We start from the raw sequence: 214,725 nt of genomic DNA, 5'->3' as shown, positions 1-214,725 counted from the left end.
AAGGTCCTCATGTCAAACTTGTGCCGATTCTTTTCTTTGTACAGTAAAAAATGTGTTTTTTTTTGTGGGGTTTTTTCAATCAATCAATCAAGCAAGCAATGGGGTGGACGGCTATCACACTGAGGGGGGTGGGCAACATTACTGAATACTCTTATGGGGCAAATACAAGACACGTGTGCAGCGATTTTAGCGATTCTAGACTGGCGATCTAACAGGTCATACGGGCTCCTATTTTTGTAGGGGGCAGGGCCGACTGATTTCTGCCCGAATTAAACGAAAATGGAATTTTTAAAAACTACATTTTATTTATATTAGCCATATTTGTGAATGACTGCGGCTGGTATTTGTACGAATGGCTAATTACATGTAGGCCTACAAATATAACGTGAGAGACAAGTGGACGAACACCTAAAATCGTAGTTTCAGTTTATAAAATACGTGTCTTTACATTATATACATATTGTCATTACCTGTAGAAAACAAAAATAATATAAAAAAAATAGGTGGAACTACAACGATTAATATAATATTTTGTAGAGGATGACTGGCCATGGGACGAACAGTCTAGGGCTACTATGACATGGGCCCCGACACATACAGAGTCGAATTATTATGAACTAGTGGTTAAAATGACGAATCAAGAGGGGTTTAAGAAGAAAATAATAATAATAATAATAATAATTATTATTATTATTATTATTATCATCATCATTATTGTTATAAAGAAAGGGGGAAAAGTGGGAGACAAAAATTCCACCGTGTTCAACGTTTTTGAGTCTTGAGATAAACCCTGCGTTCATCGCCCCATCTAGCGGCAGTTACAACGTAAATACTTCCGTTTTGTGAGTGATCCGCAACTGGCGCATCAAGTGTGTCCCCTTTGATGAGTTACAGTAAGTCGTTTGCAGCATCACTTTCCATAAAACTAGTCATGCACAATCTATATATGTTTCCCCTACTCGTACTATAAAATTTCAAAGGATATAAAAAGAAAAACATCAAAAACTTCATCTCTTTTTAAACGTCTTCTTTTTTTCATGTCGTCTGCTCGTGTAAAGTTTTAGTAGTGGTTATGTATCGCCGTCCAAAATAAAACCAAGACTATATACTGTTACAGTTATTTTACGCACAATTTCAAGAAACATGTATTATTTGTTTGTTAGAATATTTGTTTAATAAAATTTACATAGAAATTACTAAATATTGAATATACCGACAGACTGATCGGTAACTACAGGTGATCCGGAAGTGATCCGGAACTGGCGCATCACCTGTACCGAAAAAAACACTCTGGTAATAACCTCTATATATATACTACTCAACAGAATTTAAGGGTCAGACGATATTTTCGACATTATTTTCTGAATGTCAATTATATTAGCTAGACCATAATGTCACGCATGGTATTGTTCCATTTTGACGAAAGTGCTTTTTCACAAAGCGCTTCATTTGCACGCTTTGCATGTGTATTCCATGTTCCCAATGCTGAATTTCCGTATAATTGGAGCTTGCGTTTGTGTACGGTGCACACTCCAAATTCGACAATGGTACGACGTCAACTGACTATCGAAGATCGAGGAAGGGCTATTGCTTGGCTTCAGGATGGCAATACGCAAACAAATGTTGCTCTGAGACTTGGTGTCAGTCAGAGTGTCGTTGGCCGACTGTGGCAACGGTACAAAGCAACGAATTCTGTTCGAAATCGTCCACGTTCGGGAAGACCCCGAAGCACTACAAATAGAGAGGACCGCTACATCACCAATATGGCTCTACGTCAACGCACAACCACTGCATGCCGATTATGTGACAATCTGCAGACTGTGACTGGAACTCGAGTGTCTGATCAAACCATACGCAATCGTCTGAGAGCCAATAATCTACGCTGCCGTCGCCAGGCTGTTCGACCACCACTCCTACCACGTCACAGAACGGCCAGACGTCACTGGTGCACATTTCATCTGCGGTGGCAACGTGTTCAGTGGGGTCGAGTGATGTTCACTGATGAGTCCAGGTTTAGTCTCCAGTTCAACGATGGTCGGGTTCGTGTCTACAGACGTCCTGGGGAGCGCTTCGCTGACGTTAACGTTAGACAACGTCACCGGTTCGGTGGTGGCAGCGTCATGGTGTGGGCGGCATCTCTATCCACCACAGGACCCCCCTCTATGTGGTCTGAATGGAAACCGCTATCTGAATGAGATTATCCGGCCGTTGGTTCTCCCAGGCCTTCAGCAGATTGGCGGCGGGGCAGTTCTGCAGGATGACAATGCCAGACCCCACCGCGCCAGGGTGGTAACGGACTTTCTCAGACAACAAGGTATCGCCAGGATGGATTGGCCAGCATATTCGCCTGACTTGGCCCCAATAGAGCATGCCTGGGACGAATTAGGCAGGAGAGTTCGGGATAACCATGCCCCTCCGGCCAACCTTCATGATCTGGGTCAACTTCTTATGGCAGAGTGGCAGGCCATTCCCCAAGAGTTCTTCAGACGTCTGATCAACAGCATGAGGCAACGATGTGTCGAGTGTATTCGCGCCAGGGGTGGATTCGCACACTATTAAACGAATGTTCTAATGTGTAAAATCCATGTTTGACAACCTTCAACTTTGACAGCATGTCATGTGACTTTATTGTATACAGTGACGTTTATTTGTGTGTTTTTGTAAATATGGAACAATAAATTAAATTTTTGGTGTAGTTTACATCATCAATCTAATACACTCTGAAACTTATTTGGTTATAAATTTTTGACCCTTAAATTCTTTTGAGTAGTATATATATATATATATATATATATATATATATATATATATATATATATATATATATATATACTACTCAAAAGAATTTAAGGGTCAGACGATATTTTCGACATTATTTTCTGAATGTCAATTATATTAGCTAGACCATAATGTCACGCATGGTATTGTTCCATTTTAACGAAAGTGGGTCTAAGCAACCCATAAATGAATTAAAACCCACTGTCGTTGACACTGTCGACTAGTTCTAATGGCGAAAACATGCTTACATTTGCACGTAAATTAGGGCGAAAGCGAAAGGTCTGCTAAGTGCCCATAACTTGCTTTTTCACAAAGCGCTTCATTTGCACGCTTTGCACGTGTATTCCATGTTCCCAATTCTGAATTTCCGTATAATTGGAGCTTGCGTTCGTGTACGGTGCACACTCCAAATTCGACAATGGTACGACGTCAACTGACTATCGAAGATCGAGGAAGGGCTATTGCTTGGCTTCAGGATGGCAATACGCAAACAAATGTTGCTCTGAGACTTGGTGTCAGTCAGAGTGTCGTTGGCCGACTGTGGCAACGGTACAAAGCAACGAATTCTGTTCGAAATCGTCCACGTTCGGGAAGACCCCGAAGCACTACAAATAGAGAGGACCGCTACATCACCAATATGGCTCTACGTCAACGCACAACCACTGCACGCCGATTATGTGACAATCTGCGGACTGTGACTGGAACTCGAGTGTCTGATCAAACCATACGCAATCGTCTGAGAGCCAATAATCTACGCTGCCGTCGCCAGGCTGTTCGACCACCACTCCTACCACGTCACAGAACGGCCAGACGTCACTGGTGCACATTTCATCTGCGGTGGCAACGTGTTCAGTGGGGTCGAGTGATGTTCACTGATGAGTCCAGGTTTAGTCTCCAGTTCAACGATGGTCGGGTTCGTGTCTACAGACGTCCTGGGGAGCGCTTCGCTGACGTTAACGTTAGACAACGTCACCGGTTCGGTGGTGGCAGCGTCATGGTGTGGGCGGCATCTCTATCCACCACAGGACCCCCCTCTATGTGGTCTGAATGGAAACCGCTATCTGAATGAGATTATCCGGCCGTTGGTTCTCCCAGGCCTTCAGCAGATTGGCGGCGGGGCAGTTCTGCAGGATGACAATGCCAGACCCCACCGCGCCAGGGTGGTAACGGACTTTCTCAGACAACAAGGTATCGCCAGGATGGATTGGCCAGCATATTCGCCTGACTTGGCCCCAATAGAGCATGCCTGGGACGAATTAGGCAGGAGAGTTCGGGATAACCATGCCCCTCCGGCCAACCTTCATGATCTGGGTCAACTTCTTATGGCAGAGTGGCAGGCCATTCCCCAAGAGTTCTTCAGACGTCTGATCAACAGCATGAGGCAACGATGTGTCGAGTGTATTCGCGCCAGGGGTGGATTCGCACACTATTAAACGAATGTTCTAATGTGTAAAATCCATGTTTGACAACCTTCAACTTTGACAGCATGTCATGTGACTTTATTGTATACAGTGACGTTTATTTGTGTGTTTTTGTAAATATGGAACAATAAATTAAATTTTTGGTGTAGTTTACATCATCAATCTAATACACTCTGAAACTTATTTGGTTATAAATTTTTGACCCTTAAATTCTTTTGAGTAGTATATATATATATATATATATATATATATATATATATATATATATATATACTACTCAAAAGAATTTAAGGGTCAGACGATATTTTCGACATTATTTTCTGAATGTCAATTATATTAGCTAGACCATAATGTCACGCATGGTATTGTTCCATTTTAACGAAAGTGGGTCTAAGCAACCCATAAATGAATTAAAACCCACTGTCGTTGACACTGTCGACTAGTTCTAATGGCGAAAACATGCTTACATTTGCACGTAAATTAGGGCGAAAGCGAAAGGTCTGCTAAGTGCCCATAACTTGCTTTTTCACAAAGCGCTTCATTTGCACGCTTTGCACGTGTATTCCATGTTCCCAATTCTGAATTTCCGTATAATTGGAGCTTGCGTTCGTGTACGGTGCACACTCCAAATTCGACAATGGTACGACGTCAACTGACTATCGAAGATCGAGGAAGGGCTATTGCTTGGCTTCAGGATGGCAATACGCAAACAAATGTTGCTCTGAGACTTGGTGTCAGTCAGAGTGTCGTTGGCCGACTGTGGCAACGGTACAAAGCAACGAATTCTGTTCGAAATCGTCCACGTTCGGGAAGACCCCGAAGCACTACAAATAGAGAGGACCGCTACATCACCAATATGGCTCTACGTCAACGCACAACCACTGCACGCCGATTATGTGACAATCTGCGGACTGTGACTGGAACTCGAGTGTCTGATCAAACCATACGCAATCGTCTGAGAGCCAATAATCTACGCTGCCGTCGCCAGGCTGTTCGACCACCACTCCTACCACGTCACAGAACGGCCAGACGTCACTGGTGCACATTTCATCTGCGGTGGCAACGTGTTCAGTGGGGTCGAGTGATGTTCACTGATGAGTCCAGGTTTAGTCTCCAGTTCAACGATGGTCGGGTTCGTGTCTACAGACGTCCTGGGGAGCGCTTCGCTGACGTTAACGTTAGACAACGTCACCGGTTCGGTGGTGGCAGCGTCATGGTGTGGGCGGCATCTCTATCCACCACAGGACCCCCCTCTATGTGGTCTGAATGGAAACCGCTATCTGAATGAGATTATCCGGCCGTTGGTTCTCCCAGGCCTTCAGCAGATTGGCGGCGGGGCAGTTCTGCAGGATGACAATGCCAGACCCCACCGCGCCAGGGTGGTAACGGACTTTCTCAGACAACAAGGTATCGCCAGGATGGATTGGCCAGCATATTCGCCTGACTTGGCCCCAATAGAGCATGCCTGGGACGAATTAGGCAGGAGAGTTCGGGATAACCATGCCCCTCCGGCCAACCTTCATGATCTGGGTCAACTTCTTATGGCAGAGTGGCAGGCCATTCCCCAAGAGTTCTTCAGACGTCTGATCAACAGCATGAGGCAACGATGTGTCGAGTGTATTCGCGCCAGGGGTGGATTCGCACACTATTAAACGAATGTTCTAATGTGTAAAATCCATGTTTGACAACCTTCAACTTTGACAGCATGTCATGTGACTTTATTGTATACAGTGACGTTTATTTGTGTGTTTTTGTAAATATGGAACAATAAATTAAATTTTTGGTGTAGTTTACATCATCAATCTAATACACTCTGAAACTTATTTGGTTATAAATTTTTGACCCTTAAATTCTTTTGAGTAGTATATATATATAAATTCTTTTGAGTAGTATATATATATATATATATATATATATATATACTACTCAAAAGAATTTAAGGGTCAGACGATATTTTCGACATTATTTTCTGAATGTCAATTATATTAGCTAGACCATAATGTCACGCATGGTATTGTTCCATTTTAACGAAAGTGGGTCTAAGCAACCCATAAATGAATTAAAACCCACTGTCGTTGACACTGTCGACTAGTTCTAATGGCGAAAACATGCTTACATTTGCACGTAAATTAGGGCGAAAGCGAAAGGTCTGCTAAGTGCCCATAACTTGCTTTTTCACAAAGCGCTTCATTTGCACGCTTTGCACGTGTATTCCATGTTCCCAATTCTGAATTTCCGTATAATTGGAGCTTGCGTTCGTGTACGGTGCACACTCCAAATTCGACAATGGTACGACGTCAACTGACTATCGAAGATCGAGGAAGGGCTATTGCTTGGCTTCAGGATGGCAATACGCAAACAAATGTTGCTCTGAGACTTGGTGTCAGTCAGAGTGTCGTTGGCCGACTGTGGCAACGGTACAAAGCAACGAATTCTGTTCGAAATCGTCCACGTTCGGGAAGACCCCGAAGCACTACAAATAGAGAGGACCGCTACATCACCAATATGGCTCTACGTCAACGCACAACCACTGCATGCCGATTATGTGACAATCTGCGGACTGTGACTGGAACTCGAGTGTCTGATCAAACCATACGCAATCGTCTGAGAGCCAATAATCTACGCTGCCGTCGCCAGGCTGTTCGACCACCACTCCTACCACGTCACAGAACGGCCAGACGTCACTGGTGCACATTTCATCTGCGGTGGCAACGTGTTCAGTGGGGTCGAGTGATGTTCACTGATGAGTCCAGGTTTAGTCTCCAGTTCAACGATGGTCGGGTTCGTGTCTACAGACGTCCTGGGGAGCGCTTCGCTGACGTTAACGTTAGACAACGTCACCGGTTCGGTGGTGGCAGCGTCATGGTGTGGGCGGCATCTCTATCCACCACAGGACCCCCCTCTATGTGGTCTGAATGGAAACCGCTATCTGAATGAGATTATCCGGCCGTTGGTTCTCCCAGGCCTTCAGCAGATTGGCGGCGGGGCAGTTCTGCAGGATGACAATGCCAGACCCCACCGCGCCAGGGTGGTAACGGACTTTCTCAGACAACAAGGTATCGCCAGGATGGATTGGCCAGCATATTCGCCTGACTTGGCCCCAATAGAGCATGCCTGGGACGAATTAGGCAGGAGAGTTCGGGATAACCATGCCCCTCCGGCCAACCTTCATGATCTGGGTCAACTTCTTATGGCAGAGTGGCAGGCCATTCCCCAAGAGTTCTTCAGACGTCTGATCAACAGCATGAGGCAACGATGTGTCGAGTGTATTCGCGCCAGGGGTGGATTCGCACACTATTAAACGAATGTTCTAATGTGTAAAATCCATGTTTGACAACCTTCAACTTTGACAGCATGTCATGTGACTTTATTGTATACAGTGACGTTTATTTGTGTGTTTTTGTAAATATGGAACAATAAATTAAATTTTTGGTGTAGTTTACATCATCAATCTAATACACTCTGAAACTTATTTGGTTATAAATTTTTGACCCTTAAATTCTTTTGAGTAGTATATATATATATATATATATATATATATATATATATATATATATATACTACTCAAAAGAATTTAAGGGTCAGACGATATTTTCGACATTATTTTCTGAATGTCAATTATATTAGCTAGACCATAATGTCACGCATGGTATTGTTCCATTTTAACGAAAGTGGGTCTAAGCAACCCATAAATGAATTAAAACCCACTGTCGTTGACACTGTCGACTAGTTCTAATGGCGAAAACATGCTTACATTTGCACGTAAATTAGGGCGAAAGCGAAAGGTCTGCTAAGTGCCCATAACTTGCTTTTTCACAAAGCGCTTCATTTGCATGCTTTGCACGTGTATTCCATGTTCCCAATTCTGAATTTCCGTATAATTGGAGCTTGCGTTCGTGTACGGTGCACACTCCAAATTCGACAATGGTACGACTTAACTGACTATCGAAGATCGAGGAAGGGCTATTGCTTGGCTTCAGGATGGCAATACGCAAACAAATGTTGCTCTGAGACTTGGTGTCAGTCAGAGTGTCGTTGGCCGACTGTGGCAACGGTACCAAGCAACGAATTCTGTTCGAAATCGTCCACGTTCGGGAAGACCCCGAAGCACTACAAATAGAGAGGACCGCTACATCACCAATATGGCTCTACGTCATCGCACAGCCACTGCACGCCGATTACGTGACGATCTGCGGACTGCGACTGGAACTCGAGTGTCTGATCAAACCATACGCAATCGTCTGAGAGCCAATAATCTACGCTGCCGTCGCCAGGCTGTTCGACCACCACTCCTACCACGTCACAGAACGGCCAGACGTCACTGGTGCACGCTTCATCTGCAGTGGCAACGTGTTCAGTGGGGTCGAGTGATGTTCATTGATGAGTCCAGGTTTAGTCTCCAGTTCAACGACGGTCGGGTTCGTGTCTACAGACGTCCTGGGGAGCGCTTCGCTGATGTTAACGTTAGACAACGTCACCGGTTCGGTGGTGGTAGCGTCATGGTGTGGGGCGGCATCTCTATCCACCACAGGACCCCCCTCTATGTGGTGGATGGAAATCTGAATGGAATCCGCTATCTGAATGGGATTATCCGGCCGTTGGTTCTCCCAGGCCTTCAGCAGATTGGCGGCGGGCAGGCCATTCCCCAAGAGTTCTTCAGACGTCTGATCAACAGCATGAGGCAACGATGTGTCGAGTGTATTCGCGCCAGGGGTGGATTAACACACTATTAAACGAATGTTCTAATGTGTAAAATCCATGTTTGACAACCTTCAACTTTGACAGCATGTCATGTGACTTTCTTGTGTACTGTTTTTTTGTAAATATGGAACAATAAATAAAAAAATTGGTGTAGTTTACATCATCAATCTAATACACTCTGAAACTTATTTGGTTTATAAATTTTTGACCCTTAAATTCTTTTGAGTAGTATATATATATATACACACATGTATAAATATATAAAAACCATCGCTGCTGCTACAAAGTTGGGCACATGCCCCCCCATGCTCCCCCGCTTCCTATGCCAGAGGTAACTTATTTAATATCCAAACATATATTATCAGCCACTGAAATCTGTGTTAAACATGAAAGAGCTTTTGTTGGCATTAGAGCCCTTTAAAGTTTCAGACTTAGTTATATGTTGGCATTAGAGACCTTTAAAGTTTCAGACTTAGTTATATGTTGGCATTAGAGCCCTTTAAAGTTTCAGACTTAGTTATATGTTGGCATTAGAGCCCTTTAAAGTTTCAGACTTAGTTATATGTTGGCATTAGAGCCCTTTAAAGTTTCAGACTTAGTTATATGTTGGCATTAGAGCCCTTTAAAGTTTCAGACTTAGTTATATGTTGGCATTAGAGCCCTTTAAAGTTTCAGACTTAGTTATATGTTGGCATTAGAGCCCTTTAAAGTTTCAGACTTAGTTATATGTTGGCATTAGAGCCCTTTAAAGTTTCAGACTTAGTTATATGTTGGCATTAGAGCCCTTTAAAGTTTCAGACTTAGTTATATGTTGGCATTAGAGCCCTTTAAAGTTTCAGACTTAGTTATATGTTGGCATTAGAGCCCTTTAAAGTTTCAGACCTGCTTCGGAGTTGGTCACTGGCGAAGTCAGAGGCTAAATCCGAAGTGGGCGTGCCTGAACCTCTGTGGATAGGGGCACGTAAAAACCAGTTTCCTTCCTTCCTTAAAGTTTCAGACTTCGTTATATGTTGGCATTAGAGCCCTTTAAAGTTTCAGACTTAGTTATATGTTGGCATTACAAACCACTACCTGCATGTTCCTCTGTACAATGTAGAAATCTGACATCAACAGAATCAGGGGCGGGATGTAGCCAAGTGGTAAAGCGCTCGCTTGTTGTGCTGTCGGTTTGGGATCGATCCCCGTTAGTGGGCCCATTGGGCTATTTTTTTGTTCCAGCCAGTGCACCACAGCTGGTATATCAAAGGCCATGGTATGTGCTATCCTGTCTGTGGGATGGTGCATATAAAAGATCCCTTGCTACTAATGGAAAAATGTAGCGGGTTTCCTCTCTACGACTATAGGTTAAAATTACCAAATGTTTGACATCCAATAGCCGATGATTAATAAATCAATGTGCTCTAGTTGTGTCGTTAAACAAAACAAACATTACTTTACTGTAAAGCCATTGAACATGTTATAAATATAAAATAGACAAATAATGAAATAATAAATATAAAATATGAAATGTAGCTTTACAGAAACAGAAATATTTCGTCTAAAAGCATTCAACCTACGCATTAGCCAATGGCCTAATACTAGGGATAAATGTTGACTACGATGTAGACTGGTGTATATTAGCTAATTTATTTAAGTAATGAAGAAATCATTGGCATGTCAGTTATACATTATTATTACCTTTGTGTGTGTGTGGTAAACTCCTTTTAAGGAATGCCCTACTATTTTTAACTACTTCAATCCAGTATTTTGGAATACTTGTAGGGCACACTCACACAACCTCTGAAATAAATTGAAGTGTTTAAAAAAATAAGACATTTGATGACGTCTTAACAAACTCATAAATCTAAGCATACAGTGTTTCTGATGCACTTATTATTTTGTTGAATAATAACAAAATATGTAAATAGTAAAGAAATAGAAGTTGGTGTAAACCTTATTTCTGCGTACTAGACCAACAGGCGATGTAGGTTGAAGGGCAAAGGTCAGCTGTCGACTGTTTTTCCTGTCATAACCAGCATCCCATGAATGATGATGGTTGTGATGTTTTGTTGTCTATTCGGTAAAAGAAAAAGAAAAAGAAATGTTTTATTTAATGATGCACTCAACACATTTTATTTACAGATATATGGTGTCAGACATAAACCCGCTGTCGCCACTTCATGGGCTACTCTTTTCAATTAGCAGCAAGGGATATTTTATATGCACCATTCCACAGACAGGGTAGTACATACTACAGCCTTTAATATACCAGTAGTGGTGCACTGGCTGGAATGAGAAATTGCCCAATGGGCCCACCGACGGGGATCGATCCCAGACTGACCGCACATTGAGTGAGCGCTTTACCACTGGGCTATGTCCCGCCCCCTATTCGGTAGAAGAAGACTTTATGGTGACAGCGAGTTTCTTCTCCGACTGTCTAGACAAAGTACTGAAATAAATAGGCGTCGAAACGGGGAGAGGGGCAGTGGGCACATTGGCTCCCCAGTTATGAAAATGATATACTTCTTCCACTCCCAGCTCTCGCTTGATGCATGGTCGGTTTGAGATCCCCGTCAGTGGGCCCATTTCTCGCTCCAGCCAGTGCACCACGACTGGTACATCAAAGGCTGTGGTATGTGCTATCCTGTCTATGGGATGGTGCATATAAAAGATCCCTTGCTGCTAATTGAAAAGAGTAGCCCATGAAGTGGCGATAGCGGGTTTCCTCCCTCAATATCTTTGTAGTCCTTAACCATATGTCTGACGCCATATAACTGCAAATGAAATACGTTGAGTACGTCATTAACTAAAACATTTCCTTCCTTCTACCACCCCCCCCCCCCCCCACACAGGTGCATGTACTTAGAGGGGTTTCAGGGATCAAAGGCCCCCCCCCCCCCCAAAGCAAATTTTCTTCTTTTTGTTCAATGTATTTTCCAGGAGACATGACCCGATCCCCCTAAAAACTACACTCGCCACAGCCTTTCACTCGCCACAGCTTTTCACTCGCCTGCACAACTTCCTGCACATGTGCGGCAGGATCATCCATATTCAAAGGCCAATTAATATATTTCTGGCCCCTTCAGTTGTTGTCATCATCTGACTATCATGTTAGACACCAAAACCGCCATATTATGAATGGGAATCTAGCAGATCTTAATCAAATGCATATTATGCTTGGATCTTGTTAAACATTCCTTTTGTTCTTTGCATTCATTGGCATTTGGACACGTTTTGTTTATAAATCCACAAAATCAGCAGGTTTGGCAATAAGAAAGAAATGTTTTATTTAACGACACACTCAACACATTTTATTCACGGTTATATGGTGTCAGACATATGGTTAAGGACCACACAGATATTGAGAGAGGAAACCCACTGTCGCCACTTCATGGGCTACTCTTTTCTATTAGCAGCAAGGGATCTTTTATATGCACCATCACACGCAGGGTAGTATATACCATGGCCTTTGATATACCAGTCGTGGTGCACTGGCTAGAACGAGAAATAGAACAATAGGCCTACCGACAGGGTTCGAAAAAGATTGACCGTGCATTGAGCGAGCGCTTTACCACTGGGCTACGTCCCACCCCAGGTCTGGTAATAACTTCATTTTCTTTTTACATATTCAGCGTAAAAAATGCAATACATCAAATAATCTGTCCCAGGTCAGACAGACATGCTCGAAACCTTCGTGGTATATGAGCATGTTAAAATTACTTGCAACCGCAACATCGAATAATGTGAGGAACGTCAGTTTGAAACTAGCTTAATATTTAAGCTTCTGGTTTCATTGTATTGTTAGGCACTTAATTTAATGTATTTCTGTTATGTAGGTCTATGTAACATATTTGTGCTTACCTTTTATTATACAATAAAGCCAAAAAGAAAACCAATGTTGTTTAAATAAACCCATTAACATTATTCAAGGGCGGATATAGGGAGACAAAGCGATTCGATAGCCCCCTCCTACTTTTAGTTAATGGAGTACTGCACCATATCAACTAAGGACACATAAACGTACAAAAAAGAAAAAACGACACCACTAGAGCACATTGATTTATTAATCATCGGTTATTGGATGTCAAACATATGGTAATTTTGACAGTCATAGACAGGAAACCCGCTACATTTTTCAGTTAGTAGCAAGGGATCTTTTATATGCACCATCCCACAGACAGGATAACACATACCATGACCTTTGATATACCAGTCGTGGTGCACTGGCTGGAACGAGAAATAGCCCAATGGGCCCACCGATGGGGATCGATCCTAGACCGACCGTGCTTTAGGTGCGTGTTTACCACTGGGCTACGTCCCACTCCCTTAAATGTACAATACAGGGGAGCTAAAAAGGATGAGATATTTGGGAAAGATGAGCTTGACTAAAACATTTTTACCATGCACTTCTATCATTCTACCTACAATATTAGTTTTAATCCAGGTAAAAATGTGTAGTGATTTGTTTGCAACTGTATATAGCTGTTTGGCAGTAATGCTAATATGAATAAATGGTGTTATCCAAATTCAGGCATTTTCGTTTAATTTGAGTAAATATCGGCCTGCCCCACCTACTAAAATAGGACCCTGTACGCCCATGTCAGGATGACAAAACAAGTGCTGTAATCAAAAATCGTATTTATGCACAAGACAGTCAAAGGGATGCTTTGACAAGGTCGTGACTGCATCCATGAATCAGTCATGTACTTAGATCTAACCTCATGTTTTAATTTTTTGACCAAACCATTTCACTACTACCCAGTAAGTACCGTATGATTAATAACAGTGCCACACCCCTCCAAAAATATAATATAGTTCACCTCCTATATTGAAGTTCTGGCTGGCAAACATTTTTATGTAACTAAATGGTGAACTTTGTGAACAAATTGAAAATAAACCAAAAGACGATATGCAGTAAAGTCTGTTCATTTGATAGCTCTACTAAAGGTTGTTACCTTGGCAGTGCCTACGAATCTATCAAATGACCAAGCTCATTTGCATGAAAGCATTTATGTTCTTTGACATACTGCTCATGGTCTTCTATAATCTACTGCTACTGTCTCGTTTCAGCCAGTGCACCATGACTGGTATATCAAAGGCTCTGGTATGTGTAGTCCTGTCTGTGGGATGATACATACAAAAGATCTATTGCTACTAATGGAAAAATGTAGCGGGTTTCCTCTCTAAGACTATATTTCAAAATTACCAAATATTTGACATCTAATAGCTGAGGATTAATAAATCAATGTGCTCTAGTGGTGTCGTTAAACAAAAGTCAAACTTTAAAACAAACTATTGGTACTGGTAATATCAGTAATCATTTATAATAATCAGTGTATGTACTAATCAGGACTAGGAATATCTGGAGTGGGGTGAGGGCACAAGCCATCTTTATATACTCTTCCAAAAAAGAAACTTGACATTGATAAAAATAATGCTATTGGATTATTTTTACAAAATCAGACATCGTAAAGACAACAAAGTAAGTGAGCAAAAAGTGATGCAAAAACACTAGAAAACATGTTCGATTAGCATAAACGTAGCCATAGTCAACATGTGTACTGAAATGCAATCCTCAGAGAAGCATATGCATCATGAAGTTCTGTAACTTTGCATGCCAAACCCTTCATTGGTGGGGCATAAAAGGCCACATCAGCAGTAATTCAAACAGACCACATAATGACACTGTAGGTAAGGCAATAATTCCAAGATTGACGTCAGCTGAATGCAATAATGCCATTGGGAGATTGCAAGCAGGGGCAACTCAACAAGCTGTGGCAAGGCACTTTGGCATCTCCAGACAGACCATCTCTGCTTTATGGGCACAGTACAACACCACTCAAAGTTTTAATGACAGGCCAAGATCAGGTCGTCCCAGAGTAACCACCACCTCTCAAGATTGATACATCCGGGTGTGTTATCTTCGAAATCGAACCACAACAGCAACAGCAGCAGTGACTAAAATTTCTGGACTATGCAGAATTTCTGACCAGACCGTTTGTAATTGGCTGAGGGAGGCAGGAATTGCCCCTAGAAGACCAGTGTGACGTAACGTTTTGACCCCACTTCACTTAGCAGATCGTCTGCAGTGGTGCCAGCAAAGGGTGAGATGGACATGTGCCATGTGGAGGACTGTTTTGTTCTCAGATGAGTCTTGTTTTCTTCTATCACATGCAGATGGACGCACACGTGTCTATAGACATTGAGGGAACGTTAGGCTCCAGACTGCATGCAACAAGTCAACTGTTTTGATGGTGGCAGTGTCATGGTGTGGGCAGGAATCCATCATGGTGGTAGGCCAGCCCTTGTGCATGTGGCAGGTACACTGACAGGCATCAGATATTGAGACGAGATCCTGCAGCATCACGTCATTCCGCACTTGAACAATGGTGGAATGTTTCAGCATGACAATGCCAGACCACATGTTGCACGTGTTAGTCAGAAGTTTCTGCAGTGCCACAATGTCCAGACATTACCATGGCCTGCCTGTTCACCGGATTGAAACCCAATAGAACATCTATTTGATGCACTGGATCAGTGTGTTCCCTGGTGGAATCCCCCCCCCCCCCCCCCCCCCCCCCCCCCCGAGACACTTCCGCAACTTCTTACGGCACTGCAGCATGAGTGGCAGAACATTCCACAATGTCTTGTGCAACATTTGATTGCTTCCATGCATGGCCGTTGTCAAGCTGTTATCAGGGCTCGTGGTGGTCATAACCGATACTGACATTTTGCCCACCCCTATGTCACACATATGCCTGTATACATGCTTCAGGTGGATTCCCAGAGATACTGTTTCGGACATGTACAGACTAATCTTCTTCCTATGGTGTCTTGACCTTTGGTTGATTGTATCCTGTCTACCAGTTTAAAAAAAAATCAATGTCAAGTTTCTTTTTTTGAAGAGTATATTTATATAGAGTAGGATTAAAAAACCCCAACATTTTCATCCTTAATTGGCACATCTACCCCCTATCCCCACCCACAGTTCCTACGAGAGCACACGTTAATAGCACTAAAATACATAACACAACAAATATACATATTTATCATATTTATTTATTATAAATATTTTACTTTGCAGAATAATTGATGGTGTGATCCAGCAATATATGGGGGAAAAAAAGTATGTTTTACAATGTTTTATATAGTGGATTATATGCATCATAAAACTGTATCAATGCAATCTGTGGAAGAACAGAGTGCCTAACAAGTTACACATATGCATACACATATATATTATGCAAAACCTGTGTCTATCTACCATTTACAGTAGAAATAAGTTAGTTGGTTGCTTAATCCATGTCTGCCTATACTACATTTAATACAAGAGAAATTAGTAAGATGGTGATTTTAAAGAAAGGCAGATGTGTGAAACAGACGGCTGTTTTCAGTGTGTTTGACCATTATAATACATATTGTGTGTCACATTTGTATGCATGCATGTCCATAAAACATGAAGAACCACAAAAGGATTATACAGTGGGCAAATAACCTGTATTTATCAACTGTACAATGTACACAATGAGTGCAATGTTTTGAATGTTAAAAATTCAGGGCCAAATTTACGATGCCTATTTTTCTTAAACACAGGAATTTTTGAAATGGAAATGTATGTAGTTATATGCCTGTAAAGTAAAAATAGGCATTGTAAATTCATCCCTTTTAGACTGAAATCTCTATATAAAAATATATCATAAAATAAATATGATTTTATTAGGAGAAAACCCCTATAAAGATTGATCAAGAAGCTATCCATAATTCTGTTCTTATTGCACAAAGAGAAGTTTTTATGCAGTGATTCATAATAAATTAAACTTTTGCATAAATATAACAATTGTATTTTAAATAAAACCACTTTTTAAAAATTTGCATAGTTATACAATCTCACTTTTTATTCCAAATTTTAACTCAACAATATTTACTGACATGTTTGATTTTCCCCCTGTAATTTTAACACAGAACATTGTAAAACATACAAAGATTTAATAAAAAATATAAATATACAAAAGTATACAAAGATTTAATAAAAAATATACTTCTGTACCTTTCAAATAGGACATGCAAATATGTATGGCATAATTTTGAAGTGAAATTTAAATTTCTAAAAATAGGGGGGTGATGGTAGCTATTTTGTTTTACTTGTCAAAGAATATTAAATGTTAATTATTATAAAATCAAGTTGTGAATATTGGGTTAAAATTTGTTTTAAACAATAGCTCTGACTTAATCTAATAATGACCTAATAATCTGTTTTAAATGGGGACGGGTTGGGTTGCTTTATCAAAACATAAGTCACCATTTGTAGTAAATATTGTTCTGAAAAAAGTATATGCAAAGATATTACACAACAGGTTTTAATAAATATATATCAAAAGTAATTTAATTACTGTTTTAGCATACATGTAACAATACTGGTCTAAAATCATAAAATAAGAATGAAAATTATACCAAATGTCTTTTAAATGTATTTAAACATACACATATTATGAAACATGCCCATAATCATACTTGTTTCTGCAAATGCCTTGAATTAATTTACAAATAGTCTGACATTAACAATTAACAAATAACACCAACTTAACAAGTTTACATTTTTCATCCAGGAAAACACATTTACATACATGAATAAACACCATATATTATTATTAAAAAGGCCATGTCTTATTATTAAAAATTAAGATGATCGATTCTAATTTTAAAAGAACATAATTACCACACCTGGGTTATTTTAACACTGATCAAATAGGTGTTACATCTATACAATCATATACATGAATTTTAAAACTGCTTGACATATTTGAAATAGAAGAAAATCATATTGAAAAACCCACTACATGTATTTACATTTGTATATATAGTCCTGTTCGATGTTTAATTCAGGTTAAAAAAATCTCTGGTAGATGGTCCTTATATGACTGTATATTAAATGTGGTCAACTGTAATGAGATAAAATCACTATTCTAATTAATGGAGGAAAAGAAAAAACTCTGGAAGTACATCTTAATTTAACTATGGTAACAATTCTTTCAAAAGCTATTATCAAACTTTTGTTATCAAGTTATTTTGTAGCAGCTAGATTATATTCAATGTGCTTAAATATTTTTTATCCTAAAATTTAAATTGACAATTGAAATTAAAACTTGAAATAAAAGCTTGGCATTTTTATAGACAACTTTTGCAAGTTTTTAAACATGCATGGGCAAAACCATTATACCTTATGTTGGGGTTGAGGAATGGTGCCAAAAACAAGGATCAAGTATGATGTGTAACAAAAAACAACTGTGTGCCATCATTTGCATAACATGATTGCCATTATGGAACACTCAGAAAGGCTAGATACAAATCTGCTGGAATGGAAGGAAGAAAATGTTTTATTTAACGACACACTCAACACATTTTATTTACGGTTATATGGTGTCAGATGCTGGAATGGAATAATCAAAATTTTAAGTGGATACTGCATAAGAGCAATATCTTCCTTCAAAGAATATTAATAAGCATAAATGCTGCTACTCCTGCAGTATCATCTTGATCCACTGTTAATAAAGTTGAAATAAAAATAATAATAACATTGGTTAGAAAACATGGAAAATTACAATGTTGTATGAATATCAAATTTATAGCTGAAAATCGATAATGTCGAACTTCTATTATTTTTTTCCAAACAAAATCTAGATTAACAAAAATGTGGTTGCTGAATTAACTTTTGGCAGATTATGAAACACTTGCTAAAGTCAACTTATTTGGTCAATTTGTAAATAAAAACGAAATCTTGGAATTTTGCAAAATAACTTTGTGATGGACATGATGTTGCTAGACACATCAAAGTGAATTGGATTGATAGATTTTCTTGCATAGGTAATCTTCTGTAATAATACTAAAAATGGATGGATATATACACAGACATTAAGGCCGTTGCACACATACGTGGCACGCCACAGCAACAGGCCACGTAAAAGCAAAGTAACAAGATTTTGTGGTGTGCCCTCATGTTCTATTTTGTGTGACATTTAGTGCTGTTGCAGCCAATCAGAACGTGCAAAAGTTCAGTCACTAAATAGTTGTATCAACATAACAAAATATATGCAACATTTAAGTCTTCGCGGAAATCACGACCGAGACAAACAAAGTAAGTCGCACATTTATTATTTATACAACTATTATTAAATTGTTAAAAAAGAAAACAAAAACTTCACATAACTATAGTTCACAACAGTGATAACAGTATTTTAACTTTATACACAATAAATATGAAATATTTTATATTATATTATGGAAGCGTATTTGTGTTTGTGTGCGACAGAACTATGGCAAGCCACAGTAACACCGACATCATGAAGCCTGTTGCTGTGGCGTGTCGCCTGCATGTGCAACAGCCTTTACAAATAATAATCACCTATACAACACATAGTTGAGAAGAAGGGAATGGAGGCAGAAATATACACGAGTTTGAGAATATGTTATCACCATCAGAACTGTAGGCACCAATGGGAAATAGGAATCTGATAATTAATATTGAGTATTATTCTGAAATATGTTTCAGGTTGCGCATTAAGTTGTCACTCGGTCCGATCTAGTAACTGTGTTGTCAGATTAAAGAAAGCTGATTTCTGGACTCTGCTAGTCATACATTTACATGTACAATGAAACGTCTTCCAACTGAACACCCTTGGGACCAAGATTCTGTTAGAGAGGTTATGTTCGGTATCGATTTTTAACAAGAGTACCGGTGAGGTACATCATACGTCCTTCAGGAGTTTGATGGGAAACCATAGACATTAATAAATATGTTACAGGTATGAATCCATTCTAATTATGACCTAGTAATAGTACGCGACACACTTCCATTCTAAGTTGTTCCTACATGCGAGGTTCGATGGTCCTGTATACATCTGTATGCAAGATATGATCCGAACAAGGATTTACTGTTATGTTCAGTCCTGTATGTATCTGTATGCAAGATATGGTCCGCACAAGAAAAAGTTAACAGACGGACGTGTGGATGGATGGACAATGTCATACCATAATATGACCCATCATAGACTAGCGTTTAAAAAGGGACTTTATAAAACATCCGCTTTTAAGAGAATTCTGGTTTTGAAAGGGTCCAGTTTTGAGAAGTTTCACTGTATATGATCTAAAAACCATTCTTTTAAGAGATATGGGGGCATTAAAATATTTTCACACTATAATGTATTAACTTAGCACAATAATTATATTTACCAAAAGTGCATGTCTAACAAATTAATGACACATTTCTTATGAAACTAAATGCAAATTAAAAAATACAATAAAAATTGCCATGTGACATAAAACAAAATAAAAAGACTAGCGAAGATATCAGTTAAAGAACTGTTAAAACTATGGCATCATTATCTAGTATTGCAAGTATTCAATTCATTAATTAAAAACAATCGTATATATAAAATGCAAGTAATTAAAAACAAGCACATACTGGGCATCGCTAGTATGTACAACTATCTACACTACTACAAGAATATATATATGAAATATATACAAACATCATTTTATCTTTCTTGAATATACATATATAAGACTGCATATTACCACCTAATATATATAACAATAAGTTATATATATATATAAACTGAACATCTTCAGAAATATCACGTCTTCAGTATCATATAGTATAAACTATTTACAGTCAACATGTGACCAATAGTCACCGAAGAAGGTATGAGAGAGTAAGCTGCTTATTACCACAGCTTAATCTGTACTATACTGGATGATAATAGATAAATATTATCATTATTATATATTAAAGGGCCTGTTCTAAGTTTGCTGTCATTGTAACAGGTCTACAACTAACATATACTTTTTGATGACTAAAATTATATACTAAAGATATTTTCCTGTTTAAACTATCAGTGTCTATATAAACATGTTTGTTCTTCAACCTTTCAATAATTTCAAGTAAATGAAAAAATAAATTTTACCAAGAAAATGAAAAATGACTGCTACAAACATTAGAACATGACTGCAAACACATTGAATATATATATATATCAGGGGTGGGGAAAAGCCCTTTTTTCCCGGTCTGAGACCGATTCTCGATCTCTGAGACCGAAATTAATTTTTAAAAACATGTGTTTGCCGGTCCTACTTTTGTTATTCTTGTCGGTCCAAAGCACCTGTCCATTTCTATTATTGGAACAAATTCCTATCCGTCAAGTGGACCGGCCTGCCCAGACATCAGTATCTCGTGCATGATTTAAAATAATAAATAAATAGTGGTCAATATGTGTTTCAGACGTATTTGATTTTAAAGTCTGCCAAATTATATCGCCAGTCACTTAAGTCGGACCTACAGTAGTGTCAATCGACTGCCACTAGGCTACACATTTGTCAAAGTCGTTGAGCTGGTCAAGAGATTAAACAGACGTTAACGATAGCACTATTCTTGGTTTAGAGAGCCATCAAGGTATTACACTCCAATTAAAACAAAGGACCCAGAATTTGGAACTGGTTACAATCAACACCTGTCAACACCTATGTATGGAGCTCTGTCGGGTCGAGTGTCCAAGTCTGAAGCAAGAGGCTTTTGTGCAATACAAACTGCTTAAAATAGCATAAAATATACTGAAATAATCTATAAATGTATTTATTGTTGACTGTTCAATGTAGTGTATCCAATTATAAAGAATTTTAAAATTAACAAAAGGCTTCCACCTTTTTTGTTAACAAGTGGGAGTAAGCAGAACAGCTACATGTACTGTTATCTCTAGAGCCAGTAGAGGTCAAATTTCATCCAATCAGTGGTGACTTTATTACTCTCTTTGTCTAAACATGTGCTAGCTCAGGCTGTCAAACGCTTCAATGGTGCCATCTTTTTTTTTTTTAATGTTTTCATGTTTATCGGTTCGCGTTCATGATTCAAGATAAAACTATACAAATGTCACTATGATTTAAAAAAGAAGCTATTTGGCAAATATCGTCTTTTAAATGTTTTTTTTTTTTTAAATGAGCTATACAAATAACCTACATTAAAAACAGTTATTTTGCAATGGCTGCAATAACTGCCAATATATACATGTACACCAATATATTATTTACATGTATTATGATACTTCAGTCACTAAAAAGGCTCTGTTAGTTGAAAACATCTTACAATGGCTGCAAACTCAAGATGGTCCCTCCAAAGTGGCAACAGATTGTTGCTCATTCAAGGTGACCAACTGCAGGCCTCTGAACTTTATGTTAACAATCGTTTTGTTCATGTAAATCTAGTTTCGCAAAAACAATTTTTCATTTGCACATTAAATTTAGGATATGATTTACATGGTCATAATCAGTCACACAAAATGAATGGTTTACATGGGACATGTTTTATGAAGCCTGTCTTAGCACCAAGACCACCTTAAATGCATAATTAACTACCTTCTGCACTTAAGGTGATCTTAGTGCTAAGATCGCTTCATAAAAGGAGGTCCTGATTTTTGTGTAATCCGTAAATGAGTTACCGGTTCAAGTACATACATTTCAAGTTATCAGAGGCCTGTATTTGTACAAGACTGAACTTATATACAGAGAATTGGCTGAAACTTTGTCATCATTCATCAGTCAGCCCCAAAGTATTAATACTTGCTTCAATATTCATTATGCTTTGTAAATTTATATTTGTTTGCTACTTTATACCAACACCTTTGAGGTGAAAGTTGTTGTCTTTGTTAAAACTATTAACTAAATCATTCCAATATGACATAAATAGCTTTATTTGATTTTGAGATTTGTTTCAATTTTTACAGGAAAAAATACTAAAACTATTTACCGGTAAATATTCCTAGCAGTGGTACATTTCTTTATATCAATACTAATTAAAGTTTGGTAAAGTATTACTGAATTATAAGTTAACAAATCATTAGTGTATAAGGACCACGAAAATAGCAGAGAAGTAATTCTGACTTGGACTCAGTTTTACTCAATCGTAAAACTTGCACCTGATTATTTGGTCAAACTGGGTTAAGCTAGCAATGCCCAATAAAATTAATCGGAATGTTACCAATACGTAAGTGCAAATATTTATACATTTTCCTGAAAAAATCTGCACTGCAGATACATAGCATTCCCTGCAGAAAAATAAAACAGCTGCGAACAATTTTTATTTTCAGTTTCAGTTTATCATTATCACAAATAAAATGAAAAAGAAAATGTAAAAAATGCTAACTATGGTTTGTACACAAATCCACTCCGATATATTCACATATACAATTAAACAGAAGTGGCTTCAGTAGAAAGCTACCCAAGGAATGAATTAATGTAAGTTTATAGACACCAAACATGAATAACGATATCAGCTAATAGATGTCGACAGTAATGCCATTAACATTTCCAGTAACAGAGAACATAAGTTGTTTTTGTCTATCTTTGGCAATATAAAAACAATAATTCTCGAAAAGAACGTAGCATATACACGTGGAAGTCTGTTTGGCCGATGCTTTTAAACGTGCTAGTTTTTTTTAATGTAAATCCGATTCTGGTTTCAGTTTTATTTTTATTGCACAATTTTAGAACCCTCTTTATACATTAACAAATAACAGTAAAAATATATTTCACTTTGACCATTTCAACTAGATGGAAGAAACAACTTCTAAAAAAAAAGATAGAAGACGACGGAAACTTCAACTATTATGTTTATTTTAAACTGACAAATTATGTATATTATAAAAATGGCCACGGTGGAAGTGTAAGTTGGCAGTGGAATGAAGTATAAACACTGAGAAAATTTGGGAATGTATTTCAAAGATGATTTATGACTCATATTCCAAGAATAAGACTAAACAATTCTTCGCATTTTCAATAAACAACAAATAACAGCTTTTAGGAAAGGAATGTTTGTTTAACGACATCTCAGCACATTTTAAACAATGGCTCTATGTTGTCTTAACATACATGTAGTATGATCACTTGGTCCCGGAAGTGAGATAAGAAATCTGCTGATATCACATGGACTAGTCTTACCACACAGCAGTAAAACCTCTTTCATAAGTATATTCCCAGTGAAAGGACAGAGACTTCACTGTGAAAACAAACCGAGGAGCGTGTTTCATTGCTATCCTAAAGTGGCGTTCTCATCACACAATTAGTCACCCTGACTTGTCGAATGTGATCAAATTGTACTGTGAGAACACCCATGTCGTGTCAAAGTCGTACTGATTAGAACATGTCCTATTTCTTACGACTAATCGCATGCGACACGTCGGTGCAACAAACTGCACGGTGAGAATGCAGCTTTACTTAGATAACTGGGAGTCATTAAAGATATCATCATATTAAGCATTTATATTTAATACTTTTATAGCACTTGAAAAAAAAAAATTGCATGATAAAGAGCTGAAAATTACTCTCCCTGAACTGGTCTAAAGAGTGAAGGGGAGTAAAGTGATAGCTCCCTTTAAACAACAATGTCTAATGACAGCATGCCACAGCTTTTGATATAGCAGTCATGGGGTAGTGGGTGGGCTGAGGCAAACCTCAACCGGTCAACCAAAGACAATCGATCTTAATACCCATCACACCTTAGGTGAGTGCTCTACAACAGTTACAGGCTCCTCCAGATCGGAACCACAGTTACAGGCTCCTCCAGATCGGAACCACAGTTACAGGCTCCTCCAGATCGGAACCACAGTTACAGGCTTTTCCAGATCGGAACCAGTTACAAGCTCCTCCAGATCGGAACCACAGTTACAGCCCCACTAGATTGGAAACACAGTTACAGCCCCACTAGATCGGAACCACAGTTACAGGCTCCTCCAGATAGGAATCACAGTTACAGGTTCCTCCAGATAGGAACCACATCGGAACCACAGTTACAGCCTCTCCAGATCGGAACCAGTTACAGCCTCACTAGATCGGAACCACAGTTACAACCCCACTAGATCGGAACCACAGTTACAGCCCCTCCAGATCGGAACCACAGTTACAGCCTCTCCAGATCGGAACCACAGTTACAGCCCCTCCAGATTGGAACCACAGTTACAGCCCCACTAGATCGGAACCACAGTTACAGGCTCCTCCAGATCGGAACTATCATTTCACATAACCATATACACACCAATTCATTTTAAACATCATCCATAAAGATTGACCGAGATGGCACTTTGAATTCCTTTGCGAATGTGCAATAATACAATTTAAAAAATGACCATAATCAATAACAAAAGGTTTGTTTATAGCAGCTGTCCTTAATATAATACATGTTATAATTTGTAGGCTGAAACAACATCTATGAAAGGTCATGTTTTTAAGTGGCTGTTATGGGTACCCAATACAGCAGGCCGTAGGATTTTAAAGATTATGGTAATCACGAGAAGCCGCAAAAATAATGGTAATGGTGGATTGTCTTACATGATGATAGAGTTCCGTGATTTTACTGATACACTACCAACAAACTACTGGAAATGATAATTTCCATGAAATTTGAAAGCCTGTACACATATAAAATAGAAGATGTAGATTCACAAAGAATTTTGACATATATCTCAGGGTTACCAATTCTCAGACATTTAAATCTTTTTAAAAATACATAAAATGATATAAACAAATAAGTGATAGCATTTTGATTTCAATAATATATCATTAAAACTTAATATCTGAAAAATAGTACATGTATGAAAAATAAAAACACAAAGTTTATATTGACAGGATTTGAACCTACTCACAGTTAAATGTTTTTTTTAAGGTTTTTTTAACAATACCACTAGAGTAAATTGATTTATTAATCATTTGTTATTGGATGTGAAACATTTGGTAATTTTTGATTTGTTGTTTTGGTGGAAATCTGCTACATTTTCCCCATTAGCTGCGAGGAATCTTTTATATGTATTTTCCCACCGACAGGACAGCACATACCACTACCTCTGATACACCAGTCGTTCTACAACAGATTGGCATTGGATATGACAGTATTTAATATTAACCGTATGACTTAGTTGGACATCAACAGAAATCAGTGTCCAGTTTATCGTTAAGATCAGCACTCAAACATTCTGTTTAAGGGCAATGCAGTACAAACAAAGTTTAATATAAACAATTGCTTCACAGTCTTTGTGTCTCAGTAAATTAGTCTACCAGGCAATAATATACACACCATCCACCGAAAATGCTACATGGGAACTGCACTGTGTACATGTTTCTTAATCGTGTTCTAGCCAACGTAAACACCAACAAGGCTACGTATATAGCTACGATATATCAACTTAGCAACTAATCAGGCTGAAAACATATAATTTTTTTTAATAATAATAAAAAAAGTCACTAGTTCTGTATCTTGAAAACATTCCTCTTCTGACAAGCAGCAGAACACTTGTGAAATCCTCAATTTGTTGTTGTTGTAAATTAATAGCCAGGAGAAATAGGACTTCCACAGTACAACCTGCCTAATGCCATTCAACATAACACGGCCATTAGAAACTAAAAAAAAAAGTAAAGAATAAAAGAAGGAATATTGATGTAATGACACCCCAGCACATTGTTTCATCAGCAGGTATCAGGTGTCAAACACGATAATTGTGACACTTTGTGTATTCATTAGAAGGCCACAAACTTGTTTGTAATCCACAGCCATAACTACCGGAACTATTAGTTATAAAACTGATAAGCTGTATTGATATTCCATAAATAAAGACTTCAGCTGTTACACAGGCCATCAGCATTTTGATCTGTGTCAGGTCAAACAGCACTGGTTGCTTTGATAAATATCACAGATGACATAAGTTTATTCAAGTGCGTAAACCTGCAGGGAATTCGGGCATCCAGGCTGGATACTGGTTACTGGTCTGTACTGTTCAAGGTAGTGTTTAATCAGGGCACACCTGGTCATGTGAGACTCTTACCAGAAAGCTGAAACAAGTAAAATGAAACTAATGAACAGTAGATGAATCCAAGGTGGAAGAATTTTATCAGGCTTTCTGCCAGAAAATAATTTGAAGGGACGTAATAAAAACAAAACAGATCATAAGTACCCATACTACAGTGAACCCCCTCTAAACTGGACGCCATAGGGATCAAGTAAAATGTCCGGTTTTAAAGGGTATCTAGTTTAGAGAGGTTAAGTTCTTTACAGATTTTTTAAAAAGGATCGTGAAAAATGTCCGGTTTTGAGGGAATTCTGGTTTACAGAGGGTCCGGTTTTGAGAAGTTTCACTGTACGTGGTTATGGGTTTGAAGTATTTTTAAATTGGACACTGCATTTAATGTACTTTGACAAATTTGATACAGCTGTTCTCTTACTATAATCATTCTAAATATTATAAATATGAATCCATTAATTTCTAAGATTTTAGGGTACGTAATTTCAACTTTTGTACTCTCTGGCAGAAAACCTGGTTATATATCATGTACCCAGAAACCAATGAAAATTGTAATCAGTTATATTACAGTAGAAATTCATCAATTAATGAAGTTAACAAATCGTTCTCTGTTCAGTAACTGGTTCAAAGTAAAAGAAATTCCAGAAAAAGACTAACAAGGCTATGGTGGGAGGTAAAAACAAATAGAAATGTAGCTTTTTTGAATATTTTTGTTGTTTTTTAAAAACATGTTTGTGCAAAAAATTTACTCCCACCCATCTTGTGTCATAATTTCTTGTACAGCTTTGAGTAAATGGGAATTTCACTTTTTCTTTCTAATGGAAGTTAGGCACAAATGGTGATTTCTTGGGCATTTTTCATAATAACAATTAGACAACCATCCATTTTTGAAATAAATATCACATGTGATTTACAGAACAAATCCGGTTTGTAACTTGGTCATTTCACCAACACTGTCCAACCCCAATGGCCAACCCCTGCAGTTGCCCATAGAGTTTTTAATTCTCCATGGCACATTTTTTTTGTTATGGACTATATTTGATTTTTTTTCCCATGACATGTTTTTTGTCTTCAACATTTACTTAATTGCAGGGGTTGCAATGATCCCCACAAAGAGTTCCCACCCAGTGACTTAAAGCCTCTGAATTAGCATTGCTATATTTTACCTGTGCAGTCATTAGAGCTGCCATCCACTTAAGTTTCTCCTCCGAGCTTAGAAACACCATACAGCGGCCAAACCAACTCCTATACCAAAAAAAGAAACGAAAATTTAATAATAAAAAATTGGAATAAAAAAACCCTAATATTTGTTAGGCCAAACAGAATAGTATGTGTGATTCTGATTACATAAGACAGAAAAATTAAGATTGGTAAGTAGGCTAACAAAAAAAAGTTTTTTGGTATAATTTTTTTTTCTTATGGCTGAAATATTTTATACTAAGATATATGTATCAATTGAACAAACCAAACTCAATTTAATTCTCATTGAATATTGTGCCAAAAAAAAATCTACTTGCTGGTGATATCAATTTAGACTCGGTCATCATTTGTGTGGGTTTTTTTTTTGTGATTTTCTTTAAAAACGTTAGGGATGTTCAGTTTTTCTAGGGATGGTTGGGTAATCGGAATCACAACTATTATTTTGTTTGGCCCGTATAATAATACAAACAACTCTAACACACGCACCAATGATACACACAGACATATGTAATGTGAATATACAGAATGTCAATGATGTTCTGGTCTTGTTGTTTGGGGTTTGTTTTGGGGGGGGGGGGGGGGGCAGCTTATTTAAAATGCAGATTAAAAAAAAAAATTCTTACTACTCTACTGGTATGTAAAATGTTTCTGTCTGAAAATTAAAAACTTATTTATTTGAAGTACATGTAAGGGTTGAAAAGAAGATATAGCTACAGCTTAAGGTATTAACATTACGGCATTCATAAAGTAATGTCATATATATATATATATATATATATAATAAGCAAACAGAAACAGCTGATACATGTATTTAATGGAGTGACTATAATATAGCAAGTGTTTGTAATCTGAAAACATCCTGTTACTGTTAAACAAACAAGTATAAAGGAATATTATTAGTGTCAATTTTATATCATAGCAAGTGTTTGTAATCTGAAAACATCCTGTTACTGTTAAACAAACAAGTATAAAGGAATATTATTAGTGTCAATTTTATATCATAGCAAGTGTTTGTAATCTGATAACATCCTGTTACTGTTAAACAAACAAGTATAAAGGAATATTATTAGTGTCAATTTTATATCATAGCAAGTGTTTGTAATCTGATAACATCCTTTTACTGTTAAACAAACAAGTATAAAGGAATATTATTAGGGTCAATTTTATAACATAGCAAGTGTTTGTAATCTGATAACATCCTGTTACTGTTAAACAAACAAGTATAAAGGAATATTATTAGGGTCAATTTTATAACATAGCAAGTGTTTGTAATCTAATAACATCCTGTTACTGTTAAACAAACAAGTACAAAGGAATATTATTAGGGTCAATTTTATAACATAGCAAGTGTTTGTAATCTAATAACATCCTGTTACTGTTAAACAAACAAGTACAAAGGAATATTATTAGTGTCCATTTTCACTTAGGTAAAAGCAGGGAACATTTTTTTTGGGTCAAAACCTTGATTAACGGTATTTCTAGTCAGTTGTAACTTAATTAGCAACTGCTGTTTAATGTTTTAAAATTGTGTAGTGATCTCTGAAACTTGTGTAGCGAATTGTTCCCTGAAAAGCAAAATAAGTTTTACTTACTTCTGCTTTTCTCCTTTCACCACAAAGGTTATACACTGACTGCAAAACAAAATTACAGAAAATAATTTTAATCATTCTAGCAACATGTTTTGTATTACAGAGAATAACAATTCCATTCCAGCAACTAACAGCTATGAGAAAATGTAACCATGAAAGTAATATTCTGCAAAATGTGGATGTCACGTGTTTGAAAAGAGTTACAATCACATAGTACTTTCCAAGCTAAAGCAGAATAAATAAAATGGTGTTTTCTCTTTCATGAGTACTTCCCTTGACCTCAAACAAATGCATAGTTGGATAGTAGTCTGGTCCGAACATCCCAACAGACAATGGGATGGCCTAAGATTCTTCTACTGCATCCTCCTTCCTCTTCCGGTTACATGGCTGTTGGGATGTTCGGACCAGACTACTATCCTTAGGGCAATAAGCATTTGTTTGAGGCTAGGTGACATTGAAAAGAAAAGTGTTTTACCATATTATTATCTGTATATACAGTCAAAAATGCATTAAGCAATCACTCATTTGAGTAATAACCTGTGTTTTCTAAAAACAGGTTAAAATACAATCTGTCAAATTGTACTACACAACATTATATTGGAAGAAGGAAGGAAATGTTTTATTTAACAACACATTTTATTTACAGTTATATGGCGTCAGACATATGCTTAAGGACCACACAGATATAGAGAGAGGAAACCCGCTGTCGCCACTTCATGGGCTATTCTTTTTGATTAGCAGCAAGGGATCTTTTATATGCACCATCCCACAAACAGGATAGCACATGCCATGGCCTTTCTTACACCAGTCATGGAGCACTGGCTGAAACAAAAATTAGCCCACTGGGGCCACCAATGGGGATCGATCCTAAACTGATCGTGCATCAAGTGAGCGATTTACCACTGGGCTATATCCTGTCCTCATTATATAGAACATGATGTATACGGTATAAAGATAGGTGGCTTTTTAAGAGGTGGCCACAATGCAGGTTTCACTTTAACACACACATGTATGTGAACGCAAAACACACACGCATGCACACAGGCATGCACACAGGCATGCACACACATGCTAAAATGTTAATACAACTAACCTTGCTGACACCCCAGATCCAATTCTCTTGGGATCGACGCCATGGTAGAAGATCAAATCTTCTACATTCCACTCATCCACTGAATGATTAGACTGAAAAATACCCACAAGAACATGGATCCATGAACTTTGGGTTTGCAGTAATACAACCCACATTTTATTAATTGGCCGGTAATTTGTTTAATTTATTGTAGTATCTACATATTACATTGAAGAAAAAGCAAAGGGGGGGGGGGGGGGGGGGGGGGGGAGAGAAAGACACAATGGACCCATGAGTGATATATGTAGTTTAATCCTACTGAAATGTCTGGTTAGTGATTAGTGATAGAGAAGTCAGTGTAGAAGCCTTACACTTCCCCAATGAACTGTCTGGTTAGTTAGTGATAAAGAAGTCGGTGTAGAAGCCTTACACTTCCCCACTGAACTGTCTGGTTAGTTAGTGATAGAGAAGTTGGTGTAGAAGCCTTACACTTCCCCACTGAACTGTCTGGTTAGTTAGTGATACAGAAGTCGGTGTAGAAGCCTTAAACTTCCCCACTGAACTGTCTGGTTAGTTAGTGATAAAGAAGTCGGTGTAGAAGCCTTACACTTCCCCACTGAACTGTCTGGTTAGTGATAAATAAGTCGGTGTAGAAGCCTTACACTTCCCCACTGAACTGTCTGGTTAGTTAGTGATAGAGAAGTCGATGTAAAAGCCTTACACTTCCCCACTGAACTGTCTGGTTAGTTAGTGATAAACAAGTCTGTGTAGAAGCCTTACACTTCCCCACTGAACAGTCTGGTTAGTGATAAACAAGTCAGTGTAGAAGCCTTACACTTCCCCACTGAACTGTCTGGTTAGTTAGTGATAGAGAAGTCGATGTAGAAGCCTTACACTTCCCCACTGAACTGTCTGGTTAGTTAGTGATAGAGAAGTCGATGTAGAAGCCTTACACTTCCCCACTGAACTGTGGTTAGTGATAAAGAAGTTGATGTAGAAGCCTTACACTTCCGAATGAACTGTCTGGTTAGCTAGTGATAAAAAGTTTGTGTAGTAGCTTTACACTTCACCACTGAACTGTCTGGTTAGTTATTGGTAAAGAAGTTAGTATCTTATCTTTACACTTCACCACTGAACTGTCTGGTTAGCTAGTGATAAAGAAGTCAATGTATTAGCCTTACACTTCATTTTTTGTAAAACTAGGGTAGTCATAGATGCTACACGTTATCTCTGAAATAAGCAGCTTCACCCCCAATTTTTTCCAATTCACTTTAAGGGTGAGGGGTATATGTCAAATGATATGGTGCAGGTATGAGTTTTATCCACATGTTACTATTGTTGTCTGTGGAATTTGATTTGGTGGTATACACACTAAAGAAATTGGTGTAGTAGCCTTACACTTACCCACTCAACTATGCACTCACTCTGTTCGAGCTGGCCCCATTCTTATTAAACTTTTAGTCTAGACTAAAACACTTTAATAACGTCTTAAATCTTTAACACCATGACAATGCCATAGAAACTACATACATGTGACTTCATTAAAGATTTAAGTCTAGACGTTAAAGTTTTATAAGCACGGGCCCTGGAACTGGTATTTGAAACCAGCACCTACATTTAACAGCATTTAAACTGGTGGCGTAATCATTTCTCATAAATTTAAACGCCAATAACTGTGCCAAGTTTCTCGGACAAGAGCAGTTTAATCACTTACTTTAGCATCTTTGTAGCTGGTGAGTTTTGCCTGGATAAACTTGAAGGCCATCTTCTTGAGTTTCTTTTCACCAGGTGCACAGCACTTTATTTCTGCAAACAGCGATGCTCCTGGATCATGCTGAAGGAAGGAAGGAAGGAAATATTTTATTTAATGACGCACTCAACACATTTTATTGATGGTTATATGGCGTCAGACATATGATTAAGGACCACACAGATATTGAGAGGAAACCTGCTGTCGCCACTTCACGGGCTACTCTTTTTGATAAGCAGCAAGGGATCTTTTATATGCACTATCCCACAAACAGGGTAGTACATACCATGGCCTTTGATATGCCAGTTGTGGTGCACTGGCTGGAACGAGAAATAGCCCAATGGGCCCACCTACGGGGATCGATCCCAGACCGACCGCGCATCAAGCGAACACTGTACCACTGGGCTACGTCCCGCCCCTGGATCATGGTGAAAACAGGAATCAACAACAGTTAGACTTTAACTTAAAGTTACAGGCTCGCCGTACAATATACTGTAACACCTCATATCCAAACCAAAAACAAAATGCATTTTATTATGAACAACAGAGCTTGTCATAAAATTATTTTTGAGGAAGGTAATTAATTGCTCCCTTAACTTAAATTATGAGAAGCCATTTAAGATATTACCCTATTGAGCAATGGTATTTAATTCTTTTGTAATACTTTTTTTCTTCAATCTGTTTTTAATCAACATGCCAAGGGGAGCTAAAACGTGCTCTCCTTGAATTAGTCCCAGGGGAGTTATGAGGAGTGAAATAGCTCCCCTTAAATAACAAGGTCTGGACCAACATGAACAAATTGAAACGGGTATGTACTGGAATAAAACAAATGAGTGAAATATACCTGACACATATCAAATAACTTCAATACATTTTGTTGTGTAAAATAAAAATAAATCAGTAGACACATTTTTTTAACCTAAAAACCCCCAAATTGTATTCCAATTCCAGAAAAACAAAAAATCTTACATACAGTGAGCCATATAGCCAAGAAATACCATGATATAAGCCAATCTCCATGAATAATGTTTTAACTATGAATGCACCTAAAACTGAACTGAAACTGAACTGAAACAAGGGTTCTTTCACATTAGTGTAATTATCATAGAGACTCCACAAATAACACTCACAGCACTGGCAATTTCATTTAGTGTTTTGTTTGATTTCACAATGAATTTCACTTCTGATCGGATGTCATCCTCCCAGTTCTGCCATTCCATCATGGCTGACAGTGGGTAGTCAAACGACAACAGCGGGCGTTCTGAAATTAAAATCACAAATGGTACAAATCACATATCTACCATATATATTTATTTTTATATATTTGTTTATTATACAAATTTAGTAGTACTAGTAGTGAAAACTGTCTACGATATTCAACAAAGAACTTTTGATAAAACTGTTCTAAGTGTATCCATCTTATATTCATTTTTAATTATTATGTTTCTTAAACTTTGTAAAAAAAGAGGTATATGGTCAACAGTTGTACACATAATAGACATTAAGGGTGCAGGGGCAGAGGTGTAATATTAATTGAATTTTAGTTTTGTAGTTTTGTGGCCTTCAAAAAAAAGGTAATTCACTAAAACTGGAGGTGGGCCCATTGGACCTCTCCTAAATGAATGTCTGGTAAAAATCTGTCTTTGAAATCCATACAAGAAAAACCTACTAACTGTGGTCCTTTTGTGCAGGTAGCCTTGATAACAGATCTCCACTATAAGAGTAATGAACATTTGTAATGTTCTTCTTAGAAAGGTGGTTGCTGTTATGAAAAAAACCTGTTAAAATACTTCCCCACATGACCCTATTGTTTTCGCAGTCCCATGTCTCAAATATCTTAAGTAATCTAGCAAATAACGAAGAAGAAAATGTACCTATTGCACCTCTCTTTAGCACCTCATAAATAACATAATCTTCCGAGTTGGGTATCTTGCGTCTAAGCTGCAACAGAATATCTGCCGCTGTGTTTGTGTTATGGACCTGTAAAATAAACACCAACAAACTTAAGGCTGCGAAGACTGGACAGCTACATTCTGAACTGAATATCAATACATAATAAGCTGTCTTTTTAAACATAGAGGGTGATATTAATAAACAGAACTGCATGCCAGTTGTTTTCCCACATGTTGTTTATTGCATGAATTTATAGTGCGCAAGAATATTATACCACGTGACCGCTTAACGTGATATAAATCTTGCGTGCTACAAACAAGTTATTACACCCCACCTCTGTATATAATGGTTAACAATTTAAGTTTAATAAAATAAAGTTACTTTGTCTGGAAAGTTAGTTGAATTTGTGGAAATGACAGAACACTAAACGTCCTGGCTAGGGACATGAAGTCACTTGAATGAACACAAATGCGAGATTTTGTATGTGTTCAATAAAAAATCTTTTTTATTGCATGGTCAGAATGGTCTTTATTACTATAGTAAGAATGTATGAGTATGTAATAAATATAAGATTCTTACCTTAACATTGATACTCTGTCCATTGCTGTCCATCACATGAAATGGAATCATCATGTCACTAAACACACACGACTGAAAAAAGAAAACAGCACAATAGAATATTACACTTGAATAAAAGCTTCAATCTAGACTAGCATAATATAACATCTTTTACTTGGGCTAAACACAAACACGATGACAGGTTTAACAAAATTGAGTTACCAGTGGACATTGTCAGTTACCGTGATACCACTTAATATAGCAAAGAGCCACAAATGGCTGGTTCATTGGAATGAATGAATGAATGAATGAATGAATGTTTAACAACATCCCAGAACAAAAATACACATCGGCTATTGGGTGTCAAAAAAGGTAAGTATATGGAAATGGCTGATTCATTGGATGGTAGTGTAATATATAATTACACTGGTTTTCAGTTATAAATATGCAATTTATTTAGCAATGACATATCTGTAGAGGCCAGGGACATGCACACCCTCTCTCCCCGATGGTTTGACTCGCTCTCTTGTTTTCACTGTGCTTTTCATTTCACTCTCTCTTGGACACTGGTATCACTTTCACTCTTGTCTTCTATAATCTCAACTGGTGATGTTACCCAAACTTTGAATTTAATGTCCTAAACAGAAGGACTTTCAGATGGTCATCCATACCATTTGGCAAGGAAGGAACAATATGTAATTAAAGTAGCACTTAGATTAGCTTCCCACATTAAGTTTGGTTATCATTTTTTAATATAAAGCACAACTAACTGTTGTTGTTGTTTTTTGTTTTGTTTTAAAATCCCATTGTCCCTTTTCCTTTCTCGCCTTTAAAATCCATCTCATTTCTTCCTGATTTGGCAAATCCTCCTATCATTCAACTTCTTTCACTGTTCACTTCCACATCTCAGTCCAACCATGACAGGTGCTTGTCTCTTGTGGCTATCTATGCCACACATCTTCCATTCCCCATCAGCTTTTAGCTGTGGGCTTAGTCTAACCACTTCTTGAGTGTTCACTAGTTACTTCTGGCTTTGTTAAAAAGCACTTGTAACCACCTACTATACTCCCCTAATATTGGCGGTCGTTAGTAACTGTTGTACACCTAGTTGCTAGTACAACTAAACATTGTTAGTAGTACAACTAAATATTAATGGAAGTGATCTCTACTGAACTGAATTGAATTGCATTGACATTCCTTTTTTGGTTTGTTATCACAGACAACAGCTGAAGAAATATAAATGACAGAAAATTAAATAATTTGTACGGTACTTACTTGCGGTCTCCCTGCATGATTCAAATTGGCCTTTGCTATCTTGGCTGCAGCTTCGTCTATCAAGCTGTCTTTCTGATCACTAGCCTCAATCTGAAAGTATAAAATCAAAATACATAACCATGTCTTTGTTAAGAAATTGTTATATTACTGTAATGATGATGATGATGATGATGATGATGAAGATGATCAAGATAAGGATGAGGACGAGGATGAGGATGAAGATTAGGATGATGCTATAGGTAGTACTAAACCAAATAACTTCCGGCTGGGTCAAAGTTCGAGGTGCACCGAACTTTTGATAGAGAAGTGAACACCACAAGTCCTGTGATTGGTTATAAATGTGAGTGTGTTGGTTGTAAAAAATAATAGTTTCATCTGGGTAAAAAAAATATGCAATTTTATTTCATCTAGTACCAATGTGTCAAGAAGCCTTGTGCTTGAAACATGTATGGGGTACCTGTGCAGACAACGCACGTGCAGTGGTGACATGGTTTGCACGTGGCTGCGTTTTTGCGAATATTCACATTTTGGAACTTTATTGTACAGTAGCTGCGTTTTATCGAATGTAACCGTGGGAATGTGTTTGGGACATGCAATGACCTTATATTCACAAAGCATGAACCGGTAGGAAACATAAACTCGGAGTTATAACCCATTTGTACCCTTTTGCGTTTCTTTTTTTGAAGAGTATATAAACAACCTGAACTAAGATTTTAATAGCAATTTATTTTTATATTAAAAATAGCATGTGCCAATAGTGAGTTAATGTCTTTAGTTTCCATTAACATTGTTAATTTTTTATGTATGAAATTCTGAAAACTCAAATTTGTAAAGAACTTGATTTTTATTGTCATTTTGACATATTTATAGGGTGCTAAGTTATATTTTAGACAAATTTGTAGTTTTATACAAAATGTAAAATAAATTTGAAGAAAAACTTTACCCAAAACATAATTAAATTTGTTGTCACTATTGTGCCTTCTGTTCTTATTTGTACATAACAATAAGGTTGTTAAACATATACTTAGATCTCCAGATCATTTTTTTCTCTTAATAATCACTTAGTTAGCTCTCATGAAAAGCATTTTGAGTTTATACTAGATTCAGAACAAGTTTTTTCAGATTTGATTATCTGGCTTGGATTAATTTGATAATTTATTTTATTGTTAAAGCTGTATTACCAAATGTTACTAGCTAAATAAAATGCTGGATTACAGATTGTAGGAATACAATATAATATACATATTGTATTCATCCGGATTAGAAAATAATGCAAGAAAATAGATGTTCAGGTAATTTTGTCATTTAAAATTAGTTTTTTTCAGTAATTAATCAAAAATAAATGTGTGAAAGCTGCATGATAATTCCAGATATCCCAACTATTAAAACCTCCAACTACAGTAGGCTATAAATAAAATATAGTCAGGAATATTGGTGGCTGCCAATGGTTTTGATGGTTCATTATAAAAATCAGCATGACCGATGGATTTGAAATTCCCACACCTGGTAACTTGAAGACACCCACACCCAGCATACAGGATTTCCTCCCAACACTAATGTTCAGGACATTAAGTCATTACTTCATATAGGTACAGTCATGTTTGTGTTTCCTCCCTCAGACAGAATATTTTTTTAATACTGATATTTTTTTGATGTGCCTGTTACGGTCTTCATAATCTAGGGGTCAATCAAGTGCATGTGTTTTAATGGAATTCTTTAAAGGGGTAGAGGTACTCTGACTATCTGTGTTGTCTCTACATATATACCTGAGTACACACACCCAACTGAAAGTAAATATCTTCAGGAGTTTTATTTTAAAACATTTTGTTGTTTAATATGACATATTGCATTTGTACAAAACTATATGCAATATATATGCTTTTTGAGGTGTACATTATATTAGGTTGCACTGTAGAAACAAGTTTCAGTGAGGTTGTCAGTTTATGTCAGAATACACCAGATCCTGGTTGTCATAAAGACACATAGCTGGACACTTTTTGAAAAATGTATGTTATCAGTATAGGTAGTACTAAACCAAATAACTTCCGGCTGGGTCAAAGTTCGAGGTGCACCGAACTTTTGATAAAGAAGTGAACACCACAAGTCCTGTGATTGGTTATAAATGTGAGTGTGTTGGTTGTAAAAAATAATAGTTTCATATGGGTAAAAAAAATATGCAATTTTATTTCATCTAGTACCAATGTGTCAAGTAGCCTTGTGCTTGAAACATGTATGGGGTACCTATAAAAAAAAGTACTCGAATTTTGTGCGGAACTAGGGTAGTCATAGACGCTACGCGTTATCTCAGAAACGAGCAGCTTGACCCCCAATTTTTTCTGATCCACTTTAAGTGTGAGGGATGGTAGTATTTATATCCGTGGCGTTTATGTCGGTTGATACGTTGCAGGTAGAAGTTTTAGCCACACATGTTACTATTGTCGTCTATGGGATTTGATTTGGTAGTATACACCCTTTAGGTAGTACTAAACCAAATAACTTCCTGCCGGGTCAAAATTCTAGGTGCACCCAATTTTTTATAGAGATGTGCCTGTTAGGGTCTTCATAATCAAGGGGTCAGTCAAGTGCATGTGTTTTAATGGCATTCTTTAAAGGAGTTCATGTACTCTGACTATCCTTGTTGTCTCTACATATATACCTGAGCACACACACCCAACTGACAGTAAATAACTTCAGGATTTTTATTTTTTAAATTTCTTTTGTTTAATATGGTACATTGTATTTATACAAAATTGTATACAATATATATGCCTTTTGAGGTGTACATTATATTAGGTTGCACTGTAGAAACAACAGTTTCAGTGGAGTTGTCAGTTTATGTCAGAATACACCAGATTCTGGTTGTCATAAAAACACATAGTTGGACACGTTTTGAAAAATGTATGTTATCAGTATAGGTAGTACTAAACCAAATAATATGTCTGGCTAGGTCAAAGTTTGAGGTGCACCCAACTTTTCATAGAGAAGTTAACACCACAAGTCCTGTGATTGGTGATAAATGTGAATGTGTTGGTTGTAAAACAAAATAGTTTCAAATGGGCAAAAAATGTATGCACTAATTTTATTTCATCTAGTACCATTGTGTTAAGTAGCCTTGTGGTTGAAACATGTATGGGGTACCTGTAAAAAAAAACCCGTACTCTAATTTTGTGTGGAACTAGGGTAGGGAACCTATTATCTCTGAAATGAGCAGCTTCAACCCCAAATTTTTTCTCATTCACTTTAAGGGTGAGGGGTGGTAGTACTTATATCTGTGGTGTTTATGTCGAATGATATGCTGCAGGCAGGAGTTTTAACTACATTACTATTGTCGTCTATAGGATTTAATTTGGTAGTATACACCCTATCTGTGCTTATATTTCTAAGTGCAGAATGCAGTGTTGTAGGCTGCCTGCCTCGAACAAATATTCCAGGGTTTTTTTTTAATAGAGATATAAAATTCATTGTTACCTGAAAGATGTACTCATGGTTCTTCATGAGATCAGTAACCACAGCCATTTCGAGAGGCAGCCCCGCTGCATGGCTTGAACCGGTCTACAATTAAAACAGAAAACTGTTCATGCTACTTAAATACACTTGACACATTATCATAAAACAAAATATTATTTAGGTACTGGTTTAAATAATTAAAGGCTTATTCTGTGTACCAAATTAGAAAACATAAAATAAATATTATGTCAAAACACTATCAGAAATTAAATGCATTTTGGGGACTGTATTAATTTACATAGTACAGAAAAGCACTTTTGAACAATTGTTCAATTAGCGAAACCTCATAGATATATGACTGAACACGAAGTTAGTTTTTAAATTTGCATACAAATGAACTAGCAGAAAAACTGGATCTTTTTTTCTCTCTTCATAACCTCAAACTAATGGCATTTCTCCCTGGAAGAATAAAATGGTCGGGCCAAACATCCTAGCAGCAGGGGTGGGAATTGGTGAACTGTAAAAAAGAGGAAATCTAAGAGGGGTCCCAGAAATTCTTGAAATCCTAGGTTAAAACCTGTGCCACCCGACACCTTTTGGAGGAAAGGACGATTTAAATGCGAGGAAACACAATGTTCCATGAGAGGAAATGCAATGTTCCATGAGAGGAAAACAGCTGATCCGACGAAAATTCCCACCCCTGTAGCAACCAATGGGATGGCTTAAAACCTCTGAGGGGAAAATGCCATTTAGGTTGAGGTGAGGTTAAGTTGAACAGAAATAACAATTACATTGTCTGAATCGGTTCTCATCAGTGATGGGGCAAAGCAAGTGGCCAGGTTTTCTACACTCATCATGTTGGCCTGGAAATACTGAGAAACTCTGAAAAGAGTAAACAAAACATACAAAGCAAACACTTACAGAAGTATAATTCGTATACTCAAAGAGTTCTAAGCTGACTAACAATCAAAACAAATGAACCAGCAATGTCAATGCCACACTACCTGTGACATAATTATACAATATCAAGTTGAATTTTTTTTTCAAATAACGAACTCATCAAAATACTTATCAGACAATTTGCATGTCTAACGAGCCAGTAATGAGCTCTATCAAAAATACCTCCAAACAAAATGTTTGGTATACAACTCAAATGAATCTGGGAACACATTTTAAAACAAAATTTAACAAATTGCCAAAAGATAAAAACATAGAATACATACTTCCACATATGTAGAATGAGTTTCTTCAGTGTATTTTTGTTGACTATTGGCAGTTTATCATGCAGATATCTATACCATGCAAGTTTGTTGTTCATGTCTGTAATGGCTAAAACAATACAAAACATATGCACAATTACAAATAGCATAATTTTAATTCAGTGTCGATTGACCTATTTAACTTGTATGCTTATTTTTTTATAATTATATTTGAGAAAATTAATAATAATTCTTCCCCGTTTTTTTAGATATATTGTGACAAATGTATTTGCTGAACAAATCTGATACTTCAACCACATTAAAAAAATTAACCAGTTACTTTCCTGTCAAACTTTTAACATTTTAAGTTGGCGAAACATTGAATTCTAGATAATTAAACAAAATATTTAACGATTTCAATCAATGGCCATACAGGAATTTTTTTTTTAAGTGGCAGAAAGGTGTCAGTTATATGCATTTTATCAAACAGGGGCGGTATGTAGCTCAGTGCTACATCACTCACTTGATGCACAGTTGGTTTGGAATCGATCCCTGTCAGTGGGCTCATAGGGCTATTTCTCGTTCCGCACCAGTGCAACACGACTGGTATATCAAAGGCCCTGGTGTGTGCTAACCTGTCTGTGGGATGGTGCATATAAAAGATCCCTTGCTACTAATGGTCAAATGTATCAGGTTTCCTCTCTAAGACTATATGTCAAAATAACCAAACGTTTGACATCCAACAGTTGATGATTAAAAAATCAGTGTTCTCTAGTGGTGTCAATAAACAAAACAAAGTTGAACTTTAATCTTTTAACCTTTTAAACCTCTGCAAATTTTAGCCTACCCAAATGAAACAAACGCAAATAGAGAATATCTAGTCAATGACGTAGGGTATCAGCTTTATTCTGTGAAGGGAAGAATGAAAAACCTATATCCTATCCTGCAGACCATAAAAATTAAGGTAAAAAGCTATTATCTCTTATTTCAGCTATACTGTACAATGACCTAGAGGTCAAATGAGCGATTCTGTAATGTAGCTATGCACGTGACGTCACAAGAGTGGCGTCAAAAGTCATAATCTGCTAGTATACGTTAATGATTTTGTTTTAATCGGTCGTCATAATTGCCCGATAGAAACAGTGGATACAGGATAAAACAGAGTGACGTAACCACTCTTACCTGCTGTTCGTATCCACTCTTTATAGAGGTCTCGAGTGAAGAGCGAGTCTTCCAGCTGGCGAAAAAACCTTTTCAGGGCATTCGCTACTTCATTACAGCTCGCCTCTTCCAACTTGACCGAGTAAACATCTGCAGCAAAATTCGACACAGAAATCAAAACAAAAGACAATAAAAAGACTTCGCAGTTAAAGGGAAGCCATCATTCTTGATATCCATCACTCCCCTGAGATCAGTTCAAGGAGAGCAATTTTTATCTCTCCTTAGCTTGCAAATTTTTTTTTTTTTTAAAGTACTAGAAAAGGATTAAATATCAATGCTCAGCATGGCAATATCTTAGATGGCTCTCCATAATCTTTAGAGAGCAATTAATCAATACTCAATTATTTTCATGGTGAGATCTGAAACAGTACACTATAAACAAGTTAACTATTTTCTTTTCTTATTCTTTAAATATAAATCATCAACCAATACCAATATTATTTTCTTAAAAAGAAAAAAAACACTTTCAAATCTATGCAAAAATTTCATGTTGGTAACAAAACTTTAGAAAATTAAATGTTTTAAAACTTGTTTCATTAACACTATAGATCAATGAATCCCAACTTGGCTTCTATCACTACATCAGCCAAAAAACTACTTTCTTTCTAATACTAGTAATAGGGAATAAAACAGATTTAAACTTTTCTACAAACTGATTTCAGGTAAACTGTAAATGATTTATAATACCAACCTGCTTTCAGTCTGTTAAGTAATGACTCTATACGACTGTTTGTGGCAGCTTCCCGATAAATACCTCTATCTTTCATTCCTAAAACAAACCAACATAAACACATGACAATATGCTAAGATAAAGTACCTTGTTGTTGCATACAATATTATAAGTCAGAAAGTATGCATGTGAAATGTGTGAGTGTTTTGGATATTTGGGGGTGGGTAATTAGGTAGGGGGCATCAAATCCTCAGACACAACAACTACATGTTGTACGAATTATCAAGCCAAGACTTTAATAAGCAGTGTTTCTGCCAGAAAGACCTTTTTGGGTATGGCACTATGGAATTGAATACAACCATAGTCAACAGGGGGTATGGTGTGTGTGTGGGTTAAGTTTAGGGTTAGGGTTAAAAAAATCATACAGTAATCAAAGTAATTAATTTTGTCAAAAGGTTCATTTAAAAACATCTTCAAACGAATGTGCCATATCTCTTTTACCCTCTGGCAGAAACCCTGATAAGGGCTTGTGGAGAATTATTTATCACATGGTGTGTGTGTGTGTGTATTGAAGGGTGGGGGTGTGAGGGGCCCTGTACCTATTCTCTCATTCCTGGTCGGTCTGTCACATCTTTTACTCTATGTATACATGGTTAAATAAACTTTACATTTTAGGTTCAATTCAATCCAATTCAATTCTTTATTGTGTTTGAGACCATGAGCCTAAATATAACTATATAGTTGGATATTTGTCTACTGCCCCACCTTCATTTGATCATTTCAGGAACAACTCTACGAGTTAAAAAAAAGAAGAAGAAAAAAACTGAAGAAAAAAAAAGGATTAATATCTAAATGGTTATGCAAATCTTTGAATGGGATTTGTCGAAATAGGCTGTTCAGACCAAAACGTATGTTTAGAAGGGTGAGTGATGCAGTCACTACCTAGACTTGTTTTTGAACTTAACATCAGATCATCTTGTGAAGGCAATTTAGTATAAATAATAACAATGTAAACACCCTGTTAATGATGACGGCACTGTCGACTGTCATCATACATATGAGGGCTGTGATCAAGTCACAAGTTATTGAAAAGGGAGAAAAGTTTAAGTTAAAGTTTGTTTTACGACACCACTAGAGCACATTTATTAATTAATAATCGGCTATTGAATGTCAAACATTTGGTAATTTCTGACTCTAAGAGGACACCTGCTACATTTTTCCATCAGTAGCAAATACTAGTCTTTGATATACCAATCGTGGTGCACTAGTTGGAACAAAAAGCCCAATGGACCCACAGTTATTTATTTCTGAGCCAATTGTTTGGAACTTGCACACACAAATAATATTTGTTTGTTATTTCCAAAACACTTTTTCTTGTCTTCTTACGTCATACCGAACTGAAATTATTAACAAAACACACTTTTGTAGAAGGATGGGATGGACTATAGACTGACCACATATCAATCCTAGACAGACCTCACATAAAGCGATCGCTTTACCACTACATTTTTCCATCAGTAACAAGTCTAAGTAGCGACTGCATCACTCGCCCTCCTAAAAATACGTTTTGGTCTGAACAGCCTATTTCGGCTACGTCTCGCCCCTTGAAAAGGTAGAAGATGACACTGGTTAGAGGTCAGGCTTAAGTATGAAAAGATCATAATAATGTGGACTATCTGAATTGTTAACAACTTTTTGATCTAATAAATGAACTGAGCCTCTCACCGTGGACCTGAATGTGTCCAATACAGTTATTGACGATCACCGGCACATCATCGGCCGTCAGCTGCTGGTCAGAGAGACTGGTCCCACTCACCTGAAACATGGAAAATAATCACTGGTTAAGTCTACAGCACAGCAGTGGCATTTACTGTCATGGAAGAGTCCATGGAATCAGATATCTTAATATTCAACTTAAACATAATATTTAAAACACTGTGAAGAAGTTTGATTTATACACATGAGACATCAAGTTTGAAACTTTGACTTATATTACTTTAAAGCAGACCAGGTCTTCTAGATTATGGTAGCCCCACTCCCATGGCTAGTGATATTCAATGTCAGGCTAGTAAATAACTACTATTACCATGCCCGATGGCTAGTGAAAAAAAGAAGAAGTGTCAAATATTGCAGTTAAGTCTATTTTGTAAATATGGATATTCTGACCCCACCCCAATAATCCCCAATGTTAGTGTTTTTAAACTAATTTTTAATCATGGCTAGCAAATTAAAAAAATCACTATCCCACAGCTAATGGATTTAAAAAACATTCTAGAAGCCCTGCAGACAATTTTGTTTTAATATTTTTAGATATTAAAGGTTTTTAAGATTCTTCATTATTCACATGAATTAAAATAAAGAAAATTGTAATTATCACATAACATAAGGAATTCAAGTTTAGATCGAGACGTCAATAAATAAAAACAATAATATTTTCAAAGTAACAATATGGTGTTCTTGAGATCCCAACAAAAGACTGGCAATAAATGTTAAAGGCTAAATCCCCAGATGCCGTATCAGTTAAAAACAAATATCCTGATATTTTAGTGCCTCCCTTCTGGACTCAAACTTAGCAGACACACTAACAGCAATTACCATAGCCATTTGTTGCTACTGAATGAAAATTACTGCTGTCGGCTGAAAGGATAACTTTTGGTTTTTAAATTTAAACTTATTTTTTGCAAAAACTGCCATGGGTATGCATTTTGCCTATGGCCAAAACCTTTCAAAATACCATAGGTAAGAAATTCTTAAATTTGATGCTTGTCACTTACTTTAATAGCACTTTCAAGTGCAGTGAATGCTTTCTCGGTGTCCCGCACCAGATCTGCCTGGAAATACAGATGCCTGAAAACAAACAATCATAAAGTTTATTGAACTAGTTGATGGTGATACTTATAATGATGATATGGTGGCGGTAATAATTAGTGGTGATGTTGGTGATGTTGATGATGATGATGATGGTTGTGGTGGTGGTGATGATGATAATGATGATGTTAATGGTATTGATGATAGTGATAATGATAGTGATGATCGGTAATGATGATGATGCTGGTGGTTATGATGGAGATGATAATGGTGGTGGTGGTGATGATGATGATAATGATGATGATGTTGATGATAATGATGATGATGATGGAGGTGGTGATAATAATGATAATGACAATGGTGGTGGTGGTCAAGTGATAATAAGGATGACGATGGTGGTGGTGGTGTTGGTGATGGTGGTGAAAATGATGGTAGTAATAATGATTTATTATTAAACAAAATTCAAAGTTTAAAAGCATGCTGAAATGGTATTAATTACAGATCCCATCACTCACCTTCCATGAGTATCAATGACGAAGTGTTTGCCATGTTCCATACACGACTCACAGCTCCCAGTGTCGGCATATTCTGTGAGAAGATAAAAATTGCAATGATGATAAAAGAATATATAAAAAATGTATACTGACCTTAATCCACCACATACAAATTTCTTATTAAATAATTTCAACAAATGAGCTGCAACATGTATCTGTCTATCACACCACTTTTGAAGTATCTTGACCTACTGACGAAATGAAGTTCAAATGAGGTTAAATTTCCAGTATTTTTTAAAAAACTGAACGAAATGCCTGACCATAGAATTAAGTGCAAAGCATTGTTGCCAAGACCAATATAACTGAAGAAGCTCTGTAGCATTCATGGTTTTATTTAAAAATATTTATTCCAAATATAAGTTAACAAAACAATTATTATTGTCAATTTGTTTTTCAAATTTAATCCCAATAAGTTAATATTAAAAGTACTGAAACAAATAATTTCAAAAACAATGTAATGAAAATTATTAGAATTATTCTTTTTTTTTTTTAAAAATCAGTAACTGAATCATGTAAAAAGCTATCTACAGTTTTCGGTAACAGAACAGAAATAGCAAAATATTAATAGTTTAAAAATGCCTCCTGATCAACTGTTAAAAATGGAGGGTAAGGTTACAGCAACTGAACTGACAATCCCTTGTGTGGAACCGGGTGATAGGTACTGGATTCACATCCCAATAACGGCTCCATTGACATCAATGGGTATTTGAAAGGCCAGTACACCGACCTCTCTCAACAACAACTAACCATTAACCCACTGCCCAAATAGCACAGCTCAGATGTGTTCTGGGTCCCGTTTTACGAAGCGATCTTAGCACCAAGATCACCTTAAATGCATAACTACCTTATGGACTTAAGGTGATCTTAGAGCTAAGATCACTTTGTAAAACGGGGCGCAGGACAACATGCTTTAACCTTAACTGAAAATATCTTAAACTGAACAGAGAAAAAAAGGCACAAACCTCAGCCGGGTTTTCCTGTCCTGGACAGAGAAACCGGCTGAGGTCAGTGCCTGTGCCCAAGACAGGCGTGCACTACAACAGCTTGCTCTGAATGTGCACGTTAAACAATCCTTCCTTCCTTCCCCTTAAACTGAACACACCAGCCTCAGACTTAAGACTGGTAGGTATTGAGTTTGCCTCTCGGTACTGGGTCCCACTCAGCGAGTTTAACGACTCAGTGTAAGGTCACGTAATGGACTATCCACTAACACACTGTGCTGGGCAGACACTCCTGATAGCCAACGTGTAAACTCAGGACAGCGTACTTGAACCTTAATTAGATATAAGCACAAAAAGTAAGTTGAAATGAAATGAAAAATAAACTGAACAGAACTGAACTTGTTTGAAGAAAGTACTTACTGATTCCTTTGGCTTTCCTCAAATCAATAGTTTCTAGCTGGGAATCCTGTAACAGATAACATTAGTGCATGTTAAAAAACAGCATGCAAACAAAATGTAATATGCTATATTTATTATATATTATTTTACCTATAAAATATTTACAATTTACAGGCAGTTAAAAAATACAGAAATGCATTCAATCATCAAGTTTGCTATTTTGTTGAATGATCAGATTATTCAAGATTTTATGTCACGTTATTAATTTGTCAAAGTATCACTTGGAAGTCTGGGCTTGCATAGATATAATTTTTAATAATATGTTTTTCATTTTGACTGGCTAAAATTAAAATAAATGTAAAAAAAACCAACAACATAAATTTTATAAATAATTTTAAAATATTATTACTGGTAGTAAGTTCTATTGCAATGAAAATAAAACAAAAACAAAAATAAAACAAATACACATACCACAGTTACAAAATATAACACTCTCCAGTTAAGCATCAACCATGTTTTTCTCCAGTCCTTGAAAGAAAACAAGTTAGAATAATCTAGGTATTGTTTTTTTATTTCAATTCTACTTAAGTACTGTGTGCACTTAGTTACAACTATTAACATTTGAGTCACATTAAAACTATTATTATATTAGTTTATATATTCAGGGGGAATGGAGAACTAACCTCTTGCAACTCACAAATAGATACATAGAGGATATTTTTATGTTTTTTTGTCAAATATGATTTATATCTCATCAAGTGAAGTTTGCAATCATATCTCACAAGTCTCACTTGCGCAACGAGTGTGAAATATGATTACAAACTTCATGAGATGAGATATAAATCATATTTGACAAAAAACATGAAATTTTCTATTTATTATATAACTTTTGGCAATTTATCTTTATTTTTAAAATGCCAGTAGCAAAATAGTTCCGGCTTTCTTACAGGGAAGATAACACTTTCTACAGTGATGATAACACATTTTAGAGTGAAATAGTGAAATTTTCACTCTAAAATGTGTTATCATCACTGAGTGACTGATAACACTTTTATTTCACTGATATTTTAAGATATTTCACTAAATGTTATATAATAAAGTCAATTCATATTGAATCATAATGAACTTAAACAGTAATAAGGCTATGTTCACGCATGCACAGATTCAGATCCGGATATAGATATGGCAAAAATTGTTTTCATTGAGGTGTTCATATACGTCTGGATAAGCACAAAGATACGGACATGATTATTTTTTTTATCACTCCATGCTAGTTTCGATTAGAAAGATCTGTTGCCATACATGTATTTCATTATTTTATAATTATATATACGTAAACATTGTTTGATTGTCACCACATGTATATATACAGTGAAACTTCTCAAAACTGGACCCTTAGTAAACCGGAATTCCCTCAAAACCAGATGGGTTTTTTATGGTCCTATTTTAGTCATCAATATAGAACTTAACCTCTCTAAACCGGATACCACTTAAAAAATCGGACATTTTCCTTGGTTCCTAGGGTGTCCGGTTTAGTGGGGTTTCACTGTATATATAGGTACACATGTGTATATGTGAACATAGCTAACAGTAACTTTAACCCTAACCTTAATGTTTGGTCTGAACAAATAACTGGCATCCAGTATTTATGATGCAATAAAATTACACTGCAGTTGGTGTATTTTATGTCGGAAATGTTAAACTGTGGCAGTAAACAGTACACTTATATCTTACTTCTGTAATGAGGTTTTTCATGTAGAAGTTACCAGCCAGAGAGAAATCCATCATTCCAACATGATCCATCACAGAGACTGGGCAAATAAGCTGTGAAAAAAAACCCCATACAAGTGAGATTAATGTTTTTTTTTTAAATTGTATGCTGCATCAAAGCTGATGATGATACCCATTCACACATATAGCAAAAAACCATGACTAAATTAAAATTCTAGCTCTATTTGTGATTTTTGCTTTAAAAACACCAATGCATGATGGAGAAGCATGATTCCAGCATAAAATTAATATAAAATAAAATAAATATTAAAGCACAATGAGAAAGACATTTTCATTAAAAGTACAAACCAACCTCTTTTCCTCCCAATAACCCCTCTACCCCACACCTAAAAGAATACATAAAATAATATTGATTTTGCTAGAGATATTTTTTTATCACCATTAATTTGTTAACCCCCCCCCCCCCCCCCCCCCCCCCCATATTCTGGTATTAACCCTCTTCCTCCTTAGTATACAGTTTATATGCTTGTGAAATTATTGATAACAAACTCATTACTAAACTGGTGGGTTTGGTTCAGCAAACTAAATTGTTTTTAAGGATTGCCTGCATAAATCTATTTCAAAACTAATACTAAACCAATGTTAAAATTAAAGTTAAAGTTTGTTTTGTTTAACAACATCACTAGAGCATATCATTATCAATTTATTAATCATTTGCTACTGGATGTCAAGCATTTGATAATTTTGACAAATAGTGTTAGAAAGGAAACCTGCTAGTACTACATTTTTACATTAGTAGCAAGGTATCTCTATCTCACAGACCGGATAGCACATACCACGACCTTTGATATACCAGTCGTGGTGCATTGGCTGGAACGAAAAACAGCCCATTGGGCTCACCAACAGGGATCGGTCCTAGACTGACCACGCATCAAATGATCACTTTACCACTGGGCTATGTCCCACCCTCATTTCACAACAAATTCTAAAACGAATGTTCCAGCTCACCCTGGCAATGGTTCTCATCCACAGTCCTCTTTCAGACTTGTTCTCTGCACCAAATAAATAAATACGGTTTGCTCCTTTCTTGGTACTCAGTTCAAAGGCTGAAATTTGTCTGCAGAAAAACAACATCAAAGATTTAAGAACGTAGAGTATGTAGTACAGGGCAAATAACAGAATATGAATATATGTATGAAATAATATGTAGAAATTAAAGTAGAAATTTGTTTAAAATAAAACAATAGAGAATTTAGTGTTTAGGTATTATGAATTAAGGTATGTTACAAAATATGAGTGTAGCACAGTCTGGGTAAATATAGGTACATTTGTGTGCAAGGCAACTGCAGGTTGCATACCACCATTAATTGCTCCATGCAGTTTAATACAGTTTCTATGTCAAAATATATTCTGTGAAAATACAACACTATTGAGAGGATCATGTGACTATTAGATTTAGGGAGTGCTCTCCCTTAACAACTACCGTGCAAAAAATCAACACTGGTTAACCACGGAAATTTCAGTTAGCAACCCTCATGCCAGAACACTGCCTCATGTTGCTGTTATGCATGTGGCACCGACAGTATACCACTTGTACATTTGGTATTAGATAGTACTAAATATTACAAGTAACTTCATAGCCATACTACTGGGGTCAACCTACTTGTAATAATCAAATAATTTCAAAAGAAATATCAGATTTTTTTTTTTTTTTTTTTATGTGGAACTATTTCCTAACCCAGACTATATTAATCTGCTACAACAAGTAATAACATAACAAATGGTGGTGTGGTACCTGCATCGACTTCTCTCTCACTAATAATGAACTTCTGTTCTGGTCAGACAACCCAGGAAAGCATGCTAGAGACTTAAAAGCAAATCAAAACAAAATGATTCTCACCTTTCACTGCCAGCAGTAGATTCCTGGACACAGAGAATCATCTTGCGGTCAATGCTGTCTTTAGACTTGGTGCTCTACAACGAGACACGTATTCAGTATAACGGGAACTAGTAACAATACAGAAAATCTAATCTAATATAATATAATCTAATCTACTAACTACTACTACTACTACTTCTACTACTACTACTACTTCTACTACTACTACTACTACTACTACCACCATGGGTGTCAATTCGGCTTTAAAAGTGGGGGGGGGGGAGGGGGGACAGACGTGTTATTGTGTGTGTACAGCGTGTGTGTGTGTGTGTGTGATAAAGGAATGTGAATGAAAATCATAAAGCTACACATTAGTAGTTAAACTTTTAATTCAACAAAACAAATCCAAATTGCAAATCAAAACGTTGATGTCTGACAGTTTAACAAAATAGTAGTCTATGTTTTAAAACCGACCAAAAACAGTACGTCGTGTGTCGCTTTCTTTCTCTTTTTTTTTGTTGTTGTTGTTGTTGTTGTAGCTGTTGTTGTTGTTGTTGCTGCTTTTGCTAAACGAAAAAGTGGGGGGGACATTTATATAGATTGTCCCCGGCGTTGAAAAGTAAGGGGGACGCATCCCCCCTGTCACCCACCGATCGACACCCATGACTACTACTACAACTACTGCTTCAGTAACTGCTACTGTTACTACTGCTACTACTGCTACTACTACAACTACTAGTACTCAGGCTTTCTGCCAGAAAATAATTTGAGGGAAGGTAATAATAACAAGACAGACTAGGTGGTTTGATTATGGATTTGAAATGTTTTGAAATTGACCTGTGCATTTCATGTGCTTGGACAAATTTTTAAACTATCATTTATCATAAAATTAATAAAATATATCCATTAATTTCTAAGATTTTAGGATACGTAACTTTACCCTATGTACCCTCTGGCAGAAACCCTGCTAGGTGTGTATGAGGTGAGTGCAAGCATCTGTTTGAACACCAGTCATGGAGAGAGGCCTTCATAATATTTATTATAAAATTAAAAGGAATAATTAATATAAAAAATACAGGCCATCTTCTGATATTTCAATGTATGAACTCAAGACCTCTAGGAGCAAAGCTTAACTTACATGTATGTCTGGATTCAAACTACAAGAAATTTGTATGGTATCAATTTAAATTTTAATATAGTCAAACCTGTGTTACACTGTTAAGCAGGCACCTAAAGGAATATTAAAAGATGTCTTCATGACAGCTGTTTAATGCATGTACCTATTCATAATGCACTGCTGAGTACATTATGAGGATTTGCAAAATTTATGTACCGGTACATCAGAAGAAGTTTGTTTTGTTTAATGACACTACTAGAGCACATTGATTAATTAAACATTGGCTACTGGATGTCAAATGTTTGGTAATTCTGACACGTAGTCATCGAAGAGGAAACCCGCTACATTTTTCTTAATGCAGCAAGGGATCTTTTACATGCACTCCCAGACAGGAAAGCACATACCACGGCCTTTGACCAGTTGTGTTGCAAGGGTTGGAATGAGAAAAACCCAATCATTTGAATGGATCTACCGAGGTGGTTCAATCCTGTGACACAAGCACCTCAAGCGAGCACTCAACCGACCGAGCTAAACAAAACATGTGTACAGTGACCTTTTGAACAAAGTGTCAGCTTAACAGAGAATGACCAGATCAGCCTAATTTGCAAAGCTGCACATATCAGTAGAGAGGAACAGAAAAACCACTCCTCTGGTTAGTAGTCTACTACATCTAAGTTAGTCCAATGTTTAACTAGCACAATGTCCTATCAATATGGATCAAGTTCTAAAACAAATAGTCCATTGTAATATTAAACAAGAATTCTGCACAATTAAATGTCTCCGCACACCATAAACCTTGTCAATGCACTGTGATGAACATCCATAGGTGCAACTATAAACCAAGTTTCAAGGACCTAGGATTTACAGTTTGTGAGAAACTGATGTAAATGCAAAACTTTAATGCAACAGTTGATACCATCGTAACAGTAATACTAATATCTCGCCTTTTTATTTCGTAGGGGTAGGATGTAGCCTGGTGGTAAAGCACTCGGCTGATGCGCGATCCATCTAGGATCTATCCCCATTGGTGGGCCTATTGGGCTATTTCTCGTTCCAGCCAATGCACAACAACTGGTATATCAAAGGCCGTGGTATGTGCTATCTTGTCTGTGAGATAGTGCATATAAAAGATCCCTTGATATATATGTGGAAAAATGTAGCGGGTTTCCTCTCTGAGACTATATGTCAAAAATACCAAATGTTTGACATCCAATAGCCGATGATTAATAATCAATGTGCTCTAGTAGTGTCGTTAAACAAACCAAACTTTAACTTTTTTACTTCGTAAAGGTGAGACAATAAAATGCATTATGTGATAATCTATACAACTAATAAATAATGTGCATTAAGTTAATATAATTAAATGGGCATTGTCAGTGTTCCGTGAACGTGTAAAAAATATTCTTGGTGTGTCACAGTATATAGAAGTATCCAACATGCTGAAGCAAGCCTTAATAATTTTCAAAAAACAATTTCAATATTTTGTTCAGCAATGTGCATGAACATGCTCTGTCAGTCTTTCATTCTGATCTTTACAATAATATCTGATATTTAGTCGATCGATCGATTGATCCATTCATTCATCCATCCATCCTCTCCTCTTCCCATCAATCCACAGTCGTACAGTATAGATTTCAGATAGGATATAATTTATAAGAATTTAACAGAATATGCCATTTATAAAATCAAATTTAAATATTGGGAAACCATGGGAACATGCAAGTAAATAAAATAAAGTCTCTGTCATTGACACATGCTCCCATTGGATGACCAGAAGTCTGAACAATCAAGTCCACAAGTTGTTGGGACATGCACATAATGTATGCATCGATGATGGCATGTACCTGTACCTAAACACAGACATAGGGGAAGGAGCAGATTAGTAAACCTCAACTTGTCTTACAGTGGGTGCACACGCACACATGCTTGCATGCACGCACACACACACACACACATACTGCAAAACACCTTTATATTTTTGCAAAACACCTTTATATTTTTTTTTAAATCAAACAGAGAAAGTAAGACACTAACATGTACATGCATTAAAAAAATGGACTTATGCATGCATCTAATAATTAAAAAATATATTAAAGGACATTAAAAAAGAAGAAGAAAGAACAAAGTAAAAAAAGTTCTGGATGCAAGAAATAGGGCAATGTTCAACCTGAACAACAAAGATGGAAATTACATAATTTTTCTCCCATAAAACATCCTGTAAACATATCTTAAATCATGTATTTAAAAATTCCAACAAGGTACATGCTCTGCGAATCTACATCTTTAACTTTAATATCCATTATAAACATTAGCCAAACCAAGTGGCGCCCATGCAAAATAAATTTTCTTACAATCATGGTAACAGCTTCCATATTTCAGAGTTCCATTAATTCACCAGAATGGATTTGTTATGACCAGTAACAATTTTATGTGTGAATGTTCAATTGAATTACCATTACCAGCAACAATCATATAAATAAAAGTACCACATTTTAGGTCATCAAAAGAATCTGTCTATGATAGATCAATGCAAAACATTAAATTTTCTGGATTAGACATTTTAATTAATTAATATTTGTCATACAAGTCAAAAACAGGTAACAATTCTATTTAAAATCTTACAAACTATAAACTGTATGTATAAAATTGAAAAGTAAATTCATACGACTGATTTTCTTAAGAGGTTTAAATAACTTTTGAGACCTCATAAAACATTATGAAAATACAATATTGTTATTAGATGAAAAAACCCCAACCCAACCCCCAAAACCCCCCCCAAAAAACCCAATGAGAATGTGGGCGGGACGTAGCCCAATGGTACAGCGCTCGCTTGATGCGTGTTTGGTCTAGGATCGATCCCCGTCAGTAAGCCCATTGGGCTATTTCTTGTTCCATCCAGTGCACCACGACTGGTATATCAAAGGCTGTGGTATGTGCTATCCTGTGTGGGATGGTGCATATAAAAGATCATATAAAAGATCCCTTGCTGCTAATCGAAAAAGAGTAGCCCATGAAGTGGCGGCATCAGGTTTCCTCTCCCAATATCTGTGTGGTCCTTAACCACATGTCCGACACCATATAACAGTACATAAAATGTGTTGAGTGCGTCATTAAATAAAACATTTCCTTCCTTTCCTTCCCAATGAGAATAAGATAAAAACATTAGTTTGTCCTGAGTTTGCTGCCATTGTCACATATTTCCAAATAATAAAATCTATTAAAGACACAGACCCTAGTTTTTAAACACTAGGCATATTTTCACTATTAGAGCAATTTATGATCACTGAAATCAAACATTACTTATATTTTATTGTTTAGATTATCTATTTCCGTAGTGTTTCTGGTCATCCTGCCGTTTCTAATACCACAAAATGCATTTTTCTTATTTTTAAAAATGCATGTGCATCTGAGAAGTAACAGTTACGGAGTCAAGATTTAGTCTGTTTTTAAGGGTATTTCACCATTTCAACGTCACAGGCTCTTTTATTTCATTCTCTTGTAACGTTACGTTATCTAAATGTGTTACAGGTTTGTAACTCAACAAAACTTAGTGTCCATTTTTACGGGTTCAAACTAGGGTCTGCACCTTTAACAACAAACTGTCCTCGGTGGCGTCGTGGTTAGGCCATCGGTCTACAGGCTGGTAGGTATTGGGTTCGGATCCCAGTCGAGGCATGGGATTTTTAATCCAGATACCGACTCCAAGCCCTGAATGAGTGCTCAGTGGGTAGGTGTAAAACCACTTGCACCAACCAATGATCCATAACTAGTTCAACAAAGGCCATGGTTTGTGCTATCCTGCCTGTGGGAAGCGCAAATACAAGATCCCTTGCTGCTAATCGGAAAGAGTAGCCCATGTAGTGGCGACACAGTGGGTTTCCTCTCAAAATCTGCGTGGTCCGTAACCATTATGTCTGACGCCATATAACCGTAAATAAAATGTGTTGAGTGCATCGTTAAATAAGACATTTCTTTCTTTCTTTCTTTAACAACAAAAAATTCCATACTAAATATAGTATTTTCTTTAGAATATCAACAGCTGTATATTCAATGTGTTTCTGGTTGTCCCAATGTTTGTAAGTACAGTGAAACTCCTCTAAACCGGACACCCTCCCGACCAAGTAAAAAGTCTGGTTTTAAGAGGTATCCAGTTTACAGAGGTTCTATTATGCACATATATTTAAAAAGGGGACCATGAAAAAGGTCCGGTTTTGAGGGAATTCCGGTTTACAAAGGGTCCAGTTTTGAGAGGTTTCACTGTAGTATAGAAAAAAAACTGGATTTGATCTTCCAAAAATTAAGTATGTATGAAAAAATATATAATAAAAAATAAAAATATGAAGCTTGACTTAGTACAAACACTAGGACAACCAAAATCACATTTAATACACAGCCACTGATATTTGATACAGATAAAAAAATTTTAATTTAATCATATAATTTTAGTTATTAAAACATGTCTGTTAGTCGGCAACATCTCAAAAATGGCAACAAACTCAGGCCAGTTCCTTTAAGTAGTGTTTAAACATGAGGTTTCTTTTGTGCTCCCTCCACCCATCCCTCCCATTCCCATGAATGGCAAGACCAGGGCTTCTAGATTATGGTAGCCCCACTCCCATGGCTAGTATTATTCAGTGTTGGGCTAGTAAATAATTACTATAACTAGCCCAATGGCTAGTGGAAAAAAACACAAATCTTGTGAAATGCTGCATTTACATATTTTATAAATATGAATATCCTGCCCCATCTTTCCACCCCAATCTAAGGATTTTAAAACTCAATCTCCCCCTTTAGGTGACGTATCTTATTACTATTAGTAAAATTGTACTTATTTAAAGGAGGGCTAGTGAATTTTTAATAATGGCTAGTACATTTTTAAAATCACTGATCCCATGGCTAGTGGATTTTTATAAAATTCTAGAAGCCTTGAAGACATTTTAATAATAAACCTCAATACTTTAAGTTTTGGACTGTGAACGATGGAAGCTGTTTAACTGATTGTAAGATTGTGGTGGGGAATAATAATATTAATTCAAAAACACTACATACATAGATCTTGAAGGTTATTTCCCTCTGCAATAATGGCACGTGAACACTTAGAAGATTCAAACAGTAACTGGTACATTTACCAGTACCACAAACAAAATAGTAATGCTGTGAAAACATCGACTGAATAAGACAAGCAATTATATAAAAAATGGGAACTCATATTAAGAACATCTTAAAAGATTTTTCTGAAACAAAAACTAAGCTAAGGATGGTACTATTTTAAAAAGTTGTCAAGATCCCAGTCTAAGTCCAGAATATGTTAGTGATGTAGAAGTAATGTGGTACAAAAACAGAACCAGATACCAATTGCTTTATAATGCACAAGAATATTATACCACGATATCACGTAGCAGTCGAGTGGTATAAATCTTGCGCACTATAAAACGAGTGCAATAAATAACATGGCAAAACAACTGGTACATGGTTCTGTATTAATTACATACCACCTTTCTATACTATGATTTACAAAAGTTTAATTAAATAACACAACTCATTTTGTCTGGAAAGTTAGTTGAATTTTTGGAATTGATGGAATGCTGAGCGTCCTGGCTAGGAACACGACATCATTTCTGGCTACGGACATGACATCATTCGAGTGAACACGTACTACCCATGTTCAATAAAAAAAAAAATTTATTGCACGATCAGAATTGTCTTTATTACTATAGTAAGAATAAATGGGTATGTAATAAAATAGGCTTCTTAGTAAATTTGGGATGTTTTTTCACATAAATAGAAAAATTAAAAGAATGTACACCTGTATTATATATAATGAACTGAAACAAGATACAAACCTCCATTTTCTCGTAGTATGTTAAAGCACCATGTTCCAGAATGCACCATCTGTTTTCAAAGCCTGGAAGAATAGTAAACACATCTTTAAAAATGTCTTGATAATCGGTAGACTTTTAACTGTTGATATTAAATACTGATAATTTTAGTTCTTAGACCTCTCCATATTGAGGACTGATATTTAATGTTGATATTAAATACTGATAATTTTAGTTCTTAGACCTCTCCATATTGAGGACTGATATTTAATGTTGATATTAAATACTGATAATTTTAGTTCCAAGACCTCTCCATATTGAGGATTGATATTTGATCCTTTTCTAGTACTATTTTTCTTAATTCACATGCTAAGGGGAGCTAAATATACTATTCTTAAAGTAATCTCAGTTGACTGATGGGAAGGAAGAAAGGAAATGTTTTATTTAATGATGCATTCAACACATTTTATTTATGGTTATATGGCGTCAGACATGTGGTTAAGGACCACACAGATATTAAGAGAGGAAACCTGCTGTCGCCACTGCATGGGCTACCCTTTTCGATTAGCAGCAAGGGATCTTTTATATGCACCATCCCACAGACAGGATAGCACATACCACAACCTTTGATATACCAGTCGTGGTGCACTGGTTGGAACGAGAAATAGCCGAATGAGCCCACCGACGGGGTTGACTGATTGGGAGCCATAGTGATAATAAATCTCTAAATTCAATCATTAAATATCCAGACTATAGATACCAATGTGTAATAATGTAGCTTTGTGAAAGGTCTACGTATGGCACAAGACAATAAACATTAACACAGTGTTTAAAAAAAAATATTAAAAAAATATTTACCTCTGTTATTTGGGCCAGTCTTCATTAAATGTCCCTGCAATCTAACATCCTCCCTTAGTCTTCCCTACAAATAAAATGAAAGGAATGTTGAACACCATCTCATCACAATGCAAAATCAACTGATTTACATCTCATACTAGGTCCTGGATGTCTTCGATTTGTAGAGCTGTATGGTCTTGTTACATACATGTCTTTTTGGACAGATTATGTTTTCTTGCTTTTGTGTTTTTACAGTCTAGTAACTTGGCAAGTTTATAGTAAAGTACCGATGAGGTACATGATATGCTCGTCAGAAGTAGTTTGTGGTGACCTAGTTATGGTAAGCAACATACCATCACAAGTTGTGCTTGCATGCAACAGTTGATTAACCTACCAGTATATGAATTGATAAGGAAGATATAGCCTGGACAAGGATTTCCTTTAATGTGAAGTAATGCATGAAAAGTAGGTCGTGGTGATCTAGTTATGGTACAAGATACACTGCCATCCCAAGATGAACTTGCATGCAAGGTTTCATGATACTATATGAATTGATATGAAAGATATACTCTGAAAACGAAAAGTTTACTGTAGGACGTATGAATATATGGACAGACAAAACCATACCATAATAAGACCCATCAAAGACGAGCATGTAAAAAAAATGCTGTTGAATTGTATTCAAGATACATGAACCTTAATTTGATAAAAATAGATTAAACTATATGTAGTTTAGATAATATCAAATAAAAACAGAAATACCCAGATCCTTATGTCTCAATGCAACAGAAATGTCATTGAACATAATAAACCAGTACTCACATCATCGGAATTTTCTAGGTCAGACGCCGAACCTGAAAACCAAAGAAAATGAAAATGTTTATTCCTGAAAGCTGCAATAAAACAAGGTCTGAGTTGTGATATTCGAGTTGGTGTGTTTTCATTCTGTAAATTGGACTGATTACCTACATTGTGTATGGCTCGGACTCAGAAAAATTAAAATTTAGTTTTCAGAATTTCAGTTTATCTTGACTACTACATGTATATGTTACAATAATAAAATAATAATTAATATGACATATATTTAATTCAAATTAGGTATTGATACATGGCTACAATATATATTTTTATTTTTTTCTGTGCCAACGAAGTCCATTTGGTTCCCTTGTTAATGCTGTTCTATTGTTTATACTGTTATCAGTGTACGTTACAAGCTAGAAGGGCATGTACTCGAGGGGGGTTGGGAGGGGAGAGAACACACCTATAACAGCTTAAACTGTATGTTCTTTAGACATTTTTTATTTTTACGGATTTGACAAAGTGAAATAATTTTCTTGTGATCAGTGAACTTAATAACATTATATAAAATATAATAAAATAGTCCAACTTACTGTCACCACCATTCTGATAGAGAAATTCCTGTAAAAGAAAATACAGCAACATGAAACTTCTGAAAATGGTGTCAATAGCAATTATTTATCACATTTTTAATAATAATTAATAACAATTAAGATACCAAAAGTAAATGGGGCTTACTAATACTGCAACTGACCAATATTAACAAATGTCTAGCTATTATGAACAGTATGGTTCTATAAACTGTGCTACTGAGAATATGTGCATGTGTGTGCAATGATTCAAGTTTTGTAGAAAACATGGGCATTGTGTTTATAAAATGCAAAATAAGTCCACTTACCATAACAAGTCTTTGTCCTGCTTCTTTTGCTATTTGGTAAGCTACAAAAGATAAGAGATCGTCCACATTAAATTTGATTTAAAAAATAACTTACAAAGTACTGTACCAGAATTAAAACCACAAACTTTAAAAAACACACCCATCAACACAAAGTCTTAAAAGTAATATTTTAAGTCTTTAAAATATTATCTATTTAACATTTGGAAACACAATAATTAATGAAAAATAAACATACGTCAACAGCATGGGAAGGAATCACAATTATGGATGTTTTGTAAACCTGTTTTTTTTGCTGGGGGGGGGGGGGGTTATGATGGAGGTTGGTGTTTTTAGATGGTGTCTCTTCCTAGATTTTTTTTTACATCAGCGCTTCAAATTCATGTTAGCTAATTTAGTATATAAAATAAAGTAAATACAAGACCTTGCCATTTAAGAAAACTATCACTCTCACTCTCCATCACTCAACAGAGACTAGTTCAAGGAGAATAAACTTTAGCTCCAGCAACAGCTCCATAACTTGGCACAAGCACGTGCATGCTGCATGATATGGTCAGAAGAACATTTTAAAAATGTACTACATCGAACTGCTTCAACACTAGTGCAAGGCACACATTAAGTGAATATCTTTCTAAGTTTGTTTCAGTCTACTTCAACACAGAAATTTATACTCTATTTTATGAATGACCGCTGATATTAAGTTTGTGACTGTCAAAGCTTGATAAATGACAAATTTATACCAGACAACATCTGTGACCGGTCGCTTATTTCCAGGGTTGTACAACAAACCCGAAAATCCAGTTTTAATTCCTTGCCAACCTACCAGTGCCATGTTCTTCATCTGTATTACCAGGTTTCTTATAATTAATCTGAAAAACAATTATTTAAAAAAAATTAAATATAGTAGGAATGAAAACAACCACCACTGAAATTTCTCATTTGACTAACTGGCAGAAATACCGGTGCATGTAACTAGCTGTCAAGTCAACTGCACTAAAGTTGACAATGAGTCATCTGAATAATCTACAATGTAGCTGGTTTATTAAAGGCAGTGGCACAATTACAAAGTTCATCTCGTCTAATACTGGATAATAAATTAAAATCATCATATTCACTTAAGAACATGTTTTCTTCAATTTTACAACAGAAAATATTCTTTATCAATATTATTACAATAACAATAATTTTATTTCTTAAAAAAACACCAAAAACAAAAAACAAATGACAATGGAGTTAAAATACAATTTTACATGACTCAAAATATACAGTGGGTATATGTTCCTCTTTAGTTATTAACAAAACCTAACATTTTTCTACCGTTTTGCACATCTAATGTTACCTAACAGTGTTCAAAATAATGTTTCTGATTTATGGCTATGCAGCTATAATTCAATCATAATATACCAAAATATCAATAACAAGTGGGATGTACTGACTATGTACATGTAGCCGACGGAATAAAGTATTTTGAGAGCAAAATCAATGTACATGTTTGTTTCAGTAATATTTTGCCAGGACATTTATTAGGTTACTTAGTGTTATTCTGCCTTTAAAAGCATATTCAATAGTCAAATAACAATAGCCAACAGTAATGATAATAAAAACTGTTATTGACAAACATGTCATAAAGTGAATACACACATAGTATAGTATATATTAGATGTGTCCAATTAAAAGAAGCTGGCACAAATCAATGTTGAATAATTCAGAAAATAGTACACATGTTAGAGAATAAATTATTTTACTATTTCCTTATTTTGATTAGTTGACTGGGCATATTTGTGGCTAACTGGTATGATGGCCAACTTGAGGGCCACAGTAACATTTGTCGTAGACAATTTCTATACTTTTTAAAGATAAAAATAAAAGATCTTAATATTTTATATAGCTGTACATGGTGTACATATATTTAAAACCATTATCTCATCCAAATAATCATTTTATGTCAAGTCAAGTCTTGTCTTCCTTATTTTAGAACCAAATATATTTTGTAACATACAAAATACAAAATATTTTTTATGTTCATAATGGATACTGTGCAATAAGCATAAAAACCAATATAATAAAACACAAACAAAAATAAAGATCATGATGATAATGAACAAAATAAACAGTAACTGTTAGTAAACAACCAATCAAATATATGTGTGCGAGTGTTAGTGGTATTAACAACTTTGTAAACCATAACGTACATACATGTATTTAGAAGTTACCTTTCTGTCATAAATATGTATATGTATATTTTTGGACACAACTGTTCCCATTTTGGACACTTCTTAAAAACAATTAGTCATTGTTTTGTTGTTGGTGGTGGCTTTCTTTTCCTCTTTTTTTTTTTTTTGTTATCTTTCATCAGAAAATGTCAAATACGGTTCATACAACACTTAATTTACTCTTGGTTCAACAACCAATATAATTATTTGAAGGAAGATTTCCAGTATCCACTGAGAGAATAAAACTGAACCATAAGATGACAGACCATGTACTGCAGTTACCCAGCTATTACTGTGAGAAGTAATAATATAATCCTGTGCCTACACTAATTGACTTAAACAATGTGACTAAAATGAATACATGTTTGGCTATCCATTCAGAATACAGAACGGAACCAGAAGCACCTGAACTATAACTGCACAGCAATTAGTGTGGAAGGTATTATTTAATCTTGATTACCTAACGACTGCCAGTCAATCAAAGTCCGTCCAACATAGAAACACCACATCTATTTTCTAATTAGGGTTCTTTGAAATCGTAACAATAGTGCAAACGTCTGTCTAATGGGTATATTATACACAGAAATTAACACATTGGAAATGATATAACTGTACAATGTCAAGTACTTGTTCATCATTAAACCATCGGACTACAGGCTGGTAGGTACAGGGTTCACAGCCTGGTACCAGCTCCAACCCAGAGTGAGTTCTTAAGGGCTCAATGGGTAGGTGTAAGGCCACTACATCCTCACTCAACTCTTTCACTAACCAACTAACAACTAACCCACTGCCCTGGACAGACAGCTCAGATAGCTGAGGTGTGTGCCCAGGACAGCATGCTTGAACCTTAATTGGATATAAGTACGAAAATAAGCTGAAATGATATCAAGACCCATCTTATTTTATACTACGTTGTACATGTAATAAAAATTATTAATATATACTAGAAAATATGCATTTTGTATGGGAATATTTATATATAATTATGTATTTGTGGACACAAATTAAGTGAAATGTAGAATGTTTTTTTTTTTTTGTAATACACTGATTGTGATATGGGCAGGAGACCCACTGTCCTGGACAGACAGCCCAGATAGCTGAGATTTGTGCCCAGGACAGCATGCTTGAACCTTAATTGGATATAAGCACAAAAATAAGTTGAAATGAAATGAAATCAAGGCCCATCTTATTTTATACTACGTTGTTCATGTAATGAAAATGATGAACTAAAATATACTGGAAAATATGCATTATGTATGTGAATATTTATATATAATTATGTATTAAGTGAAATATAGAATGAAAAAAATATGTTTGTAATACATTAATTGCGATATGGGCAGGAGACCTAAAATACTTTGAATTAAGAAATGTTTAAATTGAAATGGTATACTACATTGTGTACATGTGTATGGTTTGATCAGAAGACCATGCTGTTTAATATCACAATTTTTTTTCTTTATTTTAACAATGATATTTTTAATGTGTTAATGAAATCAATAAATAATCCACTGAAAACAGTGTCCGCTTTTTGGTGATTTTAATGTTGGAACAGTTATTCCCAGATTGAACCAGTTGACACAATATTTTATGTTGTAACATTTTACAATGATTTCAAACTTCATGAAGAAGAAGTTTGTTTTGTTTAACGACACCACTAGAGCACATCGATTAATTAATCATCCGCTATTGGATGTCAAACATTTTGTAATTCTGACTCGTAGTCATCAGAGGAAACCCACTACATTTTTCTTAATGCAGCAAGGAATCTTTTATATGCACGTTTCCACAGACAGGAAAGCACATACCACAACCTTTGTCCAGTTGTGGTGCACTGGATGGAACGAGAAAAAACCTGATCAGCTGAATGGATCCACTGAGGAGGTTTAATCCTGCGACGCAAGCACCTCAAGCAATCACTCAACCGACTGAGCTAAATCCCGTCCCCTCAAACTTCATGAATGAACCCAGCCAGAGATTTATCCAGGATATCTGGCCAGGGTCCCATGTCTGGTGGAACTGGAAAAATTAGTGCAAGTAAATCATATTTGTGATGTGATTTCAGGCCACTGAATGATGCAATACACCTCTGTTAAATTGATTTATTACAACAAACATAAAATTAAATATAGATTTTTGGAATTTTTAGTACATAATCTGGAATTTTCAGTGCCACTTTCTTTTGGGAAGGGGCCTATGTTTGAACACACAGAAAGTCTGAATAAATCCCTGCCAGCAATTTAGATATTAGATACATGTAGTTTACATACATGTAGTTTAACATGTAGTTTACATACATGTAGTTTACATACATGTAGTAGCAGACCAAATAGGAATCTGACACTTTGTATTTTGAGTGTTGATGAAGATCAAGATAAATGGTTTTTAAATTACTTGTCAGAGAATTATGGATGATGATGATGTCATGGCTTTCATTTGTGTATCAGAAAAAAAGAAGAGTAAAGCTGTAATTTTGACAATTTTTGAACACTCAATTTCTTTGAATGTGTCAATATAGAATTTCTATTAGAACCGACAAGAAAATGATAATGAACATGTAGCAAAAATACAAAATTAGAATAAACATCAGTGGTGTATTCAGGAGACTGAGCGCTTGCAAAACATTTGACTGGTACCATCATACTCTATCATATGACATTCATCTAACGTTAGGCACAACATGCCTCCAGCTGATGTTTATGGGTATTTTATTTTGAGATCTAGACAAGCTAAGTGATCATATTTCAGAAGAACTTAATGCTACAGTGGACAACATTAGTACATTACATGTCGTCAACAAAATGGTGAATACACAAAACAACGAGAAACTCAAGCATGGCCATAACAGACTGTGATTTGGTAGACTGCTCAAAAAAAATAAAAAATATATATACAGTGGACTCTGTCTAAACCGGATTCTGTGTAATCCGGATCTCTGCGTAAACCGGTCCATTTCTAAAGCCCCGTCCAGCTACCGTTTATCTCTTAGGTATAAATCTCTGCCTAATCCGTATTCTGTCTACTCCGGACTCCAGATCAAAAATCAAGAACGAAAGAACTGTTCATGTATTAATTACCTCTGTCTACACCGGATTGGGATTTGAATGAACGACGGGATGCTTGTGATCGTCATTTGCCAAGTAATCAGGACGCCATCGCAAGATCAAATACGAAATGTAATCACACTTGTGTGTGTGTGTGTGTTGATATCTAACTGATTTCACTTAAGAATTCGGCATGTATAAATATATTTCTTGTTTAGAATATCAATGTCTATATATTCAAGGTGTTTCTGGTTGTGTTAATAATTATAAGAAGCCCAAACTGGATTTTGTATTCAAATAATTTCGTACGTACGAAAAAATAATGTTTAGGAAATAAAATGAAATTTAACCTAGTACAAATATTAGAATGACCTGAAACACATTTAATATGCAGCCACTAATATTTATGCAGAAAAATATATTTGATATGTAACTGCAATCGTTACAATCCATGGGTTCAAATGTCATTGTTGATCGCGAGTTGTCAATCATTCAAGAACCATAACTCTGGATGAACTCTGTCTAAACTGGTCCTCTCTGTAAACCGGACTATTTCGACGGTACGAAGTGAGTCCGGTTTAGACAGAGTCCACTGTATATGGAAGCCAGAAAAACTAGCAGTTAACAAATGACTTCTAAATGCCAGCACAAATTAAGACAAATGTGATATTAAGACATCACCGAACATGGAGCAGGAACTTACAAATCTTGACCAATATGACAAACGATGGTTTTGGCAATTCTTAAAAGAAAACAAAACAACTACAGTATTATTACCCAAATTGTTAAAAATATCTTGGTACATATCAAAATGTTACGTCTCACGATGTCATACAACTGGCAAACTACATCTCACCGGAACATTAATTAAACAAGTTAAGTGATAAAAATTGAAATCGATCAATTGGTAATAAATAGGATATTAAATTCGCTACCATTTCGTATACTGTTTATGTCCTTTGTGACAATTTTTTTTTTTATTTATTCTGGACATAAACATGATATGAAATAAAAGTTATAAATCTTCCACCTTTAGAATCACTTCACCAATATGTTAAAAATGAACATGGCTGTGATTCCCAAATCAATTTTCACCAAGCATTCTCTATGCAATAGTACATCACAAGCAAGACTTAATTTCTGTCATTAAAATTCTTAACCATAAAAAGCCCCAGGTTCAGATGAAGTTATTAATGAATATATTATTATTAAAGCAAACTACTGATTTGAAAATTTCTGCTTTTAGTAAACTATCTAATTTAGCACATGGGAATTGATTCTGTGTTACATCTTCACACAACATGGTCTTACTGAAATGATGAACAAGTAGAAAAAAATGCTTTCTTGGACATTTCGTGTACCCATTCACTTAGCCTATCGCATACCTTTAACTCTCAACACTGAACAAGCCGAGAACAAACTAAAGCGATACGTCATAACAGTGACATATTGCTGCTGTTTACTTGAGTCCTATTTTGGTAAATATACGTCACAGTGAACAATCAACTTTTACAATACATATTTTATTGAATAAACATTAAAACATATTCAAGCCGAGAACAAAATACATGTATAACGATACGTCATATCGGTGATATATCGCTGCTGACGTAAGTTAGTTTGTTCAAGTGACTCCTAATATTTGAATAAAGCCATGGATAAGTTTATTTACCTTTGACCTAGTGGCACTGGAGCACATGATTATATTATATAACTGATAATACATAGTGACATACAAAATCAATACATACTAAGAGCACAATCCTCAATAATAAATACACCGAAACCCCTCTAAACCGGATACCCAATCGACCAAGTAAAAAGGCTGGTTAAATGGGCATCTGGTTTAGTGAGGTTATGTTCTGTACTCAGTCTGATATTTAAAAAGAGTGTGAAAAATGTCCGGTATAAGTGAATTCCAGTTTACAGAGGGTTTGGTTTTGAGAGGTTTCACTGTATATGTATTTGTGCATGGACAGGTTTCGTTCTGGTGGTGTTATTTTAGAGTATTTGTTTAGGTGGGTGGGTTGGTGTTTTGTTTTGTGTTTGCTTTGTATTTTCGGGTGTGTGTGTGTGTGTGTGTGTGTGTGTGTGTGTGTGTGTTGGTTGTTTTTGTTGGGCGTTTTTGTTTTGTTTTTTTGTGTGATTTGTTTGAGGGGTTTTAGGGGTTTTTTGGGGGTGGGTGGAGGTGGTTAGGTGTAATAACTGTAAATGTCATGTATAAAGAGAGTGCTCCATGAGCGGTCGTTAGATACTGTTTATTTTACGACTATGTGTGTTATTGAAAATAACGAATGATGTTCTCACCAACGGGTGTGCAAGAAAAAATTATATCAGGAAGAAACATACTTCATCATTACACTCACTGTATAAAACAATAATGGAATAAAGAGCAGATTCAGACAAAAGAGTTATGGAATGATGATGAACATTCAAATGACATGGGAATATATGTACACAGTAACTATAGAGCAAATCACTATAACATGATTTATGTAATATGATACTATCATAATGTAACACAACATTCTAACATTAGTTGCTGTTTTTTTTTTGTGTTTTCCCTTCTCACAGAAAGACAATGTAATATACTCACGTTTGCACCAGACAAATATACTGACATCACATCGAGTAACTGATCGGTCTCGGCAAGCCGCAACAGCTCCTGGAAAGACAAGACAAATATCATGACGTTATTAGACATAAAATTATAATCAATATTCAGGACTAGTATCTTTAGTTTTAAGATATCAACGTTGTTTTATGTTGTGGTTAGTGGAATACTGAAATGTAAATAGTTTTCTAAGACCCATCCCTCTTAATACATTCTAGTGCAGGCCTTAAAAAAGGCAATAGACCCAATGATTTAGATAAAAGTGGAGCAAAGAAAAAAGACGTCCGCACCAAAACAGTGAAGAAAGAAAGAAATGTTTTATTTAACGACGCACTCAACACATTTACGGTTATATGGCATTAGACATATGGTTAAGGACCACACAGATTTTGAGAGGAAACCCGCTATCGCCACTATATGGGCTACTCATTCCGATTAGCAGCAAGGGATCTTTTATTTGCGCTTCCCACAGGCAGGATAGCACAAACCATGGCCTTTGTTGAACCAGTTATGGATCACTGGTCGGTGCAAATGGTTTACACCTACCCATTGAGCCTTGCAGAGCACTCACTCAGGGTTTGAAGTCGGTATCTGGATTAAAAATCCCATGCCTCGACTGGGATCCATACCCAGTACCTACCAGCCTGTAGACCGATGACCTAACCACGACGCCACCGAGGTCGGTCAAAACAGTGAAGAAGAAAGAAGGAAATTACAGTGATGACTGAAACAGGAAGGATGACTCATTGGAACATTTTGGCCATCCCATTGGCTGTTGGGATGACGGCCCAGACTAATATCCTTAGGGGAATATGACTTTGTTTGAGATCAGGTAAAGTAGAAAAGAAATAGGTTTTTTATCCTTTGCAGTAATATTTATCCTGACCTAAAACCTCAATGCATTTCTCCAACCACACCTCATACACCCCAAACAAAATTATGGACTGGTCCAAACTGGTCCATTTTTGTCAAGAACACTCATTAGCAGTCACAAGAATTTCTGTCTCTTGCTCATTCCCCACCTCACCATATCGTAACCCAAATGCTGTCTATGTGCCTGAGAACTGACCTCATTAAGAAAACGGGCATCATGCTGGTGCCGATGCGGTCTGATGAACTTCTTGTCTTTGTACTTTTCCTGGATGAACTGCTTTCTCTTCATATCGTTACAGCTGGGCTCTATCTTAAGTTCAGGCAGCAGGTCAAACTCCCAGAAGTTGTTGGCATTGGCATTGCCTATCGAAATCATCATCTGAAAGACAAAGGAGGATGCATTAAATAATCAAAATACTGTTAAAAAATATTAATGAAGAATGTTTCATACCCACCATCTTAAACTGAAAATCTCCTTTTTAGAGAAATAATATTTGTGTTTGTATCAGAAACAAACTTCCTATTACAATCTAAATGAGGAACCTATGTACAGTTTAGCCTATGACCTGTGTCACAAGTAGTGAATACTAAAAAGGTTAATGATTAAACAATGTGTTGAGATAGCATTAATATACTCAAGCTTTATGTTTATATTTCTAGCATACATCATATACAGTTAAAAAAGGTTAAACGTTTATTTTGTTTAACACATTGATTTATTAATCAGGGGCGGAAAGTAGCCTAGTGGTAAAGTGCTTGCTTGATGCACGGTCCTTTTGGGATTGATCACTATCAGTGGGCTACTTCTTGTTCAAGCCAGTGCACCCGACTGGTATATCAAAGGCCATGGTATGTGTTATCCTGTCTGTGGAATGGTGCATATAAAAGATCCCTTGCTACTAATGGAAAAATGTAGTGGTTTTCCTCTCTAAGACTATATGTCAAAATTACCAAATGTTAGACATCTAATAGCCGATGATTAATAAATCAATGTGCTCTAGTGGTGTTATTAAACAAAACAAACTTCTTTTTTTTATTAATCATCAGCTATTGGATGTCAAACATTTGGTAATTCTGACATGTAATTTTAGAGAGGAAACTGGCTAGATTTTTTCATTAGCAGCAAGGGATCTTTTATATGGACTTTCCACAGACAGGAAAGCATACATGTATACCATGACCTTTGATATCCCAGTCATGGTGCACTGGTTGGGATGGGGGAATGCAATCAAAGAATGGATCCACTAAGGTGAAAACATCCTACAATGCACGCAGCTCAGGCAAGCGCTCAACCAACTGAACAAGATCTCACACCATAGTATATTATACAGAACCACAACAAACTGGTGACAGGAAGCACACAGCATAATATCAATCTTCATTCTAACTGTTAATAAATAGAGGACATTTCATGTTTTTTTGTCAAATATGATACATATCTCATCGAGTGAAGTTTACAATCATATGTCTTGAATCACGCTTGCGCGAAGAGTGTGATAACTTAACCTGATGAGATATAAATCATATTTGACAAAAAACATGACATTTTCTATTTATTATAGAACTTTTGGCAATTTACCTTTATTTTTTTAAATGCCAGCAGCAAAATAGTTCCGTCTTTCGCACAGTGAAGATAACACTGTCTACAGTGACAATAACATATTTTAGAGTGAAATAGTGAAATTTTCACTCTAAAATGTGTTATCGTCACTGAGTGACAAATCCTAAATATTTTTGTTTTAGAAATTGTAGAAATATTTTAAATAACACGTCACCAACCTCTATCAAGCTTGGCGTCCACACTCGGGTGTCCATTCTCAGTGATCGTATCTTAGAAATTCTGTAGTCAAACATGCGGTGAATACCTGCACAACAATAGCAGATCATTTGAATTAGATCCATATTTATTACAATACAGTTCTCATACAAATAGGTAAATAAGAATGTAAATAGATCTTTAAAACTTCCCTGGATCTGAGAAAGAATGTGATTACTGGTAGCTTTTTTTTTTTTTTTTTATCAAAGAATAAGGATATGAACAGTAAAAAAATCCAGAATTCTGAAATGGATGCCAAATAAACCAACCCATCTGTTTAACTACGAAATCTGTGACAAGACCAAATTAATAATAAAGTTTCTAACAGTAGATGATAAAATCCAATTCCAACATGAAATTATATTAGACTAAGTTAAATGTATTGTTCAACAAAAACATTCCATAATAAATAGATAATAACTAGTTAATGATGTAGGATACTGATTTTATCCTGTGGTAGTAAGAATGGGATATTATGTGAGCTTGCCAAGAGGAATTTCCCATTCGGCCTGAATAGTAATTATTTTTAACCTGCAGTCCATAAAAATTAAGTGGAAAAGCTATTATTTCTGTTATTTCAACTACATTGTATGATAACTTAGAAGTCAAATGAGCAATTTTGCTATGTATCTATGCATGTGACATCACATGCATAACGTCAAAAGTCAAAATTTGCTAGTTTACATTTATGAATTAGTTTTAATTGGTCATCACAATCGGCCAATAGAAACAGTAGTTACAGGATCAAAATAAAATAAGTAAATAAATAAATTAAAAAAAAGAGAGTTTTGGAAACGATTAATTCATTATGAAAATCTGCCACAGTATTATACAGTTAAATGCTTAAATTGGTTGTTAAAAGCTATGATATCACTAAGAAAATATAAATGAGACATGTATGTAGCTTCTTTAATGAACAATATCCAGTGACAAATGTGATATAGGATATAAATATGTTTTCACACTAGGTATAATAAGATTATGTTGATACATTTTTCCAGACAAGTTCCATTGTCTGAAATCTTTCTTCAAACCTACCTGCACATTTTTTACACAGAACAATACCCAAGTTGATTGATGCCCAGTGAGGATCTGAAATGACAGTACTAAGTTGTTTATAATTCCAACAACCAAAAACATGGTGCTAAAACAAACTAGAATCTGTTATCAAATTACAGCAAACTTGATTCCATGACAATAAGATGTGACATCATGATAGAACACATCAAACACTCTGGTTTTGAATTAAATATTACATGTCAAAACACACAATAACATTGCTTCAAAACCTTTATAGGGGTGGGACGTAGCCAAGTGGTAAAGCATGGTTGACCTGGGATCGATCCTCGTCGGTGGGCTATTTGTCGTTCCAGTCAGTGCACCACGACTGGTATATCAAAAACTGTGGTATGTACTATCTATCCTGTTTTTGTGATGGTGAATATAAAAGATCCCTTGCTGTTAATCAAAAAGAGTTGACCATGAAGTGGTGACAGCGGGTTTCCTCTCTCAATATCTGTGTGGTCCTTAACCATATGTCTGATGCCATATAGCCGTAAATAAAATGTGTTGAGTGTGTCGTTAAATAAAACATTTTCTTCCTTCCTTCAAAACTTTTATATGTGCCATATATTATAGTACAGATGACATTTCACTGACGTAGGAAGTAGGGAGCGGCGGACAATAGGGGCATGTAGCAACAGAGATGTTTTTCATATATTTATACATGTGTATATATATATATATATATATATATATATATATATATATATATACTCTTCAAAAAAAGAAACGCAAAAGGGTACAAATGGGTTATAACTCCGATTTTATGTTTCCTACCGGTTCATGCTTTGTGAATATAAGGTCATTGCATGTCCCAAACACATTCCCACGGTTACATTCGATAAAACGCAGCTACTGTACAATAAAGTTCCAAAATGTGAATATTCGCAAAAACGCAGCCACGTGCAAACCATGTCACCACTGCACGTGCGTTGTCTGCACGTGCAACATGAACACCGACAGTGTTAAAAGTGCAGGCTGTTCGCTTGCCTGGCCTCTGTATCTGGCCGACAGTTGACAATCCAGGACATGCCACGTCTCAGTGAACCGCAGAGAAACAATGCCATCGGCCGACTAGACGCAGGCGAATCCAGAACGGCCGTTGCCAGGGCATTCCATGTGTCCCCAAGCACCATCTCCAGACTGTGGGACCGTTACCAGCAACATGGATCAACACGTGACCTCCCTAGATCCGGTCGACCACGGGTCACTACCCCCGGGCAGGACCGCTACATCCGGGTACGCCACCTTCGGGAACGATTGACTACTGCCACCTCCACAGCCGCAGCAATACCAGGTTTGCGCAGGATATCCGACCAGACCGTACGGAACCGCCTACGTGAGGTAGGAATTCGTGCCAGACGTCCAGTTCGAGGTGTCATCTTAACACCACAACACCGTCGACTCCGACTGCAGTGGTGCCAGATTCATCGACAATGGCCTCAACTGCGATGGAGACAGGTGTGGTTCAGTGACGAGTCCCGATTTCTGCTCCGACGTCATGATGGAAGATGTCGCTTGTATAGGCGTCGTGGTGAACGTTATTCGGCAAACTGCGTGCAGGAAGTGGACAGATTCGGCGGGGGTAGTGTCATGGTGTGGGCAGCCATCTCACACACTGACAGAACTGACCTGGTCCACGTGCAGGGCAACCTGAATGCACAGGGCTACATTGACCAGATCCTCCGGCCACACATCGTTCCAGTTATGGCCAACGCCAACGCAGTGGTCCAACATGACAACGCCAGGCCTCACACAGCACGTCTCACAACGGCTTTCCTACAGAACAACAACATTAATGTCCTTCCTTGGCCATCGATATCACCGGATTTGAACCCAATTGAGCATCTATGGGACGAGTTGGACCGACGCCTCCGACAGCGACAACCACAGCCCCAGACCCTGCCCGAGCTGGCAGCAGCCTTGCAGGCCGAGTGGGCCACCATCCCCCGGGACGTCATCCGTACTCTGGTTGCTTCAATGGGCAGGCGGTGCCAGGCAGTTGTCAACACACGCGGAGGCCACACCCGGTATTGACTCCAGATGACCTTGACCTTGGCGGTGTGTCCTATCACTTACTCACAATGGACTAGAGTGAATTGTGAACAATCCTGCAACATTTGGTAATTATCGGACTCACCATTCAATAATTAAATCAATTCTCCAAATGTTACGACAATGTGGTTTTGCGTTTCTTCTTTTGAAGAGTATATATATATATAAATATATAAATAATATATGTGTGTGTGTGCCCCCACCACTTTTTGGCACCTTCCTATGGTAGTGCATTTAACATTTAAATTCGTAATTTTGTTATATTACATGGATGTCATGTTAATGAAAACAACAACTAACACGTACATAAATTGACAAATAAACATCACCTAACTCATTAATGCCTCTAAAATATTGAATATTGTCTTTCCTGAATTTGCATTTATATTCTAACATTTGTTTATTTTTCAAAACTCTTCCTTTTGTTAGCAGTGTGAATATTAATGGTAGAGAATACGTACTGGGGTCTTCACAATCGGCACAAATCTTATTGCTGTCATTCTTGTAGACCATCATTAAAACCTACAATAATAAACAGATGAATGCACAATGGAAAAGAAGCACACAAAGGAACAGAATTTTAATGAATAACCAAAACAAAACGAATGGAAAGGGGACATTCACAATTATGAAAATTCCGTGAGTATACAAACCATGTTTTAGGTCCTCCCTTCCTTTCTCCTCAAAGCAGACATCCAAAATGTTGATATTGTAAGAAATAATTTTATCAACATTTTTTGTTTACTCAAGTTTATCACATTAACCCCCCTCTTCCTTTGAGTAAAGTTTGTACACTCTGGAAAATATTGACCAATATGTCCAGTCACTATAAAACCTTACTGCAAACTATTTAAAGTCCGAACCAAAATGTTAACAACTATGATAAATTGCTCTCCTACCTTTATTTTTGAAAAAGATTTTACCCACATTTTGTCCAGACAGAAATCTTGGATAAACCATTACAATGACACAGATTCCAAATACTAGATGATAACTATGTCACCTATATCGACTTCGTCGAGATAGCATTGGGCAAAAAGCATGTAATTTTGTGCTGGCTGCCATTTTGCCTTTTTATGGAATACTCTCCAAGAGGGGTGAAAGGATATGACTTAATCTAACAACTTCATAATGTGTTACGTTATAAAAGCAAATGTGATGACATCATCATTATTTTTTTTTTTTAAATTTGTTTTGTTAAAAGATACCACTAGAGAACATTGATTTTTATATTAATTATGTCAAATACTTTGGAGACTTTCACCCTCCTTTGAAGTGTATTCCATAAAAAGCAAAATGGCAGACGGCAGAAAACTGCATGTATTTTGTCCTATGTGATCTCAGCGAAGTCCATACTTATGTGTGGAATCTGTGTTACTGTTATGGTTTTTTTTTTTACAACTTACGTCTGGACAAAATTTAGAAAAAATGTCACAGTAATCAAAGCTAGGAGAGTAATTTATTGTAGTTAACAATTTGGTTCGGACTTTAGGATTCTAAAATATTCTAAATAATTTGTATAGATATTATTATTACAAACCATAATTTAAGTATATTATTTTTAGGTATAAAAATGTTGACAATTGTGAAAAGACACTTAAAATGTTTTATTCATACTAAAATTATTTTCCCCAGTGATTTACATTATTTTAAATATCTAATACCGGTAGTATGTAATTATTCTTCAATATAAGTCTGTAACAACAAAACCATTTCTTTTTCAAATATATTTAAAGTTTAGAATATAATATATTGTGTCAGTCCAACATGAACACGCCACATCATCAGTTCAACATGTTAAAGTTTACAGAATGAATGAATGAATGAATGAATGTTTAATGAGTCCCCAGCATGAAAAATAAATCAGCTATTGGGTGTCAATCTATGGTAAATGCAAAAATAATCTGATGATAACTATCAATATAAAAATTTACAGTTTACAGAATCCTATTTTGATAACAACGAGGTCATAACACTCACACTGTCATCTGCCAGGCCTTCAGCAATAGCATCTTCCATTGCCATCTTCCACAGCAGGGTGTCAGTGACATTATCGAATGCCAGGCTGCAACAGTAGATGAACAAAACTATACAACGCATACAGGCTAAGAGTAATAAAGAGACACTTTCATCATCAATAGACTGACGGGTAGGACCGTAACATTGACTGTGTACCATGCATCCAAACCTACTAAACTCTACACTGCCTACAGGGTTCACACTGGAACACAGTTTGGTTTAGCCAATTTACACATATGTACATGTATGTTAAGTATTAGCTTTAAAATTATTAAAATGTGGTTAATTTAAGAAATATTTTATTAGCCAAAAACTAAATAAACATTAGCAACTGGCTAATTTGGCCATGAACAGGGTGAACCCTGTGCTTTGTTGTTAGCTATTAGCTGATTAAAGTTGTTCCTAGTAGAGAAAACTAAAATTATCTTATTTCTAGCTACTTTGTAAATTATTTGTCTTGTATGCTCTCTCTCTCTGTCTCTCTCTCTGTCTCTCTCTCTGTCTCTCTCTCTCTCTCTCTCTCTCTCTCTCTCTCTCTCTCAATTAGATGAAAAAGGTTACATACTATAGTCCTTCCCACTGGGAACGCCTTTTTTTCATTTAGTACTATGGAATTTACTACAAGTTATTTATTTCTAAGCCGACTGTTTTCTAAATTGCACACAAAAATAGTGTTTTTGTGTTATTTCCAAAACACTTTTACTTTTCTTCTTACATCAAACCAAACTGAAATTATTTACCAAAAACCACATTTTTGTTGAATGATGGGACTGACTATAGAAGCTTTACTGAGCCTTAATTATAACATTATCATTGCTGTATATTGTAATAATATTGTGTAAATGGAGAAGTATATCTATGTGCATATTATGTTTTGGGTGGTTTTTGGGTTGTTAATCTGCAAGATAATATCCTTTGATCTCGAAGCCACCATAATAGATGCATTTTTGAATTGTTTGATGAATATAGATTAACTAACATCAGCATTGTAAATAAGACAACAGAAGACTGATAGAATTGTATTTGAGAAACTTGATCATAGCTATAGGTATACATTACACCTCGTGACTTTAATCTTATCCGGTTACTAGGAAGAGCAGCATGACAGCTGTGATTTACTGCTTATTTTTAACACTGTGGCAATAAATACCACCAATATCAAGAGAAAAAACCACAAGTCCAGGGTTTCTGCCAGAGGGTAAAACAGGTATGGCACCATACCCAAATTTTGGCATATTTTATTTTTTAACGTTAACCTTTTGAAAAAAATAAAATTATTCTTATCATTACTATATGATTTTCTTAACCCTAACCCTAAACGTAACCCATTTTCTTTCTTGGGGATGTTCCCATAACTCCTGTTGACTGTGGTTGCATTCAATCCCATAATGTCATACCCAAAAATTTCTTTCTGGCAGAAACACTGGTTGACAACATATTTGTACATTTCGAACATTACTAGACTACTGAAAAACAATACTGCACCAAGAGATGAGAGAGTTAAAAATAGACTTTAAATCTAAAACAGTAAACAAGTCACATTATCAAATTCTGGTTAGCTTAGAACAAAAAATATTACACATTCGAGACAACAAAACGGTGTACAATGCTAGAACATGATTAGAAACATTCAAAACAAAACAAAAAGGCTCATGTTAACAAGTATCTAACATGTTTCATTTCCTCGAAGTACACTACAGTAGGTGGGTAACTGTCAGTAGCAGTTCCCTTTTTGGTGAAAGTATTTCCTGGTAGAAAAATTTAAAGAGATGTCATAAAAAACCCCACAGAGGACCTGGAGAGAAACACTAAATTGTTTTTATTGTAGATGAAAGAAAGAACTGACAGTAGAAAACTGGTCTCTCCATAACACATTTGTTGAAGGTTTGTACATTAAATAAATAAAAATAAACTGTTTTTTTGTGGTATGATGCCCTTAGGAATATATTATTAATATTTTATAACTTTAGGCAGACACATATTTTTTTACTATTTAAAAAACCCCAAGAGTACCGGTGAGTTACATGATACGTACATCAGGAATTTGATGGAAAACCATACAAATGTATCTATATTAATGAATATGTTACAGATATGATTCAAGTCTAATTATGTGACATTTTTGCAATGGTATGGATGAAGAGTTTGTTTTGGACCAACCACCATCCCAAGTTGATCCCACATGTAGTTTGATGGCCCTGTATGCATCTGTATGCAAGATATGGTCTAGACAAGGATTTACTGTTATGTGCGTAGACCGTGAAAAGTAGGTCACAGTGACATAGTAATAGTACACGACACACTGCTATCCCAAGTTGTTCCTACATGTGAGGTTTGATGGTCCTGTATGCATCTGAATGCAAGATATGGTTCAGACAAGAAAAAGTTAACAGATGGACAAACTGACAACGCCATACCATAATAAAACCCATCCTAGATGGGCGTATAAAAATTAGTTGTGATTCCTTGAAAATGAACAGACTTATCAATGAAATGAACACAACAAAACACCAATTGTTAAAAACAATTACTATTCAACAAAACCAGGCAAGAGTAGGCAGTAACTAAATCTTAAATTTTACTAGGAATTTAACACCATCGCTCTATAAACCTTACTTCATATGAAATATAAAAATAATAACAGCAAATTCCTTAATGCAGTCAGTATTATCAAACCCTGTGTTATAAAGAGCAAACTTACATGAAAGATGCATAGTTAGTTGTCAGTTGCAGTTTGCATTTTCTGTGGCCGGGGACATTCTTCACAGAGGCCAGCTCCATGCGAATCTCGTGTACTGGTGATTGTAACTTGTAATCCTAGCCACAAATTAAAGACCATTACAATTATATTAAACAAAAAACTCATACACTTCGCAGAGACTTGGCTCAATCTGCCATTTACGCCAATTAAGCCAACTGTTAACTTTACCGGCCTCGGTGGCGTCATGGTTAGGCCATCGGTCTATAGGCTGGTAGGTACTGAGTTCAGATCACAATCAAGGCATGGGATTTTTAATCCAGATACCGACTCCAAACCCTGAGTGAATGCTCCGCAAGGCTCAATGGGTAGGTATAAACCACTTGCACCGACCAGTGATCCATAAATGGTTCAACAAAGGCCATGGTTTGTTGCTATCCTGCCTGTGGGAAGTGCAAATAAAAGATTCCTTGCTGCCTGTCGTAAAAGAGTAGCCTATGTGGTGACAGTGGGTTTCCTCTAAAAAACAGTGTCAGAATGACCATATGTTTGACGTCCAATAGCCGATGATAAGATAAAAAATCAATGTGCTCTAGTAGCGTGGTTAAATAAAACAAATATTGTTTTTTTACCAACTGCTAACTGCAAGAAAAGAGTTACCAAAAGAAAAAATCTTGCATTCAGCTCACAAAATATTGTCTAATTGTCCAATTTTGAACTGATATTATTGGGGAAGCTTAGTACATGCAGATGATATTTTACTGCAATAATCAATGTGCTCTAGAAATGTCATAAAACAAATTTTTTAATTTTTAAATAAAATGCTCTTCTACTGAGCTACCAACCATACAAATAGTTGTCACAACCGAATAGGCATGATTAAGTCGCAAATGGATCAAAGGAAACTTTAAGAGTCAGCGAATGTCATGTGAGGCATGTAACAATAATAAAGATTTTTTGCAAACTACTGATCGTTTTAATCAAATGCTACAAAAATGCACTCCTTTAATACATTAAACATGCATACTACATGTAGATGCTAGTTAAGCCATAAACATAACTAATTATGTGCCAATTAATCCACAAAATATGCATGATGTATTAAGCCACAAATAAAAACCACATATTAATTAAACGATAAATATGCACAGTGGATACCTCAAAAGAGTGATAGTAACACAGCCTGCTTCCTGTTATTGACACATAGTATCTTTTTCCCGGTTCAAACCTCACAAAACCCTGAAAATCAAATACAAGGATTGAACACAGTGCAATATGTATTGTATAAAAATTTAAAAGATTGGAAAAAATCAAACACTTCATCGTTTTCGTCACAATTTGTACCCAGTGTTTCAACAGCATCCTGCCTTCACCAGAGTACTGCAATTCCGTCAGTTGTATATTATATAAAATCTTTAGTCAGGAATAGCTGTTTAATATCCATCAGTATTACATAGACAACTGAGATAACTGCAATCCCATGATGAAGGAAGGTGAAGGCTGCTGAAATGTTGGGCACAAATTAAAACGATGAAGTAGAATTATAGTAACGTTTAAAAACGTTTTAATTGAACACAACAGTTAAGAAGTTATACTTGCACGCATGGTTTGATGATCCTATATGAAATGTAAGGAAGATATGGCCCGGACAAGGATTGCTTTTAATGTGCAGTAATGCGTGAAAAGTAGGTTGTGATGACCTAGTTATGGTGACACACCATCATCCCAAGTTATACATGCATGTAAGGTTTGAGGGTCCTTTATGAATTGATAAGGAAAATATGGCAGACAATAATTTCCTTTAAATGTGAAGTAATGTGTTAAAAGTAGGTCGCAGTGACCTAGTTATAGTACACGACACAACTTCATCACAAGTTGTACTTGCATGCAAGGTTTGATGATCCTATATGAATTGATAAGGAAGATATGGCCCAGACAAGAATTTCCTTTAATGTGAAGTAATGTGTTAAAAGTAGGTCACAGTGACCTAGTTATAGTACACAACACAACTTTATCCAAGTTGTACTTGCATGCAAGGTTTCATGATCCTATATGAATTGATAAGGAAGATATTATCTGGAAACGAAAAGTTTATGGACAGATGGACGGATAACACCATATCATAATATGACCTGTTGAAGACGAGCATATAGAAGCATTGGAACAGTAATTTTTAAAAAACATTTTAACTGAGTTTTATCCCACTGAAAAAAGAAAGAAAGCAATCTGATGTTTGTATCTCTCACCTCTTTGTCTGGTGCTGTAGTGGAGTTGACAGAAACGTCCGAAACGACCTGCTAAATGAAAATAAAAGTTAAAAAATAAATTATACGTACAATCAATAATAACTACAAACATACAGAAGGTACTATATGCACATATACTTGCAGGCTACATGTAATTAAAATCACACAACTAAAACTGTATTCCTTATAAAAACTAAATAGTAGGCTATCCATCTGACTATATTATTTTTTCTCTAAAACCTAATGTTTACTAGTTGTCGACAATATGCAGAAAATTATGGTATATTAAACTTGTATGTTTTCATTAAGTATTGTCAACTATGTAACCTAAATGTATTGTTACTATTTTTAGCACAAATAGAAACAAAACAAAAAAGGGGGAAAAAATATAAAGGAATGGGTCCACCGATGGGATTCAATCTTCCAAACCATGCACCTCTTTAAGAAGTATACCTCTTAAAATAGGAACTGAGCAGTTACATTCTCTCACAATTGTTGTCTATTTTACATTTACTGCACTTCAATGTGACCTAGATTATAAATAAGATCTCCAAGAAATTGAAAAATTACCTCAAGGAAATTAAAAAGATGGTGATAGTGATGCTATTAAAAACATACTAGAGACTGTAACTTTTATAAAAGGAAACAAAAAGAAAATAATAACCAATACTCACATTTTTCTGATAGTTATTGATTGCAACCATCAAAGTACTGGTCCAGTTTATAGAGTCATCTGTAATGAAATAAAATAATCATCATATTTCAGCATAATTTCTTATTTCAATAGATATACAGAATTCTTATTTCAATAGATATACAGAATTTCTTATTTCAATAGATATACAGAATTCTTATTTCAATAGATATACAGAATTTCTTATTTCAATAGATATACAGAATTCTTATTTCAATAGATATACAGAATTTCTTATTTCAATAGATATACAGAATTCTTATTTCAATAGATATACAGAATTCTTATTTCAATAGATATACAGAATTTCTTATTTCAATAGATATACAGAATTTCTTATTTCAATAGATATACAGAATTTCTTATTTCAATAAATATACAGAATTTCAGCATAATGGGAATATTATTATTTCTAAATTTCAATCAGTGGTAATTGCTAACTAACTGAAAATTTATTAACGTCCACTTATTTAACATTTTAAAAGAATTATGTAATAATCTTTGAAGTTTACATTTATTACATGTCCTTCTAATGTTTCTTTTATTCCAATATTCAAACCCAATGCAATAGTGAGCCATTGATTTTAATACTGCAAGAATTTCTTTTTGTTTACTATGTAGGTCAATATTTGTTAATTTCAATTAAATTTTAAAAGTAACAGGATTAATGCATGCAATTGTATTCAATTTCAATTCAATTCTAATTATTGCAATCTAGTGTTAGCAAACTAAGACAATAATTATATAGCATCAATAACAACAACAAAAATAATAATGAATATACAAGCCAGACAGACACACAAATGTGTGGGTGTGGGTGGTGTGTGGGTAATATTTGGCATGCTTCCATCAGAGAACTGTACAAGCATGCCTGTCATGGGCACAACCTCTGACTTCGACAGAGAGTTCTGTCCATGACAAGAACACAAATGTGGTATTAATTCCAATTTATAGGAATAAAATGCCTGTTATAATAAAAAAATGGTCTAAATACTTGGAAATAAATAAATTACTGCCCCACTGATAGCCGGAACATGAAGTTCACATTTAGACATACATTGTCTGTAAATATTAATGTTAAATGTTAAGAATTTCAATGTCACCATTGTTGAATGACATAATAAATATAAATATTAAATTGCTATTTAGAGTAGAACACTTACAAAAGTAGTTCAACACATCAAATAGTTGTTGCTGTAAATAGGACAGTCTAAATAAAAATGTTTTTCATCTTCCACAGCTTTATAATCAAAGCAACTAAATTTACCAATCGGTAAAGAATTAAAAAGTTTAAAGTTCTTATATTCTGCATTCAAAGAGTGCAACTACAATGTACAAACACTATAAGCACTACAAGAACACTACACAAAACAGTTGTATGTTCAGTTGACAAAAGTGCTCTATGACATTACAAAATGCTCAATAGCATGGTTTTTTACTTAAAACGACAGACCCTAGTTTTTAAGCAGTATCGCATATTTTTCACTATTAGAGCCGTTTTTGATACTTGAAATGAGACATTAGTTGGATTTTATTGTTTACATTATCCATTTCCGTACATTCGAAGTGTTTATCGTCATCTTGGTGTTTCTGATACCACAAAATGCATTTTTCATAGTTTTAAAAAGGAATGTGCATCTGTGAAATATCTGTTATGGAGACAAGCGCTGATCTATTTTTAAGCATATTTCACTGTTTCAACGACAAAGACTCTTGTTCAACATTATTGTAACTTTATCCAAATGTGTTACTGTTACAGGTTTGTAAATTAACCAAATTTAGTGTCCATTTTCACAGGTCTGCAACTTTAATGTACTCTTCAAAAAAAGTAGGGGAACCTGAAATATTAATGTTAATTTCAACTATTAGACCGAACATATGTTTTGTCCACAGACATCCTAGTAAAGAACGTTCAGGCCTGTTTATCAACACACCGAAACACATTCCATAGTTTGCACATGCATCACGCAGTTGCCCCATACACGTGCGTGGGGTGTCATTCTTGATTTTGACAATTTCCAGGAAGGTCCATTAATCACTGTGGAACATTATTTCTGTCAATATTTTTCATTCTGTTGATCATACAGTTGTTATTGTTTTGTTTTTAGTAATTTTTATTGTTTGAATTTGCGATTTACTGATAAAAAACGTCAACTTTCAAATTTCACTTCTGACCCCAATCTACTGTAATACTGAACTACCAGTTGTAATGTTTTCCCAATTAATTCACTATTATCATATAATCATTCCCCACAGCTAATATACCTTACAATTTTGGCAATTGTAAATTCTTATTAGAGTTCCACTACTTTTTTTGAAGAGTATATTAAATTAATGTTATAAGATGGGAACAGTAAAATCATCAGCAGGTCTGTCAATGTATGTCGGTGGGCCCATTGGGCTATTTCTCGTTCCAGCCAGTGCACCATGACTGGTATATCAAAGGCTGTGGTATGTGCTATTCTGTTTGTGGGATGGTGCACATAAAAGATCCCTTGCTACTAATGAAAAAATACAGCGGTTTCCTCTCTAAGACTATATGTTAAAATTACCCAATGTTTTACATCCAATAGCCTATGATCAGTATATCAATGTGCTCTAGTGGTGTCGTTAAACAAACCAAACCAAACCAAAATGTGTGTACACGTACAAAACACAACCTGAGCCCTGCCGTACATGTACTCACCTAATGTTTCAGAGTAGAACTGAAATGACCTTCCTTTAGCACCCAGGTTTGTAACAAGGATAAACTTGAATCGATCTTTGTCTTTACTCTGAAATGGGACGAAAAACATTAAACATAAAACATTAATCAACTTAAAAAATACATGATTTTCTTTCTCACAGCAAGCTATGTATTAGTTAAAAAACTAAAATCAATAACTTTTCTTGCACATTTACATATGAGCAACTGTATATATAATAATAAAGAGGTACACATTTAACAATAAATTAAAAAATAAATAAATCATAACATTTAACCATAATTAAAACAACTTATAAAAAAAAATCATAATACAAAATCTGCAGCTTACATGTATGATACTTCACACATGAAGATGAAAAATTGGTTCTAAATACAGTGAAACCCCTCTAAACCGGACACCCGCTACCAAGTAAAATGTCCGGTCTTTAAAGGTGTCTGGTTTAGAGAGTTTAAGTTCTGTACCGATTATTAAAAAGGGAACATGAAAAACATCCGGTTTTAAGGGAATTCCAGTTTAGATAGGGTCTGGTTTTGAGAGGTTTCACTGTAATTGATATTAGCAAACAAGAACTAATTTTATCTTATTTTAATACATATATGTGTTGACCTACATGTACATATCATTATGTCTCAAAGTAGGAGACGGCTTATTCAAAGTAGGTGGCTAAGATAAGCACAATGCACTTAATCTGCAATGTGCTCTGTAAAACACAGCTGATGAAATTCACCAGTTACTCATTCCGAACAAGCCTGTACAGATTATGAACTCACTTGTACATCATGCTTCACTTCCTGCATACAGGATAATGGTATCACTCTCTTAGATATCTGGCTCTGAAACACAGATTTTAAAATACATTTATGTAAATGTTAAAAACATGTTAGAACATATTCCTAGACTTACTGTAATAATCTCTGTGCTGTGTAAGATTAATTTATAAAAATATAGTTCAAAAGATTTTAAAATTTTCAAAACAACACAAATGTATAAATTGTACCGGATATGTAAATAAACACAAGAATTCTACATTAAATGACTCATCTCCCATCAACTAGTTTGATGTTACAAAATGGTGAATGTTAAAGAAAAGTACAGAATAAAACAAAATAAAAATTGATATTCATGATTATAAACTAAAAATAAATTCAAAATTAATTTCATTATTTTTGCCACACATTGCAAATTATCTCCATAAACCAATTGCAATTTAAAATGAGAAATATTTACCTTATTGTTGACGTAATATCTTAAATCAGAGCCATTGAATACAACCCAACGCCTCTGCCATCCCTTGTTTGCCTTCACTCTGTAACATCAATGTACCGAATGAATGGGTTTCATCACTAATGTTATAGTTAGTACAAATAAAATCTCAAATACAATTACATAAATATTTTCCTTTTACAGATTCATTTTGGTAAACAAATCCGAAAGGGGAAACACCTAAAAATGTAAAACACATAAAATAAAAGCTAATGATACATGATTGTTAACCAGTTACAATAATACATCAATGATAAAAAAAAAAGATATTAAAAATTCTGCGACAGATTCAATTCTATAGAATAATATCACTCAATCCAACTCCACGACTGGTCAATGGTTGTTTCAGCAACAGTTTCAAGTAATGAACGCACCACATGACATTTGATTCAGTATATATTGTAAGCAGTTACATCAGTTGAAAACTGTGTCAAGTACAAGCTTCTCCATTTAATGATAAGCAATCAGTTCTTGGTGTCACAAGATAAGTTTAAATGTCCCACCCATCTCCTTACAGGCGTGCATTTAAGAAAGTGAAGAATCTACCACCTCTAATGTTTTAAGAGGCTGATTACTCCCCACCCCTATTTCTTAATATAAAACCTACACACAGTTTAAAGATTGTTTTGTTTAATGACATCACTAGAGCACACTGATTCATTTATAAAAAATTACTCTACTCTATGTAACACATTTGGTAACTGACACAGTCTTAGAGGATATCTGTTACGTTTTTCCTTTAGTATCAAGGGATATCACAGGCATTGATGTACCAGTTATGGACTATTGGTTGGGATGAGAAAAATACTTTAAAAAATGTTCTCCTGTATGTGCATTGTAAATTAAAATAATATTAATATAATTTTTGGTAACTATGGTAATAACAACTCTAGGTAGAAACTTAAAGATAAATAAATTAAAAGTACATGATCCTCTAAAACATTCTATGGCATTCCTGGATGAGAGGTACATGTATAATTAATTTATTTTTTATTTTTTATATATATATATATATATATTATATATATATTTTTTTTTACCACATTATTATTATTCTTTTTATATACACATTCAGTGTTTTCTTGGTTGTCCTAATATTTACAGAAACTACAGACAACGGTCTTGTTGCCAATGTTTGGCATAACGGAAAGTTATAATAGTGGATTTTTGTTTGCACTGGTACATTTGAAAAAACATATACAAAATGTATGACAATCCACGACACTTCAATAGATGATGAACATATTGCATTTACTAGCCTCCAGATGAATTTGTGCATGATGGTGATTATACATTTGGCATAAAAAATTTGTATGACAAGATGTGGACAAAAAGGGGCTGGATCTAGCTCAATTAGCAGACCACTCAACTGAGTTCTTAGGTTGAAGGATCAAACCCCCTCAGTGGATCCATTCTCTGGGTTTTTTCCCCCCATTTCAGCTAGTGTCCCATGACTGACAGAAGGTCATGGTATGTGCTGTTCTGTCTGTGCACATAAAAAATCTTGCTGCTAATAGAAAACTGTTGCGGGTTTCCTCCTGAAGAATATATGACAGAATTATCCAATGTTTGACATCCAATAGACATTGACTAATAAATCAATGTGCTCTAATGGTGTCATTAAACAAATCAAACTTTAAGATGTACAAAAGTTACTATTTTAATTTTTAAAAACCCCTACATTTCAGACAGAAATATCATACAATATTGTAAAGAGACCAAATTATGCTTTTAAGATTCCCATAACATGAAGTTAATGAATTATTACTAAACCAGAAGCCCAACATTCACCCACCCCAAAGAGCATATTACTGAAACTGTACAATTGAATGTGATCAGCCCTATGCAAACAGGAACCTGAGGACGAGCCATGAAGTCTGGTTTCATTAATACTCCACTTATGTCTGACCAGTTCAGCTGCCACATGACCTCCAGTTAATACATTCATTGGAGAACGGTACTTGACATTCGTCAACTGATAAAACACGGAACCGATTTACATGAACTGATTTACATGCGGTATGAATGATATTAGCCAGAAGCTGTTCATTAATATACTGACGTCCCCCAAAAACTTTACATACATAAAATGTGAATAATTTGATAACTATTGTTTCTGATAGAAAAGAACCAATTTAGAAACCACCATTGTGAAGTCTAGATGTCGAACTTCATGATACTTTCATATCCCACCATACTGTTTGTTCGTTTTCTATAATACAATCTCAAGCCTTGTAAAGTTTCTTTTGGATGTCAGTATACTTACATCATCACAAAGACAGATCTAGTATTTCTGAGGGGAAATGAGAATTTGAAAAAGGGATCTCTTCACTCTAACTCTAGGGCATCCTAGTGTTTATTAGTAAGTTACATGAGATACAAAAACTATACTTTTAAACACAAATAAAAAATGTCTAGGAAATTAACTAGGAAAAAGGGACGGGGGGGGGGGGGGGGGGGAGAGGGGAGAGAGAGAGGCAGCAGACCTGCAGGTCTTCCCCTTTTATATCTGCTGCTGCATTGGATGATGTACATATAAGTATGTGAAACAGTTTAGTCCAATAATGTCAGAAGTTATGTCAAACATACATTGCATACATTTATGTATCATCTACATGTACATGTACATTGAATATTGAAAAGAACAACAATCATACAGAGAAAAATATTAGTAAAAAGGAAAAAATTACAAAACGTTTGACCATTTTCTAATTATTTGTTATACATTATAGGTTAAACCAAACATTTGGATATTGTCTTAATTAAGATACTGCTTTCAAATGGTTTCATGGTCTTATGGTTTCTTTTTTATTTGTTTGTTAGTTGTTTTCCATGGGTGTTTTTTAACATTTCAACTTTATAAATGTAAATCTGTGATTGGTCATACCAAGGTTATTTATTGTATGCCAAACTTCTTGTAATTCAGTACCTCCAAAATTATATGTTACAAAAGTCGTGAATTTAAAAAAGTTTGTAAAATCCTATTGGTACTATAAAAACACAGAATGAGTTAACAGTGCAATCAGGGCTTCTAGAATTTTTATAAAATCCACTAGCCATGGAATCAGTAATTTAAGAAATTTACTAGTCATGATTAAAAATCCACTAGCCCTACTTTACTTTAAGTAAATAAAATTTTACTGATTAATAGTAATAATCGGATATGTCACCTAAAGAGGGAGATGGAGCTTAAACACACTAAGTTTGGGGGTGGGTGTGGGGATTGGGTTACAGGATATTCATATTTAAAAAATAAGACTAAAATGCAGCATTTGACAACTTTTGTTTTCACTAGCCGTTGGGCATGGTAATAGTAGTTATTTACTAGCCCAACACTGAATATCACTAGCCATGGGAGTGGGCTACCATAATCTAGAAGCCCTGGTACAATATGTGTATGAATATGGTTTTAATCAACAAATGGATACCGTCACCTCGTCAAACAATGTTAGATGCATGCAGAGATTTATCTCTGAAATTTATTCTCGAATTTTCATTTTAACTTCCAAAATATGAAAAACTAGATGCAATATTTTTAAATCCCTGTACATGTATCGTAATTATTTCAAAACTGATTAAAAATAAAAACCATACATGCACACTAAAATGACATTAATTTCGGATAAAACCCTGGCATGCAAAAGTAATATGGAATAGAATTTTTTTAATTAAGTACCAAAAAGAATGTTTACTCTAAATCAAACAAATTAGTAACAATAAGAACTGTTGTTAATTTTAGACCCAATATTTAAGAAATGTTCTTTTGACAAAACTAAGACTAGTTGGGTTTTAAACCTACCCGTAGAAATTATCAATCATTGTTGACCAACTGAAAAAATTATTAATTATTGTTTTTTATTAGCACAAATGATTGTTGAATAACACTTGATATACAGACAAAGGAATAAGGAAGCAGTCAGACATTTAATTCATCATTCTTGTCTTGTTTCTTGTCCAAACAAGTTTCTTGTGTCTTGTTTAGTGGCTGCTCCACTATAGAACTGATTTTTTTTTTCTTTTTTAATATTAAAAAACAAATCTACATGCAATCCCTACAATTAAGAAAAAGTCCATGTCAAATAGAGCTGGGAGGTATTGAAATTTCAGGTTCGGTATCGGTATCGGTATTTTTGGGGTGACTGACCTCGGTATAGATACGGTATTCGGTATTGAGACAATACCGATACCAATACTGATATCGAGCGGTATTTTTGGTATACTTGGCTTTAAATTCATGCTCAAGTTAAGTCTCACCCACAAATGTCATCTAAATAAAATTAAATTCCATACACAAGGCCCTCATCTCTCTTCTTTTCAGCTATGTTGCCTTCGTCAGATATATTGTTAGTGCTTTACTAAATGGCAGATAACATTTTTCAATACCTAAATTTCGGTATTTAGAAATTTGCTCGGGACGGTAAATCTGTATTAACCTTCTGACTACTGCAGGCGAGATATCTCGCCCGACGTCACGTCAGTCGATATACTGTACACAGTGCATTCCCCAATTCATATTTCCCGCCGTTTTGCACACGACACTCACCGGAAACGGAAATATAATTAAAGAAAAAAGATTTTTTTTCAAAATGGTGGTTTTTGTTTTGATTTTTTCAATTGAAAATACCTTGAAATTTTGAGTTCAAAAAGTGGTTTTCGGCAAGTATTTTCGCGTGACAACAATGGCGGCACGTCGCGGTAATTTTCAGGGATCGATAGCTGATTGTAACAGCTAATTTGATAATAAATTTGATCGTTTTACCAACAACGAAAATTACCAAATATTGCAATATGAATCGTAGTTCGGGTTTAAAAAAAAAAATTGGTCAGAAAACCACTGTTATCGGGAATAATGGACATAAATACTGGACAGCTGGCCACAAATGCCCGTAAGTAAACGCAACTTTTTCGATTTTTTGCCTATTTTTAATCACCATTAGCCGATCTAAAATAATAAAAATTTAAAAAAAAAACCCACGAAAATAATACTTACCGATTCATATATGAACTTTATTTCATGTATTTATGAAACATTTAAGTGAATATATGTGAGTAAAAATTATAAACTTGTACCCACTCAACGTAGTTTTTGTTAAAAATTAATCCAGTAGTCTAAAGGTTAACATGATACTGATCCGAACAGTATATACCGTATACCGCCCAGCTCTAATGGCAAAAACACAGGCCGTTTAAAAAAAAAATGAAGGCAAAAAAGTGACTTGGAGAATTAAAAACTCCATGGCATTACAGATTGCTGTGGGCCATTGCAGGGGTTGACATGTAGGTAATGGGATGGGGGTCGGGTGTGGGGTAACTGTGCTTAATACATAATATCTAGGTATACATGAAGTACATTACAAAAGAAAGAAACATGGAGATAATATAAATATATATAAATTTAGTATATTATAAATCTGCAGCACAAAGATTAACTTTCAGAGATAAAAGTTTGCTTAAACTTTACATCACAATACTTCAGGAAAAAGGTCACAGATAATAATGACACCCAGGTATGTGTTTGTGTGTATTATTCTATACTACTACATTCAACCTTTTTTTTTCCACTGACCTTGCCCTGTTAATTATCAATTAAAACTTTTAAAGTCATACATTAAAAATGGTGACCAAACTATCCACATCTAGAGATCACCAAATTAAATTTTTACACTTTTTTATTATTATTATTTTTTTAATAAAATAAAATAATAATAATTACAATGAGATAGACATGGGTTACGTGTACATGAGAAATAGAAAATGTTGCGGATAATTAAAATTACAGCATCAATCTCTACTGCATTGGAGGTCGAAGGAAGGAAGGGGAAGGAAATGTTTTATTTAATGATGCACTCAACACATTTTATTTTCGGTTATATGGCGTCAGACATATGATTAAGCACCACACAGATATTGAGAGAGGAAACCTGCTGTCGCCACTTCATGGACTAATCTTTTCGATTAGCAGCAAGGGATCTTTTATATACACCATCCCACAGACAGGATAGTACATTCCACGGCCTTTGTTACACCAGTTGTGAAGCACTGGCTGGTACGAGAAATAGCCCAATGGGGTGCATCAAGTGAGTGTTGTACCACTGAGCCACATCCCGCCCCTGCATTTTAAGTCGACTGCCTGGTTCACTGCCATGATTTAGTAATCCATACTTGAGGGTGCATGACACTGTGGGTATGATGTATCAAATTATATTCTATGTATGACATAAACATACATTATACTAATATGTGCACGTATGTCCACAACCACCTGCATCAGAACATATGCGTGTTTTATACCAGGCTGATAAACTATAAAAAATAAAAATAAGTACAGTAACAGTAATATAAATTACATCGATTGTGTAGATACAAGTATACTGAGTCTACTTCCTTATTGACTATCACACCAATGAGCACAATCTGTTTTGAGTATACTGAAAGACAAAAACAAGGCACCTCTGAATTCACCACAATGATGACAATAAAACATATTTCGCACCAGTAGTTAAGAATTCGCAATTGAAAGTTTTGTAAAAGGACTGGCATAGTAAATAATGAGAAAACTGGCCCAGTTGTACCAATTAGCAGCATGGGATCTGTTATAGGTCGCAGAATACCAAATACTTCCCCAATGAGGTCAAAGTTCGAAGGGAACTTAACTTCGAATATTACATCAAATAAGACTATGCATGTCATTGGTGAGATAAGCGACAATACTTGTCATAAAATGTTGTTTCATCTAGCCAATAAAAACTCGTGTACTTTAATCTGAACTAGTGTCGGTGTACTAGCTACTACTGTGCATGAAGCGTATGCAGGGTCCTACTAACATTAGGATGATGATATTTACGCAGAACTACGGTAGTCACACCAACCAGATCCTTGCCATTTAAGGGGAGTCGAGCTCCCTCTGTCACCTCCACCCACCCAAGACCAGTTCATTTTAGCTCTCCTTAGCATGTGAATTTTATTTGATCAATATGGTAATATCTTAAATGGCTTCCCATAATCTAAGTTTTAGGGAGCAATTAATTACTCCCCTAAAAATGTTTTCAAGATGATCAATGTCTAAATAACTCCAGTCTAACACGTGTGCTAAGGGGTCATTCCTTTCCTTTTCTTCTGGCAGATTTATCGCTGCTATGCTATCTCAACCTACAGAGAACTGGAGAGTGGCTAAGTTGGTTATTTATTATAATAATAATAATAATAATAAATTCTTTATTTAGTGAGGGTAACACAGTTAGCAAAAGCTAATCTTCCCTGAGACCCTCAGGTACAAACAATACAGAATTACAATGCATACATTTATGAACAAATAGAAAATACATATATGGCAATAAACATATGTACAAATGATATTATTTTAGAAAATATTTCTTGAGTCTATATTTAAAAACAGCAGTATTTGGCGATGATCGGATAGCTTTAGGCAATTTATTCCAAAGTACTGGTCCAGAGTAACTGAAAGCATGTTTAAATAAAGACATTTTAGGTTTTGGAATTAATAGATTTCTATCCTCTACATTTCGAAGGTTGTAGGGATTGTTTTCTCCAACATATATTAATAAGTTTGAAAGATAGTTTGGGGCTTCATTGTATAGACATTTATAAATTTGTAAACATTTGTGATAGTGGATTCGTGTTTCCATTGTCATCCATTTTAACTGTTTAAATAGTGGGGCAGATGGAGTAATAGGATCTACATCTAATATCATCCTTGCAGTTCTCTTTTGCAGTTTTAGTAAACGTTCTAATCCATCCTGATTACAGTTTCCCCAAATTACACAGCAGTAATCGATGAGTGGTAAAATATACCCATTGTAGAAAAGTTTTCTTGCATCTAAATTTAAATACCTAATGATTTTTGATAACAGATACAGACGTTTAGAGATCAGGGAAGACACATGTTTAACCTGATTTGTCCATTTTAAATTATTATCAACTTTAATTCCTAAAAGTTTTTCGCATTCAGTGTGTTGCAGACGTTCTGAATTTATTATAAGAGAAATATCATTTTGGATTGTAACTTTTTGTCTTGTTCCTATAGTCATATATTTGGTCTTTTTTGTGTTTTAGCTGTGTTGAGGCTAATACTGGCATACAAACTATAATATACTACTCAAAAGAATTTAAGGGTCAAAAATTTATAACCAAATATGTTTCAGAGTGTATTAGATTGATGATGTAAACTACACCAAATTTTTTTTTTTATTGTTCCATATTTACAAAAAAACACAAATAAACGTCACTGTATACAAGAAAGTCACATGACATGCTGTCAAAGTTGAAGGTTGTCAAACATGGATTTTACACATTAGAACATTCGTTTAATAGTGTGTGAATCCACCCCTGGCGCGAATACACTCGACACATCGTTACCTCATGCTGTTGATCAGACGTCTGAAGAACTCTTGGGGAATGGCCTGCCACTCTGCCATAAGAAGTTGACCCAGATCATGAAGGTTGGCCGGAGGGGCATGGTTATCCCGAACTCTCCTGCCTAATTCGTCCCAGGCGTGCTCTATTGGGACCAAGTCAGGCGAATATGCTGGCCAATCCATCCTGGCGATACCTTGTTGTCTGAGAAAGTCCGTTACCACCCTGGCGCGGTGGGGTCTGGCATTGTCATCCTGCAGAACTGCCCCGCCGCCAATCTGCTGAAGGTCTGGGAGAACCAACGGCCGGATAATCTCATTCAGATGGTGGATTCCATTCAGATTGCCATCCACCACATAGAGGGGGGTCCTGTGGTGGATAGAGATGCCGCCCCACACCATGATGCTGCCACCACCGAACCGGTGATGTTGTCTAACGTTAACGTCAGCGAAGTGCTCCCCAGGACGTCTGTAGACACGAACCCGACCGTCGTTGAACTGGAGACTAAACCTGGACTCATCAATGAACATCACTCGACCCCACTGAACACGTTGCCACCGCAGATGAAGCGTGCACCAGTGACGTCTGGCCGTTCTGTGACGTGGTAGGAGTGGTGGTCGAACAGCCTGGCGATGGCAGCGTAGATTATTGGCTCTCAGACGATTGCGTATGGTTTGATCAGACACTCGAGTTCCAGTCGCAGTCTGCAGATTGTCACGTAATCGGCGTGCAGTGGTTGTGCGTTGACATAGAGCCATATTGGTGATGTAGCGGTCCTCTCTATTTGTAGTGCTTCGGGGTCTTCCCGAACGTGGACGATTTCGAACAGAATTCATTGCTTGGTACCGTTGCCACAGTCGGCCAACGACACTCTGACTGACACCAAGTCTCAGAGCAACATTTCTTTGCGTATTGCCATCCTGAAGCCAAGTAATAGCCCTTCCTCGATCTTCGATAGTCAGTTGAAGTCGTACCATTGTCGAATTTGGAGTGTGCACCGTACACGAACGCAAGCTCCAATTATACGGAAATTCAGCATTGGGAACATGGAATACACATGCAAAGCGTGCAAATGAAGCGCTTTGTGAAAAAGCAAGTTATGGGCACTTAGCAGACCTTTCGCTTTCGCCCTAATTTACGTGCAAATGTAAGCATGTTTTCGCCTTTAGAACTAGTCGACAGTGTCAATGACAGTGGATTTTAATTCATTTATGGGTTGCTTAGACCCACTTTCGTCAAAATGGAACAATACCATGCGTGACATTATGGTCTAGCTAATATAATTGACATTCAGAAAATAATGTCGAAAATATCGTCTGACCCTTAAATTCTTTTGAGTAGTATACAATAACTATATATTAAGTATATTGGTCTTACATTCGGTGACGGGTCAATAACTTGGTCAAAACACTAAATTAATTCAATAATCTGTACATTTAAGGAGCCCTTATTCTCTTGCATATCATTAGTTAATGCAAATAGGACTTGCTTACACATTTTCAACCAAAATTCATAAAATACTAACAATGAATTTCTGTCCAGCTTTAAACATTGAACAATATGCACAATTCAAAATTTAATGTATTTTGTGCACATGTGGTTGTTAATTAGTTATGTGTTGTGATGGGGATTATCTTTTGTTTTCCAGTATACATATAGTTGTGACATGCATGTCATGATATATATATATAGCCACTCTGAAGTGATTAGATAAACAGAGACTTTATACCAACTATTGATTACACTGAAGAGCCAGCTGATAACAAATATACTGAACAGTGAAAGCCGATAGGACATCATGCAATAACCTGCAAAATTAACCAAGCTGTAAAAAAAAAACTGAGGACTAGCTGTACGTGGAAATTTCAGAAATCAACGTGTATCTCACAGGTGGACTAATAGTACATCATATTCTAAGTTTAACGTGTAACTCACAGGTAGACTAATAGTACATCATATCCTAAGTTTAACGTGGGAATCACCAAATCCCAAGTTGAAAATGAAGCTGAATTTGCCAAATACATATATATTATACAATAAAATTGTCAAAAAGCAAATTAAAAAACCCCAACAAGCATTCTGAAAGTACTGCTAAAGCAATACATGTCCACTACCAGGCACAACAAATTCGCCAATTGTGAATTTTAAAAACAATTGGCAAATTTTATTTTAATTTGGCAAAAAAATTACATTTAATAATTGATATTTTGTTACAAAATAACTCAGTTTCTTAATTTTTGAAGTTTTATAGATAATTTGGCGAAATTGTTTACTCACCCAGTGCTAGCCCTGCAAAGCATTGTGAAAAAAAGCATGCGGAAAACTATATGTGTGACAGATGGACAGACAGAAGGATAGACATGAAACCTAGAGTCCCCTCTGGTTGTACCAGTAGGGCAATAGGATAATTTAATGTTCAAACAAAGCTTAATGGTTTTTTTTGGGGGGGTTTTATATTTCAGCAATGATATACCAAATTACCAACACTTTATTTATTTTATTTTTTATTTTTTTTCAACACAGCGTATAACTTCAAGTATCCTGGGTTCTTGGCCCCATGAATCAGTTATTTTTATTAGTCTGACTTGACAGTAGGTCCCTAAGGCCCTTCGTTCAAACCTGTATGCCCAGCTGTTCAATCTTTTTTTTAATAACGATACAAATCAACATATCGGCATATAAGCCACTACTTTTTTACTGTGAATTGCAAGGTGCGGTTTATAAAACGGTGCACTTTATTTATGAATTTTATGGTAACCGCCATGCGTATAAACTGCACCTTTTTTTTTCCCATTCACATAATATGGCATACCAAATAACCCAAATGTTGTATACAAGGGCTCTGTGATTTAGGCACGTTTCGAGGAATGGCCTCATTTAAGTATCTAATATATGTGTACTGTTTATTTTAATACATACCCTCCTTGCTTGTATAAATATCCATATCTTTCTGATGCTTTCGGCTGAAAAAATAAATAAGAAACATTTTGACAAAATGTACCTAAATTTTAACAAATTGTGTCAAAAAACAGCTTCAGTTGGCAACTTCTCTTTTCTGTAATTCATCATAAAAATAATAAAATTGGATGCAACATTAATTATTTTGGCACAGCTGAGATGATCAGAAAAAAACAAAAAAAACAAAGTACAATTGTTTGTCTTTTTTTGTCTTGTTTTTTAATCAATGTACAACATTCAGAAATTGCATAAAATTACATAGCAAAGTGATTTTATACTAAATTTGTGACTGTTACCCGGTATATGAGAGAGAGAGAGAGAGAGAGAGAGAGAGAGAGAGAGAGAGAGAGAGAGAGAGAGAGAGAGAGGGAGGGAGGGACGGAGGGGGGGGAGGGAGGGAGGGAGAGAGGGAGGGAGGGGGGGTTGTGTTAGATAATTTTGTGGAACTAACTATGTATCCGGTTAAGGACCACACAGATATTGAGAGAGGAAACCTGCTGTCGCCACTTCATGGGCTACTCTTTTCGATTAGCAGCAAGAGATTTTTTATATGCACCATCCCACAGACAGGGCAGCACATACCACAGCCTTTGATATACCAGTCATGGTGCACTGGCTGGACGAGAAATAGCCCAATGGCCCCACCGACGGGGATCGATCCCAGACCGACTGCGCAGCAAGCAAGCGCTGTACCACTGAGCTATGTCCTGCCCCCTATGTCGTAGGAGGAAACCAGCTCAGTTGACCCATTCTTGGACTGTGTTCTTTCCATTCCCAACCAGTGCCCTACGACTGGTATATTAAAGGTGTCCTGTCTATGGGAAAGAGCATATAAGCAATTAGCTTGCTGCTGATGAAAACAGGGAGTTGGTTTTCTCCAAGATCATAAATGTGTGTAAAAAATTACCAAATGTTTGACATCCAATGGCTGTTGATTAATAAATCAGTGAACTTTGAAGTATTAATGAAATATAAGTGAATATCAAAGGCTGTGGTATGTGCTGTCCTGTCTGAAGAAAGGTGCATATAAACGATGACAATATAAAACAATCCCTTGCTGCTAAAGAGAAAGAGATAGTTGGTTTTCTACACCACTGTGTCAAAAATTACCAAATGTTTGACATCCAATAGCTGATGATTAATAAATCAATGTGCTCTAGTGATGTCATTTAACAAATCAAAGATTTAACTTTCACCTGTGTACTTGTAACAACACTGTCTGTTTAGTAACTAAGATTCTACTACATGTCGATGGACTTGTATGAATTACCAGGAATAATGGCTGCAAGAGTGTGAATAACTTACCTTTGGACTGGACACTATAGGAACAGCCATCCCCATACCAGGGATCATATCAGTATTTTGATACATCTCATCTGAGCTATCACTGCTTTCAACATCTGAAAGGAGTAAGGAAAACAATAAAATTCTACATGCTTGTAAATATACATAGAGATTATCATATGAGCTTCTGTGTTGTACTGATTTTACGAAACAAGTGTCAGGATTATTGTATTACACGAGCGAGAGCGAGGGTAATACATGAATCCTGACACAAGTTTCGTAAAATCAGTATGGCTCACATGCGAGTGTAATAATTTCTTTTATTATCCATATTATTATTGTTGCTTTCTTTATGAATAACAATACCGAACTCAAAATGTTTCAGCCACAACTAAAATGAGACGACGAAATGATGTCATATTTCAAATAAACAGTCTGAGCTAGGACTGGAGAAGCAACGTCATGTTATGACGTTGCTTCCCAAAAATTGTGTCATTACACTTGTTATTACATGTGTGCTTCATATGATTATTATTAACTCAGTTATGTTGAACCAATATTTTCCATATTTTCTCAGTGAGAAATATTCTGCATTGATCTAACGAACAATACTATTGGACAATTTGACGCTTACAAACCAATGACTTTGTCGGTATTAAATATGACGTCATCACGATTTGACAAATACACAAAATGACGTCATGTAGTTTAAAGAGTTTGCCTTTACGGGTCTCTGTTTTTGGTGTTAAATTAATAACAAAATGTCATTTTAATGCAATTCATTATAGATTTGGAAGCAGAATAAAGAGATCTTGTGTGTTTTTTAATTATCTATGAACGTGATTAAATTACAACGTTATAGTAATTCTCAGAAGGGTGCGTAAAGTGGTTTTCATCGTTCCTATACATGTTGGCCTTTGTGCATGTGCGTCGAAAATAAAGGCTTTTAGAGAAAAAATAGCTGAGGTAATAAATAGAATAACAAACTCGGTACCAGTTATTATCAAATTTATGTCCCGAGTGAAATAATTTTCATTTGTCACTCGCTAAAGCTCATGACAACTGAAAATTATTTCACTCGGGACATAAATTTGATAATAACTGGTAACTCGTTTATTATCCTCTATGTAATATATGCATACTATATATGTGTACAGGCAGGGCTCGAACTTAACAACTATTGCTGTCGTTGAGATATAAATTGCTGTGGTTTGGGAGCATCACTGATGGCACTTTTGTGTCGCTGGATAAAAATTACTGCTGTTGAAATATGCAACAAAATAACCTTTTAGTCATATTTATTTCCTGCAAAAGTCACGTTTAAAAAAAATTGGTGTAGGCAAGCTCAAAATTGGTGGGCCATTTCACCCAGATCAATTAAAAAAAAAAAAGTTGTGAGTGACAAATACTTAAGTTCAAGTCCTGATATATACACATATATACTCATCATGATTCCTAATGTGATAATTTTTAACGAAAAACAAGTAATTTTCTGCATTCCCCAGTAACAAAAACTACATATTTTTTGTTTTATTAGCCTTACAAATTTTTTTAAAATAAAAATAATCTTTACAAAATTAAAAGTTAATAAAATATTTTTATATACATGTTTAGGAGCAGGGAAGGGGCATACCAAAAAACTCAGGATGCTTTGTAATCTCATCAAAATGTTGGTAATTGTTAACAACCCTTAAATAAAACCTGTAATGCCAATGCACAGAACGGGCGAGGGAAAGGGTCAATAGAATTGTTTTAATTTGTGTATAACGGTGTATAAGGCGGAGGGGGAGTGTAGTGCTGAAGGCAGATACAGATACATGTACATGCGTATAAACTTATCTTGCATCACTCACTGCATACAATTAGCAAAATATGACTTGATAAATTTTTATATTTTTGGTCAGTGATTAAAAGCACAACTATAATCCGTACCATCCTCCTACAACCCATTTTAATATCGCAAGATAAAGCTGATAACTTAAGGCAGTAACTGGTTATTCTATATGGATCATACATTTTAGGTTTTTTAAGCTGCCTTATCAAGTCTACATGTAATTTCATGTTATTTGCTTGTCATGTCATGTCATAGGGTTTTACGTGCACATTCAGAACAAGCTGTTGTAACGCACGCCTGTCGTGGGCACAAGAGCCGGCCTTGGCTGGCTCCTCTGTCCATGACAGGAAAGGTGAGACAATAACTATTTTAATCATGTTCACAGGTAATTTTCAAAAGAAAAAGTTCTCTTTATTCTGCTAAAAAAATATATAATGAATTAAAATTTTGTTATAAATTTAACACTAAAAGAGTCACGAACACCAACTCTTTAAACTACATGACGTCATTATGCGTATTTGCCAAATCATGATATTATATTTAGTACCGACAAAGTCACTGGTTTGTAAGCATCAAATCGTACAGTAATATTGTATGTTACACCATTGCAGAATATTTTTGCCTAAATTAAAGGGAAATGCCCGATTCTGTGTAACAATGTTTATTCATATTTGCATTATTAGCAACTGCTATGTAGTTTCAAGTTTCAATTCTTTATTCCGTTTTTTTTAGGCCATAGCCCATTTACAGACAACAAAAGGTGACATTTGAAGGACCCGTTGTTCAACAATTCATATAGCAAACTAAATATTATTTAACTGCAATTAGTTTGTATATAGATTTTAGGAAGAATAACAATATTTGTATTTTCTAACAATTATTTTTGGTGTACATTATCTCATATATGTCTACAAATTAACTTATATCCCACTATTATAGTTTTGATTAATATAATTTATTCTCATATTTATTATTTTCCTTTATTACCATACCCCACCCTCACTCACATATACTCTTTATCAACATGTAGTCAGCTTATGTTTGTTGAACAACTGGACCTTTGTGCAGGTGACATTATTCCAAAGTACCCGGTACCACTATATGAACATCATAGCTATAATCTTTATGTATTAACATTACACACCAGATCTGCTATGTAGTACACATTTTACTTCGTGAGTAAAATGATGGTGAAACATTTTCAGGCCATCTCATTATGCCCAAACATCTCCATCATTTTTGCCCGAATATGAAGGTGTTCCCCAGACTGTGGGGGGAGGAAGTTGCTGATCCACAATATCGTACGAGGATGCTAATATTATAACAGTAACTAGTTTCAACTACAAAGTGATGAAGTGAAAGCTATCCCTCGCTTATGTCCTTTTCCAGATCTGCGGGTAACCCATGCAAAAAGCATGGTTTTGCAAACTAGTTTCAACTACAAAGTGATGAAGTGAAAGCTACCCCTCGCTTATGTCCTTTTCCAGATCTGCGGGTAACCCATGCAAAAAGCATGGTTTTGCAAACTAGTTTCAACTACAAAGTGATGAAGTGAAAGCTATCCCTCGCTTATGTCCTTTTCCAGATCTGCGGGTAACCCATGCAAAAAGCATGGTTTTGCAAACAAGGGTAAAACACACACGTGAAATGCACCACAGATGTAGGTCTTGGTCAAGTTTTTCAGCGTTTTACGTAAACCAGTATTAAACCTAGGTTTTGATATAACCCGGTGTTACAAAACCCAGACATATGAAATTAATAATACATTTTAGGTTTTTTAAGCTGCCTTATCAAGTCTACATGTAATTTCATGTTATTTGCTTGTCATGTCATGTCATAGGGTTTTACGTGCACATTCAGAACAAGCTGTTGTAACGCATGCCTGTCGTGGGCACAAGAGCCGGCCTTGGCTGGCTCCTCCGTCCATGGCAGGAAAGGTGGGGGGAAGGGGAGAGGAGGGACCGCCTGCACTATGCTGAGACAATAACTATTATATACTGATAATAAATACATATAGCACTATCAATGCAACAAGTACAATATATAGAGCTGGATGTGTAGGGATATTGACAATGCATACATATGGCTAAGAGGGATTAAAGATTTGCATATGCATATGCTTGTGTACATAAAGAGACAGAAGGGGGTGGGCAAGATTGTTTGCATGTGAGTTTTGTGCGTGGTCTCTAAATTGTATTGTTAAAAGTTACTTAACATTTGAATCAAACAGGGTTAATAAAGTTTATTTTGTTTAACAACACCACTAGAGCACACTGATTTGTTAACCATCAGCTATTGGATGTCAAACATTTGATAATTTAGACATTTAATCTTAGAGAAGAAACCTGCTACATTTTTTCATTAGTAGCAAGGGATCTTTTATATGCACCATCCCATAAACAGAATAGCACATACCACAGCCTTTGATATATCAGTCATGGTGCACTGTCTGGATAAAAAAAATAGTCCAATGGGCCCACCAATGGGAATTGATGCCAGACTGATTGCACATCAAGCAAGCACTTTACCACTGGGCTATGTCCCATCCTCCAATCATGGTTAATGCAAGAATGTAAGTGCTGGTTGATCATTTGTTATAAAATGGTAAAATAAATTTTAAAAAACCCAAAACATTTTCTGCCTATCATTGTTTCTTTGGGTACATTATTATTATCTTGACACAACAAATTTGGTTTCCATAAAGTGCAGTGATGCACCTAGAGGTAACCAAATCACAAAAGAACTGGAATAAGTGTGTTTGAATTGAATTGCTTCTTGTTCAAAGTTGGTGTAACCACAACTGCTTGAAACAACATATACTAAATGTGTACTGATTCATACCACAACTCACTGGGTGTATGGTGTGTCTACATCAGTTTTTTTTAGTTAAGGTTGATTTTAATTTAATATTAAAAATCAATTAATCCCATGCAATCATGAGAGGAAAAAAAACTATACCTTCAATAGTTGAAATATCCACATCAGGGGCAAAAAAATGGTGTAGCTTCTGACAGCACCCATTCTAAAGGCTTTATGTATGCCAAGGTACATGAAGAGTACTCAGTATGGACAATTAAAAAGCACAACTGTGTTTTGTGTTGTAATTTGACTGTGTTGTGTGTTGTAATTTGACTGGTTATGACATATCTGTAATAACAAAATGCCATAAATATCATCAGCGCTAATGGTGTAAGACCTGCTCAGCCAATGAATGACAATAAAAAAGTGTGGACATGGGGGTGATTTACTGCTGTCCTAGCCAGGACACTATACAGTAAAACCTGTCTAAACCAGACCCTGAATAAATGGGAATCCTGTCTAAAGTGACCATGTTTCATTATCCCAAATGTTCTAAATTCTAAAACGCGACCCTTTAAACGTGGTACACTGGATCCTGTCTAAATTGGATAAAAATTAGGTCCTCGACATGATCCAGTTTAGCCAGGTTTCACTGTATATGGAATATACACCAATGGAAAGAAATGAGTGAACACATGGTATTTGAGATAAAAATTAGGGCTTCTAAAATGTTCTAAAAATCCATTTGCCGAGGGATCAGTGTTTTTCAAAATCCACTAGTCATGGTTAAAAATCAACTATTCCTACTTCTGTATCTACCATCCATGTACATTGGTACTGTTAATAACACCAACAAATCTTTTTTGTCTGTCTACCTTGGATTTAAATAAAAGGAAGGAAATGCTTTATTTAATGATGCATTCAACACATTTTATTTACAGTTACAGAGAGGAAACCTGCTGTTCCCGCAATCTTCATGGGCTACTCTTTTCGATTAGCAGCAAGGGATCTTTTATATGCACCATCCCACAGACAGGATAACAAATACCACAGCCTTTGATATGCCAGTCGTAGTTAAAAAATGTTTAGATGATATATATTGATGGTAATTGGATTCTGCATATGAGGTTGGGAAACCAAAATAATTACATTTCTGCTTGTTATTTTTTTTTGGCAGAAAAAAGTTTGTTTTATAGTGGCGATTTTTTGTGGGGTCTTTTATTAGCCGATCATGTTGTTTCTTGTTGATTTGTTATCAGAACAAGTCTAAAAATAACAGACCTGTTCTATATAAATAAAAGTAAAAATATGGCTCATCTCCCCACCACATATCGTTCCTATGGGTCTAAATAAGCATCTAGCCATGGACATTGCCCGATACAAATGTGTCATTTGCCAAGCTTTGGTAATCACAAACTTAAATAATATTAAGAATAAATATTTCTGTGTTGAAGCAGTGCGATGTTGTACGTTTTAAAATGCATATTTAAAGTTTTTTTTGGTGTTTTTTTTCTTTTACCATATCATGCACATGCTTCTACTTGAACTGTTACTAGAACGCCTTGGCGTTTTCCGGGAAAAAGAGTTTCCCATGTCTATTAATAGACCTGAGGACGCCCTATGCATTGTGAATGGCTCTATGACCAACGCATTCTTTAAATTAATGTTTTGGCCTATCCTTCTAAACTGAACAGTGGACGAATCATCTAGTTCCATTGTGTTTATTTAGTGTAAATTGTACCTCTGAAACCACATGGTCCCGTAGGTAGTAGTCATCATTTATCGCAGAATATTACCTTGGACGAGACTCCAGGTTAGTTGTCACTAAGGTACCTTCACTTCAGGTTGTGTTGCATTTTTGACAAATGCCAAGTAAGCAACCAAAGTTAAATGGAAATGTTTATTTTGAAGTAAGTGAAGTACACCTTATTCATTATATTTATCACTAGCTTTGTTATTGTAAAATTATTTAAGTTGCGAATGTGAATGAAATTCTCATAGGCCTTTTCGCAGTGACCGGACAATCGTGAATTTTATTTTTTTGTTGTTAAGTTTTTAATGTGTATTTAAAGCCGCACACCCTAGTTCCATCCAGCGAAAATAAATTATAATTTAGTTAATCTACAAACCTGTAACACACTTAGATCACGTTTTTATCAAATGGAGTGAAAAAGCAGGTTTTATATGGATAAATACCATGGGAATCCCCATGTCCCAATTGCTTGAAATAATTTTGAAAGTTAGTATTCTGATGTCACCGGTAGAAGCACAACAATGCCTACGTCACGACAAATTTCACAGACTTGGGGTGCGTTCGTTTCATCTCTCCTGGACTTGTTCCAACTGTTCTGTCCTGGTTGTATCCCCTCTCCAGATATCGTAAGACTTAGCAAAATTATTGGTTTTAAGGGTTTGTAACGTTTTGTATTGAGACACTTACTTGTCTGAACTTTATTGTTACTGAAAATGTTCACGAACTATGAAGAAAAATCGCACAAATGAACAACAACAAATCGGATGTTTATTGCGCGAACCGTGCACGAGAAAACAAACCGAACCAAAATGATAACGGTCACGTGACATACCAACGTCTGTGACATTAAAAATAGATTGGACCTCGCTTGCTTAACATTTTTTTCTCGACAACACGTTTTTTCTCGAAAACACATCAGGATTACCAAAAAGCACTTCAGGTGAATGGAAATGTGTATTCTAAATAATAAAATGTAAGTAAAGTGCAATTTTATTTGTGAAAAATGGGGTTTAATAGCGAAAAACATCGCCGTAATGGTTAACAAATAAACGTAACTAGGGTGTGTCCCTTTAACAAAATATATTTTTCGGCTTTGATTCGTGGAAAGATATCAACTGTATTTCATTTTCAAATTTGCAAAAATCCGACAAAACGCCAAATTGTCTGATGATGAAAACGCACACCCACCTTCCAAGCTAAGTGTTTTTAAATTGCATCACTTTATCCACATTTGGATACCTCAATCCCCCTGTAAACTGGATACCCATGTATCGAAATTACTTGGGTCCAATTTGGCCCATGGGTTTAGCGTACTGTTTTGAGGAGATTCACTGCATCATGTAAACTTGTATGTACTAGTGTATGTAACAGTACATGATTAATAAATGACAACAGTAACATTATTTTAACATTTGGTGACACGCACATTTTCATTTATGACAGGTGATTTCGACAAGCAACGGCAAACAATTATTTCCAGGCATTCAACTAAAAGTGAAAGTTGAAAACCAGTGACGTGTTCTGAAGGGAATGTGCTCGAGAACAATTTGACTGTTTTTTATTGAATCCTAAACAAAAACACTAAAATTTTATGACTTTTTTTTTTTTTTACACTGAAATTATCTTGACTGTAAAAAATTCTACAATTTGTTGTAGTCACCTGAGTCATGAAATTACATGCAATCTGAAGTGAAGAATGAATGAAGAATGAATGAATGTTTAACGACACCCCAGCATGAAAAATACATCGGCTATTGGGTGTCAAACTATGGTAATACAAACAAATAAAGTGATGATCAACACCAATACAAAAATTCAAGATTTAACTAAAAACACAGTGTAAAGAACTGTGAAAAAACACAAATATCACAGACAGATACTGACTGTTACGCAAAACTTCAATTTTGTGCTGTATTGGCCATTCTCAAAGAGAATGTTACACCCCTACGCCACGGTGAGGTTACAGCATGCGCAGGGGCTGAAGTGAAGAGTAACAAGCGAATTGGTTTAAAAAGAAAAGCCCAGGGTTTTAACTTTTCCTTCTGCATCCACTTCCTGTCCTACATAGATGGACAAGTGAATTTTTCTTCTTATTTCTATCACTGATAATATGGGACTGAATGTCCCTTATTCCAATCAGTATATGACTGTGTTAATTAAAACAAAATCCCTGTAATAATAGTAATATTGTTATTATTATTAATATACTGAACTCCATTGAAAATGCATACCAGAATACATCCAGTTATACGAAGTCAGTTAACTTTAGAATTTATTCACTTATAACCTTATGAACTATAAATCTGACTGATGCATTTTCAATAGAATTCAGTATATATTATTAATAAAAAAAAATAAAAATAATAATAAATGAGGTAGGGGAAAGGCATTGTGCTACAAATTATGAATATCTTCAATTAAAAGGTGACACCACAATACAAGTGCCGCATAGCCATGGGAATAGCTGATTGTGACAAGACATTACAATTTCATTGGTTGCTACGCATTTGGCTATTATTGTATGAGGCATTTGCATTGTGTGGCACCACCTTAACTTTAAAAAACCAAACAGAGTAAATGTCAGTTCTCACCAGTACGTAGAGAAGATGAACTGCTGACAGATGATGTTCGAGAAAAATTCATGTTTGTAAAACCAACCAGAGACATAGAACTGCCTACTTCAGACATGGCTGTGTGAAAAACCATGGGTTACTCCAGAATGAAACACAAGCCCCGTGAATACGACGGTGTTAGCGTACAGTAAATCCACACATTGTTTTCAGCGATAATGGTTATTTTCAGGAAATCAGTCCTACATCTCAAGCTTCACAAATATATGCACCAATGATTTTTGTTTATAAATGAGAAGTTATTATTATAATATGGCTGTGGATCTTTGTTTCAAGGTGATACGTTTTTAATTAATGTTTGCTGGCAAAGTAGATGACAGATGTAATGAGGCAGGATTTTACATACATGTGTAAAAGCATTTAATGAAATTAACTCTTTAGTGTGTACATGTGCAATTTCAAGTGGTGTCAGTATCAGCAGAACTATTTTTTAGTATTTATATTTTCTATCAAAATCAGTTACAATTTACTAGGACAGCCACTACATGTATATATATGCTTGTGTAATAACATTCAGTGGTATTTAGGTTGTATTAAGGTATTTTGTTGAACAATCCAAATCCAATACACGTACTCCATGGTAATATCCATGACATCGAACAAGTTTATTTCAAGGTGTCCTCACTTTAAAAGAAAAATCTCATCAAATATTAAACTTTTGTATTCCAAGAATATTCCAAAACTGTAACAACTTTCAAGGTATCATCATAAAGCAAAAACACATCTGTGTAAGTTTGTAACTCCAAAAGTTGAAAGTTCATCAAATTTCTTATTGAATGCTCTTCACCACAAAAATCCATGAAAAGGGTTACAAGTTGGAGTAATAATAATAAGCCATAATTGAACAATCACCAGCCTTGAAGAATACAGGTACCAGAAGCACACAGGTGAATGTCCCAGTATGGGGTATTGTTGTGTACCACCACTCAACCTCTTGTTTTTATCGATACTTCCTTGTTATCAAATGACACTCAGGCTGTTCAAGTCATGATTTAAAAACTATCCCACCAAACTGTATACAACTACACACGTCTCCTCTTTATTCATGCAACCATATACACACTAGTCCTTGCCTTCTAACACTGGTTGCAGTGATTAAACATAAAAAGATGCAAAATCACAAACAGGAAGGTCGCATTCCTAGTGACCTCAGTATATTATATATATATCTGCTGGGATAAGGTACGCGATCATGTGATATCTATTGCAGCTACATATCAATATCCATTATCAGGTGTATAGTTACATCAAGCATTATATAAGTATACCATTACACCAGCTATTGCTTTTACTGACATGGTGTCCTGGGTGTCTTTTTTTTTTTTTTTTAGTAATAAAGCATACAATATCATGAATGTTAAGTGAAATTGGTACAGTATTCAGCCGTCCATTTACATTTATTGAATAACAGATTAAACTGCTATTGACACTGAAAGCCAACAGATAGTGAATCTATACAGTCACAAGTCCATCGATACTAATACAGTTAACTCCCTACAAACCGGACACCCATGGGTAAAAAGTAAAAATTCCAGTTTGTGATGGGTATATGGTCAAGAGAGATTCTGCTTTGTACCAATATATTTTTAATATTTTTTTTGAAAAATGCCTGCATGGTTTTGACAGAATTCCAGTTTACTGATGTTTCCGATTTTGAGGTGTTTCACAGTGAAACCCCTTTAAACCAGACATCCACGGGATCAATTAAAAAAAGTCTGGTTTTAAAAGGTATCTTGTTTATGGAGGTTCTGTTCTGTACTGATATTTAAAAAGACGACACTTGTTTTGTTTAACAACACCACTAGAGCAATTGATTGGCTATTGGATGTCAAACATTTGGTTATTTTGATATAGTCTCAGAGAGGAAACCCGCTACCTTTTTCCATTAGTAGCACGGCCTTTGATATACCAGTCGTGGTACACTGGCTGGAATGAGAAATAGCCCAATAATATTTAAAAAGGGACTGTGTAAAACATCCAGTTTTGAGAGAATTCTGGTCCGGTTTTGAGAGGTTTCACTGTATATACCGTGTATGCAAGTATGGTTAAACCTGTGTTATTATCATTAAAGATGGAACAAAAAATATCAAATCTCATGCATACCTTGTCCATAGCTAATTATGTTGTAAATTTATTTTAAAAAATGGCTATATAACATTTAGTATTTAGCTAATACAATTTTCTTTCTTTTTTCCATCGGCTTTTTTGGGGTTTTTTTTCAAGAAAAGACTTTGCATATCTGAAAATTGGCTAAACAAAACTCCTTCCAGTGTGCATGAGCCATGATCCCCGTGCTTATGAAACTTTTAAAGTCTATACTCAAGTCTTTAGTAACATCTTCAGACTAAGGTTACGACAATGCCATGCCATCAAAGATTTCAATTTAGATTCTAAAGTTTTATATCCTTGAGCTCTAAATTTAGTAGGCCTCTTTTGGGAACTGGTTTACATACGTAGGTTAATTTATTCTACACGTCAGGCAATTTAGCAGAACAGTCATGTGGGCTATTAAGGAAGGTGGTTGTTTGATAGAGGTGGCCATTTTGGCTTGGATTGACTGTATATACTGTAGTCTCTGTTTAGACTGACTGGTTTAAAGTTGAGTCAATGAATAGGGGAAACTGATACATGGTCCATTATGATGGGGTATAAAGGAGAGAAACACAAAACCTATATCTGGATGTTTAGTTTGTAAGCCTGGTTCCGGGTAGGTGATACATTATTTACTTCTTTACTTTTGTTAGTTTATTGTTTTAAAAACATGTTTTTTCTTCACATTTTATATCCAATTTAAATATACAATATAGGTGGTATATTCTTAGTATTTTTCCAATAAAGTAATTTCTTTTGTTTGTTTTTATAAATGGTCTAAATTCAACAGAACTCTGTATTTCAAACATATTTTAATTTTTTCCATCAAACAAATTAAATACAGAGTTATTATCTTTTAAGTAAGAGGCTGAGAAAAGTTAGCAACTTTATTACCCACCAGGGGCCTAATTCACTACTAATTCACTAAAATGTTGCAACTTTGCAGTGCAATGCTAAAAGACTTGCAAAGAGGATGCCTTGTTGTCTAGCAGAGCCTAAGTGACCTTTGTGAATTACGCCCCTGGTGTGTCATACAAATTAAGAACTAATGTGTCGTTGGTATATCAAAATGAAAGTAATAATTATTATTTGTTGGCATTAATGAAATGAATGTAGCTGAGAATTAACAACATTTGACTGGTCGCTGCAAACAGGCCAACATGCACTGATGTACAGTCTGGCACAAACGTAACAAAGTAAAAACACAGAAAAAGAAAGAAAGAAAGAAATATTTTATTTAACAACGCACTCAACACATTTTATTTATGGTTATATGGCGTCAGACATATAGTTAAGGACCACACAGATAGAGAGAGGAAACCCGCTGTCGTCACTTCATGGGCTACTCTTTTCGATTAGCAGCATGGGTTCTTTTGTATGCACCATCCCACAGACATACCACAGCTTTTGATTTACCAGTCGTGGTGCATTGACTGGAACAAGAAATAGCCCAGTAGGCCCACCGACGGGGATTGATCCCAGACCGACCGTGCATCAAGCAAACACTTTACCACTGGGCTATGTCCCGCCCCAACACAGACAAGTGACAGGTGAGCTATGACACTAAACAGGCTGGTATCTTAACATTTGTTGTCGCATTTTGTTTTTGACATCGGATTAGGCCAAAAATATTATGGTGACTTCGACTTCTCGTTACTGCTAATAACTCAGCGACTTGAGCCGAATTTTTTAAAATATCCATTTCGCCAGCCAGATTAGGCCCCTCATTGGCTTATGCCCTTTATTTTGTGTTTAGTCTCTTTGAACTCATATTCAGTAGCACAGATAAAATGTAATTATTGAAAATATGAGTGACTGAGAGCGACATGTTTAAACACATTTTAATCTATTTGTCATCAAAAATTTGTTTTGTTTAATGACACCACTAGAGCACATTGATTACTTAATCAGCGGAAACACACAACTTTTTTCCAAATGCAGAACGGGATCTTTTACATGCACTTTCCCAGACAGGCAAGCATATACCATGGCAGTTGACCACTTGTGGTGCATTGGTTGGAATGAGAAAAATCCCAATCAGCTGAATGGATCCACAGAAATTGTTCGATCCTGCAACACAAGCACTCAACTGACTGAGCTAAATCCCACCCTAAATTTGTCGTAAGTGCTTGCAAAAACAATATGGACCTCAGTAAAAAAGAGTTTAGCTTATTGCAAGTTCTTGTGATAATTATTTAGGGCTTTTTGTTGGTATTTTTGTGGGGGGTTTTGTTTTTAGTTTTTGTTTGGGGTTTTGATTGTTTTTGGTTGTTTTTTCCCCCTCAATGTGACACAATATTATCAAGTGCAATATCTAGACACATTTTTCACAATAGTATTCTGTTGCCTTTAAATCATATGAGGTGCAATGGATTATAGGATCAATTGCTCTCAGTAGGTAGGCACATTTGGTTTGGTTTTCCCCATTCCGGCCAGTACCACAGAACTAATATATCAAATACATGTACCATATGCCAAAGGCTGTTTTGTCTACAGGAAAGTATATATATATATATATATATATATATATATATATATATATATATATATATATATATATATATATAATACCGTAAGACCCTTTTGCTGTTATTTAGGAGATGCAGACTGATGACTCAGTCTTTAATATATATTTGTATCAACTGCATATCATATCATATCATATATGTACTCAACAAAATAAATTATTTATATGGTCAGTTTCTGCTAATGTTATATACACATGTATTAAGTTAGCAACAACTTTTGATCACAGATGATTTCTAAGTTTTGTATGAGTAAATTTTGACCAGTGATGCATGAAAAAATTGTGCACATAGGTAGAGGTTTAAAAATAATTTGTACCATATACATGAAAGAAAAAAACATCCCCCCAAAATATCTACTGGCCATTAATTAATTTGAATGAACCCAGATGAACTGTAATTGGATATAAGCACGAAAATAAGTTTGAATGAGAATATATCAAATTTAAATTGAATAGTAACATGTACTTTCATTACTAGCAATAAATGATTTATAAATTACAAAGTGCACAATATTTATTAATAATAACAGTCCCCTATACATATATATCAACAAAATGACCAATATAGTAATACTGTGTAAATATATAGTCCAATGCTCCTTATATACCATTAGTCTAGAATACATGTACCTACCTTTTTTAAAATTTCAAACCCAGATTACAAGCCAAGTCCATTGCCTGACAAATGTAATCTGTATGCTCACTAATTAGTGGTCAAGAGAAAACCATGGTTTCTATATTTATTACATACCCATTAAATCTTACTATATAAATACAGTCCTGAATACAAAAATGAAATACACTTTTCCGTATTCAACTCAACTGCCGGAACTATGCCGTATTCAACGCTACTATTTATAGCACATGGTTACCGGGAATGCCCTTAGCGATATGTAAACAAAGTTGGTGCTTGGTTTGAATTGCCTATTAAAGCAGTTAACTGTTATGCATCTTTAAAATGCTATTTTGTGGAACATTTGAAATGAAAACAGACAAAAACGGTGATGAATATTTAAAATTTCATGAGCTCGATACCAAAATTAGAGACGGGAACACTACTCACCAACGACCTTTTAATGCACGATTAAGGTTGACGACAGTCACTTTTTGGACCCTTGTTTTGGTTTCGTACACAATAAATAAAACATATCCAATGGTAATTTTGTGATATGATATATTTCACAAAAGGTACTTTTTATTTCTTTCATCTTTTATAACTTAAAATTAATATTTTGTCCTGAATTATGAAAAAAAAAAAAAAAAAAAAGATCTGCAAACAGCGTTGTCTGCTTGTAATTTTTTTTTGACAGGGGTCAAGGTTAGTAGACTAGTTTTTATTTTAATGTTGCAAAGTATTGTAATAATATAGCTAACTTTGAATTTAAATGACGTCAGTATTCCAATGACGTCACTTTGCATCTCCTTACAATAACCATAAACTGAGTACATGACGTTTCCTTTTTAAGAATATTGGAAAATTTCCAATGCAATATTGCTATTGATTTTTTTTAACATTACTAATGTGTTTGAACAAAATCATTTGATTAAAAAATTGTACCTTTTACGAAATATGGATTTCAAGTGAAATTACGGTAAGATATACTATATTTATTGTGTACGAAGCCAAAACAAAGGTGCTAAAAGTGACTGTCCTCGACTTTAGCAAAAATGACGTCGCATGCACCGTCTCCTCACGTAGAAAACTTGGATGAACTGACAACCGGATTATACAGTGGAGCGATAATTTATGGAGGCACATTTAATATAAACTTCAACTTTTCAGCAACGAGTAATTCCATGAACATCAATAAAAGAAAACACAACGATGACGACACAGACATTGAGTGTACAATTCTTGACATTTTTCTTCGTTGATTAAACTGGCGTGCTGAAGGTTTTGTAATGTATTACAAGCAAATTAAATATTGCATTGTTCGTGAATTTTAGCTATTACATTATCTTTAAAAGGCATTTCAAACAATATCATTAATATTATAAGTAGGTCTAATCCTTCACTCATTCTTTCTTATTTCTATTTATTGTTTAAATGGAACTATATTCCTATGTGTAATAATTAGTGGTTCATCGGTCCGTGTAGTAACACAGCTAACCTACATGTAGTTGTGTAAATTGAGAAATCCCCATCATTAGCTAGCAGTGTTACAATTTTTTAACTATTATTTAGAAACAAAATTCCAATTTAGGGTATGTAATAAATATAAAACTACATATATGTGGTTTTCTAATTTCTGTATTCCACTCGTGTATTTCCTGCCGGAAACCCCTCTGCCTGCGGCATCGGGGTTTCCGGCAGGAAATACACTCGTGGAATACAGAAATCAGAAAACCACATATATGTAGTTTTGTCTATGTATGTATGTATATATATATATATATATATAAAACTATATCATATTGTTACAAGTCTCTGTGTCTGTCATAACCCAAGTAACTCACTTATTAATTTCACTGCATGTAATTTCAAAAGCAACGATCGCCGTTATTTACTATTATTTACGGAAACTAGCAGAATTTCCAATAAATGAAGCAGTTTGCTATGGCGAACGCCCACGGATTAAACATATTTTTGTTCATGATCGAACGGATGTTTTCGACTTGGCCAATTTCTCCTAAGTTATCTTTTCCTTTTTAAGAAATGTCCTCAAGTTCGTACCAAAACGCGGATCCCCACCAATACCAAAATGCCATGGTTCACTGTTCGCAATGTTATTGTTAGCAGACGACAAACAAAATTGCATTTTGCGCATTTGTTATTTACCCGGTAGCCATCGTTTCTAATGTGTTTTTATTAATTACTCCAGTGAGAATGTTAAATCGTAGATTTACGTCCAACTAAGTTACGTTTACATTTACGACCATCTTTGAGAATAAGGTGCTTCTTGCATGTAAACGTAAATCTACGGCACACGTAAGTGCTAGTCGTAGACGTAAATTTACACTTTTTTGTGAATATGGGTCCTGGTATCTAACGGCCACTCATGTAGTATTCTCTATTAACACAATACTCTTCTTACAGTGTAAATAATATGCTTCACAAGTAAGGTATTACCATGCAAATTGGGCTGTGCAAATTGTATAACAATACATATTATAGCAGTTCTAAGAAGCAAAATAAACCTTCCAATCAGAAATCTAAAAAAACAAAAAAAACAATTTTTTGTCAAGACCTACTTTCTGTTTTGGAAGGACAATGGATGTCAGATGAAATGTGAGTACAATGTTAAGAAAGCTGAGATGAATAACCAATGGATGTCAGCTGGAATGTGAATAAGAGGTTAAGAATGCTGAGATGTGTAACCAATGGATGTCAGAGGAAATGTGAGTGTGAGGTTAAGAAAGCTGAGATGTGTGACCAATAGATGTCAGCTGGAATGTGAGTGTGAGGTTAAGAAAGCTGAGATGTGTAACCAATGGATGTCAGAGAAATGTGAGTAAGAGGTTAAGAAAGCTGAGATGTGTGACCAATAGATGTCAGCTGGAATGTGAGTGTGAGGTTAAGAAAGCTGAGATGTGTAACCAATGGATGTCAGAGAAATGTGAGTAAGAGGTTAAGAAAGCTGAGATGTGTAACCAATGGATGTCAGATGAAATGTGAATAAGAGGTTAAGAAAGCCAAGATGTGTAACCAATGGATTTCAGATGAAATGTGAGTATGAGGTTAAGAAAGCTGAGATGTGTGACCAATAGATGTCAGCTGGAATGTGAGTGTGAGGTTAAGAAAGCTGAGATGTGTAACCAATGGATGTCAGATGAAATGTGAATAAGAGGTTAAGAAAGCTGAGATGTGTAACCAATGGATGTCAGAGAAATGTGAGTAAGAGGTTAAGAAAGCTGAGATGTGTAACCAATGGATGTCAGATGAAATGTGAATAAGAGGTTAAGAAAGCCAAGATGTGTAACCAATGGATTTCAGATGAAATGTGAGTATGAGGTTAAGAAAGCTGAGATGTGTGACCAATAGATGTCAGCTGGAATGTGAGTGTGAGGTTAAGAAAGCTGAGATGTGTAACCAATGGATGTCAGATGAAATGTGAATAAGAGGTTAAGAAAGCCAAGATGTGTAACCAATGGATTTCAGATGAAATGTGAGTATGAGGTTAAGAAAACTGAGATGAGTAATCAATGGATGTCAGATGAAATGTGAGTATGAGGTTAAGAAAGCTGAGATGTGTAACCAATGGATGTCAGAGGAAATGTGAGTACGAGGTTAAGAAAGCTGAGATGTGTAACCAATGGATGTCAGAGGAAATGTGAGTACGAGGTTAAGAAAGCTGAGATGTGTAACCAATGGATGTCAGAGAAAATGTGAGCAAGTTAAGAAAGTTGAGATGTGTAACCAATGGATGTCATGTGAAATGTGAGTACGAGTAAGAATATTTATAACCATTATGATTTGTAACATAACAATAAACAAACATTTTATCACACTAAATACAAACCTTTAGCCACCTACGTTTTCTGTGCTTTTTTTGTTTTTGTTTTTTTCGTAAATAAAGTTTTAAACCCTTTAAAAAAAACCCACTGACATTGGAGGGGGATGGTGATACATTGTACTTGTCAAATCATAAACAATCTCAAAATGACAAATCCATATAGCTACATCTAAATACAGGGGGTGGGATCGTGACCAGTGGTAAACCATTTGATTACAGGACGTCTAATTTTTCTCATAAAGTAAACAGTAAGTTACTAGGTTTTGCCACTGGATGGCAAATGTATGTACATATACAGGGTTTGTAGGTGTTACATTTGGTAATAGTAAATTTATATTTTTTTTGTTATACTAAATAATATAATAGCTAAATTGTCCTTTTTTCTTTCTTTTCAATATCAATTTAGTTAAGTATGCATTTATAATCTCTACCCTGCCAGGTTAATGACATTATACACACATTGCTTGTATACATACAAATGTGTACTTATAATGAATTATATGTGTAATCATCCATGAATGATGTAAACCAGAAACAAATGTCCTTCTACATGAGCACCTACATGTAATTAACATAACTGACCTGAGCTGCATGGTTCAAAACAAATACCACAATTACATATACATGCAACTATACATACAAAAAAGAGAATGTTTTGTTTAACGACACCACTAGAGCACACTGATTTATTAATCATCGTCTATTGGATGTCAAACATATGGTCATTTTTGACAGTCATAGAGAGGAAACCTGCAAATTTTTTCCATTAGTAGCAAGGGATCTTTTATATGCACCATCCCACATACAGGATAGCACATACCACGGCCTTTGATATACCAGTCGTGTTGCACTGGCTGTGACGAAAAATAGCCTAATGGGGATCGATCCCAAACTGACCATACATCAAACGAGCGCTTTACCACTGGACTACGTCCCACCACATTATACATACATGCAGGGTTCGAAATAGTGGCAAAAAGCAGTTAATTTTGTTTAGACCTAGCAGGTGAAACAGAAATTCACCAGTAAAAACTGCTGCAGCAACGCAGACCATTTTCCAAAAGACAGATCTACAGGCCTCTGAAAATTGCTAGAAGGAGGAAATGTTTTATTTAACGACGCACTCAACACATTTTATTTACGGTTATATGGAGCCAGACATATGGTTAAGGACCACACAGATGAGAGAGGAAACCTGCTGTCGCCACTTCATGGGCTACTCTTTTTGATTAGCAGCAAGGGATCTTTTATATGCACCATCCCACATACAGGGTAGTACACACCACAACCTTTGATATGGCAGTCATGGTGCACTGCCTGGAACGAAAAATAGCCCAATGGGGAAACTTGCTAGAATGTTTGTTTCATTTGTGTCTTGCTTGTGCGATTGTAATTTTACATAACCTCCCCCCCCCCCCCCCCCCCATGAAATTTGGATCACCATTTACTTGGATATAATGGGTTACGCAACAAGGAAGTGGGTTACCTCAATTTATTTATGCTCCAACCGATAAATGGGTCACGCAGATTTTCAATTTTCAGAGGCCAGGATCTATGTGTGTACGATTATCTTGTGAATCTGTCATAGTTTAATTCCATTATGCTTTAAAATATATCCCACAGGACCTTATTTTCCACACATCGTCCCAAACCCTCCCCTCACCCCATTTTGTTTGGTTTCCAGCAGGCCATATTTTTTCTTAGCAGGAAATATTTCATTTGGCCTGCTATTTTTTAAAATTAACAGCAGGCCATATTTTACTTCCTATTTCGAACCCTGGTCATGTATATATTTAACGTTACCAACAAATAATGGATACCAGTACAATGCAATGAGAGACATGGATTGGTAAACAGTGATTTATGTAATACAAGTGTCAGTTTGCAATGTCAACAGTCACATACATTACAGCATGAGGTGCTATTGGGGTGCTTTTGATAGCAGATGTAAGCAGAAAATATTTTTTTCAGTATCGCATTACGATTTGCAACGCAAGTTTCAGAGATCATAACACAATTTCAAAACATTAAACAGGAGTTGCTAATCAATTTTCAATTGACTAGAAATATTGCTAATTGCAAGATTTTGAAAACAAAATATTCCCTGGTAAGATCATAAATTTATGTACATTTTGAACATGACACTGTAAAGTGTATCTGTATACAAACAGTATGAAAGAAAGGGATCTTTTATTTGCGCTTCCCACAGGCAGGATAGCACAAACCATGCCTTTGTTGAACCAGTTATGGATCACTGGTCGGTGGAAGTGGTTTACACCTACCGTATATCTTTGCCTATAAGTCGATTTTTTTTCACCCAAAAATTATTTTATAACTTGGGGGGTCGACTTATAAGAGGGTAAACAAATTTCACCCAAAAATATTACCGTTTTGGAGATTATTTTACAAGTTTTATTGTTGAAGTATGTCCTGTATTTATACTCAGATATGTTAATTTGACACATTTATTTTTCATAACCTTTTTTTTTTTTGGTATTAGAACGGTTTTGGTTATGCAAAAAGGCGTGCGATCTCACTCGCATACCAAGAGAACAGTCCACTTAGTTAAAATAAGTCATCACTAATAGCAAAAATGTAAACAATACTAACTACCTGTTGTCTGAGTTTATTTTGAAATTTGGTCACTGGCATTAATGGTTGTTCAAACAATGTTTTGTCGGTGATTAACTTCATGAATATTACTGAGCTTTCCCTGAGCTTTCCCTGATCTCTGCAGTTCACTACAGCAATAGGGACATACATCATTTGGTACAAAAACCAGTGTACTTTCCAGAGTTATCCTCCTTACATGTATTAATATGGCGGCAAAACATGTGATACTTTCAGTTTTAATACTTTTATCGTAGTGATCTGTTGTCAGTGTTTATAAATAAAGTTGTTGTCTGTGCACAAAACCATGCTGTACAGTGCCATACGGTAACAGTCAAACAGCTTTCACTATCTACTAAGGTAATATTTCGTTTTGATGCTATGTAGTTTGATTGCGATGTACAAAACGTGAAAACCGAAGTTTGTAAAATAATTTTCTTTTGTTCAAATGTTGTAAATTATTGTTCTCATGTGCGGAAAATAAGAAATACTTCAATATTTATAAGTAGTTTTTCATGGGTCGACTTATAAACGGGTCAATAAAAAAATACGTTTTTAGGGCTTGAAATTAGGGACTCGACTTATAGCCGAGATCGACTTACAGGCGAAGATATACGGTAATCATTGAGCCTTGCAGAGCACTCACTCAGGGTTTGGAGTCGGTATCTGGATTAAAAATCCCATGCCTCGACTGGGATCCGAACCCAGTACCTACCAGCCTGTAGTCTGATGACCTAACCACGACCCCACCGAGGCCGGTACAAACGGTATGAATATATATATATATATATATACTGGCACATGTACACATGGAAGTATCAATCCCAGCAATTTGCAATTAACAAAATGTCCACAACAAAAAAACATGCCATTGAAAAAAAAGTGCCGTGGAGAACTAAAAACTCTACGGCATTGCCAATTGCCGTGGGCAATTGCAGGGGTTGAATAGTATACAATTTTCATAATAATTACATAATACATTTGTATATGTTTTTTTTAATCAAATATGATTTATATCTCATTGAGTGAAGTTTGCAATCATATCTCACGAGTCGTGCTTGTGCAACGAATGTGATATGATTGCAAACTTCACTTGATGAGATATAAATCACATTTGACAAAAAAGATGAAATTTTTGATTTATTATATAACTTTTGGCAATTTACCTTTATTTTCAAAATGCCAGCAGTAAAATAGTTCCAGCTTTCTTACAATGAAGATAACACTTTCTACAGTGACGATAATACATTTTAGAGTGAAATAGTGAAATTTTCACTCTAAAATGTGTTATTGTCACTGAGTGACTGATAACACTTTTATTTTGCTGATATTTTAAGATATTTCACTAAATGTTATATAATAAACAGACAGACACAATGTTAAGTCATGATGGTACAGGGAAATGATATTCATTGCAAGCAACAAACATGCAATATTTAAATACATCTATATGTATGTGCACACCTGTATATATACATATATAAATAGGGTAAGGTTTTTATTAATGACTCACAAACAGTGGCTATGTGCCAAAGAAGATTAAAGCGGAAAAAAAAAAAGTGAATATAGACCACTGTACAAAGAGATTTTTTTCCCTACCAGTATAACACATACATTTGTGGAATGGCTCTTCTCTCCTTTCCTTTTTTCGCTCTGTCTCTGTTTCTCTCCACATGCATGTTGAGATTTATATATTAAGTGTTATTTTCAAACAAATAAGTAGTAATAAGTACAAGTAGTATTACTATTAGTAGTAATCAATCAATCATGTTCAGTGATAAACACGTATTATCTTTGTACACACATGTATACTTGTACAAATGCCAAAAATATGAAAGGTAGGAAAATAGTATTTGTTTTTAACGATACCTCAGCATACTATAGCTAACATAATGTTAAATTGTCATACTGGTTGGAGTTTGGGGGGGGGGGGGGGGGGGGGGGGGGGGTCACTGTGAATACTGAGGGTGAGCAATTCTCTAATCAATCAAACTTCAGGCCAGCACTCTGTACATGTACCACTGAATTACATCCCATACACTGACCATGTTTACCTAAAGATGTTTACACTGACACGTCTACAAATGTTTACCTAAATGTTTACACTGACCCATCTACAAACATGTTTACCTAAAGATGTTTACACTGACATGTCTACAAAGATGTTTACCTAAAGATGTTTAAACTGACACATCTACAAAGATGTTTACCTAAAGATGTTTACATTGACCAGTCTACAAACATGTTTACCTAAAGATGTTTACACTGACCCATCTACAAATATGTTTACCTAAAGATGTTTATACTGACCCGTCCACAAATATGTTTACCTAAAGATGTTCCACTGTCGGATGAAATGTGAGTACGAAGTTAAGAGAGCTGAGATGTGTAACCAATGGATGTCAAATGAAATCTGAATAAGAGGTTAAGAAAGCTGAGATGAGTATCCAATGGATGTCAGATGAAATGTGAGTGTGAGGTTAAGAAAACTGAGATGTGTAACCAATGGATGTCGGATGAAATGTGAGTACGAGGTTAAGAAAGCTGAGATGAGTATCCAATGGATGCCAGATGAAATGTGAGTAAGAGGTTAAGAAAGCTGAGATGAGTATCCAATGGATGTCGGATGAAATGTGAGTAAGAGGTTAAGAAAGCTGAGATGAGTATCCAATGGATGTCAGATGAAATGTGAGTGTGAGGTTAAGAAAACTGAGATGTGTAACCAATGGATGTCGGATGAAATGTGAGTACGAGGTTAAGAAAGCTGAGATGAGTATCCAATGGATGTCAGATGAAATGTGAGTACGAGGTTAAGAAAGCTGAGATGAGTATCCAATGGATGTCGGATGAAATGTGAGTAAGAGGTTAAGAAAGCTGAGATGAGTATCCAATGGATGTCAGATGAAATGTGAGTGTGAGGTTAAGAAAACTGAGATGTGTAACCAATGGATGTCGGATGAAATGTGAGTAAGAGGTTAAGAAAGCTGAGATGAGTAACCAATGGATGTCAGATGAAATGTGAGTATGAGGTTAAGAAAGCTGAGATGTGTGACCAATGAATGTCAGATGAAATGTGAGTGTGAGGTTAAGAAAGCTGAGATGTGTAACCAATGGATGTCAGATGAAATGTGAGTAAGTTAGGAAAGCTGAGATGTGTAACCAATGGATGTCAGATGAAATGTGAGTAAGTTAGGAAAGCTGATATGAGTAACCAGTGGATGTCAGATGAAATGTCAGTATGAGGTTAAGAAAGCTGAGATGTGTAACCAATGGATGTCAGATGAAATATGAGTATGAGGTTAAGAAAGCTGAGATGAGTAACCAGTGGATGTCAGATGAAATGTGAGTATGAGGTTAAGAAAGCTGAGATGAGTAACCAATGGATGTCAGATGAAATGTGAGTGTGAGGTTAAGAAAGCTGAGATGTGTAACCAATGGATGTCAGATGAAATGTGAGTGTGAGGTTAAGAAAGCTGAGATGAGTAACCAATGGATGTCAGATAAAATGTGAGTGTGAGGTTAAGAAAGCTGTTTACACTGACCAGTCTACAAACATGTTTACCTAAATGTTTACACTAGCCAGTCTACAAACATGTTTACCTAAAGATGTTTTGTAGTAAAATAATGAAAACAGATGTTTATACTAATTAATTTAGGTTTGCTACATTTAAATTCTAGTAATAGAAATACATGTCATATTTACACAAGAAATGCAGTATGCTCTCTCTCTCTCTCTCTCTCTCTCTCTCAAACAGGACTAACAATTGCTGCGCTTGCGCAATGGTTATTACAACCTTTGGATACATTATTTAGGTGGAATGAACTAAAGAAAGAAAGATAGAAATGTTTTATTTAACAAAGCACTCATATATGAATCAGGGGCGGGACGTAGCCAAGTGGTAAAGCATTCGCTTGATGCGCTGTCGGTCTAGGATCGATCCCATTCGGTGGTCCCATTGGGCTATTTCTCATTCCAGCCAGTGCTTCACAACTGGTATAAAAAAGGCCGTGGATGGTGCATATAAAAGATCTCTTTGCTGCTAATCGAAAAGAGTAGCCCATGAAATGGCGACAGCGGCTTTCCTCTCTCAATATCTGTGTGGTCCTTAACCATATGTCTGACATTATACAACCGTAAATAAAATGTGTTGAATGCGTTGTTAAATAAAACATTTCTTTCATAGATGAATCGAAGAATTGCAACAATAGCCATGCAATCATTTCGTTACCACACTTATCATGTTGTTTGTTAAGCGGCTATTGGTAATGATCTTTCAAGTACATCTAGTGTTACTGTAACTGTTAGATGAACCGTGATAGCAATCAAACAATTAGTGCACAAACGGGCCTCAGTATAAAACAATACTTTGAACATGACTACATTTCTGGAAAGTGGACAGTGCTGCGTTTTTTATTGTTGAAATATTCAAATTGTTTAGCAATAAATTCATGTAAACACAGATTACGAATTTGCCATTTATTTATTTTATTTCAGTGCACTTACATGCATTACGCAATTTGTATCTAATTCAACTTTCTAACTGATGTTACGGAAATGTCTGATGTTGACCGAATGGTTCGGTCGAACTACCCGATGGGTCGAACACTTTCTCGAGCACCGACAGGATTCGAGCCAACGGGATTCAACTGTGTGTGTGTCTGTGTGTGTGTATATATATATATATATATATATATATATATATATACACACACACACACACACACACAGACATATACATATACATACACATACGTGCATATACATATACATATACATACATATACACACACACACACATATACAGATATATATACACCTACATACCTACATGTATATAACAAGTATAAGTACCTGAATTTCAAGTAGATACATGTATGTAATATGACTGTCTGGTTTAAAAGGATGATTTCAAATTACTACATGCACAAGTACATTCCATGAATTCTACCAGTACAGCCAGTTCAGGAACTATAAACTGGCATAACCAGTGTACTTGTTTCATGTACATACATGTAATATAGGTACATCTACTCACTGTAATAATACATTTAACGAGTGTTTAAGTGCCAGTATTTAGCTTTATGCACCACATATAATCAAAGCCAAATTAAGGTGCTTTTTTTCCTTGTAGCTGTGTGTAGTTTTTTTCGGCATCACCGAGCAAAAAATCATTGAGGGGAGTGATTAATTACTCCCCTAATTTAGATTTATTTGGAATGCCATTCAAGATAATACCACAATGAGCACTGATCAATATTTAATCCTTTTGAAGTACATGCATGCACTACATTTATTCCTTTTTTAAAATAAAATTCACATTGTTTGTTTGTTTGTTTAAATACTTATTTTCATGCTTACATCCAACTGCTGTTCTGGGCACATACCTCAAATTTCTGAGCTGTCTGTCCTGGACAGTGGGTTAGTAGTTAGTATGAGAGAAGTCGATGTAGTGGTCTAGGTGGGAGCCAGTACCAAGACGTGAATCCAGTACCTTACAGCCTTAAAGGGACATACTCAAGTTTTTAAAACATTACAACATGTTTTTTCACTTTTAGAGCCGTTTATGATCACTGAAATCAAACATTACTTTAAAAAGTTATATTTTATTGTTTAGATTACCAGTATCCATTTGCGTAGAACTGAATTGTTTCTGGTCATCCTGTTGTTTCCAATACCACAAAATGCGTTTTGTATATTTTTTAAAATACGCATGCATCTAAGAAGTAGCATCTAAGAAGTAGCAGCTATTGATTCAAGTTCTTGTCTATTTTTAAGGATATTTACCGGTTTTAACGTCACAGACTTTTCTTTCACTTTTGTAGATTAACTCTAAACTCAGTGTCCATTTTTTACAAATTAAAACTAGGGTCTGCGCCTTTAAGTCCAATGCTAAAGGGAGCTAAAAATTACTCTCCTTGAACTAGCCTCAGGGAACTGATGGGAAGCTAGTGATATATATTCTGATGCAGGATGTTAGCTTTATCCTGTTTGGTAAGAATGAGGAACTCTGCAAGGCTTGTCAAACAAACTCCCCCATTCGTCCTGAACAGAATATAGCCAATAACGGTACTTGTATATCCTAAGTACTGCATTAACCAGTTATTATTTTTATTCTACAACCCATAAAAAAGCATCTATATAGAGAAATTGTATTTATTCAATATTTGTCATATACACAAGTTTTGTATGATCAAGTTAACCAAGCAAGCTTTTTGCAGTACTTATGATGTCAAACTATCTAGAATTCTAGATAATTAATTTTAACATGTTAAATTTTTGGCTATAATATTAACTTTAAAAAGTGTACTCTTAATTCATAAATAAATATATATGTTTTAGTTTGTTTGTCATACAAAACAAATATACCAATCTAATTAAAATTAGCTCCACTATTACATGTGGATCCAACAGCAGCCAGTTGGAGCTCATGTCCACCAATCAAAACCTTACTTGCAGAATCATGCCTGTGATTTAAAAATAATTTGAAAACATTCCAAACACTGGTGCAATTTCGTACGAGAAAACAAAACGAGGAAGTAAATTCATCTAGAGGACACTGCTTAAATGTGGAATGACTATAATTGCTTGCAATTGCACAAATGCGCGCGAACATAGAAGCAATTCCTTACGAGAAAATGAAATGTGGAAGTCCGGAATGCATTTCCTGGTTTACGATTGGAAACGAAACTACCGTTGCGTTGAAATTTTTGTCGAGAACGAAACACTGTTCTCGACTTTTCTTACACGTGGTAACATCCCGATAACATCAACGGCCATTCTTGACTTATTTTGATGCCTAGAAATATCGCTAATCAAGATTTAAAAACAAAAAGTTCCCTGTCCACAAAAAGTTCCCTGTATTAGAAATAAAAATTGCTAAAGTTACCACTGGTCAACACAGGAAGAATAAGAAAGAGAAGTAACTTACCTTGAATGGTTTCTAATTCCATTGAATATAAATTATCCACTGGTATGTCTCGCCTGCCAAAAGTCTGAGATCCAGGGGGTGGCGGGACCATGCTCATGCGAAGGGAATCGAAAGAGCTGGAACTTGCTGGACTTGTCCACGAAGAAGTTTGGCCGATGTCACTCGTCTGCTCTCCTTTGATGTTGAAAGGATCAAAGTCTTCTGAAGCTGCTACTGGTGCTCGTGGTTGTGGTCCACCAAAACCTTGCTGTTGGACATCACTAGCCTTGTTGAAGTCAGCACATTCAGTGGCAAAGTCAGAATATTTAAAGGGATCATCTTGATAGAAGTTGCTCTGGGGTGTCGCCAATTCTTGGAAAATCGCAGATGGAGGTGGATCTTCAAAACTAGTATTATTACCAGGTTTGGAAGATGAGACATGATCAAATGCTGCCCAGGCCGTCTGGTTCAAGTTACTGCCAGAATTTGAGCTTGTCCAATTGGTTGATTCTGGTTCATTGCAAGGTCTGGGTGGCACTGGAGGTGCTACGCTCTTTGTGACGTTGCCTGGAAGAGGTGGTGGGGCATACACTGGAGGTGGTTGCTCATAACAGAGAGATGAACTGGGGTCTAGTTTGGCATATTCGCCCCACTGTTCTACAATGTTCAACTTTGTCACAGTATCCCTCGACCGGCAAGGTGGTTCAGCAGCTGCTGCAACAACCAGTGGTCTAGGCATGTTTTGAGCATTACTTGGCGGTGTTTTGTTGTCCTTATACGCTAGATGACTGCTGTGATTAGCAGCAGAAGAAAATGTCAATAAATCTGAGTTGGGTACTTCGGGAAACCAGACAGGCTCATATGTGCTTTCATCATCACCTGGACTAAAATTGGATGTGACATCCGTTTGGTCATTAATAGAGCTTTCACCTAGAATATCTGCAGAAGAATCTGTGGTGGTTCCAGAAACAAATACCAAATTTGTGTTTGTATCTGGTTCTTGAATAGAAGGCAGGGATGAAATTTTACTAGGAATCAAAATGGGGCTCATATGGGGCTTTCCTGGTCTGTTTCCTATGAATTCTTGGATGTCATAAATAGGTTGTTTTTCAGTATTATTTTTTTCGGTTCCTTTAGATGAATGAGGGGTTTCTCGGTGAATGCTGCTGTTTTCAGCATCTGATGTCATTGGCTGTCCATATTTTCTCTGAATGGCCTCTACTCTCTGGACTGGGATATTTTTTGAATGTGAGTTGTTACCACCAGAATTACGAGCAGTCTGTTCGTGACTATCAAACACTGAATTATTACAAGCATCACTCGAGTTTGCAAACTGTGCATTGACCATATCCTCCACCATCCTGCCCGCCTCATCAGCATCAATGGGTATCTTAAATTCGCTTTCCTCATAATTGACATAAACATCATCATCATCTGTTGTTACATTACCATAAACACCATCTGATACTATATTTGCTGTTTGTGGAGAATCATTTTTATTAGCATTTCCTCCTCGGTAAGAATCGAGATCCGATTCCAGGTATGGTTTTGGGAGAAAAATATTTTCCGAGGATTGCGTTCTAGTCCGTGGCCTTGGTACAGGGCGGTCTGGAGCTGTGGGTACCTTACTCTCAGCAACACCCGCCTTGTGAGTTGTCCTTGTTCGTGTTCTCGGCTTCGGAACAGGTTTGTTTATCAAACTGGCACGCCCCAAAACATCTTTCTTCTCCCTGAATGATGGAGCACTGTGTTTGGGTGGTAACTGGGGAGGTGGAGAATTTAGCCCGCCCTGTTCCGCCATTTCTTTTGCTGTGTGTGCTCAGATGTTATGGATGATGTTGTGTTGAATGATTTAAACATTGGATGTTTACTGCTTCTAGTCCACCTACATCACAATGCAGACATAATTCCAGACAGTATTTATGAAAACAAACTAGCAAAACACATTCTGAAAAAGAATAAAAAGGTGATTTGAAACACAGGTCAGTCAGGTAAACAATAACATTTGTTTAAGACTAGCTGAATTGATTACACTGTTTACAATCAATGCTCACCCTGTTAATTGCCAAATTAGTTAATTGCTAATTTTTATAACATTTAGTCTTTGACTAATAAAATATTACTTAAATTAATCAGTGTTTTTCCTCTGCTTTTAATTCATGCATTACTGACACATTTTATTTGTACAAATCAGATTTGAACAAAAATAGTATAAAGTATTTTCCATCGAAAAGGGGAAAAAAGTGCCTCATAGTTGTAACATCGCAAGTAATACATTCGGGAATCTTAGTATATATTCAGGTTTTCGCCGATAGTTAACTGTTTTTTTACTTTATATTGACAATGTGTTTGTGTGCTGCATATAAAAGGTTGACAGAGATCCCAGTCTATGTTAATCACGTAATCGGCTTTTCATTGTTTTGTTTAAGTTATTGACATGATTGTAATACTGTGTTACAAACGTTTACTTTCCTTTTAAATAAAGTGTTTTATAAGGTGTACCAAGAAACATTTAAAAACTATTTAGATAGTTCACTCTATTATAAATTTGTTAAAAATTTGACTTTGATTGTTTGGCGAAAACATGGTTGTGGTCTGTTTTCGTGGTAATCATATTATCAATGATGTAATGATTTTTATCTACGCGAAATTGAAGGCAAATTGGACTAACAAGGCAAACTTTAGTGGTATATACAGACTATTTTGCCAGAATTTTCTCCTAGTGTGACTATTGCTGGTCTGTTTGTATCAACTTTGGTTCTGGCGACCATATAACATGTTATAATTGCCAAACGAAAAAACGGTCACATATGCGACCAATTCGGTCACAATGTAGAGGCCTGCTCATACCAGTTTCCATTTGTCTGTTTAATACACACGAAAGTTATATTTTAATTAAAAGCAATGAAAACATATTTATATTATGTAGGCAAACTCTGGCAGAAACCACTTCTTTGCCGCCAAATTTGTCACATAATCAGAACGCTTATGTCCACTGACTAACGCAGGGCTCAAATTTAATGGCAGCACCGAAGGCAACTGCCACTGTGATATAAATTGCCATAGGTCAGGGGTGTTACCATAGGCACTCTTGTGTTGTGAGATAAAAATTACTGCTATCACAGTAAAGCTTCCTAATGTCGTAATGATGGCAAAATGTACACCAAAATGTATACACAATTCTGTACATTTGAAAAGGAAGGAAGGAAATGTTTTATTTAACGACGCACACAACACATTTTATTTACGGTTATATGGCGTCAGGCATATGGTTAAAGACCACACAGATATTGAGAGAGGAAACCCGCTGTCACCACTTCATGGGCTACACTTTTCGATTAGCAGCAAGGGATCTTTTATATGCACCATCCCACAGACAGGATAGCACATACCACATCCTCTGATGCACTGGCTGGAGCAAGAAATAACGCAATGGGCCCACTAACGGGGATCGATCCCAAACCGACCTCGCATCAAGCAAGCACTGAACCACTGGGCTATCCTCGCCCCGTACATTTGAAAAAGACTTCATACAGTAAAATAACCTTTCAGTCATGTTTATTCGTTACCTTAAAATACAAACTGCCGTCAGTGGGCAGATTGCCCCATGGCAGTGGGTTTTTTTGTTTTTAATTTTCTGGATTACAAATTCTTAAGTTTGAGCCCTGAACTAGAAAGTAAAATATGGCTTGTTGTTATTTTTTTTTAAAAACAGCAGACCAAAAGAACTTTGACCAGCTTAAAAAACACGTGACCTGCTTGAAATAAGATAGCATAATGAGACAATGCGGTCAATGTTTCTCACTTTCAATTTGAAATAATGCAGTCTAATACAACTATATATCTTGAAAAAAGAAATTCTGATTGATACCTTGAAATCATAAGTCTACTTAATACTTTTTATTAAATACATCATTCAACATTGAAACAAAATTATGGATTCAAACTAATTTTTCAAAAGAAAAATACCTTTGTGTCTCCTCTCTTACTCGCTTATTGTCTTTTTAAAATTTGACATTGTATACATAATTACATTTTCTATCATTAAAGGGACATTCCTGAGTTTGCTGCAATGTTTAAGATGTTACTGACTGACAGATACTTTTTAACAATTGTAATTACATATCAAATATATTTTTCTGCATAAAATATTGGTGGCTGTATATTAAACGTGTTTCTGATTGTTCGAATATTTGTACTGTACAGGGGCTGAAGCAAATGGTCCGCTTTCAGAACTAAAACATACAGGTTTACATATATATGGAGTTTCTGGTGGTGCAAAAACAAAATAGAAAAAGGTCCACTTGGTTCATATCCGAACCCCCCAGGTCCAGATCACGCTACACCCTTGCTGTGTTAAATTTCATTTTATTTTCTATAATATTATTTTTTCATATGTATGAAATTATTTGAAGACAAAATCCAGTTTGGGCTTCTTAGAAACATTAAGACGACCAGAAACACATTGAATATACAAACACTGAATGATATTCTAAACAAGAAAATATATTTAATATGTATGTAAGTTTAATTGTAGAAATATTTTATTAGTAACCAAGTTGGAAACATCTTACAATGCATCAAACTCAGGAATGTCCATTTAAGTTTCCATGATTTAATTAGGCCTACTTGTCCTGTCATGAAAAAATTAGCTACAATTAGAAAACTACCATATTGTAGAATGTCTACAATGATGTACATAATTAGGCATGCAGCAGTCAGGAAATGGAGACTGACTCATTACTTTATATATAATTTATTTTATAAATTTAAATGTCAAATGCATTCGCATGATTCGGGCCTACTTGTAAATATTCTAATTTCAACTTAGCAAGTTCTACATGACAACGTTAAATGTTTATTATAATGTGGCCTGTATCAGTGTATCCATCTGATTTGAGCTTATTATAAAAATATTTTCCTAGCTACATTTCAATGAAAGCTGACATTAATACGGCTGGAAAGTGGCTTATTATTAAACAAACCGTGAAACCCCAACTATGGTAGAAGTCACTGTTATGTGGTTATTAGGCTACTCAACGATCGATTCATTTACACAAGGCTAATGTAGCCTTTGTCTGGTGTTTGTTAATCGCTGACAACAGCAAGTGGTATACTACAATACTTTGGCGAAAAAATATAGGTTACCTGCGATTTATGATACCAATAACGTCGTGACTCAATTCGTTTCCTCTTGAAAAAGTTAACTTCCGCGTTTTGCTGTGTACCTGTTGATCCGTGCACAGAAGGAATTCGGCGATTTCATTGGTTAATATTGCGAATGAAATTATTTTTATTATGTTGTTTTATTAACTTTTATTTTGTACTTTCATGTTGAAGCTGCTTAACATTTTATCAAAAACAACATTAATAATATTAGATTCGTGTAATTTTTTATAAACCAAAATAATAGTGCACAACACAAAGACTGTGAAATAGGTGCAAGGCACGTATCACTACCAAGGGACGAGGATGGGGGAATAGGGGTGTAGGCTTTATATGTATGACAGGCGTGTAAAAACAACAACACACAGAAACAAAAAAAAAAAAAAAAAACCGAGACAGAAGGTATGCAATTTATACATAGGTAGTATTAAGCTAACATCTTAAAATATGTTTTTCAAAGAAAAATAGGGGCCTACAGAAAACGCCCCCCCCCCCCCCCCGTGTAGGCAGTGACGTACATAGGGTATGGCAGGTATGGCACGTGCCCTGAGCGCCACTTGTAGGCCTACATTATACATGTGTCACTGTAACTAAAATTCCAGCTAAGTTTGTTTTACTAAATTCTACAGTGATCAAAAAAAAAAAAAAAAGAGAGAAAAAAAGAGGAGTAGGCCTATTCCGTTGACTTTATAAATCGGCGTGTCACTATGATTAATTAGGGAAGTGAAAGTTGGTTCGATATTAAACGTTCAACATTCAGTATTGAATATTGCTCTGACAGAACAACATTCAACATTCAGAATATTTTTCTGCAAGATGCAATTAACATTCTTTAAAAACTTCAATTAAAATACAACTCTTTGTCTATGAAAACAACCAATTTAGAGTGACTTAGGAATAAACGATAATATGGGATGACTAAGAAATAAAGCAAAATGGTAATCCACGCAAAAATGTACTAACATTGTAAAAGTACTGAAAAAGAAAGTAAACATAGAATTTTTATCATTTGATAAAGAGGGACTCAATAGTGTCCGTCCCACCAATACATAACAAAAACAGGATGGCAGAAGGGAAACTTCCCACGTAACGCCCCATCAATATATACTCTTCAAAAAAAGTAGGGGAACTCTAATAAGAATTTACAATTGCCAAAATTGTAAGGTATATTAGCTGTGGGGAATGGTTATATGATAATAGTGAATTAATTGGGCAAACATTACAACCGGTAGTTCAGTATTACAGTAGGTTTTATGACCACCAAAGATCTTGAAGGACGATTGGGGTCAGAAGTGAAATTTGAAAGTTGACGCGTTTTTTATCAGTAAATCGCAAATTCAAACAATAAAAATTATTAAAAACAAAACATTAACAACTGTATGATCAACAGAATGAAAAAGATTGACAGAACTAATGTTCCACAGTGATTAATGAAACTTCCTGGAAATTGTCAAAATCGAGAATGACACTGGTGGGTGATTGGTGACAAAATTCCGTGGAGCCACCGAAGGCTGCCACTGGTGGGCCACTAGTAAAGCCACCAGTGGGCCACTAGCATCTGCTATCTGGGATCCCACACACGTGTACAGGGCAACTGCGTGATGCATGTGCAAACTATGGAATGTGTTTCGATGTGTGGATAAACAGACCTGAACGTTATTTACTAGGATGTCTGTGGTCTAATAGTTGATATTAATATTTCAGGTTCCCCTACTTTTTTGAAGAGTATATATATGATACACAGTGTACAGTCATATGATAAACAGGTGTTCAGCTGTGCACATTCATCCCATATATAAAAAAAACACGGGGTGGCTCAGGGGCAACTTTCAAGGTAACGCCACATCTATATATATGTCGTAGGCCTATACAGTATAACTACACCACACTCGTTTCTAGGGGCAACTTTTGAGGTAACGCTCCATCCATATATATGGTATACAGTATAACTACACCACACTCGTTTACAGGCACACAGTTCTGAAATTGTACATAGAAAGTTTATGAAATTCTACAGATCCATCCTATAGTGAATGTTCGCTGGTAATGTGAAGAGTCTAGGGTGGCTCAAGACTATCTGGACGTGACACCCCGTTATATTTCGAAATTCGGAGATCAGCTCAATATTCTGATTAGACGCACAATTCTGAAACTAAAAATAGAATGTTTATCATACGATAGTACACATCCAACCCACACAATGGGAAACACAGGGTGGCTCAGGGGCAACTTCCCAAGTAACGCCCCATCAATATATATGATACACAGTGCAAAATAAACCTAACCACAATTCTGAAATTAAACATAGAATGTCTATCATATGATAAAGAAGTGTTGATCAGTGCACATTCAATTCATATATAACACATACGGGGTGGCTCCGGGGCAACTTTCACTGTAGCGTCCTATCCGTATATATATATATATTTTTATTATTATTTTTTTAATTTTTTTTTACGTTTCAGGCATTTCCGAACGATTGTATATATGATACACAGTATTTACTTTTCCTATCTCCTCTGCTCTTTTTTCTGTTTCTATTCTATATTATCTTCCTTTTAGTTTTCCTTTATCCTAATCTCTGACACTTTTATTTTCTCTTAATCTTCTGTTTACTCTTTCTTTCTCCTATTTTCACTCTACTATGTTCTCTTCCTTCCGTTTGTCGAAAACAAAGGCAAACATAACATAGAACAGTCAGAACAGGAGAAAGAACGAGTAATTAGAAGAATCAAGAATAAAAGAAAATGAAAGTTGACAAAGAATAGAATGAAGGGGAAGACAATAAGTAGAAAGATGGACAAATAGAAAACGAAAATAATATAGAAGAGAAACAGAAAATAAAAATACGAGATAGGAAAAGTAAATAGGAATAAGATAATATAAAAACAAACAAAATAGACAGAGACAAAAAGAAATAAGAGCTAAACTGGAAAGAAAAAAGAAAATACAGAGAAAAAGAAAACAAAAACGAAGAAAATTTAAGATAAAGAAACACAAAAGAATAAACAGAAAGATAGGAATATAAAACGAAGACAGATATAGAAAAAGAAAAGAAAGAAGAATGCAAATGTGAAGAACAAAAGAGAACTGTGACGGTACATGCTCTTAATTTGTTTTCGCCTGTGGCGATTTTTATTGTGTTAGAGGGCCGTGTGCAGTTTCATTGCACTTAAGCCCAGATGGGCAACTTGTTACGTAATACTTCTGCGCGACGGTCCTCGATCGGTACGCCTAATACACACCCAGCCAGGTGCGGAGGCCATGTGGCTAGTAGTTACGTAATATCTCCGGTAGTGCTGTTTATGGCCAGGAGATTGCTCGCGGTTGGCGACAGCCAGACTGACGATCAGAGAGAAATATACGTGAGGTACCGCCTTGTACCCCCAGGCAAAATCCTGATTTATAATAAATAGCTAGTGTTTTAGAGATATCGAAGAGAACGAAAAGGACGGCTCCCAGGGAACGTAGTCCGTTGGACTTTGGTAAATATTTTTATTTCTGCTCTGTGTATAACCTTGATGTGATTGATGTGACTTTAAATATTTTGATACTGTATTATACCAATATTCTTTAGACAGTGTCTTCGGTCATCTGACGAAGTAAATCGTAGACTTTTTGTTCTAACATTATATGAGTATTTGGTAATATAAAGCTTAGCCAGTCATCCTAGCGGACCTAGGTACATTGTAGGTTATTGTCTTTATTGTGATAGGTACCAATATTAATTCTTTATCACAAGGTTACTGAACGAGTAGTAGGGTTAATTAAAAATTAACCAGTTAGGAATGGTGTTGTAATTCCTTTATTAATTAACTTCTCCTGGAAGCGTTTCTCAATTATCACACGTGTGGGTGTGGTGTAACGGTGAAGTGATTCGCATATTGTGTAACTAGACACCTAGAGATTAACTAATTAAGTGATCAGTTCTGGGTTGTTATTATTGCTGTTATTAATTAACTACTACGGCTGTACATTTGTCAGCGTAGATTAATACAGATTCCAAAGTGTATTGTGTTTTTGTTGTGTTTCTAGAGAACTAACGTGCTATAATAGTATATACCTTATATAAGATCGTATCTCTGATCATACCTAGACGAGCCATACTAGGGTTTAACAGCCTGTTACAGAGAGATCTAATATATATACAGTTAGGAGAGATATTTTGATAATCGTGTTTTATTCAGTTACGGGAATTATAGAATCCCCGTGACAAGAACAATTTGAGGGGACTTGTAAGAGCCTGTTTTACATTGCGAGGGGGAATTTCACCCCTGTGAGAATAAGTCCCACACTATTAATGGACGATTTGATGAAACTGACGAAACGTTAACGACGAAACATTAACACCAAAACAAAACATTGTAGATATTGTAAGGTATGTTTATTTCAATAAGGGCGTCTGGCGTATAAATTAATAGCGAATATTTAATAATCATTTGTAGGAGACAGATCATAACTCTATGTGTCAATTCACTTTCTAAAATTACATTTTGTACTAAGAAAATAACAACAGTTTATTTATTTTTAAAATATTAAAATCTTCCTCAAACGTTTTTTCTAATTATGATGGGTTTTGCTGTTTCAGTAAGAGTACCAGACACCCTTATCTAAATAAACATATCTGTTTCTTTTGTTTTGGAGTTCACATTTCGTCAGTTTCATCAAATCGTTCGTTAATAGTGTGGGAAATAAAGCAAAGTGGTAATCCACACCAAAATCTACTAACACTGTAAAGGTATTGAAAAAGAAAGTAAACATAGATAGTTTTTCATTTGATAAAGAGGTGTTTAACAGTGTCCATCTCACCAATACATGATAAAAACAGGGTGGCTCAAGGGCAACTTTCCACGTAACGCCCCATCCACAGTGTAAAATCAAGCTACCCACAATTCTGAAACTAAACATAGAATGTTTATCATATGATAAACAAGTGTTCACCAGTGCACATTCAACCCATATATAACAAAAACGGGGTGGTTCAAGGGCGACTTTCAAGGTAACGCGATAAATTGGCGATACATTCAGATTAAATCCATATAGAATGACTTTTGGAATTAAACATAAATTTGGCAACTATGCGTCGAACTTAGGGATCTTTCACTGGAGTAAAGTTATACGGGTAATTTGGACTACACGAAAATTATTAGAGGGTAATAAGCTATGTAATGAAATTGGACTTTTCAAACATTTAGTATATTCAAGAGTTGAAACAGACTATTTTGCCGCATTAGAATGGCCTAAAAGAAGAGAAAAAGTCTTAAAACACTGGTGTTTCGAAGGGGTCGTTGCCTCGTGCAATGACGCCTTCGACATACGTATCAACTATGAAAATTATTGGCAAATTATGCATAAAACGTAGAAAAAATAGGCCTGGACCTCCCCTCCCGGCTTGTAGCTTTGGAGGCCAGGCCCGCAAACCAGGTTAGAATCTTTTAACTAATCAATTTTAAACAACATACACTAAAGGTTTTAAACGAAAACAAGAACACAAGCATGCAGTAAATATATTTTATTATGATACAAGCACAAACACTTTTAATGTACATATATTTTTAACATTCAAGGAGAACCTGGTTAATTGTAAATATGTAGGATATTGATAAATAAATGGGACAACCGGCGAATTGTCCAGTAGTGCCGGAAACGTCAAAAAAACCCACAAAAAAAAACAAACAAAAAAACCCAAAAAAACAAAAACAAACAACAATTCAAGGTAACGCCTCATCCATATATATGGTACACAGTATAACTACACCACACTCGTTTACAGTTACACAATTCTGAAACTAAGCATAGAAAGTTTATGAAATTCTACAGATTCATCCTCTATAGTGCATATTCTATGGAAATGTGAAGTGTCTAGGGTACTTCGAGACTCTATTTGAACGAGACGCACCGTTAATGGTCGAAATTCGGAGATCAGCTCAATATTCAGATTAGACCCGCAATTCTGAAACTAAACATAGAATGTTTATCATATGATAAACAAGTGTTCAATAGTGCACATCCAACCAACACATCAAACACGGGGTGGCTCCGGGGCAACTTCCCAATATAAATAATACACAGAGCAAAATAAAGGTAACCACAATTCTGAAATTAAACATAGAATGTTTATCATATGATAAAGAGGTTTTGAGCAGTGCACATTCAACCCATATATAACAAAATTGGGGTGGCTCAGGGCAACCTTCACGGTAACAACCCATCCATGTATATCGTACACAGTATAACTACACCCTGCTCGTTTACAGTCACACAATTCTGAAACTAAACATAGAAAGTGTATGAAATTCTACAGATCCGTCATCTAGTGCATGTTCTATGGAAATGTGAAGAGTCTAAGGTGGTTCAAGATTATATCTGAACGTGACGTCCTGTTAAATGTCGAAATTCGGAGATGAGCACAATATTCAGATTAGACCAACAATTCTGAAACTAAACATAGAATGTTTATCATATGATAAAAAAGTGTTCAATAGTGCACATGCAACCCACACATAATAAACTGATCACCATCTGAAAATGGGTAATTTTGCTATCAAGATGCCAAGACAAACAAACATTATTGGGTTATAATACTATGCAAAATAATGCTTAAAATAGTTTTTAAATGATTGTTTAAAAATGGCTAATTTTGCGATTCAGATGCCAAGAAAAGGCGTTTAAAGCCATCCAATTTTAAAATTTCTCCGGTGGGGCATGCCCCCAGACCCCCTACACATCTCGGGCGCTGTGTACTCTCTAGCAAGGCACATCGTGCCATGCTTAACAACGACCCTGATCATTAGCCCACCCCATTTAAAACAAAATTCTCCGACGGGCCTGCTAACTCATATAATAATCTCTATTAAAGCTGTTATGTATCCTAACAGGATGCGAGCGATTATATGACGGGACAGATTTAGTTTACTTTCAGAATTGTGGGTACATTGATTTTACACTTGAGTACTATATACATGGATGGGGCGTAACGTTGGAAGTTACCCCTGAGCCACCCTGTGTTTGATATTTATGGATTGAATGTGCACTTCTGAATACATCTTTATCATATAATAAACATTCTGTTTAGTTTCAGAATTGTGGGTCTAATCTGAATATTGAGCTAAAATCCGAATTTCGAACTTTAAAGGGACATTCCTGAGTTTGCTGCAATTTTTAAATTGTTATCGACTAACAAAGACTTTTTAACGATTGTAATTACATATCAAATATATTTTTCTGCATAGAATATTAGTGGCGGTATAATAAACGTGTTTCTGATCGTTCTAATATTTGTACTAGGTTAAATTTCATTAGATTTCCTAAAATATATTTTTTCGTACGTACGCAATTATTTGAAGACAGACTCCAGTTTGGGCTTCTTATAAATATTGAGAGGACCAGAAACACATTGATATTCTAAAAAAGAAAATATATTTAATATGTAAGTTTAATCGTAGAAATATTTTATTAGTCGGAAACATCTTACAATGCAGCAAACTCGGGAATGTCCCTTTAACGGGATGTCACGTTCTAAGATAAAGCCTTTAGCCACCCTAGGTTCTGTTCATTTTTATAGAATATGCCTAAGCACTAGATGATGAATCTGTAGAATTTCATAAACTTTATACCTTTAGTTAAATAATTGTGTGCCTGTAAACGAGGGTGGTGTAGTTATACTTTGTACCAATATAGTTTAAAGGGATGTTACAATGGAAGTTGCCCTTGAGCCACCCTTGGTTTGTTAGTTATGAGTTGGGTGTACACTGCTGAACACCTGTCTATCATATGATAAACAGTCTATGTTTAGTTTCAGAATTGTGGGTATATTGATTTTACACTGTGTACCTTATATATGGATGGGGCGTTACGTGGGAAGTTGCTCCCGAACCACTCTGTGTTTGTTATTTCTGGGCTGAATGTGCACCACTGAACACTTGGTTATCAAATGATAAACATTCTATATTTAGTTTCAAAAATATGGGTCAAATCTCAATATTGAGCTGAAATCCGAATTTAGACTATATACATGGATGGGGCGTAACGTTGGAAGTTACCCCTGAGCCACCCTGTGTTTGATATTTATGGATTGAATGTGCACTTCTGAATACATCTTTATCATATAATAAACATTCTGTTTAGTTTCAGAATTGTGGGTCTAATCTGAATATTGAGCTAAAATACGAATTTCGAACTTTAAAGGGACATTCCTGAGTTTGCTGCAATTTTTAAATTGTTATCGACTAACAAAGACTTTTTAACGATTGTAATTACATATCAAATATATTTTTCTGCATAGAATATTAGTGGCGGTATAATAAACGTGTTTCTGATCGTTCTAATATTTGTACTAGGTTAAATTTCATTAGATTTCCTAAAATATGTTTTCGTACGTACGCAATTATTTGAAGACAGACTCCAGTTTGGGCTTCTTATAAATATTGAGAGGACCAGAAACACATTGATATTCTAAAAAAGAAAATATATTTAATATGTAAGTTTAATCGTAGAAATATTTTATTAGTCGGAAACATCTTACAATGCAGCAAACTCGGGAATGTCCCTTTAACGGGATGTCACGTTCTAAGATAAAGCCTTTAGCCACCCTAGGTTCTGTTCATTTTTATAGAATATGCCTAAGCACTAGATGATGAATCTGTAGAATTTCATAAACTTTATACGTTTAGTTAAAGAACTGTGTGCCTGTAAACGAGGGTGGTGTAGTTATACTTTGTACCAATATAGTTTAAAGGGATGTTACAATGGAAGTTGCCCTTGAGCCACCCTTGGTTTGTTAGTTATGAGTTGGGTGTACACTGCTGAACACCTGTCTATCATATGATAAACAGTCTATGTTTAGTTTCAGAATTGTGGGTATATTGATTTTACAGCGTGTACCTTATATATGGATGGGGCGTTACGTGGGAAGTTGCTCCCGAACCACTCTGTGTTTGTTATTTCTGGGCTGAATGTGCACCACTGAACACTTGGTTATCAAATGATAAACATTCTATATTTAGTTTCAAAAATATGGGTCAAATCTCAATATTGAGCTGAAATCCGAATTTAGACTATATACATGGATGGGGCGTAACGTTGGAAGTTACCCCTGAGCCACCCTGTGTTTGATATTTATGGATTGAATGTGCACTTCTGAATACATCTTTATCATATAATAAACATTCTGTTTAGTTTCAGAATTGTGGGTCTAATCTGAATATTGAGCTAAAATACGAATTTCGAACTTTAAAGGGACATTCCTGAGTTTGCTACAATTTTTAAATTGTTATCGACTAACAAAGACTTTTTAACGATTGTAATTACATATCAAATATATTTTTCTGCATAGAATATTAGTGGCGGTATAATAAACGTGTTTCTGATCGTTCTAATATTTGTACTAGGTTAAATTTCATTAGATTTCCTAAAATATATGTTTTCGTACGTACGCAATTATTTGAAGACAGACTCCAGTTTGGGCTTCTTATAAATATTGAGAGGACCAGAAACACATTGATATTCTAAAAAAGAAAATATATTTAATATGTAAGTTTAATCGTAGAAATATTTTATTAGTCGGAAACATCTTACAATGCAGCAAACTCGGGAATGTCCCTTTAACGGGATGTCACGTTCTAAGATAAAGCCTTTAGCCACCCTAGGTTCTGTTCATTTTTATAGAATATGCCTAAGCACTAGATGATGAATCTGTAGAATTTCATAAACTTTATACGTTTAGTTAAAGAACTGTGTGCCTGTAAACGAGGGTGGTGTAGTTATACTTTGTACCAATATAGTTTAAAGGGATGTTACAATGGAAGTTGCCCTTGAGCCACCCTTGGTTTGTTAGTTATGAGTTGGGTGTACACTGCTGAACACCTGTCTATCATATGATAAACAGTCTATGCTTAGTTTCAGAATTGTGGGTATATTGATTTTACACTGTCTACCTTATATATGGATGGGGCGTTACGTGGGAAGTTGCTCCCGAACCACTCTGTGTTTGTTATTTCTGGGCTGAATGTGCACCACTGAACACTTGGTTATCAAATGATAAACATTCTATATTTAGTTTCAAAAATATGGGTCAAATCTCAATATTGAGCTGAAATCCGAATTTAGACTATATACATGGATGGGGCGTAACGTTGGAAGTTGCCCCTTAGCCAGCCTGTGTTTGTTATTTATGGGTTGAATGTGCGCTTCTGAATACATCTCTATCATTTGATAAACATTCTATTTGACTTTTAACGAGGCGTCACGTTCAGATAGAGCTTTGAGCCACCCTAGGTTCTTCTCATTTCCATAGATCAAGGACTAGAGGATGGATCTGTAGAATTTCATAAACTTTCTATGTTTAGTTCCAGAATTGTGTGCCTGTAAACGAGTGTGGTATAGTTATACTGTGTAGCGTATACTTTGACGGGGCGTTACCTTGGAAGTTGGCCCTAAGCCACTACGTGTTTGTTATTTATGGGTTGAATGTGTACTACTACTACTATGTTTAGTTTAAGAATTGAAGGTCTAATGTGAATATCGAGCTGAAATTCGAACATCGACCTTTAACGGGGTGCCACGTTCAGATAGAGCCTTGAGCTAACCTAGGTTCTTCGCATTTCCATACAACATGCACCAGATGATGGATCCGTAGAATTTCATAAACTTTCTATGTTTAGTTTCAGAATTGTGTGCCTGTAAACGAGGGTGGTGTAGTTATACTATGTACCATATATTTTGACGGAGCGTTACCGTGTAAGTTGCCCCTGAGCCGCCCTGTATTTGTTATATATCGGTGGAATGTGCACTAGTGAACACCTGTTTATCATATCATAATCATTCTATGTTTAGTTTCAGATGTGTGCCTATGTTGATTATTTTGCTATATAATCATTGTGTTTTGTAGATTTCGGCGATGCTTAGCTCTGTGCTTTATTTCCGAGCCACACCATATTATACTATCTTATATCACTAAGCCACCCTAGATTCACCATAGTATCAATCATAGGACATACACTTAAATGTATAGTAGACTTTAAAGAATGTCACCTAATTGAGAAAAATATTGAATGTTGAATGTTGTTCTGTCAGAGCAATATTGAATATTGAATGTTGAACGTTGAATATCGAACCAACTTCAGTTTTTAGTTCTAGCCAAACAAATTGTTTGATACATTCTGGTCACCACAGCTTCAGCCAGATAGTGTTTGGTATTCAGTCTTAAACAAATTTTAATATTGGAATATTCGCTGGAAATGACGAGCTAATATTCGAATACTAACTAAACAACAATTCACCATCAAACAAATGGATTTAATTTTTTTTAGTTTGAATTGTCTAATGAACTTTTAATAACTTTTATATTATATTATATTTTAACTTCTCATCTAGTGTTACAGAATTGTCAAAATCAAATTATCAAAAACATTAAAACAGTATGAAGAAAACAAATATGCGGTGAGAACTCAGAGGAAACCACCAGATCAGTTCGGGTTTTTTTTGCCCCCCTACCCCCCACCCTGAGTTAATCAAAATAGTTAAAAAGTGCTAAGGAGAAACATCAATTCACACGTTCACAAGACTAGATATTATCTAAAATAAATAAAGCAAGGTTTTTCTATAATGGTACATTATACAAAGACACACTCACAGCACACCTTTAATTTTAAAACCACTAGGATTAGTTCTTTAATATTTTGAAAATATATTTTCTTTTGTTTTCAATAGTTTGATTTTTATCATTGAATAAATAATTACTGGTATTTATCTTCAATATCAATATAACAAACTTTACATAGCATGGTTTTTAAACCATTTACCTGTTTCGAGCAGTAATCTTAAATTTGATGTACGCAATTTATTTTTCCAGTATCTATTTTGGTTTTTGAAGTAAAATTTATTTTTGAATAATTGGCTCCTAGAAGAGTTTGTAATATCCCAAAATTCACTGTTGTATGAATAATTACTAGCAGAGTTTTTGTTTTAATTCTTATTTATAGAATTTGAAATCAACATACTGATTAGTTTGTTTTGTTTTGTTTAACGACACCACTAGATCACATTGATTTATTAATCATCGGCTATTGGATGTCAAACATTTGTTAATTTTGACATTGTCTTTGAGATGAAGCCTGCTACATTTTGTCTATTTAGTACCAAGGGATCTTTTATATGCATCATCCCATAGACAAGAGAGCATATACCACGGCCTTTGATATACTAGTCGTGGTGCACCGACTGTCCTATAACAATATACTGGTTAGTGTAGATAAACCCCATTTCTGAATTATCGAAACTACTTTTTATGAATTGCAGCCACCCGCATCAGACGTCACTACTAATATAATGCTCTGTTATGAAACTGTCGACATGCTTTATGTTCCCAAATGAATGCAGGTGGTAAGCAATTTGCAGAACCAATCTTAGAATTCAAGGAAACCATATTATCTATCAAGTCTTCCCATACGTCCTAAAAAAACAACCCCAAAACCCAAACCCTCCAGATATTCGAATACTTGAAAATATTACTATTCCAACAGCAAATTAGCAAGCGAATATTCAAATATTCCGACCGAACAATATCCCCACTTACGACACCAAATATCGATATAGATGGGCTTCGCCTAGGAAGGGGTGTTCAAAGAGGGGACATACATATTAAATTTCGTTAAAAACCATTTAAAGTGCACATATTGGTCATATATATGCCAGATCAGCTCCATTCATATGACAATCGATGTAACCCCCAGAAGGGCTAAAACTAGGTGGCAACTATGGGAGAACACCAAGACGGCCCCCAATAAGCACGGTTCCAGAAAGAGCTGTAATTCGGCCAACTAAATAAAAATCACTCAAATATCTCCTTATATACTTTTGATGAACCGTTCCAAATCACGAGCCAAAATTATTTAACGAAATTGCGCGAATCTTTTTAACTTTGAACGCAATCCTACTGGACATTTCAAAATTCAACAGCACTAAAAATACCTCTATCCGCTACCGACTCCGAGTCGAGCTGCTTGTGCTCTTTTGCACTTGCCAAACCAATATGACTGAACTCAATCCTACTGGACATTTCAAAATTCAACAGCACTAAAAATACCTCTATCCGCTACCGACTCTGGTCGAGCTGCTTGTGCTCTCTTGCACTTGCCAAACGTGGGCTGTCCCTTCTCTTCCCCCAACCCCTTTCATGTCCTGGACGAAGGGGCCGGCGTAAGTAGACACCTGCATCCATGACAGGCGTGCGCTAAAACAGCTTGCTGTGAACGTGCACGTTAAACCCTAACCTCACCTAAATTGACATGACAGGCCCATTAGGGAGCACACAGTAGATGTTTGGTGTTCAAACACCTTTTGTTAGTATTCCCATAGGATGCATGTACAGGGCTGGTCAGTCCCTGTTCTGGACGAAATAACTTACCTGCGCCAGAACGTAATTACGCCCATGACAGGCGTGCGCTACAACAGTTTGCTCTGAACGTGCACGTTAAATTATTCCATGTCCAAGTTCAAGCTGATCAGTGGAAACATAACGTTAGAATCCCTGACCTGTTTATGTGTAGGCCTGCAAATATAAATGAAATTCAGTATGTTCAATAACCCCTCCATAACCACACCATCACGCTCTCCCGACGATATGGCGCAGTTGCATCATTTTATTTATTTTTAACTAAAACATATTTAATTAAAATCTCTTCTCTTAAATCGATCACAACTTCATTCTTTTCCTAGTATTTTGGTAAATTTTTACTCATTAATTTATACAAAATAATACACGAGTGTTTTTACTGACCGATTATAATTAATGACCATTTCTAAACAGTCATGAACGGCTTCTGGTAAAATGTTATCATGTGACCTGCCTGACTACATACCAAGTAATCAATTGCGTGTTCATTTTACATGCACCGTTAATTTCATCCAAATAAAGCTTTGTGCTGTGGTACATATAACCCCCCCCCCCCCAACTTATTTAGGAATTGTGTGCTAAAACTATTTTTGAACGTGACAAATATAATATACATGTATTACACAAAGGAATTAATGACGAATGACTGAATGACTGAATGAATGTTTCACGACACCCCAGCACAAAAACATATCAGCTATTGTGCGTCAAACAATGGTAAAATAATGCAACATATATTTTTTTTAAGATTTAAAAATACAGTTTAAAGAGCTGTGCAAAGTATAAATATCACAAGTATATTAAAAATTCGAGTATATAAGTAAAAACCGACATCTTGTAAAAACTTCAAGATAAGTTCACATTTTGTCTACCAAATATATATACTTTAAAAAAAGAAGAAACTTGACATTGATTTTCAAAGTTAATAATAATTTTAAAAAAACCCTGGTAGACATGACACAAGTAACCAAAGATCAAGACGCCATGGGAAGGGGATTACTCTGTACATGTCTCAAACAGTATCACTGGCAATCCACCAGCAATATGTACACAGGCATATGTGTAACATAGGGGTGGGCAAAATGTCAGTATCGGTTAAGACCACCATGAGCCCTGATGACAGCTTGACAATGGTGACGCATGGAAGCAATCAAACGTTGCACAACTCATTGTGGAATGTTCTGCCACTCATGCTGTGCGCCGTGCCGTAAGAAGTCGCGGAAGTGTCTGAGGTGGTGGATTCCTCCGGCGCACACGATGATCCAGTGCATCCCTTAGATGTTCTGTTGGGTTTAAATCAAACGAACGGGCAGGCCAAGGTAATATCTGAACGTTGTGGCGCTGCAGAAACTCCTGACTAACACGTGCAACATGTGGTCTGGCATTGTCATGCTGAAACATTCCACCGTTAATGTTCATGTGCGGAATGACGTGATGCTGCAGGATCTTGTCTGATATCTGATGGACGTCAGTGCACCTGCCGCATGCACAACAGCCGTACTACCACCATGATGGATTCCTGCCCACACCATGACACTGTCACCACAAATATGGTCGACTTGTTGCACGCAGTTTGGAGCATAACGTTCCCCTCGACGTCTATAGACACGTGAAGGAGAAAATGAGACTCATCTGAAAACAAAACAGTCCTCCTGGTCTTCTATGGCAAACTCCTGCCTCCCTCAGCCGATTACGAACTGTCTGGTCAGAAATTCTGCGTAGTCCAGGGATTTGTGTCGCTGTTGTGGTTCGATTTCGAAGATGACACACCCGGATTTATCGATCTTGAGCGGCGGTGGTTACTCTGGGACGACCTTGGCCTGTCATTAACACTTTGAGAGGTGTTGTACCATGCCACTCCTTGCAAGCTCCCAATGGTATTATTGCGTTGAGCTGACGTCAATCTTGGCATTATTGCGTTACCTACAGTGTCGTTATGCGGTCTGTTTGAATCACTGCTGATGTGGCTTTTTATGCCCCACCAACGGACGGTTCGGCATACAAAGATTGCGCTTTTGCGTTTCAGTACAAACGTTGACTATGTCTACGTTTATACGAATCGAACGTATTTTATAGTGTTTTTGCATCACCATTCGCTCACTTACTTGATTGTCTTTACGATGTCTTTGATTCTGTAAAAATAATCCGATAGCATTATTTTTACCAATGTCAAGTTTCTTTTTTTTTGAAGAGTATATATTTCCTCGTCGGTCCAAGATGATTACATGCTACTAAAATGTGGTGACCCGTCAGTGCTAACACTGCGGTGAGGATCCTTCTCTATAACAGATGAATGCGCCAGGTATGTATGGCCGATGCGAAACCATTTCATTCGCCCTGCACCGCTAGGAGGACTGCCTCTCTCCCAGGACTAGCTTGACAGAATGAAGTGTGTTCGCAACCGTACCGTTCCAAACATCTTGCCAAGTTGAAAAGATATACTGGTTAATATCATGTTTAAAATCATTGTCAGGCACACCAGCCCCGACATAAGGCAAACCCAAAGCAGACTTGGCAGCTGTATCTGCATTTTCATGACCCAAGATGCCAGTGTGACTGGGCATCCAACATAATACAATATCTTTATTAACAACAGATAAAAACACACACTTTTGTATCAACATCCCAAATAAGGGATGTTCCAGCTTCATATTTTGTAAAGCTTGGAGACATGAAAGCGAGCCCGTGAAAAAGTATTTGGATTCCACATAATCCTTAATTTGTTGTAGGGCTTCACCGATAGCCCGGAATTCCGCAGTAAAAATAGATGCCGAATCCAGTAATCTTATAGAAATTATTGCATCAGATGGAAAAACTGTAACATACGCCACAGAAGTCCCATCTCGTATAAACAGGAATGTAATCACAGTACCTCTCTTGAATTTCCATAAAGTGCTGTTTATAAATAGTGGGATCTGTGCGATCCGTTTTCAGATGCAGAAGATCAAATACAATTTTGGGTGGTTTAATACACCAGGGTGGCAATATGAAATATGAAGGCGTTTCAATGACTGTTAAATCAATGGATGTCATGCACCTTTTATGTTGTACTGGAGAAAAAAAACCTTTCTTGTTTTAGCCTGAACTTATCGAAAGTTAGGATTAAAGATCGATTCCCAACTCTTCATGATGAAATGTTCATAACGTAGGTTATCAGTTTTATATCCTGTTCGGGATGAATTGGGAATTCATAATCGCAATCGCAGAAGTGGCACAGACGGTACCAGTGGTCGTACCACTTTGATTATTATTCTAACTTTTTTGGAGGGGTGGGGGTAGTATATTTGTTTTATCTGTGAAAATCTCCTACACAGTTGACTATGAAAAGAGCGTCTGGCAATCTCGAGACGTACCACTATGTTTTACACTGTGCCGCCCGTCTTTTAAATTCATTATTATCAGGTCCATTTAACTTAATCTCAGTGAACGGATTGTATATGCTATCTAAGTCATGTCCATGGTGGGGTAGCCACTCAACGTCTTTAAAATATGTGTCCAATATGTTGGATTTTGCCATGTGAATAGATTTCCCCCGCGTTCTCTGAAATGGTAAGACAGCGTCAGCACAACAAATATTGAGGTTATTAAGGGCAGAGGGAGGGACCATCTCATCACCTACTTCATTGGCGAACTGCACTCTACCAACAATGACCCCAAACCCGTTACGTGTGTCAATGCTAGCAGGTTATTAGCCTATTCCAATCTGTTTTTCTTCAGTAAACTGTCAAAAAGAAAATGTTTCTTGTAAACCAACCAGTTAATTAAAACAATACCCATGTTTTCAGTTTTATATATATATATGTTTTTTTACAATGCTGTATTATTATTTTCATTTTATTTATAAAACTGAAACTCATTATAGCAGGGTTTTTTTTACAACTGCAACATGTCTAGCTGTGCAGTGATGATGTATTTAGAATACACAGAGGACATACACAGCATGTATTTCCTGAGTATCGGGTTGAGATTAATAAATATAACCAATGAGCAATTTAGAGGTTGAAAATTAAAGAAATGGTTTATTTAACGACGCACTCAACACATTTTATTTACGGTTATATGGTGTCGGACAACACAGATATTGAGGGAGGAAACCCGCTGTCGCAACTTTATGGGCTACTCTTTTTGATGAGCAGCAAGGGATGTTTTATATGCACCATCCCATAGACAGGATAGCACATACCAGTCGTGGTGCACTGGCTGGAGCGAGAAATAGCCCAGTGAGCCCACTGACGGGGTTCGATCCCAAACCGACCGCGCATCAAGCAGGTGCTTTACCACTGGTCTACGTCTCGCCCTTAGAGATTGGAAATTATTACACTGCAATGTACAAGATGCATATATATACTATGTCAAAAAAGAAACACATAAGTGATAGGGAAAGAAGAAAAGTGTTTGATTTTACAAAATTTAGTTTTTTGTTGTACAATGTTGCTGAATGACCATGTTTGTTAATGTTCCTGGAATAGGACAGCATGCCCGAATGCACCCAAAAACAAATTTAACGCACGTTGTGCGACAATTGCAGGAAATCGGCGTAAAAGTGTCGGATTTTGGCGAATGCACGTGAAACTTGGGGAAAAGATTGGGATGGGTATTCAAAGTTGCAATGCTTGCAATGATGCCTCATTTCCATTTCGACGTTGACGAGTTACAAGATGCCAAGACTAAGCCTGCCAAATCGAAACATTGCAATAGGCCGCCTCCAGTTAGGTGAATCGCAATCAGCAGTCGCACGCCACATGAACGTCCATTAGAGCACCATTTCACGTCTCTAAGACAGGTAACAGCAGTTTCAATCAGCTGAAGACCGGCTCAGAAGTGGAAGACCTCGCATAACAACTGCAGCACAAGATCGCTACATCCGGATTCTGCACTTGCGTAACCGAACGGCCACAGCAACGAACACTGCTGGACGCATACCTGGTTTGAAAAGGGTGTCTGCACAAACCATTTGGAACCGACTTCGAGAAGCTGGTTTACGGGCTAGGAGACCGTATGTTGACCCCGTCCTGCGATGTCGACATCAACATTTACGTGTTCGCTGGTGCACGAATGTACAGGGGTGGAAATTGAGGAAACTGGCGGCGAGTATGGTTCAGTGACGAGTCACATTTCCTTCTACAGCGACGTGATGAACGAAACGTGTTTACAGACGCCGCAGTGAACATTTTGCCAACAACTGCGTCACCCAAGTTGACAGATTCGGTGAAGGGAGTGTCATGATGTGGGGCAACCTAACAGCTGTATGCTACCGGGATGAAATTCTTCACCGTCACATGCTTCCCATTTTGGATTGACAGACAGAAACTCTTTCAGCAGGACAGTGCCAGGCCGCATACGGCACGTGTAACAATGGATTCCCTACAGAATGAGAACATTAATGTGCTGCCATGGCCATCAAGATCACCAGATCTCAACCCCATTGAACATCTATGGGATGAACTGGACAGACGTGTACGCCAGCGTGACCCGGAGCCTCAGACGCTTCCGCAACTGTCACATGCACTGCAGGGAAAATGGGCTAGGATTCCACGTGTCCAGATTCAGAAACTCATTCAGTCTATGCCAAGAAGATATAGGAACATGGTCCCTACAGTACATGTAGTTGAAAACCCTTAGTCAGAAGTTGATTTATTACATAATTGGTTTACTTGTGTGACCAGCAATTCAATGTGTAACCAAATTTTGTCGAGTTATAAAACAAACTTTGGAAAACAAATTTTCTTATTTCTAATTTCATTAATTCTGTCAAAAATCTGTAAATAAAGTTAAAGTTTGTTTTGTTTAGCACCACTAAATAACGCGCCTCAGGTGAACACTACACTGTAAGCATTGTGAAAAAAAAAATCTGAAAAACTGTGGGACAGACAGACAGACAGAGATGAAACCTACAGTCCCCAAACAAGTTAAAAATCGGGATGGGATGGGGGAGAAATAATGTATGGTGGATGGTGGTATATTATTTGCACTAGGCATCACACGCCTTCATTATATTATTGTAGGTGTATTCTATTTTGTTGCACTCCAAATTTCAGTTCCAAATTAAAAACAAAGTCCGTTATTAATTATACATGTGTAATATGTATAGAAATCAAGACAACAAAACACAAAAGTACTTGTCTAGTGTTTAATCTTTAATCCTAAAGAACAACATATTAATTTTATTGATGTTATACATAATTTAATGGTTGTAACATTGCAACTTGACCGTATGTACACAAACAAAATTAATTACAATAAAATTTAATACTTAATGGAATATGTACATCTCTCAAAGCATTGATCGGTAGTATATTTTCATTATTTAACCATTTAGAAACGAGTGGTATTAGTTTTCTTCCTTCAACATGCCATTCTTCAAAATCCTTTAGATGCAATCACTAACTTAAAGCTTACATAAACATACATTAATTCACCATTAATATCCACAATGCAAGAAGCCTTCTCAATTATTTAGTATAATAGGGGTTTGTTTTTTAAACATTGAGAGACTTTATTAAAACAGCAGTTGTGTTTGTATTTTGCATGAGGTTCAAAACTGGGAGATGAGACCACATGACGTGGACATTTTAAGGATAATTGAGATGCTTCCGTAGGGTGCAAAAAAGCCACCACTGGATGATACTGTGAAAGGTTATGATTTTTTCATGAATATGTTAGTAGTATAAATTTATATATTATATTAGATGATGGGTGTTGAAAAAAAAGCCCCAGTGCCATGCAACATGGAATATTAAATTTTGTTTAAACAGTCCAAACACCTAAGTGAAGGAAGCAATAAAATACATAACTCATGCACACTGACAAATCATTCATTCCATCTACATTTAATACATGAATGATATAACCACACAAAAGTTCACATACTTTAAAAGAGAAGACTTAAAAAGATCATGCACCCCAAAGCATTTGGAAATTATTTAAATTGGAAACATTAACAGCATTATGGACTACAACAACAAAAAAATAAATAAAATGCATTTAGTCGCCGATTGTGGTTTGTGAAGTGAAGTGAGTAAATTTAAATAATGTCTGTTATGACAAAATAAAATAATCTCAAGCAGTTTTGTAGCTCTCCATAGTCATTAAATATTTACTATGATGGAAAAAAAGAAAGAAACATGAAGTAAAATGGTATAAGACAAATATTTTCCTGAAAATACATACATACAATCACAACTCTTCAAAATCAAAATATCCGTACATTTGTATTTGTAAAATGTATGGAGAGGCCTTAAAATATAGTTTTTTTTATTCTGCCAAACTCAAATAATTTTATTTTACAGTAAAGAATTTATTTTATTCAATTTTCAAGACCCATAAATGTAGTGTTCGAAATACTGCAATCCTAACCAGTTTTTGCCAGTCAACATCATCACGGGTAAGAAGATTTTTTTTTTTTTTTTTCCTGACATCCGACTGGGCTGGCAATTATTTGACGTTTATATTCACTCATTTGTCAGAGTCAATCATGTTTGGTCTGGCAGGTTTTGATATGGGCGGGCAGAATTTGTAAATTGCCGGACCGAATGTCCGACAGAAATTTCAGCCACTTTCAACCTCTAAAATATTTTGTAAAGACTTAAAAATATCACAATCACTGACCCTTGTTTACACAAACATTAAATTAATTATTTAAAAACAAATGGAAAAACTGCAGACATCAGGATTATTTAGCACTGGTTAGAATGGGAAATTATTAATAGGTTCACCGTGGGGAATTTATCTTTTTACCCACCGCACCTCAGGTGAACTATTTACTATTACTCCGAACGAATATATGCACCACAAAATGCTCTATTAAGACATGCATGTACTTTACAATTAAAAAACATTCAGCTTATAAAGCATAAATTAAATATAATAGCACAAGGATGTTAGATGGGGAATAACTAGTTAATGATGTCCTGTGAAGGTAAGAATGGGAAATTCTGTGAGGCTCTGCTGAGCGGAATTTCTCATTTGGCCTGAACAGGTTAAAGCAGATACCCAACGTCATTAACTAGTTATCTTTATCCTGCAGACCATAAAAATTAACGGGAAACACAATTATTTCTGTAATTTCAGCCACATTGTACAATGACCTTGAGGTCAAATGAGTGACTTTGTAATGTAGGCTATGAGTGCTAGTAGCAGGATATGACTTTGCTTTATCCGTCATCATATTCTGCCAATAGAAATGGTGGTTGCAGCATAAAAGAGTATAATCCAGAGTTCTGGTTTGATTATGATGGCTTCCACTATGCTCATGTGTCCATAAATACGGCATGACATACAGACTGCACATAATTAATTCATTTACTGCTGACAATTTTTTTTTATCTACAACTTTATACATATATACAAATATTTTGACATATAACACATACCATTTTGAAAGACTTGGAATGTACTAACAGTTGGGAGGAACAAACAAAAGGATTGAGCACTGACATATGAAAAAAGCCCTCACAAAGCCTTGGTTAAGGAGATTATAAACCAGCCTCACCATTGCTATCAATAAAACTCAATAATACAATACTACAAGATGTGAAAAAATGTATGACATGGAAAAGCAAGAAAACACAATATACCAGTACACACCTTCTGAAGAATGGATATGATAGTTATATCCAGTTTATATAACACAGATCTAAACAAGAAAAGGCTCATAATGCTAGACTAGGTGAATTTGATATTAATGTTCACAATTTTTTTCCAGTTTCCCCCCCAACTAAGTTCACAATGTTTCCAAGTTTCCCCACAATTCTTTAACTGATTTTTGGATCCGAGAGAATCTATCATAGATATGTAAAGCCTAAAATAAGTCATATATTACACAATGGTTACAATGTATGTATTGTCAGACTAGTTAAACACATAGGATAATAAAATCCTAAAATCAAACATGAAGTGCAGGTTAGCGCCATATTTCTGCCACTGGTCAGTCTTCTTGTTTTCCTACTTTGACAGTGTTATCTCCCCTTATGAACTAATTTATGCCATTTTAATGTGAAACAAAAAGTTAGTTTTGTTTAACAACACCACTAGAGCACATTGATTTACTAATCATTGGCTGTTGGGCGTCAAACATTTAGTAATTTTGACATATAGTCTTAGGAGAGAAAACTTGCTACATTTTCCCCCATTAGTAGCAAAGGATCTTTTATATGCACCATCCCACAGACAGGGTAGCACAAACTACAGTCTTTGATATACCAGTCCTAACGCATTGGCCGGAACGAGAAATAGCCCAATGGGGGTCATCAATGGGGATCGATCCCAGACCGACCACACATCAATTGATCGCTTTACCACTGGGCTACGTCCCACTCAACGATGTAAAAGAGGGCAATGTCAACAATATATTAATATTTGGAACTCACTCATGGTGTTCAACCTTCCTTGGCACACAGCACACATTTATCTCTTCTTTATGATATCAAAGCTAAAAATAATTCATCCAAACAAATGTTGATGTGGCCATCTTGAATTTCACATTATGAAGGATAGAAACATTGGTATACAATGTTAATTAAGAACTAGAATGAGACTAGTAATAAAATTATTTTTAAAAAGTTATTATTGCCACCACATAAGCTACTTCTTTTAAAAAAATAGTAGTAGTCTTTTGAAAACATAAAACTGTCTTTCATATACAATGCCAATTGTATACATGTCAATGGCTTGAAAATAAAACCCAACAGGTGGATTTAGTTTTTTCAAAGTTTAATGACACAATGTGACTATTTGACCCATATCTCATGTAACTATGTACAATGCATCCACTGCGGGATTAATCCTGTAAATGCCCCTCCCCCAACATACACACATAATGAGATATGAAAACAAATAACAAACAGTAATTAAGAAATGTCTGCTAAAAACTATAAATGGATTTTGTCAAAAGTGTGAGAGTTTACTTTCTTGAAACATAATTTTAATGAAATAATAATACACAATAAATATTGAAATGTTATAAACATTTTGCCATTTTGTTTCTTCGATTGTAAATTACATTGTTATTACAATGTGCATGTGTGTGACAGAAATGTGGAGTGGAGTTACCATACAGGATGGAAAACACTATCATATAAGATCCTCTTTTTTCTCCTCACTATATATCATATAATTATATTAAAATAAATTAATTCTTATTTCACAAACCCACCAATATCTGTGACATTTCTCGAAGCAATTTTCCCATGTATTGCTTTTATGTTATATTGCAAAGTAGTTTTGAAGTTTGTCATTCCACAAAACATAAATATTACCATTTATGAGGCTTTCAAATGTTTTAAAACTTGTATAGTTTAATTTAATATTAAAGGAGCAGACCTCGTTTCAACCCGTGAAAATGGACACAGAGTTTAGTTAATCTACAAACCTGCATAATACATTTGAAAAAGATTATTTCAGATAGAAGCTAAAATCTGTGATGTTTAAACAGGGAAATAGTGTCTAAAAATAATAGTTTTTTTCAATAACCATTACTTCTCAGATGAACGTGCATTTTTAGAAACTAGGGTTTGTCACTTTAACTGCTTTTTTTGTTGGTTTATTTTGAACTCTTATCTCATTGTTCTAAACTGACCAGGACCTGACCTACATGTAACTGGAAGACTAAGTGATGCTATGATTTGTGTTTATTGTGCTTGAAATGATGCATTCTTGATATTGGTGCCAGCTGCAGTTTGATGCTATGATAAACTACTTAACACTTCAACTGCTAATGTCATTCTGCATGGTGCTGGCTGCAATTTGACACTATAATAATCTACTTAATGCTATAATAATAATAATCTACTTAACATTATTCTGCACATATCCAAGATAGTAACAAGTTCCATGATAGTCATCGAAAACTGACACGTTTATTATGTTCCATGTTGTTGATGGATGATGATAATACATCATATCAGCTTAAAAATAAGAAGTAAATTCCAACCACAGCTAACAGGCATCCAAATAAGCCTACTGCCTGGTAACCAATGTACAAGTTACTATACATTACAGGCCTGGTAACCTACACAATGACATTACAACACATTTATGCAATTTCCAATTTCCATTATCATTCCTGCAAAAACACACATATACTTTTATTCATTCATATCACTGTTCTCATAATACAGATACTCGTGTATGTCATTTACATTTAAACAGCACACATCTGATAAAAATTTTGGTTGTATTTTAATTCAAATTTGTTTTGTGAAGAACGAAGTAACATTCTCAACTTTCATGACATCTGGTAACCTCTGTGTAATCTGAACGACTGTTCTTGACTTATTTTGATCCAACCCCACCTGCAATAACGTTCTCTTAACAAATGCTGGCTTCTGCAATATTTCTATGTACACAACTGGTTTAACAAAGTTGTAGATGAAGAAAACTTGTGAATCCACTGCAATAATGAACAATGTTAGTTCACAACACAAAACGTGGATTTCTTTTACATGTCTTTGGTGTTCAGTATTTTGCTGAATGTTGTCCAACACTATGCAACCCTGTTTAGTAAAGAGACCAGATGATGGTAGTTCGGAAGCCAGGATCCCAATTCATTATCCAAGACCATCAGGTGCAGCTAGGCCAGTTGAGTCCCCCACAAGCTGCTGACACAATGAAGTAGATGATCACCTGTTGGTAAAGGTAAATATCAGGTGTAAATTTTTCATTTTGATGCTTATATGCAGTTATGAATGGGTAAAGGTAAATATCAGGTGTACATTTTTAATTTACATGCTTATATGCAGTTATGGATGAGTAAAGGTAAATATCAGGTGTAAATTTTTAATTTTCATGCTAATATGCAGTTATGGATGGGTAATGGTAAATATCAGGTGTAAATGTTTTATTTTCATACTAATATGTAGTTATGTATGGGTAAAGGTAAACATCAGGTGTAAATTTTTAATTTTTATGCTAATATGCAGTTATGGATGGGTAAAGGTAAATATCAGGTGTAAAAAAAATGTTCATGCTAATATGCAGTTATGGATGGGTAAAGGTAAATATCAGGTGTAAATTTTTTATTTTCATGCTCATATGCAGTTATGGATGGGTAAAGGTAAATATCAGGTGCACATTTTTCATTTTCATACTTATATGCAGTTATGGATGGGCAAAAGGGAAATATCAGCTGTCAATTTTTCATTTTTATACCTATATGCAGTTATGGTTGCTGTGCATTCAGGGAACATTTTGTTCAGTATTGTATCGCAATTCGCTATGCGAATTTCAGACATCACAACACAATTTCAAAACATTCAACAGTTGTTAATCTAGAAATATTGCAAATCAAGATTTTGAAAACCAAATGTTCCTTGACCATGTCCTGAGTTGTCTGTTTTTCCAGAACTGATTAATGCTTAGTAATTAGTGAAATAAGTCTTTTAGCAAATTACTCAAGACAGGTTTGTACTTGTAAAAACAAAATTGTTTCGTTTGTGTAACACCACTGAAGCATGAAAAAAAAGGAGTAAAGTTTGTTTTATTTAACAACGCCACTAAAGCACATTGATTTTTTTATCTTATCATCGGCTATTGAACGTCAAACATATGGTCATTCTGACACTGTGGTTTTTTTTAGAGGAAACCCGCTGTCGCCACATAGGCTACTCTTTTACAACAGGCAGCAAGGAATCTTTTATTTGCGCTTCCCACAGGCAAGATAGCACAAACCATGGCCTTTGTTGAACCAGTTATGGATCACTGGTCGGTGAAAGTGGTTTACACCTACCCATTGAGCCTTGCGGAGTACTCACTCAGGGTTTGGAGTCGGTATCTGGATTAAAAATCCCATGCCTCGACTGAGATCCGAACCCAGTACCTACCAGCCTGTAGACCGATGGCCTAACCACGACACCACCAAGGCTGGTCCCAGTGGAGCATAATGATTAATCACTTATCGGCTATTTAGAGGTCAAACATTTGGTAATTCAAACATGTTGTCTTCAAAGAAAACCTACATATGTCTCATTAAAATAATAGTCTGACTTAATAAAACACCTGAAACTGACTGATATGTTATTAGTTTGCTCAGAGTCTAGAGTACTTACTATTACCACTACAACTATTATTACCATTAAATGGATGTTTTCCACCGCAGAGACAAAGATACTCACTATTACCACAGTTAGATGTTTTTCAACCAGATACAGAGATACTTACTATCACCAGTTTTTTCACCACAGAGATTGGGATACTCACTATTACCACTACAACTATTATCTGTTAGTTAGATGTTTTCCACCACAGAGACAGAGATACGTACTATTACCACTACAACTATTATCACAGTTAGATGTTTTTCAACCACAGAGAGAGAGAGAGAGAGAGAGAGAGAGAGAGAGAGAGAGAGAGAGAGAGAGAGAGAGAGAGAGAGAGAGAGAGAGAGATACTTACTATTAACACTGCAAGTAGTATCACAGTTAGTTTGATGTTTTTCCACCACAGAGACAGAGATACGTACTATTACCACTACAACTATTATCACAGTTAGTTTGATGTTTTCCACCACAGAGACAGAGATACGCACTATTACCACTACAACTATTATCACAGTTAGTTAGATGTTTTTCAACCACAGAGAGAGAGAGAGAAAGAGAGAAAGATACTTACTATTAACACTGCAAGTATTATCAGTTAGTTTGATGTTTTTCCACCAGAGACAGAGATACGTACTATTACCACTACAACTATTATCACAGTTAGTTAGATGTTTTTCCACCACAGAGACAGAGATACTTACTATTAACACTACAACTATTATCACAGTTAGTTTGATGTTTTTCCACCACAGAGACCTGGCAAGACTACGACTTGTCTTCTTGAAAGAAACAGCCTGAAATAAAAATGATATTTTAGTGTGTTTCAAAATAAGCATAGTATACATGTAGTTACTAAATATTTAGAATGTATACTGTGTAACATATAATAGTGTTTTATCTGTTTGTGTGTGTGTACATGTACATGTATGTGTGTTTTTGAGGCTCATAGCTAATGGGAGGTCGAGGGGGGGGGTGCTTGATCCTTCCTACCGGTGTTATTTTTTTTCAACAGGCCCCCAGACCCCGTCACCATAAGCCTAAACGACCCCCCGCCTCTCAAAATCCTGGCTACGGGCCTGTGTGTGTGTATATTCATACATGCATGCACCAAGATATAATGTGTGTTCAGTTGTGCCATGAAGTGGTATCTTATGAAAAAATATTATTTTTAAACTCTCAACAGTAGAATTAAGAAATAAATCAAAATCACTAAGTAATAAACTGAGAAATAGGAATCTGCATTTTAAAGAAATACATTTCACTAACATTTGATTGCAGTTCATCTGTTTTGTCCACTAAAAGCTCTAATCTCTCGCCTCGGTCTGCTATTTGATCTACAAATAAAAATAAATTAAACATTATATTTTACATTTGAGCTAGTCAAAAACCCCAGTATGTGAACAGTATCATTTAAAAAAAAAAAAAAAAAAAATTATCCCCAGAAATTAGGTCATGTCAGGGTTGGGGAGCCCTGAATCATCACCTTACAATATTCTTCCTGTATAAGTCTCACCAACACTGGGAATAGAACATTTGGCAATTGAATTATTATTTTTAAAAATTCCAGACACACATAATCCCATGCTACATTTGACAGTTTCCACTCATGCCTTTGCATACTCAATTATATTATATACATATATATTCATATAGATGATCCTCAGAAGTTTGTACTTTCTCATACTGTTACTCTTTTTTGAATAAGTGTTGCATATTTTGACAATTGTTTTTATCGAAATCAGCTTTTTTACATTTAGTGAAGTAAAAATATTTTTCAATTTGGTATCTCATGTACAATTAATTCTTTAAATGTTCAAGGTTTGGCAAGATATTTTTCACTTTGATTTTATAAATAAAGAATTTGGAAAACAAGATTAAAAAATCCAGACCTACATCTGTTTTAGTTGTTTTTTGTACACCAAATAAAATTAATTCTGCATTTAATTTGAGAGTTTTGACATGAAGACAGTTTGTTTTAATCTATTTTAAAAGTTGCGACCAAAAGATACTAACAATAGGGCAATCCCAAAATAGATAGTACAAATCTTCAGTTGTTGATCTGCAAAAAGTGCATTTATCATTATCTGATTTGAACAGTATCATTTGATACTTCAGAACTGAGAAAACGTTTTGCCATTCAACCCATGTGAAATCTTGACTCCATGCTTATAAAACATTTCAGTCTAGATTCAAGACATTAATAACATCTTAAAAACTTTAACATCATGGCAATGCCATACCAACTACATGTGTGTGACATTTTTAAAGATTTGACTCGAAACTCTGTTGCAAAAATTATTGCATTATGCCCACTGGATCTTCTGGTATTCTTATAAGCCAGATTGTAAAACTATATTTTGTAAGTAGGTATGTATTAGAAAAAACAACTGGCTCATTACCTACTATTCTTCCCATCTACAGGTACATAACATTTGGAACAAAAAACATACAACCTAACCCTTGCACTAGGTTTCTAGTTACCGTATAACTGGAAATTTTCGAGGATTTTTGTTTTCGTGGGTTTCGAGGGTAAGTAGTCTGCATCGAAAATATAAATCCTTGAAAATATTTTGAAAACATCAACAAATTCTATCTAAAATATTTATTGTGAAAAACATAACACACTGACAATTTACTGGAACATTTTATTTTCTGTCATGCGCAGTCCACCGGATACGACAAGAGAATAGTATAGTCAAGACAACAAGTTAGAATTTTAAAAAAGGTATTGTCTGAATCTTACTGTGTGTAGAATATAATGAAATATTTTTTAATTTTGTATATTGCTTTTGTCAATGTCCGCCCGCACTGCATCAGTGATTCCAGTGTGGATGAATGCAGAGTTCAACATTTTCTGGCGTGTTTTCAATTCTGCCATAACTTTCATAATCCACCTTGCATTAATTGGTTTTATTACCGAAGTACGCATTTCGATCTTGATGTCTGTTACACCTTTGCCATCTTTCATAGCCAGGGAAACCTGCTTTGAATAGCATGTCGTGAACTCAGACTTCATGGCGTTCTTAAGTGGTTTGTTCACACATACGTCGTAATTGGCTTTACACAAAATTAAAGACTGTGATCAGTTGTCTGGCGAATAGTAGTCAGTGGCCAATTAGGCTACAGCTGAGTGTTCTATTGTTTAACTTTACACGTTGGTGGTATCGAACAACTGGCAGTCGAGGTGAAACTTTAATCAACAGTAACAAGTATTCTTGCAACTAGACTTGTTAAAACTCGAAAATAAAATCACTTTCAATTTAGATTTGGCAAACGACGAAAATAAGAAACCTTAAGACCACGAAAATTTCCGGTTATACGGTACTTGATTATGCTGGCCACTCACCAATATTCTTTACCATGATTCCTTTTAATTCATCAACCTGGTCCTCAACCTTGCTCAGCTGGTCAGGTTTCTCTTCCGTGAAGTATCTCTGAAAAAAATATTATGAGAAAATTACCAAAATATCTGGTTATGAATAGAATGGAACGAGACGGAAAGTTTGTTTTATGACACCTCAGCACATTTTAAACTACAGCAACTAGGTGTCTGACTCTCATATATGGAGAATGATCTGTACATTGAGAAGGGATACACACTGCTACAACATAGGCTACTCTTGCTGAATAACAGCAAGCTGTCTTTTAAATGCATTTTCATCCAGATACCATAGCAAATATCATGGGGTGACACAGACACAATGGATCCACTGATGGAAGTAACTCAATAACCCATCACACACCAGGCATGTGTTCAACAACAGCAAGTAATGCTGATGTTAAACAAGTAATTTGACTGGTTTCCAATGTAGTCATTTGATTTAATGTGAAAGCACATGAACCAGTCTAGCAAGCATTTTCCAGCTGAATGCAGTCACGGAGAACAGTCTGCCACTTAGACAGATCCCAGTCCAGTGCTTTAGAACATGAAACTTTTTAAAACTGGTTTTTATTCACAAAACTACAACAAATAAGATCAATAACAAGTACATGTGTCATTTTTGGTATCATTTATAATATTTGGCAACATCTAAATATAAACAATCCGCTCACCATCTGTGATGCTATGACTCGAGAAAATTCACTGTTCATGGCAAAGGGTAAAGCAGTCTGTGCCCTAACACCATACTGGGAATGAAACCTGAAGAAGAAACAAATACAATTTGTGTTTTAATGTGTCAAAACAGTTCTAATACAAGACCAACAGTCTAGTCTCGGAGATAAGTAGTTGCAGGGATGAAAAACCTTGGAATTATGGTTCCCTTTCTTTGTCTGACAAAATGCTTTCAGTAACACCTACTTTTTAAGACCCTGCAATGTTTTCATAATTTGTTTTTATTAGTCATTTTCGTCCCTATTAAAAGAAGGAAAACAACCAAAATGGAGTCAGATACAATATTGGGCCTTTAAAGCCTTCATTTCATCAAAAAAATCTAAACGTTTGTTTTCTTTAACAACATCACTAGAGCACATTGATATATTAATCATTGGCTATTAGATGTCAAACATTTAAATCCTGACAGTCTTAGAGAGGAAACAAGCCACATTTTCCCCATTAATAGCAAAGTATCTTTTATATGCACCATCCCACAGACAGGATAGTACATACCATCGCCTTTGATATACCAGTTGTGGTACATTGGCTGGAACGAGAAATAGCACAATGGGCCCACTGATGGGGATCGATCATAGAGCGACCGTGCATTAGACGAGCACTTTACCACTGGGCTACATCCTGTCCCCTCATAAAAAACAAAAAAACAAAAAAGGAAATAACTTTTTTTTTAATATATTTATAAACATACATGTAATCACTGCCCTTCACCCCAAAAGTAACACGGCACAAATCTATTAGAAAGAAAAAACAGCTTGCACAAAATATACCTCGACACTAACAGAGGCCACTCAAATATTATGTAACACTTGAGGGGGGTGGGTGTAGGTCCAAATATTATGTAGCATTATTATGTTAGTTGGTGTACTGATCAGCATTACATTCATTTTAACACACTTTTTTAAATGACTAAAATCTTTCTTTTTTCTTTTCATAATCACTCTGTCACAATGACAATGTGTAACGTAGGTAGTTATAATGTATACACAAAATTTAATGATAATAAATAAGAGTTGAAATGCATATCTGTGTATTCCCAAATTGCCAAAATGTATGTATATTACAATGATATCATGACCTGTTTGTCAATGGGAAGGGGTGTCTCCAAGATTTACGTAATATTTTAGGGAGTGTATGGTCTATAGAGCTACAGAGCATTACACGGGGAGGAAGGGTATTTAATTTTGACAAAAATAGCATTACGTAATACTTCAATGTTCCCTTACATATTAAACTCCAATTAGCTTTTTTGTTAAATGGATGGCAGTTAAGTAAAAAGCATGCTAAAATATTAACCAACATCTATACATGTAATTTAACAACTGTACTAAAGCTAAAACAAAGTTTAAACACACATAGAAACTTCAACACCTAAATCAATTAACGATAATAAGAATATTGACACAAACCTTCTCTTAATTTCATTGAGAAATAAAAAGGCTCTTGATCTTTCAAACTCCTGGAAAAAATAAAACAAAACAAAAATCAGATTGTAACAATATCAATATCGGGGGAGGGGGGGGGGGGAGGAATTACTATTAGCACTTTGAGGAATCTAATTTTTTGAAATGTGCAGCCAAATAAGTATTGTAGAACTATTAAAGTGCAACAAAATAACAACTAGTATTAGTTTTTGGGGGACATTTCTTTGTAAAATATCATATATTTGTCTATTTAAAATGGTCACTAATATGACAGTTTAACAAGTTATGTTATGTTTACTAAGAATATCACACCTTCAATGTTTCAAATAAAAAGAGATCATGTGGGATGATATTCATAAGAGTGACAAAATAACTTCATTGACATCAGCTATACACAATTAACAAGATTCTAGCAACAGTTCCCTTTAAAATTTCATATTGTACATGTACTTACATCATCAGTTATACACAATTAACAAGATTCTAGCAACAGTTCCCTTTAAAATTTCATATTGTACATGTACTTACATCATCAGTTATACACAATTAACAAGATTCTAGTAACAGTTCCCTTTAAAATTTCATATTGTACTTACATCATCAGTTATACACAATTAACAAGATTCTAGTAACAGTTCCCTTTAAAATTCCATATTGTACTTACATCATCAGTTACACACAATTAACAAGATTCTAGTAACAGTTCCCTTTAAAATTTCATATTGTACATGTACTTACATCATCAGTTATACACAATTAACAAGATTCTAGTAACAGTTCCCTTTAAAATTCCATATTGTACTTACATCATCAGTTATACACAATTAACAAGATTCTAGTAACAGTTCCCTTTAAAATTTCATATTGTACATGTACTTACATCATCAGTTATACACAATTAACAAGATTCTAGTAACAGTTCCCTTTAAAATTCCATATTGTACTTACATCATCAGTTACACACAATTAACAAGATTCTAGTAACAGTTCCCTTTAAAATTTCATATTGTACATGTACTTACATCATCAGTTATACACAATTAACAAGATTCTAGTAACAGTTCCCTTTAAAATTCCATATTGTACTTACATCATCAGTTACACACAATTAACAAGATTCTAGTAACAGTTCCCTTTAAAATTCCATATTGTACTTACATCATCAGTTACACACAATTAACAAGATTCTAGTAACAGTTCCCTTTAAAATTCCATATTGTACTTACATCATCAGTTATACACAAGTAGATGATATTGTCTTCACAAATGTAATGGAACAAGTAACTGCAAAAATATGAACATTTCAGTAAAGATAAAACAAGAAACAAACAATATTTGGCAAAATTGTCAAACGGTGGTACAAGGGACTGTATACTACTATATAACAAAACAAAAATTATTATTAATTTATATTATTAATTTACTGTTTAGGAAAGACTTCCACCTGTTACCCCTCATTATACTACAGATACATGTAAGAGGGAACATCACCACAACACTAAAACTAACTAACAATATGGCTGTGTGTGTGTGTGTGTGTGTGTGTGCGTGCGTGCGCGCATGCGTGTGGATAACGGTCAGGTATTTTACCAATACATGTAATATATGCAGCCCTTGCAATTCATGAAATTGCATCAGCAAAAACAAGTACTGAGGTAAAAGGGTTTTTTCTTCAATATTTTAAATGCCTATATTATTGTGAATAATTTTAAATGAGTTACCTCAGTTTTTATCCCAGTACTGCTGAATGCCGGCATGAACTGCCAGGGTTACATGTACATATGGGCCTTATCACACAAGGATCTCCTTTATTGTCCCATCTGGAACACTCAGCAAATAATTTGAACATGTCTGAAGCGCAGAACTGGGCATAGGAATAATTACTAAATTACACAAGTTTGAAGCAGGTTCAGTTTTAAAATTAATTGGAATAAATAAAAGAGTTCTAAACAGGACAAAACGGAGGCCACATACAACGTCTGCGACCAAAGGGAAGGATCCAATATACTCTTTACAGATGAGTGCTTGTTATTTAAGGTGCCCTTACATTTATACATGTATTAGGATAGAGTAATTGTTCTGAGGTATACCTCTGCAGTGACAACATCTATCACATCTTTTTAGAAATATATATATATATACATATATATATACATACATACATACATACATACATACATACATACATAATACATATATATATCTATATATGTATATGAGCCGTCACGCATGAAAACCTACAACTTAGCATGACGTCAGAAACCAAGTATACGCGGCTCAAAGTTTGACGTCACATGTAAACGTGGAAGTAAAAGTTGACATGCTGTTTGCATTGTTTGCTTTGAAGAATTTAGAAGATGACATCTTCTTCTTTACATGAAGATCAGTTTGAAGTAAACATACATCTGTATGTACAATAGTGTTTGGTTACTATTTTGTATTTTGTACCTGAGAACATTGGTCGAGATCATCAGCGATACCATCAGTACTTTGATACACAGTTACAAGCATAGGGAGAAGTCCTATATATAACGATATGGTATGCAAGTATCACACGTTTTTATAACATACATGATTATACATAACATAAATTTGACAAAGAATGGTTGCCCACAACATATTTTGGTTGTCCCGGGCGCCCAGGCAACTGATTTGTGCACCCCTGAAAAATTCTGCTTATTTCTATCGCTGATACATACACACACACACACACACACACACACACACATATTTATCATATATTAGCTAACATAATATTGTAATGAACCATGTTTTTATCCATTTAACTCTTCTGTCCTATTTTCTTTTTTCAGTTGTAATTTTATTTTGTTATATTCTCTATTTCTTCTGTATTGACTATACTAATCACTATTTACTAACTGAATAATATTGCTGGGATAAAAACATGGAATTCATTGTTATTAAGATAAATTTTTTAGTAGAGTAATATTTAGAGGTTTTACGGTAATGCAACAGGAAGTAAAATATATATTTTCATTTGTATTATTTTAAATTAATATTTTTTGTTTGTTAAATGGATACACTATTGTAGTAATAATAGAATATTTTGGTGAATTTTAGGCGTAATTGTTATGGGTAATAATTTTTATATGATTGTTTATTTGGGATGAACCAATGAGATACGACTTCGTCCTCGTGTTGCCCGTGTGGTCAAACTTGGAACTTTACTTTTTGATGTGTTTTCATAGGGTCAACACGTAAGTTATTATGGTTTGGGTAAATTAATATTTTAGGGGTGGGTTAAAGCCTAGATTTTAGAATCTCTCTCTCTCTCTATCTCTCTCTCTCTCTCTCTCTCTCGCTCTCTCTGTTTCCATATGCTTTATTACTGGCTATGGGGTTAATCGTTGTACATTGTTAGTAAAAGAATTGGTGTCATTTTGTTGGTTGTGCATGTGGGTGCACGTCATTTATTTTTCTTGGAAATATTATTTCTAAACATGCAGATAAATTTTAAGTTATTTGTTTTCCGATATGTTTGTTTGAGGTTTGGGAGGTGTAGTGAACTCCGTGATAATTCGGCTTTAAAACCAATTGTTGAATTTCAATGTGGGATATTCACTTTTGATTTGTAATAGAGGCTGTTTACGGAAATTAATTGTAACATGGAAGAATTGTAGTTTTGGGATTTTGGTGTAAATCATCTTTCAAATCAAATTGATAGTTTCTGATAGGGACTATTTTATTTGTAATAGGAGTTGTATCCTAAATTACCGATATTATAAGTTTTTCATGTAGACCGGTGTTTTATTTGGTATGGAACTTTCAAATAAGTATATTTGTCGGAAATATCAGGGTAATATTATAGTATAACTTGTCAAATGTCCACAGTATTTTGTTAAGAGCTCTTTGTATTTGTGTTGAATAAATGTTTTAAAACTGTTGTGCTTTGGTTAACCTTGTGGCAGGTCGTTAGATTACTGGACAAACCATTATTATAAAATGCATTAATTTGTAGAACCTTTTGGAAGTCCACAACCGAAAGGGGTGGCCGGACCTGACGTGGAAATTTATCCTTTTTGTAAACACCAAGTCACATGAAGTGAACTCAGGGTTTCGTTTCAATATCAAGTGTAATCAAAGTATGTGATATTTATAAGAATTTGATAACTTTACAAATTAGATATAAATTACTCTCGGTCATGGCACTACGTTTATTGACCTTTAAGCAAACGTTCTATGGTGACACGCCATAATGGAAGTGTGCATTCATAGTTATCACATAATAACAATTCAATAGCAATTTTACACTGAAAGCTGGCCAGCATTCAGAAAACAAAAACCGTTAAGAACTAGTTATTTTTTATGTAAGCACATCCAAAATGATGTCATTTTCATTAAAAAAGACACCACTCTACATATTCTTAGTCATTTGAATATCTTGTAATGGTGGATTGGAATGAAAGTTGCATGTACAGTTTACAAAAACATGTATTAAGCTTGAGATTATATGATAAAGAGATTATTACCCTTGCGTGTTTCGGTATTGTCGATATCATATATAAAAATAATGCATTATGCTTGCATAATACACTTTTTATTCCTAATATCTAATATTGATGATACAGATAAACACTCTGGTAACAACATCTATATATTTTTAAATATAAAAATTTACTATTATATGTAGTTCTTAATATTTACCTTCCATGGGAGTAAGTTAACTTTGTATTATCTGGACCAATTTTTGCCAGAATCTGTTCTGTAACTTCTGAGAAGTTTCCAGCACAACTAGCATACTTCGCAAGAACTGTAGTACCTCGTGCTACCACTGCATACAGCAATGGCATTTTGCCTGAAAAATAAATTTTAATAACAAAGATAGAAGAACCACCAAAGCCTAAAAATAACTAAAACTTGTTATATTGTCATATGAGATGGCTCCTGGAAGACGAATCACTGAATGAGTGATCATGTGACACTACATCATGATATAGGTCAGCAACCTTAGAATTCTGCTGTCGGTTTGTTGAAGCTTAGCTGAATGAGGATGCTGTTGGGTTTCTTTCTGTAGTGTGTGTATTAGTCATTAATATGTAGATTATTTTTTAATCAGGAAACTGTAAAGGTATTTGATGTCAAACATAGTATTGTTGTGGTATTAGAGCAGGAATCTTTGAGTACTCTTTGGTGGGCAGCGACCGCAAAACAATTACATAGCTTGGGTCTCTGACTGTAATGAGAGCGTCATAACCAAATATCCCTCCAGCTCTCTTACAATCAGAGTACTTGGGCTAAATGCAGATGTTGACAATAAATATACGACATTTGTAAAAATGTTTGCTCTATGCTAAGGTCGATGACAGTCACTTTTCGCACCCATGTTTTGGCTTCATGCTCAATAAATATATATATATATATCTTACCGTAATTTCACTTGAAATCCATATTTCGTACAAGGTACAATTTTTTAATCAAAAATTAAGAAACAGTGACTGTGGAATGCATTTAATTGCCTCTGAATAATCTAAGCTTGACATTGGTAGATTAACCTACTAGGACAATACTCTGCATGGTGTAGTAAATTCTTTTTGCATATTTTATATTATTAGTCATAATTAGATTAAAAATTCAAGTCTCCCTCCCATTAAAAACTATGCCCTCTCAAAAGTTTGAGACAGAAGTGACTTCGCTCTATGATTCTGACTTCGCTTGAGGCCTGACCCAGTTTATGGTTTTTGTAAGGAGATGGAAAGTGATGTCATTGGAATACTGACATCATTCAAATTCAAGTATTTTATTACAATGCTTTGCTACATTAAAATAAAAACTGGTCTACTAACCTTGACCCCTGTAAAATTTCTATAACAAGCAGACAAAACTGTTTACAGGTCGGTATGTTTTTACTGTTCATATTCTGGACAAAAAATATATTTTGTCAAATATATCATATCAAGAAATTACCATTGGATACGTTTTATTTATTGTCACTTGTGTACGAAGCCAAAACAAGGGTCCAAAAAGTGACTGTTGTTAACCTTAGTAAAAGCCTAGGAAAGAATTTCACCTGTCCCCCTATAGTATCATGGGTGAACCAGTTTCGGTGAGCATAAGCATACTTTTTAAAATCATATCAATATTTATAAACAGACAGTTGTTATTCAAATAGCTACATTTTTATTATTATTTCTATGCTTCAAATGAGCACTAAACTGGCCTTTATGTAGCAAAGATCACTGCACATGCATCAAAAACTGTAGCATGCATCAGCGGTAAATACTGTTAACTACATAACCTGTTTCGGTGAGTGAAATGTTTAGTGGCATAACTTACAGCCAAAACTTTCAAACACAAAACTTTTCAGTGTTTTATCAAAACATGTGTGTTGTTCAACAAAACATGTACTTATAATAATTTAAAAATATTTTAAGACAAATTACAAAATGGAGTCCTCGAGAACCAATGTTAACAGACAACATTTTAGGAACACAAATATAACAATTCTGATGTCTTGCAATTGTATTAAAAGTTGACCAAATGAATAGTTATAATAATAAAACATTTTGGTTAAAAATATAAGCTGCATTCTGAGTTTTAAAAAATATATAAACAGATATCCAGAAATATATTTATGTTAAAACATATAAGGACCATATATTTTTGGCAAGTATTTGTAAAGAGAGTTTTGCCAGCAGACGCCATGACAATCATGTGACTTCAATAACAAAATAGCAGTACAGCTGAGAATAGAAAAAAATAGGTCTTAAAAATAAGTTTTCTTTTAAATAACAGCCTTCGAAAATCATAGAATTTTTTTTTTATGAAATGTTCCGTCTTTATAATGTTAAACTTTATAGGTTAAGTTCAATCTTGCTTTCTTTGCTCGTTTTAATCTTATTTTTATGAAATTTTTTGTGAATGTGACAAACATTTGTTTACTTTCCTCATGCAAAAGTCAACGAAAACGACTTAGTAAAATTATTGTTTTTAGGAGTTTTCAAAGTTCTGTATTAAGATACTTATTTGTGTGAAATTTATTGTTAATGAAAATGTTCCTGAACTGTGAAAAAAAATCTCTTAAATGAACAACATGCTGATGACAACAAATCAGATGTTGATTGTGTGAACCGTGCACAAGAAAACAAAGTGAACGGAGTTGGAAGCATAACGCAGTTAGGGACGTTGACGATATCTGTATATCAAAGGCAGCTTAAGGCTCCAATTTAGTCTAAAGACTAACCCTAACCCTAAATCTACCCTAACCATTGAAAGGGGGTTACCGGACGAACTCATGCCACGATCACAACATGACAATGCCTTGTTCGTATCAGAAAGTTACTGTGATAAAGACTGTTCACTCTCCGAGACACCTCTGAGTCGGAGTCTGACCTCAGGCACATCACATTACGACACATATACTCGACTCAGCTGTTATTCTGCTAATATTTCTTTTTTCATACATGTACATTGGAAGTAACAGACTAATGTGGAATGAATAAACCTTAAACAGTTACCTTTCATATCAAACGTATTACTGGCAGAGCGATTTGTGGAAATAATTTTACAATTTCCTTGTTTACCTGTATACCCGGAAATGACGGTATTTGTAATCACGTGATTCTTATTCACCAAACCGAAACAAAAATCAGGACTATTCAATATAATGCATTCGGACTGCTTTGAGTTACATTCCGAAGCCCATAAGATCAGTGCGCGTGTGCAGGGCATGGGCGGATCCAAGGGGGGGGGACCAGGGGGACGCGCCCCCCCAAAAATTGTTCAAGTGCCCTCAAAATGTCCAAGTGCCCTTTTTGTTTGTAGAATTTTTTTTTTTTTAAGTAAACAATAATTATATTGTAGATAAATGAAATCAAGATTTTCGTGTACATGCGCAAGCTTGCAGATATGTGTCTGTGTTATTGAGTCTCAATGGGGCCCCATTGAGGTTCTAACGCGAGTGACGCCAATTTACTTCATTATTGCTAGTATATTATGACGTAGAACTGTAGGAATTCATATTAATTGTAAATATCAAAACTTGTAGTAAGGTGCCCTTTTGACGAGTCAATGTGCCCTTCTTTTTTGGTCCCCCCCCTAAAAATATTTCCTGGATCCGCCCATGCAGGGGGAGGCTTTTGGAGTTCGAAACACTTGACCGCTCAAGCAAATCTCCCCAATATATTTTGCTGGAGAGAATGAATTGACTCCTCCATATTACTTTATTCGTCTCCCCCACCCACCCCTGCGCAAAATTTCCTGCACACGCACCTGATCGTAGCCTAGTCGTTTTTAGCGTAATTTGCATTCTTCCCTATTTGATAAACGTCGAATTGTTGATTACCCCCCCCCCCCCAAAAAAAAAAAAAAAACCCCACATACTCGTTTACACATGTACGTGTGTTAACAATATTTCAAGACATACGACTGGATGCTCCTAGGTGATGACCAAGTCACAATGTGCGACAAACATGGGATTGATACATTAAAAAAAAAAAAAAAAAAAAAAAAAAAAAAATCATATCTCAGCACAGTTACAAAGCACTCATCAACAGTATGTCTAGAGGCAGAATCCAAAAAGTGGCTTAGAAAACGATTTCGTTCTACCCGAGAAGTCAAAGCTACCACCATGGTTAATCCATGTAGGATCATGTGCTGCATCATATCCCAGTACAAAATCTCAACTTTAACGTCACTTTTCTCAGTTCATTGATTTTTTAATTAAAAAAGGGGGTTTCATGTAGAATGATGTGCTGTATCATATTCCAGTGGAGGTTATCTTTGAAATGTGTGTGGGTCACCAGAGGTCATAAAAGGTTAAAGGCGCTCAGTCACGGATGGTAATTGACTTATGTCGACGGTCCATAATTCAGAGAAAAATAACGGCTATTTGGAGAGTAGAGGTGTGACGTATTATTTTTGAGTCACGTGACGGGCATCAACCGAATAACCGCAGTGTCCATACGATTTACCAAGCTCGTTTTATCTTTACACCTGCATAAAATTACGGTATATAAAACTGGTGTCTGTACATTTAAGGTGGGCATAACCTGGAAATGGGGATATGCCCAAAATATTTTGCATTACTTATTTTTGAAAATTTAAATCATTAATGTTTTTTTCCAAATCTTTGCTATTCGATGACCTGATAGACTTGATTGAACATGTTGCTATTCGATGACCTGATAAGACTTGATTGAACATGTTGTTACAAAGATTCCACACATGTCGTCTGTTATGAGACGCTTATGATGGCTGAAGCCAATTAGTTAATTAAACGAGTTGATGTGTATGAAGAGTTTTATTACGAAATTCTGTTTTTAGAATTTTACATGATATAAATATATATTATACATAGTTATATATGTGCAGGGACTCAATGTTTTGTATTTCGTTGAACCGAGTTTTATTAAGTATTTAATTACAATGTATCGGTACTGTATTGGCGACGCCTTATCGGGAATTACATATGAAAGAACGGGTGTGGAATTAAACCAGCTTACTAGTTCTTGTCTCAAGTTTTAGACGAATTGCAATTACATACATATAAGTGTCAATTAAAAATATGCTGGGGTCTTAAACATTACTTTTAATAAAAAATATTTTAGATAATGAGTTGAAATTGAAATTATTTGCATCTTGTAAATGTAAATTTAAATAAACGGTTGAACTAAATATCTTTTTTCAGTGTGGATAATACGTTAACATTTACGTTACTTATGCTATATAAATAAAACAGTATATTGCTACATCATGCGTTGAAATTAAATCTATCAAAGCAATAATGTAATTATTCTTACTCTTGCTTTAACTCCATGTTAGAGAATTCTTCTAATAGGTTCTAAACACCAAGTCACTTTCAGTCGTGACAAAGTTAACATGTGATAACACTGATACAAACAGATTTTCAATTCACCACGGTAGTACTCACATACAGAGTGTGTTGCACTTTATATTTATACCTGCAAAAAGTGGGTTGAAACAAAGTAAAGTAAAGTTTGTTTTCTTTAACGACGCCACTAGAGCACATTGATTTTTTATCTTATCATCGGCTATTGGACGTCAAACATATGGTCATTCTGACACTGGGTATTTTTTTTAGAAGAAACCCGCTGTCGCCACATAGGCTACTCTTTTACGACAGACAGCAAGGGATCTTTTATCTGCGCTTCCCACAGGCAAGATAGCACAAACCATGGCCTTTGTTGCACCAATTATGGAACACTGGTCGGTGCAAGTGGTTTACACCTACCCATTGAGCCTTGCGGAGCACTCACTTAAGGTTTGGAGTCGGTATCTGGATTAAAAATCCCATGCATCGACTGGGATCCAAACCAGTACTTACCAACCTGTAGACCGATGACCTAACCACGACGACACCGAGGCCGGTAGGGTTGAAACAATACCTTGAAAAGATTTAAACCTGTTTGCATGCAATCCTCAAAAATTGGAATTGCCTTTTTTTATTTTATTGTACCCTACTTGTATATTGCTTTAAACTTTCATGTCCTTGTCATGATGTATTACATCATATTCCTCACAACCCCCCCCCCCCCCCCCCCCCCCCCCCCCTGAAATCGCTTTTTTTTTATAATTTAATATAACTGACATTATTATATTTACTCAACATAGAAATATAGGCCCAATATCTCTGCAATCTATTTTGGAACCCTCCCCTTTTCAAAATCCTCTATTTTGGAACCCCCCTTTTCAAAATCCTATGTACGCCCATGATATATATATATATATATATATATATATATATATATATATATATACTTAATACAAAATACATGATACGTAATATACAGTGGTATGGGAATAAACGCATGGTGAGAGAATTACATTAAAAGGGTTGTTGGTTGATCAGAATCACGGAATCACGCTCATATATATATTCACTCGCCACCCTGCCACTCTCTCTCTCTCTCTCTCTCTCTCTCTCTCTCTCTCTCTCTCTCTCTCTCTCACACACACACGCACACACACGCACCCTTTTCTCTTTGACATTTAACTGCTCCATTCAAATTCCATAGCATCACCACCCACACCCGCCTGCTACCGATTTGATCGGGCTGCTGGTGCTCCCTTGCACCTGCCAGTGCAGGCGGTCCCTCCTCTCCCCTCCCCACACCTTTCCTGTCATGGACGGAGGAGCCGGCCAAGGCCGGCTCTTGTGCCCACGACAGGCGTGCGCTACAACAGCTTGTTCTGAATGTGCACGTAAAACCCTATGACATGACATGACAAGAACAGACAGTCGTTTGAGTTTGTCTGATCTGAACAAGTCACGTTTTCTAACTGCGTGTCAGTAAGTATCGGTTAGACTCTGCTGGTTGTGTTGGTTGTAAAAAAGAATAATTTCATCTGGGTAAAAACAAAATGCAATTTTATTTCATCTAGTACCAATGTGTCAAGTAGCCTTGTGCTTGAAACATGTATGGGGGTACCTGTAAAAAAAAAGTACTCGAATTTTGTGCGGAACTAGGGTAGTCATAGACGCTACCCGTTATCCCAGAAACGAGCAGCTTGACCCCCAATTTTTTCTGATTCACTTTAAGTGTAAGGGGTGGTAGTATTTATATCCGTGGCGTTTATGTCGGTTGATACATTGCAGGTAGGAGTTTTAGCCACATATGTTACAATTGTCGTCTATGGGATTTGATTTGGTAGTATACACCCTATAGCACATATTCAGTGCATAATAAAAAAAATATTATGATTTTGTCATTTTATTTAATTAAACTATACTGGTTGATTAATTAGCCATCACTCGACCATGCAAGTTCACAATGACCTTGACCGTGACAATAATCTCTGTACATGGCTCTGAATGGTGTTTGAATCAAAGTTAGCACTGAAGAAAAGTTGGTTTTGGCCTATAATTCATACTGTAAAGATTTCAATAATTTCTTTTTACATTCTATTTGACTTGCCATATACAACTGCTCTTAAATATGGTATTATATAAAGGCAACCTGAACTAAGATTTTAATAGCAATTTATTTTTATATTAAAAATAGCATGTGCCAGTAGTGGGTTAATGTCTTTAGTTTCCATTAACATTGTTAATTTTGTATGTATGAAATTCTGAAAACTCAGATTTGTAAAGAACTTGATTTTTATTGTCATTTTGACATATTTATAGGGTGCTAAGTTATATTTTAGACAAATTTGTAGTTTTATGCAAAATTTAAAGTAAATTTGAAGAAAAACTTTACCAAACACATAATTAAATTTGTTGTCACTATTGTGCCTTCGGTTCTTATTTGTACATAACAATAAGGTTGTTAAACATATACTTAGATCTCCAGATCATTTTTTTCTCTCTTAATAATCACTTAGTTAGCTCTCATGAAAAGCTTTTTGAGTTTATACTAGATTCAGAACCAATGTTTTCAGATTTGATTATCTGCCTTGGATTAAGTTGATAATTTATTTTATTGTTAAAGCTGTATTACCTAATGTTACTAGCTAAATAAAATGCTGGATTACAGATTGTAGGAATACATCTAATATACATATTGTATTCATCCGGATTAGAAAATAATGCAAGAAAATAGATGTTCGGGTAATTTTGTCATTTAAAAATAGTTTTTTTTCAGTAATTAATCAAAAATAAATGTGTGAAAGCTGCATGATAATTCCAGATATCACAACTACTAAAACCTCCAACTACAGTAGGCTATAAACAAAATATAGTCAGGAATATTGGTGGCTGCCAATGGTTTTGATGGTTCATTATGAAAATCAGCATGGCCGATGGATTGGAAATTCCCACACCTGATAACTTGAAGACACCCACACCCAGCATACAGGATTTCCTTCCAACACTAATGTTCAGGACATTAAGTCATTACTTCATACAGGTACAGTCATGTTTGTGTTTCCTTCCTCAGACAGTGTATTTTTTTAATACTGATATTTCTTTGATGTGCCTGTTAAGGTCTTCATAATCCAGGGGTAAATCAAGTGCATGTGTTTTAATGGAATTCTTTAAAGGGGTAGAGGTACTCTGACTATCTTTGTTGTCTCTACATATATACCTGAGTACACACATCCAACTGAAAGTAAATATCTTCAGGAGTTTTATTTTAAAACATTTTGTTGTTTAATATGACACATTGCATTTGTACAAAACTATATGCAATATATACCGGTATGCTTTTTGAGGTGTACATTATATTAGGTTGCACTGTAGAAACAACAGTTTCAGTGAGGCTGTCAGTTTATGTCAGAATACACCAGATCCTGGTTGTCATAAAGACACATAGCTGGACACTTTTTGAAAAATGTATGTTATCAGTATAGGTAGTACTAAACCAAATAACTTCCGGCTGGGTCAGTTGGAGGTGCACCGAACTTTTGATAGAGAAGTGAACACCACAAGTCCTGTGATTGGTTATAAATGTGAGTGTGTTGGTTGTAAAAAATAATAGTTTCATCTGGGTAAAAAAAAATATGCAATTTTATTTCATCTAGTACCAATGTGTCAAGTAGCCTTGTGCTTGAAACATGTATGGGGTACCTGTAAAAAAAAGTACTCGAATTTTGTGCGGAACTAGGGTAGTCATAGACGCTACCCGTTATCTCAGAAACGAGCAGCTTGACCCCCATTTTTTTCTGATTCACTTTAAGTGTAAGGGGTGGTAGTATTTATATCCGTGGCGTTTATGTCGGTTGATACATTGCAGGTAGGAGTTTTAGCCACATATGTTACTATTGTCGTCTATGGGATTTGATTTGGTAGTATACACCCTATAGCACATATTCAGTGCATAATAAAAAAAATATTATGATTTTGTCATTTTATTTAATTAAACTATACTGGTTGATTAATTAGCCATCACTCGACCATGCAAGTTCACAATGACCTTGACCGTGACAATAATCTCTGTACATGGCTCTGAATGGAGTTTGAATCAAAGTTAGCACTGAAGAAAAGTTGGTTTTGGCCTATAATTCATACTGTAAAGATTTCAATAATTTCTTTTTACATTCTATTTGACTTGCCATATACAACTGCTCTTAAATATGGTATTATATAAAGGCAACCTGAACTAAGATTTTAATAGCAATTTATTTTTATATTAAAAATAGCATGTGCCAGTAGTGGGTTAATGTCTTTAGTTTCCATTAACATTGTTAATTTTGTATGTATGAAATTCTGAAAACTCAGATTTGTAAAGAACTTGATTTTTATTGTCATTTTGACATATTTATAGGGTGCTAAGTTATATTTTAGACAAATTTGTAGTTTTATGCAAAATTTAAAGTAAATTTGAAGAAAAACTTTACCAAACACATAATTAAATTTGTTGTCACTATTGTGCCTTCGGTTCTTATTTGTACATAACAATAAGGTTGTTAAACATATACTTAGATCTCCAGATCATTTTTTTTCTCTCTTAATAATCACTTAGTTAGCTCTCATGAAAAGCTTTTTGAGTTTATACTAGATTCAGAACCAATTTTTTCAGATTTGATTATCTGCCTTGGATTAAGTTGATAATTTATTTTATTGTTAAAGCTGTATTACCTAATGTTACTAGCTAAATAAAATGCTGGATTACAGATTGTAGGAATACATCTAATATACATATTGTATTCATCCGGATTAGAAAATAATGCAAGAAAATAGATGTTCGGGTAATTTTGTCATTTAAAAATAGTTTTTTTCAGTAATTAATCAAAAATAAATGTGTGAAAGCTGCATGATAATTCCAGATATCACAACTACTAAAACCTCCAACTACAGTAGGCTATAAACAAAATATAGTCAGGAATATTGGTGGCTGCCAATGGTTTTGATGGTTCATTATGAAAATCAGCATGGCCGATGGATTGGAAATTCCCACACCTGATAACTTGAAGACACCCACACCCAGCATACAGGATTTCCTTCCAACACTAATGTTCAGGACATTAAGTCATTACTTCATACAGGTACAGTCATGTTTGTGTTTCCTTCCTCAGACAGTGTATTTTTTTAATACTGATATTTCTTTGATGTGCCTGTTAAGGTCTTCATAATCCAGGGGTAAATCAAGTGCATGTGTTTTAATGGAATTCTTTAAAGGGGTAGAGGTACTCTGACTATCTTTGTTGTCTCTACATATATACCTGAGTACACACATCCAACTGAAAGTAAATATCTTCAGGAGTTTTATTTTAAAACATTTTGTTGTTTAATATGACACATTGCATTTGTACAAAACTATATGCAATATATACCGGTATGCTTTTTGAGGTGTACATTATATTAGGTTGCACTGTAGAAACAACAGTTTCAGTGAGGCTGTCAGTTTATGTCAGAATACACCAGATCCTGGTTGTCATAAAGACACATAGCTGGACACTTTTTGAAAAATGTATGTTATCAGTATAGGTAGTACTAAACCAAATAACTTCCGGCTGGGTCAGTTGGAGGTGCACCGAACTTTTGATAGAGAAGTGAACACCACAAGTCCTGTGATTGGTTATAAATGTGAGTGTGTTGGTTGTAAAAATAATAGTTTCATCTGGGTAAAAAAAATATGCAATTTTATTTCATCTAGTACCAATGTGTCAAGTAGCCTTGTGCTTGAAACATGTATGGGGTACCTGTAAACAAAAGTACTTGAATTTTGTGCGTAACTAGGGTAGTCATAGACGCTACCCGTTATCTCAGAAACGAGCAGCTTGACCCCCATTTTTTTCTGATTCACTTTAAGTGTGAGGGGTGGTAGTATTTATATCCGTGGCGTTTATGTCGGTTGATAAGGAGTTTTAGCCACATATGTTATTATTGTCGTCTATGGGATTCGATTTGGTAGTATACACCCTAGAGAGCCATATTTGAGAACTCCGAGACCAGGCAGCCGTGGTCTGTATTGAGAATTAACCCCGTGGAAACACATTGGATTAAGATTAACAATAATACAGGTAATGCTATCAGTTCGGGATACAATATGTGTCAACTCATTACCAGCTTTGTCCTGTAGATAATTCATTGTGTATTGATAACTGAATATTGATCGACAAAGACAGTGACGATCACACCCTCTGAACGTGCTTCAAGCATAACCCCCTCACCTGACCTCCGCCATGTTGAATTCTTATTCTCTCTCTCTCTCTCTCTCTCTCTCTCTCTCTCTCTCTCTCTCTCTCTCTCTCTCTCTCTCTCTCTCTCTCTCTCTCTCTCTCTCTCGTTAATAATGGTTAAGTCGATGTATGGTCTTACACCTCCCCATTCAAGAGCAGATCTAGATGGTTAATGGTTAGCTGTTTGTGAGACAGAAGTCGGTGTATGGTATTACACCTCCCCATTCAAGGGCGGATCTAGGTGATTAATGGTTAGCTGTTGGTGAGACAGAAGTCGGCGTAGGGGTCTTACACCTCCCCATTCAAGGGCGGATCTAGGTGGTTAATGGTTAGCTGTTTGTGAGACAGAAGTCGGTGTATGGTCTTACACCTCCCCGTTCAAGGGCGGATCTAGGTGGTTAACTGTTAGCTGTTTGTGAGACAGAAGTCGGTGTAGGGGTCTTACACCTCCCCATTCAAGGGCGGATCTAGGCAATTAGTGGTTAGCTGTTAGGGAGACAGACGTCGGTGTAGGGGGTCTTACATCTCCCGATTCAAGGGCGGATCTAGGTGATTAATGGTTAGCTGTTTGTGAGACAGAAGTCGGTGTATGGTCTTACACCTCCCCATTCAAGGGCGGGTCTAAATGGTTAATGGTTACCTGTTTGTGAGACAGAAATCGGTGTATGGTCTTACACCTCCCCATTCAAGGGCGGGTCTGGGTGGTTAATGGTTACGTGTTAGGGAGACAGAGGTCGGTATTTGGTTTTACACCTCCCCATTCAAAGGCTGATCTAGGTGATGATTGGTTAGCTGTTAGTAATGCAAACACAACAGCCGATACTTTCACGTACTAGACTCTTAAAGGTAGGCTCAACTCAAACAAGAGCCTTATGTGTTGGAAAGATGCATACCCGGACCACCAACACATACTGACAATTTAACAAATGAAAAACGCGTAATTTTAGAATTATTAAAAAACCATGATTATTCCTGCTAACTGGGAGCAGCCATTTTGTTTCGTTTTTGTGACGTCCGGTGGTATAACTTCGGGCGAAGTGACGTCAGCTCAGGTCTAACTTCTCTGTTATGCACAGTGTAAACAAATGCTCTAATTTACGACAAGGCTCTTCGCTTTCATCAACCTGACTTGTAAAACAATATAAATGACTTGATAGTATAATAAACTATTTAACTAAATATATTTCAGTTTACATCAATATAACGAAATGGAGTTATAGTATTTTTTCTTTTAAAAAATCCAAAGAAAAAATGCATATTATTAGGCCTATTGGTAGGATACGTTCGCGCAAAAACGACCACTCACGATACCCAAGTGATACTTTTCTTTTCTTTGGGACGATGTAATTGGTCGGTTTTGTGATTTTAGATGGGAAAGTCTACTTAATCAAGGGTTTTACAGAATTACTTACAGTAATAAAGCTGGTAAAGTCCATTACGATTTGAGGTTATCACACAATACCCTGTGATCTTAATAAAAGAGGCATGTCTTTTTAGTGTGTCTAGACACAGTGTCTATGGACCGTCTAAATATACACCTGCCAATCAAGAACCACAGGTACAGGTCACGGAAAGAAAAGAAAAGACCAATTAACCAAGAAAACACTCCGACTATTATTTCAGTACGTGGGTTAATTTATATACAAAATATAATACAGTTATTTCAACACGTTCACAATGGTGGTTTATTTTGTATTGAAAAATAAACCACATATACACGTTACTGTGTTACTGGGATGATTATTATTACAGAACATTGCGATGCATCCGCAAAAATCAGGTATGTTTTGTTTCTTCAGTTCGAAGACTAATTCCTGACGTGACACGTTAGGTATTACGTAACCACCAGCTCGCCAGAGGGCGTATTTACTGGGATGGTACAAAATGGCTGCGCCCGTTATATATAGTAGCCGTCACATTTAACCGTTTTATTAATTAACTGTACGATTATACTTGTTGATATTAAGCAATAATGTGCATTATGTATCTTTGAATATGCACACCAGTCCAAAAGCCTTGCTTTAGCATTCCTTTAAGACGGCCTCCCAACACTCCTTATAGTCATCCCGATCCACCATTTTTTATTCAGACAATGCAGTGGTTGAATTTGGTTCTTTGAAGTAAGACTTTTAAAAAGTTACACAATGCAATATTCCTTTTATGCTATTGAATAATACAAGTTACAAGGTCAAATTTTAACTCTGAAATGACAGGGGTGTTGACTGAAAAAAAAAACCCCACAACAAGGCATTACTGACCCTGTGACACCATCCAAAACAGCAGCAATGGCAGTGTGTGTGTGTGTGTGTGTGCGTGCGTGCGTGTGATTGAATGTGGGTATGGACACTATTTTATAAATTAGTTTTCTCTTGGTAGATCAACTGGATAATATAGCTGGATTTAGTAGAAATATGTCAAATAATTATGATACTGCAGGTGTGCACATTTAACAGAATACTTGTTACGGTAAGCAAAGCACAACCTGCAAATGAGCACTCAAGTCCTACTTCCTTAGACACCATGCACCAGTATATCAGAGGTAACCCTAACAGATTCAGCCTGACTTCGTACAATTTAGACGTGACGAGAAATGTGGAAAATGTAAGATATTTGCACTTCATTGTGCATTGGCGACCAATATCTAACCGTAAGGTCCATCTGTTTTTTGTCTTGTGAGGTTGTCGTTTCATCAACGTGCAGACTAAATGGAAGGTCTGAAGCTTTTATGTCAGCACACAGTAGAGTTTTGAAGTAAGGCTTCGGTCCTTCCCCAATCATATATGATGCACTTGATCTGCTCAATGAGAATTCCTGGGCAATCTTGCTGTCCGGGAACATTGCTCTAAAAGTGTCTCCAATGTGATCAACTGACCGCAGACTAGTTTGACAAGGCCACCTTTGCTAACCAATAGATCTGTTCTGTGAGAAAGGCATCATTGTAACTAATGATTTTGAGAACCTTTTCGTCTGAGGTGCTGCCAATGGAGTTGTCTTCAGTGAATTTACTGCTCCTTGCAATACACAGCTTAGGCTGGGATTTATCAACCATCAGTTTGATTGCCTGTTTGTGCTTGTCTTTCTCTGCATGTTGGAGAAGTTGTGTCTTCCAGCATTGTCACATTTGATGTCTTTATTACAAAAACGATAATATCCATGAAATTTATCTTTTCCTGCACAACACCATTCACCAAGTCTCTGGTCATTTGCGTCTATGCGCATCAACCATGCAGAATTGAAGCGTGTCTTCCCATGAGGCATTTTGGAGCTTTGTAATTATCCCACCACCAAACTTGCATGTGGAAATTAAGTGTACTGTCACCAAGTTACTGTCACAGAATGCTTCAATTTTTCCTCCTATCAAATTACAAAGCATTGTAAGCAAAGCAGTTGTATTAGTTAAAAGCAATGCATGAGTGCTAAGTGCAGTTGTATAAGCTGAATATTATAGGCCGAATTTACGAAGCCTCTTTATCTTAAACGCAGGCTTTATAAATTTGACCCAATATGTATATGTGCTAAGCAATGTGTGCAGGATTCCCATACATATCTCATAATACATTTCCATGATTGTTCCATGATCATTCTTCAATATTTTATATAATATAGGAACCAATATACAATGAGCAGATAAACTGAAATGATAACTAATTGTTTTTCATTTTATTTAACCTTCTTTAAAGGAGACCTTAACCTATCACAGCCATCCTCTCCAATGGTTTTATACATTTTAAAACAGTTAATGACACGTTATAAACTGAAAATAGATAACCAGAGGGAAATTCAGTTTTATGATCAACTGGCTACATTGTGTAGCAGTTGTATTAATGGTTATGAGAAGTATTGTACTGCATTGGCGATTTATATTAGTATCATCCGAGATCAAAGCTGTAAGTTTTTAATGGCCTTCTCACTCCCCTAATAGTCACCCTGTCCACCCATAATGAAACATTGAATGATTTAGTATGCCTAATTTGAAAAAGGATCATGGTCAATCACAGATCAGTCCAATTACCGCAATGTGTTTGCTGGAAACTTTAAATAATAGCATACATGTATAGACACAATGCAATTACATCAATATATTTTATACTATCTAGGAAGCAGCATCACATGCAGACCACCACCAGAACCTATACATGTTTAAAACAAGAAATGATCAGTATGTAGCTCAATGCATAGTTAACCATCACACAAGGTAGCACAACTATCCACCAGCTAGCAAGCTAAACTGAGCATTTATCAGGCTTCACTGGAGCAACTGCATGCAAGCTAACTCGAAAATACCATTACCTGCAGATAATGAACTAAAGAAATAATTAGTATGTAGCTCAAAATCACTAGGCCTAGACTGAAAAGGTTGCCATATTCTTTCAACCTTCTAGTTTTGAGCATTCAACAAGATCAGATATTACCAAAAAACAGAAACGTATACATATAAATAAGAGGACTTTATATTGCATTGTGAAAATTAATAACTGGAAGCCTGTAACCATGCATCCCATCTGCATATTCAGATTTCAATTACTATGCCACAGATATCACTGATCAAAAGTGCACAAAAAAAAAGAGGGGAAAAATAGGAATTTTCATCAAAAAGAGGGCTAAATAGGGACTCATCCAAAAAATAAGAATAAATAGAAAAAAGTAGGATACTTGACGGCCTGCAGTCGTGGTGCACTGGCCGGAACGAGAAATAGCCCAATGGGCCCACCGACGGGGATCGATCCCAGACCGACCGCGCATCGAGTGAGCACTGTACCACTGGGCTACGTCCCGCCCTTTACCATTGACAAATTCGAACAAATCTTGTATGATTTTAAAAATTATTATTTATATTTATTTATTATTATTTATTTTTTAAATTATTATTATTATTTTATTTTATTTATTAAAATTATTTATTATTATTTTATTTTTATTTTTTTTTTTTTTGGGGGGGGTGGGGGGTGGGGGGTTAACCACTGACAGGAACACTCCGTCGTCTTAAAGCCGCACACCTAGTTCCATCCAGCGAAAATAAATTTTAATTTGGTTAATCTACAAACCTGTAACACACTTAGATCACGTTTTTATCAAATGGAGTGAAAAAGCAGGTTTTATATCGATAAATATCATGGGAATCCCCATGTCCCAATTGCTTGAAATAATTTTGAAAGTTAGTATTCTGATGTCACCGGTAGATGTCGCTCGAAGCACAACAATGCCTACGTCACGACAAATTTCTCAGAGTGCGCACAGACTTGGGGTGCGTTCTTTTCACCTCTCCTGGACATGTTCCAACTGTTCTGTCCTGGTTGTATCCCCTCTCCAGATATCGTAAGACTTAGCAAAATTATTGGTTTTAAGGGTTTGTAACGTTTTGTATTGAGACACTTACTTGTCTGAACTTTATTGTTACTGAAAATGTTCACGAACTGTGAAGAAAATCTCACAAATGAACAACAACAAATCGGATGATTACGCGAACCGTGAACGAGAAAACAAACCGAACCAAAATGATAACGGTCACGTGGTATACCAACGTATGTGACATTGAAATGGAAATATCCCGTCTAAAAATAGATTAGACCTTGTCTGCTCAACGGTTTTTTCTCAAATGTGCGTGCGTTTTTAAGAAATACGAAAAATGCATTTTGTGGTATTACAAAAACCAGGATTACCAGGATTACCAAAAAACACTTCAGGTGAATGGAAATGTATATTCTAAATAATAAACGGTAAGTAAAAGTGCAATTTTATTTGTGAAAAAATGGGTTTAATAGCGAAAAACAACGCCGTAATGGTTAACAACTAGCCGTAACTAGGGTGTGTCCCTTTAAGGCTCCTACAGACTGGATACGGCGCGTGCGTGCGGTCAGGTAAAAATAAAATCGAAATACATTAATTTAGTTTCAATGAGAGCGTCTACTCGAGTCGCATCCAATCTGATCCTTTAACTGATAAAGATGTCTGAACCTTAATTGTATATAAGCACGTTACTATTTGGAGAGAGAGAGAGACACACACACACACACAGAGAGAGAGAGAGAGAGAGAGAGAGAGAGAGAGAGAGAGAGAGAGAGAGAGAGAGAGAGAGAGAGAGAGAGAGATAGCGAGCTCAGTATCTGATACAAGACGAGAGTACAATAGAAACGACATTAACTTATAATATAACTTAAGTTATAGTTACCTCATAATTTTACGAGATATTCTTCTAGTTAGACAACGGTTATTGCGGCCGTTGAGTGACGGGTGTAATGAACGAGTGATGGATGAGGTAACTACCTTGTACCACGCCCCCATGACGTTACCATGGTCGTGAAGAAGTTTTATAATTTAATTTTAGCGGGCAAATTGCACCTTGCTTCGTAGTCCGAATCGGACGTAGCAAATGTATGAGTTTTTGCAATTTACTGGGTCTAGCTTGGACCACTTGCTTCGATTAGCCTATATGGGGAAACATGTCGGGGATACTAATTCATTAAGAGGTCAACTTGGTGGACATTTCAGGCGCGAATAAAAGGAGAGTGCTGCGTAACCATCCACGAAATTTGAAGTTCCCCGGGGGAAAAAATAAAATGCAGGTGAATGCAATGAATTTATTGTTTTTTAGTGGAGAACGTAATATCTTGCTCAGCTTGCTACTTATCATGTAGATAATATATATGTTGGCGAACCTTTGCACCACAGGTATCCCCCAAACAATAACGTCAAATATGTTATAGTAACGTTATATATGTAATTATAGTATTTGTATTAGGGGTTTCTGTTTGGGGGTACCTGTGCTTTGCACTAGCTTGGTCATGATTTTATATTGGGGGATAGGCCACCCATACGTGGGCAGGACACCCGAATATATAAATAACATGTAGTTGGGAAGGGAGGATAAGTGTACTTATAATAAACTTGAAGACAGGCTAAGTCTGTTTATTGCAATTGTGCAACAGTCTAGCAATTTGTTTATTTCTACAGGCAGTTTGGATGTTCCGTGAAAATGCACGTGCTCGTTGTATCTTGTGTGATCCAAGCTGTTTGGAGGATCATGCTTTTCTTGTGGTTTGTTTTGTGCTATAAAAGGGTGATATGTTTCCTCGAGAAAAATTTGAATTTCAGGTGTTAAAATAAGCCATTTCAAGTCTTCTGAACAGAAAGAAAGAAATGTTTTATTTAACACGCACTCAACACATTTTATTTTACGGTTATATGGCGTCAGACATATGGTTAAGGACCACACAGATTTTGAGAGGAAACCCGCTGTCGCCACTACATGGGCTACTCTTTCCAATTAGCAGCAAGGGATCCTTTATTTGCGCCTTTGTTGAACCAGTTATGGATCACTGGTCGGTGCAAGCGGTTTACACCTACCCATTGAGCCTTGCGGAGCACTCACTCAGGGTTTGGAATCGGTATCTGGATTAAAAATCACATGCCTCGACTGGGATCCGAATATGAACCAAGTAGACCTTTTTCTATTTTGTTTTTTGCACCAGCAGACACTCGATATGTATACGCCTGTATGTTTTAGTTCTGAAAGCGGCCCATTTGCTTCAGGGTGTGTGTATGTGTGTGTGTGTGTGTTCGTCCGGACCCCCCGAACCCCCTAGCATACGCCCCTGTGTATACTAGTATATGAGTTGGTACACCACACCCTGTAGGTATACCACACCCTGTAGGTATATGCAGTCATGCAGAACCAATTGAAACCTGCTGTATCATACGGGTAGAGTCGTGGTGTTCCATGGAATATACTGGCGAGTTCTAGCCTAAGAATCAACGTATCTATACATCAGCCCCGGGTAGGATTTCAGCTTGATATCATAACTCACAACAGTACATAGATACAGTTTGTAAAAGAATAGTCATGTCACATGACACAGTGCCACCAATGCCACGATCTGTTTACGGTTTACATGGGTAACGGTTTCCAATAGCGTGTCCGATATGCCGCAAAGAGTTACTCCCAAAGACGACACCAGTCTAAAAACAACTCGCTCATTTTAAAATCTTTGCGTCAACTCGACATTTTGTTGTGAACAGCTAATATCAGTAAGTAACTATTATTTGTGAATTTAGTGTTTATTAATTAAGGTTATATTTCAATTTTCATTGTGGTCACAACACATCATTTTTTTTTTGTGTTGATGCATATGGCCTATTATGGGTCACACAGTTCGTCCACCCACTTCGGACAATTCGACCAATTAGACCAATAAATCTAAAATGTTATTTCTTAGCCATTGGAATGGTTATATCATTTTCGTTTTGTGGTAAACTACTAGTATACGAAGCAAACTAAATTTCAGTGGCACTATCAACTTGTTATTGTCTGTGTCCAGTATAGTACTTTATTGATATGTCATTGTTGAGTGATCAGCTATACTCTATTATCTATACTCTATACTCTCCACTCTCTCTCTCTCTCTCTCTCTCTCTCTCTCTCTCTCTCTCTCTCTCTCTCTCTCTCTCTCTCTCTCTCTCTCTCTCTCTCTATATCTATATATATATATATATATATATATATATATATATATATATATATTATTATTAATAGTATTATAAATTATATATATATAACGTCCAGAGGACGAATCATCTGCATCCCATTTGCAGACAATTCAATTCTCTTAAAAATAGTATATATATAATGTGTATGTATGTATATATATATATGTGTATGTGTATGTGTATATGTGTATATGTGTATGTGTATGTATATATATATATATATATATATATATATATATATACATATACATATACATACACATATACATATACATATATACATACACATACACATACACATACACATACACATACACATACACATACATATATATATATGTGTATGTGTGTGTGTGTATGTATATATATATATATATATATGTATATGTGTATGTGTATATATATATATATATATATATATATATATATATATATATATATATATATATATATATATATATATATATGGACATTGTCTTCAAACATTACGTGAAATTAAATCATGTGCTGCTGTGCATTGAATTTTCTCACAAATAATTAGTATTTATGTCAACAAAACTTAACAAAATTAAGGCAACTTATAGGTTTGTCACAAAATATCTAGTGTATGTAACAATATAATATTTGACTTGATCAAAAGTCAGATGTACGAACAAACTCTGCAAAGTAATAAAAATGTAATGTAGCTCAAGGATTTGAAAATAATACACACTGAAGGTGGATTTGTAGTGTCTAACTGTAGTGTCCATAAACTTTAAAAAAGCATGATTATAAATTTAGATACATTAGTGTTTTTCTTAGCTTGTTTTAGCATGGTGCAGCACCATGCCTTAATAGTCTAGTGTCATCTTGTCTTAATCAGCACGATGCTGTCCTGCAATTCAACAAGCCTTCTTTAATATTTAATTCTAAAATGAATCGTAGTCATAACAGCACCAGTACAAAACGGCCCTGACAGTTTGTCAAAAGAGCCTTATAAAAAGTCAAAACAGCCCTATAAAAAGTCAAAACTGCCCTAAAAAAGTCAAAACGGCCAAAGGCTCGAAGGACAACGGTTCATTCATGCAAGATAAATGGTATTGCCTTGTAGCTCGTTGAGCTGGTATGACCAGTAGCCTGACCCAGGGTACAGTTAATGTTTTGGGGTAAATTTTGATTACTAGTATTTATTTCAAATGGGGGGGGGGGGGGGGGGGGGGGGGGGGATTTTTAAGTCATTCCCTGTTATAGGCAAAATGCCTTTATAATGAGCTGTTGAAGTGTTACCAGTGATACTGTTGTTTTTATACATATATTTTTGGACTGCCTGTGATATATTGCTTATATCGGTTAATATTATTAGTAATGAGAATTAATTTAGTGTTATTGTACGATAACTATTTCCTTTGGCCATTTTGACTTGCATGTTCAGGGCCGTTTCATCCTGGGGCAGTTTTGATAGCATACATACCTTCTAAAATGACCCTATATAAAACCTCCGAAAATGTATTATTAATTAATAAAATATCCCTATTATATATTTTGCCATTAATTTATTAAAGCAAGCACATTAATTACATTTATTTTTATTTCATTAGTTTTTTGGTCTTTACTGAGAGAAAAAAAGTGCCCTAAAAATGGTGAAAATGCCCGAGAAGTGTTTAGTCAACAGTGCCTTGTCAAATGTCTAATGAAAACACTATACTTTATAAAAATACAAAAAAAAGTGTACTTAAATTTTCTCGTATTTTATTTTGTATGGCTACATCATGTTAAAATAAGAACAAACATAAATAGTATTACTGAATTTGTAATTGTCATTTTCATCTACCATTCACCCCTGAAAACAAGAAAGTTATGACTAGCAGGATATTCCTCATGCTGTAAATATTTCTGAATTAGTGTTTAGCTAATTTTTAACTTGCATAAACAATTAAGTTTACATTGAGACATAACAATGAAGATAGAATCCTACTTGAGGTGCTTTACATTCAGTAAGGATTCTCTGTATATTAAACCAAAAATATAAAAAGTTTGTGCTAAAATATAATTTGTCCACAACTAAGAAATTGAAAGTCAACAGTAATACCAGTAAGATACCAATAAGATACAGATTTCATATGAATATGATATATTAAATTCAAATATAGTGTATTTCATAAAATTTACTTATATATATAGTAAACAATTTAAGTCACACTGAAACAGTATACATGTAGCGATGTTGGTACTCACATCTGAAATGTTAATATTTTGAAAATAAATGTTCAGTTGATAGGTTACAGACACTACCAGATGATGTCCCATCTTCACATGAACAGTTAGATTTCCAGCTGATGAAATGGACATTATTAATAATCTCAAACATTTTAAAACTGTATTTTTCAAATATGGGAAATGCTACAATGTATTTGTTTTCTTTTAAAGACCTTTTATCGTTATTCAAAGTTGAATGATTTTGTTCAAATTTATGTTATTTATTTGGTGTTAACAGTTAGTTTATTTTCTGATGGTTTCATGAACATTATAAGCTAAAGAATGCACGTTATTAATTTTCTGACTGTATATATCTACATTATGATTTTATATCTAAAACTCTTGTTTGCTATTGTCCATAACCAAATATTATTGACTTTACTATTTCATGTTCTTTGCCCAGTCTTGAGTTGAGTGTATTGTGCCTTTAAAATAACACTATTACAAATAGTTGGAACTGGTTGTAATGTTAAAAGGTCTCAGTACACCTGACAGTTAAAATATTTTATTTTTTATATTCATACTTGTTAGTCGAGAAATGCATAAAAACCATACATGGTTCTTTAACATTCATTTGAATCTTAGATGAAATACAAACTTACACGTATGTTCACAACTGTTCATGAATCCGATATCCTGACAAATACCTCATTATTAGCTGGATGAAGTGCATTTATGTCTTGTTATATATAAGACTGTAGTGTCTGTAACATTAAGGTGAAAAAGAAACAAACTACAGTTATAAGCATAAACTTTGAATTATAATGCCTATTGATAAAATGTGCATACTTTTATTGAAATCAAATTTAGTTATATCTACCATGAATTGTTAATACAAACAGAAATGAAGTGTAAAATTTGTTTTTTTATGGATATGACATACCAAAATAATACATTTATGGCAAAGATAAAATATTTCAGTTTTATAGTTTATATAACACCATTAAATTGTTGGAATACATTAAAAGAAGTAAATAAACAATGATTTAGTTTGTGTTTATGTGGGTTTTTTATATTGTCATGGTGTTATACTACCAGTGAAGTGTCCATAACCACCCTTTGTTGGCAGATGAAAAAAAGTCATAGCTTTTTTCTCATTAATATTTGTTGAACAAAATTTTGGACTTACAAACCTTAAACATTTTACATCAGGAAAATATAAGTTTTGAGTGCCACAATTAAACTTTATTTTTGGACCAATGTGGAAGTGAATGGTACCCTTTATTGTAAACCCCCCCCCCCCCCCCCCCCAAAAAAAGCTGATAATCTATTGAAAAATGACCTGTAATTTAAAAAACATTGTGGTTTGAGCGGTGAATTTTTATTCACCTGCTAGGTCTTAAACGGATAGACTGCTTTCACAGGGTCTGCACCAGTAGACAAAAGGGGCGTGCATTCATATTTTCTGGGGGTGTAGAATGTTATTATAATTATAATTATTATTTTATTATATTTTATTATTATAATTACATATTATTATTATTATTATTAATAATATTATTATTATCAGTGTTTCTCTTCTTTTCTCAGACATGGCGTCAAGATTTGCAGATGATGAACAAACGTCGATGACAGGGGATGACGGGGTATCCTGCCCCCTATGTTTTGAGGTGTATTCGGACCCCAGGACCCTGCCCTGTGGACATACGTATTGCCTACGGTGTTTGCAGGACCACATTTGTGCCTGTACCAGTGGTGGCAACACCGCCAAATGTCCCCTCTGCATGGGTACCATCCAAATCCCAGACCAGACACAACCGAAAATCTCGTGGGCCACACAGTTCCCTCGTGTTGTGGCACTGGTGGATGCCATAGATCAAGTGAAGAGTTTGAAACGATGTGAGTTGATAGCTGGTGTTGAAAGTACAGTAGTATATATGAAAATAGGCTGGGTGGGTGGAAGGGTCCCAGATAAAGTGTCTGATTTTGAGGGTTCAGAAATGCTAGTGAATATCAAGTCTAGCTAACGTATTTAGGTGATCTCATTAGCATTATTAATGCTGCAATTAATTAATATAATTCAGATTAGATATTTAATAATTTTAAAATTGTTTAACACTAATGGTGTTAGACCAGCCTTTAAGTTATTTTCTGTAAGTGTAACCTGATGTATACAATGTGTTTATAATATATTCAAACTATTGATATTTGTAAAGATATTGAACTTAACAATAAAATGATTAATAGTGTACCAGCTGATCAAATTATGACTTGTATGACAATAAAATATTTTTTCAATAATTTTTACAATTATCACACACACACACGCACACGCACAGAGACTCAGATTCAGACACGCACACACAGACTCAGACATGCACACAGTGGTACACAGACAGACACACTAGTGATTTCCCTAGAAATTAGGCAAGGCATGGTAGACCAAACACATTTGGGGATTTTTACCATTTTTGGGGCACTTGTTTTTCATTAAAAATACACAAATTAATTGAAATAAACATTAATGTAATTTATGTGCTTGGTTTAATAAATGAATGGCAAAAGATATAAAATGCATATTTTATTAATTAATAATATCTTTTTTGGTGTTTTATAAAGGCAATTTTAGAATTAATTAGTGAAAAAGGCATGTTTAAACTCAGGGTAGCATGGTGCTGATTAAGGCAAGATGGTGCTAGACTATTGTTCTTGGTGCTGCACCATGCTAAAACAAGCTAGGGAAAACACTACACACACACACACACAGTGGTAAACACTCACACACACAGTGGTAAACACTCGCACACACAGTGGTAAACACTTGCACACACAGTGGTAAACACTTGCACACACTGATAAACACAAACACAGTGATACACACAGTGACACACAGTGATAACAGTCACACTCAATGCAGGGCTCAAAACGGCCTGTGGTCAGGTAGCCAAATGCGATCAATGTCCTGTTTGGGCAACTTAAATATTAAAAAATAATGGCGTTAGTCACCCAAATAATATTATCTTCTTTAGAGCTATCACATATGAGCCACTATTAATATTTGTATTCCACATTTTAATCTTGCTCGTGGTTTGATTACTTTAATTTGCCAACATCCATTATTTTTTGGGCCACCATATTTTTGTTTCCAAGTTTTGAACCCTGCAGTGACATACATGGTCACACTGTGACACACAAAACAACTGTGACACACAGTGATAAACACTCGCACACTGTGACAGTAATAAACACTCACACATTGACACAATGAAAATAACTCACACAGTGATAAACACTCATTGACACACACACAGTGATAAACACACGTACACACAGTGATGTACACACAGTGATAAACACACACACAATGAAACACACATACACACAGTGATAAACACACATACACACAATGATAAACACATGTACACACAGTGATAAACACACAGTGATAAAGACATACACATAGTGAAAAACACTCCCACAGTGCTAAACACACATAGTGATACACACACACACAGTGATACACAGACACACATATACACACACACACAGTGATACACACACAGTGACACAGTGATAAACATACACACACAAACACACTGACAGTGATAAACATACAAACAGGGACACATTGATAAATACACACACAAAATGACACATTGAGTAACAATGGGACACATTGATAAATACACACACAAAATGACACATTGAGTAACAATCACAGTGATGCACACACAGTGACAGACACACATAGTGACAGTGATAAATACACAGTGACACACACAGTGTCGGACACACAAAGTAATAAATATTCAGTGACACACAGTGATACAAAGTGATAAATACAGTGACACATACACACTCGGTGATAAACAGTCACACAGTGATACACACACACACACACACAGTCAGTGTTATATATACACAGTCACACAAAGTGATAAATAGACAGTGACACACACATACACAGTGACACACACACACACACACAGTGTTGGGCACACAAAGTAATAAATACTCAGTGACACACACACACAGTTACACAAAGTGATAAACACACACACACACACACACACACACACACACACACACAGTGACACAAAGTGATAAATACACAGTGACACATACACTCAGTGATAAACAGTCACACAGTTATACACACAGTCACACAGTGTTAAATACACACGGTCACACAAAGTGATAAATACAGTGACACACGCACACACACACAATGACACAAAGTGACAAATACAGTGACACACACACACACACACATACATACAGTGATACACACAGTGACACACAGTGATACAGTGATAAACACACACACAGTGACAGTGATTAACACTTGCACACAGTGACACATTGATAAACACTCAGACAAAGCGACACACACATACAGTGACACGGTGGTAAACACACATCACAGCACTCACACACCGTAACTCATAGTGATAAACACTCGCACATAGTGATAAACACTCACATAGTGATAAACACTCACACACTGTGACACACAGTGACACAGTGATAAACAGTGTTAAATACAGTCACACAGTGATAAATACACAGACACACAGTCACACAAAGTGATAAATACACACACAGTCACACAAAGTGATAAATACAGTGACACATACACACTCGGTGATAAACAGTCACACTGATACAGTCACACACAGTGTTAAATACACAGTCATGCAAAGTGATAAATACACAGTGACATACACATGCAGTGACAGACATACATAGTGACAGTAATAAATACACAGTGACACACACACACACACACACACACACACACACACACACAGTGGCAAACACAGTGACAAACACACAGTCACACAAAGTGTTAAACACACAGTCACACAAATGGATAAATACACAGTGACACACACACAAACACATACAGTGACCGACACACAGTGACACAGTCACACAAAGTGATAAATACAGTCACACACACACACACACACACACAGTGTCAGACACAAAGTAATAAATACTCAGTGACACACGCACAGTGACATAAAGTGATAAATACACAGTGACACATACACTCAGTGATAAACAGTCACAGTGACACACACACACATTGTCACACAGTGTTAAATACACAGTCACACAAAGTGATAAATACAGTGACACCACACACACAGTGACAGACACACAGTGACACAAAATAAACACACACACACACACACAGTCACACAAAATGATAAATACACTCTCACAGTCACACGGTGAAACAAACTGATAAATACATAAACACAGTCAGTGTTAAATACTGTCACACACACACACACACACACACACACAAACACACAAACACAAAGTGCTAAATACACACAGTCACACAGTCATAAATACAGGGACACACACAGAGACACACACACAGCCACACATTGATAAATACACAGTGAGAGACACACACAGGCAGACACTCACACAGTATTAAATACACAGTCACACAGTGATAAATACACAGTGACACACACACACACACACACACACACAGTAACAGTCACATACAGTGACACACACACAGTGTCACATATATCGATAAACACACAGTCACACAGAGTGATAGACACATTCACACAAAGTGATAAATACACAGTGACACACACACACACACACACACACACACACACAGTGATAAACACAGTCACACACAGTGACAAACACACAAAGGGACAGTCACACAAAACACACACATACAGTGATAAACACACAGTGACAGACACTCACACAAAGTGATAAATACACAGACACACACACACACACACACACACACACACAGTGTCAGACACAAAGTAATAAATACTCAGTGATACACGCACAGTGACACAAAGTGATAGACACAGTGACATAAAGTGATAAATACACAGTGACACAAATACACAGTGACACAAATACACAGTGACACATACACTCAGTGATAAACAGTCACAGAGTGACACACACACACATTGTCACACAGTGTTAAATACACAGTCACACAAAGTGATAAATACAGTGACACCACACACACAGTGACACACACAGTGATAAACACTAATACACACACACACACACACACACACAGTCACACAAAATGATAAATACACTCTGACAGTCACACAGTGAAACAAAGTGATAAATACATAAACACAGTCAGTGTTAAATACTGTCACACACACACACACACACAAACACACAAACACAAACACACAAAGTGCTAAATACACAGTCACAGTCATAAATACAGTGACACACACAGACACACACACACACACAGCCACATTGATAAATACACAGTGAGAGACACACACAGGCAGACACTCACACAGTATTAAATACACAGTCACACAGTGATAAATACACAGTGACACACACACACACACAGTGACAGTCACATACAGTGACACACACACAGTGTCACATATATCGATAAACACACAGTCACACAGAGTGATAGACACATTCACACAAAGTGATAAATACACAGTGACACACACACACACACACACACACAGAAAGTGTTAAATACACAGTCACACAAAGTGTTAAACACACAGTCACACAAAGGGATAAATACACAGTGACACACACACAAACACATACAGTGACCGACACACAGTCACACAGTCACACAAAGTGATAAATACACAGACACACACACACACACACACACACACAGTGTCGGACACAAAGTAATAAATACTCAGTAACACACGGACAGTGACACAAAGTGATACGAACATAGCCATAAAGTGATAGGTACACAGTGACACAATATACACAGTGATCAAATACAGAGTAACACATACACTCAGTGATATCAACAGTCACATTAGTGACACATCACACACATTGTCACAAAGTGTTTAAATACACAGTCACACAACGTGATAAATACAGTGACACCACAGTGACAAGGACATACACACAGTGATACAAATACTACTACTACTATTACACACACACAACATAACACAGTCACAAAAATGATAATACACTGATAAGTCACACAGTGAATAAACATGATAAATACATAATAACAGTCAGTGTTAAATTATTATTACATTATTACACACACACACACACACACAAAAAAACAAAAACACACCTACCTACACACCCTAAATTTTTTTTGGGGGGGTCACACAGTCATAAAACAGGAAACACACACAGAGACACACACACACAGCACACAGTGATAAACACACAGTGATAAACACACACACAGTGATAAACACACAGTAGTAAATACACACACACACAGTGATAAACACCTACACAGTGATAAACACACACACACAGTCATAAACACACACACAGTGATAAACACACACACAGTGATAACACAAACACACAGTGATACACACACCTACACAGTGATAAACACACACACACAGTGATAAACACATACACAGTGATAAACACACACACACACACACAGTGATAAACACGTAAATACAGTGACACAAACACAGTGATAAACACAGTCACACATCATAATACATACACAGTGATAAACACAAACACACACAGTGATAAACACAGTACACAGTGATAAACACCTACATACACACAAACACACACACAGTGATACACACACACACAGTGATAAACACACAGTGATAACATCTACAGTGACACCTACACAGTGATAAACACACACACACACAGTGATAAACACACAAACAGTGATAAATACACAGTGACACACACACAGTGACACACACACAGTGATAAACACACTACACAGTGATAAACACACACACAGTGATAACACACACACATACACAGTGATAAATACACACACACACAGTGATAAACACCTACACAGTGACAAACACACACACACAGTGATAACACACCTACACACAGTGATAAACACACACACACACACACATACAGTGATAAACACACTCACACAGTGTGATAAACACCTACAAAGTGATAAACATACACACACAGTGATAAACACACACATGATAGTGATACACACACACATAGTGATAAACACAAACACACACGGTGATAAACACACACACACAGTGATAAACACAGTGACACAGAGATAAACACACACACATACACAGTGATAAACACACACAGTGATAAACACACTCACACAGTGATAAACACACACACAGTGATAAATACACACATAAACACACACACACACACACAGTGACATGTATACACACAGTGACACACACATTGTTAAATACAGTGACAGACACACAGTCACACACACACACACATTCACACAAAGTGATAAATACACAGTGACACACACACACACACACACACAAACAGTGACACAGTGACAGAGTCACACACAGTGACACACACAGTCATACACAGTAACACAGTGTGAAACACAGTGACAAACACATACAGTGACACACACAGTGACACAGTCACACACAAGTGATAAATACACATAGACACACACATTTTTGCCAAATGACAATTTACACACAAAATATTTGTCATAACTAGAATATTAACAATGTAATAAATACTAGAAATTTCTTTCACATTGTGACACAAAGTGATAGATTCATTTTTAATTTTAAGTGATAAATACACACGTGACATTTCAAAACACAGTAAACAATCTTATTACAGTAACTACAATAGGGTGATAATGGGAGGGTGACACACACACACATTGTTGTGGGTTTAGTGTTAAATACACAGTCACACAAAGTGATAAATACAGTTTTTGTGTGTGTGTGTGTGTGGTTTTTTGCCTTTTGACACATGAAGAAATAAACAGTTACACACACACACTACACAGTGACACAAAACCGGTTTACACAGTCACACAGTAGAAACACATGATAATTATTTATAAACACATTCAGTGTTACTGTCACACCTCTGCAAACACACACAGACAGGCCACACAATCACATGTAAGGCACACACAGTCAGTCACACAGAGTGCTACCGGAGACAGTCACAGTCATAAAGACAGTGACACACACTGACCACACACACAGAACAGGCACACATATAAAGACACAGTGAGAGCACACACAGGACACACTCGCACAGTACTACAGATAAACAGTGTTACAGTGATACATACACAGTGACACACACACACACACACGTGACAGTCACACTTGTGACACACACACAGTGTCACAATATCGATAAACACAGTCACACAGAGTGATAGACACATTCACACAAAGTGATAAATAGTGGGACACACACCATTGGAACACTTGAACACTGAAAGTGTTCTCGTTTCGACAGTGCACACCAAGTGATAAGTACACAGTGACACACAGATTGAGAGACTCCACGTGACATACACACACTGACTATACACAGTTACACCATGTTTTTAAGTACACTGTAACATACAGTGACAGACACACAAAGTGATACACAGTGACAGACACGCACACCGTCACACAAAGTGATAAATACACAGTGACACACACACACACACACACAGTGACAGACACACAGTAGCAGACAAACATTGACACACTCACACACACACACAGTGACAAACACAGTGATAGATGCACAGATAAGTGTCAACACAACATAGACACATACATCTTTTCAAGTTTTGGTCAAATGATCATTTGAAGACAAAATATGTCATAAATGGAATATTAAATTGTCAATGGATAATTCATTACAAAATTATTTCATAAAATTAATTAAGACGATTCATGTTTAATTTTAATGTTAAGTTTTCATGTACATTTCTCACAAACAGTAAAAGTCCTATTAGTTTACCTAGAATGAGATTAATCATGTTGTTTTTTTGTAAAAACATTTGGGGTGTGTGTGTGTATTTTGTTTGGCTTTTTTCACATCATGAATTGAGATGAAATGTTATATGGGTAAACTATCAATGACAGCAAACCAGTTTATGGTAGCTGACAAATTAAATAAAAATGTACATGTAATTATTTATAATTTGTATTTTGTTTCCTAGGTGATGCCTCCTCTGCACACCCCCACACACAGGCCCTGGAATCTGTATGTAAAACACTGAAGTCAGTCTGCAGAATTCTGGAGAACGACATCAAGACTGAAATGGAAAGATTACAAAATGGTGTGAAAGTCAGCGCGGCAGAGGCATTCACAGAGATCGACCAGAGAGGGGAAGAAATAGTTAAAGTCGTCAAAGCGGAGCAAGAAAGGCTGAAGAAACTTTTAGAAAGTTCTATTGTAACTACTAACAATGACATTGACACAATATTCACTAAAGATAAACATTTATTAAATAAAGCACAAGAAAACTTAAAACTGGGCGAAAACCTCATAAAATCAGGGTCAGATTCTGACATCAAAACAAATATTTCTAAATTACAAAAATTAGCGTTAGAAATTTCTCAAACAAATCCTAAAACTGAAATTCCCGAGTTGAAAGTTACTTTGACCGACTTGAAAAAGAAAAACACTGAAACTTTTTCTGTTGACATTGGAGAAATATTACAACCCGACATAAAATCTCTGATTGAAACACAGAGAACAAAACTAATCAGGCAGACAGACAGACTGACACTGGCAGACACACGGACAGACAGACTGACACTGACAGACACCCGGACAGACAGGCAGACAAACAAACTGACACTGACAGACACCAGGACAGACACCAGAACAGACAGACTGACACTGGCAGACACACGGACAGACAGGCAGGCAGACAGACTGACACTGACAGACACCCGAACAGACAGGCAGACAGACAGACTGACACTGACACACACATTTCACACAAAGATATCAGGTAAACGTGATCCTTGTCTATCATCCATCGTGGTGCTGGAAGGTGAAAGATCTAAGAAAATTGTTGTAAGCGATTTGAGCAACTCCTGTGTAAAATGTTTCTCTGCTAAAAACTCTGAACTTTTGTTTAAATACAAACTTCCCAGTCAACCAGGCGGCCTTGCTAGGTCACGTGACCAGCAGGTTGTTGTCGCCCTGGCATATAAACGTCAAATATTATATCTGGATATACAAGATGATATCCGCCTAACAAACACACTGAACACTGGGAAACAGTACGAATACATATCAGTGTTGCCTAGCAACCATCTGGCAGTCAGTGAGTGGGGGTTAAGTGGGTGTGTAGACATTCTGGATGAGAGGGGTCGTGTCATTCAGTCTCTCCCCCGCGACTTGATCCCCCGCCCCTCGTGTCTGACAGTGAAAGGCGACTCTCTGGTGGTTGTATCAGAGGACAACAGTTTGAAATGTGTGACGTCATCAGGACATGTCACATGGCAGTCACGTTATTCAGCAAGGCTACGTGATCTACGTGGTGTCTCGTGTGACATGGAAGAGTTTGTTTATGTTTGTGCTGTTCAGAGAAATTGTATTGTCCAGTTGTCACGTGATGGAGAGGTCATCCGTGACGTCATCACGGACCAGGATGGATTGTCTGGACCTCGGTTTGTCTGTTGTGATCAGGATAATCTTTATGTCACTGAGAAAGATGGACACGTTAAAATATTTACATGGAGCAAAGCTAACCCGTGAAACTCTTCAAACTGACTCAAAATCTAATTAAAAACAATGTCTGGTAATATTATACACAAAACACAATTACAAGTTTTATGTTGCTGACAAACGAACAGTCGTACCATTTACTAATTAATTTAATTAAACGAGTAAACATCTTTTATTAACGTAAAATCAGGAAGAAAATGTGTAAAATCAAGAAAGAAAAATTATTATTAATTATTTTAAATTTTAATTTTTGTTTTGTTTTTAGAAAACTAAAATTCTTCAGCACAAACCAGACTGGGTATTAATTTAGTGTGAAGACAACTTATAGAAATGTTTATCTGCTGACAAATGTTCTTACATGTTCACACCTGAATCTTCTTTGATGTTGAAACACAACAGAAAATATGAAATCCAACAATGTGAAACATTTCACATATTTCTCCATATTTAACCACATCCATTTGACAAGAAATATTTCCACATCCAGAAAAAGTTAAATGCATCCATTTGACAAGAACTATTTCCACATTCAGGAAAAATTGAGAAATCTCATAAATATTGAATCGCATCCATTAGAAGAAAGCTTTGATTATTTCAAAATAATGAATCACATCCATTTGTACAAAGGAAATATTTGACCTGACGACTCGCACCCACATTTCTGAATATTTTTTTTCTTTTTAATATCACATCCTCATTTCAAACAAATTCATTCATTTTTCTTTGTTTCTAATTAAACACATTCATGAATTTTGTATGAAATTAGTTGTGAAAAAAATTTCAACATTCAAAATTCCATTTTTTTTTTTAAATCCTCACCTCGCTCACCCCACCCCCAAAAACCCCCACAAGAACCCCCCCCAACAAACCCCCCCCAACAAAACCCCCCAAACAAACAATAAAATAAAATAAATAAATAAACGCCAACCCACAACCGAGTTTGTAAGATGCAGGTAGGCCCTTATCAATCGATGGCGACTGCTTACTATAAACATTTTGCACTAACCACTAACACATAGTAGAATAAAGTGCTGTTTATGTTGAGCAAGCCCGTATGAACGATGTTTCAATGAGTGGGGGAAACGCAAGGACTTTGGGTCTATTGGGGGATACACATTCTCATTTGGAGATATATATATATCTTTATTTACAAACAAAAGAAAAACAAACCACCACCATCACCGACTCCCACGAGCCTGATGAGTTGATTAATCATTAGGTTTAGTAAATTAGCATTTTGTCTGGTTGTTCATCGATTGAGATTGTATCCGATGACATTTAGAGGTTTTCGCCCAGGTTTTATAATCATTTGGACATATTTTATTTATTTTATTACTTTTTTTGGTAATGATTGTTTAAACTTACATTGTCATTGTGTTCATGCGGTACCAAATATGGAATGTTTACATTAAATACAATGATCTTTCTTCGGCAAGTTCCGCTTCGTGTAGGCCTAAATATGTTTAAAATTAATTTTTGTATGTACTTATTGATATTTTATCACTGGCGCGTGTGCAATTTGTGTTTCCGATGTATTTTTCGGGGGAAGTACCTGCTAAAATCCAAGTACACCAATGATCTTACCTTGGCAAGTTCCGCTCCGTGTGGTCTATATGTTTAAAATTCATTTGTGTATATACTTATTTTATCACTGGCGCTTGTGCAGTTGGAGGGGAGAGGGGCATTTTGGACTACGTTTGTACACGTTGTTGCACTATGTAACTAATTAATCAAGCACTTATTATGCCTTGTAATCAAATAAATATGTATTGTTAAAAAGGTCTTGTTATTTTGTGCACTATTTGTGAATTGTTGTAAACATGAAAACAACAGTATTCATACATGTATAACACTGACTTTATACGCAGGTCGGATTCAGAGGGGGGTATCCTGCACCAATAGGTCTGCCGGGGGATTTGATACTATGTCCCATCGAACATCTACAGTGATGGAACTGGGGGTCGTATACAGGATAGGAACGACATCTGAAGTGGGGTCAGTCTTATTTGATATGAACGATATCTCAAGTGTGTGTGTGTGTGTGGGTGTGGGTGTGGGTGTGGGTCACAGTCTATAGTGGGGGACGTTACATGCCGATAACAACATCTGAAATGAGGGATCATAGCCTCTAGTTGAGGGGGTGGGGGATACAAGACAATACCAACAATATGTGAATACTGATGTGGGGGTCGCAGACTAGTTGGGGGGGGGGGGGAGGGGGTACCTGCTGATAGGAACGATATCTGAAGCGGAGGTGGGGGTTCACCTATGCTACCCCGCCTCATTCTGGTTCCTATGGGCCTATCTATATACAGTGATATAACTGTGGCATGTGCTACCCTGTCTGTGGGATAGTGCATATAAAAGATCCTTTGCTACTAATGGCAAAACTGTAGCGGGTTTTCTCTGTAAGACTATACGTTAATATTACCTAAATTTAAAATAAAAGTTAGTTTATTTCTTCTATGGCACCACTAGAGCACATTGATTTATTAATAATCGGCTACTGGATGTCAAACATTTGGTAATTCTGACATATTCTTAGAGAGGAAACCCGCTGTATTATTCTAAATTGTAGCAAGGGATCTTGTATATGCATCATCCCATAGACGGGGTAGCACATACCATGGCATTTGATATACCATTCGTGGTGTATCAGCTGGAACGAGAAATAGGCGCACCAAAATAGCAATGGGCGCAACAACGAGGATAGATCCTAGAAAGACCGCACATCAGGCGTGTGCTTTATCACGGAGATACGTCGCCCTCCCTGGACCTGAATAGAATTACACCGGTAGGTACAGTAATGTCACTTATGGTCACATAATTGCAGATGGAGGAATAATGTTATATAATTTTATAAAAGGGCTTAATTGAAGAAATGATTTGTGTTCTGTTCACTTACCATTGGAATTGCTTGATCACATCTTAGTGGCCCGAGTATTAAAACTCACCCTATTGTAAGTTGTCCACGGTGACCAATAAAACTGTATCTTTTTTCTCTTTAATTTTCTTTCTTTCTTTCTTTCTTTTTTTTTTTTTTTTTTAAATTGAAGAAAAACGTGACATGTAGCACGCCACGTGGTTCAGCAAGTTTGTTTGTTTTGTTTAACAACACCACCAGAGCATATTGATTTATTAATCATCAGCTATTGGATGTCAAACATAAGGTAATTTTGACAGTATTTTTCCATTTGTAGCAAGGGATCTTTTATATGCACCATAGATTTTTTTCTTCAGTACAAACCTGACCGAGTATTAAAAAGAAGAAGAAAGAAATGATTTATTTAACGACGTACTCAACACATTTTATTTACGGTTATATGGCGTCAGACATATGGTTAAGGACCACACAGATTTTGAGAGGAAACCCGCTGTCGCCACTATATGGGCTACTCTTCCGATTAGCAGCAAGGGATCTTTTATTTGCGCTTCTCACAGGCAGGATAGCACAAAACATGGCCTTTGTTGAACCAGTTATGGATCACTGGTCGGTGCAAGTGGTTTACACCTACCCATTGAGCCTTGCAGAGCACTCACTCAGGGTTTGGAGTCGGTATCTGGATTAAAAATCCCATGCCTCGACTGGGATCCGAACCCAGTACCTACCAGCCTGTAGACCGATGGCCTGCCACGACGCCACCGAGGCCGGTGACCGAGTATTAATTCAATGTGAAGACGAGTTTATATAAATGTTTTTCAGCCGATAAATATTCTTCCCTGTTTACACCTGTATACCTTTGATGTTGCAACACGAAAATATGAAATTTAACAACGTGACACACTTCTCCATATTTAATCACATTCATTTGACAAGAAAGAGTTCCACATTTAGAAATAATTAAACACATCCTTTTTATATATATAAACAAATCTTCGAAATATTAAAAAAAAATAAAAACCCAATAATAAAAAACTCTCCCCACCTTCATCTCCCCCAAAACAAACTTACAAAGTAATCAAGTAACGGCGACTCAGTTCACTATAGACTTTTTGCACTAACCCCTCACGCATAGACGTTGATTAGGCCCGTAGAAAGCTCTGATGGAGACACAATCTGTCGCGTGGAGCGCGGGCAGGCCAGCTTTATATGTTAGAACACACACACACACACACACACACACACACACACACACACACACACGAACACCACCCCCCCCCCCCCAAAAAAAAAGAGAAAAAAAAAAGAGAGAGAAAGAACAACCTGCCTAGCTCCGACCCTCGCCCGGTTCCTACGGCTTGAGGAGTTAATTAGGTTTAGTCAATTAGTATTGGCTCTCGTTGTTCATCGAATAAGACTGTGTCTAAGTACATGTAGAGGTTTTCACCCAGGTTTTATTATCTTAATCATTTACACGTACATAAAATAAAGTAATTTAGTATCGTTAAAACTGAAGTCTTTCAGTAGGCCTATATATCTGCGTAAGGCGGGGATATTTACCGTGTGCGGGAAAGGGCGAATGTCAAGTTAATAATCAGTGTATTTACAAGTTTGTAGACCATACAATATTAAAATGATTTGTATTAATCATAGCACCAAATATTAATATATCATAACAACAGCCCCCGTGCTTATAAAATGTTTAGAGTCTGGACTAAAGACTAATAGAAGAAGAAGAAGTTTGTTTTGTTTAACGACACCACTAGAGCACATTGATTTATTAATTATCGGCTATTCGAGGTCAGACATATTGTCATATTAACACAGTCATAGAGATGAAACCCGCTACATTTTTCCATTAGTAGCAAGGGATCTTTTATATGCACCATCCCGCAGATAGGATAGCACATACCACGACCTTTGATATACCAGTAGCGGTGCACTGGCTCGAACGAGAAATAGCCCAATGGGCCCACCGACAGGGATCGACCCCAAGCGAACACTTTGCCACTGGGCTACATCCCGCCCCCACAAATTTTAAACGTCGCACGTTCATCGTCCCCCCATTTGTGATCTGAGTGTAAAAGACAATTCAGATCGTAGACCGAGAGCATCAAGATAGCGTTTTACTACTGGGCTACGTTCCGCCCCCAAGACTAATAGAGCCTGAGACTCTAAAAGTCATGGCAACGCCATACAAACTGTATGCAGGTGATGTCATTAAAGATTGAGTCTGGACTTTTATAAGCATTGGCCCTGGATGTTAGTGGGTTATTCTAGCTCCCTATTGCCAGTCCATTGATGACGCCGTTGCCGTAGAGGTAGAGCGCTCGTCGAACCCACTCGGTAGACCCGTCTTTGCACTGTCCTCGAACAAAATGTTTGACAGTACTGATCTTAACGATAAACTGGACATTGATTTCTGTTGATGGCAAACCTGGTCATAGGGTTAATGTTATGTACTTTCAGTCTGTTGTAGGTACGACTGGTATATCAAATATCGTGTTATGTGCTGTCGTGTCTGTGGAGACGTGCATATCAAAGACCGCTTGCTGATACCCAATAGCCGATGATTAATTAATCAATGATATATAATGGAAAGAAAGAAATGTTTTATTTAACGACGCACTCAACACATTTTATTTACGGTTATATGGCGTCAGACATATGGTTAAGGATCACACAGATTTCGAGAGGAAACCCGCTGTCGCCACTACATGGGCTACTCTTTCCGATTAGCAGCAAGGAATCTTTTATTTGCGCTTCCCACAGGCAGGATAGCACAAACCATGGCCTTTGTTGAACCAGTTATGGATCACTAGTCGGTGCAAGTGGTTTACACCTACCCATTGAGCCTTGCGGAGCACTCACTCAGGATTTGGAATCGGTATCTGGATTAAAAATCCCATACCTCGACTGGGATCCGAACCCAGTACCTACCAGCCTGTAGACCGATGGCCTAACCACGACGCCACCGAGGCCGGTTTGTCAGTACAAATAGTTTATTATAATAAAAAATAGCAAACACAAATATTTTCTCAGTGATTGTATTATTATTATTACATTGAGTTGGACTATTTAAAGGAATATTATAATTGATTTGCAGGATTTTAATTTATCTAAATATGGATTATAAATAGAACTGACCAACCCACGCGCGTTTGCAGGATATTATGGGGGGGGGGGGGGGGGGGGGGACGGTGTCTAGACTGTGGCGTGCGAAGTTCGAGTTATCCTTCCCCGGAATTTTTTTTTCTTAAATTTTTAAATTTTACGTTTTTAAAGAAGAACATTTAGATGGAGCAGGGGATTCAACCGCTGAATACCCCCCCCCCCCCCGCACATGCGTTTAGGGGCGGGCGTTAGCCACTAGATCATTCGCCTATGATATGAAATAAGTTTGGTCAACTACATGTTTTAAGGTGGGGTTTTTTTCTAGTATTATATCAGGTGATTTGAAAAATAAAAGCCCCCAAAAACAAAATAAAAACAAAAACAAAACAAATTTACCATCTCCCCCCACCCCCCCCCCCCCAAAACCCCCCAAACAAAAAAAAAAATAAAACAAAACCCAAAGAAACAAAAAAAAAAAAAAAAAAAAAAAAAAAAAATCGTCCCACCTTTTGAAGTTGAATAGCGAAACGTATGCAATGAAGAAAAGTGTAATTTTGCACAAAATCAATTTATTGTGCTGTGTGTTGATGGCACAGTTTTAATTTTATTTGTGCCTTACTTTTAAAATGATGCGTGATACAAAACATGATGTAAAAAAAATGCATCAGTAAAAACTACCCAGCATCTACTGTACGTATGACGTACTTACTACAACCAATTGCTGATTGACCCGCCAGTGTCAATCTTATAGCACTTTTTTTTCTTTTGTTACAGGATAAAGGAAGAAGGAAATGTTTTTATTTAACGACGCACTCAGCACATTTTATTTACGGTTATATGGCGTCAAACATACGGTTAAGGACCATACAGATATTGAGAAAGGAAACCCGCTGTTGCCACTTCATGGGCTACTCTTTTCGATAAGCAGCAAGGGATCTTTTATATGCACCATCCCACAGACTGGGTAGCACATACCACAGCCTTTGATATACCAGTCGTAGTGCATTGGCTGGAACGAGAAATAGCCCAATGGACCCACCGACGGGGATCGACCCCACACCGACCGCGCATCGAGCGAGCGCTACACCACCAGGCTACGTCCCGCCTCTGTGTTATAGGATAAAATACATTTCTTTATTTCTTAGAGTCTTATTTTTGCCCCTAACATGTCGAGATTTCTTCTATAGCACATTCTACAGGTGAAATTGTCCGTTATGACCTCTGTCGACTTTCTCGGAGAGGCAGTTCCAAACTGAATAGTCCACAGGGTTGTGGTCGAGGATCATAAAAAGGAAATTTCAAAACGTTGTGGGCAAAAATAACATTCGAAGAAATAAAGAAGTGGGTTTTTTTTCTATCCTTGACAAAAATAAAGGTCTGCGTAAAAAAGAAAAGGTGCAACAATCAACCATCCTTTGTGAAACATGGTAGATGTTGAGTAGATTATCAATGGTATAACACCATGTGTTGCATCGTAAGCCAAATATCAAAACACAAATGTCACCATCAATACACGATATAATAAAATATTTTTGTGCACAAAGTCAATGCTCTGCTTCACATACTTTTTCAGTTATTCAACCTTTAAAATGCTGTTTTTATTGTTATTTGGCGGATTTCTTTTTGTTTCTTTTGAATGGCTCGCGTATATATATATATATATTTATATATATATATATATATACTCTTCAAAAAAAGAAACGCAAAAGGGTACAAATGGGTTATAACTCCGATTTTATGTTTCCTACCGGTTCATGCTTTGTGAATATAAGGTCATTGCATGTCCCAAACACATCCCCACAGTTACATTCGATAAAACGCAGCTACTGTACAATAAAGTTCCAAAATGTGAATATTCGCAAAAACGCAGCCACGTGCAAACCATGTCACCACTGCACGTGCGTTGTCTGCACGTGCAACATGAACACCGACAGTATAAAAGTGCAGGGTGTTCGCTTGCCTGGCCTCTGTATCTGGCCGACAGTTGACAATCCAGGACATGCCACGTCGCAGTGAACCGCAGAGAAACAATGCCATCGGCCGACTAGACGCAGGCGAATCCAGAACGGCCGTTGCCAGGGCATTCCATGTGTCCCCAAGCACCATCTCCAGACTGTGGGACCGTTACCAGCAACATGGATCAACACGTGACCTCCCTAGATCCGGTCGACCACGGGTCATTACCCCCGGGCAGGACCGCTACATCCGGGTACGCCACCTTCGGGAATGATTGACTACTGCCACCTCCACAGCCGCAGCAATACCAAGTTTGCGCAGGATATCCGACCAGACCGTACGGAACCGCCTACGTGAGGTAGGAATTCGTGCCAGACGTCCAGTTCGAGGTGTCATCTTAACATCACAACACCGTCGACTCCGACTGCAGTGGTGCCAGTTTCATCGACAATGGCCTCAACTGCGATGGAGACAGATGTGGTTCAGTGACGAGTCCCGATTTCTGCTCCGACGTCATGATGGAAGATGTCGCGTGTATAGGCGTCGTGGTGAACGTTATGCGGCAAACTGCGTGCAGGAAGTGGACAGATTCGGCGGGGGTAGTGTCATGGTGTGGGCAGCCATCTCACACACTGGCAGAACTGACCTGGTCAACGTGCAGGGCAACCTGAATGCACAGGGCTACATTGACCAGATCCTCCGGCCACACATCGTTCCAGTTATGGCCAACGCCAACGCAGTGTTCCAACATGACAACGCCAGGCCTCACACAGCACGTCTCACAACGACTTTCCTACAGAACAACAACATTAATGTCCTTCCTTGGCCATCGATATCACCGGATTTGAACCCAATTGAGCATCTATGGGACGAGTTGGACCGACGCCTCCGACAGCGACAACCACAGCCCCAGACCCTGCCCGAGCTGGCAGCAGCCTTGCAGGCCGAGTGGGCCACCATCCCCCGGGACGTCATCCGTACTCTGGTTGCTTCAATGGGCAGGCGGTGCCAGGCAGTTGTCAACACACGCGGAGGCCACACCCGGTATTGACCCCAGATGACCTTGACCTTGGTGGTGTGTCCTATCACTTACTCACAATGGACTAGAGTGAATTGTGAACAATCCTGCAACATTTGGTAATTATCGGACTCACCATTCAATAATTAAATCAATTCTCCAAATGTTACGACAATGTGGTTTTGCGTTTCTTCTTTTGAAGAGTATATATACGAATAGAAAATCCTTCTGTGTTGCTGGCACCTTTCCTCTAAAGTAGCAAGGGGGCTTGAGATAATATATTTTATATAAAGAAAAAGTCAGAAGGCTCCTTTAAAAGTCATATATCCCTCTTTAATTAAATTTTCGCCTGTTTCACGGAAATTTTAAAACTAAGCTAAAGAAGTCAAACCATACTGCATGAAAACAATTATATATATAATTTTATATATATATCGTCAGCCTCATTTTAGAGCTTTTGAGAAAAATGAAAGAAAGAACCACAGGTTTTTATACTGTTTGTATAAAAAGCTGCCCCCCCCCCCCCCCCCTCATTTTATTACTCCCTCATATTATATTGCCTTTTTATAGATGATTAGATTTCGTTTTGTTACAGCTTTGGTATATCTAATCACAGCTTGAAAAACTGTGAAATCGGTTGCTGCTGCTTAATTCTATTAGGGCACCCGTCAGGCGCTGGATGTAGCCTAGTGGTAAAGCCCTCGCCAGATGCGCAGTCGGTCTGGGATCGATCCCCGTCGGTGGGGCCATTAGGCTATTTGTCGTTCTAGCCTGTGCACCATGACTGGTATATCAACGGTCATGGTATGTGATGTCCTGTCTATGGGATGGTGCATATAAAAGATCCCTCTCTCTAAGGCGATATGTCAGAATTACCAAATGTTTGACATTCAATAGCCGATGATAAATAATGTGCTCTAGTGGTGTCGTTAAACAAAAACACATTCAACTTTTACGGCACCTGTCAATTGTGAGCACATAATTTGTCACATGTATGGCGATATAATGTGTCTGTTAGAATGTCTATAAAAGAGGAAGGAAGGAAATGTTTTATTTAACGACGCACTCAACACATTTTATTTACGGTTATATGGTGTCGGACATATGGTTAAGGACCACACAGGTACTGAGAGGAAACCCGCTGTCGCCACTTCATGGGCTACTCTTTACGATTAGGAGCTAGGGATCTTTTATATGCACCATCCCACCTAGAAAAGAGATTACTCAACAACTACCTCACACAAAATTTGGCGATTTTTAGATCTCTCTTCCTCAAGTCAGGTTAGGTCAGAGGGTTTTGCATGCACATTCAGAACAAGCTGGCTGTAGCGCACGCCTGTCATGGGCTCCAAGTGAATTTTCTCCTTTTCTTCCAGTATATTTTCCGAGGTAGCATAACTCGACTTCCCTAAAAACCTCACTTGCCACAGTACCCCCCCCCCCCCCCCCACCTCGCGCACAATTTCCTGTACACGCGCCTGAGTTTTTATTATAGACCAACTCAGTATAATAATTCACGATGCTTTCTGTTGCAGTCCATGTCAGTATGGTAATTCACTATTACACGGCAGCTTATATTACACAGTTAAAGTTTGTTTTGTTTAATGACACCACTAGAGCACATTGATTTATTAATCATCGGCTATTGGATGTCAAACATTTTGTAATTTTAACATGTTGCTACATTTTTCCATAAGTAGCAAGGGATCTTCTATATATACCATCCCACAGACAGGATGGCACATACCATGGCCTTTGATATACCAGTTGTGATACACTGGTTAAAACGAGAAATAGCCCAATGGGCCCACCGACAGGGATCGATCCCAGACCAGCCACGCGGCACACGAGCGCTTTACCATTGGGCTACGTCCCGCTCCACCTTATATTACAAATGAAGGAAGAAAGAAATGTTTTATTTAACGACGCACTCAACACATTTACGGTTATATGGCATCAGACATATGGTTAAGAACCACACAGATATATAGAGAGGAAACCTGCTGTCGCCACTTCATGGGTTACTCTTTTTGATGATCAGCAAGTGCGAGTGCGAGTGCGAATAATGTTTTACATGCTCATATACCACTAGAGTTTCGAGCATGTCCGTCCCGGGGCCTGTCTCTGGATAGCCAGGGGCTTGTCCCGGGACAGAAAAAAATTAAGCGGACAATTTTGAAATTTACATCCAAAAATTAAATAGTGTGCCTTTAAAATTTTGATGCGCATCTCTAATATAATTAATGAAGAAAATTCTACTCATTAAATTTGGTCGCTAGATTAGATCGGGTGGTCAAAATGAAATTAGATAAGATGGGGGGGGGGGGGGGGGGGTGGGGGGGGGGGGGGGGGGGGGGGGGGGGGGGGGGGGTTGTGGGGGGGTGTAAAGTTGAAAATGGGTAGAATTTTGAAAATAGCAATTAGTAAAAAAGTTAATAGAATTTAAAAAAAAAAGAGAAAAAAGTTACAAGCCAAAAATAAAAATAAATGACTGCTCGGTCGAATATTTATATAATTTGGAGCATTTCAGAAGGACAGTCCAAAAATAAATAAGAGAAAGAAGTGAGGATCGGACTATTTAATAATATTAAAAAAAGAAAGTAATTTCGACATAAACATTTGAACGAAGGTCTAAAAGTTTAAAGTCCGATCTATATGTCCACGTGAGTGGCCTCGTTAAGGCCGTTAGGGTGCACAGCTTGTAGGGACAAGATGGGTTGCATCCCGTCAAGAAAACCCCTAGATTGACAGTCAATAGACGTTGAAGGTGTAGTGCTGTGCTGAAATACAGATCTTGAGAAGCCGGATCCGTCTGAACGAGAGAGAGAATCAGACTAGGGTATAGTCCAGTCGTCATAGGTTGGTATAGTGGTGCGGTCGGGCCCGTCTCCGGAGGATACGAGATGGTATCACAATAAAACAAAGTAAAGTCTAGAAAAGAGTAGTAGGGGCCGACCCCGCTTCCTATTTCTTCTTACAGTGGGGCGGTCAATCTTCCATTGCTGCTAGGACAGGCTCGGACATGTAGAGACTAAACGCGAACAACCGTGGCGTTCTGCAGAATGGCCGTCATACGAGTCACGAAAAAAGAAAGTCAACATAGTCAGACGGAGAAATTACGTAGAGGCAAGGAATCTCGCTAAAAAAATAATCCTGCCTGGTGGTGCAGACTGTCGAAACGAGAAGCGTTCCAGCGTTCAATCAGTTCCAATGGCCGCATACATCCCAGTAGAAAACTTCACTTCGCTGATAAAAACAACAAAAGTGAAGGATCCCCAAGTCGAGCCGCGAAAGCACGTCCAGTGTGCACAAACACGTCTTACCGCGACAAGCTCCAGGCTGGGAATCTGATCAGCAAGGGATCTTTTATATGCACCATCCCACAGACAGGATAATACATATCACAGCCTTTGTTACACCAGTTGTCGAGCACTGGTCGAACGAGAAATAGCCCAATAGGCCCACCGACGGAGATCGATCCTCAACCGGCCGCGCTTCAAGCGAGCGCTTTACCACTGGGCTACGTCCCGCCACCATATTATAAGTGAATTCAGTATTATAACTTTTATTATACAGTCCAAATCAGTATAATACTCAACTGTTGTTTCAACAAGTTAGTATGGTAATGCACTACTACACAGCTGCTTATATTACAAATGAAGTCAGCATAATAATTCACTACAGTTTTCATTACAGTCCAAATCAGTATAATAATTCACTGTAGTTTTTACAAGTTAGTATGGTAATTAACTATTACACGGCAGCTTATATCACAAATTAAGTCACTATGATAATTCACTGCAGTTTTTATTATTACAATCCATGTTTGGTATTACAATTGTAGTTCTGAGGAAACAACCGTAGCCAAGCAACTAGCCACCTGTCATATTCATCAGCTTTAATGCATACTGTCGAACCTCTTCAATTTGTTCATCGGTAAGCTCGATCTGTTTTTGCGGCGGTGGGGTTACCACTGGAGTTACCACCTCAACCTGTTCGATCACCTGTTCGATCACCTGGGGTTCTGTAAAATATGATTAATGATGATGTATATACGTAATTCTAGACTACCAACTGCCACGACAGAGTTGGCCAGCGTTCTGCTCTCACAACGTCCACGACTGTCCAGTTGCAAGCCCGAGCGCTCTAATAACTCGATTTTCGTCGTATACGACTTCTACGACCGATTAGTTGTTAATCTGGAGTTGGGGAAAATTACAACGCAATCCGCTAGTTAGCCAACTTCATCGTGCCAGTTGACAGTCTGAGGCTAGCATGAAGTAAAGTTTATATGGATATGTAATGCTAGTGTCAGACTTTCAATTGTCATGACAAAGTTGGCCAACGACTAACGGTGGGTGCGCTCAGATTAACAACTAATACGTCGTAGGAGTTGTATATGACGAGAATCAAGTTGTAAGAGCGCTCAAACTAGCAACGGGACAGTCATAGAAGTCAAGAGATCGGCGAATTGGCCAACTCTATCGTGACAGTTGGTAGTCTGAATCTAGCATTAGGTTAACCACATGATACCTGGAATGGAAGAAACGTGT

The 214,725-nt window shown here is 36.1% G+C and overlaps 4 protein-coding genes across 12 annotated transcripts in view; 1 reads left to right on the top strand and 3 right to left on the bottom strand.

Moving 5' to 3' along the window:
* Positions 1–21,782: 21,782 nt before the first annotated feature.
* LOC121374327 (arf-GAP with Rho-GAP domain, ANK repeat and PH domain-containing protein 2-like) lies at positions 21,783–145,019 on the bottom strand. 5 transcript variants are annotated; one of them, XM_041501390.1, is made up of 46 exons: positions 144,460–145,019; positions 125,910–127,836; positions 98,304–98,398; positions 96,960–97,003; positions 85,632–85,710; positions 85,175–85,237; positions 84,383–84,470; positions 81,677–81,735; positions 81,003–81,053; positions 79,915–79,995; positions 78,760–78,875; positions 76,020–76,104; positions 74,501–74,561; positions 71,961–72,014; positions 70,886–70,971; positions 69,303–69,485; positions 68,216–68,284; positions 66,323–66,361; positions 61,186–61,231; positions 60,366–60,406; positions 60,061–60,088; positions 59,492–59,523; positions 58,691–58,754; positions 57,857–57,918; positions 50,918–50,991; positions 50,026–50,134; positions 49,021–49,110; positions 47,758–47,814; positions 47,308–47,353; positions 45,908–45,980; positions 45,359–45,431; positions 44,310–44,400; positions 42,606–42,683; positions 41,876–42,004; positions 40,718–40,823; positions 40,286–40,376; positions 39,516–39,599; positions 36,048–36,137; positions 34,794–34,865; positions 34,196–34,301; positions 33,452–33,582; positions 32,286–32,405; positions 30,593–30,684; positions 29,503–29,541; positions 27,877–27,955; positions 21,783–26,741 (listed from the first exon to the last, which is right to left on the bottom strand). In XM_041501390.1, the coding sequence occupies exons 2-46, from the start codon at positions 127,687–127,689 to the stop codon at positions 26,718–26,720; spliced, it is 5,160 nt and encodes a 1,719-aa protein (XP_041357324.1). In that variant the 5' UTR covers positions 127,690–127,836; positions 144,460–145,019; the 3' UTR covers positions 21,783–26,717. The 5 variants fall into 5 exon arrangements, with proteins under 5 accessions (XP_041357324.1, XP_041357323.1, XP_041357325.1 ...); XM_041501389.1 differs by lacking the exon at positions 144,460–145,019 and adding an exon at positions 131,037–132,260; XM_041501391.1 differs by lacking the exon at positions 144,460–145,019 and adding an exon at positions 131,037–132,260 and having other exon boundaries at positions 81,003–81,050.
* A 9,122-nt stretch (positions 145,020–154,141) lies between these two features.
* LOC121375591 (vesicle-associated membrane protein 7-like) lies at positions 154,142–170,568 on the bottom strand. Its single transcript, XM_041503120.1, has 9 exons — positions 170,495–170,568; positions 167,685–167,835; positions 164,246–164,303; positions 163,005–163,054; positions 161,535–161,622; positions 160,828–160,915; positions 158,748–158,815; positions 158,183–158,275; positions 154,142–156,069 (listed from the first exon to the last, which is right to left on the bottom strand). Exons 1-9 carry the CDS (start codon positions 170,499–170,501, stop codon positions 156,007–156,009), a joined length of 666 nt encoding a protein of 221 aa, XP_041359054.1. The 5' UTR covers positions 170,502–170,568; the 3' UTR covers positions 154,142–156,006.
* A 16,279-nt stretch (positions 170,569–186,847) lies between these two features.
* On the top strand, positions 186,848–201,233 carry LOC121374560 (tripartite motif-containing protein 5-like). The gene is made up of 4 exons (XM_041501666.1): positions 186,848–187,085; positions 191,310–191,618; positions 199,681–200,389; positions 200,627–201,233. Exons 2-4 carry the CDS (start codon positions 191,312–191,314, stop codon positions 201,231–201,233), a joined length of 1,623 nt encoding a protein of 540 aa, XP_041357600.1. The 5' UTR covers positions 186,848–187,085; positions 191,310–191,311.
* Positions 201,234–213,840: 12,607 nt separating this feature from the next.
* LOC121376535 overlaps positions 213,841–214,725 on the bottom strand; it is a 19,740-nt gene continuing 18,855 nt past the window's right edge. For all 5 annotated transcript variants that reach the window (XR_005958463.1, XR_005958462.1, XR_005958465.1 and 2 more), the window contains one exon: positions 213,841–214,196. Coding sequence is in view for 1 of the 5 variants with exons in the window: in XM_041504445.1 (XP_041360379.1) it covers positions 214,045–214,196 (152 nt within the window). In the remaining 4 variants the exon portion in view is untranslated. The remainder of the gene's footprint in view (positions 214,197–214,725) is intronic.

This window comes from Gigantopelta aegis, chromosome 6 (genome assembly GCF_016097555.1).
Source record: "Gigantopelta aegis isolate Gae_Host chromosome 6, Gae_host_genome, whole genome shotgun sequence".
NCBI lineage: Eukaryota > Metazoa > Mollusca > Gastropoda > Neomphalida > Peltospiridae > Gigantopelta > Gigantopelta aegis.
Note: the sequence above shows the minus strand (reverse complement) of the source record. Positions and strands in the feature narration are given on the sequence as shown.

Bases quoted from the DNA above. Each gene is read 5' to 3' on its own strand.
- LOC121374560 (XM_041501666.1), top strand. From the start codon at position 191,312: ATGGCGTCAAGATTTGCAGATGATGAACAAACGTCGATGACAGGGGAT. The intron at 191,619-199,680 runs GTGAGTTGATAG...TTTGTTTCCTAG, and splicing joins AGTGAAGAGTTTGAAACGAT to GTGATGCCTCCTCTGCACAC. The intron at 200,390-200,626 runs GCAGGCAGACAG...CAAACTTCCCAG, and splicing joins GCAGACACACGGACAGACAG to TCAACCAGGCGGCCTTGCTA.
- LOC121375591 (XM_041503120.1), bottom strand. The intron at 161,623-163,004 runs GTTTGTGTCAAT...TTTCTTCTTCAG, and splicing joins CTCAATGAAATTAAGAGAAG to GTTTCATTCCCAGTATGGTG. The intron at 158,816-160,827 runs GTGAGTGGCCAG...TTTTATTTGTAG, and splicing joins AATCATGGTAAAGAATATTG to ATCAAATAGCAGACCGAGGC.
- LOC121374327 (XM_041501390.1), bottom strand. From the start codon at position 127,689: ATGGCGGAACAGGGCGGGCTAAATTCTCCACCTCCCCAGTTACCACCC. The intron at 78,876-79,914 runs GTATCCACTGTG...ATTTGTGGCTAG, and splicing joins GTTACTATCACTCTTTTGAG to GATTACAAGTTACAATCACC. The intron at 45,432-45,907 runs GTGAGTGATGGG...GTTTGTTTTCAG, and splicing joins GTCATTGATACTCATGGAAG to GCATCTGTATTTCCAGGCAG.